This window comes from Microtus oregoni, unplaced genomic scaffold (assembly GCF_018167655.1).
Source record: "Microtus oregoni isolate MIOR12 unplaced genomic scaffold, Mior012 000048F_ref0000485, whole genome shotgun sequence".
NCBI classification, from domain to species: domain Eukaryota; kingdom Metazoa; phylum Chordata; class Mammalia; order Rodentia; family Cricetidae; genus Microtus; species Microtus oregoni.
In genome coordinates, this window is record NW_024543222.1 from 16,154,833 (window position 1) to 16,443,190 (window position 288,358).

The 288,358-nt window shown below is 42.2% G+C and overlaps 3 protein-coding genes, 2 long non-coding RNA genes and 2 pseudogenes across 5 annotated transcripts; 6 read left to right on the plus strand and 1 right to left on the minus strand.

The window, feature by feature from the left end:
* Positions 1-3,077: 3,077 nt before the first annotated feature.
* Positions 3,078-4,208, minus strand: Rprml (reprimo like). The gene has a single exon (XM_041635991.1). It carries the CDS (start codon positions 3,846-3,848, stop codon positions 3,495-3,497), a length of 354 nt encoding a protein of 117 aa, XP_041491925.1. The 5' UTR covers positions 3,849-4,208; the 3' UTR covers positions 3,078-3,494.
* Positions 4,209-15,736: 11,528 nt separating this feature from the next.
* On the plus strand, positions 15,737-20,673 carry Lyzl6 (lysozyme like 6). Its single transcript, XM_041636187.1, has 4 exons — positions 15,737-15,915; positions 16,734-16,892; positions 18,282-18,360; positions 20,412-20,673. Exons 1-4 carry the CDS (start codon positions 15,780-15,782, stop codon positions 20,476-20,478), a joined length of 441 nt encoding a protein of 146 aa, XP_041492121.1. The 5' UTR covers positions 15,737-15,779; the 3' UTR covers positions 20,479-20,673.
* A 7,509-nt stretch (positions 20,674-28,182) lies between these two features.
* LOC121436119 lies at positions 28,183-39,726 on the plus strand. The gene is made up of 3 exons (XR_005972654.1): positions 28,183-28,352; positions 28,546-28,704; positions 39,512-39,726. It is a non-coding gene; the product is annotated as an uncharacterized LOC121436119 (long non-coding RNA).
* A 40-nt stretch (positions 39,727-39,766) lies between these two features.
* LOC121436028 (leucine-rich repeat-containing protein 37A3-like) lies at positions 39,767-124,632 on the plus strand. Its single transcript, XM_041635604.1, has 10 exons — positions 39,767-45,192; positions 48,281-48,352; positions 49,249-49,320; positions 53,139-53,210; positions 54,448-54,528; positions 91,844-91,915; positions 94,000-94,074; positions 119,642-119,760; positions 121,736-123,645; positions 124,447-124,632. Exons 1-10 carry the CDS (start codon positions 39,767-39,769, stop codon positions 124,630-124,632), a joined length of 8,085 nt encoding a protein of 2,694 aa, XP_041491538.1.
* An 8,682-nt stretch (positions 124,633-133,314) lies between these two features.
* On the plus strand, positions 133,315-182,329 carry LOC121436029 (annotated as a pseudogene).
* Positions 182,330-191,220: 8,891 nt separating this feature from the next.
* Positions 191,221-202,698, plus strand: LOC121436118. Its single transcript, XR_005972653.1, has 3 exons — positions 191,221-191,390; positions 191,604-191,762; positions 202,582-202,698. It is a non-coding gene; the product is annotated as an uncharacterized LOC121436118 (long non-coding RNA).
* A 138-nt stretch (positions 202,699-202,836) lies between these two features.
* On the plus strand, positions 202,837-286,303 carry LOC121436030 (annotated as a pseudogene).
* The last annotated feature ends 2,055 nt before the right edge of the window (positions 286,304-288,358 follow it).

A 288,358-nucleotide genomic window follows, 5' to 3' on the forward strand; every position in this document is an offset into this window, starting at 1 on the left:
CAAACTTCGGCAGGGTGAGCGGCTTTTTCTGGCATCCGGGAAATCTGAGGCTTGTCTCTTCAGTCCCAAGCCCCGTGTCTACGTGTATACCTGCCTAACCCTCAACCCACTGCCCAGACTTTGTTCTTTTTGTTTTGTTTTGTTCTCTGAGTCAAACTACACCCCTTAAGGTGCCTTTCCTCCCCAACAAGGGATGACATTGTATGGAATATGGAGAAGAGGGCCCGGGCCTGGCTTCGAGGAAAGGTCTTCTTCACCGGGAGGCTATGTGGTTGGCAGAGGACACAGGCGCCATGAGGTAGGGATGGGACCACCTCAATCATCCCCCTCAATGCTTCTGCTTTGCCTCTTTATTTTCAGCAGACCTGGAAGCAGCTGTGGTTGGCCGACCTGTGTGTAGACAGAACCCTGAAGGTGGGGCATTGGCAGGGCAGAGGGGAGACCTGAGCCTCCTTCGGGGGGGGCCGCTTGCTTTGCTTCACCTTCCTCTCTCCTTTTCGCCTCCCCTCCCATCTTCTCCCTGCTCCCCTCCTATCCTCTCCTATCCCCTTTCCTTTTTTCTCTTCCTCCTTCTCTTATTCTTGCTTCCTGCTCTAGCTAGAGTGGAAAGATGTTCCTGCACGGATCCTGGCTCTGGGTCAAGACAAGAGAAGTGGGGGTGGAGAAGGACCCCAGGATGAGGATTCCAGTGGCTGGAACCCTTGGCTGGATGGCAGCTTTGAGCAAAAGGTGGTGGCATCCTGTCCCCCTACAACACAGTTCTGCTCATCAAAGAACCATCAGCTGGGGGAGTGAGGTCACTGGTGACAGACATTGGGCTCTTTCGCTCGCTCTCTTCTTTTCTTCTGAAACCAGCTCTGTCACCCCAGGCTGCTGCTGACCCGATGTGGTGCTGGGATCAGTGGTGGGCGGGGCTCGGCAGCAGCTGTATACTTTTCCAGGGGAATTTTGACAGGCAAGTGGGGGAGGGAGTGGAGATGTGAGTGGTAGCACTCCCAACTGTCCCCTGCTCCAGGATCAGAGGACAGGGCAGAGAAGACTTGATTGGGTTCCAGCTGCCCTATCCCAGGACTGGTGTTGGTGCATGCTGGGAATGGACTCTTGCAGACCCCTGGCCCAGGACCACAGTAGACTTGCTGTTGATGTTAGTTGAGAGAATGAACGTGAGCAAGTCCAATCTCCTTGCCCACAACAGCAACTGAGAGGGTATCTGCTCCTCTTTCTCAGCAAGGTCTTAGTGTGTGTCTCGGGCAGCTTCTTTGGGTCTTGATTTCCTCATCTGTACAATGGGAGTGTTGATAAAGCCTTCCTTAGTAAGATAAGAAGTCAGTGCTTCACAAATTAGGGACCTCAAAAAGTGTTCCCATTCTTCTTATGAAAGAACTTTGAAAACAGCAAAATGTGGCATGAATATGAATTGTTATTATTTTCCTGTTCAGGATTCTCATTTCAGAGAGCCAGTTCCATTTTACTGGGGAAGGAGTTCATACATTAAATAAAGTTAATGGTAATGCTGGTATCTTTCTTTATTGGCTGTCCCTCAGGTGTCAGGCCCTGTGCTGGCCACGCCACATGAATGTCACAGGTGCTCTGAGTCCTACCACTCCGAGTGTGTAGACAAGGAAACTGAGGTGCAGAAGAGTTGAGCTACGTCTTTGCAGCCACAGAGCCAGGAAGCAGAACAGTGAGGATTCCTCAGATAAGGATTCTGCCTTCCTCCTTGCTGAGTCTGAGACCATCTGAGATGTGGCCCCTGTATCACGAGCCAGCCTCATGGGGAGAATCTTGCTGCACAAGGGCTGGGGACAGAGGAAGAATTTTCTCCCAAAGTTCCAAGGCTTGAGAGCACCGTACCTCACTGGTTTCTACCTCCCATAATCCTTCCTCCTCTTGTCTGAGGGTTACAAAATTTAATCATACCCCCCCCCTTTTGGGGGCTGCAGGAGTAAGAATGATCACAGATATAGCTGGCCTGTCTATTCTACAGATGAATCCCCAGGTATGTGACTGAATGGCAGGATGGAGGAAGGGACACAGCTCCATCTCTGTAACTCCACAGAACTGTGTGGGAGACAGGAAGAGTCTGCATCCTTCAGACTCAATTGCCACTTTCGTTTTTGTTAAGAATCTCCCTGCCACCTCCTCCTCGCCCCAACTGTTGTCAAAGAGAGATGGTCCCTCCTGCTTCCCATTCTAAAGCCAGGGAAGGCTTCAGCCATCTTCTCTCCCTTTCTCCTTCATTTCCACCCAGGTGGAGAGGAGAGGGCGGGGCATTTCTAGAAACATTTCTAAGTACTCTATGCCTGAGACTGGCCAAGAGGGTACATGTAGGTCAAAAAACTGGAGGGAAGATGGCCTGAGCACAGTTGTCCCTCAGAGCTAAGACTTGCTGCAAATGTCCCCCTTCACTTCCTTCTGGTTAGTAAGCACCAAGTCCCCACCAAAACTGGGTTTCAGGTCAACAGAGAGTGGAGGGTGCATTTCTTAATGGGAGGGTCTAGTGCACAGAAGAAATACTGTTCGTAGGCCATTTAAGGGGCTCATTCCGAGGCCACCCATCTATTACCTGAAAGGGTAAGGCAAAACAAGCTCTTGGATGGGACTTCTGGGCTCAGACTGGAATTTTTACGAGATCCAGTCCCTACCTACCCAACTTAACTTATCTGATATATTTATTTTATTCACAGCCATCCCCCATTTGGATTCCGTTCCCTTTCTTTTTCCATGTCCACTTTATGGAGAAGAATAAAATTTCCAATGATTTAATTAATCTCACCAGCTGTCTGGCTGCCCCAAAGGACCTGTCTCCTCTACCGTAGGAGTAGAAGAAAAACAGTTCTTTGTAGGAAGGAAAAGGAAAAAAAAAAAAAAAAAAAACCAACCAACAAAAACCAATTCCTTTTTCTCTCTCGCTTTGGTCTGAGAACCCAAGGAGCTCCAGGGCTGTCTGCCCCCTAAACTAGGGACAGAAGCAGAACACTATTCGCTCCCTCCCTTCCCCTCAGCATGCGAGCGCGTGGACACACACACACACACACACACCAAATAGGATGTATCAGGAAACCCGACGGCTATGGTTTTATTACAAAATTTATTTTCAGATGCAATGCGAGATCAGCTGCTAAATCTGAGACTCTTCCCGCACCCTCCTCGGAATCAGCCCCCACCAACCTGCCCGAAATCCTTATGCAAGTGACCTCAACCCCGCATTGCATCCCCCCCCCCCCTCCGCTTCACTCCCACCCTGCCCGGAATGTCTCTTTGTAAAAAACCTGTGACGAACCCTGCGCTCCCGACCCCCACTGGAGCGCATACAGAGTGAGAGCCCGGAGTGACAGTCCCTTCGTGCGCTCTGCTGCTGCTGAGTCCCGAGATGTTCAGGCTGGGGCGGTGCGAGCCACTTCGCTGACCACGGCCTGGGGCTAAAGCCTCCAGGCAGATGTTCTGCGGTCCCTTGCTCGCGGTGCTGCGACGTTGGCGAAGGCAGCCGGAGCTCAGTACAGTCCCAGGATGGCGGCGCCCACGTCCTTGGAGGGCCTGCGCTCCTGCATCAGAAAGTTGATCATACTCTCGGACTTGATGAGCAGGTTGCAGCCCAGGAAGAAAACGCCGAAGACCACGGTAAGCGACAGCACGCAGAGTACGGCGATCTGCGCCACGCGCGACACCCACAGGCTGCGTTCGTCGGGCGCCAGCCCCGCGGGGACCCCGTCGCTGGCGGTCAGCGGTGCGCCCCCGGAGCAGCAGTCTAGCCACGTGCCCAGCCCGTGGCTACGGTTCCCCAGGGCGGCCCGGGCGTCACCACCTGCCTCTTCCAGGCCGCTGTGGTTCAGGAAGCTCGCGTTCATCGCGGCGCAGCGCCCGGAGTCTGGGCGCGCGGTCCAGGGCGCGCCGGGAGCTGGCTGCGTCCGCGCTGTCGGGGACGCCCGGGGGGCCCCTTGATCACCCTTGAGCCGGGACGAGAGGAAGGCGGGAGGCAACCCACGCGCTGGTACTCTCGATCCGCCTACCTCCCCGGCGGGAAACCGGCGGCCGGGAATAGAGAGCAACAGGCGGCGCGCGAGCTGGAGGGAGCCAACAAACAGTGCGTGGCAGTCGCCCACGGAGATCCACGCCAGCCGTGCCGCCCCGCCCCTGGCAATCGCTGAGCTCCGCCCCGCCCTACCCCTCCCTGCTCCAGCCCACTCGCGGCGCCCAAACTGTGGGGACACGAATCCCTCCCAGCGTGCAGCCTACGCAAAGCTGGCTTGAAAAAGGGTCAGAACGTCTGGGCAGCTCCCACCCTCGGGCCAAGTAACCTTGACTCACTCTGGGCAGCTGCGGTTTTGTTCTGCTTAGGAAGAAAGCTGCCCCAAGGAGCCGGTTCCCGGAACTGTGGCTCCAGAGGCGATCTGGAACCCTTCTCCACTTCATTTAAGGAGCACGCGGGGTGGGGGTGGGGGCCGTGGTAGCTATGGCCCCCAGCGTTGCCTACTTCACCAGGCTTGGTTCTGGGTGGCCAGGCCGTGTCATACTATCCCTGCTGGAGCCTCTCAGCTTTTCCCTGGCTGAAGGGTGTCACAGCCATGAGAGCTCTTTGTCTCCTACCCTATGTCAGGCCCCACACACCAACCCTACTTAATACATTCATTAAAATTAAGTCATTTGGGGGAATTTTTGTTTGTTTGTTTGCTTGTTTAATAGAAACAGTCATTGTAGATGGTTTAGGAAGATGAATTAGCAAAAGCGTGGGGGGGAGACCCTCTAAAACTGCAAAATCCTGCAGTCCGGGGTTATTATTTTCTAGCAAACTCTTCCCTGTTGTCTCTATTTGTGTTCCACACTGCAAACGGGAATGCAGTGTCCTGACTACTGTAACGAACATGCTGTTTTGTTCTGCAAGTATCTGGCCCAGTCAGTCTGGGCTTTGCTTTTGGCAGCAAGGTTTCTTTAGAGAAATGCTTGGTTCCATCCTTCGCTCATTCTTCTGGTCAGACCAAAGCGTAACCTGGACTTGGAGTCCATGTCCTTGACTCCATCCAGCTGAAGCCCGGCTGTCTGATACAAAAGGGTGGGGAGTAAGAAGAGAGTAGGGGACCTTTCAGGGCAATGCCTGTTCCAGTGAGCATGACCAGCATACATGGCCAATGTCTTGGTCCATAAGCTTTCAGTTATTCCTGCCTGTTCCCGACCCCCGTCCACCATCCCTGGGGAGATTTCTTTGGATAACTTAGTGTGGAAGGAGGGACCAGAGATGTTTGCCCTTGACCTGGAAAAAGAGAGCTTGGGTTTGGGGAAAGGAAAAGAGACCACCCCACCCAACTGAAGACAGATCTAGGCTATTCACTAAGATCTTGCTGGGACAAGAGTTAGCCAGTTGCCTGTGTCCACCTGATTGGAGGCAGGCAGAGCAGGAAGCTTCACAGTGGAGGGAGGAGAGCCCTGGGGTGGGTGGATCTGGAAGTAACTAGGCTGGGTGGCACAGAGTTCCTTACAAGAGTCCTTCCAGGTTTTGACTAAAGCCACAGTCATCTGAAAGGTAGGCTGGGGCAAAAGGATTAGCTTCCCAGATCTCTCCATCTTAGTTAGGGTTTCTATTGCTGTGAAGAGACACCATGGCCATGGCAACTCTTATAAAAGAAAACATTAATTGGGGCTGGCTTACAGTTCAGAGGTTTAGTCCATTATCATCATGGCGGGAAGTATGGTGGCATGCAGGCAGACACCTGTTGGAGAGGTATCTGAAAGTTCTACATCTGGATCAACAGGCAGCAGGAAGAGAGAGTGAACCACTAGGCCTGGCTTGAGCTTCTGCAACTTCAAAGCTCATCCCCAAAGATATACTCCCTCCAACAAGGTCACACCTCCTTATAGTACCACTCCCTGAGCCTACTGGGGCCATTTTCATTCAAACTACTACTCTCCCTCAGTTGGCTGTTGGCAGGAACCTCAATCCCTCACACTGGCCTTTCCATTTTTTTTTCACTTTCCTCATGGCCAAACTTGGAGAATGTGCTAGAAAATGAACAACTGGTAGAAGTGAGAGGGAAGAAAAACCGAGGCTGCAAAACCAAATGCATCAGCAGCTCTCACTGTTGTTGAACTCTCACTGCAAGCCTTGGTGAAAGAAGCCCTTACTTCCGGAGACCTAGAAGACAAATCTTACGAGGTCGTAGCTGGCAGTGTGTCACAGACAGTATATAAACCCATAATGCTCACAAGCAAGCCCACACTCTTTCCAGCACTTGACGTATGTGAGCGGAGAGATGTGTAGATCTATGTCACTGGGAAGGAAAGATGGGAAGTCCAAGGTGTGGGGTGGGGCCTCAGAAAGCCACAAGTTGTTTGTCACCTGGGCTGCCACCCTCCAGAGAGAAGGAAGCAGGTGCCTTTGGGCCCAGCTGCCACCCACATGGGACTATTTTTACCCTTTATCTCAGCCACAGACTGCATCCCTCAGATCTGGAAGGGCCATGTGGACAACCTGGTCCGCAAGAGGAACTGCCAGGGGCCACCCAGAGGCTGCAATGTCCTGTCCTGCAGCTGTTCGAATGAACCTTTAGTTCTCTGGCATGTGTGGCCCATCAGGGTTAGGTCTCATTAGTGCTGCTGGCTAGCCGAACCCTGAAAACTAGAATGTCCTCATGAGCAGATACTGGAAACTACGCTGTAAACAGGCTAAATACAATGTTCTATGCACACACGAGTTATTGTACCAGAGGTTAGACCAAGTTAGTTTGCATGTTCAACCATCCCTTCTCTCCCCTTTAAAAAAAGTAAACGGTTGACCATGGAAAGACAGTGCACTTGGGAGAGGCCGAGAGCTCTTGAGTGGAGTTTACTCTGTAAAGCGCTGCAAGCAGCCCTCCTTGGTTCCTGTTTACACAATTCATTACTTAGCGAGCTCTTCCTGAGGCAAATTTGCCTTCTGCCCAGTTCCTGTCCAAATGGCCTCACGTTTCCAGTTGGCAGACGGGAGGGAAGCCAATGACAGTTTTTACTGCACTGGGTACAGAATTGTACACTAGTTGTTTTGTTTGCCCCTTGTTCACATGATGATGGCACTAGGGTTGTGCCCAGTCTGCTGTGGCAGGTGTGTAGAGGGGAGAGGGAGGCCCTCAGACTGTGGAAAGGGGCAGTGCCAATATAAGCGTTGCAAAATGGAGAGCAGATACATTTGTCATGGGTATGAGGGACTTTATGCCTCACCTTTTGCCACCTGTCTGATTTAGGCTTGATTGACTGACTGACTGACTGACTGATTGATTGATTGAAGAGAGGTCTTGCTATAGTGTCCTGGCTGACCTGGAAATCAGGATGCTCCTGCCTCAGCTTTATGGGTGCAGGATAACAGGTGAAACACCATGACCAGTTGGCTCACGTTTTATAAAATATTAGACATAGCGTGATTAATAAAGACCCAGAGACAGATACTGGGGTTCAACGTGAAGGTCAGAAAGGCAAAACAGTTAGCCAGTGGCTCTTACCTCGACCTCAGTCCGAAATGGCGATCCTGCCTCCAGAACTCTCAGAGTGAGACTGTATGTGAGAGCTGTCTCCTGCCGTTTTATATTCCAGTCTGGTGCTGGGATTAAAGGTGCGCACCACTACCTCCCGGTTTCTATGGCAAACTAGTGTGGCTACTGGGATTAAAGGTGTGTGCAACCACTGCCTGCTCTGTAAGGCTGACCAGGGCGGCTGTTTCACTCTCTGATCTTCAGGCAAGTTTTATTTATTAAGATACAAATGAATTATCCCTACAAGTAGAGTTGCAGAGATCTAGAATATGGTTCTGCTGGGCTCTTGGTTGGCTGTGTGATTCTGGACAAGTCAGCCCTCCTCTCTGGGGTTTTGAATGTTTCGTCCACTAAGCTGGGGAGATGGCCTAGGGAAGTGCTTGCCTTGCAAGCATGGGGACCTGAGTTTGATCCTTATAAACCATGTTTCTAAAAAGGTGGGGGCATGTTCACATATCATATACTTGTAATACCAGAGCTTGCGAGGCAGAGACAGGAGGACTCCTGAGACTCACTGACCAGATAACCTAGCCTACTTGGTGGGTTCCCACCAGTGAACAATCCTACCTCAAAAAAGTGGGGGTAGATAGTGGCTGAGGAACAACCCCTGAGGCTGATCTCTGACTTCCACAAGCATGTGCACACACACACACACACACACACACACACACACACACACACACACAGAGAGAGAGAGAAAAAGAGAGAGAGAGAGAGAGAGAGAGAGAGAGAGAGAGAGAGAGAAACTCTTCACTAAAACTTTCTTTACAAAAACAGATTAGTGTGGACCAGGTGAGCTGCTATCTGCTTTCCTGTGCCCTGTGCATGGAGAAGTATGAAGCCCAAGGCCTTTGTCTGGTCTGGCCCCAAAGTGCCTGAGCTTCATGACCCCAACTGTAGAGGAGGTTGGTCACTATCTGCAGCTCTCAAACTGTCCTCTCTGGAGCAGCGATTCTGTAACATCTGCAACATGAGACACTGACCCGAACAGGTTTCTTTGCTGCAAGACTTCTCTGGACCTTAAGCTCGTGCTATGCTTTGGGAGTTCCCTACGGGGGATTTGGGATGCAGCACTTCTGAATATCAACCAATATCTTGTGTTATGAAGCAGCACCTAGAGCACTTTGGGAAATTCTCTGCAGCTCCACTTAAGGCTCCGTTTCTTTATGCAGAACATAGATGCTGCTGCAAAGTTAAATAAGGCCGTGCCTGGAAACAGGCCTGGCACAGCACCTGGCACAGAGTAAACGCTCAATAAATGCTGGTAGCTATTATCTATAACGAGGTCCTTCCTTTTCAGCACTGACATTCTGTACTTCCAACTGCAGCATGTAATTAAACCGCAAAGCATCTGGCTTCCCGAGCAGAAAGAACAAGCCTGGAGGAAGGAAAAGCGGGAGAAGGCTCCTTCTGGGCTGCCCATTTGTGCACCAGCCTCCCCACCAGCCAATACAACAGGGAATGGAGTAAGATGCCAGCCCTTAATGACAGGGCTTGAGGAGCCTGCGGTTCCCTGTTAGCGTGGACCCTTGGGGGATATTTGCCAGTGCAGACATCTGGAGGGAAAATCAGGGCTTTATGGTTGCTGAAGTTTGAATAGGCTTGGAATATCCCCTAAGGGTTCATGTGTTGATGACTTTGTTCCTGGTATGGTAGTCCTGGGAGTCAATGCAACTTTATCTTTAAGGGACCTCTAGACTAGGCATGGTGGCTCACGCCTATAGTACTAGCATGCGGAGGGGTAGGGTAACAGGCTCAGGCAGGTGAACTCCCATATGTTCCAGTAAAGCCTGGGCTACAGTGTGAGGCCTTGTCTCACAAAAACAAAAGGAAGGGCTGGGGATGTAGCTCAGCTGGTAGAACACTCGCATAAGGCCCAGGGCTTGAACTCCAGCAAGGTATAAACCGTGCACGGTGTTGCAGACCTGTAATTCCAGCCCTGGGGAAACAGAGGCAGATGGATCAGAAGTTCAAGGTCATCCTCTCTCTGCTAACTGACAATTTAGACCCACTTGGGATATATGGTACCCTGTCTCAAAACAATAAAATGGGGTGCCACCTCTGAGAAGTCATGGGGAGCAGGACAGTCCCACCACAAGGATCCCAGGTCAGAGAAGAGGACAGAGAAACTTAGTAAGAACAAGCTGGTTAAAAATGATAGCTAGGGGCAGACAAGGTAAGCTGGGCACCCAGAGGAGAGGCCACAAGCTACTGGAACACAGGAAGCTTCAGGTGGCCTCTCAGGTGGCTTAGCGATGCCAACTCTGGCTGAGGCATGGAAAGCCACCCCCAGGCTTCACGAGCATATCTAAGGGCTCAGCACTGAGTCTCAAAGGTAATTGGATGGCAATCAGATACTGGCCCAGGGAAGGACCAGGCATAGAGTGCCTCTCATCCCTTGCATCAGGGCCTAGGAAAGCAGGATGTGATTTCACATTCGGTTGTTCAGGGAAAGTGCCTTTGAACTCTGGACATTGAACAAGTACTTGGGGCATAGGCACAGGGGCTAGCTCTGGCTAAGCTTGTATTCAATCTTGTGAGGGAAGCCTGGCCTGGGGAAAATGGGTAATACTTGCTCTGTCTGCCTGAAACACCACCCACTGTTTTGAGGACTTTCTCTTCTCCACTGTAACCAGTTACAGTAGGAGCTTCCCCTGACACTTTCTTTTTCAGAAACAAAGGACCTGTGATAGTGCCTGGGTCAATCCTAGTATCTCTTCCACCCAAACTGTGTAGGCACGAGGATCCATCCGCCTGTGACCTGTGATCGACTGTTAGGTAACACAGACGAACCAGGAACTCACATATTCCACAAACCAGCCATATGACTTCTTCTGGTCAATGACGACTGAAAAAGCTAGGGGCAGTTTGAGAAAAGATTATTTCTGGGACTGGCTGTCTTGGTACACTCAACACAGGATCTTAACTGCAGAGCCAGGTCCTTTGCATGCAGTACCCATGGAGGCCAGAAGTGGGCGACAAACCCTTTGGAACCGGAGTTACAGCTCGTTGTTAGTGGCAGAGTGGATGGATGGATGCTGAGAAGTGAATCTGGGTTCTCTGCAAGAGCAGCCAGTGCTCTTCACTGCTGAGCCCTCTCTCCAGCCCTTGGCTAGATGAAATTTATAATGTTTCATTTGAAAGAGGACCTTGCTTCTGAAAATAGCATAGGACTACTATCATGAGAAAATGATAGTTTAACACTACAAGGGTTGGTTTCAAAGGAGACACCCACACTTGCTTTTTATAAGACAGATCAGTGACTAGCTGATGGCCTACATCTAGCCACCACCTGTTTGTACAAAGTAAGTTTACTGCAATAGACTCAGTCACAGACGCATTCTCTGTGGTTGACTTTGTGCCATGATAACAGAACCAAAGTTCCAAAGTTCCTTGCTATGGTCAGCAAGGGCTAAAATAGTACTATGTGGACCTTTATTTATTTATTTAAAAAAATGCTGCTACCTCCTGCTTCGTAAGAATTTAAAAGAGGGAACTTGGTTGGAGAGATGGCTCAGCCGTTGAGAGCATGTACTGCCTGAAGTGGCATTGAATAGCAACCATGCCAAGGTCACTAAGAAAGACATTATGTGCTTGTGATATCCTAGAGCCATCTGAAAAGGGTCTGAACAAGAGACTGTCTGCTTTGGATTGCCCTGTGAGCATGTCTGTAGGGATTGTCTTAACCAAGTCAACTGATATGGAAAGAGCATGCCCAGTGTGGGCAGTGCCATTCCCTAGGCAAGAGATCCTGGACCTTTTAAGAGTGGAGAAACCAAATTGATCACAAGAAGGCAATCAGGCAGAATACATGTATCCATTTCTCTCCACTATTCACTGGGAATGTAATGTGACCAGCTGTTTCAAGCTCTTTTCACGGTGACTTCCCAGGAGCGATGGACTGTCACCTGGAATTGAAAGCTAAAACAAGTTCTTTCTCTCCTAAATTGTTTATTGTAGGGGTATGTTGCACAAGTAATAGCAACCCAGAGACAGATATTGAGGTTCAACCTGAAGATCGGAAAAGCAAAGCAGCCAATCACTAGAAAGACCTTTACCTCTACCAGATCTTCAGACTGAAAGGGCAAGATCATCTCCATGAATCCTCAGACTCCACACTCCACCAAGTTCCTGTCTCTTACCCTTTATATTCTTCTCTCTGTCCAGTCATACCGCTCCTGTCTCCATCTCCCTAGTTAGTGCTGGGTGAAGGGTCCAAGAGTAAAAATACAGAAATGTAGATTCCAGAAATAAGAATGTAGAAATAAAGAAATACAAAGTTGTAAGCCTAGGAGAATGAGAGCAGGCTGTCGGCAGCTTTCTCAGCAGCTTAAGGATGAACTATTAACAGTGGGTTACTGGGCTTTACAACTGATAGCTCTGTCCGCAAGACTGAAGTGACCCTCTGCAAACTGAGGGTCAGCTTTTAGATAACCCTTCACCCCGCTACTCACGACCAGTGAAATGAGTTAACTTTTAGCTGATGGGATGTACCTGACTTCCTGGTTATGTGTTTTCCCATACCCTTCCCTGCTATGCAAAACTGGCAGTATCAGGGGAAGTGCAGAGTTTCGGTAAATACTGTCAGGGAGCGCCAGGGAAAAACAATGGACTAAATACAAACATTAGTTTAGCAAAAAAAAAAAAAAAAAACTGAAGAGCTGGGGTAAGCCCTTCAGCACTTGAGAGGCTAAGGCAGGAAAAGGACCACAAATCTGGGGCTAGCCTGGGTTACAGAGAGAGTTCTTGCCTCAAAAAAGAAAAATGATAAAGACAATTTTGTTTATGTGGGTCCCCTTGTGTAGCAGCTAAGCCCACATGTTCGTATCAAATCCAACTTCAACTTTAGGTTGCTTCCTACCAGCTCCGAGGCTTTGGACACGATGCTTAATTTCTCTGGAGCTGATTCTTAGAGTGCTATGAAGACAAATGAATCCCTGCTGGCAGTGCTAAGCATTGTAGCGCTGCTGGCAGGGCTCATTGGGTCAACAGTTGTTGTCCTAGGAAGGCTCTTCTGCTTCATCCCACCGGCATTCCACCATCACTTTCCCATCCGCATTAACTCTGCTCTTCTCCTTCTCTACTAAGCCATTCATCCCAATGTCTGGCTCTTTACCATGTGCTAACCAGGCTAGCTACGCTTGTGATGCTGCAGCAACTGGCCCCATAAATCACACCGATTCCTGCTCATGGGGCTCCAGACAAAGTGAATGGGAGATTTCTCTAAAGACACCCTGAGAACCACAGCTCCCTGATGCCATCGCCAGCCCTACAAACCAAATGTTGTGACTGCCCCTTGCTTGAGTCAGGAACCTCTTTTACAAGGATCTAGGAACACAGGGAAGTCTCCTGGTACTGATGGGCCAACAAGGTAGAATCAGAACCAAAGAGACCAAAGCTGAAACCCAAGCTGTACCAAGTATAAAGGAAATGGTTGTGGTCAGCTGGGGAAGGCTAGCTAGGGCATCTAAGGGAAGGCACTCTGGAAACAGAAACTCCAAAACCTTGGACATGGTCTGCTTCTGCCCTCTAGTGGCTGCTGGCTAGCCCAGCAAGTATCAGCTTCAAGACGGTGGGCATTGTTTCTGGACTTCTAAATTATGCTGTGTTTCTCAACCATGCTTGACCTACAATCCCTTTCCACAAAACATATTTTAGTAATAGTAACTTCTAAATATTTCTCAGTGCCCCTTAGAAGTATTTCCATGCTATAACAGGTAGGTTTTCTGTGTGAACACACAACAGAAACAAAACTTAAATCTGTTTATGGAAGAAAGGACACTCACTGAGCCCCAGACAGCAGCAGAAGGGGTATGTGGGTCCCTGAAGAGTTGCCTCTGGGACTGGATCCTGGCCTAGACTCCAGACTTTTCACAAAGGCTTAGTGCCTCATAGGGCCTGTGCCCACAGAAATTCAAAATGCAGACTCTGGGTACTGTGCAAAATTTCAAAGCTCTGAGGAGTTTTTGTTCAGAACACAAACATGGACACACACTCCTGCAGCCAGGGGCAGGGACCTGTGACTGCAGTTTCTCCTAAGAAGTCAAGGCGGCCCTGTTCCCAGAAAGGAAGGGAGGTGGCAGGCCCGTCTTACATGAGACACCTTGCCTTCCAGACCCGCCTGCCAATTCTACCTAAAGCTTGGACAGTTTTCACAGTTCAAACCAGCATATTTATGGGAGTGATGACATCACAGAACCAGGGTTCCAGAAGGCTGGGGTGGCCAAGAAGAACACGTGCCTTCTTGAGAGGAAAGAGAACCAAGAGCCGGATGATGGGGCTGGAAAGTGCTTGGTGAGGAAGAGGAGGCACCTGTCGCAAGCCACCTTGTCCTGTAGATCTTCCTAAAAGGCCCTGTGCTGGCTGGAAGCTAGGGTCAGAGAGGTAGGTAGGCTTGGAAGCTGGATAGGGCCACATGCTGGAACCACTGCCACCCTGAGGGAAATCCCTGAGGGGATTTAATGGACCAAGGCAGACCTTTCAGCTTTGAGAGAGCTGTGAGGGCCATTCTGAGTCAGCATGGGGAGGGCTGCATGGCACATCTGACAGTTAAACAGAGATCTGCTATTTACCTGAAACCCTAATTCAACAGGGCCATTTGTTCTATTTGCAACAATAGAGTGGGTTAGTGAAAACCACCAAAGGATGTCCTGAGTGCACGCCGTGTAACAAAGACAGAGCAAGAGACCAGGAAGCAAGCCGTGTAACAAAGACAGAGCAAGAGACCAGGAAGCAAGTCAAGCCACCAGAGAAGTCATCTCGCCCTGCAGATGCTGGCCTTTGAAGCCCTTAGCATCACACACCTGGTTTAAAGGGAAAAAGACATGCATCCTACGATGGGACCATCCCCGTGTGCTCTCATGGGATGAGAACTTTGAAGGAGAGAACCCAGTTATTTTACAGATATTCCCTTCTTCATTTTTTCATTATTAGACTCAGGCTTCCCATCCTTGGCCAGAACACCTCATAAGAGTTTATGTGTCTAGAGGTACAGAGAGTCCTTTGTCCCTCACTGACAATGTTGATTTTAGTTGCAAGGTCAAAATACTGTATGGGTTGTGCTAAGCAATATGGGAAGGATCAAGACCGTGTATACAAGCTCTGACCTTTCTCCAGCTTCCACCACCTCAGACTTGATGGGTTAATTCTTGTTCAAACCAATGTTAATTCTTGTTCAAACCAATCATTATGCCTACACCATGTTCCTATTGTAGCCCAGAAATCTGCCACATTCCTAGGAGTCCTGGTTCCACTTTGTAAGGAACAAGTCTTGGGTGTTTATTTTTTTCTGAATCATTACATCATTCTTATTAGATAATTATTAATAAATAAATCTTAATTTCACACATGGGGTCCAGAGATGTAAGTATGTTGTTCAAGTCACACAACAGCCCAGCCTTTGATAGCTGGCAGTGGGTGGGAATTTAGAGTACTTGATCTTCAAACACACACAAACACACACACACACACACAAAACATTAAAGTGCAGGTTATTTCTATAACAAGATCACTTTTACTTGCTTTCTGATAAGCACCTTGAACAGAAACAAACCAATATAACCTACAAGTAGCCCACCAGGAACTGCACAAGGCATGGTTTGCAGTGGTGAAGATCTTGTTTCATGTGTCTGCCAGTATGGGCTGGGGGCGATTGGCACCCGTGTTCCAGCCTTTCCTGTAAGGCACATGCTCAAACACTCACCACAAATGCTGGTGAAACATAATCTGCTCTACTCACCTTTGCCAACCTCACCTTGTGTGGGAGGGCTTTCTGTCTGTGTGTTGCTTTTATTGGTTAATGAATAAAGAACTGCTTTGAGCCTATAGCAGAGCAGGGTGAGATGGGGCAGAGCTAGGCAGGGAGGACTGGATTGAATGCTGGGAAAAGAAGGGCGGAGTCAGAGAGATGCCATGGAGCCACTGCCAGAATCAGACACACTGAAACTTTTAGCTGGTAAGCCACAGCCACGTGGCAATATACAGATTAATAGAAATGGGTTAAATTAATATAAGAGTTAGCCAATAAGAAGCTAGAACTAATGGGCCAAGCAGTGATTTAATTAATACAGTTTCTGTGTGATTATTTTGGGTCTAAGCTAGCCAGGTGTCCGGGAACCAACAACCAGCCCTCCTCCAACACTCACCCCCGCCCCCCATCCTGGTACCCAAATGCTGCCTGTGCCTAAATACCCACTACAGGAGGCCAGATGAAGCCAGAGTGGTTTCTCTCTCCAGATCCCTGGCTCTTGGAGACTGGCAGGCACCTTGCTCCTCTGGAGGACCATGAAGGTACTGCTCGTGTGCATGGCAAGTTGCTTTCTGGTGGTGAGTAGCGGAGACATCATCAATCGCTGTGTCTTGGCCAAGATACTGCATCAGGAGGACGTGGATGGGTTCGAGGGCTACTCCCTGCCTGACTGTGAGTGCCACCTTCCTTTCTTTGCCATTTGTCTTTCAAAGTCAAGCTCAAAGGACAATCTCCCCCATCACAAAGCCTTTCCCAACAAGGCACATTTAAATCAACAACTACTAACTGAGCACTGACTATGCACCACTGTGTTAGGTGTAAACGGGATTCTTTCCCTCACAGTGATTGCATTCTAGGAAGGCAAGAGCAGCAATAAGCACACATGCAGACAGAAAGTATTAGCTGGGGTCAAAATGCATTAAGTCTGTGATTCCCAGAGTCGAAAGCAAGAGGATTGTTACGAGGCCAACCAGAGCTAGACAGCATGTTCTTGTCTCAGACAAACAGACAAAAACGGCGTAAGGGGTCAGCAGATGGCTCAGCAGGCTAAAGCACATGGTCCTGCAGGGAAGGGATCTCACCTTTCCACCTGAAATTTGTGCACACCTGCCTTCCGGCACTTTCTCCACATACCCTGCTGTGTGTGTGTCTTTAAGCCCGTGCTTTTGTTTTATCTGTACTAGGCCCCTTGAAGTCAACACCAGTCTATTGGGCTGTGCCTAGTTCCTGGCACACAGTAGGTACTTAGCAAGTGCAGAAAACATAAGTGGGTGGGAAGAGGGGGGGAGCTATACAAGTGGATAGGGAAATGGACTGAAGGGCGGGTGACGCCTGTGGGTATTTCTAGCTCTTCAGGACTATCTAGCTCTTGGGCCTTGTTCTGTCTTCCGATTCCTTGCCTCTCCCCGCTTTTTTTTTTTTCAGTCAATTTCTTCCCATTCCGTTTGTAGCCTTCCTAAAGCCTGCGCCTCCTCTCTCTCTTGTCTAAGGGCTGTGCTTGGCTTTCGTGGAAAGCAACTTCAACATGTCAAAGGTGAACGAGAATGCAGACGGCAGCTTCGACTATGGCATCTTCCAGATCAACAGCCATTACTGGTGCAATGACTACCAGAGTCACTCGGAGAACTTCTGCCACATGAACTGTCACGGTCTGGTTGGGAGCCCTAGGGTGGGAGAGGCAAGAGAGGAGAGCAGGCTCTACTTACAGGCACAGCCTAGGCATGTCTTTGCAGGCATGGTTTAAAGAGCAAGGAATCCCTTGACTGAGCACAGGAAAAGCCCCACAGTCTTAATGCCCCACCCTTGCATGAGGTCTGGAGGGTTCCTTGAGGAGGATCCAGAAAGACTCTTAGTGGATGGGAAGGGCATTACAGCCACACTGATTTTCAACATGTTATATATTGAGCATGTCATATGCATAGCTCATTTTTTTAAATCTACCCTTCCATATAGTAGAAACTGTTTATGATCTGTGTATGTTTTCTAGATGAGCAAATTCAGGCTCAGAGAACTGAGCCAAGTATGTTGTCACTAGTACCACCTGCTTGGAAGGCTGGGGCAGGAGGATTATTGGAGACCAGAAGTCCTGGGGCCATATAGTGAGATGCTGTCTGAAGGAGGAAATGAAAGAGAAAGAGAGGGAAGAAGGGAAGGAAGGAAGGAAGGAAGGAGGGAGGGAGGCAGTCTTGAAATTAATTTGCTCTGTGGCCTTGAATACTCAGGTATAACTGTTGTAGGAGCTGCAGGCCTGCTTTCCCGCCTCCCAGCTCCTGGCCGCCAGCTAGCTTATGCCCCGAAATAACAACACACAAACTGTATTCTTTTAAACACTGCCTGGCCCATTTCTATTAAGGTGTGTAGCACCTTGAGGTGCTCTTACCGGGAAGATTCTAGCCTACGTCCATCCTGGTGGCTTGCTTCATCGCATCTGCTCTGGAGAAGAGTGGCGTTGCGTCTGAGCTCACTTCCTCTTCCTCCCAGCATTCTGTTCTGTTTACTCCACCCACCTATGTTCTAACCTATGAGACCAAGCAGTTTCTTTATTAATTAACCAATGACATTCCTCCATCATATAACCACTCACTTGTGGCCAGGCTAATGGCCAATCAAAGGTCAGGTACAAATTTCTTGCCTCAAAGCTAATCCAGGAGGCTTGACAGGGCCAGTGACTCCTTCCTACCCAAGCACCCCTGGGCTTCTCACCTACAGACCACCCCCTTATAAGAGGGACTTTGTCTTCGTCTGTGTGTGGTCTGTTTTCACAACCCTTTCTCCCAGAAATCCTGAAAACTGTGGGTGAGGCATTACCTAACCCATCAAGAGAAATAGCTATGGTCAGGCTCAAATCTCCTCCTGGTCCCACTGCCCATCTCTGGCAGCCACTGTAGCGGTATCTAAATGTGTCCCTAGGATGGAGGCCTTGTCTAATCCGGAAGTGCTCAGGCCCTAGGTTGACAAGGCCTAGCAGAGACAGTGTCTGTTTGGTCTTTGGGATTAGCCTTTGTACACATCACAGTTGATCGCCTCTTTCTTTTCAGAACTATTAGATCCCAACCTCCTTTCATCCATCCACTGTGCCAAGAAGATTGTGTCTGCAGCAGGAGGGATGAAAAACTGGTAAGGGGGACGGATGAGACTGAGTTAGTGGGCATGGCCTCAAGGAGGAGCATATGACAGAGCAAGGGGCAGTGAACAGGGACTTGGGGGCAATCCCTTACAGAGGTTTAGAAAAATATGGGGCTAGAGAGATTTCTTGGTGGTTAATACCACAGGCTGCTCTTTCAGAGGACTCTGGTTCAATTCCTAGCACCCACAGGATAAATCACAGGCATCAGCAACTCCAGTCCTAGGGGAACCAACACCCTCTTCTGGCCTCCACTGGCATTGCATGCACTTGGTACACAGACATACACCCAGGCAAACACTCTCAAATACAAAATAGAAATAAAAATCTCAAAAAATTTAAAAAGAAAAAAGATGGGGTAGTGGATGATCTTAGTGCTCTTTGTCATAACTCCTGAGTTTGGTTTTTACTCTGATATTGAATTAATAACCTTTTTTTTGTTTTTGTTTTTCAAGACAGGGTTTCTCTGTGAAACAGCTCTGGCTGTCCTGGGACTCACTCTGTAGACCAGGATAGCCTTAAATTCATAGAGATTCACCTGCCTCTGCCTCCCAAGAAACTGGATTAAAGGCGAGTGCTGCCACCACCGCCCTGTAGTAACTTTTGATGGTAATAAGACAAAGCAACTTGAGTTAGCAGAAGGAAACTTACTTGCTCCTATATTGAGATACTTTGTTACTTATTTTTAGTTTGCGTATGTGTGGTATACACTTCTGCATCCACACTGTGGCAGCCTGATGTTGATGGCAGGAGTCTTTCTGACTCTCTCTTCACCTCATTCACAGAGGCAGAGTCTCTGAACTGTGCCCAGAGCTCACAGATTTGGATAGTCTGGCTAACCAGTTGCTTCAGGAATTTCCTGTCTCAGCCTTCTGAACACTGGAATTCGAGGCAGATGAACCTACTTGGCACTTATGTGGGTTTTGGGGGGAAATCCAACTCTGGTGTTTATTCTTGTGAACCATTCCCCAGCCCTGACGTTCACTTTGTGAGATGGTCTCTTACTGCGCCCATTCAAGGGACACAGCAGGACCTCAGGAAAAGGTTGGAACCTCAGGAGAGACTGGAAGACAGTGAGAGGCATCCCATGTGCTTCCATTGCACATGCAAGTTACCAGTCTCTGCAGACCAGCATCCTCTGCTCTCCAACCCACAAGACACAATACAGCATCCCAAGTCTGTAACTTAAAGTCCTAAGGGGACCGGTTAGTCCTAGTCAAAGTTCCTGAGACAGCAACTCTAATGGGTTCAGTATGAACCGGTGTTTTCTCATTGATCCAGTCAGCTGAAAGCAAAGTGGTAATGCAAGTGTGTCTCCTGCAGGGACCCTCTCATAATAAACAACATTTCCTAGGTTAAAAGGGGCCCTTTAGATGACAGATAACTTCAACGTTTTCAGCTCCTCAAAGCTGGATGCATCAGGGACCACTTCATCTTTCCGGTGCTTCAAAGTGGACATAGAACTAATATAAACATTCCCATATCCAGGGATTGATAAGATTGAAAAATTATGAGTGCTGCATGCTCAAAACAAGATCCAGGAAGGAAAATTAATGATTATCGGGGCTGATCCTTTTTGAAGGGGAGGCTCAAAGATTGCAACTAGAATTTTTTTTCTAATTAATTTAAATCCTATGGAATAGTAATACCTACCTTCAAAGGGAAATGAGGAATTAAAAATGTGGATGCTGCCGGGTGCTGATGGCACACGCCTTTAATCCCAGCACTTGGGAGACAGAGGCAGGCAGATCTCTGAGTTTCAGGCCAGTCTGGTCTACAGAGTGAGTTCCAGGACAGTAAGGACTAAACAGAAAAATCCTATCTTAAAAAAACCAAAAAAAAAAAAAGTGGATGCTTACAAATGAGGGAAGAGGGCAAGCCCCAGGGTGAGGGGACCTCAAAGAAGAATCAGAAAGGAAGCCAAGTTAGGAATGAAGGGGCTCTGAGTGTTGCTCTGCAGGGAAGACTCTGCAATACTAGGGTAGGGGTGTGGAGAAGCAGCGATTTCACAGAGAGCAAAAAAACTTCTCTTTTTCCTCCACAGGGTAGAATGGAGATTGCACTGTTCAGGCCGGCCACTCTCACACTGGCTTACGGGATGCCATCTCTGATGAACTGGGGTGCAGAGCCACTGGAGACTCACTCCAGGACCCCTGGACCACTTGGAGGTTCTTCACTACTTCACCTTCTTGCCTTCACCTCATGTCATTTTTTTTTCTCTTCTCACTCACAAGTAAAACTGACCAGAGTCCCAGCTCCTGCTCGTGTTTATCCAGGCCCAGTACCTTTGTTCCTATCATTTGCAAACCCAGATGTCAAATAAACACAATTACTTTTTTTTAAATTTATTAAAGTGTACTCTGAGCAAACAATGTGTTTATTTAGTTATTAATTCCACTTACATCGGAGTACCTACCACTTTAAGGATGTTCTAGACATGAGAAGGAAGAAGACAAATATATCTGTTGTTCTCTAGGGATTCATAATTAGGTTGGTGAAGGAGAGACAACCACAAATATTACAGTGGGGGATAAAATGTTTACTAAAGTCTATGCTCACTGGTTAGAAACAGTATCAAGCTATTAGTAATCACACCCAGACGACTATTCTTACAGGTTAATAGAAGATTCAGATATAGACAGCCAGTGGGGCTGAGGATCTGGCATTGAAATGGAGAAAATGGTACTGAGATAAAGCTATGGTAACAGGTACCAATGATTTGGAGAGAATGAATGAGAGTCTAGATTATTTTTTTAAAAAGTAATAATAAAAAAAAGTAGAAGAGGTCCAGCAAAATGGCTCAGTAGGCAAGAGTACTTGCTGCCAAGCCTGTTGACCAGAGTTCAACCCCAGGACTACATGGTAGAAGGACAAAACTGATTCCTGGAAGTCGACTTGACCTATACACCTGTGCCATGGCATGTGGGCACACACGCATGCACACACACAGACACAGACACACACGCACACATGAAAGCGTCTCTGGGTAGGATCTGATTGGTTTGGCAGGAGCAGATATGGAGTATAATTTGCTTTATGACATGGCAAAGGGCAGAAAAGGGACAGTTGGGGGACTGCCCTGCACAGAGCTACTATCAGTGGTCTAAACTAGAATGTTATCACGGTCCACTTATTCTTCTACCCTAGGCCTAAATGCATCTACAAATGATCTGACTATTCATCAGGTTCCTGACTTCTACAATTTACAAGGAAGTAAGAAGTCAAACCAGTAACTCACCCAGAAGAGCCCCATATTAGATGCTGTCTTGCTGTTGTGCCCAGATACCTGGAAAACCAAGGGTTTTGTGTTTTATTTTATTTTTGGCTCACAGTTTGAGGGTCCAGTCCGTCGTGGTTGCAATGGCAGCAGGGGTGTGAGGCACTAGGTCACTTGGCATCTGCAGCGAGGAAGCAGAAAGAGACCAATGTGCATGCTCAGCTAGCTCACTTTCTTCTGTTTGATTCATCCAGAACCCCAGTCCAAGGGATAGTGCCACCCACTTTCAAGTAGGTCTTCCTTCCTCAGTCAAACCTTTCTGGAAATACCCTCCAAGACACACCCAGGGCTGTGTTTCCATGTGATCCTAAATCTAGTCAAGCTGACAAAGATTAATCATCACAAATTCAAACTTGGTTTCAATACTTGGTTAAAAATATTATGACTGACATGGGAAGCAGCCTGGTGGCAGATGGGCCAGGCCAGGCTGCTGGGAGAAGTGTGAGCAGCACAGTGGGCTGCAACTATAGCAGTGGCCTCCAAAAATTATCTGACCATTAGAGTCTCAGCCTTATCTCCTCCTGCACCTGGAGGAATGGCCATCTGAGCCTTGGGCTCAAAGGCACCTGGAGGAACGATAATCAAAGACTCTACTCTGCCTACACATGAAAGAGCAATCAAGGTAATCACAGCCCCCAACTACACCAACTGGAGAAAAGGGAGGCCCCTGTTCCGATTGGAGGAAGAGGTGGGTAGACAACAGGGTAAGAATACCCTCAACAACATGAAGAGCAAGACAGCACCACCAGAAACTAGTGGTTCTACAACAGCAAGACCTGAACATCCCAATGCAGATGAAGCAGAAGAAAACAACCTTACAAATAACTTTATGAAGATGATTGAAGCCCTTAAAGAAGAAATGAAAAATTTCCTTAAAGAAAAGGAGAAAAAGACAACTAAAAATGGGAAGAAATAACGAATCCCTTAAAGAAAAAGCAATCAAACAGGTGAAAGAAATGGTTCAAGACTTAAAAGCTAGCTGGGCGGTGGTGGCGAACGCCTTTAACCCCAGCACTCGGGAGGTAGAGGCAGGCGGATCTCTGTGAGTTCGAGACCAGCCTGGTCTACAAGAGCTAGTTACATGACAGGCTCCAAAACCACAGAAAAACCCTGTCACAAAAAAACAAACAAAAAAAAAAAGACTTAAAAGCTGAAATAAAGGCAATGTAAAACACACACACACACACACACACACACACACACAAACTGAGGGAAATCTGTAAATGGAAAATCTGGTTAAACGATCAGGAACTACAGATGCAAGCATGAACAATACAAGAGATGGAAGAGAGAATCTCAGGTGTTGAAGATGTGATAGAGGAAATAGCTTCACCAGTAAAGGAAATGTTAAAGCCAAGAAATTCTTAAGACAAAATATTCAGGAAATCTGGGACACCATGAAAAGACCAAACCTAAGAATAATAGGAACTGAAGAAGAAGTCCAGCTCATAGGCACAGAAAATATATTTAACCAAGGCATAGGAGAAAACTTTTCCAACCTAAAGAGGGACATACCTATAAAAATAAAAGAAGCTTATAGAGCAACAAACAGACCAGACCAAAAAGGAAAGTCTCCTCACCACATAATAATCAAAACACCAGAGTTTTCAGGTGTGCTGCTAAGTCACTAGTGTGAGCTTTCTCCACTTTCCTTATGTGGGCACTTAGTTCTATTAACTTTCCTCTTAGCACTACTTTAACCGTGTCCCATAGGCTTGGGTACATTGTGCCTTCATTTTGGTTAAATTCTAGGAAGTCTTTAATTTCTTTATTTCTTCCTTGACAGGGGGGTGCTTCAATAGAACATTGTTTAATTTCTATGTGTCTGTGGGCCCCCAAATACAAGGGCACCCTCATTTGTAAAAGAAACATTACTAAAGGTTAAATCACACATCAAGCCCCACACAGTAATAATGGGAGACTTCAATACTCCACTCTTACCACTGGGCAGGTCTGCCATACAGAAACTTAACAGAGAAAAAAGGATCTAACAGATGTTATGACTCAAATGGGCTCAACAGCCATCTATAGAACATTCCACCCAAGGGCAAAAGAATATATACCCTCTTCTAAGCACCTCATAGTTATTGCTCCAAAATTGGCCACATACTCAGCAATAAAGCAAATCTCAATAGTTAACAAAAAAAAACTAGAATAATCCTCTGTGTCTTATTGGATCTCCATGACTTAAAGTTAGAATTCAACAACAACACTAATTGCAGAAAGCCCACAGACTCATGGAAACGGAACAATGCTCAACTGAATCACCACTATGTCAAGAAAGAAATAAAGAAATTAAAGATTTCCTAAAATTCAGTGAACATGACTGCACAACATACCCAAACTTATGGAACACAGTGAAAGCAGTGCTAAGAGGAAAGTTCATAGCAGTAAAGCCTACATAAAGAAGCCGGAAAATTCCACACTAGCGAATTAACAGAGCACCAGAAATCCCTAGAACAAAAAGAATCAAACTCACTCAGAAGGACTAGAGGACAGGAAATAAACCAAGAGCCCAAATCAACAAAATAGAAACAAAGAAAACAATACAACGAATCAAGGAGACAGAGTTGGTTCTTTGAGAAAATCAACAAAATAGACAAACCTTTATCCAAACTAACCAAAAGGCAGAGAGAGAGAGAATGTCCAAATTAACAAAGTCAGAAATGAAAAGATGGATATAACAACAGACTCGGAGGAAAGCCAGGGAATCGTCAGGTCTATTTCAAAAACCTGCACTCCACAAAACTGGAAAACTTAAAGAAAATGTTCAATTTTCTAGATAAGTATCACATACCAAAATTAAATCAAGATCAGATAAGCAAATTAAATAGACCTATAACTGCGAAGGAAGAAACGACCATCAAAAGTCTCCCAACCAAAAAAGTCAGCAAAGAATTCTACCAGATTTTCAATAAACTAATACCAATACTCCTCAAATTGTTCCACACAACAGAAACAGAAGGAACATTGTCAAACTCTTTTATGAGACTACAGTTACCCTGATACCCAAACAATACAAAGACACAACTAAGAAAGAGAATTACAGACCAGTCCCCCTCATGAACATTGATGCAAAAATACTCAATAAAGTATTGGCAAACCGAATCCAAGAACACATAAAAAAAAATCATTCATTATAACCTTTAGGCTTCATCCTAGAGATGCAGGGATGGTTCAACATACAAAAATCTGTAATGTAATGTACCACATAAACAAACTGAAAGAAGAAAACCACATGATATCTCATTAGATACTGAAAAAAAACCTTTAATAAAATCCAACATTCCTTCATGATGAAGGTCTTGGAAAGAACAGGGATACAGGGAACATACCTAAACATAATAAAGGCAATATACAGCAAGTCAATAGCCAACATCAAACTAAATGGAGAGAAACTCAAAGCGATCCTACTGAAATCAGGAATAAGGCAAGGCTGTCCATTCTCTCCACAGCTATTCAATATAGTATTCAAAGTTCTAGCTAGAGCAGTAAGACAACAAAAGGAGATCGAGGGGATACAAATTGGAAAAGAAGTCAAATTTTCACTATTTGCTGATCATATGATAGTATACATAAGTGGCCCCAAAATTGTACCAAGGAACTCCTACAATGAATAAACACCTTTAGTAATGTGGGTTAACTCAAAAAAAAATCAGTAGATCTTCTATATACAGATGATAAACGGGCTGAAAAAGAAATCAGAGAAACATCACCCTTTACAATCGCCATAAACAATATAAAATACCTTGGGGTAACTCTAGCCATACAAGTGAAAAACCTTTGTAACAAAAACTTTAAATCTTTGAAGACAGAAATCAAAGAAGACATCAGAAAATGGAAAGATCTTCCATGCTCTTGCATAGGTAGAATTAGCATAGTAAAAATGTCAATCTTACCAAAATTATTCAATGCAATACTCATCAAAATCCCAGAAAAATTTTTCTCAGACTTTGAAAGAACAATACCCAACTTTATATGGAAAAACAACAACAACAAAAAAACCCAGAATAGCCAAAACAATCCTGTATAATAAAGGAATTTCTGGAGGCATCACCATCCCTGACTTCACACTCTACTATAGCGATACAGTACTGAAAACAGACTGGTATTGGTATAAAAACAGACAGGTTGACCAATGAAATCGAATTGAAGACCCGAATATCAATCCACACTCCTATCAACACCTAATTTTTGACAAAGAAGCTAAAATTATACAATAGAAAAAAAAGAAAGCATCTTCAACAAATGGTGCTGGCATAACTGGATATTGACATGTAAAGAATGCAAATTGATCCATATCTATCACCTTGCACAAACTCAAGTCCAAATGGATCAACATAAATCCATCCACACTGAACTTCATAGCAGAGAAAGTTGGAAGTAGCCTTGAACACATTAGCACAGCAGATCACTTCCTAAATAGAACACCAGTAGCACAAATACTGAGAGAAAAAAATTAATAAATGGGACATCCTGAAACTGAGAAGTTTTTGAAAATCAAATGACATGGTCAATAAGACAAAATGGCTTATTTTGTCTACAGAATGGAAAAAGATCTTCACCAACCCCACACTGAACAGATCTCCAAAATATACAATAAACTCAAGAGACCAGACATCAAAAGAACAAATAATCCAATAAAAATGGGGTACAGACCTAAAACAGAGAACTCTCAACAGGAATCTAAAGTGGCTGAAAGACACTTAGGAAATGCTCAATATCCTTTGCCGTCAGAGAAATGCAAATCAAAACAACTCTGAGATTCCATCTTACACCTGCCAGAATGGCCAAGATAAAAAACACTGATGACAGATTACAGTGGAGAGGATGTGGAGTAAGGGTAACACTCCTTCATTGCTGGTGGGAGTGCAAACTTGAATAGCTGCTTTGAAAATCATTATGGTGATTTCTCAGAAAATTAGGAGTCAATCTACATCAAGATCCAGCAATACCATTCTTGGACATATACCCAAAGATGCTCAATCATACCACAAGGACATTTGTTCAACTATGTTTGTAGCAGCATTATTCATGATAGCCAGAACCTTGAAACAACCTAGGTGCCCCTCAACTTAAGAATGGATAAACAAATGTGGTACATTTGCACAATGGAGTATTACAAAGTGGTAAAATATAATGATAACTTGAAATTTACAGGGAAATGGATGGAACTATAAAAAAACCATACTGAGTGAGGTAACCTAGACCCAAAAATATAATATGTTCCCACTCATAAGTGGCTTTTAGACATAAAGCAAAGAATAACCAGCCTACAGTCCACAACCCTAGAGAACCTAGACAACAAAGAAGACCCTAAGAGAGACATATGGACCCCCTAGGAAGGAGAAAAAGACAAGATCTCCTGAGTTAATTGGGAGTGTGGGAGCAGGAGCAAAGGTGGAAGGGGAGAAGATAGGAAGAAGGGGAGTGGGGGAAATGTATAGCTCAATTAAAAACAATAAATAATAAAAAGAATATTATGACCAGTCTCAGCATTTTGTTTTTGTAAAATATCTGTTAACATCAATATTTTGTGGAAGTCATACATGCAGGAGAGTGGACTATAATACACTTCCTTTTATAAAATTAAAAACACATTGTTAGGGCTGGAGAGATGGCTCAGTGGTTAAGAGTACTAGGTGCTCTTCTAGAGGATGTAAGCTCAATTCCTAGCACCCACATGGCAGCTCACAACTGCCTGTATTAACGTAGTTCTAGGTGACCCAACACCATCTTCTAGCCTCCATGGGCAGCAGGTATATGCAGTGCACAGTTAGACATGCAGGCAAAGCACCTACAGACATTAAAATAAAATTACTGTCCTTTTATTTTGTTGAAGACAGGAGAAAATGTTGTCATAGACCAGCGTGGATCTGAAGGGTATCACTTAGAACTTACATGTTTTCCAGAGCCCTTTCATCCTAGAATTGTTGCGCCTTAGGCCTCACCTACTCCCTGAGCATTTCTCTAACAAGTAGTCCAAAACACCAACATCTCCAGTATTTATTTGGGTTCATTCTGATCCCTTTCCAAATTTACTTCTCACTTAACTCGCAGCTTCTTACACTCTCCAAATTACACACACACACACACACACACACACACACACACACACACATACACACACACCAGAAACTCCAGGACAAGCGGGGACATGTCTAAAGATTTCACGCTAGACCTAGAGGTTGAGTTCTGCTTAGTTTTGCGTATTTAAGACTCCTTAAAGTTAGCTCGAAGGATTCCATCTTTAGAAGTCATTTCCCACCAGTTCCACAGTGCTAACTACCTACTTTTTGTCTTTTCCGGAAGTGAAGATGAAGCCAGCTGAATCCTCTATGTCTGCCCTTAAAAATACGCTTGGGTAGGAGCCCTAGCCCGGAGGGAGTGGTGCGGTAGGAACTCAGGCTGACACCAGTTGAGGTCATCTGCCAAGAAGGGTAAGGACGGTGCTGGCCAGCGGGCCACGCCCCTTGCACGTGTGCACGTGCAGGCGTTGCTTGCGCAGGCGCAGTGAGGGTCCGGTGTAGGGGTTGCACCTAGAGCGCGAAAGCGTCCAGTGGAGACTTGAGCTCTGGGCCCTCTGGCCGAGGCTCTGCGTGTGAGGGGCTGCGCTGAGAGGGAGGATGGACGAGGCCACCTCCCGCGCCCGGGGGAGTGCGGGTCCCTCCAGCTCGGAGCTTTGGAGCTTCGGAGCTTTGGCTGCAGGTACTAGCGTCGGGCACAGGTCTACAGAGGGTGGTGAGCCAGTGTGGCCCTTAGCCGCCCGCTCTCCTCACGCCCTTGTGGCCTTGGAGGGAGCCTCGGTCTGGCACAGGGAGAAGCGCTCCCCGTGGAGAAGGGAGGGGACTCATGGGAACTGAGGCAGGAGATTGGCGCTCAGGCCCTGAGCCTCCCACAGCATTCTCCCAGCTTGGCCTTCTGTGTACAATCCGGGTCTTCCCCAAGGCTGCTGGGGACCCTGGTTTCCACACCATCATCAAGTTTTACTGGGCGAGGGACGCACAGAGAGCACCAAAGGCATGACCGGAAGCCTCCTCTTCAGGCGTGGCTTGTGAAGGTGGGTACAGATGCGGGAGCTGGGGTGTCGTTTGAGGTCAGCCGTGAGTTAGATGACTTTTTTTTTTAATTAAATTTAATTTTTTTTTATTTCTTATGTTTGTAGCAGTGACTGGTGTGAAGAGGTCAAACCCAGGTGTGCTCATGTAGTCTATTCCTCATTATTTTCTGTTGCTTTTAAATTTAAGAAATCACAGGAGATGGATTAGCTTTTGCTGCTTTTCTATATAGATTTACGATGGGTGAGTTTGACAGACAGGCAGTTGTAACCCTTGGCATCCCAGAAAATAGGCTCTTTTCATGTGCTGTAGAAAGCCCCTTCCACAAATGTGGTACATTTACACAAAGGAGTACTACACAGTAGAAAAAAAATAACAACATATTGAATTTTGCAGGAAAATGGATGGAGCTAGAAAACATTATTTTGAGTGAGGTAACCCAGACACAGAAAAACAATTATCACATGTACTCACTTATAGGTGGTTTTTGAACATAAAGCAAAGAAAATCAGCCTACAAAGCACAATCCCAGAGAAGTTAGACAACAATGAGGACACTAAGAGAGACTTACATAGATATAATCTACATGAGAAGTAGAAAGTAGAAAAAGAGAAGATCTCCTGAGTCAAATGGGAGCATGGGGACCCTGGGGAAGGGTTAAAGAGGGGAGGGGAGAGGCAGGGAGGGGAGCAGAGAAAAATGTAGAGCTCAATAAAAATCAATTTAAAAAAAGAAAATATGTCTTAAAGAAAGAAAGAAAGAAAGAAACCCCTTTCACATCAGCATGCCAACCGATTTAATTTCCCAGAGCCTGCCTGAGGCCCACATCTCACTGTGTCTGTCAGTTCATACACCTGTCCTTTCTGAGGACCATTTCGATGAGTGACTGGCCACTTGCTCTGTCCTTGCTGCCTATTTTTGTCCATGGAGCTTTCCTCATCAACTTTTATTGAATTTGAGAACTTTACCCAGTAGTGATCTCATATCTGCTTCTGTACATTGTTCAACACCTTCTTCCATCTGCAGCCATCCACTCCTAATCACTGAAGAGATCGTTCGTCAGGCATTGTTTAATTATTTCCTTGTGGTCCTGTTTCTAACCTGTTGCCAGCCAGGTCCAGGCATTTATATAGTATAGAAGTCACTGGAGAAATTACAAAGCAGTATTGGGTTTTCCCTGCTTTTTGGAAACTGGGATGATTTCATGAATCTTAGGTTTTAAGACTTTTACAAGTTAAGCCCATCATTGAATAATTGAAGTCATACTTATGGCAGAGCCTTGGGTTACTATTACTTGGCTTCCCGCCTTAAACTGCCTTGTTACCAGTTTAAGTACTCTTTTAGCTTTGGTGAATACAGGTAGTTCCTGCCTTGTTTCCCCTGATAACACACCTTTTATGAATGTAGAAAAGTGCATAAGGTTTTGTTTTTTTTAAAAAAATATTTATTTATTATGTGTACAGCATTCCTTTCATGTGTGCCCGCAAGCCAGAAGGGGGCACCAGGTCTCATTATAGATGGCTGTGAGCCACCATGTGGTTGGTGGGAATAGAACTCAGGACTTCTGGAAGAGCAGTCAGTGCTCTTAACCACTGAGCCATCTCTCCAGCCCCAAGTGCATAAGGTTTTAAACTAAAATCAAGGAAGGGTGTAAAGCACCTTAAGAGAATTTTTTATTTCATTTTCTCCTCATGAAGGAAGGTGATGGTCGGCAACAACTCTGGTAAGCTTATCTGAAAAGCCCAGTGGGACGCACCACATATCCAGTCTCCCTCACAGTCCTGGGCATCACAGCTTCCCAACAGGCATTTTTAGACTTTCAGCTAAAGAGAGTAATTTCATTTTTCAATCATCTATTCACTCATTCCCCTGACATACTATCAATCCTCTATTAAATTGTGTGGACTGTGCTTGATTCTGGGATAAAAAAAACCCCTAAATATTGGCCTATCAGGTGCTTATTAAGCTTAAGGCCTTGTGACAGAGAACTAAGATGCATAAATAAACCTGCAAGTTACTAATAATGCCTTGACTTAATTTGAATTGTTCAAATTTTAGAAATATTTATGTGATAGTTTAATTGTAATTGGCCCCCATAATCTTATAAGGAGTGGCACTATTAGGAGGTGTGACTTTGTTGGAGTGGATTTGGCCTTGTTGGAGGAGTGTGTCATTGTTGGGGCAGACTTTGAGATTTCCTATACTCAGGGTACCACCCAGTGTCTCAGTCGACTTCCCATTGCCTGCAAGCCAAGTTATAGTCACCATCACATCTATCTGCACGCCACCATGCTCCCCATCATGATGATAATGGATTGAACCTCTGAAAGTATAAGAGTGCCACCCTAGCCACCCTAATTAAATGTTTTCTTTTATAAAAGTTGGCGCGGTCATGGTGTCTCTTCACAACAACAGAAACTTAACTAAGACAATATAACACTTTTCAAAATTGAAGTGACATCTTGGAAGAACTAGTGGTGTCTACTGTACTGTAAGGCTGGGAATTGGTTTAATTGATAGAGTGCTTCTAGCATCAAGCACTGGTTTTATCTCTAGCACCACAGTAAACAAAATCAAAGGTGGCTATAATGGTACACACCTCTAATCCCAACACTCAAGAGCTGGAGATTGTGTAGAAGGGTCTTCTGTCTATATGTTACTTTCATTAGTTAAATAAAGAGACTGCCTTGGCCTTTTGATAGGGACAAAAATTAGGTGGCGGAGTAGACAGAACAGAATTCTGGGAGGAAGAAAGCAGAGGCAGAGAGAGCCGCCTGCCATGAAGTTGCCAGGTCAGACATGCTGAATCTTTCCCAGTAAGCCACAAGCTGCTAGTGACATACAGATTATTAGAAATGGGTTAAATCAAGATGTGAGAGTTAGACAATAAGAGGCCAGAACTAATGGGCTAGGCAGCAATTTAATTAATACAGATCTCTGTGTGGTTATTTCGGGGGTTAAGCTATCCAGGTGGCAGGACGCCAACCTGCTGCTCCTTTTACAACATGGAGATAGGAGGAACAGAAGTTCAACATTGTCCTAGGGCTAAGAAGAGAATCCAGCTATATGAGATCTTGTCTCAAACAAAGAAAAGGAAAAATCCACAGTGACTTATAAAACATTCAAAGGTAGCATTGGGAAGAATTTGTATTCTTACAGAAGTGTATTAATGCAGATGAGCCTCTCATAGTTTTAGCTGCTTGTAAAATTCAGAGATAAGTGTATTCTTCCTTTTACTGGATTAGTAATTTGGAGAGGGATGGGTGGCAGTTTCATTTCATCAGCATTTGGATGGTATTCTGAAGTAGGAGCTACTTTCTGCAAAGACTGAACTGTTCCTTTGCTCACTCCCAATCCTGTGCTTTCTCTGAAGGACTTCCTTTATCATCACTGTCGTCAACAGAGGGCAGTAGGTCCTGCATCCAACAAATGATGCAGGAAAGCACTGTGACTTCAAAAAAACAACCTTTATTTAGGGTTCTCTATAAATACAGTTAAAATGTTGTTCACATCTACTCTGTAAAATGAGCATTGCATTTCAAGTATATCCAAAATGAAATCTCTGGCAGGTTATGAAACTGTAAGTCTCTTATGACTAGGTTTGTCTTGGCACTAGACATAAGGCAGTTTAACATCAGCTCACAATGCCAAGAACTAGAAATTTACTACTTTAGTTTCCGTTGATGGTCAAACAAGGTTGTGAAGGAGAACTTTGCAGACTTTGATCAACCATACTCTGAATATTGTAATCCTAGACTTTAGATAAAAGGATTGAACTAGATTGTGTGGAGGACACGTGAGAGGCCAGCTGCTGTGGAGAGTTAGCAGGTACATATGATTGGCCCACCACCTACAATTCATCGCCTTAATCACTTTGATAGTGATTTTCTCCATTGTTTGTGTAGTATGTAATAAAATGCCAATATCTAGTAGTCCCTTTATAAGTCTTAATTGATTTTGAAGCTATAGGATACCTTACCATTAGCTAGGATTGTTGGAGTTTATTTTTTTTTATCTCTTTTCATTAAAAGTCTAGGTGTTCTGTGGATGTGGCTCAATGGTAAAGAGCTTGCCTAACATGTGTGAGGCCCTGGTGAAGGCATAAATCACATACAATCCCATACCAGTTTGGAATTAGGATTAATAGAAAGGTTATTTATTTAAAGGGGAAAAACTTACAGATCACCGTCCCAGACAACAACAGCCCTCTGTGCAATCTGGAAGGGAGCCTAGTTGCCGGAAGTGGAGCTGGAAGTGAGAGACAGACAGACAGACAGACAGACAGACACACACACACACACACACACACACACACACACACACACAGAGAGAGAGAGAGAGAGAGAGAGAGAGAGAGAGAGAGAGAGGAGGGAAGTGGCCACTTTTTTAAAGAGAGAGAGACCATGCCCCAATGGGCTGGTATCTCAGCGGCTATTGGCTGAAGGAGTGGAAGGAGCTCCTGCAACACCTCCACCTTTTGTTTAAGTAAGAGAGTTCTAAACCTACTATGAAATTATATACAATAAGTACAAATATCCTATTCTAACTAGCTTAAGTCTTGTATAATAAATAACTTGGCCAAGTCATGGGAGAAAAGTAACTACATTTATATAGTCTTCAACCCCATTGAAGATCTGAGAAGGGAAATAATGTTACCTGAGTAATTAAGATGTTCAATCAAACAACTTCCAAAACATGCAACAGATCACAGAGACAACCAGCTACCTGGGCAATCACCCAAGGTCATCTTTGCAGCGTTGAAGCAACCAACTTTGGCTAAGGCCTAACATAACTGACATACCATTTTCAAAGGTAAGAAACTTTTTAAAACTATCTTACCCTGTCTTGGCAGGATATGACAGTCCTGTTTTATCCATTCATGGATACTCTGTATCTCTGTCAGTGGTTGAGGTATGGGCATTTCTTTGCCCAAAGGCCAGTTCTTCCAAGAAGAAAGGCTCCAGGTGGAGTGTCTTTGGTGCTCAACATTCTTTCGGGAATAGATCAGTGTTTCCAGGAGCAATTGTGTCTCACTACCACGAAACTGAGTTAGATTAAAGGCCATTTTCTACAGCTCTTTGAAGAGGTTGAAGATAATCTATCTATACTGAATATAATCTCCATGTATCTAAAGAACCTGATTAGTCTAATTATAAATGACAAACTTAGATGACTATTGATCTATATAATTCTCAATACCTATCTAACTTAAAGACTAAGACAATAAACAACTGTGCAATAAATGAGGACAATATGACTCCTGCATACCCTGCTTTTTCACTAAAATCCTCATGTTAAGTCTGTTACATATGTTTTATGCAGTGGCATGCCTTTGATAGGGCCCATCAAAGGCATCCACGTTTGAAGGCGTAAGTCACAAACAATGCCACACCAATTCGGGGTTATGATTATTAGGGTGGTATTTATTTAAAGGGGAAAAAACTTACAGATCACTGTCCCAGGCAACAGCCCTCTATGCAACCAGGAAAGGAGTCCAGTCGCAGGCGGAGCAGGAAGTGAAGAGAGAGAGGAGAGGGAAGTGGCCGCTTTTTTAAAGGGAGAGAAACCACGCCCCAATGGGCTGGTACCTCAGCGGTGATAGGCTGGAGGAGTGGGAGGACCTCCCGCAACACACGTTGCCCAATTCCTGTTCACTCTCTCTGTGTATAATAATTGTTCATTACATCTCATTTTAGACTACAAAATCATAAGTCTCATATTTTAAACTGGTATGTACTTTTAAGTCTCTTACAAAAATGCCTTATATTTAATATTAAGCTGTTCTTTACCATTGTCAGTTCTGCCACTAATCTTATATTACAAGTAGTTTTTTTTCTTTCTTTCTGTCTTTTTATGAGTGTGGATCTAGCCTTTTAAGAGCCAGTGCAATAAAGCTCAGACCCAACCTTCCAGACAGATTCTATACTGCAGCTATACCTAATAAACAGCCCTCAACTGCTCAGAGATCTGGGGAATGTGATATTTAAGTATTTAATTATTTAAAAAACTTTTCATAACGAAAAGAGACAAGTTGGCTCCTATCAGCAGACTCTTATTTCCTCCAAAGAAGACAGAAGACAAATGGGCGCAGAACAACGTCCTTCTGCAGTTCACTGAGCACTGCTGAGCGCTGACCATTAGGAAAAACTGCCTTTCATCTAAACTAAAGACCTTTAGATGTGGACGGAATCGCCAGAATCGACAGCCCAGCTGCTCAGGTCAAGGTAGGCCTGTCTTTCTACATATTTCTTAGCCCACAGGGTCTTCTGGAGCCTGGCAGGCCTGGTGCTAACCAGCAAAGGTCAAGTGCAACCTTCAGCGACCATGGAGGACCCAAAAAGAGTAGCTCTGGGTGCCAACTAAGTAAGTTCTCTGTCATTTTTTAATCGGTAACTCAAGAAAAATCTTATCCTTCTCAAAGATCTCTGACAGTTTGGTAGCTGAGAGGTTTTGCCAGGTTGAGGTTTTGCCGGTTACCTCACCAAACAAATTTCAAATCAAATTTCTTAAAAAAATACTTTTCATTGTACAAAATAAGCCATAGTCATTGTATGTCTAAAACTTCTGTTTTCATAAACCCAAGCAGTTCTTGTGAGTTCCAGGGAGCCAAATTAAAGAATCTACCTTAAACAGGTCAGATACCCCCTCAATTCCCTAGTCCAAAAATTTTTTTTCTTTCATTTAACTTTTTTTTGTTCTGCCAATACCTTAAACAGGATAAAGGACACCAGACATTTCCACACCACAGACACTGGTCAGAAGCAAAGAAACCAGCCATGCCAGGAGGTTCCCAGCACACAGCCTTCTCAAGGACCGCCCCCCCCAAGACAATGCCCACAAATCAGCCGGAAGCAGTCTTGAGAATTCACTGCCCCAATTCCTTCAAACTTTGGTGTCTAACCTCCTGCTTTCATTATAAGCAAAACCTGGGAATGTTCTTCTTTCAGTCCCTGGTCACTTTAAGGGACAAGCCACACCCACTCCCAGCTACCTCTGACCTCTCTTCACCATCTTGAATTCCCTCTCTTGCTGTTCCCTTTTGGTGTGTGCACACGTGTTTTTTTTCTCTCTGTCCCCCCCCCCCTTCTCTCTCCTTCTCTCTCTCTTTTAAGGAATAAATGTTCTTTATGCCTATTTACTGTGTCTATGTGCCTTTTACCTGCCACCTGTTTGCACCCAGCCCACTCGGGGATCTTGCAGTTCCCAGAGCCCGCTGCCTTCCCCGCCATGTGTCTGCCCCTCGCTGCTGGGAATCTGCACCCCTCTGGCAGCCGTCTCTGGGGACTCGCCAGCATTTCCTGCTGCTAGCTGCTCGGGGAACTGCCCGGGGATTTAGGAACATGGAAAAAAGGAATATTACCTAGGACAGTTATCATTCTGTTTAATAATGGCTCAGGTTCCCCTTGCGTTGCTCTCAGACATTAAGATTTATTAGGTCTTGTTAAACACTTATTTTAAGACAGCAGGAATACATGCAGACAGAATATTGTAATAAATATATAAATATTTTAAAAAATAATTGAAAAGAGAATAGTGGGGGTTTATACTCATTTCATACTATTGAGAATATATTATACCAAGAGTATATATCATTGAATATATATTATACCAAAAGAAAAAGTGATGCACACAGATGCACAAGTAAGGTTACAGCTGCTGATAAGTTCGTACGTGGAACTTACCTTTGTATTTAAGTAAATGCCCCTTTGGTTTCTTTGAAGAGACCATTTATGTTTTCAACAGGTTTCAGGTTTAAGCAGTTGTACCTTTTGCGATATTTGTGAGGCTGTAAAGATTCAGAAAGGATATTCTAGTGAATAATTTTCTGACTTCTTTCAGGCTGGGTGGAGTGAATCTCTGCACATTGAGGTGTCAGCAGACATCAGAAGATGTTTGTGTTCTGACAAAGAAATATCTGTATCAAGTCTAACAGTCAGCCTTCATAAGGAATGTATCATAAGGAGAAGCAGTGGCATAATATAACCCTTGGTTATTACTGAGTCAGAGCAGAAAGGGTATCGGGACTATTATGGATTGTGGGTGTCAGTTTCTCCCCATAAAGGTGCAAGTAACTAGAGGAGTTAGTAATTCTCTTCTCAGTTAACATAAACCATAAAGTCCCTTAATAATTTTTATTCACCTGTGAAAAACAGCAGAATCTCATTGAGTCTGTTAGCTATATCCTTTCTGAGTGGCCCACGCCCTCTGTTTCTGTATGAGATGGCTTATGCTTGATTTAGGAGCATATGTACAAAGCTGTGTGGCTCAGAGCATTACTATAAGCAATAACAGTTTATAAGCACCCTATTTATTCACATGTATCAGTTTGAAGTATGACATAAAATGTTTTTAAATTTGTAAAGAAAGTATAACAAGAGAAGAGATATGAAAGGGTATAGTTATAAAATGCATGTTGGTAAAGAAGGTTAAAGAGAAAGAATGCTATCAGATGTGATATAGATATGAATAATTACATTGGTATAAATTTTACTCTATTGGTAAAAGTTAAGGTCAATTTTGTTCTATGTATATGTATTTCTGATTTTGATTAAGGTATTGTGATTGTGTAGTTCATTTAAAAATGTAATATATAATTAGGAAATATAGGTTGCTAATGGATAATCATCGATAATAGTAAAGCTTGTAGTCATGTTAGTTAGATTTTCTAGATATATAGAGATATATTTTAGTTAGGCATTTTTCATATCTTTCAAAGACTGTAGAATATGGCATTTAAGATATTTTAATAACTTAGGGCTTTTCATGACAATGAGACACGTCTGCTCCTGGCAGCACCAATCTACTTCAAGAGGAAGATGGGCATTAAAGAGTCTCCTTATGGAGTTTGATAGCCATTTGGGCAGGAAACTGCTCTTGCCTGGACTGTTGCATAAACTGGATGCAAAGAACCCACAGAGAGAGGACTGCTGAACTTGCCAAAAGGTGAGGTGGTCTTTTGGGTTTCCTGATCTATGAAAGAGTCTACGAGACATTCTGCATGACACAGCAGAAAATGACTGAACTGTCTTTGGAATTTTCTGCTTCATGGAAATGTCTGCTGGATACTATGGGCCTGTAGGCTGGAGATGGATGCCCCAACGGTACAGAGAAACTTTGGATGACTGTCCAGGCAGTGAGATGTCTCTGTCATTTCTAGAGTTTTGGAAGTTGTTTACTTCTTGTTTGCTTAGGTAATATTATATCCTTCTAGAGTCTTTGATGGAGTTGAAGAATGGTTAGTTATAGTTATAGTTTTCCTTAGTTATAATAAAGGATAAAATAGATATAAATATTGTAACTGTAATTTTGCTTGATAACTGGTTTGTTATATGTAATCTTACTATGTTAAAGTGAAAGCCTTTTTTGTTTAAACAGAAAAAGGGGAAATGATGTGGGAGAGTCTTCTATTTTTTGTTGATTTCATTGGTTAATAAACTGACTTGGCCCTTTTATAGGACAGAAAATTAGGTAGGTGGAGTAAACAGAATAGAATGCTGGGAGAAAGAAGCCGAGTCAGGCAGTCACCATGGTTCTCGGAACTGAGACAGATGTAGGGTAGAATCCTTCCTGGTAAGCCAGCATCTCGTGGTGCTACACAGATTATTAGAAATGGGTTAAGCAAGATGTGAGAGTTAGCCTATAAGAGGCTACAGATAATGGGCCAGGCAGTGTTTAAAAGAATACAATTTGTGTGTTGTTATTTTGGGTAAAGCTAGCCGGGTGGCTGGAAGCAGCCTGCCATTCCACCTATACAGATGCGAAAGAATTGTAGGTGGTAGTTTTGTCCTAACGTAAGCAGTGTTCCAAAATGTACATCAAAATTGAGGACATGGAAAGGTTAAGCACATTATAGAAGGTCTAAGTTAAAAAGGTCTATGAGAGGTAAAACTTGAGGAAAGATAGTATTTATTACTAAGTTTATATTTATGTTCTACAGATGCTTAGTGGATAAAGGTACTTGCCACCTCACAATGCAAGCCAGGTGACCAGAGTTCCATCCCTGGAAGCCTCTTGAAGGTGGAAGGAGAGAACTAACTCCATATGCCGTCCTTTGACTTCTGCATGCATGTTGAAGCATGTACCACATGACCATACAATAGTAATAAAATGTATGACTTCATTATAATTAAAGATTATTTTTAAAGTCCTAACAACAGATATCATTTGATGCTTATTTCATTCATCATTCTACTCTGGACATTAGGAAGAAGCTACAGAAGCAAGAAACAAGATATAAATAATCCAAGATAACTTTTGAATTTGGCTTTTGGATTTTTCTAGAACAAACTTGAAAGAGAGTCCAAAAGGGGAAAAGATCACAGACATGAGAGAAAGCAGAATCCAACTGGGACCCTGCCTAGTAATGGTTTTGTAACAAAGGTCAGCTGTCATAAATAAAGGGCGGGGCAGGCCTCCTTGCCCAGGTTCTGAGTTTTCATTCAGTTTCCCACCAGTGTTGGCAGCATGTGGATCTAGTCCCTACTGTACTTTGTCTTTACTTTTTTTTGTTGTTTCTACTTTTCTATCATGTCTTTACTGCACTCTGGTGCACTAAGGCTTTTCTTCATGTGGCAACTGGTCCTGGCTTTTTCCATTCCAGAGTTCACTGGGAACCCACGCCAGTTGACATCAGAGCCCTGGGTGCTAACCAAACTCTGGTCTTGGCACTCCTCTGATCATCCACCTAAATCCCCACATACTCGAGCACCCGAGACAGACAAAGGGGGCACTGAGTATCTGGGGCACCCTGCTCCCAAAGAGATGTTGGCCCCACTTGAGGAGTTGACTGACAATTTACTTCTATTCCAGGACCCCAGCACTTCTCGGGAGTCGAACCCAGAGCCTGCGGAACTTGGTGTTTCACATCAGCATCTGACCAACAAGCTGATACCACCTGGGAAGCAGCCAGAGAACATTTTAATGCTAAATGGGGATCAAATTCAGGCTCCCATTCTGCATTCACAGTTCAAAAGTACTGCCAGTCTAGCTGAGGCTGCAGATCATCAGTTGGAGGCAATACTTGTTCAGCCGCTAGACAGCCAGAGTTCAAAAGCAACAACCTTCATGGTTTCACCCAAGGAGTTGAAGAAAGATTTAACTCAGCACAGGAAACTTGCTAAGGTGGTTGATGGAAAACCTCAATTTCACAAACAAACCAAGGATGATGATTATGGTGACCTGAATATGAATGAAGCTTATTCTTACAGCCTTCCTCTGCAATCCCAGGAAAATGCAGATGAAGCTCCAGAGTTCCTAGAGCAGGATGAACCTGACCAGTTGGAGACACAAGTTCAAAATACAGAGAATCTCCATCAGGAAGCTCCAGATTATTTCCCACAGGAAGATGAACCTTTAATCCAAAAAGAAGACTCAGCTCACCATCAGCTTCCTTCTGAGGAACCATCAGTTCATCCTGAAATACGTGGTCCACCTCCAAATAGAAATGAAGCTCAGCACTCAAACCTGCCAAATGTGACAGTGAATCCTGTGGCTTCAGAGGCAGCTAAGGAGGTACAAGCTATTCTGGGCCAGCAACAGACCCTAGCCCAGTTTCCAGAGAGTTCTGAGTTGTTGGAACCTTCATCAACCCAACAAGAGGCCCCAGCTGAGATTTTAGAGCTTCCTGAGAACCTTGGAAATTCTGGTAGCCAGCTAAAAGCTCCAGCTCTGCCTACAAAGCTTCCCGAAGAAACCAGTCCTCTAGTTGAGCAAGAGGGTACAGTTCCAGTTCCAGAATCCTCTATGCAGAGTATAACTGAAACTGTAGTGACCACAATTCAAAACCCTAGTCAGGCTCAATTTCTCCATTATACTTCGCCCATGATTACAGGTAAGCCTGCAGATATGGAACCTAAAATAACTTCTGAGCCTAGAACAGAGAATGAGTCATCTCCATATGAGGAGGAGACTCCAACTCAGACTCCCGGTCCTCTTGTTGAAACTGAACATTTCCCCAGCCAGCAGCAGCAGCCAACTGAACCTTCTGAGTATTCTGAGGAGGCTGAATCTTCTGGAGTTGATTTGGAGTCTCCAGTTCAGCCTCAAGAGGAAGCAGAGGAGTTAGGACCTTTACCAATGCAGCAGGAAGATTTATCTCAACATCTAGGTCCTATTCTGGAGGATGACTCTAATCTCAGTGAACTAGAGCAACCAGGTCAACTTTCTGAGTCTCCTGAGGAGGTAGAATTGGGTTCTGGAAACCAGCCAGAAGCCTCAGTTCAACCTGCAGAGCTCCCTCCAGTTGAACAAGAGGCTCCACTTCAAACTCCAGAGTCCCCTATTGAGAATGTGGTTGAAACTCCACCAATTCACAAAGTCCAGCCAGATCGAAATGAAGAGCACCATTATTACTTACCACAAGTTACAGTGAGACCCGTGGATGTGGCACTTACCATAACTTCAGAACCTACCAAGGAGACTGAATCTTCTCTGACACAGCAGGTGTCCCCAGTGCATCCTTTGGAGTATACTGAGCAGATGGAACCCTTTCTCCATGAGGAGAAGCCACCAGCTCAGGCTTCTGGGCCTTCTGGAGAGAGTCAATATCAAAGCCAGCTGGAGGTACCAGCTCAAGCCTTAGAGTATGCTGAAGAGTTTAAACCTTCTGCAACTGAGCAGGAACAAGCAGCTCAGTCTCCAGAGCATCATGAAGCGACCGTTTTGCCTCCAGGTCACTATCAAGCTCAGCATTCTAGCCTGTCTTATGTGACTGGTCAACCTCCAGATCTGGAGATTAAAGTAACAGAGAATCCTGTAGCTGCGATGGGAACTGTGTACCATGAGGCTACAGCATCTGAAGAGGTTGAACTGTCAACACAACAGGGTGTTTTATATCAGTCCCCAGAACCTATTCTGCATCATAAACCTCTAAGCCAGCAAGAAGACACAACTGGAATATCACAGATCTCTGAAGAAGGAAAACCCTTTCCAGCACAACAGGAGACTTCAGAACAGACGCTAGAGCTGCCCGATGAAGAACTTCCAGGTTACCATGGGGTAACAGTTTCATCCCTGGATCATGGTCAAGTTTATTTTTCAGCATCACACAATATCCCAATTGATCAACAAACCAACTCAAAACAGGATTATCATTCTCCAGTTGGTCAAGGAGTCCCAATCCAACCAGAAGAATTTTCTGAGGAACCATATCCAAGTCAACAGGGGAGCTCAACTTGGCCTTCAATAACAGATAGGTTTTTCTCATCTGCAGATCTAGAGACAACATTCAGAACTGAACTTCCAAAGTCATATAAAACCACTGTTAAATATGTGGACCTAGAACTTACCATAACCCCAGAACCTTCTCTGAAGGATGGATCAGTTCCATTTCCACAAGAAGACTTACGTCAGCCTATAGACTCCAGTGAGAAAGGTAAATTTTCACAGATTCAGACTAATGCCCTTTCAAAGCGTCCATATTTCTCCAAAACTGAATCTCTAGGCTTCCAGGAGGCCATAGCTCAGACAACACACCACTTTAAAGAGGTACAGTTTTATTCAACTCAACAAGAAGACTCAGAACTGCCTCCAGGTCACATTATGGGAGTAAGACCTTCTTTACATCAGCAAACAACCCTATCTCATCCCATAGACCTCCATGAGAATACGAAACCATTTCTGGCGCTGAAGCCCACTGCAGCTCAGACTTTAAAACTCCGTAGAAAAGGAAAATTTTCTCTAACCCATAAAGTGATTCCACACCCTCCAAAGCCACTGAAAAATATTGTAACTCACATTCCAGCACAAAAGATGACTGTTCCAAGGCCAGATCAGGATCAAGTTGAGTATACACTATCACCTAATGGTTTATTTCAGCCTTTGGACCTAGGAGTTACTGTAACCCCAGGAGAGCCTCAGTATCCTACAGTTCCAAAGCACCCTCAGCTTCCAAATCCAAATGAAGCCACAGTTCAGCCCTTGGATCTGGAACTCACAATAACTTCAGAGCCTACCAGAGAGCCTCAGGATCCAAACCTAACTGAAGTCACAGTTCAGCCTTTGGATCTGGAACTTACCATAACTCCTCAAACTACTGCTGATGGAGAACTTTCTCAAACTATTCCAGAGACCACAAGTATAATTACAGAACCACCTAAGGAGGTTGTAGCTAAAGAGCAGGAATATCAAGAGGCGACAGTTCCAACACAAACTCAGCATGAAATTGTTCCTTCATCTCAACCTTTGGATCTGGAACTCACCATAACTTCAGAGCCTACCAGAGAGCCTCAGCATCCTACAGTTCCACAGCATCCTCAACATCCAAACCCAACTGAAGCCACAGTTCAGCCTTTGGATCTGGAACTCACCGTAACTCATAAAACTACTGCTGAGGGAGAACATTCTCAAACTATTCCAGAGACCACAAGTCCAATTACAGAACCACCTCCAGCCCCAGTATATCAGGAGATGAAAGTTCCAACACCAGGTCAGGATCAAATTGAGTATCCAACAACACATGTTGTATCATTTCAGCCTTTGGATCTGGAACTCACCATAACTTCAGAGCCTACAAGAGAGGCTAAACATCCTACAACTCCAAAGCACCCTCTGGTGATATATCCAGAACGTATTCACTCTCAACATCCAAACCCAACTGAAGCCACAGCTGAACCTTTGGATTTGGAACTTACCATAGCTCCACAGCTTACTACTGAGGGAGAATTTTCTCAGAGCATTCAAGAGACCACAACCCAGATTACAGAACCACCTAAAGAGGCTGTAGCTCTAACCCCAATATATCAGGAGGTGACTGTTCCAATACCAACTCAGGATCAAATTGTTGTATCATTTAGGCCTTTGAATCTAGAACTCACCACAAGTTCAGAGCCTACTAGAGAGCCTCACCATCCTACAACTCCAAGGGAGACTACAGTTCTTCCTCCAGAGTACCCTCTGGTGATATATCCAGAGCCTGTTTACAGTAAGCACACAACTCAGATACCTGAAGTCACCGTTCAGCATTTGGATCTAGAACTTACTGTAACTTATCAACCTATTAATGAGGGAGAACTTTCACAAAGTATGCAGGAGAGCACAACTCAGATTACAGCACCACCTAAAGAGGGTGTAGTTCAAGAGGTGACAGTTCCAATACCAATTCAGGGTCAAGCTGAGAATCCAGCACCACCCAGGATCTCATCTCAGCCATCTCAGCCTTCTCAGCCTCCTACAGGAACTTACTTTTGTCCAACTCCACAGCAGACTAGAGTTCACCATTCAGATCACAGTGTGATCCTGAACCCAGAAGTTTTCGTTCCTCGTACAAGAACTCCAACTAAAACCGTAGTTAACCTTGATCATAACTCATCTACTCTAGAAAACAGTCCTGAAAATTTGCAGAGTACCACTGCTGAAGTTAGAAAACCACCTAATGAGTTTGTAGTTCAAACTCGAGGATATGAGGAGGGCATGGTTCAAGGTCTAATTCAGAGTAAAGCCGAGTATCTAACAAAACCATATCATCCCTTAGACATGGAACACACTGTAACTGCAGAGCCTACTAAAGAGGCTCATCATCCCACAGCTCTCAGTGAGACTACAGATCGTCCAGTGCATTCTCAAGTGACACCTCTAGAACAGGTTCACATTCAGCATCCAAACACAACTGAAATCACGGTTCATCCTTCAGATTTGGAAGTTACCATAACTCATCAACCTACTACTGAGGGAGGACTCTTTGAACCTATGCAAAAGACCTTCTCTCAGCCTCCACAGCCGCATGAGGGGCTTGTTACCAAAGCTCCAGTGTTCCATGATAGTAAAGCTGCAATGCCAGGTTATCAAACTCAGCATACAGTGTCACCTGAGGTCCAAGTTTACCATCTTGATGTAGAACATGCTTTAACTGAACTATCTAAGATAGAGAGTGAACCTTTGGAAGCCCCAGGGAATGTTACTACCCTTCCTCTAAATAACCCTGAAGAGGTACTCCCACTTGATGAGAAGATTCAGGTTCAAAATTCAAACCTACCTCAAGTCACAGCTCAGTATTTACACTCAGAATTTTCAATAACTCGACAACCTAATACAACGGTTAAACGTTCTGCCCCTATGAAGGACTCCCCAGCTCACACTTCTGAGATACCTATGGAGACTGAGGCTCAATTTCTAGAACATTATGAGTCAATAGCTCTAACTTTAGTTCATGTTGAAGTTCAGCGTTCAGATTCATCAACTATAGAGACTAAACCTTCTGAAGTCCTAGAGACTGCAGCTGCTTCTACAGAGGCTGCACAGTATGGAGTCTCAACAACTACAGCTGTTTCTCCAGAAGCTGCACATTCTACAGTCCCAACAACTACAGCTCCTACTAATTCCACTACAGAAAGAGATTTAACTATGGAACAAAATGCCTACATGTACGTCAACGTATGTGAGTTCTGCTTGTGTGAAAATGAGACACTATCGTGTATTCATCTCAGCCCAGAGCGGAGACTCCACCAAGTGCCTGTGCCAAAGCCCGACTCCTACAACAACACTTTTGCTAACTTGTAAGACTCACCTTTATTTCTGTTTTACATTTGCCTGACATAGTACCTTTTTCTTCAAAGCTTTCCTGGGCCTCCTTGTCACTCTAATTCTCATTGATTGACTTTCTGCTCTTACCTTGACTTGCCAGCTTTTCTTTGTCCTCAATTTTACTTCTTCAGTATCCCTTCTCCAGTCTTTTATTCATGATAGCCCTTCTTATTTTTCTGTATTCATTTTTCTTTAGTTCCATTATATCATTGCGTAACCTTTGTTCTTCTGTTTCATTCCATCCTCTTTATAATTTATTTCAGTGAGGATGTATCAGAGTGATTAGATTCTGGAGCTGGACTCATGGGGTTTGGCCTAAGCTCTGTAACCCTGCATAAAGTATTTAGCTGTGAATTAACTTCCTCACCTGTAAAATGGGAAGTTTGATGGCTCCTGTTTCATAGGACTGTTGTGAGGTTTAGTTGACTACATGGAATACTTATCTTAGTTCTTAGCCTACATGAATGTTAGCTTTGTAATCTTAGTTATGTCCAGAGCTCATTCTTGTTCCTGGTTTTCTAATATTTTTCATGTATTGTGTGCACTATTCAGGGATAAGAAGTATGACAGCCATATATGTGTGGCATTTTCTCAGGAACATGAAATAATAGATGGGGGAAAGGTGAATGGTTACATTAAAACTTTCCCTTTGGTTCAAAGAGTGTCTCATTTTTAAATAAAGTAAAAATAGGTATTACAGCATAGCCAAAGGCATAGCTTACAAAAATTGGGATTTAGTAGACTAGTCTACCAGAAAAGATTGAATTAGAAAACAGTGAGAGATATTATGAAATACTTTGAATATCAGTTCTAGTGGTTTGAAAGTCACAGTGCAATATGGAAGAAGAACCATTATAAATTTCTAAAAAATATTGAAAAAGTATTAAGAGGGTGGAACTTTGCTATGTAATACAGGCTGGCCTTGAGTTCATGATCGTCCTGCCTCAGTATCTCAAATGGAAAATACAGGCATGAGTCTTAACACTCAGATAGAGGATCATTTTATCATCCTCTTGTAGAATAATCCAGACAGGAAGCTTAATTCTTGATGACCATATATAAATATCGAGCAAAATCTAGGACTAAAGTGAGCAAGAGTTGGACCACTGTGGCTGTTACGGGAGTGGGAAGAAAACCCTGAATCCTCACAGAGTAAGAGAAGATAGGATTTAGTGAGTGATACTAGACATGGTTATGCACACCTTTAATGCCAGAACTTGAGATGCAGAGGCAGGTGGATCTCTGTGAGATTGAGGCCAGCCTCCTCTCCATAGTGAGTTCAATACGAGTCAGGGCTACATGGTGAGAGTGTGCCTCAAACAAAATTGGGGATTGAAGTATACAAATAAAAAAATGAGACCACAGTTTCTGTTCTAGATAAAGATAAGGATGGCAATTTAACAGATAGAGTCAGCAGTCAGGAATGAGAGTTCAGTTTTAGGCATTTTTTCTTATTAGTGAGCATAAAATCAAACAGTTTGGGATTGAGTGGGATGTCCACTATCAAGTGAGTGAATTTCTTTCTTCCCTATCACAAAAAAAAGTGTGTTTAAACTGAGCAAGAAAGTCTTCACTGAGTAGAACTAAAAGTAAATGCTTAAAGTGAGCCACAGAGTTGAAACTGAACATAAATTAGGTATTTAACAGTTTCTTTTAAGCATGTGCCACTCAAGGATATATTCCCATTTTTAAAAAATGTCATGGAGCTGGGGGGTGGTGGCACATACCTTTAATCCCAGCACTCGGGAGGCTGAGGCAGGCAGATCTCTGTGAGTTCGAGGCCAGCCTGGTCTCTAAGAGCTAGTTTCAGGACAGGCTCCAAAGCTACAGAGAAACCCTGTCTTGAAAAAACAAAAACAAAAAAAAAGTCATAGAAGCCTGGTGTATAGTATATACCCTAATACTAGTACTTGGGAAACTAAAGAATGAGAATCACAAATTCAAGGCCAGGCTAGACTATACTTAATGAGATCCTGTCTCATAATGAACAGAGGGCTAGGAATATAGCTCAGTGGTAGAATATTTGACTGGCACACAAAATGCCCTGAATTCCATTACTAGCACCTCAAAAAAGAGTGAAGGGTTGGGACAGCAGGGAGAGTCCTCACTTGTTAAAGTGGTCCAATTGCAAGTGTGAGGACTAGAGTTCAGATCTTCACAATCCATGTAAATGATAGGTTTATGTGGCAGTCTACCAATAATTACAGCCTTGAATGTCAGAAGCACACTCTTCAGAACCATCTGGCTAGCAAGTCTACCATTCTAGTGAACTTTCGGCTGGATTAAAGATTCCGTCTCAGTAAAGTAGGAGAATGATTGAAGATGCCCTAACATCAGACTTGGGTCTCCACATGCACACAAGTAAAATAGAAATGAAAGACCCAGAGTTTATAGGATAAGCTAGAAAATTCATTCCATGGAGCCTGTTGCTCTTCTTCTGTGTCCTCCAAACCAAAATAAACTCCAGTTACATTTTGTCATGTGTCCTTCCTTCCACAGGAACATTGTGTTGTTCACAGATGAGGTAAAACTTTCATTAGTGATGTTGTGCTTTTTCCCTAAGTAGCGTGACCAAGAACTATTTCCACACCAGCACATCACTTTGACTAATTCGAATTTCCTCCTCTTTCTAACACAGTGCTTCGACAGACAGCCCTCTGGCAAAGGTTTGATGGTGCCTATATCAGGGTTTCTTACTTGCTCATGATGATCAAAATTCACCTATTTTCCTGTTCAATTATTAATCACTATTTTTTATTGATTTGTAGAAGTACTTTATTTAAACGCAATTATTTTTGAGAAAAATACTTAGTAATTAACTAGCATTTTCTAACCAAGAGGCTGGTCGTATTCAAAGTTCAACTTGCAAGGAAGGTCTTAGCTTGCTCCAGCAGCCCTGTGTTGCTAAGTGTGCTCCCTCAGAAACTGACAGGTCTGGGAATTAGAAGATTGGTGGTTTTTTTCGTTCTGCATTGAACACCGCCATGAGGGTGCGATGATTTTACTGCTTCTGCTTAGTCTTTTCCTATTTACTCAAGTATATGAACTGTTTCTTCACAGGAATTTCCAAGGAAATTCTATTTCTTACATTGACAAAAATGTATGGAGAGCATACCGTTGGGCTGAAAAACTGTGAGTAGTACATATTCTCTCCAAATGTTGTACAATATTGGACCAAGGCCCTTACTTTTGGTCCAGATTTTGAGGTCAGTATGTCTGAGAAAATATATTTCCTCTGTTCTTCCCAGTGAATTTCTGCAGAATAGATAGCTAGACATGGAATCTTTAGGATAGAGATAGGGAATTTTAATGGCTTTAAGTAAAAAAAATGAATTGGTACTAATTGAACTTCTCTTGTAAGCTGCATAAGGACTGGGTGTGGTTCAGTGTTGGTGCGCTTGCCTGGTGCACGAGCCCTGAGTTGGAACCTTACCTTTGCAGGCAAAGTTTTTATTTTAAATGCGGTGTTTTCATTGAAAGGAAAATTTGTTTTCCAGTAGAAGCCATCTATGATGACATTTGTAATGGTTATAAATTAGTAAGAGGAATAGTGAAACCTTCCTTGTGCTATAATCCCTCAGATCTGAGGTAACTGCTACTCTGAGTTTGATATATATCCTTCCAGACATATTTGCATATAGCAAATATGCTGCTTTCCTTATCACTTTTACATAATTGATACCATCTGATAGCTTGATGTCTTCTTTCATGATATTTAAAGCTTCCTTTTCCATATGTAGAGGCTCATACTACTCATTTCCAGTTCTGTACAATATTTCATATAGGACTGAATTAAGCGTCCTGTATACCCCAGACAAGTGTTTCTATAGGCTAGATACCTAGAAATAAAATCTTTAGGGTGGAGACCATTACATATATAAAATTTTAATTGCTCCCAAAAGAGCTGATGACAATTTATGCTCTAGGCAATAGCATATGACATCTTGTATTTCTCCATCCCATGTCACCACTGGATGTTCTCCATCTGTTTGACGATTTTTGATCCAGATAACCTTTTAATCTTTCAGAAATCTCAGTGAAAATCACCTGACTGAATTACATAAGGATTCATTTGAAGGCCTGCTATCCCTCCAGATTTTGTAAGTTAATTAAGCACATCTATTTTTTATGATATAAATTATCTATGGATGAACAAGGGATTTGAATTAGATACTAACATCATTTCAAGCAATAAAATCGTTCAATTATTGACTGTAATCCCAACACTGAAGAGGTAGAAAATAGGAGGATTTCTACAAGTTGTGGGTCTTTGTGGTCTACATAGTGGGTTTCATACCAATTCCAGGGCTGCTTGGCAAGACCCTGGCTCTAAAGACAAAAAAATAATAAACAAACTCTGCAGTTATGTCAGTGGGGGGTGGGGCTTAGCCCATCTCATGAAAATGACTTCTATGCATTTTAAATTTCCATTTTTTCTTTTTCTTTTCCTTTTTTTGGGGGGTTTCAAGACAAGGTTTCTCTGTAACAGCTCTGGTTGTCCTAGAACTTGCTGTGTAAACCAGGCTGACCTTGAACTCAATGAGGTCCACCTGCCTCTGCTTTCCAAGTGCTGGGATTAAAGATATGACCACCACTGCCCAGCAGTGCATCTTAAATTTCTTAACTTCTATGGACAAGCTTCAGATTCAGATAGAAGCACTTCATTTGCAGGGGGTGTTAGTAAGGTCTGAGCAGTTACTGGAGTTCCCACAACCCTTGTTTTCTAAGACATATGCTTGTATTTGGATCTAGTCGGTCACACATCCATCAAGTCTGATCCATGCTCTCGTTTACTGCGGCCCATGAGTTAGGAATGGTTGACACCTTTAGAGAACTTGTGCCAGTGCCCTTTTTGTTGAGGGGACAGGGTGCCTGATGAGAACAGCTGAAAGGAGGCAAGATTAATTTGGCCCTTCCACTCAGAGGTTTTTGGCTCATGGTGGCTGGTTCCATTGTTTCTGGATTTGTGTGTGGGCTTGCAAACCTAACATGTTTACTAATTTATAATTTGCAAAAAGGGCTTAAGACAGCATAGTAGGATGTGAGAAATTAGTTTAACTTTGAAGAGTTGTATCAAAGAGAAGAAAATGCACAACTACATTAATTTGAAGGTCTTTAACCCAGAATGACAATGGCTTTGCCTCTTTGAGATATGGTCTCATGTAACTCAGGCTTGTCTTAAACTCTCTAAATAGCCAAAGCTGGCCTTGAATTCTTGAATCTCTTGCCTCTATTTCCCAAGTTCTAGGATTATAGGCATTCATTATTACATAATTTATACAATTTTGGGGGTAAAATTCAAGATTTTGTGCATGCTAGGCAAGCACTCTATCAACCATGATGATACCCCATGCCTTTTTTTTTTTTTGAGGCTAGGTCTCATATGTATCCCAGGCTGATCTCCAATTTGTAACAATCCTCATACTACTTCTGCCTCCCAAGTGCTAGGGTTGTGTGCATGTGCCATTCTATCCAGTTTCTTTAATAATTTAATCTGAATTTAATTGACACTGAAATACTAAATAAGTAACTAAATGCTAGATTGCATAAATAATATTACTAACATGATTAAGTCATTAGGAGAACAGACTGGTATTACAGTTTTTAATGTAATAATTTTTTATGTCCATGTGAAAATAGATATTGAATCGTGGTTATGAAATACTACAAAAGTTTCCTTGACGCAAACATACCAGAAGTGCTCCTGACATTCACTGATAAAACAATAAAGGATGAGCTGGGCTGTGGTGGCCCACGCCTTTAATCCCAGCACTTGGGAGACAAAGACAGGAGGATCTCAGTGAGTTCGAGGCCAGCCTAGTCTACAAGAGCTAGTTCTAGGACAAACAACAAAGTGACACAGAGAAACCCTGTCTCGAAAACAAAAAAACAAAACCAAATAGTAAAAGATGGGACTGGTAGCACATGTCTTGAACCACAGCACTGGAGAGGTGGAGGCAAGCAGATCTCTAGTTTGAGGCCATCCAGGACTACATAGTGAGAGTCATCTTAAACAAAGCCAGAAACATTTTCCTTCTCTGGACACTCAGAGAATGGCCACAATCGCACTGGTCCTTCTTTCGTATTGGTATTTTTGGGGACCTTTTGCATCTGAACTTCCAAACTGTACAAAATGTTTGGAGGAAATAATAAAATAACTGAGTAGAGTAGTCCTCTTCTTTATTTTAGTTTGTAAATAGTTGTTTCTTATTGACATAATTTACTGTCATTCATTTATTTAAATGTCCCTCAATTAAAAAAATGTACTAAAATAGAACATGCCAAATACTATGTCTATTATTGGAGGCATAGAGATGAATAAGCCTGGGTTACTTCCCTCTTAAAATTTACCAACTTCAAGAGGAACAAACCCATGAGTGAGTATGAATCTCAGTGCTGCAGAGATGGAGAGGCGTCAGCCATAAAGTCATACACTGAATTTCTTGCAAATAAGCCACTTTTCTTGAACTCACCAACTATGTGTTTATTTTGTAAATATTTGAGTTCACTCAAATATTTGTGTCAGTATCAAACTTGGTGGGCAATGTAGATGAGTTAGACTCCATGCTTCCAGGGGTTTGTGATTAGAAGAAGGGGTACAAAAATAATTTCAAAGCAGGAGAGGGCTGGATTTAATTAATCAGCAATTAAGAGCACTTGCTGCTTTGCAGAGGACCAGAGTTTGGTTCCCAGCTTCCACATCAGGGAACCCACAACCTCCTGTAGTTCTAGCTCCAGAGGATATGATACCCTTTTGGGGTCTTTGTGAGCACCTGCACAGACACATGGACACACACAAATAAATAAATAGAAATAAAATATTTTTTGAAGTAATGACGGATGGGGATAGGGCTTAGTGGGTAAAGCACTAGCCAGGAAAGCCCAGCAACCCATATTTGATCCTCCAAACCCACATTAGAAAAAGGACAGATGCAGTAGTGTGCATCTTTCATCCCAGGTCTGCTGCGAAAAGAAGGGGGCAGAGGAGAGAACTGGAAGCATCTTCAGTCAGCTAGCCTCCAGTCAGCAGTGTGGCTGAAACAAGAGAGTCCTGCTTCAACAAAGTGAAAGACAGGAACTGATCCCTGAAAACTGTTCTCTGATCTCCACACATTACAATTCATCCATTCATTTTTTTTTTGTCACTGAAGAATAAATTGTATCTAGAGTACAGAAGAGGAGAGAAGACATGAATTTGGTTTAGGGAAGCTGTTGCTACACCAATTCAATTGAATAAAACCTTGAAGAGTCAGTGGGAATCATCAAACAGGCCCTTTGGGGAGAACGTGTTAAACACTAATAACAATAGGGAAGAAAAAGGCAAAACACATCAAAGAGTTTGAGGAGTGCCATGAGCACCTTCACAGTATAAGAAGGAACAGGGCCAGACCTTCTTTGGATTTGAATACCAAATCCAGGAGGCATGTATGGGACCGTGGCACTGTAAAAAGGATACTCCTTGCATCACCTGGAGAGCTTGTTAGAACTTCATTATGACAACATCCCTGCTCCAGTTACCAACTCAGTATGTCTAGAACAGGGCTAATTTCTATCTTCTAAAGCCCCCGGAGGCCAAAGTTGTGCATGTGCATTCAGTGCTCAGGAGGCAGAGGTGAGAGGATTGGATTCTACACAGAAAGACCCTGTTTCAAAAACAAAAGTCACTTAATAATTCTTCTCTCAGGAAAGACTCTCTGAAATTTCCCATGTCTATAGCTATGTATTTATACATGAAGATCACAAAGGTTGAGATGTTTAGGATAGATGTGGATAGGGGTAGGGGCTCTAGAGATTTTAAGTAGAAATACAAAGTTTTAGAGTTTAGACAAAACAATAATATAACAATTCTGTTGTTTATTCATACTAATTAGATATCTAATAGCTAATCAAAGCAATATTTCCCTTTTACTTTTCCTAGGGATTTATCCTGCAATAAAATACGCTATATTGAAAGAGGGACATTTGAATCATTACCTTTTTTGAAGTATATGTAAGTTACAAACATAACCCATTTATATTTTGGATTTTATAACCCCTATGCTACTTAATCTGTTACATGATTAAAATTTTGCTAGTAGGAGATAGCCAGACTTAGAAGGACAATTGTTACATGGTTTCTCTCACGCTGGGGACCGAACCCAGGGCCCTGTACTTGCTAAGTAAGCACTTTATCAATGAGCTAAATCCATAACCCTTAGACTTACATGTAGATACGCATATATGTGGCATGAGTAGAAGATGGGCTATGGAGGGCAAGAAAGAAGTCTAGAAAGATTTTAAACAAGAGAGGACAATGAGAGAAAGACAAAATGTCATCTTTTCTATTAATTGAAATCTAGATTTCTTTTGTGTGTGTGTGTGTGTGTGTGTGTGTGTGTGTGTAGCATGAAAGGAAAAGGGAGACTCTGTGAGGAGAAAAGGTACAAAAAGGGATAATGAGTGGCAGTAAGGATAAGAAATAAGAAAGATACAGTATATGCATATATACATATACTACACACACGTATATATAATATAAACTGTCATGATGAGAAACCCATTATGTAGTGTACAAATGAAGCAAATTTTGTGGCTAATAGAAAGTAACTACATAGTAAATTGTGTGTGTGTGTGTGTGTGTGTGTACACCCATGTGGATGTGTGTGCATTTTCATGCTTATATAAATCACAGAACTTGAGTTCTATCCTTCTACCATGTGAGTCCTAGGGCTTGAACTCAGGCTTGGTGGCAAGCATCATTACCCACTGAGCCATCTCCCCAGCCCACATTCCTTTAGTCTGTGGTAAAAGTGAGTGAAACTTGAATCATAGCACACCTCTAGTTTTTAGTCCATGTGGCTGTGTACCCAGGTGACCCTTGGCAACTGGATTTGCAAAAGATATCTAATATGCAGACACCACAGATGTTATAAACATCCTCCAATGTATAGGACAAACCTCCATAGCAGAGTGGTCTAGCCTAGAATTTCAGTGGTACTGAGTTGTGAAACCCTTTTCTAGAGAAGGAGGGTCATTGAAAGAAGGATCTGCTTGTAATTCACTGTAGTTAGTGCATGGCATATCATCCACAATGAGATTTTCTTTGTGAGTCGAGAAAACATTGAAACCATTTCTGAGAAAGGTTATGTTTCATCATATGTATATTAGAGTGATTGTTAAATGATAACTGTCTGAAAAATGTTTCCTTTGGCTTACTATGTGTTTTTAATTTGTTTAAATGACTTTAGAAACCTTGGATGCAATCTACTCACTGAACTGAGCTATGGAACATTTCAAGCATGGCATAGAATGCAGTTTCTACAGAAGCTGTAAGTGCAGTAGAATGTAAATACTTATTTGTGTGTTAAAATCCATGCAGATTCCCCAACTGTAAACCCTGTGTGAACTGTGGGTAGTTTGTCCCATTCGTTCTTTTCCAATGAGGAAACTAAGGCACAGGAGGGCAGGAGACTTGTGTAAATTACAGGACACGATGAGCTTTCCTCATCCTGACCTTCAGCACGGGCACCACAAGTAACACCACGCGAGTAACACTGATAGGTATCGTCATGGTGCCCTCGTGCTGTGGCTCTGATGTGTGATGTTGTTTTTGGAAACCCGCTTGTGAGTTTCACTCTGATTCCCTCTCCCATGCACAGTTCCCAGCTGCTTGAATGGATGCCACATAGAGGTGCAAAAAGCAAAGATTAACACCAACTCCTCCAGGGAGCAAAAGGTAGAGGTGCTTTCCCAGAAATGGAAAGCTGAAAATTTTCCCAAGGACTTCTCCCCTCCTTATCCAGAACATTATTTCTCAGGACGCATATGCCTCTGAAGACATGCATTATCTGTGGGAAAGAGGCACCTTGACAGCCTGGATAAGAGGGCATCTGCATCTGCATTAAGCTATATGGTTGAAAATATCCATAAAGAAAATATGTTGCTCTATCCTGGCTCTATATAATACTTTTCTTCCTCAAGAAGAAAGTGAATTTTATTAGCTTTTATCTAAAAATCTGTGTTTGTCAGGCATTGTGCATATGCTTAAATACCAGCAGTTGCACTCAGGAAACAGAGGCAGGAGGATCGTTAGTTGGAAGGAGTCTTGGACTAACAGTAGACTAATGTCAAAAACAAAACAAAGCAAAAAAATCCCACTTTGTGTGACGTTCAGTGGCCAGGAGGGCATTATAAACTCAAGAGGGATTTTCTGCTCTGGATCTGAGTTTGGGTGGCTGTAACCTGTCTGGTAGGTCAGAAACCCAGATTCACAGTTGGTTCCCATGGGAGGACGGGTTTGTGGTGTGCCAGGGCTGGATGAACTGTTCTGTAGATGTTCCTTGCAGCAGTCTCCCCTCTGCAGAACGATTTGCTGACTCCTGACTTTAGGGAAAGGAACCAGAGGGTCTGGCGGGTTAGGAAAGACTCATGCAGGCGCATGGACTTGTTATCTCTAGTTTGTGTTCATCTTGGCAGAAAGGGAGTTTGCTTCCTTGTGATGAGATGAGCAGAGCTAACTGGTATTGGACATTGATAGTCACATCGTGTTATCTGAATGGAACAATGGTACCTCTCAGAATTCAGTCACCATCACAGATTGGCTCAGTGAGGCAAGCATAGTGTGTGCTTGTAAGCCCAGCTGCTCAGATGCTGAGGAGGGAGGATGTCTTGAGCCCAGGAGTTCAAGGCAGGATAGTGAGAACTCATTTAAAAAAAAAAAACTTGACAACAGTGGACACAACCCAAGTATGTGCTGGAAATGGGACTCCTTTGTTAGGATCCAATAACCCAACTCTTTGTAATAGATAAGGGAGTTTTCTTCAGGAAATATTTCTCATGGTAGGCTACAAACTGCTGCTGTTGCTGCTTTTGCCTTCTACCTCTGCCTTCTATCTTCTGCCTTATTCCTCTTCTGCCACCGCCTCCTCCTCCTTTTCTTCTTCTTCTCTTCTTTCTTCCCTCTCCTCCTTTCTTTTCTTTTTTCTTCCTCCTTTTCCTCTTTTTTTCTTCTCCTTCTTTTTCTCCTCATCTTCCTTCTCATGTTTTTTTCTTTTATTCTTCTTTCATATATTACATCCTGACTATAATTTCTTCTCCCTCCACTCTTTGTAATAGATAAGGGAGTCTTCCCATTCCTCCAACCCCTGCTGTCCCCCAGATCTACTTTCCCTTCAAAAAATAATAAAAGAACAGTCCTTCTGTGGATATCTACCGAAGATGACATAACAATTTGCAACAAAAGTAGCCATAAAGCCTCACTTTTTAGGCAGACTTATGAGAAGGCAAAAGAATCAGAGACACCCCCACTCCCACTCTTAGGAGTCCCACAAAAATGCCCATCTACACAACCATAATGTATGTGCAGAGGAATTAACTCAGTTCCATACAGGGTCCATGTTTTTTCATTCAGTCTCTGTGATCTTCTATGAGCTCTGCTTAGTTGACTCTGTGTACTGTGTTCTCCTGTCCTCAGCCCCTCTCGCTCCACCCCGCTTCTGTGGGGTTTTAATGGTGTTTGACTGTGTGTCTCTGCATCTGCTCCCATCTGCTCCTGGATGACTCCTCTCTGATGACAGTGGGTTAGGCATTGATCTATGAGTACAGCAGAATATCGTTAGTAATCATTTCATTGATTTTTTTTCCCAACACAGCCTCTGGTTTCTAGCCATCTAGGCAGTATCTAGTGTGGCCTCCCTCTTGTGGTATAGGTCTCAAATTAGACCAGTCATTCTTCAATTTGATAAGTTCTGTGCTACCACTAATTCAGCACATCTTGGAGGTAGGGCAGATTGTAGGTCAAAGGTTTTGTGTCTGGGTTGCCATCTCAGTTCCATTTCTGGAAGCTTTGCCTGGTTAGAGAAGATGTCTGGTTCAGGGTCCATACTTCCCATTCCTAGGAGTCATTGCTGAAGCTGTGTATCAGCTGTAGAAGTTCCCTGCTAGAATTTTGGGGTTGCTTATGTATACTATCATATTGTCTGTCAGTAGCAATACTTTGGCTTCTTCCTTTCCAATTTGTATCCCCTTGATATCCTTTAGTTGTCTTATTGCTGCCTCTCACATTTCAAGTACTATATTGAATAGATATGGAGCAAGTGGACAGCCTTGTCTTGTTCCTTATTTTAGTGGGATTTCTTTGAGTTTCTCCCCATTTAATTTGATGTTGGCGACAGGCTTTCTGTAAATTGCCTTTATTATGTTTAGGTATGTTCCTTTTATCCCTAATCTCTCCAGACTTTTATCATGAATGGGTGTTGTACTTTGTCAAAGGCCTTTTCAGCATCTCATGAGATGATCATGTGGGTTTTTTTCTTTCAGTTTGTTTATATGGTGGATTACATTGACCGAGTTTCGTGTGTTGAACCATTCCTGCATCTCTGGGATGAAGCCTACTTGATCATAATGTGTTCTTGGATTCGGTTTTCGAGTATTTTTTGTTGATTATTTTAGCATCTATGTTCATGAGAGAAATTGGTTTGCAATTCTCTTTGTTGAATATTTGTGTGATTTGGATATCAGGGTTACTGTGTCCTCCTAAGATGAATTTGACAATCTTCCTTCTGTTCCTATTTTGTGGAATAATTTGAATACTGGTGTTAGCTCCTCTTTGAAAGTCTAGTAGAATTCTGTGCTAGAACCATCTAGCCCCAGGCTTGTTTTGTTTGGGAGACTTTTAAAGACTGCTTCTATTTCCTTAGGGGTCATAGGTCTACTTAAATTGTTTATCTGATCATGATTTAACTTTAGTAAGTGGTATCTATCGAGAAAATTATTCATTTCTTTTAGATTTTCCAGGTTTGTGGAGTACAGGTTTTTAAAGTATGACCTAATGATTCTTTGAATTTATTTGTTATCTGTAGTAGGAGCTGTGGGCTGTGTTCCTGCCACCCGGCTCCCAGCTGCCTGGCTAGCTTATGCCCCAAAATAACAACACACAAACTGTATTCATATAAATACTGCTTGGCCATTTCTATTAATGTGTAGCACCACGAGGTGGTGACTTACCAGGAAGATTCTAGCCTACGTCCATCTTGATTCGGAGCTTCATCGCGTCTGCCCCAGAGAGGAGAGGCATGGCGTCTGGCTGACTTCCCTTCTTCCCAGCATTCTGTTCTGTTTACTCCTCCCACCTATGTTCTAACCTATCAGGCCAAGCAGTTTCTTTATTAATTAACCAATGAAATCAACAGATTGATACGACACTCCCACATCATTTCCCCTTTCTCTGTTTAAAGAAAAAAAGATTTAACTTTAACATAGCAAAATTACATATAACAAAACAGTTATCAAGTAAGAATTACAGTTACAATATTCATATCTATTTTATCTTTTACCATAACAAAGGAAAACTATAACTAACTAACCATTCTTCAACTCCATCAAAGACTCCAGAAGAATATAATATTACTTAAGTAAAGAAGAAGTAAGAAACTTCCAAAACTCTAAAAGTGACAGAGACATCTCGCTGCCTGGACAGTCATCCAAAGTTCTTTTGTACTGCTGGGGCATCTATCTTCGGCCTTCAGACCCATAGTTTTCAGCAGACATTTCCATGAAGCATAAATTTCGAAGGCACTTCAGTCACTATCTGCTGTGTCCTGCAGAATGTCTCTCAGACTCTTTCATGAATCAGAAACCCCGAAAGATCATCTCACCTTTAGGCAAATTCATCAGTCCTCTCTCTGCAGGTTTTCTGTGTCCAGTTTATGCAACAGTCCAGGCAAGAGTAGTTTCTTGCCCAATGGCTAACCAACTCCATAAGGAGTCTCTTCGATGCTCATCTTCTTCTTGAAGTAGATTGGTGCTGCCAGGAGCAGACGTGTCTCATTGTCATGAAAAGCCCTAAGTTATTAAAACATTAAATGCTATATTCTGTAGTCTTTGAAAGATATGAGGAATGCCTATCTGAAATATATCTATGCACATTTAGAAAATATAACTAACATGACTACAAGCTTGATTATTATTAATGATTATCCATTAACAACCTATGTACATTACATTTTTATATGATCTACACAATCACAATACCTTAATCAATATCAGAAATACATATACATATAACAAGATTGACCTTACATTTATATCAATAAAGTCAAATCCATACCAATGCAAATTATTCATATCTCTATCATATCCCCCTTTAAATGTAAAATAACATTTATAAACAATATTTGGGAATATGGACATAGTTATTTCTCCCCAAACTTCTTCCTGCTGAATAGGAGCGCTGTTCATCAGATCTTTCATGGTGTAACCTGTGTGCCAGGTTCATCTCAGTCAAAGGTGTTCACAGCAACCTTTCAGGAGGGCGTGGTCTATCATACCATATTGGGATAGAAGCAATCTACAGGGTCTGATCCTCTGTGAAAACAAAAGAAGAATCTCTTTTCCAAAGTATCATATCCTTATATCCAAATTCTGAAGTCAAGGTATGTAGTAGTAGGAGCGGCAGGGCTGCGTCCCCGGCACCCAGCCACCCGCATGGCTAGCTTTACCCGAAATAATTACACGGAAACTGTATTCTTTTAAACACCGCTTGGCCCATTATATCTAGCCTTTTCTCAGCTAACTCTCGCACCTGGACTAGCCCATTTCTAATAATGTATGTAGCCCACGCGCTGGCTTACCAGGAATGATCTTAACCTGCATCTGCCTGGAGAGGGAAAATCATGGCAACTCCTTGACTCAGCTTCTTTCTCCCAGCCTTCTGTTCTGTTTACTCCTCCCACCTATGTTTTAACCTATGAGGGCCAAGCAGTTTCTTTATTGCTTAACCAATGAAATCAACAGATTGATATATGATACTCCCACATAAAAGGTATTTTCAAAATCTATATCTTGGGTTAGTTAAGCAGCATTTATAAACAAATATCTTTTAGCAGCTGTTGCTCCTTCCTCAGCGTTCGAACAATTCAAAGAGAGCATAATAGCATACAGTATCAAGATTTTCTGTGTATTTTCCATCTCTGTGCGGCTTTATTTTAAACTCCATTTCATTTATTTTTACTTTTACTTCTTGAGACAGTTTCTCTGTATATCTTTGTCCTAGAATAACTCTGTGGACCAGGCTGTCCTTGAACTCAGAGATCTGCCTGTCTCTGCCTCCTCAGTGCTGGGATTAAAGGTGTATGCTACCACACCTTGAAGTCACAGAGGTCAATCTACCTCTGCCCCTTGAAGTCTCAGAGGTCAATTTACCTCCACCTCCCAAGTGTTGGGATTAAAAGTGTGTATCACCACACCCAACTACTCTCTTTCTTCCTTTTTTTACTTTTAAGAACTTTAACTTTTAGCTTGCGTATATTTTTAACACACTGTAAATCATTTAGAGGTTTTCTTTGTCTTTGAATCTCTCTTTACTGTATATCTCTCTTTTTTGACTACATGAGCCTTTAAATTACTGAGCAATATGGGTAGGATTAAAGCTGTGGCTTTGCCGGCTAGATCCAGCCCATTCCTTAGCTTTTCAGCCTCATGGTGGAGGTACTGACTGGAGCCATTTTTATTGCCACAACTCTATGGCGTTTCAAGGTCCCTGCCAGCAAGCAAGCTACAGCACTCAAATGCTGTCTCTGTAGCTGACCTCCTGCCTCAAAGAGTCAGAGTTTGCCCTGGCAGGATGGCCCACAAAGCTGGCATTTTAAAAGGTGCAGCTTTTTTCCTGCTACAGCTGAAAACTGAAAAGCATGCATTCAGCTTTTCATCAACACTGTTTAAGTGTTTCGTGGCAGGACCTCTTAAAAGAGCTGCAGGGTTTTGCAGTTAAAGCTGAGTCAGGAAGCCTCTCTTAGATGAGAGCACTTGCTTGCCTCTAGCAGCAGAGCAGACCCAAGAAATTGCTGCTACCAAGAAAACATGCTTTACTCTATTATTTCCCAAGCTTTCTCAGGCTTTCTGTGGATTCAGTTATCCACGTCTGGGCGCCATTCTGTAGTAGGAGCTGTGGGCTGCGTTCCTGTCACTCAGTATCCGGCTGCCTGGCTAGCTTATGCCCCAAAATAACAACACACAAACTGTATTCATATAAACACTGCTTGGCTTATTTCTATTAATGTGTAGCACCACGAGGTGGTGACTTACCAGGAAGATTCTAGCCTATGTCCATCTTGAGTCGGAGCTTCATCGCGTCTGCCCCAGAGAGGAGAGGCATGGCGTCTGGCTGACTTCCCTTCTTCCCAGCATTCTGTTCTGTTTACTCCACCCACCTATGTTCTAACCTATCAGGCCAAGCAGTTTCTTTATTAATTAACCAATGAAATCAACAGATTGATATGACACTCCCACATCAGGTATCTGTTGTTATGTCCCCCATTTCATCTCTGATTTTGCTAATTTGGATAATCTCTGTCTTTTAGTTAGTTTGGATAAGGGTTTTTTTTTTTTAATCTTGTTGATTTTCTCAAAGAACTAACTCTTTGTCTCATTGATTATTTGTACTGTTCTCTTTGTTTCTGTTTTATTGACTTCAGCCCTGATTCCTACTGCCTACTCCTCTAGGTGTTTGTTCTAGAGTCTTTAGGTGTGCTGTTAAGTTGCTGGTATGAGATCTCTCCCAATTTCTTTAGGTAGGCACTTAGTGCCATGAACATTTCTCTTAGTACCACTTTCACTGTGTCCTATAAGTTTGGATATGCTGTGTATTAATTTTCACTGAGTTCTAGAAGTCTTTTTCTTTGTCTTTATTTCTGCATTAACCCAGTAGTTATTTAGTAAAGAGTTGTTCATATTCTATGAGTTCGTAGGCTTTTTGTTGTTTATGTTGTTGATCCAACTTTTATCTATGGTGGTCTGATAGGATGGAGGGGCTTATTTCCGTTTTCTTGTATCTGTTGAGACTTGCTTTGTTACCACCTATGTGGTCAGTTTTAGAGAATGTTCTGTGAGGTACTGAGAAGAAGCTGTATTCTTTTGTGTTTGGGTGGAATATTCTGTAGATAGGTTAGGTTCATTTGGTTCATGGCATCTGTTAACTCCATTTTCTATTTAGTTTTTGTCTGGAATTTCTCTCCATTGGTGAGAAGGTATTGAAGTGTCCCAATGGGTCAGTGTAGGATTTTGGTAGTGTTTCCTTTACAAATGTGGGTGCCCTTGTGTTTAGGGCATAAATGTTGAAAATTGAAAGATCATCGTGGTAGATTTTTCCTTTGATGAGTATGAAGTGTCCTTCCCTGTCTCTTTTGATTAATTTTTGTTTGAATTCTGTTTTGCTAGCTATTAGAATGGCTACATCAGTTTGTTTCTTGGGTCTATTTGCTTGGAAGATCTTTTTTTTATTTCTTTACTCTGTGGTAATGTTTATCTTTGGTGTTGAGGTGGGATTCTTGTATGCAGCAGAAGAATGGATACTGTACTTGCATCCATTCTGTCTGTGTCTTTTATTAGGGAATCGAGTACTTTGATACTGAGAAATATCAATGACCAATGATTATTAATTCCTGTTCTTTTTTGCTGTTAGTAGTTGTGTGTGTGTGTGTGTGTGTGTGTGTGTGCATGTGCATGGGTGTGTGCATGTGCATGCATGAGTGCACTTCCCTTCTTTTGGTTTTCCTGGTGTGAGATTATTTCCTGTCTTTTTGTGGATATAGTTAACCTCCTTGGGTTGGAGTTTTTTACTGGTACCTTCTTTAGAGCTGGATTTATCAATAGATATTGTTTATATTTGACTTTATTGTTAGGAATATTTCCTAAGCAAGCTCTCTGACAGCGCAAAAATTCCTAATCAAGCCAAATCAAAACAAGTCAAATTAAGAAATATCCAGGTTTAATGGGAGATCTGCACTCTCGGGTGGCCCCGAGGGGGAAACCGGGAAGCCGCAGGAACGTGACCTCCAGGAGGGAGAAAGAGAGACCACGTGTTCTTCTTTTGGGGGATCACTTAAGTACCCTAGGGAGTGGTCCTGACCCCACCCCCAGGGAGGGGTCAGGATCTGGCCTGCTGGGATTTGAAGTCCAGACCAGGCCTGGTGGCTGAGATAGATGCCAGGGACTGTGGCCTAGGCTCCCAACCTAACATTTATCATGGAATATCTTATTTTCTCCATCTACGGTGATTGAAAGTTTTGCTAGGTATAGGTCTGTGGTCTCTTAAATTCTGCAAGATATTTGTCTGTCCAGGCCCTTCTGGTTTTTAGAGTCTCCATTGAGAAGTCAGGTGTAATTCTAATAGATTTTCCTTTATATGTTATTGTTAGGAATATTTCTTAAGATGAGTCTCTCCGTTGATACAAATAATTCCAATCAGACCAAATTAGACCAAATAAAAGATACCCATGTTTAATGCAGCGCTCCTGGGTGGCACTGGGAAAGCATGGTGAGGGGAAGAGAGAGCAGGGGAGACCACATGTTCATTCTCTGAGAGGAGCCTAAGTAGCCTCTGGGAGTGGTCCTGACCCTCCCTGGGGAGGGGTCATTGCTTGACAGGCTTTCTTGGTCCTCCCTGGGGAAGGCTCACTGCTTGGTGAGCTTTCCCAGAGGTGGAGTCCAGACCAAAGCAACTCCTAGGGGAGGAGGCTTGAAATGGAGCTTCCTGCCCAGTATGCCAAAGATAGCATCCCATACCAGGGACTGGGATGAGGCCCCCAAATATAATAGTTACTTAACCCTTTTCTTGTGCAGCTTGTAATATTCTTTCTTTGTTCTATATGTTTAGTGTTTTGTTTCATATGTGATGAGGGGAGTTTCTTTTCTGATCCAATCTATTTGGTGTTCTGAAACTTTCTGTACCTTTATAGCCATGGCCTTTAGGAAAGTTTTTTTTTTCCATAATTTTTTTGGAAATGTTTTCTGGGTCTTTGAGCTAGGATTCTTCTCTTTCTTCTATTCCTATTATTCTTAGGTTTGGTCTTCTCATAGTGTTACAGATGTCCTAGATGTTTTGTGTCAGGAATTATTTAGATTTAAATTTTCTTTGACTGATATATCTGTTTCTTCTACCATATCTTTGATGCCTGAAATTCATCTCTTGTATTCTGTTGGTGAAGCTTGCCTCTGTATTTCCTGTTTCATTTCCAGAATTTATCGAGGTTTATTTTGGGATTATGACCATTAAATCTCTCAGGGTCCAGAAAGATTCACTATGGCAAGGAAAACCTGACTAATTGGATCTTAGGGTAAATGAAATAAATCAACTTACATATGTTACCACTACATGTTCTTTATTCCTTGGAAAGAAGAAGTAGCGAGAAGCAGCAGCAGTATAAGGGGTGATCTCCACAAAGCTTTCAGTTTATATAGGCATACAGACAAGTTAGCAGTTCCGTAGGCTGTTGACAATAGTATCCAGCATACTTTTCACAGAGTCGCAGAAACCTACTGATCTGGCAAGGAGGAGCTTTACATCTCAGAGGGAGCATGGCTGTGAAGGCTCTATGGTGCCTATACTTACCTTGGGCTTGATTTGCATTAACATCTAGCTGGTTGAGTTAAAAGGAATCTCTTCTGGGGATCTTGTTTCTGACTCCAGCAGGGTGCCCTGGTGAGATTTTTTTTTTTTTCTGTGAAGCTAGTTTTTGCAACTCAGGCCTTTTTTCTGTATAAACAGTTAATTTTCTTGGCTATGATTCTATGTTGTTTGAAACCAAGGTGAAGGGTAAATACAAAATATTAGCAATTTGTTAGTTCAGAGCAGAAGATCAGTAGATTACACCTTCCTGAGTCTGCTGTTAGAGCAGACATACTGCCTCCTGTGTGAGGCTCCTTTCTTATCAGTGAGTTCTGTCAATAAAGAAAGTTTGTGGGAGAACAGATTTTAGCTGTGAGAACAAAGGTTTTGACTGAATGAGTGCTTTTCACACCATGGCTTCATGGTGTGGCGGGGAGGTATCTGGTTGCCCTACAGGAAAAGTCAGGTTTATACACTGCTGGGATACTATGGAAGTCAGAAATGCAGAAATTCACAAGATTTCCAAAGAATTAATAGTGACTTATCAAAAAAACAGGTGTCCCTGTTGCTCTGTACAAATGGGTAGCTGTAGGAGGATAACTGAGTTCTGGTGGTGACATATTACCCTGGCTTGTTTTGGTTGTTTTCTTACACTAGTGTCTAGGCATTTGAGTTTAGGGTGATTATAGGTCTAGGTGCTGATTTTTGTGTTTGTGAGATGGGCATTTTGTTCCTTGCTTTCTGTTTCTTCTCTGGTCTTCTGGCTGATGTGCCCTGTGGTTGAGAAGAGGATCTCCATCCGAGTTGGGGGCTGGAGGTCTGGCTTCTGGTCCAGCAGCGAATCCTCCTCTGATGCAGAAGTTCTGGTGATAAGCATGGCTTCTGGTGGAGCAAGGGCCTTCTGCCGGCATTGGGGCACAAGCTTCTTGCATCTTTCCAAAGGCAAGTTGCCAAGGGAGAAACCAGGAATTCTGTGACATATAGCACACAGTTCCTGCAGTGTTTGTTAAGCTGAACTTCTGTCCTCCCTGCATTACAAAAGTCTGTACAAAGATCCCAGCCAAAGTAGATTTGTCTAGGGCTGAATGAAACCTAAGCCCAAGTGCCAAAGTCCTGGTTGGGGCTCTAGCAGCTTCTATATTAATAAACTCTGCATGTTATTATTATTTCCCATTAGATAGTTGTTGGGAATATTTCCTAGACGAGCCTCTCTGCTGACACAACTAATTCTAGTTGGACCAAATTAGACCAAATAAAAGATGCTCATGTTTAATGTAATGCCTCCCGAGTGGCACCAGGAAAGCATGGCAAAAGGAAGAGAGAGAGAAGGGGAGACCACAGGAAACCCGGAGACCACATATTCATTTTCTGGGGCCAGTTTAAGTAGCCTGTGGGAGTGGTCTTGACCTTCTCTGGGGAAGGGTTACCATTTGGTGGCCTTTCTTGGAGGTGAAGTTTGGACTAAGGCAACTCCCAGGGGAGGGGGCTTGAAATGGAACTTTCTGCCCAATATTACAAAGATGAATGCCAAAGCCTGGGATGAGGCCCTTGACTATAATAATACTGGTCAATAACCTCTCAAGATCCATATTCACCCCTGGTTCCAGATACCTACTTGGATACAGCCTCCATGTTACTGACAAGCCCTGACTTTATCATTTATAAAGAGGTGCTAGGGGACCAGTCACACGAGGGGTGGTAGCGGGTCACCCAAGGCTTCCGCGGATCCCTTGGTAGATGGTGTGGGGCCTGGGCTGGGGATATACAGAGACATAGGCCATGCAGAGAGTGTTTAGGCATGAGTTTATTTAGTAGGTTATCGAGGGGAAAGGGAAGGGGAGAAAGGGGAGAAGTGAGGGCAGGCAGAGAAACAGAGAAGGGGGGAAGGGGGAAGCAGGGTCAGATGCTCTTGAATCTGAAATCTAGGACAAAGACACACCAAAAGTTCATTAGTTAAGTGCCATTGTTTTATTGACAATAGGAATCATGCCTCTTTCATATGAAAAATGTTACAAAAACCCATTAGTGGTTGACAATCTACATGGTAAGTGTATTTTCCCTGCTGACTTTAGTGTGCTTCTTCATTTACCTACACAGGTCCAGACTGGTGGCTTTTTAAAATTCTTTTAGTGAATTAGTTGTTTTAACAATACAAATTCCCATGGTTTTACAAACTGAAGAATACCCCAAGCAGAAAAGTTTCACATTATTCACATGCTGGCTTCTCTAATGCCTGCCAACACTGTGCCGAAAAACAGATACACTCTAAAACAGAAAAAATCTAAGCTCTGTCCCTACCAAAATATTTGTTTGCTTTTGAGAATACCTACAGAGTAACTGACCACACTATTGAGGGTAATTGGGCTGCCATACTGTCATGGAAACACCGAAGTACTTCGTCCTGGTCCATTGTTATTGATTTTCTGTAGGAAGTTGTCCATATCCAAAAGTTTGCTCTCTTTAGGACATGACCCTCCCTTTGCTTCACATAGGATCCTGGCAGCTGCTTCTCACATTGAGAGGCACAAACATTAAAGATGAAAAGAGCATCCTAGGTCTGTCCTTTGGGGTGATCTAGGTAGAATATTTATTTTGTAACCATTCAGCAGTTTTAGAGGGTCACACCTAACACATGACTTTTCCTCTCCCTGTTGCATCTTTTTCCCCCCACTGGTGTAGCAAGACACCTTTCTCCTGGAATCCTGGAAATTCTTCCTCTGCCTGTAACTGTTTTTTGGTACCTTGCACTTTAATAAGAGGTGTCTATTATGTTCCTGGTACCATATAAAGTATTGATACAAATAAGATAATGTGCTGAAATTTCATAGAACAGTGTTTGGCACGTAGTAAATACTTAGACATTATACCTCACTTTTACTTTTGCTAGACTCTTATAGTATTACTATTATTATGCCCAATTTTTGGGTAAAACATTGAAACTGATTTTAATCTACTTGTCCAGGCTTTTACCATTGATACATGAAGAAGCTCTTGGGGGCTTTGCATGTAATTTTCTGGGAGGTTTTTCTTCCCTTGTAATAGGAGCTAAACTTATCATTTCAGCTTTTTGTGATTTTGTTGTTGTTCGTCTGTTTGGTTTTTCCAAACAGGATTTCTCTGTGCAGCCCTAGCCAATCTGGAACTCTCTTTAGACCAGGTTTGCCTCAAACTCAGAGACCTGTCTGCCTCTGCCTTGGAGTGCTGGGATTAAAGGTTGCCCGACTTGTTTATCTTGAAGTTGGTTTCTAATTTCAGTAGACTCCTTTGGACAGAACTCCATTTCCCTCTGGAAGTGCTAGAGCTCCTCATCACACCACCTCCATCTCCAGGGAATTCCTGGCCCTGATTCATTGGACATAGGAAGTCACTACTGCTGAGCACCTCTTCCGGGCATGCCTTTCTTAGACGCCTCTCACATTTTCATTCTCATTCATTCAAGTGAGGAAAATGTTACTAGGGAACTTGTGAGTTTGAGGTTGTCTTAATTCTATTAGTAGAAAGTTACAAATCAAAATTTTGAGTCTTGCTGACTCTAGAAGTGTAGTAGGAGGCCACTTGTTTGTTCCTGGCTGCTCAGCCCTGAAATAACCACACAGAAGCCATATTATTTGCAATATTGTTTGGCCAATAGCTTAAGCATGTTTCTGGCTAACTCTTATATCCTAAACTAACCCATCTGCATTAATCTGTGTATCGGCATGTGGCTGTGGCTTACCAGCAAAGTTTTGGCATGTCTGTCTCTGGTGGTAGCTCTGTGGCTTCTCTCTGACTCTGCCTTCTTTCTCCCAGCATTCAGTTTAGTTTTCCCCACCTAGCTCTACTTTGCCCTATCAGGACAAGCCAGTTTCCTTATTAATTAACCAATAAAAGCAACACATAGACTGAAGGACTTCCCACACCATAGAAGCCGTACTTCTCACCATTCTTCATCACCAGGCAATCTTAAGGTGACTCTCAGCATTGTGGTTAAGATACCAGCTCATCGTTTTTGATTTCTTAGAATCTACTGGTATAACACAGAATTGCACACTGAAGAGTTTCATATGGGGAGGCATGTTCTCAGTCTCATGGGCTTTGTAGATGAAGAAAGAAAGGATTTCTTCTTTCCTCATATACTTCATGCATGTTGGAGCAGGATCTGGGTCACTCTTTATTTTTCTGACCATCTTCTAAGGAACCCATTTTCCTGCCTGCTTTTGGGATTCTAGTGTGGCTGCTTACAGAGGCAGCCTTGGTTTCCCCTTTCTGAGAAGTATTTTGAAGTCCTTGGTAGTGTCTTTCTCTGCCAATGCAATATGTCAAATCAAGCCAAATTAATAAGACCAGGGTTAATCTGAGCAAAGAAACTCCCAGGTGATTCTCGGGGAAGAAAGTAAGAGAGAAATCATGTTTCTGCTCCCAAGGAGGGGGCTTTAAATACAATTTATGTACTGTCTTTGACAGCTCCAGAGGAGCCACTGATGGTGGGATTTCTGAGGGTGGGTTCTAGAGAGGGCAAAGTGGAGGCAAAGCAGAGTCCCCAGCTAAATATCCCAGCCTTTTTGGATATATGGGTTCTGGTTCAAATCTGGCTACTTCCTGTTGGCAAGGGAAGACATGGGGAGTCGATGGCCTTATGCTTGGTGGGAGGTATGGGTGAAACAAGATTCTGTTAACTGCCATCCTGGAGATCTCAGGCATCTGTTCCTTGAGAAAGCTGTAAAGTTTTTCTGTCCTGTCAAACCTCTCTGCCAATGCAGTAATCCAAATCAGACCAAATCTAACAGAATTAGAAAAAGCCCAGGTTTAATGGATACCAGCGCTCACAGGTGGCCCTCCGGGAAAACACAGAGAGGGGAAAGGAGAACCGGGAAGACCATGTGTTCGTTCTCTGGGGGACAGTTTAAATAGCCTAGGGGAGTGGTCTTGACACTCCCTGGGGAGGGGATCACTGTTTGGTGGGCTTTCTTGGAGTTGAAATCTGGTCTGCAGCAACTCTCAGGGGAGGGGTCTTGGAATGGAACTTTCCACCAAAGAAAAGCAAAGGAGGCAAGTTGCTAGGAGAAAAAAATAGATTATATTAACACCAGCGCTATGAACTGTGCTAGCCATGGGAGGAGTGATGACTGCCAGAAAGATTAAAGCAGAGATGTGCCCTGGTTGTATGGAAGAGGTCAATGAGCCATACACAAGAGCAGATATGCCTCTCATTGGTACATTTTGAAAAACCAGAGGGTGTAGGGTCCCAGTTGCTGGCTAGACCACTTATCCTGGGTAGGTATCTGCTGGAGCCTGGAGAGACGGTACCTACACTGAGGTCCCAGGAACTTGGGGGGATGGCATGCCAAATCAAGGGATGATGTGTTCCACAAGTACCCAAGCCATTACATCTGCTATTTTTCTGGAGGTGGGGAGTGCCTCCATCCATTCTATAAAATGTGTCAATTAGAGTTAAGAGATAATGATGCTTTTTATGAGTGGGTGTTGATGAAGTCAACTTGCCAGTACTTGCCCAATTGGTGTCCTTGATTGGTATCCTTGGAGCTGGTGCAGGGACTGTTATATTTTGAGGGCCCCCTGCAGGTTGGCCTTGGCACACATCTGGCAAGAGGAATGGGCCTATCTGGAAACTGATCTACTTGGTCAGGTTCCTTGATACAGTAGCAGAACTCTTTCTCCAGGAACATGCAGGTCATAGGGCCTGGTTTTAGCCCAATGAAACAGACTTTTAAGGACAACCAAAGAAAATTTACTGAAAAAAGAGGTTAAGTGAGTGAAGGGGGAAGGAGGGAGGTTGAGGAGGAACTGAGTTGAAGGTACCTGCAGTCTTCCTAGCCTCTTTAATTCTATCCCGATTCAGGAGGGAAGGAGGTTGCATTTCAGCAGAGACAGTATAATAATGCTCAAAAAGCCTCTGTGTGGTCCTAAAAGCTGGGACCAGTAAAATCCACAGATATTTAAACTTGTCCTAAAACTGTTTGTAGTCAGTGCTCTATCAGTTTATCAAAACTGCATTTATCAATGCTAAAACTCTGAACCTCCCAAGTTATACCTGAAACCTGTTTACCCTGTACTATGAAGCTTGTGAACAAGACAAACCTGTCTGTATTTTTAACAGGAAATTTAACTAATGAACTAATGACCCACTACCAAGGTGGCAAGCTTTGGGGATGGGAGGGAGAGTTGTCTAACTGGTAAACCTAGTACCTAGTACCCTAGTCATCGAACACCAGCAGATATGAGAAGGATAAATTTTACCTGAGTAAGCAGAAGTGAGACAGATTTACAGCTACCTAGAGTAGCAGGTTTCTCTGTGGTTGTTGAGGACAGAAGTCCCAGGGTAGTACCAGTTAAGCCCAGAAGATCTGACAGACTTTCCTGTAGGGTAGGAATTTGGGGAGAGTGGCCTACCTTGTCTTGGCAAAGCCTGGCAATCAGTTCCCCAGGGCCTGCTTATTCACTGTCTGGCAAGGTCTTGGCAGCAGTTAAGGTACAAAACAGTTTTCCACTCCATGGCTGACTTTGCTACATTTAAAGCAAGCTCCAGGTGGAAACTCTGTGGCCATCCATCTTCCTTGCTGCCTCTATCATGACAAGCTTTGTATTTAAAATGCCATATTCTCAGATCTCTGAAGCATTTGAGGATCAGGGCATCATTATCTGTTAAGTACATCTAAACTAGACAAATGTTGTTTAGGATTAACTTTGAGAAATATATGTATATATGTTAAATCTGAACATATCAGAGAAGTTGATCCTTTATGAGGTAATTGATGGTTAACTTTTTTATCTTAATACAACATTATAGGACAAGACAGTTTTCTGTATAACTTGGTTTACCGAATCAGCTACAGCTTACCAATGTTAGTAAAAGCAAAAAAGTTAGACATATATTTTTAAATTGGTCTTTGTTAGCCTGAATAGATCTTAGATAAGGAGAGACCCTTTGTCTGACTGTTTAGGTCATCATCTTGTTGCATCATAAAATAGGAATATCTCAGTCTCTGGTGTTCAGCTGTGGTCCTAAGACTTAGAGCATAATAAGAATCTGTGGAAGGCAAAGCCAAGTTTTAACATTGTAAACTAATTGTAAACAATTTAGTGTTTTAAAAATCAATAATAAGGGATTAATCTTATGTTACCAAATCTGGCTGTCAGCAAGATCTATCCCTGTATCCGAATGCATGGAGATTGGAGACCTGATGTCTCTTGGATGGAGCTGCTCCGTGTGGTCACCTTTGTTTAAGAAGGTGGTGAAGTCATAAGACCTTCCTCTTCTTCAACCTTAGTCAACATGGTGGCTGATCACGTGCTGTGCTTAATTAAGGTGGTGGCAGACCACATGGTGTGTTAGAGCAGTTTGAATTTGGAGTTACAAGCTGCAGACTAACGTTTTGTTATAGATTTCAAGTTCTACCTAATTTCCTAGGTTTTTTTTTTCATCTAATAAGGTAGAAAAGTACAAAACAACTTTTCTGTCAGATTCAGGGCCGGAAAATCACAGAGGTAAAATCTGAGCCCAGGCAGCTAGCTGCAATAGCAGTGGCTGATAAATGGAACACATACATTCAGGCATCCAAGACCAGTCAGAAACAAGCTTGTAGTACCCGTGTTTATACAGCTGACAGACCCTAAGTAAACAGGCACAGATCCATTCAAACACATGGAATAGACTTTTTTTTTAAACAGAAAGATAAACAAAACTTTCCATTGAAAACTGTGCCAAGTGACCAACTTAAAAATCTTGAAATAGGATTGCAAGTATAGAGTAGTATATAAGAAACCAAAGTGTTGGGTTCAGGGAGGTCACACAAAGATGAGAACACCACCAAGTCTAATAAGCCAGAAGCAAACTTTATTCCAGAAACCAGATCCTAGGAAAACCGGAAGCAAACTTAAAAATAAAAAAACACCACAGGGCATAGAAGCTTATCAGCAATCTGAGACCACAGCCAGGATGGTGTTTGTTAGGCTGTGGCAAAAGGCTGGTTTCTGTTTTATAGTTAGGGCACCAAGCATTAAGTCTGAACAAAGGAATTTTTGTGATCTTACCCTGGAGACCGTAAGGAGGGGAGTGAGTTCTAACGTCAATGGGTAACTCGGCAGCTATCATGAAATATGTTTCAGAGTTGATTACAGCGAAAAGTCACTAATTGCAAGAAAACAGATGTCTTTAGCAATTTAGTAATACTAGAAGGTTGATAAATCAGAATATTTGGTTCTTAGGCTGAGAACTTAGAAGGTAGCAGAAAGTTCTTCACACTATCTCAAGGTAAAACTCAGATACAGACCGCTATACTTTACAACCTCCGTTATCAGAGCTCATTAGTCAAACCAGGTATTTGTACTGTGGTCACTGTCTCTCCTGGTACCTCCAGGCAGTGTATACTGAAGCCCCATGCCTCCCCTTTGATGGTGCCAGTTTCCCATAACAGAGACAGTGCCTAACCCAGAAGTCACATATCTCTATCTCCTAAAGGTTAACTCAGTTCACATCTGTTGTTTATCAAGGATGGCCAGGACACTACTCTCAATTTGCAGGGAGAAGCTCTGGCCTTGTAAATAGAATAGCCAGTTGTAAAATGAAATGACCTAAGCTGATGGAGGCTTCCCAAGCATCTGAGAAAATAGCTCACTGTGAATGACTGATCCTTGATCTGCTGAGAGAGCTGCTGATAGTTCTCATTCTCCTAGACTTATAACTTTATATATTTTTTTATTTCTACATTCTTATTTTGGAATATACATTTTTATTTTCTTATTCTTGGACTCTTCAATAGGAATAAAAGATGCTTCCTGGTCATAACGTGCACCTATCGGGTCAGGGCAGCCCTATTGGGCAGCCAGGAACTGTCACTCATGATGCCCAGTTCACGGGCAGCAGGGTCTAGGCAGTCAGGACTACAGCAGTGCCCCAGGCACCTGAGCCTGGAGGAGTAGGCTTTGGAGGGCAGTGAGAACCAGAGTGGCAGCACAGCTTTCCCGAGTGAAAGGAAGCCTAGATTACCAAACTGAAACAGCAAGAGGAGGATTTGGGAAAAGAAATTTTTAGGAACGAGGAAGTAGAGCCATTGAGACCCTGGAATGTGGGTCTGCAGGCCCAAAGAGCCAGAGCCATGTGGAGAACATGGCAGGCCAGAACCCAAACTGTGGGCATCCCAGGCTGTTGGGGGGAGGGAACGGAAGTGCAAAGCTCAATAATCCTGGGTGAATTTGGGTAAATTTTACAGCAGCTGGGGATTGGTTTTAGACTCGGCACTGCCCGCTTCCAAGCCTCTGCCAAAAACTGAAGACCATGGTAGGGATTCCGCCATGATATCCTGGGGCCAAATGGTGGTCGGGTGTCACTGTGTAGAATATCTCCTGCACAAAAGAACCTCAAGGGGCAGGGACTGTCCCTGCTCTGGAACACGCCAGTTACCTGGGTGTTGCAGTGACCTTGGCAGGTAATCTGTAAGTCTTTGGCCTAGAAGGGGCCAAAAAGACTCAGAAGAGATCCTAGATCTCTTAGAGGCTTTTGGTTTAGAAATGGGTGACTTACTGAGCCAAAGTCAGTTTGGTGTGGCAGAGGCAGGGAGTAACAGGGAGAGAAGCTCCTCATGACCACATGCCCTCGAAAAGATTCAACTCTACTGGACTCAGCACCAGATAAGAAATATTTTGAAATCCCCAGTAGTGGGTTTCTCTGCTGGTCCACTAAGCCAAATCAAGACGAGTTGATAAAACCAGGTTTGATCCTAGCAAAGCAACTCCTGAGTAATTCTCGGGGGAAGAAAGCAGGAGAGAAATCACACCACTGCTCCCAAGGAGGGGCCTTAAATACCCTGTAGGTGCAATCTTTGAGCAGCTTCAGGGGCAGAACTGCTGACGGTGGGCTTTCTGAGGGTAAGGTCTGGAGCGAGATGGAGCCAAAGTGGAGTCCCCAGCTAAACACCTTCTACCTGTGCAGAACTCCAAGGTCAGCCAGGGGTGAGCTTCCTTGGGTATTCTTGGGTTGTTTTCTACCTGGGCTTAGGCATACGCACGTGTGCATGTGCCAGAGTCAGCTCCAGTTGGGTGCAGGTCTCAAAGAGAGGTGTGGAGTTGACAAGGGGAAGGAAGAGACTGACGTAATCTGAGGGTGAATCAGGATGGCTGCCTGCTTATTGAATAAAGGCCACACCTTTTATACTCTATAATTGTACAATATAGAGTTTAGCCACAGTCAAGATTCTATGTCCTATGACTCAAGTATTTTGTATCTACAGCAATAAGGTCTGTGTGTGTGTGTGTGTGTGTGTGTGTGTGTGTGTGTGCGCGCGCGCGCACGCTCGCGTGTGTGTGTTTCTGGTTTTTTTTAATATTTATTTATTTATTTTGTATACAGCATTCTGTCTGTGTGTATGCCTACAGGCCAGAAGAGGGCACCAGACCCCATTACAGATGGTTGTGAGCCACCATGTGGTTGTTGGGAATTGAACTCAGGACCTTTGGAAAAGCAGGCAATGCTCTTAACCTCTGAGCCATCTCTCCAGCCCCGTGTTTCTGGTTTTTTTTTTAATTGATTTTTATTGAGCTCTACATTTTTCTCTGCTCCCCTTCCTGCCTCTCCCCTCCCCTTCAACCCTCTCCCAAGGTCCCCATGATCCCAGTTTACTCAGAAGATCTTGTCTTTTTCTACTTACCATGTAAATTAGATCCATGTATGTCTCTCTTAGTGTCCTCATTGTTGTCTAGGTTCTCTGGGATTGTAGACTGGTTTTCTTCTTTTATGTTTAAAACCACTTATGAGTGAGTACATATGATAATTGTCTTTCTCAGTCTGGGTTACCTCACTCAAAATGATGTTTTCTAACTCCATCCATTTGCCTGCAAATTTCAAGATGTCATTTTTTTCTGATGTGTAGTACTCCATTGTGTAAATGTACCACATTTTCCTTATCCAGTCTTTGGTTGAGGGGCATTTAGGTTGCTTCCATGTTCTGGCTATGATAAACAATGCTGCTATGAACATAGTTGAGAACATGTCCTTGTGGCACGTTGAGAATCCTTTAGATATATACTCCAAAGTGGTATTGCTTGGTCTTGAGGAAGGTTGTTTGTTTATTTTCTGAGAAATCGCCACACTGACATCCAAAGGAGTTGTACCAGCTTGCACTCTCACCAGCAATGCAGGAGTGTTCCCTTTACCCCACAACCTCTCCAGCATAAGTTGTCATCAGTGTTTTTGATCTTGGCCATTCTTACAGGTATAAGATGTAATCTCAGAGTTGTTTTGATTTGCATTTCTCTGATGACTAAGGATGTTGAGCATTTTCTTAAGTGTCTTTCAGTCATTTTAGATTCTTCTGTTGAGAGTTCTCTGTTTAAGTCTGTACTCCATTTTTTATTGGTTTGTTTGTTCTTTTGATGCCCGATTTCTTGAGTTCTTGTATATTTTGGAGATCAGACCTCTGTCTGATGTAGGGTTAGTGAAGATCTTTTCCTATTCTGTAGGCTGTCGTTTTGTCTTGTTGACTGTGTCCTTTTTTTACAGAAGCTTTTCAGTTTCAAGAGGTCCCATTTATTAATTATTTCTCTCAGTGTCTGTGCTACTGGGGTTATATTTAAGAAGTGGTTTCCTGTGTCAATGTGTTCAAGTGTACTTCCCACTTTCTCTTCTATGAGGTTCAGTGTGGCTGGGTTTTTGTTGAGGTCTTTGATCCATTTGGACTTGAGTTTTGTACATGGTGATAGATATGGGTCTATTTTCATTCTTCTACATGTTGATATCCAGTTATGCCAGCACCAATTGTTAAATATGCTTTCTTTTTTCCATTTGGTATTTTTTGCTTCTTTATCAAAAATCAGGTGTTTGAAGGTGTGTGGATTAATATCCGGGTCTTCTATTCAGTTCCATTAATCCACCTATCTGTTTTTATGCCAATACCAGGCTGTTTTCAGTACTGTAGCTCTGTTATAGAGTTTAGAGTCACAGATTGTGATGCCTCCAGGAATTCTTTCATTGTACAGGACTGTTTTGGCTGTCTTGAGTTTTTTGCTTTTCCATATGAAGTTGAGTGCCATTCTTTTGAGGTCTGTGAAGAATGTTTCTGGAATTTTGCTGGGCATTGCATTGAATCTGTAGATTGCTTTTGGTAAGATTGCCATTTTTATTTTTACTATGTTAATTCTGCCTACCCAAGAGCATGGGAGAGATTTCCATTTTCTGATGTCTTCAATTTCTTTTTTCAAAGATTTAAAGTTCTTGTCATGCAAGTTTTCCACTTGTTAGAGTTACTCTGAGATATTTTATGCTGTTTATGGCTATTGTGAAGCGCGATGTCTCTCTGATTTCTTTCTCAGCCCATTTATTTTCTGTGTACAGGAGGGCTACTGATTTTTTGAGTTAATCTTGTATCCTGCTACATTACTGAAAGTGTTTATGAGTTGTAGAAGTTCCTTGGTTCAATTTTTGGGGTTGCTTACATAAACTATCAGATCATCAGCAAATCACAATAAGGTCTATGATCAAGTTCTAGAGGTGTAATGAACATGGAAACAGATCCCTCTGAATGAGTAAAAAAAGGGGGGGGGATCTGTAGTATAGGCAAAGTTGGAAATCTATAGTATAAGTATAATATAGAAAATCGGAAATTAAGTAAGAAAACTGTGAAGTAGAAAATTATTAAGGAGAAATATTAAGAGAACATTTTGCTCACTTGGAGGCTGCCATACCCATCTGGCCCTGCCAGAGGGGAAGGCTGCACCCAGTAACCTTGGTAACAAAGTAATCTTGCCACATGAGAAGGACCCCACCCTTGTCTGTCCAGTCAGTACTGATAGCCTAGGACATCTGGTATCAGAAGGATTGGACGGGAGACGGTTTCAACTGGTGTAAAAAGAGAGGCAGAAGCAAGGCAGTTATCTCACCATCACTATGCCCTTGACAAGCCTCTGAGCCTTGTAGTGAGATTCTCTGAATGCCTGGCCTCCTGAGAGCAGATCCTTGGAGCGTCCGCCATGCTGGAGTTGCAGCCTGAGCTGCTGCCCGCGCCCCACCATGAGCGGAAAGCGCTGCCTTCCTAGTCGCTGCCGCTTCAGCTGCTGCTGCCACGCACTTCCAGCCTGGGCTGTAGTCTCCCAGGCCGGGCCCCCCCGAGCTTGGGCCTCTTCGGACCTGGACGCAGAGCATCTGTTACAGAACATCCAGACCACACAGCCTATGCAGTCAAGAGTGGAGCTTCGCTGTCAAGCACCCAGTGTAGTAGGGCATCCAGCCTGAGTAAACCCAAAAGTCCTTTTTAGGGCTGAAGAACCCTCGCAGAGGATATCAGGTTGTATGATGCTATTTACACTCAAGTATGGAACTTCATAAATCTGAGATTAATAGAAGAGCACAGATGTATTAATGCGTGTGTTTAGTGTGTGAAATGTTAAAGAGATATGAATAATTGGTAAAGATTAGGAAATGTTAATTGATAACTTGTATTAAGATTAAGAAGTGTTTTATGGATAATTGATAAGCCGGATGGAGGTTAGGAATTATTTTTATGTATTAGAATTAGTAGGGTTAATAATTGTGATATTGAATTGTGTATTGCCTATCGCGGACCTCCCATGCGTACTAAGAGTGTGAACCTCTTAAAGCATTGGATATAGAAGCTATTATTAAAGAATCATTATAAAGACAATTCTCTTGCTTGGTCTGGTTACTCATCGCTCTCTGGGGAGAAAGGCACTGAATCCTCATAGCACTACCCATAAAAGAACCTTGAGCTGAAACCCAACAGCTTGCAACAGTCAAGAGGGTAACCAATAGCACTGACAATGACCTGTAATACTTGGGAGGTGGTCTGTGGGACTTCATGGACCAACAACTTGAAAAGCAGTAACCCATACCAGGTATACTGAACTTTTTGATAGCATATGTTGTCTGAAGGATGCATTATTTCCTTATTATAAGGTGACTCCATTTAAACATATCATCATATATGTTTTATTCAACTCCTCCTCTACAGTCTTAGTTTATGCACTCTCCCCCAGCTCTGAGTGTTCTTTTATAAAAATCTCACTGAGTCCACTTAATGCTGCCTGTATTTGCATGACATGAGTGTAGGACCATCTACTGGAGCATTGGTAGTCTTTCAGGACCTACATCTCTGAAGAAAACTCAGAGTATTTATTTTAGAAAATGTATATATTTTTAGGAAGCTTCTATAGTGGTAAGTTTCCATGGGGCATTTCAAAGGTCTTTAGTATTAGTTATCCCTCCCTATATGTAATGTCCCCACATTGAGAAGCAGCTGTCAGGGCCCCACATTGGAGCAATATCTGTCAGGTTCTGGCCTCAACAGAGTTTGCACATTTCAGGGTAGGGGTATGTAGATTAGAAAAATTAGGTAGGAGGAACAGAGATATGAAAGAAATACAGAGATATAGAATAGAACCAGGAGGGAAATCCAGTGAGTACTGAATATGCCTGCATTTATTTTGCATATTCTTATATACCACAATTCAAAAATGGGGGGAAGAAGGCAAAAGATTGCTTTAGCGTAATACATTAAACAAACAGAGCAATTATTGCTTGAATAATTGAAACATCAAGCAAAACTATCCTTTAGTTAAGTAGTATTCTATTGCTTATGCAGGACATATAACAACCACACCGTAGACCACGCATTCTGTAGGCAGCCATTCCTGGGACAAACCTTCTGTCATATCCTTACAGGAGCAAGAATAGACTTGAATTCTCTGACCTTTGGTCAAGGTGATCCACCTCTTTGGGCCATCTTAGTATTCAAACACCAGGTAACCACACCCTAGGTCAGGATCTCTTGTTTGTAGCCACTCCTTACATCAGACTTGTTGTCGATAACTTTGAGAGAGCAAGAGTAGACTTAAGCTCTCTGACCTTCAGTCAAGTCCCATTTCTGTGGACCCCCGTACCTGTACCTCCTATCTACCCCGCCTTTCCTCCCTGAAGGCCATGCAGTCTTTCCTCTTGCATTCTTCTTTCTCCTTGCATTTCATCATCTGCATTCTATCTCTGTCCCACCATCCTCATGGCCCTTTACTCATCCCTACCCTCCCTGGGTGCTCCTATTTATTTACACACACATATCGAATTATTCAAGCTAACATAAATATATGATAGAAAACATGTGATATTTTTCTGTGTCTAGGTTGCCTCACTTAGAATGACTATATCTCTCCCAATTTATATTTAAATTTCATTTTTCTTTATAGCTGAATAGTAGTCTTTTGCATACATGAACTACATGGCATTATCCATTCATCCACTGGTAGACATCTAGGCTATTTGTATTCCTGGCCATTGTGAAAAAAAGGGAATGCAAGTATCTCTATAATATGATATAGAGTTCTTTGAGACTTTGCCAAGGAGTGGTATCATGTATGCAATAGAACCATCTCCAGTTGTTTGTTTGTTTGTTTTGAGGAATACCCCACTGATTTTCATAGCACACCAGTCTGTACTCCCGTGGGCTGTTTGTTGCCCCTGAGCTAGAGAATGAGGAATGATCCGGAACAAGTTAAAACCACACTTTGTGTTGCTGTCACAGAGATTGGGTTGACTTTTCTGAATAAATAAATTGCTTAGTGTGATGAGCCTTTGATTAAATTTCCAGAGATCTGACAAAGGTAGTTCTGACTTTTTTTTTCAACAATTCATGATTTCATAGAGGAATGAATTCTCATATCCTTACCTCACTATTTTCATTGCTGTCATCATGTTGTCATAGCTTTTAGTCTCTAACGTCTCAATGACAATGGGGTAATTAGGTATTAGTCACAGAAATGATTAGGGAAAAGAAAACTATACTTATTATAGAGGCTGTTATGGTGAATCGCTGTGGTTCCCTGAGGGGCACAGCAGCAGAAATGCTGCTGGTCCCAAGTGGCAGCAGTGGGCAGCCAGTCCCAGGCAGGGAGCCACGCAGCAGGTGAAAGACAGAGACCTATTAGGCACATCATGCAGAATGAGATTAGATATTTATTTTGTGGGTTATGAAAGGGGAGGGGAAAGGGGAAACGGAGAAGGGGGAAGAGCAGAGAGAGAGAGAGAACTGAAGAGGGGAAGAGGAGAAGGGAAAAGGGAGAGAGACAGAAGCTGCCTCTTTAGGAGAGAGATGGAAAAAGGAAGGAGCTCAGGCTGGAAGCTGAAGGAAGATCCTCAGGAGAGGGAGTGGGTGGGGTTTGTCTCTTAAAGAGACAGGACAGCCCATTACAGAGGTGTTCTCAGATAAGCACAGAAAGTTAAAACCACTATTTCGAAGCCAACCATGACAATGCTCATGTCTATAATCCCAGCATATGAGATTTAAATCAGGAGGATCAGAGTTTCAAGGCCATCCTGATCTGCGTAATGAGTTCTAGTTTGAGACTAAGCTGATCTACATGAGAATCTGCCTCAAAAAAAAAGCAAAACAAAAATTATTTCTAAGTCATTATTTGATACAATTAATACACACTTAAATAAAGAATTTTTTAAAGTTTTCCATATTAAGTCCTCTGAAAATCGGTGTTAAATTACAGCTCTCTTAAATTTCTTCTAATAAGTTAAGCACAATATTTGGTGTCAGAACTGACTTCAGATTCCTACCTTACTATTTATGATCTTAGGACAAGTTACAGAGCCTCTGTGCCTTGTTTCCTCATAGGTAAATGAACCAATTATAACCTTGACCACTTAAGATATTATTAGAATTAAATGTAAAAACAGTGATGATAGATGTCTGGAAGCACATGAATTTTTAATACAATATTTTTTTTCAGAATTTTATATAGTGTGTTTAATGATATTCACCTTCTCCTCTTCCAGCTCCTCCCAGATTCACTCCTGATTTCATGTCCTCTTTTTTAAAATGCTCAGTCATTGTGATGATTTGAAAGGAATGTCCCTCATAGTCTTCGTGATTTGAATACATGTTCCGCGGTTGGTGCCATTTGAGGAGGTTTAAGAAGTGTGAGCCTTGTTTTTAAAAGTTATGTCACTTTGAAAGTTTAAAGACTTGTACCATTTCTAGTTTGCTTTCTCTGCTTCCTGTGGTTGAAAATGTGAGCCCTGAGCTTCCTACTCCCACTGCCATGCCTGTGCTCTACCATCATGGACTTCCAACTTTCTGGAACTCTAAGTCCAAAGAAACTCTCTTTTTCTGTATGTTGTTTTGGCTATAGTGTTTTAATTTTTTTTTTGATTTTTTTTATTGAAAAAATTTCCACCTCCTCCCCGCCTCCCATTTCCCTCGCCCTCCCCCTACTCCTCTCCCCCTCCCTCTCTAGTCCAAAGAGCAGTCAGGGTTCCCTGCCATGTGGAAAGTCCAAGGTCCTCCCCCCTCCATCCAGGTCTGTAGTGAGGAGCTGCAGGCAGGCCTGCTTTTTGTCCCACCAGGCTCCCACATGGTTAGCTTTACACCCGAAATAACAACACACAAACTGTATTCATTTAAACACTGCCTGGTCCCATTATATCTAGCCTCTTCTTGGCTAACTCTCATATCTTGCCTAGCCCATATTTAGTGATCTGTGTAGCACCAGTCTTACCGGGAAAGATTCAGCATGTCTGACCTGGCGGCTTGCTTCATCGTGGCTGCCCTGGAGAGGAGAGGCATGGCGTCTGCCTAACTTCCTCTCTTCCCAGCATTCTGTTCTGTTTACTCCACCCACCAATGTTCTAACCTATCAGGCCAAGCAGTTTCTTTATTAATTAACCAATGAAATCAACAGATTGATATATGACACTCCCATATTACAGGTCTAGGAAGGTGAGCATCCAAACAGGCTAGGCTCCCACAAAGCCAGTACATGCAGTAGGATCAAAACCCATTGCCATTGTCCTTGGCTTCTCATCAGCCCTCATTGTCTGCCATGTTCAGAGAGTCCGGTTTTATCCCATGCTCTTATAGTCCCAGTTCAGCTGGCCTTGATGAGCTCCCAATAGATCAGCCCCTCTGTCTCAGCAGGTGGGTACACCCTCGCGGTCCTGACTTCCTTGCTCATGTTCTCCCTCCTTCTGCTCCTCATTTGGACCTTGAGAGCTCAGTCTGGTGCTCCAATGTGGGTCTCTGTCTCTATCTCCATCCATCGCCAGATGAAGGTTCCACTGATGGCTCTTCTGGTACCGAGATCAGGTCTCCTTGCTGGCCAGGTAACTTGCAAACAAAAGGCCTACCTTGCTTGCTGCAGGAAGGCTATTGAATCAAAGGGACTCCCTCAACCCGGTTGCACTCACGACTTGGTCCCAGCACCCAAACAGGCTGAGCTGGTGGATGTTCCTATAGTGTTTTATCACAGCAATATAACTACACCCATTGTGCCCATGAATTCTCAGTTGTAGAAACATCACCGGAGTGTGGTTGTCCTATGAAGAATCTCACTCTGGAAAGTTCCAGAAATATTTACCTGTCCACTTCTCCTCAGTTATGGGTGTCTCTTACTTTGAAGAGACATCATGACCATGACATGTCTTATAAAGCAAAACGTTTAACTGGGGCTGGATCACATTTCAGAGGTTTAGCCTATTATCAATATGGTGGGAAACAAGGCGGCACACAGCCAGACATGGTGCTATAGAGGTAGCTGAAAGTTCTACATCTGGATTGGCAGATGGCAGGAAGAGAGTATGAGCCACTGGCCCATCTTGGGCCTACAGACCTAGCATATCTGACAGACTTTTCTGTGAAGCAGGACGTTCTACAGGGCTGTCCCTCTGTGTCTTGTCAGAGGTCAGCAGTCCTTTCCTTTGTGTCCTCTTTGTCCAGTTTGAATAGCGTTCTGTCAGTAGTCAAGGCAAGGGCACTTTCTAGCCTGGTGGCTTACTTTTGCCACACAGAAAGTAAACTCCATGTGGAGTTTCTTCGATGTCCGTCATCTTCTCTGAAGTAGATTGGTGCTGCCAAGGGCAGACATGTCTCACTATCATAAAAAAGAAATAATAAACCAATGTTATCTTAAATGCCATATTCTGTAGATCTCTGAAGTGTTTGAAGATGACCTGTCTATCTAAAGTATCTCTGTTTGACCCTGAAAACATACCTAATATGACTGTAAGTTTGATTGTAATGACTACTATTAACTTACATTTCTTTATATCCTAATTAGTTGGTAATGATAACTTTCAAGTACTAGAAATTTGCATTATATTGCTAAATGAGCTGTATAGGTACAATGCCTTGAACATGATTAGAAATGTATGTACAGTATGTTCTAACAAAATTAATCTCAAATTTGTATCAATGTGCAAAGATCTATATCAATGCAAAATATTTAAAATAAGTAGTTGCTTTCTTTTGGTTTAAAAGTAGACTTAATAATCTACCTTTTTATTATTTCTCTGTTCCCTTTTTTTTCTTTCTGAGTAGACTCAGAAATATACCTTTATATCCTATTGTATCTATATTCCCTTTTTTTCTTTTTAGAGTAGATTCAGTAATATACCTTTATATCCTATCATATCTATATCCCTCTGTTTCTTTTTAGAATGAGGTCCCTGAATCTGTTCTCCTTTGTTCAGCTTTTTTCATGACCATTACCAGTAACAACTTGTAGCCAATTCCCCTAAACAATGATAAATATCCATAACCCAATGACACACTAAAACTACCCATCCCACCTCTTGGGAATGTGGGTGTCATGTTCTTAAAGTTACTTCCTGCTGTCTGGGGGCAGCAACATCTTTAGGGGATCCTGAAAAGAAAATTTGGATTAGTTGTGACGTCCTGGGAGACATAATTGTATCATTTGTTGTCTAGTCTTTGTAATGGGAAAGTGCACGGCTTATCTCAAGTTCTAGCTAGAGTAGACTGCAAGGTTGAGTCATTTCAGTTAACCGCCTCCAAATTGTCCTGAGTAATTTGTAATTCAAAGCCAATCTTAAGGTAGTGGTTTTCAGCCTAGTGAGGTTATCATAGTCCTAGTGGAATCATTATTGTGGTGCCCCATCATCCTTTTAGAGACTTCAAAGCTCACTGTTATGCATAGTCTTAGTTCACTGCAGAAAATTTAAATATTTTAAATGTCATGTGCAGCAGATCTCAGATTAAAGGATCAATATTTGTTATGTACATCTAGAGTACAAAACTTAATTCCTACTTACCGGAGAGTGACTCAAACCTGAAATCATGTACAGGAAGGTAAATAAAATATTTTTTTTAGACCTAGTACTCTATGTGACCATTAATATCATGACAAAAGTATGTGTTTGTGTATATATATATATATACACACACACATATATATATAATATAAAATTTGAGATAATATTTATACCTTAAAAAGCTGTTAAAGATTTAAAATAAAACCAAAATATTATGAGAGTAGTGGCAATAAAATAGTCCCTAAATGATGGGGGAGAGTCTTCTGGCTTGTGTTAATTTCATTGGTTAAATAAAGAGACTGCCTTGGCCCTTTAATAGGACATAAAATTAGGTAGGCGGAGTAAACAGAACAGAATGCTGGGAGAAAGAAGCTGAGTCAAGGAGTCACCATGATTCTCCCACTCCAGACAGACGCAGGTTAAGATCTTTCCTGGTAAGCCAGCTCATGGAGCTACACAGATTATTAGAAATTGGTTAGATCGATATGTAAGAGCTAGCCAATAAGAAACTGGAACTCATGGGCCAGGCAGTGTTTAAAAGAATACAGTTTCCATGTAATTATTTCGGGTAAAGCTAGCCGTGCGGGCGGCTGGGTGCCGGGGATGCAGCCCGGCGCTCTTAATACTACACCTAAATTTTAGTTTTTCTTCTTTCCCTTATCAGGTGACTCTTCTGATATGATACAGAGATTTGGAATTTTACTTTAACAAGCATGCTTGAGTTTAGAGAAGGAGAGAGTCACACTCCAACTCCAAAGCTAGCTTTAATTTCAGTTGGACTGGGACTACAAAAAGAACATTTGTATCATATGCTTATAGAGAACAGCAAAAACAAATGTTTAGGAAGATTTGTGAAATTTTATCCAGTTGGAGATGTGATATGCTAATAGGCCAATTTACTTTTGTTCTTTGGAAATATTTTCTAGATGATTTATCCTTTTTCTTCGGTTGTCTCATATGTCTTGTGGTCTTCAGATTCCTTAGCTGGATGCCTTCATTCTCCTGAAAGACAAAAACAAAATCCTGCCCCAACCATAACTTTGAGGAGTTATATCTGATCAAATGAAAAGCATTTGTTAGTTGTATAGGTTAGTATAGATTGAATGCTAATGCTGTTTGATGAATTATGACTTCTTCTAATTAAGGGGTCTCTCTTGTTCAAATCTAATCTTTATAATATTTATTTTATGGTTGCTCCTGAACTTTTTGTTCTTACTTCTATAGTGGGTTTATCATTCAGGACAGTATCTTTTTCCTTTTTTTCCCCAATAGGCATTAGGTTCTTTAATTGCTCTGGGAAGCGGTTTCCTCCATGATGACAGGAAATGATTGCATAGAATTTTGCATAGGGGCCTGTTAGAGGCCGCTCAAGGCGTTTCCCTATGGCAAAAGTTTACCTTGACTGTTCCTTGCTGATCTACATGCCTGCCTTTGCCACACCTTCTGCATAATCCATAAGGGAGGGGAATTCTGTTTGGATCATGCTTAGAAAAAACATTGTTTCTAGGAACTCCCTGTTTACAGTCCCTTTTTAGGTGACATTATGAGATGCAATATTGATTATATCTCAGATCCATTCCTCCAAGAGTGCTGATTTTACCTTAACAGTCTAATTAGCATTTTGCATTATGCATTAGCATTTTCAAAAGCCAGATTCAATTATTTGTCTAGCTTCTGAATATGCTATCATTCTATTTACTGTAACTTTAGTAAATGACTCAATTTTCTTTCCTATTTCTCCAATTCTGTCCCAAGCATTCAAAACCACTGTATGGCATAAAGCTAAGGTGTGGTCATCATATAGAGATTGCCTTTCTCCATTAGCATAATCCCCCTCTCTAAAAAGTTGGTCTTGGGAGATTTCCATACCTCTAGCCCTACTTTGTTGTTCAATGGTCTTAGTCTCATTTTTCTACTGGATCCTCCATTGTAACTGAGGACCAGGATGTCCTGGACCTCCCTCTGTAGACCAGGCTGTCCTTGAACTCACAGAGATCTGCCTGCCTATGCCTCCCAAGTGCTGGGATTAAAGGTGTGTGCCACCATACCTTGAATTTACAGAGATCTGTCTACTTTTGCCTCCCAAGCATTGAGATTAAAGGTGTGTGCCACCATGCCTTGAACTCACAGAGGTCTGCCTGCCTCTTTCTTCCAAGTGTTGGGATGGATTAAAGGTGTGTGCCACCACACCCAACTACTCTCTTTTATTTTAAGGATTTCAACCTTTTTTTTCCTCCCAAGCCTGTATATATTTTTTAAACACACTGTAAACCATTTAGAGGTTTTCTTTGTCTTTGAGTCTATCTTTACTGTATCTCTCTCTTTTACTGACTATGTGAGTCTTTAATTTGCTAAGCAATATGGAGAGGATTAAAGCCGTGGCTTTGACGGCTGAATCCAGCCCATTCCTTAGCTTTCTGAGATTCCAACCTCATGACAGAGGTACCAGCTGTAGCCATGTTTATTGCCACAACTCTATGGTATTTCAAGGTCCCTGCCAACAAGCAAGCTGTAGCAGTATGCTCACTGACCATACTCAAATGCTCTGTAGGTGAACCTCCTGCCTGAAAGAGTCAGAGTTTGCACTGGCAGGATGGCCCAGAAAGCCAGCATTTTTAAAAGCATAGCTTTTTTCCTGCTATGGCTGAAAACCAAAAAGCATGCAGTCAGCTTTTCATCAACACCATTTAAGTGTTTTGTGGCAGGACCTCTTAAAAGAACTGCAAGGTTTTACAGCTAAAGCTGAGTCAGGAAGCCTCTCTTAAATGAGCGTGCTTGCCTCTAGTGAGCAGAGCCCAGCCAAGAGAGTACTGCTATCAATAAGCCACGCTTAACACTTCTTATTTTATGTCTAGAATTAGTTCCCCAGCTCTCTCAGGCTTTATGTGGATGCAGTTGTCCGTGTGGGTGCCATTTGTTGACTGAGTTTTCTGTTCTACCTGGTTCCTGCAGTTGTTAAGTCCCAAAGAAATCACACAGAGGTCTACATTAACTATAAACTGATTGGCCCATTAGGTCAGGCTTCTTATTAGCTCCTAATTTACATTAGCCCATTATTCTTGTCTATGCTGGCCACGTGGCTCAGTACCTTATTCAGTGAGGCAGTCACATCTTGCTCTTCCTGTGGCTGGGATAGGACTGCCGAACAAGCTTTCCTCTTCCCAGAATTCTCCTGTTCTTGTTGCCCTGCCTCTCCTTCCTGCCTGGTTGTCCTACCTATACTTCCTGCCTGGCTATTGGCCAATCAGCGTTTATTTAAAATATAATTGACAGAATACAGACCTTTGTTCCACACTACTTCCCCCTCGTTTTTTTTTTAAAACAAGAACTCTGAATCTGATATCCTTTGTTTAGCTTTTCTCCTGACTATTAACCATAACAACTGTAACCAACATTCTAAACAAATGAAAATATCCATAGTCCATTTTTTGGGAATATGGGTGGTTCTTGTTTTTAACAGCTGGATTTGGATTTTTTAAATTTTTCTGGTGAGACACATTCTCCACAGTAACTGGGAATGACTGAACCATGTTCATCACTGGGGGCCTGCAAGAGGCTCCCCATGGCGTTTCTCAATTGGAATCGGGTTGCCTTGTCTGTCTTTTGTTGACCTACATTCATTGATCCAATGTCGGCCTTTGTTACACCTCCTACATATATCTGAAGGCTGAGTCCTATTTCTGCCATTTCCAGAGGAGACATTATTCCTAGGAATCCCTTGTCTACAATCTCTTCTCAGATGTCCCATTCTACCACAATTAAAACATTTGATATTTTGATGTCTTCTCTTATCACTGGAAATTGCTTTTCCTTCCTGAGCTTCAGTACCATAGTCTACTGTCTCGACATTCATTTTATGCAAGACCCATTCATCCATGGGTGCTGATCTGATCTTTAAAGGCTTAAGGATCCTTTTGCATTCTACGTTGGCATTTTCATAAGCCAAAGACTCAATTGGTATATGTCTAGCTTCTGGACCAGTTACCCCTATCTGTACAGCCCTAATTGGTCTTTGTAAAAAGTCACTAAAAGTTTCTCTCTGACCCTGTTTAACCCTAAGATATGATTCAATTCTCTTTGTTGGTTCCTAAATCCTGTCTCAAGACTTTCAAGATGCTGTGCTACATAGGGACAGGTGTGTTCATCAAAAAGAGTTTGATCCTGAGATTCAGAGTAAAGTTCCTCTCCTAGAATTTGATCTAGGGAAATCTCAAATCCTTTTGTTTTTTCCTGTTGTTCTAAAATTCTAGCTTCTTCCTTAACAAAGCACCTCCCAAGTAACTGCAGTCCATTTTCTAGAACTGCTAAGATTAACTGAGTCTAGTCTTGTGGCATTGCTTTGTTACTGGAAGCCCTCGTTTTGACCATTTCCCTAACAAAGGACAAATGTAGTCTATAAGTTACAATTGCTTATTTAATTTCCTTTTGATCAGTCATATGTATGGACTCCCATTAATATTCTTTGACAACCTTAGGGTACTTGGGGTCAGATACTCTTTCTGATGTTGTTATTGAAAAGGCATGCAGAACTCTAGGGAAGCTATCCTGAAGATTTTTATGTACTAATGAGGCTAAATTTTGTCTTTGTACCTTTTGTCCCTGGTCATCAAATTTGATGTTTGTCAATCTTTTCAAATATATTTACCACTGCCTTCTGTTATATCTGGATCTCCTGTCCAGTGCTCTGTTCTAATCCCCTCATTGAGGAGTCCAAGATATGAAATCTGTCCAGTAGAGATAATGTCTCATCCTTGCACATAATCTTTATAGGATGTATATTACCTTCCTGGAGAGACATTCTGTCAGTCAATCTGTCATACCCCTTCGACAGAGTCTGATTAATACATTCAACAGTGAAGGCATAAGTCACAAAAAATGCCACACCAGTTTGGAATTATGATTAATAGGGTGGTATTTATTTAAAGGGGAAAAAACTTACAGATCACTGTCCCAGGCAACAGCCCTCTACGCAACCAGGAAGGGAGTCTAGTCGCTGGTGGAGCAGGAAGTGAAGAGAGAGAGGAGAGGGAAGTGGCCGCTTTTTTAAATGGAGAGAGACCATGCCCCAATGGGCTGGTATCTCAGCAGCTATAGGCTGGAGGAGTGGGAGGACCTCCCGCAACACAACAGTACGAATTCTTTCAAGTAATGCTTTAGCACACACTGTCATTGATTGAGTTTTATGTGCCAAATCAGCTGTATCCTTCCCAGAGTGCTGAATTTTCCTTTGAATAAATTACTGTGAGTACCTTTTCTAAAAGTACCTCAATTGACTGAGTTTTGTTAGTTGAATTGTTTGTATCCTCTTTCAGAGTTCCAACCTCTTTTCTGAGAAGCTTGTATAAATCTGTAAAGACTGCTTTATTCCTAAAAGTGCCTCATTCTTAGCCCTATTGTCAAACCATATTTTTATGAAAAAGATATTGAAGACAAGACTAATACCCCGAGTCAAGAATAGTGATAATCATATAAGTCTTGTAAAACCTGTACATGGTATAAGAGGCTATTGAAATGTTGGAAGGTTGTCTGACATATTGACCTTTTAAATTATAAAGTTATAAATTATATTTCAATTTATAAATCTTACTTATGGTTGATTTTGAGCTGGAGTAGGTGCAATAACCATTACCTGCCAGTAGATGTCATGGGCCACCTACAAAACAAATCCAGCGGGACCTAGAAGTGCACTTGGAGACACGTGGCTAGTCTGAATATGATTTTATTAATCTAAGCTGAAAGATATGCTTAGATTAATAATAGTTCTTTAGTAGAAACCACAGACTGTGTGCGCTGATCGGTCAGCAGCCACAGACAAGGATAACAAGATAACAGAAGGCCCCTGGGAAAGCTGTATCCTGTCTGAGTTTCCACACAGTGCGTGGCAGCGGGACACAAGCACCAGGAAAAGCGTGCGGGGACTTGAAGCTGCTCCAAGGTGTGTAATGAGATAATATAAAGAACCATGGCTAATCTGTAACAAGAAAAGCTGCTGCTGCATAAGAATTCTATAACCAAATGAACTGCTGGCTCTGTGCTGGCTGAGCCGGGCTGAAGGAGGACTCAAGCCGAGCCGGGCTTGCTCTAAGCCCAGCGGTGTGTAGTCACAGCTGGGGGTTCTAAAACCAAACGTTCAGGTGCCAGATGATGACGGAAGTCACAAAATAATCCCATACCAGTTCAGAATAATGAATAATAAAAGGGTTATTTATTTAAGGGAAAACTTACAGATCACTGTCCTCGATAACAGTCCTCTGTGTGAACAAGAACAGAGTCTAGCAGCCAGAAGCAGGAGCCCAAAGCAAGAGAGACAGGGCACGCTTTACAGGTGCTTTTACCGTATCAGAGACCACATCCAAGTGCACTGGTATCTTAAGGGCTATTGGCTGAAGGAGCGGAATGTGTGCCCACAGCAGCCAGGGAAATAATCTCCCCACCCCCAAACTCCCTCTTACAAACATTTCCTCTCTTAACTGAATTAACTACAAATTACCTTATATTTCTAAAAATGGACAAGCATCTTGAATTGTGTAACACATTAAAATAGTTTCATACATTGAAAGGGTTTACTATCAATGTCATTGTTTATAGGATTTTTTTAAAAAAATATATTTATTTATTTTTTGTGTCTGAGTATTTTGCCTGCAGGTATGTCCTTGCAGACCATGCCCTCAGAAGTCAGAAGAGGGCATTGGATTCCTGAAATTAGAGTTATGGATGGTTATAAACCACTGTGCCAATGCTAGGACCTGAACCTGGGTCCTTTACAAGAGCAACCAGCACTTCTAACCACAGAGCCCTATCTCCAGCTCTTCATCCATAAGATTTTTGACCAAAAGAATTCGCTGGCATTTTTTCTTTGCAATCCACCTTTTTTTTCCTGTTTTTCTTCTGCTTGTCTTTAATGTTATACATATGAATAGTTTCCAAAGTATGGATGTTTATGGAGTCTAGGTGTGTCTGTGTATGGGTACATGTGTGCCAGAGCATGTGATTGCCATAACATTTATGTAGAGGTCAGGGGACAACTTGGTGAAGCCAGTGTTTTCCTTCCATCATGCAGGTCCTGGGATTGAACCTAAATAGTCAGGTTTGATGGCAATTGACCGGTCGAGTCATCTTGTTGTCCCACAAACCAATTTTAAAACTGTATAAATAGATTAATGCACATTGAAAATTATGGTAATTTCAATTGCTTTGTATTTTTCAGGATTCTTAACCGTAATCCTCTCACAATTGTTGAAGATCCCTACTTTTTTAAATTGCCAGCATTAAAATATCTGTAAGTATTATGATAGTCTTATAGTTTATGAGATGACTCCTATCCTTCTTTCTGATTTCCACTAGAAAGTATACCTTCTCATTTCTTATTAGTTATTTGATAATATCATACACTTTGTTTTGATCACATTCATCCCTTCCCCAACTCTTCCCAAATCTACACCCCTTCCCTACCCACCCAACTTTGTGTGCGTGACTTTTCCATGGAGCATGAACAACCTACCTGAGGCCACACTCTCAAAGCCTTCAGGGTACATACCCATATCAGAAAACTGAGGGGAAGAATCTGTACAGAGAATTAATCAGACATACAAGGGAAGTGCACTCAGTAGTCAAGCTGCTTTGCCCTTTCAGTCCTAGCCCAACAAATCAGACAGCTCCTCTATATGTCTTTGTAAACTTTAGATTGTTCTTCTGGTGTTTATTTTTTAAATCAAAAAACGATTAGCAAGGCATCTGGTCTAACATAAAGTTATTTTATAGCTTTGTTTCTGCTAATGGTGCATACTAAAATCTTTGACTTGGTCATTTTGGCATTAAGATAATTAGAACCATCTTGGCTCCTGGGGAAATTTAGTTGTTTACCTTGATCATTAACCAGAGCTAAGATCTAAGTCAACTCTTTAAGTGGAACTCATATGCCTTGCTATGAAACATGTTCTTGTATGTATTTTTATTCATTAAAACTCTGTATAAGCTATCATCCTAATTGTCAGTTAGATAGTACAGTCTAGGGATATGTAATCTTCTTGACAATCCACAGGGAAAAATGCCCAGTAGATAAGGATATTTCCATAAGATAAATACACTACAATACAGGGAGTGTTGGTGGGGGTCTCTCCACATCTCCTCACACCATGCCAGATGCCAGGGAAAGATTGTAGTAGCAACATGTAAAGGCAGAACAGAAGCAAAAGACAGTCTGGAGTCTGTAACCTCGTAGCCATGCTTAGTGAGGTTCTCCCATCAAAGAGTTTTCCTCCTGGTGGGCTGACACCCTGAACTTCAGTTACCAACTAGTGCTCCTCTGACACTGGCCACTGGCACATGCTTATTCAAACTATCACACTGTGTGTGTGAGCTTCTATAGTAGTAGGTTCCCAAACAACTTTTTCAAAAGATCTTTAGCGTTAGTATTTCTCCCTGTATTCTATCCTCTACTTTGCTCATCAAAGGGTACTTTGTCGTAAAGATAAAAAGTCAGTTTTAGTTTTAACTTGATTATTTTTAAATGCTATTAAAGGGCTGGAGAGGTGTCTCATCAATTAAGAAGAGTGTCTGCTAGTCTTGCAGAGAACCTGAGTTTGATTTCCAGCACCCAAGGTGGCTGATCATAACTGCCTTTGTTTTTAACTCTGGAAGAATCCGATGCTTTTGGCTCTCATAGACACCTATACTCACGTACAGATTCCCCCCCATAGACTCATATACACACAATTTATAATAAACTGAATCCTTTCAAAAGTTACTAACAAAGAGAAGGATGAAGATAAGATAAATAATGGGCAAGACATTCAGCCTGGGGAAAACCAGTATTGAAGATCATAGAGAGATATGCAATGTAGATGAAGCTGGTATCTGTGGTCTAGACCTTTTGCTGCTCTATTTGAGGACTTGCATTTGAATCCTAACACCCATGTGGGTAGCTCACAATATACTATAACTCCAGCCCCAAGAGATCCAATCCCCTTTTCTGGCTTCCATGGCACCCCCATACATTCATGTGCACCTACTTAGATACACAGATACATATATGTACAAAATAAATTGATAAGAGAGATGAATATATCATCTCAGAAAGCAGAGAAACATATTTATATATATATAAAATAAAAGAACGTAAAATGTGAAGTAGTAGTTATATGGTAAATGCAATATGAAAATGAAAAGTAAGAAGATAGATTCTATTCAATGCCATCTCATTAAGTGGATGATATAAGTAGTACTAGATATAGTAGGCTCTATAGAAGTTTCTTCTCTGATGGGCTTACTTACTCCTGAGACAGATACTTTTATAGGAAAGCCAGAGTGTAAGTAACCACTTGTAATGAAAATGGCTCCTCATGAAATCTTTCTCTCCTTCAGAGACCTGGGGACAACACAAGTACAACTGACAATGCTTGGGAACATTCTCATGATGACCCTGCAACTGGAACATCTGTAAGGTTTATTTTCTTAGGATAACTTCACCTAGCTCTTTTAAATATTTGTTTTATGCTAGTTTTTTTGTCTTATCAATTTCTTGTCAGGATTGTTGAGATAAAAATTTCATGCAATTAAGTTCAAATCATAGTTAGCTAACTACTACTACAGAGCTTAGGTAACTATGCAAGCTCTATCATCCCCAAAAGACCCATCATGGGCAGTGAGATGGCTCAATGCATAATACTATGAAAGCCTGGTGACCTGAGTTTAATTCCTAGAACTACATTAAGGACGGAGAAAGTCAACTCAACAAGGATGCCTTCTTACCTCCACGAGTGCTCAAACAACACATGCACACATAACATAATAATAAAAGTTCAAAGGCCTCCTGTGCCTTTTTAGTCACTCCTCTCACCCTTTAATCCATCACTATTCTTATTTCTGAGCCTATAGTTTCTCTTTTCCAGAATGTCTCATAAAAGACATTTCATAGTGTGTGGCCATTTGTATCTGTCTTCTCTCACTGGGTGTGATTCTTAGTATATCTCGTCAGCAGTGCATGGCAGTTGTTCCATTCACTTAATTTTTCAGTTTTTCTTAAGGCATTTACCTGGATGGAGGGTGTATTCAGTTAGTAGAATGTTTGTCCAGCATCATGATGCCCTGGGTTTATATAAACCAGGCATGGTGGTAAATACCTGTCCTTCCCAGCACTTATGGAGAGGAAGCAAGAGAATAGCAGATTAAGGTGTCTTTGACTGCATAAGTAGTTTCTGACTAGCCTGGGATACATATGAGACCCTGTCTCAACAACAACAAAAAGTTGCCTTTCTACTAGCTGATAGCTAGTAATGTTTGTGTCCTTGTAATCTGATTTGCATTTACTTAATAATGGGTGCTGTGGACTGTCTAGTTGTACTCGGATATATCTTAGTGCTGGGTATTTAACTCTGTGTCCATACAGATGTTTTTGTTCTTGCTGAGCTTTGGTTTTAGTTTGTCTTTGAGACAGGGTCTCTTTTATATAAGCCAGGTTGCCTTTGAACTTGCTGCCATCCTGACTTTGCTCCTGAATTGTGTCTTCTCTGACTTTACAGGCTTTTGCCACCATACACATTTTTCTTTTACTAATAATCTCTTTTTCTTTATTTTGTATGCATGTATTTGTGTCTGTGAATGTGTGTGGTAAGTACATGCTGTGATACTCATGTGAAGATTCATAGACAACTTCCAAAAGTCTCCTTCCACCATGTAGGTTCTGAGTATTGCAAATGCCCTTAATCCATGGAGCCACCTTGCTGAGTGAGTTGTTTTCTTTACTCTGCATGCAAGTCCTTTCTTCCACGTATGTGTTTAGTAAGTTCCGTCTCTCTGGTATGCCTTGCATTTTCACTAATATGAAGAGCACATGTTTTTTAATTTTTATGTGTGATGAACTCTAGCAGTGTTTCTTCTGTAGCGTATGCTTTTTGGTGGCTTACACAAGAAATCTCTGTCTGAGTTACCCTCTGTTGGAACTGCAGCACAGGTGGGTAAGAATGGCATGGGGATAATAGTTTGGAGGATACCCAGCCTGGAAAGTCTTGCAGAGGGCAACCAAGTAGTCAGAGTTTTCTTCAGCAGCAAGCGTTGCCTCTCCCTCTCTTTCCAGCATGCCCTGGCCAGTGCTATACCCTGGCCCTTCACTGCAAAGGACCAGGCAGTGGCTACCTGCCTGGCATGATCTCTGCCTGTGACATTTTCCTCTTGGGTAAGGTAGCACAAGTCCCCCCATGGTTCTCTGGTTCTAGGGAGAAAATCTCCCAGGAGGTAGGCGACAGTTTTGCAAATGAGTTTTCTAAAGATTCAGTGGAAGCTGCTCCAGATTCAATTAACAATATGCTCATGGTCAGGTGATGCACTGTGTATGCCTTCTCCAGCCTGATAAGAACCATGTGGGGCTTCTTTAACACCCCACTCAGATGCCTGAAGAATCACTACGAAGCAGTGTCCATGGAGATGTGCTTACAGAGAAATGCAGGTTTTTGAGGAAGATGAGAAGGACCTGGAGCAGAAGTGTCAGCACTACAGCCACCCCGTGTGACAAGAGATGGCACTTCATCCTGGTGATTCCAAAGAGGAGCACACTGCAGGCAGGAAAGAAAGTAGCAAGAGCAGAAAACACAGCAGCAACAGTAGAATCCCAGTGCATCCCAAAGGACTCATGGCATTCAGTATCCACCTCTGAAGATAAGGACAATGAGTCAGTGCAGGAATATGGTGACCCAACCTGAAACACCAGTGACTGTTTATATTAAAGTGACATTTTAGACATTAAAATCCCTGTCTTTTTTGGTAGAGCTGCATTTTGAACCCACCAACTATTTCACAAGTTCTCTGGTGCCAAAAAACAAAAACAAAAAACAAAACAGAAAAAAAACCCCATGAATGCTGAAATCAGAGCCAAAATAATGGCTGGCCCCTTTTCCTTTGGATGTTCTGAATTCATGTACTATCACAGGTATATAACTGACTTGAAAAAGGAAACAAAATGTTATAATAAAATGATTAAGAAAAAAAGTGTAAGGGGAAATGAGTGACTACTTGCTCACTAACCAAGTGCTCCAAGAGTCCTTTCTTCACTGCTTTGATCCACTGAACGCATCTGAAAGCAGAGAACACTGGGCAGGGACTCTCATCCCATCGCCTCTGGAACTGGAGTTAGACCCTTCCATGAGCAGAAAACAGTAGACTATGGCCATATTGTTCTTACTTTGTGTCTTTACAGTCCTTTGCTTTTCTCTTGTTTTGTGGTGTGTGTTTCACACACATGCATGAAAGAGAAAGAGAAAGGAGAAGAGAGAGATGAGAGGAGTCTCTAGGGGTTGAATGGGTTGTAGTACAAACGTCCCAAGGTCAAAGCTGTATTGGTTCCTCATGTTTATCTATCCATTCAAGTTGGGAGTGTAGCACGATTAATAAAAACCCAGACACAGATATTGAGGTCCAACCTGAATATCAGAAAAGCAAAGCAGCTGAGCCACTAGAGAGCTCTTACCTCTAAGAAATCATCAGACTAAAAGAGCATGAATTCCTTCCTGTCTCATCCCACCTTATATTCCTCTCTAATGCTGGGATTAAAGGTGTGACTCCCTAGTACTGGGATTAAAGGTGTGAGACACCACTGCCTGGTCTTTTGTGGTTTAGTTTTACTTTCAGGTCTTCAGGCAAACTTTATTTATTAAAATACAATAGAAATATAACTACAATTATTTTATTGTCTAAAACAAAAAGGAAGGTTATAATTAATATAAGAAATTATATACCATAAGTATGATAACTGTATACAATATATACAGGCAATAAATATAACAACAATGTCTAGTCCATTTGCATTGAACAAATTCAGAGAAAATACTCATTATCTATGTTAGCTTGGTGAGTTCAAAACCTTATACCTAATTTACTTTCTATCATACCTTGCATTGCCATCCAAAACTGTCTTGATATCTCTCAAACTTGTATACTTTACATTTCCTTAGTGAGTTTCTTTTCTGAGTCTCATAAACACTTAAAACTACAACTATCTAGTCTTCAACTACCTCAGAGACCGACCCAATACTAACTGAGTAAGCAGGAGATGTAAGCAAGTGACTTCTAAAAATATGAGAAATGACAGAAACAGCTGGCTGCCTGGACAGTCACCCAAAGTTCGTCTGCAATGTTGGGGCATCCATCTTCGGCCTACAGGCCTAGAATATCTGACAGACTTTTCTATGAAACTGGGTTTTTGAAGAACTGTCCCACCTTGTCTGGGCAAGGTTTGGCAGTCACTCTCTTTTGGGTCCTGCTTGTCTCATTAGGACAACATACTGTCAGCAGTTGAGACAAGGGTACTTTCATACCCAGTAGCTTACTTTTGCCACAAAGAAAGCAAACTCCAAGTGGTGTTTCTTATATTCCCATCGTCTTCTCTGAGGTAAAGTGGTGCTGCCAGGAGCATACATGTTTCATTGTCATAAAAAAAAGAAAAAAGAACCTATGTTACTCGACAATGGAAGTTACAAAATAGGCCCACACAGGTTAAGAATTATGTATAATAAATGTTTATTTATTTAGGGGAGACTCACAGATCACTGTCCTAGATCACAGTTCTCTACATGAATGGGTAACAGGAACCGAGTCTGTCAGCCAGAAACAAGAGCCAGAAGCAAGATTGTTGTTTTGTATAATTACAAATGGTCTCTGAGTAGTTGATTGGGTTGGGTTTATTTTTGTTGTTTTTTTTTTTAAGTTCTTATTTGGAGTTCTGGCCAGAATGTTGTAAGAAGGTGCACCATTTCCATAGCTGGTACCCAAAAACCGGTCTCATAGTAGCACTATCAGCATCATGACATCATATCAACCAGGTGGAGTCGTTATTGTGGGGCCCCATAGTCCTCCTAGAAGCTTCAAAGATTACTGCAGGGAAATCTACTGTTCATTGTTGAAAACTTAAACATTAGTCACATAGACATATATTCAGTGAAAGATATGATATAGAAAAAATGAGCATGGAGAAAAGTAAAATATTTCCTTAAAAATCTATCTTCTTTCTGTCCCATACCAGATGACTCCTGACATGAGACAAAAATTCAGAATTTTTCTTTTAACAACATGCTTGGATTTAGAGAAGGAAAGCCATTGACTAACTCTAAAGCTAGTTGTATTTTTAAGTAGAAATGTATACATGTCCAGATAATCAAATTTTACCATGCAGATAATATAGTATCACAAATGTGATTTCTCTTTGCTTGGTGATCCTTTCTGGATAGTTATCTTTTCATTTTTAGACATCAAGGTCTCTACTCTTTGAAGATGAGTGATTTCCTGCAAAGATAAGAACAGAACCTTGCCCCAACCCTTATGAGGTTTTTTGCTTGTTTGTTTGTTTACTACCTGTATGATTATCACCCCTACGGATGAGTTGTCATTTCTCTTTCTCAAGAGGTTTCTCTTTTACAAACCGAATCTTTATTCATTTTGATGGTATCCATAGCTTTTCTTCTCCTTTGGAAAGGGGAATGAAACTCTTCCCCAGCGTAGCACATCTCCTGGTTTCCATTGTGAGGTCAGCACATACTTGAAATACACTGGCTGATTTAATTCAGCAGTTTTTTTCTATTATCCAATGTCTCTCTGCTGCTGTCATTCTTTTCTCATTAACATTAAGAAAATTCAAGGTTAATAGAGTTATGCAATCTATTTCTGGGGGTATTTTCCATCCCTTTCTGTTTGTTTAGCATATCCTTTATAATATGATTTGACCTTTCTATAACTGACCTATGGGATTGTTTGGTATACCTGTAATATGCTTTGTATTATAATAAGCAAAAAAACAGTTTCATTTTCTTAGACACATATGTAGGGCCATTATGTGTCTTTATTTGTGCAGGTATATTCATGATGGCCATAACTTCTAATAAATGCATGATTACTGAATCAGCCTTTTCTGAGCTCAAGGCAGTTGCCAATTGAAAACCTATATAACTGTCAATGGTGTGGTGGATATATTTTAATATTCCAAATTCTGTAAAGTGGAACACATCCATCTGCCAGATCTCATTCCTTTGAGTACACTTTTGGTTACTCCCTGAAGGTAATGGTGTTAGGTTATAGAAAGAGCAAGTAAGACTGTTTTTTATAATCTCCTTAGCTTGTTGCTATGTAATAGGAAACTTTCTTTAAACCTTTGCTGTTGACATGATGTTTCTTATGAAATTCTGGGTCCTTCAGCACACCTCCAATCCATAATCGATCAATTTCTGTGTTACCTTGAGCAAGAGGACCTGGCAGACCAGTATGGGATCGGATGTGTGTCACGTATATAGGACAAAGCCTATTGGTAACGGCGTAAACGAATGCAGACAGATTGTAAAAAATATATATAGCTTTAATGGCGAAATAGACTTACAGAACAACCGTTCCCATGGAGACCAGGAAAGCAGAAAGGGACGGCTGGGAGAAGCTTGCCAAATTTATAGGCCAACATTAGCCCGAGGCGAACACGCCCCCTAAGGGGCGGGACTTATCCATACACCTATTCCTGATTATATCTTGCACCTGAATGAATAATGAAGTCAATTCTATATCATCTGGTATAAATTCAGCTGTTTCAATATGCAATACAATTCTTTCTGCATATTGCGAATCAGTAACTATATTGAGAGGTGCTTTAAAATCCCTTTGTACCATGAGAATAGCATACAACTCTGCCTTTTGGACAGAATAATAAGGGATTTTTTTCTGCCTTACTTAATTCTTCTGATTTGTAACCTGCCTTCCATGATTTATTTGCATCATTATAAAATGTATGGGTTCCAGTTATTGTTGCATCATGTACAATTCAGGGAAGAATCCAAGAAGTTCTCTTTATAAGGCTGATTCTATCACTTTAGGGATAATTGCTATTAATTTCTCCCCAAAAATAGCATAAGCTCTTTTCTTTGGTTCATTGTCTTGCCATAATTTTTTAATTTCATCAAAAGTAAAAGGAACTATAATCTCTGCTGGTTCTATCTATACCTGCTAGTTGACAAAGTCTCAATTTTCCTTTCATAATTAATTCAGAGGCTTTTTCCACATAAGTTTTTAACATTTTGCTTGGTTCATGTGATAAACAGTCCATTCTAAGATAATATCTTCCCTCTGCATTAAAATTTCTGTAGGGGAAATTCTGGAAGGCAATATGACTAGAATACAATTAAGATTTGAATTCACTCTATCTACGTGTGCCTCCTGTAATTTCTCTTCAATGACCATCAGTTTTTTCTGTGCTTCAGCTGTTAATTCTCTGGGACTATTTAAGTGTTTATCACCATCTAAGGTTGTGTTTAAGTGGACTATTAGATCAGGTGTTATCTTAACAGCCGGTCATAGACTGGAAATGTTTCCTATAATCTTTGAAAGTCATTAGGAGTCCACAGTCGGCCTCTCCTAATTTATGCCTTTTGTGTTCTAATTTTCTGTAAACCTATTTTGTAACCTAGGTAATTAACAGAATCTCCTCTTTATATTTTTTAAGGAGCAATTTTTAATCCCCATTTTGGCAAAACTTTCTTTACATCTAAAGTATCTGCATTTGAGTCAGATAACAAAATGTCGCTCATGTCATGGTAGATTATAGACTTAGGAAATGGCTTGCATATTGTTTCCAATTGCTGACTGACAAAGTATTGGCACACGGTGGGGCTATTGAGCATTCCCTGTGTGAGAATGGTCCATTGATATCTCCTAGTAGGCTGAGAATTATTATATGTAGGCACTGTGAAGGCAAACTTTTCTCTGCCCTTTTCTTGTAAAGGTATAGTGAAGAAACAATCCTTTAAATCAATAACTTTGAGAGGCCATCCCTTTGATAACAGAGAAGGCAGAGGAATTCCAGATTGTAGAGGGCCCATAGGTTGAATAACCTTTTTGATAGCCCTTAGATCTATCACCATTCTCCATTTTCCAGATTTCTTTTCAACAACAAATACAGAAGTATTCCAAGGGCTGGTTGATTCTTTAATATGGCAAATATCCAGTTCCTCCTGTATCAGCTGTTTTAAAGCCTGCAGTGTTTTTTTTTCTAATAATGGACATTGTTTAACCCATATTGGTAACTCAGTTTAACCATTTTAAAGGCAGAATCGTTAGTACTTCTGAAGGTTTGCTAATTTCTTTGTCTTCTTGTATAGTCGATATGGCTGGTGACCTTTGTTTATATCATCTTATAATACCCTTCCCAGAAACATGAGTTTTGGGGACTGTGGGAATATTAACCTGGGTATTAAATTTCTGCAATAGCTCATGGCCCCATAAATTCACTACAATATTAGCTACATATGGCCTCAGCTTTCCTTTCTATTCTTCTGGCCCTATGTATTCAACCCACCTCATGCTTTGTTTAACTTGAGATAGGGTTCCAATTCCATAGGAATTGAATATCTGGCTCTTGAAGAGGCCATTCTGGATGCCAAGATTCTGGGGTAATGATACTCATGGGCTGTACCCATGTCTAGCCATCCTTCAATTACAATGTCATTTATAAACACTTATAGCTTTGTCTTAGACCACTTACAGAAATCTACCAAAATATGTTTCCTATTTCCTACTGGAGTTTTTGATTCATCCTCCTTGTTTATTCCATCATCCAGAACAGTATGGTTTTTTACAATAGGCACTGGATTAATTTTCCTGGTGAGACATGTTGTTCACAGTAACTGGGAATGACTGGACCTTGTTTGCCATCGGGGCCTGTGAGAGGCCCTCCAAGGAGTTTCCCAGTGGTGTCAGGTTGCCTTGTCTGTCTCTTGCCGACCTATATTCATTAGTCCCATGTCAGTCTTTGCCACACCTCCTACATATACCAGAAGGCTGAGTCCTCCTACCCTTTTCATTCCTAGAGCAGACATTATTCATAGGAATTCCTTGTCTACAGTCCCTTCTTAGATGTCCTATTCTTCCACAATTAAAACATTTGGGATTCTGGTATCCCCTCATTGGAAATCACTTCTCCTACCCAATCCTCAGTGCTATAGTCAAATGTTTCAACATTTATTATAGGCAATATCCATTCATGTATGGGTTCAGATCTGACCTTTAAAGGCTCAAGAATCTTCCTACGTTCTAAGTAGGCATTTTCAAAAGTCAAAGATTCAATAAGTACATGTCTAGCTTCAGGGTCTGTCACTCCTACTTGTATAGCCTTAGTTAATCTTTGTAAGAAGTCACTAAAGGGCTCTCTCTGGCCCTGTTTAACCCTAATATATGACTCAATTTTCCCTAGTTCCTGAATCCTGTCCCGAGCATTTAAAGCTGTTGTGCTACATAGGGACAAGGTTCCCTATGTTCATCGCAGTGAGCTTGTTCCTGAGGATTAGAGTAATGACCCTTGACAAGAATTTGATCCTGGGAAGTCTCAAATCCTTTTGTTTCCCCCTGTTGTTCTAAAATTTTTGCCTCTTCTTCAAATAACACTTCCAAAGCCCCTGAGGTCCATCTTCTAGGACTGCTGAGATTAATTGAAGCCTGTTGTTTGGAGATCCTTAGTGCTTAAAGCCTGCATCTTCACCATTTCCCTGACAAAAAGGTGAGGGTAACCCATAAGAAACAGTTGCTTGTTTTTTATTTCTTTTAGATTGCTCATCCATGTTGGTTCCCATGCATATTCTTTGACTACCTTAGGGTACTTTGTGCCAGATGGTCTTTCCAATAAAATTACTGGATATGCAGTTAAAACACTGTGTAAGTCATCCTGGGATCTGGCATGAACTGATTAGGCTAAATCCTGTCCTTGTACCTTCTGTTGCTGCTCATCAATTTCAATAAATTCCTCAATCTTTTCAAATCTTTTTACTACTGCCTTTTGTGAAGTCTAAATCTCCTGTCCAGTGTTTTGTTCTCAATGCCCTCACTGAGAATTTCAAGGTATGAAACTTGTCCAAAACAGATATCATCTCACACTTGGACAATTTTTTAAAAGATTTTATTACATATACAATACAGTGTTCTGCCTCCATGTATGCCTGCATGCCAGAAGAGGGTACCAGATCTCATTTTAGATGGTTTTGAGCCACCATGTGGTTGCTGGGAATTGAACTCAGGACTTCTGGAAGAACAGTCAGTGTCCTTAACTTCTGACCCATCTCTCCCACCCCCCCTTGGACAAATTTTGATTGTGTGCATATTACATTCCTGGAGAGATATCTTATCATTAATCTATTATAACTTTTCTAAAGTTTCCAATTGTTAAATTCAGCAACACAAATTCTTTCAGATAATTTTGTCAAGTTTATGCTATCCCTCTTCATAGTGTTGGTCTCCTCAAATAGCTGTCTATTATTAGCCTGCAAAGTCTGTATTATCTCTAAAAGTGCCTCATTATTGACCCTGTTATTGAAACATTTTTTGAGACAATATTGAAGTCAAAGCTAATTCCTAGAATCAAATAAGGGGATGTTGAAGGAAAATCACATAAGCCTTGCAGAATTCCTTCCATAGTATAAGCAAATAATTATTGAACTCCTAGATAGTTATGTTATTAGTTATTTTTGTAGTTTTGTAGATCTTACCTGTCATAATGCAATTGGAGTATGTATCATAATTGTTATTGGCCCGCAGATGTCACAGTTGCAGCCATGTGGCTGAAAGATGCTAGCAGCAATGAACAGCACATGTTGCTTACTTAGGTACTGAAAAATATGCTTTGTTTAACAAATTAAGAGCAGCTACTAAAGTGATCAAACAATTACAAGAGTTGGTACCCAAGGTAAAGAGAAAACCCAAAGTTTTCCATCAGTGTGAGTTGTGCACTGTACATGCCACAAGGATCTCAGGCAGCAGCCTGTAGGCCAGCATGTAATGCACCCAGTGGCAGCGTGTCAGTCATGAGCTAGGGAGTGCTGAGCAGCAGCCTGCTGCATCTGAGTGCCAGCTAGGGCCACGGGCAGGAGAGTCAGTGTCCAATGCGCCACTCAGCCGGCAAACTGATCCCATAAAGTGTGGACTGGTCTGCACATTCGTGTACCCGATAGTGACGGAAGTTACCAAATAATCCCACACTAGTTCAGAATTACATATAATAAAGGGTTATTTATTTAGGGGAGACTCACAGATCCCTGTCCTAGATCACAGTCCTCTGCATGAATGGGGAACAGGAATTGAATCTAGCAGCCGGAAGTGAGAGCCAGAAGAGAGTGAACACACGCTTTACAGCTGCAGTTATAGTATAAGAGACCACGCCCAAGTGGGCTGATATCTTAAAGGCTATTGGTCAAAAGAGCTCCCACAGCAGTTATTAAAACATCTTAAATGCCATATTCTATAAATCTCTGAAGTGTTTGAAGATGACCTATTTAAAATGTATCTGTTTGAACTTGAAAACATACCTGATGTGACTACAAGTTCAGTTGTAGTAGATGACTAATTACCTGCATTTCCTTGTTATCCTAAGCAGATAGTAATAATACTTTCAAGGACTAGAAATTTTCCTTCCATTGTTAAATGAGCTATATAGGTACAACACCTTGAACAAGATTAGAAATGCATATACAGGCTGTGTTAACAAAATTAATCTCAAATTTGTATCAATATATAAAATTTGTATATAAAACACAAAACTCCAATCCAATGTAAACTTTTAAAACTGGTAGTTGCTTTTATCTTATCATATCTAATCCTCCTTTTTTTCTTTTCAAAACAAAAGCCTTGAATCCAGTTGTCCTTTTTTTTTTTTTTTTTTTTTTTTTTTTGGTTTTTCGAGACAGGGTTTCTCTGTGGTTTTGGAGCCTGTCCTGGAACTAGCTCTTGTCGACCAGGCTGGTCTCGAACTCACAGAGATCCGCCTGCCTCTGCCTCCCGAGTGCTGGGATTAAAGGCGTGTGCCACCACCGCCCGGCTCCAGTTGTCCTTTGTTTAGCTTTTTTTCTTATCAATACCAATAACAACTTGTAACTAGTCCCCCTAAACAATGACAAATATCCATAACCCATTGAACAACAAAAAAACCACCTACCCAACTTCTTAGGAATGTGGGCATCATATTCTTAAAGTTACTTCCTGTTGTTTGTGAATGACGGTAACTTTAGGAGATATTGAAACAAAATTTTTGGTTAATTGTCAAGTCCTGAGAGAGATAGCTTTATCATTTGTTGTCCATTCTCTGCATAATGGGAAAGTGCAGGGCTTGTCTCAAGTCCTGGCTTGAATAGTATGTTAGGCTATGTCATCTCAGCTAGCCACTTTGAAATTGTTCAGAGCAATTTGTAGTCCAAAGCCGATTTTTTTTTTCTTAGTGATGTTATCAAAGTCCTGGAAGAATCGTCATTGCAGGACCCCATCCTCCTTTTGGGAAGTTCCTGAAGTCTCTGTTAGTTATGCTCATGGTTCACTATAGAAAACTGACAAAGACTCAAACCCAAAGTCATGTATAGGAAGATAGATGAAACCTTTTTCTAGAACAAATTAGTACTCTATATGACCATTATATCATGACAAAAAGTTTAAAATAAAACCAAAAGAATATGAGATTCATAGCAATATAAAATAGTTTGTGAATATTTCTTTTTCTTCTGTCTTCTATCAGGAGACTCTCTGACATGAGACAGAGATTTTGGACCTCACTTTAATAAGCATGCATGGGTTTAGAGAGGGAGAGCCACACGTGAACTCCAAAGCCAGCTTTAATCTTTAATTAGACTGGGATTACCAAAAGATCATTTTCATTATATGTCTGTAAAGAATAACAGAAAGAAATATTTGGGAAGATTCATGAAAATTTATCCTGCTGGAAATGTGGTATACCAATAGGCTAATATACTCTTTTTCTTGAGACATTTTTTTTTTCTGGATGATTTGTCTGTCCTTTTTCTTCAGAGGTCTCATTTGTGCAGTGGTCTTCAGATTCCTTAGCTGTATACCTTTATTCTCCTGAAAAGACAGGAACAAAACCCTTCTGCAACCCTAGTATTGGGAACATTCCCTTTTGGCAAGTTAGATCTAGTCAAGTGAAAAAAGCATTTATTAGTTTTATAGGTTAGTTCAGATTAAGTGGCCATGCTGTTTGATGATCTCTCATGTCTTCTAATTAAGAGGTATCTGTTGATCAAATTGAATCTTTTCAATTTTGATGGTGTCTGTATCTTTTATTCTCCTGTGTAAACAAAAGAAAAACCCTTCCCCAAAGTAACACATGTCTTGATTTCCATTCCGAGGTCAGTATATCTTTAAAGTATATTGACTGATTTAATTCTGTAGTTTTTTCTACTATCCAATGTCGCCCCACAGCTGTTGTTTCTTTCTCATTAGAAAGAAAATTCAAAGTTAATAGAGCATCATGCCATCTATTTCTGAGTGTATTTATTATCCCTTTATGTTTATTTAGCATATCCTTTGGAGTTTGATTTGATCTTTCTATAACTGCCTGCCCTGTAGGATTGTGTGCTATGCCTGTAATATATTTTATGTTATAATAAGCAAAAATGGTTTCATTTTCTTAGAGACATATACTAGAGCATTGTCTGTCTTTGGTATACCCATGATGTGGGTTTCTAGTCTATATGTGAATATGTTTTATTACCATTTGTTAATAAAAAAGCTGTTTTGGTCTATGGCAGTACAAAATATAGGTTGCTAGGAAAGCTAAACTTAATTCAGGGAGAAAGAAGGTGAAGTCAGGAGGATGCCATGTAGCCACTCAAGTACAATAGGTAACAAACCACAAGCCTTGTGATAAATATGAAATAATAGAAATAACAGAAATGGGTTGATTTAAGACATAAGAGCTTACTAGGAATATGCCTAAATCATTGGCCAAGCAGTGTTGTAATTAATAATAGTTTTGTGTGATTATTTGGGTCTGGGTGGCCAGAAAATGAAAGAACAGTCTTTGCTTACAAATGGCACTCAATGTGGGGCAAGAATATCCACATAAAGCGTAAGAAAGTTTTTTATTTTTTTTAAAAAGGCATTTAGACCCACAAAATCAGAAGTCAGCTTGAACTTCTTGGTAGCCACATATTTTTAAAAAGGCTCTGTTTGCTGAATTCGAGCTGAAGAATGGCTCCTTTAAGAGAGGCTTCCTGACTCAATGTTAGCTGGAAAAGCTGTGAGACTCTGTTAAGATATGGCTTCCTGATTCCTACTGGTAGCATAAATGACTCTGGATTCAGGAGGTCCTGTCATAGAGCACTTGAATGGGGTTTGTGGGAAGCATGCTGCAAATTACTTGGTGGCAGCATAAGCCAACTTCTTCTGAGAATTGAGGTGGTAAACCTGACTCCCAGATCTCTGCCATGTAGGAAAAGCCAAGCAGGGTGGAACAGAGAGTTGATAGACACTGAAGAAACTCTCTATGTAATTTGCCTTCAATGTGACAAGGCTAGCCATTTGAGCAAGAAACTGCTGTTACCTAGACTGCTTAGTTGCATGCTATATAAACTGGTCATGCAGGACCCACAGAAAAATGATTGCTGAGCTTGCCTAAAAAAGTTGAGGCAGTCCTTCAGTGTTCCTGCTTCGTGAGTTTGCCAGACATTCTGTAGGTCACAGAAGAAAGTGACTGACAATCTGCCCATATAGGCAAAACAGTTTTTCAAATTTTCTGCTTCATGGAAAAATCTGCCAGATAGTATGGGCCTGTAGGCTGAAGAGGGATGCTCCAACGTTACAGAAGAACTTGGGTTGACTGTCCAGGCAGTGAAAAGTCTCTGTTGATTCTAGAGTTTTGGAAGTTGCTTACAATGTACTTCCTATTTACTCAGATAATATATCCTTCTGGGGATATACAGAATAATAGAAATGGGTTCACTTAAAATGTAAGCACTAACTAGAAATATGCCTAAGGCATTGGCCAAACAGTGTTGTAATACTATAGTTGTTGTGTGATTATTTGGGTCTGGATAGTCAGAAAATGAAAGAACAGTCTCTGCTTACATACCCACAATGGCCATAATGTCTAGCAAAAGTGTGATTACTGAATCAGCCTTTTCTTAACTCAACGCAGTTGCCCATTGAAAATCTGAATAGGTATCAATGGTGTGATATACATATTTTAGTTTTCCGAATTCTACAAAATGGAACACATCCATCTGCCAGATTTAGATTTCTTTTCTTTGAGTACCCTTTGGGTTACTTCCTGCAGGTAGTGGTGTTTGGTTGTATAAAGAACAAATTAGAAATTTCCTTGGCTGTTGCCATGTGATGGGAAAGTCTTTTTTTTCAAAAAAGCCTTCACTATTGACATATTGTTTTTAGTGAAATTCTGAGACTTTCAGCACATTTCCAATCACTAATTAATTGATTTCTGTCATACATTGTACTAGAGGACCTAGCAGACCTGTATGTGATTGGATGTGTGTTATGTATGTGAGATGATTCATGTTCCTGATTATAATTCATAACTGAATTAATAATGAAGTCAGTTCTATATCATCTGGTAGAAATCCAGCAGTCTCAATCATTTTACTTCATTGTACAGTGATCTTAGCCTCTTCTCTGAACCAGGTACTCAATTATAATTGTGGACTGGGCTCTAAAACACCTCTAACCCAAATCTACCCAGTCATTAGGAATAATTCTACTATAAACTGACCACAAGTTTAACATTTGCTTAACAATAGGTGAATGCATGCCATATGAGACTGTTGCTTCCTTTAATGTCCTTAAGTCTAAAATGTCACAGGAGTCTAGTTAGCTGTAACAGAGACTCTGCCATTTGGCAATTCCTTTAAGGTTACTGGATATATTAAGGTTGGTTGTCTGAAAATCTTTGACTGTTCCTCTCTATTCTTATAATGCAATGCTGAATTTGGCTCTCCATTAAATTTTTCTGTCTGGATTTGAATATCTCTGTGATCTGTTTTATTAGTTTGTTCTAAGGCCTATTTCTTAGCACTTAGAGAAACCAACTTTTTTAGTGATAAGACAATAATGATAATTCTGATAATATAATTAACATTCCATAAATCCCATCTAAATTAGATATCCTCTCAATTAATTGTTCCATGTTCAAACTGTCTAGCATATTATACAGAGATTCAAATTCCTCAATTATAATTGTTTTTCCCATTTGTCACTGTGGGAAAAAAACTCTCTTTTAAGTAATTCATGCCTTTATGAATTCCCAATTGTCTTACCACATCTACTGATGATGTTAATGAAGCTGTGAGGCTGATTGCTGCTGCATAGAACAGTAAAAGCCTCTCTGGATTTCAAGGCAGCTACCTAGTTTGTCAGCAGCCCAAGAAGGGGATTCAAGGAGAGCCTGCAACCGTGGTAAAGAGAGAGGGGGAGAGAGATGTCTGTCTGAAAAACACACAGGGGATTTTGTTCAGGGAAAAAGCACATGTGGCCGGTGGAGGGGGTGGCTACCTAAAGGCAGAACCAGCCAGTTTGGAGCCCAGGTGCTTCTGGAGTTTGGATATAGCATCTAGACACTGTTTCAGAGAGGTTATAAAAGGAAAATCCCAAACATTTCCCCAAAGCATGGGGATAAAAGAAAAGAAAGTCTGACCAGGTGGGATGGGAGCACCATGTGCAGCTCTACCCTGTGCCCATGGCTAAGAAGCCTCAGGCAAATGACTTTTTCATGAATTCATACCCAAAGCATTGGGTGCCAAATATATCACAAATAATAAAAGCCCAGAGACAGATATTGGGGTTCAACCTGAAGAATCAGAAAAGCAAAGCAGCCAAGCCACTAGAGAGCTCTTACCTCTAAGAAACCCTCACACTGAAAGAGAGCTAGTTCCTATCTCCTCCCAATTTATATTCCTCTTTAGTGCTAGGATTAAAGGTGTGAGGCACCACCATCTGGATCTGTTTCTGCACTGATCTTGTGCAGCCCAGAGTGACCTTGAACTCACAGAGATTTGTAGTGATGAGGCGAACAGGCCTGCTTTTCGTCCCGCCTGGCTCCCGCAGGGCTAGCTTCACCGGAAATAATTACACGGAAACTGTATTCATTTAAACACTGCCTGGCCCATTAGCTCTAGCCTCTTACTGGCTAACTCTCACATCTTGATTAACCCATTTCTAATAATCTGTGTAACACCACGGGGTCGTGGCTTACTGGGAAGATTCTAACCCACGTCCATCTTGGGCTGGAGCTTCATCGCGCCTGACTCACTGCCTTCTTCCTCCCAGCATTCTGTTCAGTCTACTCCACCTATCTAAATCCTGCCCTATCAAAAAGCCAAGGCAGTTTCTTTATTAACCAATGAAAGTAACACAGATAGATGACCCTCCTCCATCAGAGATCCATCTGCCTCTGTCTCCCACATCCTGGGATTAAAGGTGTATTACACTACTGCCTGATCTCTAATGACTTAGTTTTATCTTCTGGTCTTCAGACTAGCTGTATTTATAAAACATATATAAAATATTACTATAGTGAAGGAGCAACAGTGACCTCCACTGTCTCTTCTTCCCCTATCCAAAATGGGCCTGCATATCTTTCTAAACCTCTCTACACTACTTCCTTTGTCTCTCTATATGATCTTTGTCCTCCCAATCCTCTATTCGAATTTTTTGCAAACCTATCTTATGTTCTAGGTAATTAATAGAATCTCCTCTTTGTATTTATTAGGAGCAGTTTATAATCCCAAACAAGACAAAATTTTCAACATTTAAACATTATGTTTAAACAAAATCTAAACATAAAAGTATTTGCATTTGAATCAGCTAGTAAGATATCCATATAATGATAAATTATAGATTGATAAAATAGTTTATGAATTATTTCCAATGGCTGTTGTACAAAATATTGATACAGGATGGAGATGTTTAATATCCCTTGAAGAACTTTCCACTGATACCTTTTAACAGCCTGGGAATTATAAATAGGCACTGTGAAGGCACATTTTTCTCAGTCCTGTTTTTTGTAAAGGTATAGTAAAAAAGCAGTCTTTTAAGTCAATTGCTATAATAGATTATCCTTTGGGTAATAAATAAGGCAAGGGAATGCAAGGAAATTCTCTATAATGTGCCCACTGACTGGATCACCTTATTAATATTTCTTTGATCTGTTACCATTCTTTGTTTTTAATGACAAATACAGAAGAATTCCTATCAGAGTCTTTTGGGTAGCAGCCCCTTAGGCCCCTTCAGGGTCTAGTCAAGATGCTACGGCCCATGAGGGAAATAACTACAAGATCTGAGTGTGGGTGAAAGAAAATGAATCAGCTCACACAGTTCTTCTCATAATTTTTATTGTTCGTTTTTTCTCCTCCAAATTTTCTAGTTTATGTACACATACAGACACAATCATCAATTCTCTGGCAATAACAAGGTTACAGGACTTGCATTTTTTCAGGGTCATAAAAGCAGATAATAAGTACACAAACTGTAATTTATATAACTGTAACTGTCAGCTTTATGATTCAAAGTGGGAATGGTTTGTGAAAGCCTTTGTGGAACTCTTAAGGGGGAAAGCAGTTAATTAAGAGAGGGAAATTAAATCATTAGAGGAACTTAGGAGGGGAATTTGTGTGTTTTTTTACATTCTTAAGTGACTAAGCAAAGAGCTAAAATGTTATCAGTAGAAACCATGAACAAGACAGGAATCATCTTTTACTCAGTTTGCAGCTTTTTCCCAGGGGGCAGAGGGAGTATCAGGTAATTAGGCAACTACATAAACAAGCAGGGGAATACTGCTGCATTTGATCTGCATCAGCATTTCTGCCAAATGTTTAGCAGGCTGGTGCGGGGGGGGGAGGAGTCAAATATAAGAATTATATTTACACCTACGTGATAGAACAAGGAGGAGGCCTTTTAGTAACATAACAAAAAATCCGGACCATGACTCTTTCCAGCTGTCTGGACTAAACTATGGCTTTGTTCCTGTGGTGTCTGTGAAAAAAGCATTGTGTTTGTTCAGAGTTGGGCAAATGGTTAATACCTTGTTTCTGTTATCTCATAAGGTTAAGAGAAAAATGGTTAATCTTCTAAGCTAAGATCTTGTATCAATAAACTGAGGTGAAAACATTAAGTACAGAGCATTAGTAGCCTGTTTAGGATTATAACAGCATTAATTGGGATAGCACTTTCTATATTGATAGAAGGTGAATCCAGGGCAAGCATTCTTCCTGTCTTCTCTGAGGGCTAAACATCAGCCATTTCGGACATACATGTCTGAAATGTCCTTGGGTGTCTGTGAATGTCTCAGTTGAGATCTCATTGTCTGGACACTAATATTGACCAACTGCCTGCCGAAGGAGATAATAGCAGAGGGGCAGACTTCTAAGTTTATATTGGGGGAACTGGAACATGGATCTGGTTGTGAGAACAAAAGTTTTGGCTGTGTGAATACTTCACCAGAATCTCACATCGCTGGAGGGAGTCATCCAATATACCAATGCTTAAGGGAAATTGTGCCCAATGAACAATTAGCACATTGTAGTTCTGTAGGAAAAATCCCCAAGCTGTAATGTAAGGGAAAGAACTGGTGTGGGACAATTCTATATTCTGTCACTTATGTTTTGAATAAACGCTGATTGGCCAGTAGCCAGGCAGGAAGTATAGGTGGGACAACCAGACAGGAAGTAGAGGCAGGGCAGTGAGAACAAGAGTTTTCTGAGAAGAAGGAAGCCCATTCCTCCCCAGTCCTCTCCAGACACCGGAGAAGCAGGATGTAACTGCCCTGCTGAAAAAGATACTGAGCCATGTGGCTAACTTAGATAAGAATAATGGGTTAATATAAGTTATAAGAGTTACAAGAAGCCTGAGCTCATGGGCCAATCAGTTTATAACTTATGGAGACCTCGGTGTGATTTTCTTTGGGACTTACTAGCTGTGGGAACTGGGTAGGACAGAAACCCCAACAAAGCAGGCCCTCATGTTACAAAGAACTATGGCTTCACACAAGAAATCTGCAAGGAGGACAGTTAATACATTCAAAAGGTAGCATTCCTTATCGCCTTACAAAATAAGGTTATCTCCATCAGATGTGCATCTGGTGGGTTGACCTCTGAACTCTCACTGTATAATTCTGCGACCTGCCAAGGACTGATTGCTTCTTCAGTATGTTGATCATTTGGCTGCTCCTGTACCAGCTGTTCTAATGTCCGTAATTTTTCTTATGTTAAAGGTTCCACCCAAATGGGATTTTTAGTTAATTATTTTAAATGTAGGGAAGTTGGTAACTTTGAAAGACCAGCAGCTGTTGTGTCTTGCTTATGCACAATCTGAACAGTCAGTGACTCTTCTTGATAATATCTTTTTTTATATTTCTCTCAGAGGCATTCTTTATTTTATGGTTTGTTTCTGAGATTGAGGAATGCTAATCTGGGTTTACCATTGTTGTAACAAGTCACACCCCCATAAATTCATTGCTATTGGTCACATATGGCTTTAATTTCCCTACCTATCCTACTGGCCCTATACATTTGACCCACCTTGTTCTTTTTTTAAATTCTTTTACCAGAGGTAAAGTTCCAACACCTGGAAACTGAATATTTACCTTCTGAAGAAGCCATTCTGGATGCCAAGATGTTGGAGAAATTATTGTTACATCCAAACCTATGTCTATAATTACAATGTCATTCACTTGTATTTTTAGCTTTGTTCTTTGAACATTTAAAGAAGCATTAAGTTTTTTAATTGCTCTGTGGATGAGTTTCACCAATACTGACTGGGAATGTTTGAAATAAATTAGAGATTGGCGCCTGTAAGAGGTCCCTAAGGTGTTTCCCAATGGCAAAGGATTATCTTGTCTGTCACTTGTTGATCTGCATTCATTGGTCCAATGTTGGCCTTTGCTATACCTTCTGCATATTTCAGAAGGTCAGGTCTTCTGTTTGGATCATCTCTTGAAAAAGCATTGTTTCTAGGAATGCCTTGCCTTTTCAGATGACCTTATTTGCCACATTAAAACATCTGACCTTTTGAAATTTCTTAAAATTTTTAGAAATCACTTCTTCTATCCAAGTATCATCATAAGTGTGAGATCCAATATCAACTATATTTCAGATCCATTCATCTATGGGGTCTGATCTTGCCTTTAAAGGCCTAATCATCCTTTTGCATTCTGAGTTATCATTTTTAAAAGCCAAAGATTCAACTTATATTTGTCTAGCTTCTTAGTTCGATAACATTTTATACACAGCTAAAGTCAATCTTTGTTTAAAAAAAATCAGTGAAGGGTTTATGGAGCCTTGTATAATTTTAGTAATGAATCAGTCCTCTTTCCTGATTCTTCATCCCTGTCCCAAGCATCCAAAGTTGCTGTACAACATATGGCCAAGATGTGATCATCAAATCTAAACTGTCTTTGCAAATCAGCATGCTCACCTTCATTGAGGAGCTGGTCTTGGGAAATTTCCATACCTCTGGCCCTACTTCATTGTTCTGTGATCCTAGCTTCCTTTCTCCCCCTTATTTTTCATTGTAACTGAGAACTACCTTCTAAGATTGCTGTAGCTAAAGCTTTTCAGTCTTGTGGGGGTATTTCTGTTCTGAGTTCTCTATGAATTTAACATTTGTTTCACAGAGTGTGAATGCATACCATATGAAACAACTGCTTCTTTAAATCTTTTCAAATCTAACATTTCTACAGGATCCATTTAACTTCTGATAGCCTTGGGGCTGCCTGTCATCTGGTACTTGTTCTTGTATGATAACTGGATATTGGTTTTCTAATAGCCTTGGGCTGTTCCTCTTCAGTTTCATAATTCAATGTGGTAGGTTCTGTTCTAAATTCCTCTGTCTGTGTGTGAATATTTGTCTTAGTTTCATTCGTAGATCTTTCTAAGGATTGTATTTTATCAGTCAATTTTTTTATACTTGGAACCAATATCAAACTACTTTTTAAAGTATATAACATGAATTACCAAAGTGATAATTATAATTAACATGTCAATCCCAGCTAAGCTGATTATTCCTTCATTTAATTTTTTTCATTTTCAAACCATACAGCGTCCTAACTCTCTGTATCATAATATTGTTCCCCATTCTTAACGTTAGAAAGACTTTTGTTTTGAAATTTTCTTTAAAGACTTTTGAATAAAATTTCATTTCCTCCTTAAGAATTCCTGGGTGTCTCACCAGATCTGCTGACTTCTCAGTTTTTCTACAGCAGCAGTGTTTGACTGTGGGGAGTGCCTCGGGGTACCTAGGTAGCCAGGCTAGTACCGTGTGCCCACTGGAGTGGCAGCGGGACGTTGCTGCACTGCACGATCTGGGTCGAGAGCACTTGCAGCTTCTTGCATATCCCCAGGGGCTGAGGGTGTGCAGCAGTGGCAGCAGCAGTAGAAGACTAGCAGGTGCAGGCAGGTGTCAAGGCAAGCAGGCTGGTCCAGGGAAAGCCCACAAGCTTCAGGGAGAGGGAGTGAGCCACCTGAAAAATGGACACGGGGGAGGGGGATGTGCAGGAGAAACCTGCTTGGCAGGAAGTGAGGGCACAGAACTGACTGAATGACAGCCAGCAACTGTCTCGGGATCAGGTATCAGGGTAAAAACTGGATTGATCAGAGAAACGGTGGGGGAAACAACCATTGGACTCCTCTCTCTTTCCTTCCTCCATCCAAAAAGGGCCTGTGAATCTTTCTAAGCCCCTCTTTTTTCTTATTAAGCCCCTGCTAATAATTCATGGGTCTCTCTCTATATGTCCTGGGTCCTTCAAAACTTCTATGGCTAATTCTGGTCAGCTAGTAGCTAGCTCCACCCTCTGATTCAAGGTAAACTTTATTGTTAGTACCAGGAGTGTCAGAGTCTGATCAAAATATCAGTGAGACCATGTAGCCCTGGCTGTCTTCAAACTTGCTGTAAAGACCAGGCTGGCTTCAAATTCACAGCGATCACTGCCCTTGACTCCAGAATGCTGGGGTTACAGATGTGCACTTTTCTTGCTTTTTTTGCATGGCAAGTTTCTTACTCCAAACATTGTAGTAAATTTCAGTTTGGGTATATCGTAGATGTTGATATTCCTATGTGCTCCCAGGTATGGCTATTGTTACTCAAAAGGATTTCACCATTTTGAATCTATCAGTGAAGGTTTGTGAGAGGGTAATATAAAGTAGCCTTTACAACCTCTGATTTATAACTCCTAATATATGTTCTAAGTGCCTTGTGGCCATCGGCCATTAGTTCTCCTGCCTGGCATGTGTGAGTGCCCTGTGGCCATCTGTTATTTGCATGTGTGAACAGACAAGATTCCTAACCACCTACGAAACTAAATTATTATTCTTTATGACTCAATTGGCAGGTCCCCCCCCCCCCCCGTCTGTCAGTAGTTTCTTCACACACAGTATTTAGTACTTTGCTGAATACATGAGCTATCTGGCTTCATGGTTCTCTTTTTCTCAGTGTGCCTCTTACCTTATGATACTCTGTCCCGTCAACTATAGTCACTTTGATTTTCTTGATTTCTCAACTCCATTTCTGTCATCAAATTGTCTGCCATTTGTTACTTTGTGTTTCCCTCCTGGCAACACAGAATGTCTTCCAGGGCAGTAAGTTAGTATATAGTCAACTTTTTTTTTTTTTAGATTCATTTATTTATTATGTATACAGTATTCTCAGTATTCTGTCTACATGTGTGCCTCAGGCCAGAAGAGGGCACCAGATCTCTTTACAGATGGCTATGAGCCACCATGTGGTTGCTGGGAACTGAACTCGGGACTTTTGGAAGAGCAGGCAGTGCTCCTAACCACTGAGCCATCTCTCCAGCCCCCTATAGTCATCTTTTCACCGCTGTGGCAAAATACCCAAGAAAGACAACTAAATGGAAAAACTTTCTTGAATTCCCAGTTTCAGAGATTGTAGTCCATGATCACTGCATTTTGTCACTGTAGACTTGAGGAGACACAGAGTGTGAGTCTTCTGACCCTTGACTTGTGCAAGGTTAGCAGTCATCCTACTGGACAGTAGTCCTCAAGACAGTTCACACATACTACTTCAAGACTACTTCCAAGTGGAACGGTTCTTCAGTGTAGTAGGGACACACACAGAAATCATTGAATGAGGACTAGATCTTTCTCTTCAGGCTATGACAATGGTAATAACTTCTTTTTTTTTTTTTGGTTTTTCGAGACAGGGTTTCTCTGTGGCTATGGAGCCTGTCCTGGAACTAGCTCTGTAGACCAGGCTGGTCTCGAACTCACAGAGATCTGCCTGCCTCTGGCTCCCGAGTACTGGGATTAAAGGCGTGCGCCACCATCGCCTGGCTGGTAATAACTTCTTAAGGACTACCCTCAGGTATCAGAATTGAGGCCGGGCGGTGGTGGCGCACACCTTTAATCCCAGCACTCGGGAGGCAGAGGCAGGCGGATCTCTGTGAGTTCGAGGCCAGCCTGGTCTACAAGAGCTAGTTCAGGACAGGAACCAAAAGCTGTGGAGAAACCCTGTCTCGAAAAACCGAAAAAAAAAAGTATCAGAATTGAAACAGTGATCAATCAGACCACTCCTTGATCAGGGTTGCTAGAATTATGCATAGCCCTGCCCCTCCCCCCACCTAGATCCAAAGCTATGTCAGCCCTTGAAGATGGACTTGTGATCACAAGACTCTTTTGGTGTTTGTTGTCACAAGTGTAGCCACATTAAATAAAGCTGTCTTTGCTTGTTCCCCCGACCCCCACCAAAAAAAAAAAAAACAGAAACAAAATAGCACCCTGGTTTAGTTTGATTTGGTTTTGAATATTTGTTTTCTTGGTTTTGAGTGAGGGAGGTTAAATCCATTCACTCTATTTTGGCCAGAAGTCGATACTACTCTTTACATCTTTTTGTTTTGATTCAAGATCAATATATGGCAGGCGTTACCTGTCATGTTTTTGGTTTTTATCAAAGACATTTCACTACTTTTTCATGAGCCATGAATTGACATTCCAGGCTGGATTTGTCTGTTTCCTCATCAGTAATCAGGTTAAATATCTGTACTGCTTTCTTGAATGGGACTTTACGTGACCTTTCATGCTGAGTTTGATCACATGTAAAGTAGAATGTTGAAGATCTTCAAATTATTATTTTTATATACTGTAATTTGAGAATATCCAGTGACTGACGGTGGCACTTAGGAGGTAGGAGCTCATGGATCTCCATGAATTTGAGGCCCAAAAGGTTTATATAACAAGTTTCAGGACAGTCAATGCTACATAAAGAGACCTTGTCTCAAAAAACAAACACAGGAGGAGAAAGGAGAAGAGGTGAGAAGGAGAAAGGATGAACCTATGGAATTGTTGAGACCTTAAAGATCCTATTCTCAAACTTCTTTTACATGGCTGTTTTTGATAACCTTGTTGCAACTAATTATTACTTGATAGTTACAAAATCTTTTCAACATCAGTTAACTAGTGTTTTCTTGAAGACCTACCCTGCTTTTCTTTTTGAGTATCATTAGGAATTCAGATTGTCTTTACATTATATTGTATTTATTGTATTTCATTATAATTTATTATTCCTCCTTTGTTCTTGCTTTCTCTTTGTGTCTATCAATGTGTGTGTATGTATATGCACACACACACACAAACACACACACATGCACACATAGATCAAATCCAGGGCCTTGCACCACTACGCAAACACCATGCCAAAGAACTGCACCACGGCCCTTATTCATTGGAACACAAAAATAATCCAGATTTGGTCAATGTGATCCATGTTGCCATTTAACCATAAAGTATGGGTTAAAGTGGGCTATTTTAGGCCTCACATAATCTCTACTAATCTAATAGTAGGAATAGAGAAATGCATCCCTAGGTTGGATGCTTGCTCAGGCCCTGTGCATGACCAACCCAGAGTGAGACTTGAGTTGAGGGGAGTTGCTTCTACTATCAACATCTCCTAGTTCTGTTTTTGTCTCCTGTTTTAGGCGTGTCACCTGGTTCTGTTCCTGTCACTTTTGTTAAAGGCACACACACACACACACACACACACACACACACACGACACTTGCTCTTCTGTTGAACACCTCTGTCCTCCTCCATGATTACTTTCAGTATTAGAGAGCAGCAATTTGCCATTGAGTCCCCACCCAACTGTACATGCCTCAAAAACTCTGTCCTCTTGTGACCCTGTGGTGGCCTTGGCCTGCCTCTTCTGTACTTTAGTAAGGCTTTTCCAGTAAACCAATTCTCTGTTTTTCTATTTACAGAATCTTACCTAGACATATGGCCTGCTGCCTCTGCAAATATAAAACTGATATTGAGGTTGTCTGCAAGACAGTCAAACTGCATTGCCATACTGGATGTCTGACAAACACCACACATTGTCGTGAGTCTCTTGCCTGATGAATGTTTTAATTTTATGTCTTACTTTTTAACTAGTTATGAAAAAGACTCATCCACACCTTCTCTTTTGCTGAAAGTTGGATTCTCAGCTATTATTGCATGATTAGATAATAGAACTGTTCCATATGCAGAAAGAGCAAAAGAAAGGGGTAAATGGGAGAGAGATAACATAGATGACCACAGACTCTTCACTATGCTGTCTGCCTGGTATCCTGCTTCCAAAAATTACTTTTGCATATAGTACACTTCAGTCTGTAAGCTGGCTTTTTGTACATTAGGTCTCAAGTGATCTCCTACTTTTGATATCTCTAGACAGATTTTGTTTGGTTTCTTTTCTTAATTTTGTAAGTGATGCCTTTTTATTTGGAATCTGAGAGCAGTGAGTGCTGCCTCACTGTGCTGCTGGAGCCGGGAGCTCTTCCATGCCCACACCGACCACCTCCCTACTTGTTTTGAACCTCAGGCTTTTCTATCGCCAAATCTTTCGTGTAATTTTAAGTGTTTTTCTAAACTGAATATCTCGGCACATGGCAATAATCCCAGCTACTCAGGAGGCTGAAGCAAGATGATCCAAGTTCAAGGCCAGTCTAAGCAATTTAGTGAAAACCTGTCTCACTTTTTAAAAAAAAATATTTTAAAAGGGGACAGGGATACAGCTTGATTGTATAGCTTGTGCTTAGCCCTAAAATATTTTCTATGTATTAGGTTTATTAGCAATAACTTCATCCAAAATATGACCGTTTTCTTGCCTAAATAGTTTGAATGCAAGTCTTTAGCCTTGATCTGGAGAAGAGAAATAGAAGTGGCATTTGACTGTCTATATGAATGTCATTTATTTTTAATTTAGGAAACCAATTACATTATTCTTTTTTTTCCCACAGAAATGGCAAATAAGCATTTCTCTTATTTTACACATCAGAGGTGTCAACTGCTGTTGCCTCTTGCTTGAGTTATCACTTCCTAATTCTGAGCAGTCCACAGGCACACATTTTTCTTTTCACCACTCTTTCAGGCCCTCACTACCACCTCAAATCCTCTCAATTCTCCTGGGAAAGAAACACAGCTACACAGTGACCCACTTGACCTTCCTACTACCAGAAGCTTTGTATTGTTCCCATGTGGACCTGGAAGAATGAGAAATGAAGTGAGAACAGGCTTCAGACAAGAGTAGCTCTGACCTTGTGCATTTTATGAGTTCGAGTAATGTTTTATCCAGAAATTGCTATTCTATAAATTGATTTTACATAAGAATAAAACCCAGTACATTAAACATGTCTTCACCTACACCTCATAACCCCCTTCACTCAGGCAAGAACCAGAAAGATGCACAGAGAGGATGCTCCTGTTTCAGGAGCTAGAATACATGGCAACAGAACCTATAGGAAGAAATTGGGCGGGTAGGTGGAGAAGGACACACATCCAGATGTGAATGAGAGGCACCTGCTTTAGCATTTCTGGCCTCATTCCCCTCAAAGGTTGTCCATCACCATAGTTAGCTGAGGTTGTATCAACAGAGGGCACATTGAAACGATGGAGAGAGGAAACCTAGTGGGCCTCTCGAATCTGAGGCAGATGGTGTAGATGTAGAAGCCTGAGGAGGTTCAGTCAGCCATGCAGAGAAGAAAAGCTGGCTTTGTCTTCAGGCTCTGGGTCTCTCTCTACTGGTCCACTGGCTGTCTTGAATAGACTTCCTGTGTGCACACTGTGGAATGTTCCCAGGTGGTGCCTACTTTGCCAATGACACTCTTTCTTTCGGTTGCTCCCATTTCACAGAATTTAGTTTAGTGTGTAGTTTAGTGTGTTTTCACACACACACACACACACACACACACACACACACACACACGGCATACCAGTATTTGCTGGCCCATAATTTATTTGACTACAGTGTGTGACTATGAGCTGAGAAAGGGGTAAAAGTATTCTCTGACTAAAAACAATCTCTCCATCTCTGACAGTTGAGGAGGCATCTATAGGGAACCCAGAAGGGGCATTCATGAAGGTGTTGCAGACCCGGAAGGAGAATAACAGCACTGAACTCATTATTGAACCAGAGACAGGCTATTCAGACCAAGAAAATGCCAAGTACTCCAGCTCCATGGAAGAAGATATCGACTTTAATGATGAAAATGATGTTATGAGTGCCCTGAATTACATACTGCCATATTTCTCTGAGGGAAATCTGGAAGATGTAGTATCAACAATGTTACCATACATTAAACTGCTGTTTTCTCATGACCAAGATTCAGAGAGTTCCTTGGGATCTTTGCAGAATGATACACAAAGTCTTTTTCCTACAAATGAATCCGAATCTGGTAACTTCACTAACAAAAATAAATTGAATGAACTTTATTTTCTGGAAAAGTTATTAGATGAAGAAATTGATGAGGTTAAAAAGGAAGAGGAAACTATACTACATAAGGAGAAGTCTAATAATTCAGGTAAAAAATTTAAACAACAAATATTTGGACAGAGTTGGGCACCTGCCCAGGCAGAGGAAAACAGTCTTGCAGAGATTGAGAAGGCAGAGAAAAGACTCCACAGCCTGAACCGAGTGCTCAAGAGGACAGGAAGCATACAGAAAAGGCACTTTAAGGGAGTGAGTGACAAGAGCCTGTGGAATAAGCAGAGTGTCCAGACACCTGTGGAGAGTATTGCCAAAGACAGGCAGCTCGGGAGCCCACCCACAGCAGAGTTGCAGCAGCTCAGTCTGGTTCAGAAGCCCAGGATGTCAGTGGGAAATTCCTTCCACCCAGAGCCCTTGCTCCCAAAGGAGCATGGGGAGGCAGTGTCTTCTTCCACAGAACAGTCACTGGTGGACAAGACTCCCACTACAAAATCACTGCCTGCGTTCATAGACAGACGAAAAGACTTGTCTTACACCATTTTTGTTTTAGAAAGTGCAAATGCCAATGTGAAAAGAATGAAGGGGTCTAGCCCTAGTTTACTATCTGAAAAGAGACATAGAAACCTTAGGAAGAAAAACTATCATTTCCGGTTGATTGCAAAGAGTCCAGCATCCTCTGCAGTGAGGAGCCTGGTAAATTCCCCTGCAGGAGGGGTCTTTTCATCTTTAGGAGACCTGAGTTATGCAGAAAAGCCTTTTGCACAATTAGATGCTGCCTTAGAACTTCTTTCCAAAAAACCTCTGGCTGCATCTGATATTGATGATATTCAAGAACACATCTTTGAACCAACCACCCCTATGTCTGAAGAACCTATATCAGAAAATATATTCCCTGAAATGACTGCTGTAGAGTCTTTTGGGCCTACATACGATTTAATTCCAACAGGTATCACTGTGCCTGAAGAAACTGCATCAGAAATTATACCCTCTGAGAATCCTATTGTAAAGTCTCATGTGCCTACCTCCGATTTAATTCCAACAGACATCACTGTGCCTGAAGAAGCTGCATCAGAAATTATACCCTCTGAGAATCCTATTGTAGAGTCTAATGTGCCTGCATCTGGTTCAATTACAACTCTTCAGCAAGCCAGCAAGCCACAGTTAGACTTCATCTTGGGGCCTGACTCCCATGAATTTGCTTACTCGTTGCTGATGTCACCAGGTGAACGCTTTGAATCTCAGCTAAACCAGCAGCTGCGGCCCCTCATCCCCAACAACAACGTGAGAAGGCTTATTTCTCACGTTATCAGGACTTTGAAGATGGACTGCTCTGATCCCAGTGTGCAACTGTCCTGTGCCAAGCTCATCTCCAGAACCGGCCTCCTGATGAAGCTTCTCAGTGAGCAACAAGAATTCAAGTTGTCCAGGGCCGACTGGGATACGGACCAGTGGAAAACTGAGAACTACATCAATGAGAGCCCAGAAACCCAAGGTGGACAGAAGGGTCTGGAACCAAGTCAGGTGAGGACAATGTTGGAACTGAGTCCCCTGTACCCTCTCAGTCATTTAAGCAGAAAGACTGGAGGCTTCTATTCCAGATCTTGTATTGTCCACATAACACTAGCCCAGCCAAGACAGTGGTTCTCACTATGGTTCTAAATTTATTGACAGAAGGCAACCTAAAACTCAAAACATAATAATTGTGTTAGATAGGTAGCACATTTAATTTGGTATGTTCTTTTAAAATCTGCAAGCTACTAATGTAGAAAACTTTTATTATTTTTTTCATATTGTCATTTTATTTTATAGTGTTGGGGATTAAATTCAGGACCTTGTATACATAATATACAAGGACTTGATCACTAAACTATATACTGTAGCCCATAGTCTTGCTTTTGTTTATTGTGCTATTGGGGCATTCTGTTTTGTTTTGTTTGAGAAAGGGTCTCACTATGTAGTTATATCTAGCCTAGAAATTGCTGTGTAGACCAGGCTGGCCTTGAACTTTCAGAGATTCACTTGCTTCTGTCTCCAGAGTGCTGGGATTAAGAGCCTCACCAAGCCCAGCTCTTAGTTTTATTGAGTCAAAGTCTTTTTGTATAATCCAGGATATCCTAGAACTTACCTGGTGTTCTAGGTTGTCCTTGAACTTATGGCAGTCCTCCTATCTTAACTTCCCAATTGCTAGGTTATATATAAGTTACCATTCACAAGCCCAAGAAGGAATTTTAAGCAATTAGCCTTCACTTTCTGTCATTCTTTTAATTTTATTATTATTTAATAGCCACACAAATGTCCATTCATTTATTTCATATATTCCAGCGCACAAAAGAAGTTCCGGGATACAGCTACAACAACAAAGTCATCTTGGCAATATCTGTAACTGTAGTATTGACAGTGTTGATTATCATTTTCTGTCTCGTTGAGGTAAGGACAACGATACATTCCTGTGTCCAGCATGTGCCCGGTCTGTGTCATAGGTTTAGAGGCCACGAACTGAAAACCTGAGCCACTGACCCTCTCTGTCTACAAATAATGCCCCCGAGTGTCCACAGGTACTCTGTGAAGTCGGGCTCCTCAATGTCAGGTCATTATGTAACGTTCTGATTTGGTGTCAGACTGGTGGTGTTGCGGTGAGAGGCTGTGGGAGCAGTGGGGAGTTCTCTGTCAGTGAGGATGGTGGAATTTTGAGGCTAGAAGGCAGAAATCAGCATGGGGTCAGTTCATGACCTCCGGGAGGATGTCCTCTGGCCCCTGTACAGGCAGCACCTCCACACCTAATGTGGTTGTGACCTCCAGGGAAATCTCTGTAAAGTCCTATATTGCTCTTTAGTGGTGTGTACTGTTCACCACTGTGCTGGAATTTATTCACATTTTCATTATTTTTTCTGCCAATTTAGATGATACTCTGTGAGTAGAGTAAGCATGCCCAGTATTTTGCCTACAGTAGATAACAGTGGTATTCAAAGAAAAGAAATGACGCATTCCATCAATTCTACTATGAGGGTGATAGAAATCAGTACTTATTAAAATAGCATCAGAGAAAGATGTTTGTGTACTTCTGTAGTCCTTGCTCCTAGGAAACAGAAGCAGGATGACCCTTAGTTCACAGTCATTCTCAGCAATGTAGTGAATTCAGGCCAGGGATATATGAAATGCTATCTTAAAAAAAACAGATTAAATAGTAACAGACAGAGAAAAGCATTGGACAAACAGTGCGGTTACTGTTGGGGTCTGGGGATTTATATGGCCTGTGCATGCTAAGCATGAGCTATATTCCTAGACACTTAAGACTTTTGAGTAATTTAATAGTTTAGTCAACGGTGGAAAATGGAGTAAATGGTAAGAGAACAATTGCCTGACTGTTTTGTGGCCAAGTAATGAAAGCTTACTCCTTCTTACCTTAAAGAAACCATGCGAGAGAGAAAAAATAGCAGTGGTTTTAAAAATAAATGTGTGGGGGGAAGAGCTGTCTGTTTCCACTCCATAGGCAAAGGCCTTTGCTGGGTCTGGACGCTGTCTTCCACATCCTTCGGGATAGAAGGCTTGTGCCTGCCGAGCACAGCACAGAGTTCTCCATTCTTTGTCTGATCTAATCTCAGACTCCTTGGGAAGAGCTTATCAGCCTCTCCTAGGGTGAAGAGCACCTAGGCCCAGTGGCCAAACCAACAGTAAATCTCCATTCATTCCCCTGATCCCTAAGCCTGCACCTGGACCCTTCACTGATCAGTTTTGCCCCCTCAGAGACAAACAGGAAGTACTGGGAGTGTGAGAGTACTAGGAAACCATTGCAAACCACCCAAAGCGTTAATAAATTTCGTGGTAAAACAACCCAGTGGAAAAGGAAAGTGTCTGTAGCCGAGGCCACTCATCTGCCGGCCTGTGTCTCCTCCTGTATGAGTTATGGATGTTCTTGTTCTCAGGGTGTTGCCACCTCAGGGGACGCAGGCTCCTTCTGTACTACGTCCTAGCTCTTGTCTAGCACTGTTTTCTCATTTGTACATTTTCCCACCGCCCCAGGAGAAAAGGAGCTTGAGACAGGGTTTCTATAGCCAGAATGACCTGGAATCCACTATGTACCTGAGGCTGACCTTCAGCTCCTGATCTTCCTGCCTCAGAATCACAGGCATGTGCCACCAAGTCCAGCTGGTGTGCTGACGTCTTTGTTTTGTGACTTTCCACCCTACTGACTTTTCATATTACTTCCAGTATAGTTTTAGTTGATCTCGTCAGCATTTTGGTTGTCTGTTGTTTCCAATACAAATAGTACTAGTTTTTCACCTGTCTTCCCAATTTAGTTTCCTTATTGTGTATTGAGCCCTTCTTGACAGGGCCACCCTGCAGCAGTGATAGAGGAGACCTCTGGACACCTTAGGCCACCCCGCAGCAGTGACAGAGGAGACCTCTGGCCAGGGCCACCCTATAGCAGTGATAGAGGAGACCTCTGGCCAGGGCCACCCTATAGCAGTGACAGAGGAGACCTCTGGCCAGGGCCACCCTATAGCAGTGACAGAGGAGACCTCTGGCCAGGGCCACCCTATAGCAGTGACAGAGGAGACCTCTGGCCAGGGCCACCCTATAGCAGTGATAGAGACATCTTGCTCTTGTTCTTGATCTCTTCAGCAGTGCATTTCTTAGGCTTTTGCTGTATACTTAGATGGAGTTAAAAATATTTTGAATCACCTGACCATGATAGTGCTTACTTTTAATTCCAGCACTCAGGAGGCAGAATGCTGTGAGTTCATGACCTGCCTGGTATACAAAGCTAGTTCCAGGACAGCCAGGACTGTTAAACAGAGAAACCCTATCTCAAAAAACAAAAAATTCATACTTTTAACAGAAATTATTTTTATTAAGAAAGAAGTATTTGCTGAATTTTATCTAAAATAATCAGTATAATATATTAAGTGAAACCTAAAGGATGGTGTTGTGAAGAGACAAAGAAGGGCAGAATGGGCTCCTGAGCTCACTGAACAGGTAAGACTTTAGGTAAGTAAAAGGAATTAGTAGATTTAGAAACAGTGGTCATTGTGATAAGTAGAATTACATTTTCTCCCCAAACAGGTTTATTCCCACAGAACAAAAGAGGAAGATGAAGAAAAGTCCATAGGGTAAATATGAGACCATCTTTCACAGAGAACATGAGAGTTAGCAGAGAACTTGGAACTCACCTAATTCCCTCATCTGACAGGGAGAAGAAAATTGCCAGAAAGAATATGATCCTCTCTGTTGTTTTGCCTGGCTCCCAAAGAGGCACCTGGCACTAGCATGGATGCCTCTGCTGCCACCAGGCTTTCAAAGAAAGAGGGTGAAATCAATAGGCTTAGGCTGTACCAGCTTTTGTTAGTGTTGTCTGCTCCAGCTAGAGACTTCAGAATTGGATGCTTTGGAGAAGAAGCAGGGGAGCCCAGAGTTAGAGTGCAGGGCTGTGAGTGTACAGAGGAGGAAAGTCCATATCCTCATCCTGTTGGTCACCTTTTGAGCCTCTTCTTTCTTTGAGTGACACAAACCTCATAGAACTATAGCTGGGAGAGATTATGGACAATAGTTACCTTTCTTCTAAAGAGGAAATGAAGGACAATGGCAGAAATGTCTGGTCCTGTGGTCACTCTCTGGGGCATGTCAGAAAGAGGACCATTTTCTCCCTGGTGGAGCCCTTGTTTTTAGTTCCTCTCTGCTCAGGCTTTGGTTATATTTCACTTCAAATCTGTACAGCGTATATGTCTGGAAAGTATGCTCTGAGTTTCCTAATTGTCCTTGGATTCAGAAAAGATAACTAATGTGTGTGTGGGTTCTCGTCATGTACTTTACTGCTTTTTTGGAGACATGGTTTCACACTTAGGCTGGTCTGGCACTCACTGTGTAGCCACGGCTGGCCTCAACCTCACAGAGATCCGCCAGCCTCTGCCTTTCCACCGCTGGGATTAAAGGTATTATGCACCACTGCCTGACTGGCCTCAGAATCTTGTTTCAGCCTCCCAAGAATTGGAATCACAGGCATGATCCATCATGCACAGCTACCTGTGCCCTTTAAACTGCTCTTACAACTCCTCAGCAGAGGCAGGCTGCAGGGTGAAACCCCGTGAGTCTGTGAGCTGTGCTGTGGACTTGGGCTTTGTACTTGGAGGATAAAGCAGCTAGGCAAGCAGGAACAGCCCCTCCCTCACCTCAGCAAGTCTGCCTGTGAGAGCTGATCTGCAGGAGAGCAAAGGGCTCCTGCCCAGAGTGGCTTCTTCAGAGGGAGAAGTTGGTTCAGTGGAATAAGTGGGGCTACTGTCATGCTGGTGCCTCTGCTCCAGGACAATTCACAGGCAAAGATCTCCCCAGGGAGATCTTTTGGAAAGTTCCTAAAAGCCAGATATGCATGGAATTGTTGTTAAGTCCCAGTGCTGGGGTGATCTTTGTTATGGGGAGAGCCAAGATGTCCCCAGACAATAACACACACACACACACACACACACACACACACACACACACACACACACAGCACAATCACTAACTGTCTTCTACATGTGTTTTCTTCCAAGGAGTAAGAAATGCTACAAGGACAGTGAGAATCAGGTAAGCCCGAGACTCGGTGCTGTGGCTGGAGAAGGTGGGGCTAACAGAACTAATGTCTCCCCTTCTGTTTCCTAGGAAGGATTTTTCTGGCTAAGGTGGCCACAGTGGCTTCACGACACACGCAAGAAAAACATGGCTCAGGATCTACAGGACAAGGAGTCCTCTGGAGAGGAGGAGATTTTCAAAAAGGATGTACCAAGGTAAATGTCTAGCTCAAATGAGGAGCTAAGGGCAAGATGCTCAGTGGCTCACAGATTTATTCAAACGTGACATACGAAAGAAAAGCATGACTGAGGGAATGCAGGTCAAGGAATCCTCTGCACAGGACGATAGTGCCATTCAGGATGTACCATGGTAAATGTCTAGCTCAAATGAGAAGCTAAGGTCAACTTCCTCATTTCAAAGTTAGAAAGCCTTGGCATTGCTCTTCTTCCAGGGTCGTCAAGGGGGAAGTGATGCCGCCGGCCCTGAAACTGTCGGTCACTGAAGCAGAAGAGAGTGAAGGAGCTGATGACACTGAAGGCACAGAATGATCTGCTATCATTTATTAATAAATTACTTTTGGAAGATTCATGAGTGTCAAAAGCCTTTGTACACAAGTAAATGAAAATCGATGTAGAGTAGTTGATATTGTGGGCCAGTAAAGATAGCTCATTGTGCTATATTCCTTTACACTGTGTGAATACATGTCACTGTGATTGGTTTAATAAAGAAGATGACTGGCCTATAGTTAGGCAGGATAAGTTTAGGCAGGAGAACCAGACTAAGAGAATGCTGGGAAGAATAAGCAGGAGGGGGCCTCAACAGATGCCATGAGATGCAGAGCAAGCAGAATGGAAAGTACGTACAGGAGGTAACGAGCCTTGGGGGCAGCACATAGATTAATAGGAATGGATTAATTTACGTTATAAGAGCTAGTCAAAAATAAGTCTAAGCTATTAGGCAAGCACTTATAATAATATAATATTATGTCTTAGTGTGGTTATTTGGGAACGTTTGGCAGAACAGAGCTGATCCGTGGTCTTGACAGAAGCCTCCCCTTACAGCTCATTGTGTAAAAGCAGTTGCCATGCAAGCCTTGTGACCTGAGTGTGAAGCAGAACCCAAGTAAATAAGATAAATGTGGAGGTTTGAAGATGGCTCCCCTAGACTCATCTATTTGAATAATTGCTTCCCAGTTGGTGGAACTGTTTGGAAAGGATTAAGGAGGGTGAGGCCTTGTTGGAAAAGATGTGTCGCTGGGGGGATTGAGGGTTCAAAGGCCCAGGCAATTCCCAGTTCTCTCTCCTCTCCCTCTTCCCAATCCTCACATCCCTTCTACCCTCCTGCTCTCTCCTCCCCAATAATATTTTTTCTTTTTATTTATTCTTATACAATGCTTCCTAATCACAGCCTCCGCTCCTCCCAGTCCTGTCCCTCCTGCCTACCTTCCCTCTGCTCCAGATCCACTGTTCCTCTGAGAAAAGAACAGGCCTCTCAAGGGTATCAAGTGCACACAGCATAACAAGATGCAGTAAGACTAGGCACAACCCTCATTAAGGCTGACAAGGCAACCCAGTAGGCAGAAAAGGGACCCAAGAGCAGTCAAAAGAGTCAGATACACCCCACTCCCATTGTTAGGAGTTCCGCAAACACCCCAACTAAATAACCCCAGCATGTAATTAGAGGACCTGGCACAGACCCATGCAGGCTCTGAGACTGCTACTTCAGTCTCTGTGAGCCCCTGTGCGTCCTACTTAGCTGATTGTGTGGTCTGTGTTCTGGGGTCCTTGGCTCCTCTGGCTCCTACAATCTTTCCTGCCCCAAGCTCTCCCTAATGTTTGACTGTGGATCTCTGTATCTGCCCTCACCAGCTGCCTGAGGGAGCCTCTCTAAAGATGATTGGGCTAGGCACTGATCTAAAAGTATAGCAAAATATTGTTAGGAATCATTTCTTTGACTTTTTTTTATCAGTTGTGAAGAAACCTTGTACCATGGGGAGGGGAGGCCTCTTGGACCACGGATCAGCACAGACAACACAGAAACACCTGCTATCACAGAAAGATTCTTTATTAAGCGGTGAAGAAACAGCAGGTGCCCTTGCAGGTATCATTTTTAAGAAGAGAAAGAGGGGGGTGTCTATGTGAGAATGGGCTAGGATGTGGTGGTGTTTTGATTGGCCGTGTTAATTAGGTGAACCAAAGGGGCTTTTCATTGCTAGACTTTGGTAGTCACGCTCGGCCATGAGTCTGACGTAAGAAAGTATCCAAATACGGGCTATATGGGTACTTTATGGCTAACTTTACGGATACAATCTGTGGTTAACAAGGGAAAGGGGAGGGGCAAGGTCTGCCACTGCCATATTTGACCGGGCTTGTTAGGGCTCAAGTTCTGTTTGTTCTTTCCTAGGTCTCTGAGCCATCCAGCTTTGGGTTCCTGGCCATACAAAATATACATTTGAGGGGTAGAGAGACGGTTCAGTATCTAAAAGCACTTGCTGCTCTTCCAAAGAACCTGGATTTGATTCCCAGCACCCACACGGTGACTCAGTCTTACAACTCATTATCGGAGATCTGATGCCTGCTTCTGGCCTCCGTGGGTACCAAGCGTGTACATGATGCCCAGACATACATGCAGGCAAAACATCCAAACAGAATTTTTCTTTTAAAAAAAAAAATTAAGCCTTTGAATTGAAACTTTAGACTCTTGTATCAGGCAGTGAGACTGGAGTAGAAATATAAACTCAAATACCCACTCTGAAGGGAGGGTCTGCAGGCCTGTGGAAGATTGGACCCGGCCCCTGCAACAGGCGCGTGCCCGTTCCGGGAACCTAACCTTGCTTCTTGTTTGTTGTTTCTCCAGCCCCAGTACTAGGCTGAGGAAAAACAGATTTGGCCGCTGCAGGCGCTGAGAGATAGACCGATAGCCTAGGCTGCCTGCCCTGTGGTAGAAACTGACCTGCAGGGCAGCCGCCTGTGCCGAAGGAGGGACAGACAAGGTGGCCATGCGTGGTCCGGCTGAGGGGCACGGGTCTAGAGCTGGCGGGCAGTGAGCCAGAGTGACCCCTAGCCGGCTGCACTCCTCACGTTCACGTCTTGGGCCTCCCACGGCATTCCCTCTCTGTTCACAGAGTTCTCCCAGCTTGACCTTCTGTGTAGGATCCGGGTCTTCCCGAACACTGCAGGTGATCCCGGTTTCTACATCATCATCAAGTTTTACTGGGCGAGGGACGCACAGAGAACCCCAAAGGCATGAGACCAGAAGCTTTTTTTCCCCAGGCTTTCTGGAAGGTTATGTGATTTTATTGTATTTTATATTTTATTTTATTTTGAGACAGGATTTCAGTACGTAGCTCTGGCTGCCCTGGAACTTGCTTTGTAGACCAGGCTGACCTCGAACTCCAGAGACCGGCCTGCCTCTGTCTCATCAGTCCTGGGATTAATGGTGTGCACCACCACCGCCCAGCAGTTACGTGATTCTTTTAAGGGTTCCTGGCCATGACTGTGGTATGCCCAAGAGTACTCCTGTACAATATTTCACATCAGTTTATGTTGTTATTTATTTTTTAAACTCTTCATCACAAAAATTTGGCTTCTATTGCGCGCGCGCGCATGTGTGTGTGTGTGTGTGTGTGTGTGTGTGTGTATAGGTAGGTAGGCAGGCAGGCAGGCACAGAAGGCGTGGAGCACGGATGTTGAGTCAGAGGATGACTTTATGGAATCAGTTTTCTCCTACCTTTACTTGGGTTATAGGAATTGAACTTAGGTCTTGAGGATTGCATTGACACGCGGCAAACACCTTTACCTCCTAAGTCAACTTGCTGCTGCTGACTTCTGTTATTTTTATGTGGGTTTAAAGTGTGAGTTTGACCAACTTTGTCACTTGTGACTTTATGTTCATTACTCAGAATGCCTGTCTGAACTCTGATTCCCAGAAGATGGACAAAGCTGTGGTTCTTAACCTGGGGGTTGAACGACCCTTTCCCAGGGGGTCACCTAAGGCCATTGGAAAACACAGATATTTACATCACAATTTATAGCAGTAGCAAAATTACAGTTAGGAAGTAGCAACAAAAATAATTTTATGGTTGAAGATCACCACAGCATGAGGAGCTATATTAAAGCCTTTGGAAGGTTGAGAACCAAGGTTTTAATATCTTAATGCCTTATAGAAGCCCTAATCCACATTAACCGGCAGTCCATTTTATTTTCCCAGAGATTTAGAACATCCCATTATGTCCCTCAATTCAACCACTTGACTGGCTGTTTTATCTTTCTATGTGCTGTTGACCTTGCTGCCTATTTTTATTTGTATTGGTCCCTCATGGATTAAACCTTTATTGACTTTGAGAACTCCACTCAGTTGTAATTACAAGTATGCTTGTCCTCTTTTGTATACTGTTAAGACCTTACTCCACTCTAGACCACCCACTTCCTAGAGTGGAAGTGACTACCTGAAGATGTTCTTTAATTTTTGGACTATGCTCTGCCTGTTCCTAGCCTAGATAGGTCTCATATCCGATGTGTGATGTTCTTCTGTTTCATTGGCTAATGATTAAAGCTATTTTGGCCAATGGCCTAGCAGAGTAAAACCAGACTGGAAATTGGAACAGAAATAAAGAGAGAAAGTGGGCCGAATCTAAGAGAAGCCATGTTGCTGCTGAAGAAGGACATTAGAACCTTACTGGTAAGCCATAGTCTTCTGGCGATACACAGATTAATAGAAAATGGTTAATTTAAGATGTAACAGTTAGTTAATTGAAGGGGCGTGGTCGATCAATATGTTAGAAATAGCCCGACCAGCTTAATGTAATAGATTTAGTTTTAATAAACAGAAAAAAGGGACCTTACAAAACCAGGGTTCCAACGACCAGGAGAGCAGGGAACAAAGAAGAGGAACCAAGCAAGGGCACCTGGATGTTTTTATCTTTTTCACTTGGCCTCAGGGGGAAACACCCTAAACAAAATGTGATTGGACTTCCCCACCAGTTAATAAGAAGCTAGTGGCCATACTGTTGTAATTAATATGGTTTCTGTGTGGTTATTCGGGTCTGGATGAATGTGCAGCCTCCACCTACGCATATCCATTTAGATAGTATAGATAGTATTGGAAAGATTAGAAATCATGAAAAATTGTAATTAGTTCCTGGTACTGTTTAGATAGCAAAACCATTTCATAAACTCTAGATTTTAAGAATTTCACAAGTTACAGGGTGGTGGTGGCTCATGCCTTTAATCCCAGCACTTGGAAGACAGAAACAGGAGAATTTCAGAATTCAAGGTCAGCCTGGTCTACAGAATGAGTTCCAGGACAGTTAGGGCTATACAGAGAAACCCTGTCTTGAAACTAAAAAATAAAAAAGTAAGAAATAATTTAAAAAAATTACAAGTTAATCCCACTAAGAGCGATAAACTCAAGATATAGTCAAGAGGAAAAAGTGATCATATTAAGTCTATTTACTTAACACAGAGCCTTGGGTTACAACTCCCCCTCCTCCATTTGTTATCCAATTAGACTATAGATGTGTGCTATCCATATAGTTTCTGCTATTTTTTTCATTTTTAAATACAGGAAATATTTTAAAGTAAAATCGAAAAAGTCTTCACCTTAAGAGGAGTATTTATTTCATCCCCATCACACCCATCAATGCCATGAAGGAAAATGATTGACAGCCAGAACTGTAAGGGCCTCAACTGTAAGAGATGACTCCTGCTGCCAAGCCTGACAGCCTGAGTCGGAGTTCCAGAACCCACACGGTTGAAGAAGAAAATGTTCTGACAAGTTGTCCTCTGACTTCCACATGCACACTGAGGTGTTTGCCTGCACACACCCAGATAGATAGATAGATAGATAGATAGATAGATAGATAGATAGATGATAGATAGATAGATGATAGATAGATAATTGATAGATAGATAGATAGATGATTGATAGATGGATGATAGATAGATAATTGATAGATAGATAGATGATAGATAGATAGATAGATGATAGACTGACAGACGATAGATAGATGATAGATAGATGATAGATAGATAGATAGATAGATGATAGACAGACAGACGATAGATAGATGATAGATAGATAGATAGATAGATGATAGACAGACAGACGATAGATAGATAGATGATAGATAGACAGACAATAGATAGATAGATGATAGATAGACAGACGATAGATAGATAGATAGATAGATAGGTAGATAGGTAGATAGAGGCTATTTAAAAATATTTAAAGAATTTTAAAGGATCAAAACAAGTGGCAGTAGCCTACCTATCAGTCTCTTAGTTCAGGCAGCAACCCTGTAGCTCTGTCCATTTGTAATTAGTCATCATGGGGCTAGAATGGGGGCTTTGTGGTTGACGGTTTACTGATAATGCACAGGATTGGAATATAGGACCTACTGCCCACATCTGGTGGCTCACAACCTCCTGAACCTCCAGCTCCAAAGGATCTTCTGCCCTCTTCTGATCTCCATAGGCAGCTGCACACATGCACACACAAAGACATGCACATATAACTAAACATAAATCTTTAAAGTACTTCACAACAGTCAGGTTCACACAGAGAAAGCAGTTTCATTTTTTTTAATTATTCATTCATTTATTCAATCAACAAACTGTTGTTGTTCTTTCAGATGGCATGGCATCTTAGTTCTGAGAATGGCAAAAAATGTTGGTCCCTCAGGTGCTTATTAGCTTGTAAACTAGTGATAGAAATACAATGTGTGTACAGATTCATAAATAACAATAATCCTTTGACTCTATTTGTATTATTCAAATCTTATGAATATATATCACATCCTAAAAATGAAATAGGGAAGATAACTCAGTGGTTAAGAGTACTGGCTGCCCTTCCAGAGGTTCTAAGTTCGATTCCCAGCAACCACACGGTGACTTATAACCATCTGTAGTGGGATTTGGTGCCCTCTTCTGGCCTAAAGGTATACAAGCAGATAGAGCACTCATATACAATAAAAGAAATAAATAAATCTTTTAAAATGAAATAAGCATCGAAGAAAGAACTAGTAGTATAAGAAATCTACAGTAGGGCCAGGCATGAATGATGGCAAAGGTCTTTAATGCCAGTACTCAGGAGACAGAGGCAGACTGATCTCTATGAATACTTAGTGAGTTCCAGGACAGCCAGTGCTACACAATGAGACCGTGTCTAAAAAAGAAATCTGTAGGGTTGGAGATGTAGCTCAGTTAGTAGAATGCTTACCTAACTTGTAGGAAGTCCTGGGTTTGATATTCCACCATGCTGAACAAACAAAACAAAAAACTGTGTGTAGTGGTATATACACACCTGTAATACCTACACTCAAGAGGTAGAAACAGGAGGATCAGAAGTTTAAGATAATTCTGTGCTAAGTAGTTTAAGTCCAGCCCAGACACTATGAGACCTTGTCTCAAGAAAAGAAAAATTCCATAATAACATGGGTGTAAAATATTTAACCCAGAGAAATTTGCATTCTCAAGGAAGCTTTGAGATGCTAATGAACGCCTAATAGTTTTAGTTATTTGTAAGGTGTGTTAGGAAGGCTGGTGGTGGTACCTGATGGGACTGGAGCAAAGACAATCGTTGCTGAGCCCAAACCTACATCAGGACTGATTAATTATGCATATTTCTTCCTCTTGTAAAATTCATACAAATCAGCGAATTCTTCCTTCTAACAGGGATTAGTACCTTAGATTAATAGGTGTCAGATCATCTCACGCACACTTTGGGAGCTACCCGATGAGAAAACTGAGACAATTTCTTCACCCACTTGCAATCCTGTGCTTTCTTTGCAGGGCTTCCTGAGTTACTTCTTATCATCACTGTTCACCAAAGACCAGTTAATCATTGGCTCTGAAGAGTATGCAGGAAAGTACTGTGGCTTAAACAATAACATTTATTTAGGGTTCTTTCTCTACTAAATACAGTTAAAATCTTCTCCTATGCTATTTAATCTCTGTGCTCACTCTGTAAAGTGAAATCTCTGGCAGGTTATGATATTTCTGGGTCTCTCGCTTGTGATTTTAGGTTCACCTGTGCAGCAGACATAAGGGAGTTTTATATGAGAGCCCTTTCCCTGACACCAAGAACTGAAAAGGTACTGCTTTGGACTGATTGTCAACAGGATCATGAAGGTAAGCCGTGTAGATTTTCTTTAACTAACCACATTCTCCTTTAAACATTATAATCATCAAAGGATTGAACTGGATTGTGAAAAGCTAGTTACTGCTGAAGGGAACTAGATGCGAATCTGTAACCTCTCAGTGGTTTGGACTTGTCCATCACCTAGAAATAATCACTTCTGCCACTGGGATGGGGAAGTCCACACTTTTCTTCACTGTTTATATGGTGTGAAATAAAAAAAATGGTTCTCTATATCTGATAGTGGTCTTGCAAATCTCACTTGATCTTGAAGCTATATAGTATACCTCAAATAGTAGTTGAAATAATTGAAACACATTTTTTATTTCTCTTCATTAAAATCCTGGAAGTTCTGGGTATAAGCAATGGCACAGAGAAACTGCCCAACTCGACCACTCTGTTCAGAAAGATTTATTGGGGATTCAAACTGCCAAGGCCATCTCTTGTGGAGGGCAGAGAGAAGAGAAAAATGGCAGAAAAGCAAACAGACAGTACATGACAGTAAGCAGGACAGGGATCTGGGTTGACACAGGCTGTGGGGATTGATTTGGATGAGGTGCCCCTGCCTGAGGTAGTTTACCTTTGGGGGAAGGTTAAGAGGAACCCACCTTTAGGCTTGTTTACCTGGCAATGATCCTTCTGTTTACCTGGACATCTTCCTTCTGTTTAGGACAATGTCAGCAGCACTGCTGTTTGGAGAGAGGGTGTCTTTGGACCTGACAGTGGGGATGTGGCTTACATCAGAGAGCTCACTTAGCATAGATGAGGTCCTAGATTTGAGCCTCAGTGCCATGAAGTCAAAATCAAATTCTAGGATGGATTGCAATTCAAAATCCTAACAGCTTCAACTGCTTTCCAACCTTTGAGGTGGAAGCTTTGAGTTACTTGTGTGTGGAAAAGTCAGGCCAGAAGTTCTCGTGTGCTGTAGAGATGGTACTCCTGTACCCATAGTGCAACTAATGAATTTAGAAACCCTGGAGTTGGCATTGCTGAAGAACCTGTGCGTGATCTGAAGGAAGGTATGTTTTCATATCACTTTGTCTTCGTTGGGGTGTCTACTGCTGTGAGGAGACACCATCACCATAGCAACTCTTTTTTTAAAAAAAAATTTATTATGTATATAGTGTTCTGGGCACCAGATCTCATTATAGATGGGTGTGAGCCATCATGTGGTTGCTGGGAATTGAACTCAGGACCTCCAGAACAGCAGTCAGTTCTCCTAACCTCTGAGCCATCTCTCCAGCCCCACCATAGCAACTCTTATAAAGGAAAACACAAATTGGGGCTGCTTACAGTTCCAGAGCTTTAGTCCCTTATCATCATGGTGGGAGGCAGGGCAGTGTACAGGCAGACATGGTGCCAGAGAAGGAGTTGAGAGTTCTACATCTTGATCCACAGGAAAGTGTACTACAACTTTATTCATATAGCTTGAGCATTGGAGACCTCAAAGCTCATCCCCACAATGACACTGTGGTAGTTTGAAAGAAAATGGCCCCCAAAGGGAATGGCACTATTAGGAGGTGTGACTTTGTTGGAGTAGGTGTGGCCTTGTTGGAGGAAGTGAGTTGCTGTAGGGGTGGACTTTGAGGTCTCTTATGCTGAAGCTACTGCTAGTGGGACAGACCATTTCCTGTTGCCTGCATATCAAGATGTAAGGACTCTCAGCTGCTCCAACACTATGTCTGCCTACACACCACATCGCACCATGATGATAATGGACTAACGTCTGAAAATGTAAGACACCCCAGTTAAATGTTTTTCCTTTATAAGAGTTGCTATGGTCATAGTGTCTCCTAGAAACCCTAAGACAGAAGTTGATACCAGAGACTGGGGTATTGTTGTGATAAGGCCTGACCATGCTCTTGTTTGAAGAAATATGAACCTTGGTACTGAGGATTAGAAAAGCAGTTGAACACTTAAGAGCAGCTTAATAGGCCATACTAGTAGGAGCATGGAAAGCAGTGGTACTGAGGGTGATTTGAACTAGGGGCTGGGGTGGGGGCTAACTCTAAAGGTTTCAAAGGGGAATTAAATAATTATTAATACATGGACTATAGATCATTCTTGTGATATTTTGGTGAAAAATGTGGCTGCCTTTTACCCTTGTTCCAAGAGTCTGCCTGAGGCTCAAGTGAAGAGTTTTGGATTAATTCCATTGGCAGAGGAAATCTAGTATAGACTCTGTCGTGTGGTTATTAGTGGTTAGTCTAATGAAGACTTATAATAAAAAAGGAGAAATCTGAGCAAGAAAAAAATACAAGCTATGGAATAATTTGAGGAGAAAAGGAGCACCAGGAATGGAGTGAAGTGGAGCTAGGTCCTGTGCTCAAGGAGACAAACAGATGCAGAAGTGGAATGAAGGGAGTGGGGAACCTCAGGGCCAGAGCCCATCCAGACTACTTTCCAATTTGTGAAAAGGAATTAAAGACAAGTTTGGAGCCAGGTGTAGTGGTGCATGTCTTTAATCCCAGCACTGGAAAGGCAGAGGTGAGCAGATCTCTGAGTCTGAGGCCAGCCTGTTGAAGTCAAGCTCAGCAGGTCAGAGAAACTAGAGAGGAGATGTGGATTGGTAACTACTAAACACACACACAGGAAACTTATCTGAGGGGGCAAAGCTTAATTCTTCATTTTATTTTTCTTTTATTCCTTTTATACTACCTAAGACAAAAATTTCTATGCAAGAAAAGATTACCTCACAACCACAAGTTATGTATTTTCCAAAAACAAAATCTTTACACAGGATGAAATCACATTATGATCACAAGTCACATGCTTTTCTTGGAAGCCCACAAGTAGTTAAACATTTTCCTTTGCATTAATTTTCCCACCATCACATCTTCATCCCAAAGAATGATTCTTTTATTATTAATTATTACGTTTTAAGCAAGTCAAGCACATTTTGTCAGTCCCTTATACTAGCAGGCAGCTGTTTGTGGCTCTAGTGCACTCCCTCTATTTCTACTCTACAAGTGGTCTAGCTAACCATCTAGTTTTCTTTTTTCTTTACACATACTAGGGTCATTTCATTTCTTTTCACGACTTTGTTTTTTTTAAGATGCATACCAAAACATGTGATTAATTTTGTAAGTTACACGACTAAGGAACTCAGACCTAACCGTGGGTGGTAGGGACATAATTGCTTTCTTTTCCCATCAGCCTGTTTTTTTCACAGGAAGAATTCATGGGTCTAGAATGCATGAAACTCCTTTGTTCTTATTTTCTGTCCTCAGTAAGTTTTACATCTTGCTAAAGGGGAATAACTTCTATCCTTATTTTTGTCTTTCTCATATTTCTTATTGGCCCAATTGCCAGAATTACCTAAACCTTTCCCCTAATCATCTTTACTAACTGTCCTAACTACCTAACTATCTTTAAGTCATTGATCCAACTAAGCATCATTGCTCTTATAAAACAAATCATCACTGGGCAACTGACTTTAATTATATTAGATACAGTGGGACTCCTTCACACAGTAACCACATCATACCAAGTACAGTACGAACACAATAGCAGCAAGCAGGAGAAAGGGCAGAAAAGCAAGGGGCTTTCTGGGGATAAACCCTCTGAGGCTTTGCCTCTCCATGGTGCACCCATCATAGCTATCTGGTGGATTGTATCCCATAAGCTCTATTGCTGACTACAGCTCCTCCAATATGGCCACCATCACCAACTTGGTCTACGGAGCAAGTTCCAGAACAGTCAGGCTTAAGCAGTGAAGGAAACTTGGAAACAGAAAGCTGGTAAAGGAGTAATTGGGAGATCTCTGAGTTCAAGACCAGCCCAGTCTACAGAGCAAGTTCAGAACAGCCAAGATTAGGCAGTGAAGGAAACTATCAAAACCAGAAAGCTGGTAAAGATGTTAGTGAACAAGGGGGCCATGTTCCAGCCCCCAGTAAGCAGCAGAACTTGGTAGCTTTGGCCAATGAGGTTCTGGCTTCAAAGATAGAAAAAAGGCATTATGAAGCTTTCCTCCATGACTAAGGAAAATCACTGAGGCCAGGCATGTTTCAGGAGTGTCCCTAAACAGAGGCCTAAAGAGACTGTTGTGTGAGCTGTGAAGGTGAAGCCTGGATTGTCTTGAAGATCCCATGATGTTAGTGATGCCAGAGCCTTGGGATACCTGCCAAGGACAGCTGCTATCAGGGAGTGGCACCTGCCCCAAGAGAAAGAACTATGTTGCAGTCAACAAAGCTGAAAGGAATTAGAGATCTGAAAAGCATTTTAACATCAGACATGGAGATGCAGAGTTTGCAGCTTGCCCAGCTGGTTTTTGGTCTTGCTTTGGTCCAATATTTCCTCATTATACTCCCTTCCTATGTTTTGGAATAATATGTAATGAGAGCGTTTGGGGGACAGCCCCGAGACCCTCTCAGGGTTCAGAGAGGAAGCAGCAGCCAGTGAAGGATACGGATGTCTGAGAACAAATGAATCTCTCATACAATGCTTTTCTAATTCAGTTTCTTTATTGTTCTGCTTCTAGTCTGTCCTACCTCTTCATTCCCCCTAGCTGCTTCTTCCAGCTTCTTCTCTCTAACTTCAAAAATCTTTTTCTTCCAAGAACCTTGAAGTGATATAGAAATTACAAGAATTACCTCTCACTGGTCAAAGTCACATTCCTAGGATAAGCCATAAGGAGTTGAGCCATTGCCATGGCTACACAAGTGTTTCAAGATTTCAGGAGTAAAACTATAACCAGATGGGAGTGGGCACAGTGCCCAGTGACAAAGTTTCAGACGCAGGTCTATTGTTAGTAGGCTGGCAAGTGAAGAACTGGCATGCTTCTCTTAGGGTGCTTTGTGTAGTAATGTTGGTTGGACATCTGTGACTCTGGCCCTGTACATAGCTGTAAGGTTTTAAACTTATGATCTATTTACAAAAAGTCTTTAGTCTAGTTTAAACTTGCTTTGAGATGAAAGTGAGCTAACTGTGAGCAGTTAATCTGAGCAAAAGAACAAGGCAGGCTGTTAAGTGTCCACAGTCCTTGTGGGACAAATAGACCCAGTTATGAAGCATGCCCCAGCATAGATTCTACAATCAAAACTAAATAGCTAAATGAAAATTCATCTTCCTAACCACCCACAGATATATGTGCCCACAAGGCTGAGATGCTATCATGAGATTACATATACACATTGCATAAAAATGCATGGTAATAGGGAGATATCACAGCTGTTATCGCACAAGCAAGATTACAATGAAAGCAATAGTTTTCAGCATCAGTGTCCCTGCAGACCCTGCTTGGCAGGGTTCCTCCATCTGAGAATAAGATTGCCGCTTGTTGGTTTCCGGCCACCAGGCTAGCTTAGACCCAAAATAATTACACAGAAACCACATTAATTAAATCACTGCTTGGCCCATTAGCTCTAGCTTTTTATTGGCTAACTCTTATATTAATTTAACCCATTTTTATTAATCTGTATATTGCCATGTGGCTGTGACTTACTGGGTAAGTTTTTAGCATCTATCTCCGGGGACTCCATGGCTTCTCTCTGACCCACCCTTCTTTCTCCCAGCATTTAGTTCCATCTTTCCTGCCTATCTAAGTTTTGCCCTGTTATAGGTCCAAACCAGTTTCTTCATTAATGGTAATCACAGAATACAGAGGGAAACCCCACATCAGGTTGACATCTGAATTATCAATTGCTGTAAGCTGTAATTACATCATGGCCCACAATAGCTCATGATAAACACTCCTGGCAGTTATGTATATCCTGTGATATTATATGTTGGAAGTATTGATCAGCTTTTTGAGTTTACAGGGGATTCAGTTAAGAAATTGCATGAATCTCAGAAGAGATTTTGAACTTTAGACTTTTAAATAAGTTTGAGACTGATATAGACTATGGGGACTTTTGAAGTTGGGACTGAATGCATTTTTTGCTTTGTGATGTGTTCCTTCAAGTCTTTGGGGGCCAGGGAGTGAAATGTTGTGGTTTGAAAGAAATATACTCCCTCCGCCTCCAACAAGGTCATATCTACTCCAACAAAACCATACCTCATAATAGTGCCACTACCTTTGGAGATCATTTTCTTTTAAACCACTGTTGTAGAATTATTATTAATAATTTAATAATGTATTGCTTTAAGATGTGTTGCATTTTTTATGCTGTGGAACTTTTTTTAAATTTTATTAATTTATTTTTTAATTGAAAAAAAATTTCCGCCTCCTCCCAGCCTCCCATTTCCCTCCCCCTCCTCCCACTCCTCTCCTCCTCCCCCACTCCTCTCCCCCTCCCTCTCCAGTCTGAAGAGCAGTCAGGGTTCTCTGCCCTGTGGAAAGTCCAAAGTCCTCCCCCCTCCATCCTGGTTTAGTAAGGTGAACATGCAAACTGGCTAGGCTCCCACAAAGCCAGAACATGAAGTAGGATCAAAACCCAGTGCCATTTTCCTTGGCTTCTCAGCAGCCCTCATTGTCCGACATATTCAGAGAGTCCGGTTTTATCCCATGCTTTTTTCAGTCACAGTCCAGCTGGCCTTGGTGAGCTCCCAATAGATCAGCCCCACTGTCTCCGTGGGTGGGTGCACCCCTTGTGGTCCTGACTTCTTTGCTCATGTTCTCCCCCCTTCTGCTCCTCATTGGGACCTTGGGAGCTCAGTCCGGTGCTCCAGTGTGGGTCTCTGTCTCTATCTCCACCCATTGCCAGATGAAGGTTCTATGGTGATATGCAAGATATTCATCAGTATGGCTATAGGATAGGGTCATTTCAGGTTCCCTATCCTCAGCTGCCCCAGAAACCAACTGGGTATATCACCCTGGGCACCTGGGAGCCCCTCTAGGTCCATGTCTCTTGCCAACCCTAAGATGGCTCCCTTAATTAAGATATGTGCTTCCCTGCTCCCTTATCCAACCTTCCTTTATCCCAATCATCCCGTTTCCCCAAGTTCCCCCATCCTCCCCTTCTCACTTTTCTCTCCCCATCTCCCCTTACCCCCTCCCACCCCACCCCCAAGATTCCAATTTTTTGCCTGGCAATCTTGTCTACTTCCCATAACCAGGAGGATAGCTATATGTTTTTCTTTGGGTTCACCTTCTTATTTAGCTTCTTTAGGATATCAAATTATAGACTCACTGACCTTTATTTATGGCTAGAAACTAATTATGAGTGAGTACATCCCATGTTCATCTTTTTGGGTCTGGGTTACCTCATTCAGGATAGTGTTTTCTATTTCCATCCATTTGCATGCAAAATTCAAGAAGTCATTGTTTTTTTACCGCTGAGTAGTACTCTAATGTGTATATATTCCACACTTTCTTCATCCATTCTTCCATTGAAGGACATCTAGGTTGTTTCCAGGTTCTGGCTATTACAAATAATGCTGCTATGAACATAGTTGAACAAATGCCCTTGTCATATGATCAGGCATCTTTTGGGTATATTCCCAAGAGTGGCTTGCTGGGTCCAGGGGTAGGTTGATCCTGAATTTCCTGTGAAACCACCACACTGCTTTCCAAAGTGGTTGCACAAGATTGCATTCCCACCAGCAATGGATGAGGGTACCCTGTAGGGATAAGTCCCACCCCTACGGGGGCATGTTTGCCTCGGGCTAATATTTGCCTATAAATTTGGCGAGCGTGCTCCCAGCCGCTGCTTCTGCTTTCCTGGTCTCCGCGGGAACGGTGGTTCTGTAAGTCTATTAAAGCTATATATATATATATATATATATATATATATATATATATATATATTTACAATCTTTCTGCATTCGTTTACGCTGTTACATTTTGGTGTCCAACGTCAGGCTATTTTGCCCCCGACTCAAGCGGGTAGCCCACTAGCTAACACAGCACCCTCCCTGGTGCTGTTTTTTAGTTTGTAACTTGGGCCCTAGTGCCGAGTCCGAGACACACTCAGCCACACAGTCCCATTCTGCCCCTCCTGCTCGCCAGAGCAATTAACCCCTTCCTGCCTGCCTTGGCTAAGTTTGGAGCAGAACCCCACTGCCTGAATTAGCAGAAACTCAAGTACCTGTGGTTTTGCCCTGATACAAAGTGACTTGGCCCGACGGTGGTGGTGCATGCTTTCAATCCCAGCACTTGGGAGGCAGAGGCAGGCGGATCTCTGTGAGTTCCAGGCCAGCCTGGTCTACAAGAGCTAGTTCCAGGACAGGCTCCAAAAACACAGAGACCACCACTGGCAGGAACCGATCATTGCAGGTAAAAAATTTTTCTTTTATAAATAAAATGTCGGAACACGTTAGTATTCAAGAATTTAACAGGTTTTTTAATTGTACCATGTGGGAGATTTTACAAGAGGTGTCTATCACCCCACATCTATGGATCCTTCTGGGATTCGTAGTTTTCATTGGCACTAAATTGTTTGATAATAGAAATATGATAAAGTCTTTATGAGATGAATCCAGGATTCTTAAGGCAGAGATTGAACACTTAAAAACAATTGAGAATGACAACAATCTTCTCAAGAATCAGTTTGAAGTTCTCCAGGCTGATGTTAAGGAGAAATTCATTACTATGGAAGAGGGAACAGCTGATTTGGATCGTAAGCTTCGGTCCCTTTCTGTAGGAAATGAAACATTAACTGAGATAATCAAAACTGCTGAATGTGACAATCGGATTTTGTCTAAAGCTTATGACAGATTGACGGAAAGATTGTCAATACAAGAAGGCACGGTTTATGCCATAAAAATTATGTCCAAAGATGAGATGTTATCTCTAACGGACAAACTTCATACTTTAGAATCCTCAATGAAGGCTTTGGAACATAGTTCTGGACAGGAGATTCAGACATTGCAGAAGGCAATGGTGAATAGAATTGAAAAGATTGAGGAATTTCTAAATTCTGATGAAGAAGAGCAAAGGGTAGAAAGGCAAATTTTAACTACATCTGTGGGTAAATCTCTCCGGGAAAATTTCCACAAAGCTCTACCTACAGCTCTACCTGCCTTTCCATTAATAACAACAGAGAAGGTGATTGATTCCAGAAACCCTAGGGTCATCAAGGAGGATACACGGGAGCCTGTCTGTATGAATGATCTCAAGGAAATAAAACAGGCTGTCATGACTTTTGGGATGCAAGCCTCTTTTGTTAAAGAGATGCTAAGATCTTGGGCCACGACAAGCAGAGCAACCCCCTTGGACTGGCTCCAGCTGAGCTCTGTGGTACTTGAGAGTGGACCGCAATTGAAATGGAAATGCTTATTCAGGCAAGAGGCTAGACTCTTAGAACAGCAGGAAAAAGCAAAGGGAATTAACATTTCCCTAGATAAAATTCTAGGTGAAGGGCTCTTTTCTGACCCTCAGGAACAAGCTAATTTGGATGAAAACACACTCTCCATGTGTACTACAGCAGCCTTAAGTGCTTGGGACAGGGTACAAGACCCAGGACAGAGAATGGAATCATTTGTCAGAGTTAAACAGGGTCAGAGAGAACCCTTTAGTGACTTTTTACAAAGATTAACTAAGGCTGTACAAATAGGGATATCTGACCCAGAAGCAAGACGTATAATGATTGAGTCTTTGGCTTATGAAAATGCAAATGTGGAATGCAAAAGGATTTTGGGGCCTTTAAAGCTCAGATCAGCGCCCTTGGAAGAATGGGTCTTGCATACACTCAATGTTGATACATTTGATTATGGCACTGAAGCATGGGTAGAAGAAGCAATTTCCAATGGTAAAAGGAGACACAGAATACCAAATGTTTTAATTGTGGCAAAATGGGTCATATGAAAAGGAATTGTAGACAACGGATTTTCAGAAATAATAATAATAATGCATCTTTCAGAAATAATAATAATAATGCATCTTCTAGAAATAACAGAAATAGGAGGACTCAGCCTTCAGGTTTATGTAGAAGATGTGGAAAAGGCAGACATTGGACGAATGAATGCAGGTCTACAAGAGATAGACAAGGCAACCTTATACAGTCGGGAAACGTGAGAGGGGGGCCTCACAGGCCCCCATGGCAAACATGGTTCAGTCATTTCCAGTATCTGCAGAGAACGTGCCTCGTCAGGACAATTAGGAAGCCCCATGCCTACTGTTATAAGCAATAATATCAGAAAGATAAGTTACGTGTGTTTTGGCAAACTTCTATAAATGATCAAAGACCTAAACTGAGAGTGTGTGTAAATGGCATTTTTATTACTGGCCTGCTGGACACAGGTGCTGATGTAAGTATCATTACCCCAGAATCTTGGCATCCGTATTGGCCTCTTCAGAATGTAAATGTTCAGTTCCTGGGAATTGGAACCCTATCTCGAGTAAGGCAGAGCATGAGATGCGTTGAATGTATAGGGCCAGAGGGACAAATAGGAAAATTAAGGCCATATGTAGCCAATATCGCAATGAATTTATGGGGTCGTGACCTATTACAACAATGGAATACCGAAATTAACATTCCTGCTACTTCTAGAGCCTATATTTCTGAGAATAATATTAAAAGATATTACAAACAGAGAAAACTGGCCATTAGGGCTGTGCAAGAACAAGCAATTGATGTCCCTTCAGAGATACCAACAGCCTTACCTCTAAAATGGTTGACTGAGAAACCAATATGGACAAAGCAATGGCCTTTAGCTGAGGAAAAATTACAGGCTTTAGAACAGCTGGTACAAGAACAACTAGATGCTGGACATATAGAAGAATCTACCAGCCCTTGGAATTCTCCTGTATTTGTCGTTAAGAAAAAATCAGGTAAATGGAGGATGGTGACAGATCTCAGGGCCATCAACAAGGTTATTCAACCTATGGGCCCTCTGCAATCTGGAATTCCTTTGCCCTCTTTATTACCAAAAGGATGGCCTCTCATAGTTATTGATTTAAAGGATTGGTTTTTCACTATACCTTTGCAAAAAGAAGATAGAGAAAAATTTGCCTTCACAGTGCCTACTTATAACAATTCTCAACCTTCGAAGAGGTACCACTGGGCCGTCCTCCCCCAGGGTATGTTAAATAGCCCCTCCCTGTGCCAATATTTTGTGAACCAACCATTGCAAATAATGCGCAAAAATTTCCCAAATCTATAGTATACCATTACATGGACGACATTTTGTTATCTGATTCAAACATGGATACCTTGAACAGACTGTTTGAAGAAATAAAGATACTTTTACCCAAATGGGGATTGCAAATCGCTCCTGAAAAGATTCAGAAGGGAGATTCTGTTAATTATTTAGGTTATAAAATAGGTTTGCAAAAAATTAAGACACAAAAAGCACAAATTAGGAGAGATCACCTACGGACTCTTAATGACTTTCAAAGACTGTTAGGAGACATTTCCAGTCTACGACCAGCTATTGGAATAACACCTGATTTAATAATTCATTTGAACAAAACCTTGGATGGTGATAAAGATTTAAGCGGTCCCAGAGAATTAACAGCTGAAGCAGAAAAGGAACTGACAATGATTGAGGAAAAATTACAACAGGCACATGTGGACAGGGTGAATCCAGAGCTCGATTGTATTCTCGTCATACTACCATCAAAAATTTCTCCTACAGGAATTTTAATGCAGAGAGATGATATTATTTTGGAATGGATCTTTTTACCACATAAACCAAGTAAGAAACTGAAAACTTATGTGGAAAAAGTCTCTGAGTTAATTATAAAAGGCAAGCTGAGACTTTGTCAACTAGCAGGCATAGACCCAGCAGAAATTATAGTGCCTTTCACTGCTGATGAACTAAAGAAATTATGGGAAGATAATGAACCATGGCAAAGAGCTTGTGCTAATTTTTTGGGAGACATTAATAACAACTATCCAAAAAGCAAGAGGCTTAACTTCATAAAGAGAACTTCTTGGATTCTTCCTCGAATCGTTCGTGATGCTCCAATAACTGGAGCCCGTACATTCTATACTGATGCCAATAATTCAGAAAAGGCAGGTTACAAATCAGAAGACTTGGGTAAGGTGGAACAAAGTCCTTATAATTCTGTCCAGAAGGCGGAATTATATGCCATTCTTATGGTGCTAAGGGATTTTAAAGAACCTATTAATATAGTCACTGATTCACAATACGCAGAAAGAGTTATTTTACATATTGAAACTGCTGAATTTTTACCTGATGATACAGAACTAACCTCATTGTTTCTCCAGGTTCAAGATTTGATCAGGAACAGGCTTTGCCCTATGTACATAACACACATCCGATCCCATACGGGTCTGCCAGGTCCTCTAGCACAAGGTAATGCAGAAATTGATCAATTATTGATTGGCAGTGTTCTACAAGCCTCTGAATTTCATAAAAAACATCATGTTAATAGCAAAGGTTTGAAGAAAGAGTTTTCAATTACATGGCAACAAGCTAAGGAGATTGTAAAGAAATGCCCTACTTGCTCTTTCTATAACCAAACGCCACTGCCTACAGGGGCTAATCCAAAGGGCACCCAAAGGAATGAAATCTGGCAGATGGATGTGTTCCACTTTGCAGAATTTGGCAAATTAAAATATGTTCATCACACCATTGACACTTATTCAGGCTTTCAGTGGGCAACTGCTTTAAGTTCAGAAAAAGCTGATTCAGTAATCACTCATTTATTAGAAGTCATGGCTATCATGGGTATACCTACACAAATAAAGACAGATAATGGTCCTGCTTATGTCTCTAGGAAAATGAAACAGTTTTTTGATTATTACAATATCAAGCATGTTACAGGTATACCATACAATTCTACAGGTCAAGCAGTCATAGAAAGATCAAATCGAACTACAAAGGATATGTTGAACAAACAGAAAGGGGTGGAAAACACCCCCAGAAATAGGTTACATAATGATTTGTTAACCTTGAATTTTCTCAACGCTAATGAGAAGGGGACAACGGCTGCAGAAAGCCATTGGATAATGGAAAAGTCTACTGAACTAAATCAACCAGTTTATTTCAAGGATGTGCTGACCTCACAATTGAAGCCAGGAGATGTGCTACGTTGGGGAAGGGGTTTTGCTTTTATCTCCACAGGTGAGGAAAAATTGTGGATACCATCAAAATTAATAAAGGTTCGGTTTGAAGAAGAGAAGCCACTTGGAAAAGATAAATAGCAATTCATTCACAAGGATGGTGAGCATACTGATGGTAAGAAATACAGATAGGTTGGGGGCAGGGTTCTTTTCTTATCTCCACAGGAAAATACTCATCTTCAAAGAAATTGAAGGACCCTGAATATTTAATTACTGATGGATGGACACATTTTGTAAGTATTAATTTTTATTTATATGTCTTATTAAACATTTCTTTATAAATATATAGAGCTGGTTTTGAAGTTGGACTCTGGCTCAGTCCCTCTCCAATTCCAAGCCTGTTAGTAAGAGAAAAACCCAGATTTTCTGGAGTTTCTGTCTCATGTCAAGAGCCATGATATGGGACAGAAAGAAATATGAGTTTAGAAAACATCTTCATATCTATCATACTTTTCATTGAATATATCTATCATGCCTTTCATTGAATATATATGTATGTCTATGTATGTCAATATGATTAATGTTTAAGTTTTTCACAATGAACAATGAGTTTTTCCTGAAGTGACATTTGAAGTTTCCAGGAAGAAGATGGGGCCCCAGAACAACAACTCTACCTGGTTGATATGACATCATGATACTGATAGCTCTACTACAAGACCTGTTTTGGATACCAGCACAAGATGATCCCAACTTGGTTAGCTGAAATGGTGCACATCTTGTACAACATTCTGGCCAGACCTCCACAAAATACTCAGAGACTATTTGCAATTTTAAAAGACATTGATCTTGAAATTTAACCATCATTTTACTTTCACAGGATCCCCCAGAAGGAACGTCGCCCCCATGACAGCTGGAAGTAATTCTAGAGGACGACGTCCCCTCTCCCAGTAAAGTTTACCCCTGGGTTTAGGGACATCATTTAGGGGTTGGGAGGTTGGGGGAGGAATTTTATAAGCTCAGGGATCATTTTGAAAAAAAAAAAGAGGGAATGATGGGATAATAGATTTATAATTGTGAGTTACTGCTTTTAGACAAATATATTGGGATTGATTCTTGTATATTGATACAAAGTTAAATTATATTGACTATTGTATGCATGCATGTTTCTATGTCTGTTTAAAACATTTGTATGTATTGACATATATTGTATTGATATATATATATTGTATATATTTACCATATTGCAGTTGTACATTTCTACCTCTGATTAAGATACTTATATAATGTTTGTGTATTGATATATATTTGCCATATTGCAATGTATATTTGTACAGTGTTTATATTTGGAGGTCATTATCCTCATTTGTTACACAGTTGTTTATTGTCTTAGTCTTTAAGTTAGATAGATATTGAGAATTATATAGATAAATAGTCATCTAAGTTTGTCATTTATAATTAGACTAATCAGGTTCTCTAGATATATAGAGATTATACTCAGTATAGATAGATAATCTTCGACCTCTTCAAAGAGCTGTAGAAAATGGCCTTTAATCTAACTCAGAGTTTCGTGATAGGGAGACACAATTGCTCCTGGCAACACCGCTCTTTTCCTGAGAGAATGTTGAGCACCAAAGACACTCCATCTGGAGCCTTTCTATTTGGCAGAACTGGCCTTTGGGCAAAGAAATGCCCATACCTCAACCACTGACACAGATACAGAGCGTGCATCAATGGATAAAACAGGACTGTCATATCCTGCCAAGACAGGGTAAGATAGTTTTGAAAAGTTCCTTGCCTTTAATAATGGTATGTCAGTTATGTTAGGCCTTAGCCAAAACTGGTTGACTCAACGTTGCAAACGAGACTTTGGGTGATTGCCCAGGTAGTCAGTTGTCTCTGTCAATTGTTGCACATTTTGGATATATCTCGTTTGTTGAGTAGTGTTTATTCCCTTCTCAGATCTTTGACAGAGTTGAAGTTTATATAATTGTAGTTACTCTCTACATTATTTGGATTCCTTGAGATAGAATGTTTAGCAAAGCTTTTGTTCTCAATATTGTTTGTTATATTTATTATTTGTTGTTATTGTATATAGTTGTATTTGGTTTGGTTCTGTCTTATTTAGACAAAAAGGGGAGATGTAGGGATAAGTCCCGCCCCTTGGGGGGCGTGTTCGCCTAGGGCTAATGTCTGCCTATAAATTTGGCGAGAGTGCTCCGAGCTCTCTCTTTTGCTTTCCTGGTCTCCCAGCCATTGCTTCTGCTTTTCTGGTCTCCACGGGAACGGTGGTTCTGTAAGTCTATTTCTACATTCAAGATATATATATATATATATATATATATATATATATATATATATTTACAATCTGTCTGCATTCGTTTACGCCGTTACAATAACCATTTCCCCATCCCCTCGTTCTCTTAGATCAAGACCCTGGACAAGGCCGGAGTGCTCCACCGTACCAAAACAGTGGACAAGGGGAAGAGACTTCGGTGAGGGCCTGTCCAGACCCCAACCGTGGCAGAGTGGGCCGCGATGATCCAGTTCCCCAAGTGCTAATCTCCCTTATGCCACGCTCTTACTAATCCTCGTGGTGTGGTGACCATGCAAAGTCCTGTGAGGAAACTGAGGCACCTAAGGTTCCTTGCCTGCCATCTATTATGTGGTGGGAATCCAATTCTGTGGGGGTGAGTCCTCTAGATCTCAACCCCGCCCACCCCCACCTCCCTCTGTCCTCAGGAAGAAACACTGGAGCGCCTCCTGGACGGTGCTGGAAGGCGGCGTCCTGACCTTCTTCAAGGACTCGAAAACCTCAGCTGCGGGTGGCCTGGTGAGACCTGTCACTGAGCAAGGGAGACCTTCTGCTCTTGTTTTCTGAGCTGGCTTAGAAAAGGCTGGTTTAACATCTTTTTTAAAAAACACTTATTTATTTATTTATTTTACAATATCCTGTCTGCGTGTGTGCCTGCAGGCCAGAAGAGGGCACCAGACCTCATTACAGATGGTTGTGAGCCACCATGTGGTTGCTGAGAATTGAACTCAGGACCCTTGGAAGAGCAGGTAATGCGCCTAACCACTGAGCCATCTCTCCAGCCCGGAAAGGCTGGTTTAGAAGATGGGTTCCCAAGTACCAAAGTAGCTGGATAGTGGCAAAGAGGGACAATGCTGGCAGGTTCGCCACAGTACAAAGCACTCCAGCTACTGGGGCCTGCAGAAAAGGGTCCTTGGTGATAGACAGCTCCAGTCTGGAGAGCTGGGAGGCTGGGGCCTGGCATACCTGCTCACAAAATGGGGTTGGGCTCCTTCTTCTTTTCCTTTCTGCTGGCTAGCAGATCCTAGGACAAAGATGCTCTAGGAGCCTGGTGTATTGGTCCACGTATTTTAGCAAGCCCATCTGGGTGGATGCCCCTTGTAATTTTGCCTCCTCCATTCCTTCCTTCTCCACAGAGGCATCCTTCCAAGCTCTCCACCCCGGAGTACACGGTCGAACTGAAGGGGGCCTCTCTCGATTGGGCCCCCAAAGACAAATCCAGCAAGAAGAATGTGTTAGAGGTGAGTGGTGGGATTGGGGGAAGGGGCCCCTAAATCCCACTGCAGACAGGGCCCAGGAATGGGGTCCTGCAGAAAGTGGGGCTGGAGTGCTCAAGACTCAAAGTCAAGGCTGCCCCATCTTGGGTTCAGTGTTCATCGTGTTGTCCGAAAGTCCCCACTCTGGGTATAGAGTTCATAGCCCTTGCCACTGAGGGTAAGAACCAGGTCTCTGGGAGATGAAACTGCCATCCCCGGAGGGACCCTCTCTCAGCCACCAGTCTGAGACTGAGAACTGAGTCTAGCCACTCACTGTGATGGGCTGAGCCAGCGACCTGCTTTCACTGACCAGAGCCCAGACTCCAGTTTTTATTGGGTCCCCAATGAATAGACTAGTGACAAGTTGGTCTGGTTTCCCAGCAGGTAGAAAAAGAGTACTCTGGCAAAGGCCCCATAATACCACGCCCTTCACTGTTGGGGCACGGGGGGGGGGGCGGGGGTGACCGTCCCTAAGAGCAGTGAGGCAGAACTCCAGAAAAGCACAGACAGTGAGGGGCAGAGGAGATGGCTTAGTGAGTGAAGTACTTGTCACACAGACTCAGGAGCCTGGTTGGTGGCACAGGCTTGTAATCCCATGGCATGGAAAACAGACATGGATTCCCTGGGGCCTGCTGGCCACCCAATCTAACCTAAATGTTGGATTCCAAGTCAGCAGGAGACCCTGTCATAAAACAACAACAAAGTAGACAACACCTGAGGAATAACACCCAGGTTTGAACTCTGGCTTCCGCCTACACATGCGTGCACACAATACACACATGCATGCACACACATACACACATGCACAAAAAAACCCTTTGACAGTGAACTGGTAAAATCCACCACCACCACAAAAAAAAAAGTAGCCAGTATCTGTCAAAAACAAGTTAGGGATGGTCCAGGATGGGGAGGAGCTAGGAGCAAACCATGAATAGGTGATGCTCTGGTGGTCTCTGAGGGAAACTTAGATCTATTTCTCCAGGCAGCAAGTGAGAAAAGGGACAGCGATTGATCCCATAGATCTTTCCTGTTAGGGGGAGGGTCCTCTCTAGGTTCCTGGGAATCCAAACTGTCCTAACTCTTGGTTCTTTTTTTTTTTTTAAAGATTTATTTATTATGTACACAGTGTTCTGTCTGTCTATATGGTTGCTGGCCAGAAGATGGCACCAGACCTCATTACAGATGGTTGTGAGCCACCATGTGGTTGCTGGAAATTGAACTCAGGACCTCTGGAAGAGCAGTCAGTGCTCTTAACCTCTGAGCCATCTCTCCAGCCCCTAACTCTTGGTTCTTAAAGAACTTTCTAATGTGTAACTTTATGAACCTGGGCTCTAGAGAGATATGTGCCCTTCCAAAGAGCTCCATGGAAGCTAGCCAGCACCTTGGGTCTGCTTCTGATAGCTTATTATGAAGAAAGTCAAACACACAATCCAGACATTCTGCAGGGAGCTTGCATGCTTCATTTTTGATGATTTTCCAAGCTTTATTCAGGTCTATATTTATTTAAATGTGCGAATGTTTTGCCTCCGTGTATGTGTGTATATATGTATGCATGTGCACCACATGTGTGCCTGGTACTCCACAGAAAAGGGCATTGGATTCCCTGGAACTGGTGTTGGAACTGGATGGTTGTGAGCCTCCTTATGGGCGCTGGGCACTGAACCCAGGTTCTCTGCAAGAGCAAGAAGTGTTCTTAACAGCTGACTGAGCCATCTCTCCGGCCTCTGAGTTATAATTTTAAAAGGAGAGCAACCAAAAACCGTTTTCTCTGACTCTAGAAGTCATCCCCCACCATCTGAGCCAGGTTCTGCCTCACTCTGGACCAAAGGGCTAGATTGATACGTACTTCCAAAGCTAGGCATTGCAGCTGGGACAACTCTGTGTTTAGAATCAGCCAATCACGATCTATTTCTACTCCCTGTAGTTTTTTTCCTTTTCATTGCCATTCCAGCAACCAGACTCCCACAGGAATTTTCTATCACTTTGCCAATGCCCTGGGGGAGGCCTGCTGTGTTCTGTGTCAGGCAGCAAGGAGCCTGGCAGAGCTCTGACCTGTCACTACTGGCTGTGTGCTCCCAAAGAAAGTGACCCCACTTAATCTGCCTGTCACAAACATTGTCGCCACAGCATTAAACAAAGAGGAAGACTTGGATCTGGCTTGATGCCTTTGCTCTATTAGGCTCTGAGTCTCTTGGGGAGGGACAGGTCGCCTCCCTCTCAACACACACACACACACACACACACACACACACACTCCAAGCCTACTCCCAAGACAGACCCAGGGAGCAGGGGTAACTGACTGGCTTGTGTCCCTTCAGCTGCGAAGCCGAGATGGCTCAGAATACCTGATCCAGCATGACTCGGAGGCCATCATCAGCACCTGGCACAAGGCCATAGCCAAAGGCATTGAGGAGCTGGTAGGTAGAGCCTGGGACCTCCAGGGCTGACTGACAGGGACTTGGGCCTTTTATGCAGGACCCCAAGCTATGCACCCAGAACCTATGACACCAATGGAATGGTGCCGTTTCTGCAAAAGCAGCCCATCTGCTGGTGAGAGGGGCTGTCCAGAGGCACGTGACTCCCGCTCTGGGCTGGTCTTGCAGGATTCCACGGGAGGGCACAGCCGCAACCTGAAGGAGCTTCTCATTATAAGGCAGGTGGAAAAGTACATAAGTGCCCCGAGAACCAGACTCAGGCAGGGGTGACAGCTCAAACTGGAAGATGAAGGGTCAACAGATTGAATTCAAGGCCTCGTGTCTGCTAGACAAGTGCCCTGCCAAACGTTGAGCCATAGCCCTGGAAGTGTCAATCATGCATTGTGACTATATAGCTTAGTGACAGAGGACTTGCCCAGTATGCAAATGGTCCTGAGTCTGGTCCCCAGCTGTGACAAGCAAAATCCACAACTATTTAGATGGAAATGACCTCATAGTGTTTGATTCTTGATTTCATATGAGTTAGCGCTGGGTCCAGATTTTGATTGTCCTAATACAGCAGGAATCCAGATGCAGGAGGTACTGGTGCGATCAGCAATGGTACAGTGAGTTTATGAGTGAGAGCCAGTCTAGCGGGATGTAGAGATTTGACTGAAAACTGTGCAGAAGTCAGGAACTGGGAGGCTGCTGAAGACAGCCTGGATAAGAAAGAGAGAGAGAGGGCAGAATGACCTGACAGCTCCCGGAGGACTCTGCAGCCAAGGAAGGTGGATGTTGATTCCGGAACTTTAACCTTCCTGGGATGTCTCCGGGCTAGAGCTGCTCGGGAGAGGCCCCAACTGACCCGGGGCCTTGGTTCTCTGAGGCTGTCTGATTCTAGTCCACAGACCAGCTCCAGGGGGTGGAAGGTGAGCCCAGCAGTGCTGATTTCGGGTCCAGTGAGCGCCTAGGAAGCTGGCGGGAGGAGGATGTGCAGCAGAATGCAGGTGTGAAATGGGGTCAGGTGGGGAGATAACCAGAGTCCCCTCGGCGGGGGTGGGGGGGTGAAGTGATGCCCTGGCTGAGGATCTAGGGCCAATGCTATCACTGCCACCTACCGTCTGAGTTCGGTCTGTGACAGCCTCACCTTCCCAGAGCCCTGGAGCCCTGGATAGCGATTTGAGCAGGGTCCGGCTCAAGCTCCGTAAATTCCTACAGAGAAGACCCACTCTGCAGTCTTTGCGGGAAAAGGGCTACATCAAAGGTACCTGCGACTCGCCGGGATCCGGGCTCAGGTGGCATGGGTCTGGGCGGCGCTGACCAATCTCTCCCCCAGACCAGGTGTTTGGATGTGCGCTGGCTCAATTGTGAGAACGCGAGAGGAGTCCCGTGCCACGCTTTGTGCAGCAATGCATCCACACTGTCGAGGCTCGGGGTATGTACGCATGCACAGACAAGGCAGAGCTCCATGGCCGGCTTCTAGGAGCAAAGGGCGGAGACCCCTGGGGGATTACAGGGTCAAGGAGAAGCAGATGGGCAGATCCTGAGTAGAAACTGCTAGGGTCCCTAGCCCTTCCAGGCTCAGCCATTCCCCTTCCCTCAGGGCTGGACATCGACGGGCTGTACCGCATCAGTGGGAACCTGACCACCATCCAGAAACTGCGCTATAAGGTGGATCACGGTGAGGTTCTTCCCCAGTCCCTACTCTGGGGGCTGAAAGCACAAGTGGATGCTGACTGCTTCTCCCCACCCGCCTCCACCCCTGGTCTCTCCACACCCGCCTCCTCCCCCGGTCTCTCCCCACCACAGATGAGCGCCTGGACCTGGATGACGGGCGCTGGGAGGACGTCCACGTGATTACGGGCGCATTGAAGCTCTTCTTCTGGCAGCTTCCAGAACCCCTCTTCCCCTTCTCGCACTTCCACCAGTTCATAGCAGCCATCAGTGAGCGGCTTAGGGAGAGGACGGGTGGGGAGGTTGGCCAGCCTTTGTCACAGCCAGCAGACTGTCACCTCTGTTTCCTTCCCTCACCCAGAGCTGTAGGACCCAGCCCAGCGCAGCCGCTGTGTACGTGACCTGGTGCGCACGCTGCCCGCTCCCAACCACGACAAGCTCCGACTGCTCATCCAGCACCTGTGCCGGTGAGCACGCCAAACGTCCCAGGGCCAAAAGGGAGGGCTGGTCGTGGCTGTGGCCCCTGTTGAAAGACTCCCCAGCCTCTGAGCTCTTGGTCCCACCGTTCCCACTGCAGGGTGATCAAGCATGGCGAGCAGAACCGTATGTCCGTGCAAAATGTGGCCATAGTGTTCGGGCCCACGCTGCTGCGGCCTGAGATGGAGGAAGCCAGCATGCCCATGACCATGGTGTTCCAGAACCAGGTAGTGGAGCTCATCCTACAGCAGTGCGCAGACATCTTCCCGCCGCACTTGTTGTTCTTAATTCTGCGGGTTAGAGGGTAAAGACGTTACGCGAGGAAGAAGACACAGACACGCAGCAGTCCCATGTGGGTGCACTTTAATGGGGGAGGGGTAACAGGCAGGTAAGGGGTGTGCGAACACGATGGGAAAGGTGGAGAAAGAGAAGGGAGGAACTCGTGGCGGCCTTTGCTTTTTAACGGGGAATGCGAAGGCTTCTGGGAAATGTGTCCTGCGCTTGTGTTTGCTGGAGTCCAGCGGAACGCTGGGAGCTGTAGTCTTGCGAAGGAACAACATTTCACCCTTTTGGTTTGATTAAAAAAAATTGGGGGACCTCAAAGGGTAGGGAATGGGGGTGTAGTCCGGTCTCTCATGGCTGCTTCCTGCTGGCTTTGGGTGTTGAGGGGTCCAGGGAATGTCCGATTATTCTGGCGATGTCCCACTGGCATCTGAGGTCGCTGGTGTCCGAGGTTGCTGGTGTCTGGGATGGCTGATTGTACCGCTGGCATTTGAAGTCCTGGCTGTCTCTGAGGTGGCTGATTGAAGAAATCTGTCTGGCTTTTCCTGAATAGCTGGGTCATCATTAAGATGCTGGAAGGCAAAAGTTGCATTAGTAAAAGGAAAAATTAAAAAAGGGGGGGGATCTGGGGTAAGGGAGGGAGAGGAGATCCGGGGTGAGGGAGTCTTAGGATGTCCGGGGTTAAGAATGATAAAAAAAATTAAATGATACTTATTCTGTTAATGATCCGCTTGTGTTTGATTTGTTTAGGTGGGTTGGGCTGGCATCCTGGAGCTTAAAGAGAGTGTCTTAAAAGAAATAGATTTCAGCCGTATATTCCTTAACATTTCAGGGGCCACTGCTGCAGTCAGCGGCTGACCTGCTATGTCAAAGAACCTTATTGAGAATCTGCTTACCACCTGAGTCCTTGACTCCGTATTTGATGATGGTACCTGTAACGACAGCTAGATGGTTATTTATGAATTTAAAGAAGGGAGGGTGTGTTAACACAGTGATGGGTGGGGACCACTGTTTTCCTTAGACTGTAGTAGAGGGGACTGAATCTGGCGTCCTTTGGAACTTAAGAGAACAAGGTCCCGTCTGAGTTACCGTGTATGAAGGATTATCTTGAGCTGTGGAGATAAACAGTTTAAGATGTGACAGGTGAATCCAATGAGGAATTCCTTCAAGCTTGACAGCTGTGGGAGTTAAAAGAATTACTCTGAAAGGGCCCTGCCATTTAGGGGAAAGAGGTGAAGGGCGCTGGCCTGGGGGTGAGAGTAATACCTATCTCCTATTTTAATCGGCGGTGGACATGTATTAGCACATGGTCGAGGTAGTGAGTGATCTGTGAAGTCCCACAGTAGTGAACGTAAGTGGAAAAGGAGGGGAGTGAGCAGGTGGTCAGGAAGGGGAGAGGTCCCCGATGAAAAGCCGGGGGTTAAGACCGGCCGCCCATACATGAGTTCAAAGGGTGAAATGAGAAGGGGGCCCCTTGGAAGAGCTGGGAACTGGAGAAGAGCTAGGGGCAGGAGTCTTACCCAGTCGAGGTGGAGCTCCTGTGACATCTTAACGAGGGCTTCTTTTAAAGAGCGGTTAGTTCGTTCTACCTTACCTGATGACTGAGGATGTTACGGTATGTGAAAATTCCAGGGGATTCTAAGCGCTTTAGACAGATTTTGAGAAATCTGAGAAGTAAACTCTGGACCGTTATCTGACTGAAGAGAAGCTGGGAGTCCAAACCGAGGAATAATCTCTCGGAGAAGAATATTAGAGACTGTCTGGGCTCTCTTGTTAGAGGTGGGGAAGGCTTCAACCCACCCAGACATTGTATCCACCAGAACCAGGAGATATTTAATTCTCCTGACTGTGGGCATATGAGTAAAATCCAGCTGCCAGTCAGTTCCCAGAAGGGAGCCCCTTGCTTGGTGGGTAGGGAAAGGGAAGCTACAGTATTTAGTCCTGGGATCTGACTTTTGGCAGATCTGACAGGAGGCAGTGGTGGCTTTTAGAAACCTGATGTCCTCAGGCGTGGGTTTGATATGTGTTTTTACAAAATGAAGCAGAGCTTTTTCATTGGGATGAAAAAGCTGGTGTAGGTAGGACAGGATCTGTTGAATGGTAGGAGGTGTCTGCGAGGTTGTGGGCTGTGCTGTAAGTACTCCCTGAGGTAACTAAGGCAGATCTGAGCTAAGTGCTGCCGTCTTAGCTGCTCTGTCAGCCCGGTTATTTCCCTTGGAAACAATAGAACTGTCAGACTGATGGGACCGACAGTGAATAATTCCTATAGCTTTAGGGAGATAGGAGGCTCTTAGTAAGTCCATAATATGCTCTGAGTTGGTAATAGACCCTCCCTTCGCTGTGAGAAGCCCGCGTTCCTTCCAGATGGCCGTGTGAGATAACAGGATATGAAAAGCATATTTAGAATCTGTGTAGACATTTAAAGATTGTCCCGCAGCTAACTGAAAGGCACGGGTGAAGGCTATCAGCTCAGCCTGCTGGTTAGTAGTATGAGCAGGGAGTGCCTTTGCCTCGACTATCTGTGTGTCTGACACTATGGCATAACCTGCTCTGTGGGTCCTGTCACATAGAAAGGAGCTGCCGTCCGTGTACCAGGTGTGAGTAGCCTGGGACAGACTGCCCTCCTGTATATGTGAGGGGTGGGGCAGTAGATCCTCTAGGACCTCAATGCAGGAATGGGATGGGGAATCATTAACACCAGGTTGAGGTAGAAGATTTGAAAATGTTGAGAGGTGGGCAGCACTGGAATGTGAGACTCGTATCTTCCACCAGCGCCACCTGAAGAGAAAGAACTCGAGAAGGGGGTAGGGTCTGTAGGCCTTTGTAAGTTAAGAGGTTAGACAGGTTATGATGAGAGAAAACCGTAGTGGGTGCTCCGAAGGTTAGCTTTTTTGACTCACGAATAAGAAGTTCCGCAGCTGACAAGGCCCGTATGCAGGGTGCCCAGCCCCGAGTGGTGAGGTCCATCTTCTTTGACAGGTAAGCTACAGGTGCAAAGGAAGGTCCCAGTTGATGGCCTAGGACTCCCAGGGCATAGCCCTCTTTTTCTGTGACGTAAAGAGAAAAAGGGCGGTTTAAATCCAGAAGATGGAGAGCTGGGGCTTGGGTAAGGGCCTGTTGGAGTCTCCGGAAAGGTTTGGTGATAGGGTGAAGGAGGGGCTCATGCAGAGAGCCGAGAGCTGCTTCATATAGGGGGCAGGCGAGGAGAGAGAATGAGGGAATCCAGGATCGCAGGAAACCGGCCACTCCCAGGAATGACAGAACCTCTTCTTTGGTGGAAGGAACTGGAAGAGATTGAATTAGTCTTTTTCTGTCCAGGGTGATAGCTTTTTGTGTTGGGGTTATGGTTAACCCCAAATACGTTACCTGAGTGGTGGACAATTGAGCCTTAGAAGGCGAGACTCTGTAGCCCTTTTTGGATAAAAAATTTAATAAGGTGGCGGTGTCAGTCCTGCTAGTCTCCAAAGATGGGCTACATAGCAGGATGTCATCAACATAGAGTACCAGTTTTGATTTAAGGAGGGACAGTGAGAGCAGATCAGAGGTCAGAGCCTGGCCAAAGAGGTGTGGGCTGTCCCGGAATCCCTGAGGAAGGACAGTCCAGGTTAGTTGTGTGGAGAAATTAGTATCAGGATCTGTCCAGGTGAAGGCAAAGATGTTCTGAGACTGAGGGCTGAGAGGAATAGAGAAAAATGCATCCTTTAGGTCTAAGACTGAGAAGTGGGAGGTCCCTGAAGGAATGTTAGACAGAAGTGTGAGAGGATTAGGTACCACTGGGTGTAAAGGAACAACAGCAGAATTGATGAGCCAGAGGTCCTGAACCAAACGATAAGTTCCGTTAGATTTTTTGACAGCCAGTATAGGAGTGTTAAAGGGGGATGAGGTGGGGCGAAGCAGCCCCTTCCTCAAGAGATCAGAGATTATAGGTTTTAGTCCTTTGAGGCTTTGGGAAGGAAGGGGGTACTGGGCTTGGGTGATATACCCAGTAGGGTTTTTTAACTGAATAACAACGGGGGGAGGGTGGTGTTTAGCAACAACTGGGTTTTGGATGTCCCACACGAGAGGGTCCACCTGGGAAGCTGGGAGAGGAAAAGGCATGTTAGTATCAGAGGATCGTGGGGCCAGGAGAAGCAGCAGCTGTGTCACCGACGAATCTGAAACGAAACGGGTGGGGGGCGCAAAAGAAATGGAGGCTCCCAGCTTGGTCAGAAGATCTCTACCCAAGAGTGGGACTGGACAGGTTGATAGAACTAGGAATGAATGAGTGAGAAAGATACCTCTAAATATGCAATTGAGAGGTGGAGTTTGGTGAGGTAGATAAGGCTGTCCCCCTACCCCGATGATAGGGGAACTTGAGGGGGAGGTTGGCCCCCCAAATTCCCTTAGAACCGAATATGTCCAAGAGAAAAGAGATGAGGCGTCCCGACACTGTAAGAAGTACACGCGGCTCCTGGTTGCAGATGGGCGTAGCAGTCGGGTTGTCGATGGAGGAGCCCGGGAACCTTCAGTCTTCCAGAGCCAGACCCAATAGGTCAACCTGGGGGTCCTCTGGGGCGGCTGCCCCTGCATCATCGAATGCACGAGGACAGTCTGCGGACCAATGACCCTCCCTGTGACACCTTGGGCAGGGGCCCCTTGGGTTGTGATGGGGATTGGGGGCATGCCTTTGCCTAGTGACCTGTCTTACCACACTTGAAGCATGGGCGTGGCGGTTCACGCACCCCGGGGGGCGGGGGAGCCATGCGAGGAGGGCGGGTAGTGGAGTCCATCACCTCGGCTGGCCTGGCGGGTGCAGTGATCACGTGGCAATGATTCCGGGTCTTGTCATTCCTCGCGTGGTAGATCTTGAAGGCCATCTCCAGGATCTGTGCCTGTGGGGTTAGGGGAACCTTCTCCAAACGTCTGAGCTTTGCCTTGATGTCTGAGTAGCACTGGTTGACGAAGTGGGTCATCAGGAGCTGTCTGCCCTCCGTGGATTCTGGGTCCATGTTCGTGAACTGTAACATAGCTTTAGTAAGGCGGTCAAGAAATGCTGAAGGAGCTCATCCTTAGCTCATCCCTGGGAATGGCAAGTTGCCTTTCTTTCCTAAACATGCCCACGGTTCTCCATGCTTCTCCCATATTGAGCTGCTGTGCCTAACTGAAGTCACCAGGAAATAGAAGCAGGGAGGTCAGCTTGGTGCCGACCGACCCCTGTGAAGGGATGAAGACCGCAAGACCGGGCCCCATGTGTAGACTCGGCCAAGCTCTCAGAAGCTCTGGGTGAGCTTATGCATTGTCCCTCCTGTGGCAAGAAGCCAGGTCTGCTGGCTGTTTAGTAACCACCCACATTGCCAGATGGACAGAGCAGACCTGGACATCTCCTTTTAGCTCTAGGCATATCCCAGAAGGTCAGATGAGAGCCATTGATTACCACTCCTAACAAGCCCGACCTACACCCTCTGGGGAAGCTGATGCTTCAGTCAAGGAGGAGAGGAGATTGTGGTACCCACAGTATTCAGTACCCCCCCCCCCCCAGTGATAGATGAAGGTCATTGGCTAATAAAGGAACTGCCTTGGCCCATTTTATTGGTTAGAAGATAGGTAGGAGGAGTAAACAGAACAGAACGCTGGGAGGAAGAGGAAGTGAGCTCAGACTCCACAGCTCTCCTCTTGGGAGTAGACACCTCAGAGAGACGCCATGCCCCGCTCCCGGGCAGACACACGCCATGAAGCTCCGACCTAGAATCTTCCCGGTGAGACCGGTGCTCACAGATTATTAGAGATGGGTTGATCCGGATATCAGAATTAGCCAGTAAGGGCTAGAGCTAAAGGGCCAAGCAGTGTTTAAATGAATACAGTTTGTGTGTTGTTATTTCGGGCATAAGCCAAGCAGGCGGCCGGGGTGCTGGGAACGCAGCCCCGCCACCCCTATTTACAACAGATTGGCGCCCACGTGGACAACTGAATCCACAGAAAGCCTGAAAAAGCTTGGGAAAGAGTAAAGCATGATTTCTTGATAGTGACAATTTCTCGGATCTACTCTGCTTGCTAGAGGCAAGCAAGCGTCTCATTTAATAGAGGCTTCCTGACTTAGCTTTAGCTGCAAAACCCTGCAGCTCATTAAGAGGTCCTGCCACAAAACACTTAAATGGTGTTGACGAAAAGCTGAACACATGCTTTTTGGTTTTCAGCCGTAGCAGGAAAAAAGCTGTGCCATTTAAAAATGCCGGCTTTCTGGGCTGTCCTGCCAGGGCAAACTCTGACTCTTTTACGCAGGTGGTTCGTGCGGTTTGCAAGCACAGGCTGCTGAATCTCGCTTGCTGGCAGGGACCTTGAAATGCCATAGAGTTGTGGCAGTAAACATGCCTACAGCCAGTACCTCAGCCATGAGGCTGGAAAGCTAAGGAATGGACTGGATCTAGCTGGCAAAGCCACACCTTTAATCCTACCCGTATTGCTCAGTAATTTAAAGGCTCGTGTGGTCAGAAAAAAGAGAGATATACAGTAAAGAGAGATTCAAAGACAAAGAAAATTTCTAAATGGTTTGAAGTGTGTTAAAAATATATGCAGACTAAAATTTAAAGTTCTTAAAGTAACAAAAAAAAAAGGAAGAGAGGAGTTGTGTGTGGTACACACCTTTAATCCCAACACTTGGTAGGCTGAGGGAGATAGACCTCTGTGACTTCAAGGTGTGGTAGCACAGGCCTTTAATCCCAATGCCTGGGAGGCAGAGAAAGGCAGATCTCTGAGAGTTAAAGGACAGCCTGGTCTACAGAGTTACTTCAGGTCAAAGATACAGAGAACCTATCTCAAAAAGCAAAAAGTTAAAAGTAAAAATAAACAAAATAGAGGTTAAAATAAAACAAACAAAGATGGAAAATACACAGAGAATCTTGATACTGTATGCTATTATGCTCTCTTTGAATTGTTTGAATGCTGAGGAAGGAGCAACAGCTGCTAAAAGATATTTATTTATAAATGCTGCTGAACTAATCCAACATAGATATTTTGATGCCTTGACTTTGAAATTTGGATCGAAGGACATGATACTTTGGAAAGGAGTTTCTTATTTTGTTTTCACAGAGGGTGAGAGTCTGTGGATTGCTTCCATCCCAATGTGGTATGATAGACCGCGTCCTCCTGAATGGTTCCTGTGCACACCTTCAAAAACTTGCTTCGCTCAACTGCCAACTGAGATGAAACTAGCACACAGGTTATACCATGAAAGACCTAATTAACGATGCCCCCATTCAGCAGGAAGCAGTTTGGAGAGAAATAACTGCGCCCATATTCCCAAAAAATGTTTATAAATGTTCTTTTACATTTAAAGGTGGATATGATATAGATATGAATAATTTACATTAGTTTAGATTTTCCTTTATTGATAGAGACTTAAGGTCAATTTTGTTATATGTATAAGTGTTTCTGATTTTGATTAAGGTATTGTGATTGTGTAGTTCATTTAAATATGTACTGTATAATTAAGAAATATAGGTTATTAATGGATAATCATCGATAATAGTAAAGCTTGTAGTCATGTTAGTTAGATTTTCTAGATATATAGAGATATATTTTAGATAGACATTCTTCATGTCTTTCAAAGATTACAGAATAGGACATTAAATGTTTTAATAACTTAGGACTTTTCATGACAATGAGACACTCTGCTCCTGGCAGCACCAATCTACTTCAAGAGGAAGATGGGCATCGAAGAGGCACCTTATGGAGTTTGATAGCCATTTGAGCAAGAAACTGCTCTTGCCTGGACTATTGCATAAACTGGACACAGAGAACCCACAGAGAGAGGACTACTGAACTTGCCTAAGGTGAGATGATCTTTTGGGGTTCCTGATTCATGAAAGAGTCTGCGAGACATTCTGCAGGACACAACAGATAGTGACTGAACTGACTTTGAATTTTCCTGCTTTATGGAAATGTCTGCTGGATACCATGGGCCTGAAGGCTGAAGATGGATGCTCCAACGGTACAGAGAAACTTTGGGTGACTGTCCAGGCAGCGAGATGTCTCTGTCATTTCTAGAGTTTTAAAAGTTGCTTTTTTCTTGTTTGCTTAGGTAGTATTGTATCTTTCTGGAGTCTTTGATGGAGTTAAGAATAGTTAGTTATAGTTATAGTTTTCCTTAGTTATGATAAAGATTATTGTAACTTTTACTTGATAACTGTTTTGTTATATGTAATTTTGCTATGTTAAAGTTAAAGCCTTTTTTTGTTTAAACAGAAAAAGGGGAAATGATGGAGGAAGGTCATTGGCTAATAAAGGAACTGCCTTGGCCCATTTTATTGGTTAGAAGATAGGTAGGAGGAGTAAACAGAACAGAACGCTGGGAGGAAGAGTAACTGAGCTCAGACTCCACAGCTCTCCTCTCGGGAGCAGACGCCTCAGAGAGACGCCATGCCCCGCTCCCGGGCAGACACACGCCATGAAGCTCTGACCTAGAATCTTCCCGGTAAGACCGGTGCTCAAAGATTATTAGAGATGGGTTGATCCGGATATCAGAATTAGCCAGTAAGGGCTAGAGCTAAAGGGCCAAGAAGTGTTTAAATGAATACAGTTTGTGTGTTGTTATTTCGGAGCATAAGCTTGCCAGGCTTCCGGGGTGCTGGGGATGCAGCCCCGCCGCCCTTATTTACTACACCCCACCCATGGGAAGATGCTCCAGTCACGGTCACCCTAGGAAACCCTCCACCATACACCTCTCTGTAACCACAGCCATCCCCCCATCTCAGAAACAGAAATTTTAGTTTATTACATTGATTTGTTCTCATACTGTGTATGTGTGTTGATGGTGCATGCATGCTACAGCATGCGTGTGTGGAGGTCAAAGGACAGCTTGCAAAAGTTAGTCCTTTCCTTCACCATTGAGGTATGGGGGTTGTCAGGCTTGACAGCAAGAGGTGTCCATGTTCACTGTCCTCCACCCCTGCAAGGCATAGACCATCCTGTGGATTCAGCAACACACCCATGGTGATAGATACCTTGAGTCCCCAGGTTCAGTGACTTCCTGTGACATGCAGGCCTTCCTGGAAACATCTCTTCCTCTGTCCCCTCATGTTCCTCCCTCCTCTAGCCAAACATGGGAAGAAGGAATGCTCAGAGCAGACCCTGCTCCCTGTCCCCACTCCCAGAATGACACCCGCAGCATCAGTGATGTCTGCCCTGGGACAGACCTCAGACCAAGCTTAGGTTCGTGGCTTTCCCCAAAGCGAGTCCCTCTCTAGGGTTTCTCTCCCAGGAAATGGCTCTACCATCCCACAGGTGGACAGCTAAAGCTTGGGGAAGAGGGCTGACTCCCTCCAGCCCATCTTTGCATCCTTGGCACATCCCTGACCAACTCTCCTCCCTCACCAGCCTGGTCTCAGGAGCAAACACATGCCTGGACTACCACTTAGCCCCTTCTGCACCCTGTGCACTGAGCCCCTCAAATTCAGCCTTGGTTTAATAACGCAGCCCTGATTATCTTATTGTCCCAACTTAAAACCTCAGATTTGAGTCCGGTGAGGTGCCTCATCGGGTAAAGGTGTCTACTGCCTAACCTGACCACTTAAAGAGGAAACTGAGTCCCAAAAGTTCCCCTTCTACCTCCACATGCATGGATACACAGTGAGATGTGTGTGGCTTGCCCAGCCCTGAACCTAGTATGGGGACATTTGTGAAGTCACATTAGTCTTTCTCCCCCAGTTCCCAGGCTAGCTTAGGTTCTGGAGAGTGACAAGCACAGCCTTAGCCATCATGTTGGGCCCCAAAATCTTCTGATCCCAGGGCTCTAGAGAAGCCTTTTTTCAAGACCTCAGCCCAGCAGTGCCTCGGGAAAGGGACTCTTTATGGTTTGGGACAAGAGCATTTGTGGTAGCAGAGTGGCCCTGTCAGACATAAGCAGAAGGGGACTCTTTGGATGGCAGGAGGGCTGGGAGCCTGCTTTCCTGGGCCTTCCAAGCTGGGGTGTCTGCTGCAGGCCTGGAGGGGTGAGGAAGCCTGTAGATTTACTATTATTATTGTTGTTGTTGTTACTAAGAAGTGATGAAGGTGGAGGACCAGCAACAGCTTCATCCCTGCACTACTCAAATGCACCACCAGGTGGAGATGGCCAGGTCTCCTTCCAGTGATGTATGGTAGGTACAGTGTTGAGACAGTCACATGACTGGCCTGCAACTTGCTATATAGTCAATGGTAACCTTGAACTTCTGATTCTCCAGCTTGTACACCTCAAGTGCTGGGATTGCAGGACACCAAGATCCTTTCCCCCCACTCTCCCTCCAAGATGTATTTATTTTTATGTGTCTGTGTATCTGTGTGTGTGTGTGTGTGTGTGTGTGTGTGTGTGTAAGATGTGTGCAGGTGTGTGATGAGGAGGCCCGAAGAGAGCATTGAATCTCCTGGTGCTGAAGTTTCAGGCCATCATTAGCATCCAATCTCACCATGCTATCTTCCACCCACATCAACCCTGGGAGGCCATGACTCCTTCCAGCCGGCTGTACTACGGGGCTCGCCTACTCCACTGGCCTTTGCACGCTCTTTATTGTGAATCTTTATGTAGAGTTCGATATTGTGTCACCAGCACAGATTCTCACAGCCACCACCACAATCAAAACAGAAGTGTTCCACCACTTCAAAAACCCCATTTCTGCCAGACCTGGTGGCACACACCTAAAACCCCAGCACTTGGGAGCTAGAAGCCCGTGGCTCTCCATAGGCTGGAGGCAAGTGAGTTCTAGGCCAGTCAAAGCTCCAGAGTGAGACCCTGTACCAAAAAAAAAAAAAAAAAAAAAAATCCACTCTTGGACTGGAGACAGTTTGCTTTGGTGAGTCAGGAAAGGAATTCCCTTTTACTTTATTTTTATCATTTTATGTACATGAGTGTTTATGCCTGTGTGTATATATGTGCACAGAAAAGTGGGCATCTGGGACTGGAGTTACAGTTGTAAACTGAATGGGGCTTGAACCAGGATCCTATGCAAGAACAATAGTGCTCTTAAGGGCTGAGCCAACTCTTGGGCCCCCTTTCCGTTGCCCCTTTATCCTCACATCTCCCTGATTCTTTCCCACTCGGCTTCTTCTCTAACCTGGTTCTTCTCCGTTTCTCGTGCCTGCCTTTGAACCTGTCGTGTAGAGCAACTCACACAGCACATAACCTTTGGGGACTGGCTCTCTGCACTAGGCACGAGTCACTCAAAAGAGCCAGCCTAGAGGTTTATGGCCCCCAGGTCTGCCTCTGTTAGGTTTGTGAAGAGTTGCTCCCAGCTGGGAGTAAAGGATAAAGGGAACTGAACCACTTCAGAAGCCTCCGGGGTCCAGATGAATACTACAAACCAGTTCCCAACCCTGGCAGACCACGTGTTCCACCCCCACCCCTACTCCACACCCCACCCTCATCTCGCACCTCTACCCCCATCCCGCAGCCCGGAATCAGCCTAGCTTTTCACCTTTTTCCACCCCAACCCCTACTCCACACCCCACCCTCATCTCGCACCCCCTACCCCCATCCAGCAGCCCCCAACCAGCCTAGCTTTTCACCAGGCACTTCCCTGTCCCGTGAGTGGTTGGGATGCTTGGAGCAGAGCTGCCAGCAGGGGGCACGAGAGGCCTTTCACCCGAGGGGTAATTACACAGACACGCCCAGAGCTAGAAGGGGAATTTTGGTACTTGTGTGAGCCAAGAGAACTCAAGTGTCTTGTCCACTGTGTCTTAGCCCCAAGGAGAGACAAAACTTGGAAATGGAGGAGGGTGTCCCTCAGAAGAAGATGGGAGTTGCTCATGCTGCCTAAGCACCTCCTCCTATCCACTCAAATTCATACCTCCATGTCTCCCGAGTGCCCGGTGGCTTATGCCCTCCTCTTTTTGTCCTGGTACTGGATTTCTGTTTCTCACACCACCCGGGGCACCTTCTTCTCCAGAGGCCCCTTCACTCCGAGCTTTCTCTAACTGGCTCTCTAAGTATGCATCCAGCCCGGGCAGAGGATCTTAATGAGCTTTGCCACCAGATGACGCTGTAGATCTACAAGAGAGCCCCGCCCTCAACATCGCCCGGGCCCTGGAATGCAGAACCTCTGGTCCCTGTCCAGCTAGTAGCACATTGCCTAGTGACGGGTACCTAATATCAACCTCTGGCCTCCACAGGCATGCGCGCGAGCGCGCGCGCGCGCACACACACACACACACACACACACACACGATCGCCCAGCTATGCATACATCCAGGGGCACCCACAGACACATGCATATACACATATCATGCGCAAATGTGAGTCCCTGTCCTCTGTGATTGCACAGTGGGTCTGTGTGCATGTCAGTCATAGATCATAGTAATAGGACCTTCTAACGCACTTTGATTAACTCTAATTCACACACCTGTCTCCCTGAGAGACTTCCCTTTCATCCCTGGTTGCTCAGAGCCTGGCACAACAAGGGGTTAAAGTTTGATTGAAAGATCAGTTATCAAATCTTAGAAACTCCCTTTCAGTCACCTGTTTCCACCACAACTCATTGCTCCAAGGGCTGCCTGGCTTTTAGAGTCTCTTCTCCGCCCCTGAGTGTTGGCCATTGGCCCCCTCACTCTTGGCAAGCTCAGCCACCCACAGGGTTGTAACTGCAGCCCTTCTGTTGCCAGGTCTCAACCAAGCCTGCAGTCCAGACCCCTGCATCCATGCACCACTGAGGCCCGGGTATGCTCCACCAGCTGCAAAAGGAAGCTTTCCCTCCTGGTGGAGTGAGGGAGAGAAAGAAGCTAGGGAAATTCTTCAGAAAGGTAGAAGGATGCACAAGAACTTTGCAAGGGACACAGGGAACTCGAAATGTCCCTTGTATGATTCATCTGACCCAGACTGAAACGGGCCTTTTCATGATGCATCCGCCCGAGGCACCCATACTCCTGAAAAGTAACCCCAATAAGTCATTCTCCACAAACAAGACTCAGACTTGGGTGGTACAATCTCTTTGGGCCATTGTTGGTGCCCCATGCAAGGTAAGTACACCAGTGCTCATAACTCCCCAGGAAAGACTGCCCAACACTCCCACTGATTCCTCTTTGCTTTTCCAGGCATTGCCTTTTCCAGTCCATCTTCTTCATAAACTGGAAAGTCTATCAGAACAAAAATTTTTGTCTGTCTGACACGCTACTGCGCCCTGTGACCCACACATGAATGAATGAACCATGCGTCTCCAGGTCATTTCCCGGATCGATTCCATCACCTCCCTCCCCTCTGCATGCTACTCCTGTCTTCTAGCTTAGACCCCCTGGGGCCAGCCCAGGAGGTTCTCTGCCCTCCTTGCTATCACCTCACCTCACAGTGCACATCTCACAGACCCTCTCCTGTGTTCAGCCCCCATTGCCCCAGCTCAGGAGGCCCCACCTGCTGCCACACAACCATATCACCACACACCTTTCTGCCACACCCGATGGCAGCCAAACAGCTTTTCTCAGTTGGCCATCTCATTCCACCAATGGCTCCGGCAGATCCTCTTTGCATCCGCTGGGCACGCACATGCAGGTTTGGCAGTGTAAACTACAGGGGGTGCCAGGACCTCTATGCAGAATGACAATGGCACAGTAGGATAACAATGATCATGGGGCTGCAAAACTGGGAAGTTGTTTCTTTTTTTAACTCTGTGAAACTTTCCCATTACATCATAAAGAAAGTTTCCAGAGGTCCTTAGAATCCTCTTTTTACTCCCTTCTTATTTTCTAGATTTATTATTTTGGTTTTTTGAGACAGGATTTCTCTGTATAGACTTGGCTATCCTGAAATTCACTCTGTAGACCAGGTTGGCTTCGAACTCACAGAGATCCTTCTGCCTCTGCCTCCCGAGTGCTGGGATTAAAGGAGTGCACCACCATTGCCTGGCTTTTTTTTTTTTTTTACTATTTTCTTGATGTGATTATGTATGTGTGTATGTATCTCTGTGTGTATGAACTTCATGTTGGCTGTTTTTCTCAATAGTTCTCCACTTCACCCTCTGAGACAGGGTCTGGTGATTGAACCCAGCATCTGCTGATTTGATGAGCCTGGCTATCCAGTTTGTCCCAGGGATTCCATGTCCCTGCCTCTTAAGTGCTGAAATTACAGCAGCCAGCACACCTGCTTGGCCTTTACATGGGTACTGGGGATTCAGACTCTGTCTTCACACTTTCAGGCCGAGGACACTGAGCCATCTCCTCAACCTTCTTTTCATTTGCTATACTCTTTGGTGGTGAATATGAACCAGGACGTTGACCATAGCTGCCCACTAGCCAGCTAGCTAACTAGAATGTAAGAATGGCATATTCTGCTTTTAGTCTACTTATTTTACAGCACCTATGATATTTTCTACAGGGGTTCTAGTTACAACAATATTGTACCAGAAAGTAGAGTTCACTGGAGAGATCATATAATAGATCACGTCCATCAAAAGATTAATATTGGGAATACACAATAAACTCTCATTTGCCTGCAGGGAATTCAATAGAACCTGTTGAAAATCACATAGAAAATCTGGAAAACCACTCAACGCTTCACGAAAGAGGATGTGTAAAAGGCTAATAAATGTGTGTTGATTTCATTAGGCAAAGGGAAAAGCAAATTAAAACCACCTCATGGTCTTGTTGAATGCCCACCAGAGATGGGGTCAAAGACTTGATGTCACATATTGGCAAGCATGTGGGTCAATTAGAATGCCACTGGCTGGAATGAAGGAGTGCACGTGTGTGTGTGTGTGTGTGTGTGTGTGAGTACACCGACTTTGTAGTAATTAGGGGCGGCGGGGCTGTGTCCCCAACACCCCAGCCGCCTGCTCGGCTAGCTTTTGCCCCGAAATAACAACACACAAACTGTATTCATTTAAACACTGCTTGGCTCATTTCTATCTAGCCTCTTCTAGGCTAACTCTCGCACCTGGACTAGCCCATTTTCTTGGAATCCCAACACTTGGAAGGCAGAGGGAGATTGACCTCTGTGACTTGAATGTGTGGTAGCACATGCCTTTAATCCCAGTGCCTAGAAGGCAGAGACAAACAGATCTCTGTGAGTTCAAGGTGTAGTAGTGTACACCTTTAATCCCGAATGCCTGGGAGGCAGAGACAGGCAGATCTCTGAGAGTTCAAAGACAGCCTGGTCTACAGAGTTATTCCAGGTCAAAGATACAGAGAACCTGTCTCAAAAAGCAAAGAGTTGAAAGTAAAAATAAACAAAATAGAGGTTAAAACAAAGCTGCACAAAGATGGAAAATACACAGAGAATTTTGATACTATATGCTATTATGCTCTCTTTGAATTGTTTGAATGCTGAGGAAGGAGCAACAGCTGCTAAAAGATATTTATTTATAAATACTGCTGAACTAATCCAACATAGATATTTTGAATTTGGATCTAAGGATATGATACTTTGGAAAGGAGTTTCTTATTTTGTTTTCACAGAGGGTGAGAGTCTGTGGATTGCATTTATCCCGATATGGTATGATGGACCACGCCCTCCTGAAGGGTTGTTGTGAACATCTTCAGAAAATTGCTTCGCTCAACTGCCAACTGAGATGAAACTAGCACACAGGTTATACCATGAAAGGCCTAATTAATGACGCCCCCATTCAGCAGGAAGCAGTTTGGAGAGAAATAACTGTGCCCATATTCCCAAAAAATGTTTATAAACGTTCTTTTACATTTAAAGGGGGATGTGATATAGCACCAATGTACTTCAAGAGGAAGATGGGCATCGAAGAGGCACCTTATGGAGTTTGATAGCCATTTGGGCAAGAAACTGCTCTTGCCTGGACTATTGCATAAACTGGACACAGAGAACCCGCAGAGAGAGGACTACTGAACTTGCCTAAGGTGAGATGATCTTTCGGGGTTCCTGATTCATTTTGAAAGAGTCTGCGAGACATTCTGCAGGACACAACAGATAGTGACTGAACTGACTTTGAATTTTCCTGCTTTATGGAAATGTCTGCTGGATACCATGGGCCTGAAGGCTGAAGATGGATGCCCCAACGGTACAAAAGAACTTTGGGTGACTGTCCAGGCAGCGAGATGTCTTTGTCATTTCTAGAGTTTGAAGTTTCTTAGTTCTTGTTTACTTAGGTAATATTATATCTTTCTGGAGTCTTTGATGGAGTTAAGAATAGTTAGTTATAGTTTTCCTTAGTTATGATAAAGATTATTGTAACTTTTACTTGATAACTGTTTTGTTATATGTAATTTTGCTATGTTAAAGTTAAAGCCTTCTTTTTTGTTTAAACAGAAAAAGGGGAAGTGATGTGGGAGTGTCATATCAATCTGTTGATTTCATTGGTTAAGCAATAAAGAAACTGCTTGGCCCTGTGGGTGGAGTAAACAGAACAAAATGCTGGGAGGAAGAGGAAGTGAGGTCAGTCTCGACAGCTCTCCTCTCTGGAGCAGACGCCGGAGAGAGACGCCATGCTCCTGGCTCCTGGGCAGACGCACGCTATGAAGCTCCGACCCAGGATGGACATAGGCTAGAATCTTCCCGGTAAGCGCACCTAGGGGCGCAACACAGATGTTCAGAAATGGGCTAAATTAATATGTGAGAATTAGCTTAGAAGAGGCTAGATAGAAATGGGCCAAGCGGTGATTAAATGAAGACAGTTTGTCTGTTGTTATTTCGGGCATAAGCTAGCCGGGCAGGCGGCCAGGGTGCTGGGAACGCGGCCCCGCCGCCCCTAATTACTACACGACTTTAAGAAACTGGCTGCATCCACTGAAGCTGAGCACATGAAGGAAGGCAGGAATTCCGCCCTGACCAAAAGTCACCAATAAGAATTTTCACAGTGGCTTGGTTCCTAAGAGCTGCAAGCTGAAAGCCGTCTGTGTACCTATCGCTGACAAAATAGCAGTGTGCATCTGGCTTGTCCACAGGACGGAGGACTGTGCAAAAGTGTGAACCAGCCAAAGAGGCCAGGACAAAGATGAGCAGAGAGAGCAGTCTCCACACTTTGATTTGTGTAAACTTCAAAAGCAGTAAGACTTGGGGCAGTGGGAGAGAGCCATCAGGAAGCTTGCTAGCTGCCCTAGCATGAGGTGTGGTTGCACGGGATGATATGCTTGGCACCGAGGAGACAGAGACAGAGGGTCTCGTCTATGGGATTCCCAGACCAGGGAGTCTAGCCTAAATCAGTAAGACATGCCTGGGAGGGACACCTGAGGTTGTGCGCTCTCTCTCTCTCTCTCTCTCTCTCTCTCTTTCTCACACACACAACCACATAATTAAAAGAAAACAATTACTTAAACTTAGGTTTTTCAAAAACTAAATCACTAAAAGAAACGTTAAGAAAATGGAAGTTTAAGACACTTAAGTGCCTAGCTGGCAGAATGCCCATGGCAGACATTTGGGGAGCCTGGATCCCTGGGATAGAATTCAAGTTGTCTGGCTTTCTGGGCCCTGCCATGTGTTATGGAGAAAGTTCAGCTTGGTTGGTGGTTTGAGTTCAGATTTGTTTTTGTGTTGGGGAGCATGTTTTGCTTTGGTGGAGACAGGGCCTCACCATTCAGCCCTGCCTGGACTGGTACTGATTATATAGACCAGGCTAGCCTCGAACTTGAGATGATCTTCCTTCTTCTGCCTCCCAGCATTGGTTTACAGACATGTGTCCTCACAGCCAACTAAGAGCAGGATCTTGAGACCTAGATATTTACAGGAGGAAAGAACAAGCAGGTCTTCATATGATGCAAATCCATGCAGGTTTTTTTTTTTGGAGGGAGTTGGGCATAGTTCCTCTTGCATGCTCATGAGACCACTAGACATGTATCCCTGCATTGGGTTCTCGCCACTCTACGGAGAACTGGACCACGAGATGTATTGTGGGTGAGCAGTTGTCACGACGACATCATCCTCAAAGGTTAGGGATGCCCCCAAGTTATCCCAGTTCCCTTTAGCACCCTATATGAATAGGTCACCCAGAAGTGCGCCTCCGACTTCTACTTAACCTCTTGGTAGCTCAGCAGCTTCCTTAGAAACCAGGTGCTCAATGTTGAGAAGATGTAGTATTTTAAGCTTTTGGGGGTGGGGTGTGCAGGGAATAACTGGTTCACATACAATTTCATATGTGGCAATCCCATGTTTGCCCTTGAACTTTGGTAAATTGAGTCAGACCCTCTTACTAAGAAAAGAACCATGAATTCAGTAGATAAGACACATGGCCACAGCCCGAGGACCTGAGCTCAGTACCAGGACCCCAGGATGGAAGAAGAGAGAGGACTGAGAACCAATTCTGATAAGTGTCCTCCATAGTGATATTTTATTTATGTTTTAATAAATAAAGCTTGCCCTAAGATCAGAAGGGCAAAGTTAAGACACTAGGGGTCAGGAAGTGGTGCCACACACCTTTAAATCCCAGGATTTGGGAGACAGAGGCAGATGGAGCTCTGTGAGTTCAAGGCCACCGTGGGCTACACAAGATCCATGCAGAAACAAATCCAAATGGTGGTGCCTCACACTAGGGAGTCCTACAGCTTTAATCCCAGCACTAGAGAGAATATAAAATGGGAGGAGAGAAAGACTTAGTCTGCTTAGGCTGTGGTCGCTCAGCCTTGGTAGAGGTAAGACTTAGTAGCTTAGTTGCTTTGCTTTTCTAGTTTTCGGGTCGAATGCCAATGTCTGTCTCTGGGTTTTTATTATTCATCCTACAGTTCTGCATATACACATTTTGTGGTATGTCTATGCACACAATGTGCATGAATAAATGAATGAATGAATGAACATAAAATTATTTTTAATGGGCATGGTGGCGCACGCCTTTAATCCCAGCATTCAGGAGGCAGAGGCAGGTGGATCTCTGTGAGTTCAAAACCAGCCTAGTCTACAAAGTAAATTCCATGACAGTCATGGCCACAGAGAAACCCTGACTGGTAAAACAACAACAACAACAAAAAAAAAAAAGGTATGAAGGAAAGAAGGAAGGAAGGAAGGAAGGAAGGAAGGAAGGAGCTATTGGAAAACCTGCATTGCCCTCCAAGGTCCAGCATGGCACTGTGAGTTTCTTCGTCATTCTCCCAATACCCCATGATCTCCCCACATACACAAGCATTGACGCTGTACATGGTCTTTACCTCTTACATTGTCCCTAACCACAACTTTTTTACTGCGGAGTGCAAGTCACAGGCGCGGTGAGCATCACACGTGACTGTGGTGCTGACAGAGTAAGATGGGAGAGGCAGGAATCCCAGCCTCCCACACGGAGGCAGATGCAGACAGAAACTTGCCCATAGGGTGACCTGTACATTCAAGGGGTCAATGGTCTGTCGGAGACAGAGGCGATTTGGAGCAGTGCAAGCGTGAGGGAATGCTTCCTAGAGATTAGTGTTCAAGTATGTTTTCATGTGGTTGGTGCTGGGGATCAAACTCAGGACCTTTTGTGTGCTGGGCAAACACTGGGAATGGGCAGGGGCTGGAGACAAGACACAAGGCTAGCCAAACAGCAGGCAGCACAACGGGAGGCCTTGTCCTCCCTATTTCTCTTAGGAAACCCCACCTACCTCACCTTGTACTTCACCCCTAAAATCCTGCTTCCGGAACCCACTGAACGCCTACAGCAGGCCAGGTGTGGTGTTGATGCAGAAACACCTCCATAGGTGCACTACCTGTTTGCCAGAGGACTTCCCATCTATCCAGTATGGTACCTCGTCCTTACAGCAACAGATAGGAATCATACCCCCTCCTTACACCCATCTGTTAAGCTTTGTGTTCATTTATTTAAAACAATATATACTGAGTATTCAACAAATGTCAGGAGCTAAATATGTAACGACAGGAAGCCCAGAGAATAAGAACCCCCCATGGGGAGAGGAAGATAAATGCATAAACCATGGAGTCAAGCTGAGAAAGTCAGTTCCATGGTAACACAACAAACAGGGATATGGTAGGGAGTGACTAGGGCAATTGGCAGAGCATGCTCTCTGGAAGGGATACAATGGGTAAAGCTCTCCGCAAGTACAAACAAGAGTTAGACGGTGTCCTGGCTCCTGAGGAACAGAAGGAAGGTGACTGATATCTGGAATGTTCTATGGGGATCAAGAAAGAAGTGGAAGGTGAAGAAGAAGCCAGCGGCTGGCATGGAAAAGGCTTGTGGATTTTTGGATTCATTTTATGGTGGGATGTAAACCCATTGAAAGGTTCCACGGAAGTGAACTGATGCAGTCTGGTTGACTTTGTGTCTTTGGGGACTGGTTTTGGGATACTGTTGACAGGACCCAGGGCCCAGCCTCCTTCCTGATGATTCTGGCACATGCTTGGTGTTCACGCATGCATGGGTTTGTGTGTGTATGGGTGTGCGTGTGTAGTTGTGCGTGTAGAGGTCATAGGACACCCTCAGGTGTCATCTTCGGGAACACTGTCCACCCCTTTGAGACAGGGTCTCTCGGCCCGGAGCTCACCACTTTAGCTAAGTTGGCTGGCAGTAAGCACAAGGGATCTGCTTGGTTTTGCCTCCTCAGAGTTAGGATCCCAAGCACATGGCACCAGGTCAGGCGTGGTACATGGATTCTAAGGTGCATGCTAGCCAAGCAAGCTCTTTATGGACTAAGCCATCTCCCCCAGTCCCCAGAGCTGTCAAACACAGCAAAGGTCCTGTGTGCCCAGGGGGCCCCTGCTCCCAGAAGGACGGGGCAGTAAGACACACTCCTAGGCAGTTGGGCTCTTGCCAGGAGCTGGCTAGTGAGCATCCGGAATGGAGAGCTCATAGGCACCTCAGACCCTAGGAAATGAAACTCCTCCAGGGCCTCATTTGTTATTTGAGGCTGGCTGTCAGTAACTCCCCTACATGATGCAGAGAAGGCCTGGTGAAACCGGCCTGGGGGATGTGGGAGAGAGAGGGCCACGAGCTTTCTGGTGACCCTGCGTGGGGGATTCCCAGGGAGGGAGAAAGGGCCAGGCACTCACAGGGCCTTCTCCTTTAGCTCCACCTCTGGTGAGGGAGTCGGGACTTGGCAGGGAATCAGCCTGGGTTTTGGTGGCAACACCACCAGGAAAGATCTGTGTGACCTACAGAAGTCACTTCCCTCTTCTGTGCTGTTTCCTCATCATCAAATGTCAGGTCGGTTGATCTTTATGGTCCTCTCCTGCCCTGACACCACCAGAGACCAGTCACTCTGAACCCCCCGCCCCTCCACCCAGAGCCTGCAGGCTGGAGGAACGGCCCTGTGGTTCCACAGACCCCCTCCATGTCATCACCTAGCCTCAGCTCCACCTGACCCAGCTTGCTGAGAGTGGGCGGTACCACTGCTGAGCCCCGCCCCCTCCCAATGCCTGCCCTCCTTCCCTGGGCCAGTGGATCCTTCCCAAGATTTTTCTCAGGGCTGCTGCCAGCCACTCTCAGGGTAGGGGCAGCAGGGGGAGGGAGAAATGGGAACGTATGAGCCACTACCCCCAGACCAGTGTGGGGGCCCTGGTAGACTGGCATTGCAATTGGGACTTCTCGGAGCTTGTCACAATAATTGCTAATCGTTATGGGAATTTAATACTCTGTTTCCTTGCCAGACTGGAAGTACCAATGAAGACGGGCACCGGGGCTGGTTCGCTGTTGTGTCCCCGAGGCTTGCGACTCTTGCACATAGGAGGTGTCGATGCCAATACATAACTGCTAAAGGAATAAATGAATAAACACGCCGATGACGTCGTCTTCGTTATTATTGGCAGTGCTGAGGGCTGAGCCAGAGCTTCATGAATGCTAATGTACAGGCTCTGATACCGAGCTAGAGCCCAGCCCCTCGACATTTACTGTTTACACACCAGCTAATATATACTGGGGATTAATTCCATGACAGGATACATCTGCCAAGCTTAGCAAGAGACAAATTCAGAATGCCCGGTTAAATTTGTTTTATTTATTTTTCCAGAAGATTCCACATATTTATTATTGAGCTTAACCACTATTGTAGATCAAAGAAAAAGAAAAATCCAATTCTCAACTGAACATTCCCAGCTATTAAGACAGTATAAACTTTTGCTTGATATGGTAACATTGATTATTAACCAAGAATATTTTGAATTTCAGTTAAATAATGAACAAGTTATTTTTTTTTTTTTGGTTTTCTTTTGTTTTTAATATAGCCACGTACCACGCAATAGGAGTCCGGTGCTGTATTTGGTAGCCCTGGGCCAAGCCACATTCTCTAACTCACACCATCCCTAGGACAGAGGGATTACTATGTGTTACTGCTCCCCTTTACAAATGAGTGTACAGGGACACAGAAGGGGTAAGTAACCTGTCTAAAGTCACACAGCTAAAAGGTCACTAAACCAAGGCTAGACCCTGGGCAGTGAAAGGTCTATTTTGCTTGTTCCTTATAGTACTAGGAATTGAACTGAGGCCTTGTGATTGTTAGGTTAACAAGAGTTCTGCCATCGACTTAACTCCTCAACCATTTTGTCTAGTTTCACTAGGGGTCTCACGGCTGGCCTCGAAGCCTTGAAGCCTCAAAGCCACGGTGTGGTGGAGCATGGCCTTGAACTCCCGATCCTCTTGCCTCAGACTTCCCAATCGCTGGGGCTACAGGCGCGCCCCACAACACACAGCTCCAGACCTTTGTTCACTTTCGTCTTAAAACAGAGTCTCACAGAATGACATCTCTCCCCTCAAAATAAGAAAGTACTGGTTCTCAAGTTAAATGTGCATAACCAGAAAGACATGGTAGACCGTGGAAGTGGTTTTATGGGGGATTTTATTAGTTACAAGACAAAGTTGTAACTCAAAACAAGCACCAAAAACTTAGTGGGACCACAGGTAGGTGTGCCCGGCAAGTGGGGAAACACCTCTATGGGATTCAGACGGTGTCTGAGGACACTGTTATGCTTTTGGGATGGTGGAAGCTAGTGTTTGGTTAAGAATACATTTTAAAGATTTTGATAGTCACAGATAGCTGTTAGGTCAGACATGGGGTGGGCAGTGAATGACTTTCTAAGTGATAAAAAATAGCCCAGGACGATTTGGTTCTGGTCTCTCTTTCAAATCACAAAGTTCAGTTATTTGGTCTTTAACATGGGTCTAGGCTTCTCTCTCTCTCTCTCTCTCTCTTCTCTTTTCTTTTCTTCTCTTCTCTCTCTCTCTCTCTCTCTCTATATATATATATATATATATATATATATATATATATATATCACCTTCAGTTCACATTATCCTCAAGCTTCTGACTCCTGAGTAGCTGGGATTATAGGTCTGTGCTACCTGAAGACTTTAATCTGAGCTGGGAGCTCTTTCGTCCCAGTAAGTGCCCAGAAGTAGGGGCACAGAGCTGGGCTCTGGAATCCAACAGGGAAATGTACCAGGCATGAAGAATGCTATCTTGGAGGGGGACCAGAAGGACAGAGTGACAAAGGCCCCCAGGTGGAGTGGGGCAGAATCCTGCAGCAGTCTTGTGAGCTTGGTCCTGCTCTGTGAAACAGATATGAACAGAACCAGTGTCTCCAGTTCCAAACCCTAGGACCAGACTGTTTGAAAACTCACAACTCCCGAGGTTTTAGAAAGAAACTTTAGGGTTGGGGACATAGCTTAGTCAGTAAAGTACTTGGCATGGAAGCATGGAACCTGAGCCTAATCCCAAGAATCCATATGGAAAACATCAGCTCGGTGACTCACCTCACCACTGGAGAGGCAGAGACAAAGGGTCCCTGAGATTAAAAACCCCAGGACTTTCTGGTTGCCAACTCTGGGGTCTCAACGAAAGAGAGACCCTGCCTCAAAAAACCAAGTAAAGAACTGCCTGAAGAACGACCTCTGGCCTACATGTACATGTAGACACCCCCCCCCCCCCCCCCACACACACACACGGACATAAACAGAAGGAAGGAAAGCAAGGAAAAATTCTAAGCTTCTTAAAGTGGAAGGATAGCCTGGGCTAGAAAGTAAGACCCTGTGTGTGGGGGAGGGAGAGAGGAGAAAAAGGAGAGAGGAGGAATAGAAGTTGCCCATGTGCACTGAACTTTCCAAAGGCTGAGACGGCCACACATCCGATGTGTATTACATAGCACCTTCGGACTGCTGGCTGCTCCCGTCTGTATTCTAGAACAGGTCCTTCTCTGCTGCAAACCTCTCCAACATCCTCATTAAGTGGGGAAGTGAGGACCACAACTTTGCCCCTTCCCACTCCCCAGTTAGTTTAAGAGTCAGCATCCTAAATTCCTTCATGGATTCTGGATGGGGATTACAGCGTGGGTGTAGCCGTACCCGGGAAGAGACTGGCTGCAAGCAGAGGTGGCGGCTAAGGAGTTTCCAGAGAGGAAAAGCAGAGGCTGCAAGCCGGCGGGACATGGCGGGGCAAACTGCACCCCCAATCCTGTGAACGGGCGTTCTTGAGCTGCCTGCGCCCTCTGAGTCATCGGCCCACGGCAGAGTGGAGCTCAGGAAGGCGGCGGGCCAAGGGCAGCGGGTGTGCGGTGAGAGCCCAGCGAGGGCACAGCCGAGCTTCTGTGACTCAGACAGACCCCCGCCGGTGCAACCGGGCCAGACTGTTGCTGAGCTGGTGGGGGACGCACCGCCTAGTCCCCAGCTCCTAGGGAAACGCCCCTCTGAGATCAGCGATTTTCAGCAGCCTCCAAAATGGACCACGGAAAAGAACAATACACTGCCGTTTCTATGTATCCTGTGCTATCCTTTTCGATGTTCGATGTTTAAGATGGGTTCACTTTGTAGACCAGACTGACCTTGAATGTCCAGTTATCCTCCTGCTTCAGCCTCTAAGCTGGAATTACGGGCACACACCATTACACCTGCTTTAATTTTAATTTGTCTTTTACATAAGACATTCATAGTTAGAAAATGTAAGCTAACAGCGGTCTCACAGATCATTGCGCACCTGTTTTCATATCGGCACTGCTCACATGAGCCAGAGGGTGGAAGCTTCTAGCACTAGGACAGGAAAAATGAGTGAACAGGACCCCGTGTGTACAGACGAGCTGTATCAGCTATCATTAAGACTGGAAAACGAAAACAAAAACATGCCTTCAATCCCAGCACTCAGGAGACTGAGGCAAGAGGATTGCTCCCGTTCCAAGCCAGCCTGGGCTACATAGTGGGTTCCAGACTTGGCCTCCAGAGTGAGATCCTATCTCAAAATAAATAAATAGACAGCTAGATAGGAAGGCAAGATGAAGACTGATAAGAATACAGTCCAATGGTAGGTACGGGTGGGGATGCCATAGCAGAACAGGACAGTGAGTTCCAGGACAGTAAGGACTAAACAGAAAAATCCTATCTTAAAAAACAAACAAACAAACAAACAAAAAGTGGATGCTTACAAATGAGGGAAGAGGGCAAGCCCCAGGGTGAGGGAACCTCAAAGAAGAATCAGAAAGGAAGCTAAGTTAGGAATGAAGGGGCTCTGAGTGTTGCTCTGCAGGGAAGACTCTGCAATACTAGGGTAGGGGTGTGGTGAAGCAGCGATTTCACAGAGAGCAAAAAAACTTCTCTTTTTACTCCACAGGGTAGAATGGAGATTGCACTGTTCAGGCCGGCCACTCTCACACTGGCTTACGGGATGCCATCTGTGATGAACCGGGGTGCAGAGCCACTGGAGACTCACTCCAGGACCCCTGAATCACTTGGAGGTTCTTCACTACTTCACCTTCTTGCCTTCACCTCATGTCATTTTTTTTTTTCTCTTCCCACTCACAAGTAAAACTGACCAGAGTCCCAGCTCCTGCTCGTGTTTATCCAGGCCCAGTACCTTTGTTCCTATCATTTGCAAACCCAGATGTCAAATAAACACAATTATTTTTTTAAAATTTATTAAAGTGTACTCTGAGCAAAGAATGTGTTTATTTAGTTATTAATTCCACTTACATCGGAGTACCTACCACTTTAAGGATGTTCTAGACATGAGAAGGAAGAAGACAAATATATCTGTTGTTCTCTAGGGATTCATGATTAGGTTGGTGAAGGAGAGACAACCACAAATATTACAGTGGGAGATAAAATGTTTACTAAAGTCTATGCTCACTGGTTAGAAACAGTATCAAGCTATTAGTAATCACACCCAGACGACTATTCTTACAGGTTAATAGAAGATTCAGATATAGACAGCCAGTGGGGCTGAGGATCTGGCATTGAAATGGAGAAAATGGTACTGAGATAAAGCTATGGTAACAGGTACCAATGATTTGGAGAGAATGAATGAGAGTCTAGATTATTTTTTTAAAAAGTAATAATAAAAAAAAGTAGAAGAGGTCCAGCAAAATGGCTCAGTAGGCAAGAGTACTTGCTGCCAAGCCTGTTGACCAGAGTTCAACCCCAGGACTACATGGTAGAAGGACAAAACTGATTCCTGGAAGTCGACTTGACCTATACACCTGTGCCATGGCATGTGGGCACACACGCATGCACACACACAGACACAGACACACACGCACACATGAAAGCGTCTCTGGGTAGGATCTGATTGGTTTGGCAGGAGCAGATATGGAGTATAATTTGCTTTATGACATGGCAAAGGGCAGAAAAGGGACAGTTGGGGGACTGCCCTGCACAGAGCTACTATCAGTGGTCTAAACTAGAATGTTATCATGGGGCACTTATTCGTCTACCCTGGGCCTAAATGCATCTACAAATGATCTGACTATTCATCAGGTTCCTGACTTCTACAATTTACAAGGAAGTAAGAAGTCAAACCAGTAACTCACCCAGAAGAGCCCCATATTAGATGCTGTCTTGCTGTTGTGCCCAGATACCTGGAAAACCAAGGGTTTTGTGTTTTATTTTATTTTTGGCTCACAGTTTGAGGGTCCAGTCCGTCGTGGTTGCAATGGCAGCAGGGGTGTGAGGCACTAGGTCACTTGGCATCTGCAGCGAGGAAGCAGAAAGAGACCAATGTGCATGCTCAGCTAGCTCACTTTCTTCTGTTTGATTCATCCAGAACCCCAGTCCAAGGGATAGTGCTACCCACTTTCAAGTAGGTCTTCCTTCCTCAGTCAAACCTTTCTGGAAATACCCTCCAAGACACACCCAGGGCTGTGTTTCCATGTGATCCTAAATCTAGTCAAGCTGACAAAGATTAATCATCACAAATTCAAACTTGGTTTCAATACTTGGTTAAAAATATTATGACTGACATGGGAAGCAGCCTGGTGGCAGATGGGCCAGGCCAGGCTGCTGGGAGAAGTGTGAGCAGCACAGTGGGCTGCAACTATAGCAGTGGCCTCCAAAAATTATCTGACCATTAGAGTCTCAGCCTTAGCTCCTCCTGCACCTGGAGGAATGGCCATCTGAGCCTTGGGCTCAAAGGCACCTGGAGGAACGATAATCAAAGACTCTACTCTGCCTACACATGAAAGAGCAATCAAGGTAATCACAGCCCCCAACTACACCAACTGGAGAAAAGGGAGGCCCCTGTTCCGATTGGACGAAGAGGTGGGTAGACAACTGGGTAAGAATACCCTCAACAACATGAAGAGCAAGACAGCACCACCAGAAACTAGTGGTTCTACAACAGCAAGACCTGAACATCCCAATGCAGATGAAGCAGAAGAAAACAACCTTACAAATAACTTTATGAAGATGATTGAAGCCCTTAAAGAAGAAATGAAAAATTTCCTTAAAGAAAAGGAGAAAAAGACAACTAAAAATGGGAAGAAATAACGAATCCCTTAAAGAAAAAGCAATCAAACAGGTGAAAGAAATGGTTCAAGACTTAAAAGCTAGCCGGGCGGTGGTGGCGAACGCCTTTAACCCCAGCACTCGGGAGGTAGAGGCAGGCGGATCTCTGTGAGTTCGAGACCAGCCTGGTCTACAAGAGCTAGTTACATGACAGGCTCCAAAACCACAGAAAAACCCTGTCACAAAAAAACAAAAAAAAAAAAGACTTAAAAGCTGAAATAAAGGCAATGTAAAAAAAACACACACACACACACACAAACTGAGGGAAATCTGTAAATGGAAAATCTGGTTAAACGATCAGGAACTACAGATGCAAGCATGAACAATACAAGAGATGGAAGAGAGAATCTCAGGTGTTGAAGATGTGATAGAGGAAATAGCTTCACCAGTAAAGGAAATGTTAAAGCCAAGAAATTCTTAAGACAAAATATTCAGGAAATCTGGGACACCATGAAAAGACCAAACCTAAGAATAATAGGAACTGAAGAAGAAGTCCAGCTCATAGGCACAGAAAATATATTTAACCAAGGCATAGGAGAAAACTTTTCCAACCTAAAGAGGGACATACCTATAAAAATAAAAGAAGCTTATAGAGCAACAAACAGACCAGACCAAAAAGGAAAGTCTCCTCACCACATAATAATCAAAACACCATAGTTTTCAGGTGTGCTGCTAAGTCACTAGTGTGAGCTTTCTCCACTTTCCTTATGTGGGCACTTAGTTCTATTAACTTTCCTCTTAGCACTGCTTTAACCGTGTCCCATAGGCTTGGGTACATTGTGCCTTCATTTTGGTTAAATTCTAGGAAGTCTTTAATTTCTTTATTTCTTCCTTGACAGGGGGGTGCTTCAATAGAACATTGTTTAATTTCTATGTGTCTGTGGGCCCCCAAATACAAGGGCACCCTCATTTGTAAAAGAAACATTACTAAAGGTTAAATCACACATCAAACCCCACACAGTAATAATGGGAGACTTCAATACTCCACTCTTACCACTGGGCAGGTCTGCCATACAGAAACTTAACAGAGAAAAAAGGATCTAACAGATGTTATGACTCAAATGGGCTCAACAGCCATCTATAGAACATTCCACCCAAGGGCAAAAGAATATATACCCTCTTCTAAGCACCTCATAGTTATTGCTCCAAAATTGGCCACATACTCAGCAATAAAGCAAATCTCAATAGTTAACAAAAAAAAAACTAGAATAATCCTCTGTGTCTTATTGGATCTCCATGACTTAAAGTTAGAATTCAACAACAACACTAATTGCAGAAAGCCCACAGACTCATGGAAACGGAACAATGCTCAACTGAATCACCACTATGTCAAGAAAGAAATAAAGAAATTAAAGATTTCCTAAAATTCAGTGAACATGACTGCACAACATACCCAAACTTATGGAACACAGTGAAAGCAGTGCTAAGAGGAAAGTTCATAGCAGTAAAGCCTACATAAAGAAGCCGGAAAATTCCACACTAGCGAATTAACAGAGCACCAGAAATCCCTAGAACAAAAAGAAGCAAACTCACTCAGAAGGACTAGAGGACAGGAAATAAACCAAGAGCCCAAATCAATAAAATAGAAACAAAGAAAACAATACAACGAATCAAGGAGACAGAGTTGGTTCTTTGAGAAAATCAACAAAATAGACAAACCTTTATCCAAACTAACCAAAAGGCAGAGAGAGAGAGAATGTCCAAATTAACAAAGTCAGAAATGAAAAGATGGATATAACAACAGACTCGGAGGAAAGCCAGGGAATCGTCAGGTCTATTTCAAAAACCTGCACTCCACAAAACTGGAAAACTTAAAGAAAATGTTCAATTTTCTAGATAAGTATCACATACCAAAATTAAATCAAGATCAGATAAGCAAATTAAATAGACCTATAACTGCGAAAGAAGAAACGACCATCAAAAGTCTCCCAACCAAAAAAGTCAGCAAAGAATTCTACCAGATTTTCAATAAACTAATACCAATACTCCTCAAATTGTTCCACACAACAGAAACAGAAGGAACATTGTCAAACTCTTTTATGAGACTACAGTTACCCTGATACCCAAACAATACAAAGACACAACTAAGAAAGAGAATTACAGACCGGTCCCCCTCATGAACATTGATGTAAAAATATTCAATAAAATACTGGCAAACCGAATCCAAAAACACATCAAAAAAAAATCATTCACTATGACCTTTAGGCTTCATCCTAGAGATGCAGGGATGGTTCAACATACAAAAATCTGTAATGTAATGTACCACATAAACAAACTGAAAGAAGAAAACCACATGATATCTCATTAGATACTGAAAAAAAACCTTTAATAAAATCCAACATTCCTTCATGATGAAGGTCTTGGAAAGAACAGGGATACAGGGAACATACCTAAACATAATAAAGGCAATATACAGCAAGTCAATAGCCAACATCAAACTAAATGGAGAGAAACTCAAAGCGATCCTACTGAAATCAGGAATAAGGCAAGGCTGTCCATTCTCTCCATAGCTATTCAATATAGTATTCAAAGTTCTAGCTAGAGCAGTAAGACAACAAAAGGAGATCGAGGGGATACAAATTGGAAAAGAAGTCAAATTTTCACTATTTGCTGATCATATGATAGTATACATAAGTGGCCCCAAAATTGTACCAAGGAACTCCTACAATGAATAAACACTTTTAGTAATGTAGGTTAACTCAAAAAAAAATCAGTAGATCTTCTATATACAGATGATAAACGGGCTGAAAAAGAAATCAGAGAAACATCACCCTTTACAATCGCCATAAACAATATAAAATACCTTGGGGTAACTCTAGCCATACAAGTGAAAAACCTTTGTAACAAAAACTTTAAATCTTTGAAGACAGAAATCAAAGAAGACATCAGAAAATGGAAAGATCTTCCATGCTCTTGCATAGGTAGAATTAGCATAGTAAAAATGGCAATCTTACCAAAATTATTCAATGCAATACTCATCAAAATCCCAGAAAAATTTTTCTCAGACTTTGAAAGAACAATACCCAACTTTATATGGAAAAACAACAACAACAAAAAAACCCAGAATAGCCAAAACAATCCTGTATAATAAAGGAATTTCTGGAGGCATCACCATCCCTGACTTCACACTCTACTATAGCGATACAGTACTGAAAACAGACTGGTATTGGTATAAAAACAGACAGGTTGACCAATGAAATCGAATTGAAGACCCGAATATCAATCCACACTCCTATCAACACCTAATTTTTGACAAAGAAGCTAAAATTATACAATAGAAAAAAAAGAAAGCATCTTCAACAAATGGTGCTGGCATAACTGGATATTGACATGTAAAGAATGCAAATTGATCCATATCTATCACCTTGCACAAACTCAAGTCCAAATGGATCAACATAAATCCATCCACACTGAACTTCATAGCAGAGAAAGTTGGAAGTAGCCTTGAACACATTAGCACAGCAGATCACTTCCTAAATAGAACACCAGTAGCACAAATACTGAGAGAAAAAAATTAATAAATGGGACATCCTGAAACTGAGAAGTTTTTGAAAATCAAATGACATGGTCAATAAGACAAAATGGCTTATTTTGTCTACAGAATGGAAAAAGATCTTCACCAACCCCACACTGAACAGATCTCCAAAATATACAATAAACTCAAGAGACCAGACATCAAAAGAACAAATAATCCAATAAAAATGGGGTACAGACCTAAAGCAGAGAACTCTCAACAGGAATCTAAAGTGGCTGAAAGACACTTAGGAAATGCTCAATATCCTTTGCCCTCAGAGAAATGCAAATCAAAACAACTCTGAGATTCCATCTTACACCTGCCAGAATGGCCAAGATAAAAAACACTGATGACAGATTACAGTGGAGAGGATGTGGAGTAAGGGTAACACTCCTTCATTGCTGGTGGGAGTGCAAACTTGAATAGCTGCTTTGAAAATCATTATGGTGATTTCTCAGAAAATTAGGAGTCAATCTACATCAAGATCCAGCAATACCATTCTTGGACATATACCCAAAGATGCTCAATCATACCACAAGGACATTTGTTCAACTATGTTTGTAGCAGCATTATTCATGATAGCCAGAACCTTGAAACAACCTAGGTGCCCCTCAACTTAAGAATGGATAAACAAATGTGGTACATTTGCACAATGGAGTATTACAAAGTGGTAAAATATAATGATAACTTGAAATTTACAGGGAAATGGATGGAACTATAAAAAAACCATACTGAGTGAGGTAACCTAGACCCAAAAATATAATATGTTCCCACTCATAAGTGGCTTTTAGACATAAAGCAAAGAATAACCAGCCTACAGTCCACAACCCTAGAGAACCTAGACAACAAAGAAGACCCTAAGAGAGACATATATGGACCCCCTAGGAAGGAGAAAAAGACAAGATCTCCTGAGTTAATTGGGAGTGTGGGAGCAGGAGCAAAGGTGGAAGGGGAGAAGATAGGAAGAAGGGGAGTGGGGGAAATGTATAGCTCAATTAAAAACAATAAATAATAAAAAGAATATTATGACCAGTCTCAGCATTTTGTTTTTGTAAAATATCTGTTAACATCAATATTTTGTGGAAGTCATACATGCAGGAGAGTGGACTATAATACACTTCCTTTTATAAAATTAAAAACACATTGTTAGGGCTGGAGAGATGGCTCAGTGGTTAAGAGTACTAGGTGCTCTTCTAGAGGATGTAAGCTCAATTCCTAGCACCCACATGGCAGCTCACAACTGCCTGTATTAACGTAGTTCTAGGTGACCCAACACCATCTTCTAGCCTCCATGGGCAGCAGGTATATGCAGTGCACAGTTAGACATGCAGGCAAAGCACCTACAGACATTAAAATAAAATTACTGTCCTTTTATTTTGTTGAAGACAGGAGAAAATGTTGTCATAGACCAGCGTGGATCTGAAGGGTATCACTTAGAACTTACATGTTTTCCAGAGCCCTTTCATCCTAGAATTGTTGCGCCTTAGGCCTCACCTACTCCCGGAGCATTTCTCTAACAAGTAGTCCAAAACACCAACATCTCCAGTATTTATTTGGGTTCATTCTGATCCCTTTCCAAATTTACTTCTCACTTAACTCGCAGCTTCTTACACTCTCCAAATTACACACACACACACACACACACACACACATACACACACACCAGAAACTCCAGGACAAGCGGGGACATGTCTAAAGATTTCACGCTAGACCTAGAGGTTGAGTTCTGCTTAGTTTTGCGTATTTAAGACTCCTTAAAGTTAGCTCGAAGGATTCCATCTTTAGAAGTCATTTCCCACCAGTTCCACAGTGCTAACTACCTACTTTTTGTCTTTTCCGGAAGTGAAGATGAAGCCAGCTGAATCCTCTATGTCTGCCCTTAAAAATACGCTTGGGTAGGAGCCCTAGCCCGGAGGGAGTGGTGCGGTAGGAACTCAGGCTGACACCAGTTGAGGTCATCTGCCAAGAAGGGTAAGGACGGTGCTGGCCAGCGGGCCACGCCCCTTGCACGTGTGCACGTGCAGGCGTTGCTTGCGCAGGCGCAGTGAGGGTCCGGTGTAGGGGTTGCACCTAGAGCGCGAAAGCGTCCAGTGGAGACTTGAGCTCTGGGCCCTCTGGCCGAGACTCTGCGTGTGAGGGGCTGCGCTGAGAGGGAGGATGGACGAGGCCACCTCCCGCGCCCGGGGGAGTGCGGGTCCCTCCAGCTCGGAGCTTTGGAGCTTCGGAGCTTTGGCTGCAGGTACTAGCGTCGGGCACAGGTCTACAGAGGGTGGTGAGCCAGTGTGGCCCTTAGCCGCCCGCTCTCCTCACGCCCTTGTGGCCTTGGAGGGAGCCTCGGTCTGGCGCAGGGAGAAGCGCTCCCCGTGGAGAAGGGAGGGGACTCATGGGAACTGAGGCAGGAGATTTGCCCCCACACCCTCCGCCTCCCACAGCATTCTCTCTCTGTTCACAGCATTCTCCCAGCTTGGCCTTCTGTGTACAATCCGGGTCTTCCCCAAGGCTGCTGGGGACCCTGGTTTCCACACCATCATCAAGTTTTACTGGGCGAGGGACGCACAGAGAGCACCAAAGGCATGACCGGAAGCCTCCTCTTCAGGCGTGGCTTGTGAAGGTGGGTACAGATGCGGGAGCTGGGGTGTCGTTTGAGGTCAGCCGTGAGTTAGATGACTTTTTTTTTAAATTAAATTTAATTTTTTTTTATTTCTTATGTTTGTAGCAGTGACTGGTGTGAAGAGGTCAAACCCAGGTGTGCTCATGTAGTCTATTCCTCATTATTTTCTGTTGCTTTTAAATTTAAGAAATCACAGGAGATGGATTAGCTTTTGCTGCTTTTCTATATAGATTTACGATGGGTGAGTTTGACAGACAGGCAGTTGTAACCCTTGGCATCCCAGAAAATAGGCTCTTTTCATGTGCTGTAGAAAGCCCCTTCCACAAATGTGGTACATTTACACAAAGGAGTACTACACAGTAGAAAAAAAATAACAACATATTGAATTTTGCAGGAAAATGGATGGAGCTAGAAAACATTATTTTGAGTGAGGTAACCCAGACACAGAAAAACAATTATCACATGTACTCACTTATAGGTGGTTTTTGAACATAAAGCAAAGAAAATCAGCCTACAAAGCACAATCCCAGAGAACTTAGACAACAATGAGGACACTAAGAGAGACTTACATAGATATAATCTACATGAGAAGTAGAAAGTAGAAAAAGAGAAGATCTCCTGAGTCAAATGGGAGCATGGGGACCCTGGGGAAGGGTTAAAGAGGGGAGGGGAGAGGCAGGGAGGGGAGCAGAGAAAAATGTAGAGCTCAATAAAAATCAATTTACAAAAAGAAAATATGTCTTAAAAAAAGAAAGAAAGAAAGAAAGAAAGAAACCCCTTTCACATCAGCATGCCAACCGATTTAATTTCCCAGAGCCTGCCTGAGGCCCACATCTCACTATGTCTGTCAGTTCCTACACCTGTCCTTTCTGAGGACCATTTCGATGAGTGACTGGCCACTTGCTCTGTCCTTGCTGCCTATTTTTGTCCATGGAGCTTTCCTCATCAACTTTTATTGAATTTGAGAACTTTACCCAGTAGTGATCTCATATCTGCTTCTGTACATTGTTCAACACCTTCTTCCATCTGCAGCCATCCACTCCTAATCACTGAAGAGATTGTTCGTCAGGCATTGTTTAATTATTTCCTTGTGGTCCTGTTTCTAACCTGTTGCCAGCCAGGTCCAGGCATTTATATAGTATAGAAGTCACTGGAGAAATTACAAAGCAGTATTGGGTTTTCCTTGCTTTCTGGAAACTGGGATGATTTCATGAATCTTAGGTTTTAAGACTTTTACAAGTTAAGCCCATCATTGAATAATTGACGTCATACTTATGGCAGAGCCTTGGGTTACTATTACTTGGCTTCCCGCCTTAAACTGCCTTGTTACCAGTTTAAGTACTCTTTTAGCTTTGGTGAATACAGGTAGTTCCTGCCTTGTTTCCCCTGATAACACACCTTTTATGAATGTAGAAAAGTGCATAAGGTTTTGTTTTTTTTAAAAAAATATTTATTTATTATGTGTACAGCATTCCTTTCATGTGTGCCCGCAAGCCAGAAGGGGGCACCAGGTCTCATTATAGATGGCTGTGAGCCACCATGTGGTTGGTGGGAATAGAACTCAGGACTTCTGGAAGAGCAGTCAGTGCTCTTAACCACTGAGCCATCTCTCCAGCCCCAAGTGCATAAGGTTTTAAACTAAAATCAAGGAAGGGTGTAAAGCACCTTAAGAGAATTTTTTATTTCATTTTCTCCTCATGAAGGAAGGTGATGGTCAGCAACAACTCTGGTAAGCTTATCTGAAAAGCCCAGTGGGACGCACCACATATCCAGTCTCCCTCACAGTCCTGGGCATCACAGCTTCCCAACAGGCATTTTTAGACTTTCAGCTAAAGAGAGTAATTTCATTTTTCAATCATCTATTCACTCATTCCCCTGACATACTATCAATCCTCTATTAAATTGTGTGGACTGTGCTTGATTCTGGGATAAAAAAAAACCCTAAATATTGGCCTATCAGGTGCTTATTAAGCTTAAGGCCTTGTGACAGAGAACTAAGATGCATAAATAAACCTGCAAGTTACTAATAATGCCTTGACTTAATTTGAATTGTTCAAATTTTAGAAATATTTATGTGATAGTTTAATTGTAATTGGCCCCCATAATCTTATAAGGAGTGGCACTATTAGGAGGTGTGACTTTGTTGGAGTGGATTTGGCCTTGTTGGAGGAGTGTGTCATTGTTGGGGCAGACTTTGAGATTTCCTATACTCAGGGTACCACCCAGTGTCTCAGTCGACTTCCCATTGCCTGCAAGCCAAGTTATAGTCACCATCACATCTATCTGCACGCCACCATGCTCCCCATCATGATGATAATGGATTGAACCTCTGAAAGTATAAGAGTGCCACCCTAGCCACCCTAATTAAATGTTTTCTTTTATAAAAGTTGGCGCGGTCATGGTGTCTCTTCACAACAACAGAAACTTAACTAAGACAATATAACACTTTTCAAAATTGAAGTGACATCTTGGAAGAACTAGTGGTGTCTACTGTACTGTAAGGCTGGGAATTGGTTTAATTGATAGAGTGCTTCTAGCATCAAGCACTGGTTTTATCTCTAGCACCACAGTAAACAAAATCAAAGGTGGCTATAATGGTACACACCTCTAATCCCAACACTCAAGAGCTGGAGATTGTGTAGGAGGGTCTTCTGTCTATATGTTACTTTGATTAGTTAAATAAAGAGACTGCCTTGGCCTTTTGATAGGGACAAAAATTAGGTGGCGGAGTAGACAGAACAGAATTCTGGGAGGAAGAAAGCAGAGGCAGAGAGAGCCGCCTGCCATGAAGTTGACAAGTCAGACATGCTGAATCTTTCCCAGTAAGCCACAAGCTGCTAGTGACATACAGATTATTAGAAATGGGTTAAATCAAGATGTGAGAGTTAGACAATAAGAGGCCAGAACTAATGGGCTAGGCAGCAATTTAATTAATACAGATCTCTGTGTGGTTATTTCGGGGGTTAAGCTATCCAGGTGGCAGGACGCCAACCTGCTGCTCCTTTTACAACATGGAGATAGGAGGAACAGAAGTTCAACATTGTCCTAGGGCTAAGAAGAGAATCCAGCTATATGAGATCTTGTCTCAAACAAAGAAAAGGAAAAATCCACAGTGACTTATAAAACATTCAAAGGTAGCATTGGGAAGAATTTGTATTCTTACAGAAGTGTATTAATGCAGATGAGCCTCTCATAGTTTTAGCTGCTTGTAAAATTCAGAGATAAGTGTATTCTTCCTTTTACTGGATTAGTAATTTGGAGAGGGATGGGTGGCAGTTTCATTTCATCAGCATTTGGATGGTATTCTGAAGTAGGAGCTACTTTCTGCAAAGACTGAACTGTTCCTTTGCTCACTCCCAATCCTGTGCTTTCTCTGAAGGACTTCCTTTATCATCACTGTCGTCAACAGAGGGCAGTAGGTCCTGCATCCAACAAATGATGCAGGAAAGCACTGTGACTTCAAAAAAACAACCTTTATTTAGGGTTCTCTATAAATACAGTTAAAATGTTGTTCACATCTACTCTGTAAAATGAGCATTGCATTTCAAGTATATCCAAAATGAAATCTCTGGCAGGTTATGAAACTGTAAGTCTCTTATGACTAGGTTTGTCTTGGCACTAGACATAAGGCAGTTTAACATCAGCTCACAATGCCAAGAACTAGAAATTTACTACTTTAGTTTCCGTTGATGGTCAAACAAGGTTGTGAAGGAGAACTTTGCAGACTTTGATCAACCATACTCTGAATATTGTAATCCTAGACTTTAGATAAAAGGATTGAACTAGATTGTGTGGAGGACACGTGAGAGGCCAGCTGCTGTGGAGAGTTAGCAGGTACATATGATTGGCCCACCACCTACAATTCATCGCCTTAATCACTTTGATAGTGATTTTCTCCATTGTTTGTGTAGTATGTAATAAAATGCCAATATCTAGTAGTCCCTTTATAAGTCTTAATTGATTTTGAAGCTATAGGATACCTTACCATTAGCTAGGATTGTTGGAGTTTATTTTTTTTTATCTCTTTTCATTAAAAGTCTAGGTGTTCTGTGGATGTGGCTCAATGGTAAAGAGCTTGCCTAACATGTGTGAGGCCCTGGTGAAGGCATAAATCACATACAATCCCATACCAGTTTGGAATTAGGATTAATAGAAAGGTTATTTATTTAAAGGGGAAAAACTTACAGATCACCGTCCCAGACAACAACAGCCCTCTGTGCAATCTGGAAGGGAGCCTAGTTGCCGGAAGTGGAGCTGGAAGTGAGAGACAGACAGACAGACAGACAGACAGACACACACACACACACACACACAGAGAGAGAGAGAGAGAGAGAGAGAGAGAGAGAGAGAGAGAGAGAGAGAGAGAGAGAGGAGGGAAGTGGCCACTTTTTTAAAGAGAGAGAGACCATGCCCCAATGGGCTGGTATCTCAGCGGCTATTGGCTGAAGGAGTGGAAGGAGCTCCTGCAACACCTCCACCTTTTGTTTAAGTAAGAGAGTTCTAAACCTACTATGAAATTATATACAATAAGTACAAATATCCTATTCTAACTAGCTTAAGTCTTGTATAATAAATAACTTGGCCAAGTCATGGGAGAAAAGTAACTACATTTATATAGTCTTCAACCCCATTGAAGATCTGAGAAGGGAAATAATGTTACCTGAGTAATTAAGATGTTCAATCAAACAACTTCCAAAACATGCAACAGATCACAGAGACAACCAGCTACCTGGGCAATCACCCAAGGTCATCTTTGCAGCGTTGAAGCAACCAACTTTGGCTAAGGCCTAACATAACTGACATACCATTTTCAAAGGTAAGAAACTTTTTAAAACTATCTTACCCTGTCTTGGCAGGATATGACAGTCCTGTTTTATCCATTCATGGATACTCTGTATCTCTGTCAGTGGTTGAGGTATGGGCATTTCTTTGCCCAAAGGCCAGTTCTTCCAAGAAGAAAGGCTCCAGGTGGAGTGTCTTTGGTGCTCAACATTCTTTCGGGAATAGATCAGTGTTTCCAGGAGCAATTGTGTCTCACTACCACGAAACTGAGTTAGATTAAAGGCCATTTTCTACAGCTCTTTGAAGAGGTTGAAGATAATCTATCTATACTGAATATAATCTCCATGTATCTAAAGAACCTGATTAGTCTAATTATAAATGACAAACTTAGATGACTATTGATCTATATAATTCTCAATACCTATCTAACTTAAAGACTAAGACAATAAACAACTGTGCAATAAATGAGGACAATATGACTCCTGCATACCCTGCTTTTTCACTAAAATCCTCATGTTAAGTCTGTTACATATGTTTTATGCAGTGGCATGCCTTTGATAGGGCCCATCAAAGGCATCCACGTTTGAAGGCGTAAGTCACAAACAATGCCACACCAATTCGGGGTTATGATTATTAGGGTGGTATTTATTTAAAGGGGAAAAAACTTACAGATCACTGTCCCAGGCAACAGCCCTCTATGCAACCAGGAAAGGAGTCCAGTCGCAGGCGGAGCAGGAAGTGAAGAGAGAGAAGAGAGGGAAGTGGCCGCTTTTTTAAAGGGAGAGAAACCACGCCCCAATGGGCTGGTACCTCAGCGGTGATAGGCTGGAGGAGTGGGAGGACCTCCCGCAACACACGTTGCCCAATTCCTGTTCACTCTCTCTGTGTATAATAATTGTTCATTACATCTCATTTTAGACTACAAAATCATAAGTCTCATATTTTAAACTGGTATGTACTTTTAAGTCTCTTACAAAAATGCCTTATATTTAATATTAAGCTGTTCTTTACCATTGTCAGTTCTGCCACTAATCTTATATTACAAGTAGTTTTTTTTCTTTCTTTCTGTCTTTTTATGAGTGTGGATCTAGCCTGTTAAGAGCCAGTGCAATAAAGCTCAGACCCAACCTTCCAGACAGATTCTATACTGCAGCTATACCTAATAAACAGCCCTCAACTGCTCAGAGATCTGGGGAATGTGATATTTAAGTATTTAATTATTTAAAAAACTTTTCATAACGAAAAGAGACAAGTTGGCTCCTATCAGCAGACTCTTATTTCCTCCAAAGAAGACAGAAGACAAATGGGCGCAGAACAACGTCCTTCTGCAGTTCACTGAGCACTGCTGAGCGCTGACCATTAGGAAAAACTGCCTTTCATCTAAACTAAAGACCTTTAGATGTGGACGGAATCGCCAGAATCGACAGCCCAGCTGCTCAGGTCAAGGTAGGCCTGTCTTTCTACATATTTCTTAGCCCACAGGGTCTTCTGGAGCCTGGCAGGCCTGGTGCTAACCAGCAAAGGTCAAGTGCAACCTTCAGCGACCATGGAGGACCCAAAAAGAGTAGCTCTGGGTGCCAACTAAGTAAGTTCTCTGTCATTTTTTAATCGGTAACTCAAGAAAAATCTTATCCTTCTCAAAGATCTCTGACAGTTTGGTAGCTGAGAGGTTTTGCCAGGTTGAGGTTTTGCCGGTTACCTCACCAAACAAATTTCAAATCAAATTTCTTAAAAAAATACTTTTCATTGTACAAAATAAGCCATAGTCATTGTATGTCTAAAACTTCTGTTTTCATAAACCCAAGCAGTTCTTGTGAGTTCCAGGGAGCCAAATTAAAGAATCTACCTTAAACAGGTCAGATACCCCCTCAATTCCCTAGTCCAAAAATTTTTTTTCTTTCATTTAACTTTTTTTTGTTCTGCCAATACCTTAAACAGGATAAAGGACACCAGACATTTCCACACCACAGACACTGGTCAGAAGCAAAGAAACCAGCCATGCCAGGAGGTTCCCAGCACACAGCCTTCTCAAGGACCGCCCCCCCCAAGACAATGCCCACAAATCAGCCGGAAGCAGTCTTGAGAATTCACTGCCCCAATTCCTTCAAACTTTGGTGTCTAACCTCCTGCTTTCATTATAAGCAAAACCTGGGAATGTTCTTCTTTCAGTCCCTGGTCACTTTAAGGGACAAGCCACACCCACTCCCAGCTACCTCTGACCTCTCTTCACCATCTTGAATTCCCTCTCTTGCTGTTCCCTTTTGGTGTGTGCACACGTGTTTTTTTTCTCTCTGTCCCCCCCCCCCTTCTCTCTCCTTCTCTCTCTCTTTTAAGGAATAAATGTTCTTTATGCCTATTTACTGTGTCTATGTGCCTTTTACCTGCCACCTGTTTGCACCCAGCCCACTCGGGGATCTTGCAGTTCCCAGAGCCCGCTGCCTTCCCCGCCATGTGTCTGCCCCTCGCTGCTGGGAATCTGCACCCCTCTGGCAGCCGTCTCTGGGGACTCGCCAGCATTTCCTGCTGCTAGCTGCTCGGGGAACTGCCCGGGGATTTAGGAACATGGAAAAAAGGAATATTACCTAGGACAGTTATCATTCTGTTTAATAATGGCTCAGGTTCCCCTTGCGTTGCTCTCAGACATTAAGATTTATTAGGTCTTGTTAAACACTTATTTTAAGACAGCAGGAATACATGCAGACAGAATATTGTAATAAATATATAAATATTTTAAAAAATAATTGAAAAGAGAATAGTGGGGGTTTATACTCATTTCATACTATTGAGAATATATTATACCAAGAGTATATATCATTGAATATATATTATACCAAAAGAAAAAGTGATGCACACAGATGCACAAGTAAGGTTACAGCTGCTGATAAGTTCGTACGTGGAACTTACCTTTGTATTTAAGTAAATGCCCCTTTGGTTTCTTTGAAGAGACCATTTATGTTTTCAACAGGTTTCAGGTTTAAGCAGTTGTACCTTTTGCGATATTTGTGAGGCTGTAAAGATTCAGAAAGGATATTCTAGTGAATAATTTTCTGACTTCTTTCAGGCTGGGTGGAGTGAATCTCTGCACATTGAGGTGTCAGCAGACATCAGAAGATGTTTGTGTTCTGACAAAGAAATATCTGTATCAAGTCTAACAGTCAGCCTTCATAAGGAATGTATCATAAGGAGAAGCAGTGGCATAATATAACCCTTGGTTATTACTGAGTCAGAGCAGAAAGGGTATCGGGACTATTATGGATTGTGGGTGTCAGTTTCTCCCCATAAAGGTGCAAGTAACTAGAGGAGTTAGTAATTCTCTTCTCAGTTAACATAAACCATAAAGTCCCTTAATAATTTTTATTCACCTGTGAAAAACAGCAGAATCTCATTGAGTCTGTTAGCTATATCCTTTCTGAGTGGCCCACGCCCTCTGTTTCTGTATGAGATGGCTTATGCTTGATTTAGGAGCATATGTACAAAGCTGTGTGGCTCAGAGCATTACTATAAGCAATAACAGTTTATAAGCACCCTATTTATTCACATGTATCAGTTTGAAGTATGACATAAAATGTTTTTAAATTTGTAAAGAAAGTATAACAAGAGAAGAGATATGAAAGGGTATAGTTATAAAATGCATGTTGGTAAAGAAGGTTAAAGAGAAAGAATGCTATCAGATGTGATATAGATATGAATAATTACATTGGTATAAATTTTACTCTATTGGTAAAAGTTAAGGTCAATTTTGTTCTATGTATATGTATTTCTGATTTTGATTAAGGTATTGTGATTGTGTAGTTCATTTAAAAATGTAATATATAATTAGGAAATATAGGTTGCTAATGGATAATCATCGATAATAGTAAAGCTTGTAGTCATGTTAGTTAGATTTTCTAGATATATAGAGATATATTTTAGTTAGGCATTTTTCATATCTTTCAAAGACTGTAGAATATGGCATTTAAGATATTTTAATAACTTAGGGCTTTTCATGACAATGAGACACGTCTGCTCCTGGCAGCACCAATCTACTTCAAGAGGAAGATGGGCATTAAAGAGTCTCCTTATGGAGTTTGATAGCCATTTGGGCAGGAAACTGCTCTTGCCTGGACTGTTGCATAAACTGGATGCAAAGAACCCACAGAGAGAGGACTGCTGAACTTGCCAAAAGGTGAGGTGGTCTTTTGGGTTTCCTGATCTATGAAAGAGTCTACGAGACATTCTGCATGACACAGCAGAAAATGACTGAACTGTCTTTGGAATTTTCTGCTTCATGGAAATGTCTGCTGGATACTATGGGCCTGTAGGCTGGAGATGGATGCCCCAACGGTACAGAGAAACTTTGGATGACTGTCCAGGCAGTGAGATGTCTCTGTCATTTCTAGAGTTTTGGAAGTTGTTTACTTCTTGTTTGCTTAGGTAATATTATATCCTTCTAGAGTCTTTGATGGAGTTGAAGAATGGTTAGTTATAGTTATAGTTTTCCTTAGTTATAATAAAGGATAAAATAGATATAAATATTGTAACTGTAATTTTGCTTGATAACTGGTTTGTTATATGTAATCTTACTATGTTAAAGTGAAAGCCTTTTTTGTTTAAACAGAAAAAGGGGAAATGATGTGGGAGAGTCTTCTATTTTTTGTTGATTTCATTGGTTAATAAACTGACTTGGCCCTTTTATAGGACAGAAAATTAGGTAGGTGGAGTAAACAGAATAGAATGCTGGGAGAAAGAAGCCGAGTCAGGCAGTCACCATGGTTCTCGGAACTGAGACAGATGTAGGGTAGAATCCTTCCTGGTAAGCCAGCATCTCGTGGTGCTACACAGATTATTAGAAATGGGTTAAGCAAGATGTGAGAGTTAGCCTATAAGAGGCTACAGATAATGGGCCAGGCAGTGTTTAAAAGAATACAATTTGTGTGTTGTTATTTTGGGTAAAGCTAGCCGGGTGGCTGGAAGCAGCCTGCCATTCCACCTATACAGATGCGAAAGAATTGTAGGTGGTAGTTTTGTCCTAACGTAAGCAGTGTTCCAAAATGTACATCAAAATTGAGGACATGGAAAGGTTAAGCACATTATAGAAGGTCTAAGTTAAAAAGGTCTATGAGAGGTAAAACTTGAGGAAAGATAGTATTTATTACTAAGTTTATATTTATGTTCTACAGATGCTTAGTGGATAAAGGTACTTGCCACCTCACAATGCAAGCCAGGTGACCAGAGTTCCATCCCTGGAAGCCTCTTGAAGGTGGAAGGAGAGAACTAACTCCATATGCCGTCCTTTGACTTCTGCATGCATGTTGAAGCATGTACCACATGACCATACAATAGTAATAAAATGTATGACTTCATTATAATTAAAGATTATTTTTAAAGTCCTAACAACAGATATCATTTGATGCTTATTTCATCGATCATTCTACTCTGAACATTAGGAAGAAGCTACAGAAGCAAGAAACAAGATATAAATAATCCAAGATAACTTTTGAATTTGGCTTTTGGATTTTTCTACAACAAACTTGAAAGAGAGTCTAAAAGGGGAAAAGATCACAGACATGAGAGAAAGCAGAATCCAACTGGGACCCTGCCTAGTAATGGTTTTGTAACAAAGGTCAGCTGTCATAAATAAAGGGCGGGGCAGGCCTCCTTGCCCAGGTTTTGAGTTTTCACTCAGTTTCCAACCAGTGTTGGCAACATTGTGGATCTAGTCCCTACTGTACTTTGTCTTTACTTTTTTTTTTGTTGTTGTTTCTACTTTTCTATCATGTCTTTACTGCACTTTGGTGCACTAAGGCTTTTCTTCATGTGGCAACTGGTCCTGGCTTTTCCCATTCCAGAGTTCACTGGGAACCCACGCCAGTTGACTTCAGAGCCCTGGGTGCTAACCAAACTCTGGTCTTGGCACCCCTCTGATCATCCACCTAAATCCCCACATACTCGAGCACCCGAGACAGACAAAGGGGGCACTGAGTATCTGGGGCACCCTGCTCCCAAAGAGATGTTGGCCCCACTTGAGGAGTTGACTGACAATTTACTTCTATTCCAGGACCCCAGCACTTCTCGGGAGTCGAACCCAGAGCCTGCGGAACTTGGTGTTTCACATCAGCATCTGACCAACAAGCTGATACCACCTGGGAAGCAGCCAGAGAACATTTTAATGCTAAATGGGGATCAAATTCAGGCTCCCATTCTGCATTCACAGTTCAAAAGTACTGCCAGTCTAGCTGAGGCTGCAGATCATCAGTTGGAGGCAATACTTGTTCAGCCGCTAGACAGCCAGAGTTCAAAAGCAACAACCTTTATGGTTTCACCCAAGGAGTTGAAGAAAGATTTAACTCAGCACAGGAAACTTGCTAAGGTGGTTGATGGAAAACCTCAATTTCACAAACAAACCAAGGATGATGATTATGGTGACCTGAATATGAATGAAGCTTATTCTTACAGCCTTCCTCTGCAATCCCAGGAAAATGCAGATGAAGCTCCAGAGTTCCTAGAGCAGGATGAACCTGACCAGTTGGAGACACAAGTTCAAAATACAGAGAATCTCCATCAGGAAGCTCCAGATTATTTCCCACAGGAAGATGAACCTTTAATCCAAAAAGAAGACTCAGCTCACCATCAGCTTCCTTCTGAGGAACCATCAGTTCATCCTGAAATACGTGGTCCACCTCCAAATAGAAATGAAGCTCAGCACTCAAACCTGCCAAATGTGACAGTGAATCCTGTGGCTTCAGAGGCAGCTAAGGAGGTACAAGCTATTCTGGGCCAGCAACAGACCCTAGCCCAGTTTCCAGAGAGTTCTGAGTTGTTGGAACCTTCATCAACCCAACAAGAGGCCCCAGCTCAGATTTTAGAGCTTCCTGAGAACCTTGGAAATTCTGGTAGCCAGCTGAAAGCTCCAGCTCTGCCTACAAAGCTTCCCGAAGAAACCAGTCCTCTAGTTGAGCAAGAGGGTACAGTTCCAGTTCCAGAATCCTCTATGCAGAGTATAACTGAAACTGTAGTGACCACAATTCAAAACCCTAGTCAGGCTCAATTTCTCCATTATACTTCGCCCATGATTACAGGTAAGCCTGCAGATATGGAACCTAAAATAACTTCTGAGCCTAGAACAGAGAATGAGTCATCTCCATATGAGGAGGAGACTCCAACTCAGACTCCCGGTCCTCTTGTTGAAACTGAACATTTCCCCAGCCAGCAGCAGCAGCCAACTGAACCTTCTGAGTATTCTGAGGAGGCTGAATCTTCTGGAGTTGATTTGGAGTCTCCAGTTCAGCCTCAAGAGGAAGCAGAGGAGTTAGGACCTTTACCAATGCAGCAGGAAGATTTATCTCAACATCTAGGTCCTATTCTGGAGGATGACTCTAATCTCAGTGAACTAGAGCAACCAGGTCAACTTTCTGAGTCTCCTGAGGAGGTAGAATTGGGTTCTGGAAACCAGCCAGAAGCCTCAGGTCAACCTGCAGAGCTCCCTCCAGTTGAACAAGAGGCTCCACTTCAAACTCCAGAGTCCCCTATTGAGAATGTGGTTGAAACTCCACCAATTCACAAAGTCCAGCCAGATCGAAATGAAGAGCACCATTATTACTTACCACATGTTACAGTGAGACCCGTGGATGTGGCACTTACCATAACTTCAGAACCTACCAAGGAGACTGAATCTTCTCTGACCCAGCAGGTGTCCCCAGTGCATCCTTTGGAGTATACTGAGCAGATGGAACCCTTTCTCCATGAGGAGAAGCCACCAGCTCAGGCTTCTGGGCCTTCTGGAGAGAGTCAATATCAAAGCCAGCTGGAGGTACCAGCTCAAGCCTTAGAGTATGCTGAAGAGTTTAAACCTTCTGCAACTGAGCAGGAACAAGCAGCTCAGTCTCCAGAGCATCATGAAGCGACCGTTTTGCCTCCAGGTCACTATCAAGCTCAGCATTCTAGCCTGTCTTATGTGACTGGTCAACCTCCAGATCTGGAGATTAAAGTAACAGAGAATCCTGTAGCTGCGATGGGAACTGTGTACCATGAGGCTACAGCATCTGAAGAGGTTGAACTGTCAACACAACAGGGTGTTTTGTATCAGTCCCCAGAACCTATTCTGCATCATAAACCTCTAAGCCAGCAAGAAGACACAACTGGAATATCACAGATCTCTGAAGAAGGAAAACCCTTTCCAGCACAACAGGAGACTTCAGAACAGACGCTAGAGCTGCCCGATGAAGAACTTCCAGGTTACCATGGGGTAACAGTTTCATCCCTGGATCATGGTCAAGTTTATTTTTCAGCATCACACAATATCCCAATTGATCAACAAATCAACTCAAAACAGGATTATCATTCTCCAGTTGGTCAAGGAGTCCCAATCCAACCAGAAGAATTTTCTGAGGAACCATATCCAAGTCAACAGGGGAGCTCAACTTGGCCTTCAATAACAGATAGGTTTTTCTCATCTGCAGATCTAGAGACAACATTCAGAACTGAACTTCCAAAGTCATATAAAACCACGGTTAAATATGTGGACCTAGAACTTACCATAACCCCAGAACCTTCTCTGAAGGATGGATCAGTTCCATTTCCACAAGAAGACTTACGTCAGCCTATAGACTCCAGTGAGAAAGGTAAATTTTCACAGATTCAGACTAATGCCCTTTCAAAGCGTCCATATTTCTCCAAAACTGAATCTCTAGGCTTCCAGGAGGCCATAGCTCAGACAACACACCACTTTAAAGAGGTACAGTTTTATTCAACTCAACAAGAAGACTCAGAACTGCCTCCAGGTCATATTATGGGAGTAAGACCTTCTTTACATCAGCAAACAACCCTATCTCATCCCATAGACCTCCATGAGAATACGAAACCATTTCTGGCGCTGAAGCCCACTGCAGCTCAGACTTTAAAACTCCGTAGAAAAGGAAAATTTTCTCTAACCCATAAAGTGATTCCACACCCTCCAAAGCCACTGAAAAATATTGTAACTCACATTCCAGCACAAAAGATGACTGTTCCAAGGCCAGATCAGGATCAAGTTGAGTATACACTATCACCTAATGGTTTATTTCAGCCTTTGGACCTAGGAGTTACTGTAACCCCAGGAGAGCCTCAGTATCCTACAGTTCCAAAGCGCCCTCAGCTTCCAAATCCAAATGAAGCCACAGTTCAGCCCTTGGATCTGGAACTCACCATAACTTCAGAGCCTACCAGAGAGCCTCAGGATCCAAACCTAACTGAAGTCACAGTTCAGCCTTTGGATCTGGAACTTACCATAACTCCTCAAACTACTGCTGATGGAGAACTTTCTCAAACTATTCCAGAGACCACAAGTATAATTACAGAACCACCTAAGGAGGTTGTAGCTAAAGAGCAGGAATATCAAGAGGCGACAGTTCCAACACAAACTCAGCATGAAACTTTTCCTTCATCTCAACCTTTGGATCTGGAACTCACCATAACTTCAGAGCCTACCAGAGAGCCTCAGCATCCTACAGTTCCACAGCATCCTCAACATCCAAACCCAACTGAAGCCACAGTTCAGCCTTTGGATCTGGAACTCACCGTAACTCATAAAACTACTGCTGAGGGAGAACATTCTCAAACTATTCCAGAGACCACAAGTCCAATTACAGAACCACCTCCAGCCCCAGTATATCAGGAGATGAAAGTTCCAACACCAGGTCAGGATCAAATTGAGTATCCAACAACACATGTTGTATCATTTCAGCCTTTGGATCTGGAACTCACCATAACTTCAGAGCCTACAAGAGAGGCTAAACATCCTACAACTCCAAAGCACCCTCTGGTGATATATCCAGAACGTATTCACTCTCAACATCCAAACCCAACTGAAGCCACAGCTGAACCTTTGGATTTGGAACTTACCATAGCTCCACAGCTTACTACTGAGGGAGAATTTTCTCAGAGCATTCAAGAGACCACAACCCAGATTACAGAACCACCTAAAGAGGCTGTAGCTCTAACCCCAATATATCAGGAGGTGACTGTTCCAATACCAACTCAGGATCAAATTGTTGTATCATTTAGGCCTTTGAATCTAGAACTCACCACAAGTTCAGAGCCTACTAGAGAGCCTCACCATCCTACAACTCCAAGGGAGACTACAGTTCTTCCTCCAGAGTACCCTCTGGTGATATATCCAGAGCCTGTTTACAGTAAGCACACAACTCAGATACCTGAAGTCACCGTTCAGCATTTGGATCTAGAACTTACTGTAACTTATCAACCTATTAATGAGGGAGAACTTTCACAAAGTATGCAGGAGAGCACAACTCAGATTACAGCACCACCTAAAGAGGGTGTAGTTCAAGAGGTGACAGTTCCAATACCAATTCAGGGTCAAGCTGAGAATCCAGCACCACCCAGGATCTCATCTCAGCCTCCTACAGGAACTTACTTTCGTCCAACTCCACAGCAGACTAGAGTTCACCATTCAGATCACAGTGTGATCCTGAACCCAGAAGTTTTCGTTCCTCGTACAAGAACTCCAACTAAAACCGTAGTTAACCTTGATCATAACTCATCTACTCTAGAAAACAGTCCTGAAAATTTGCAGAGTACCACTGCTGAAGTTAGAAAACCACCTAATGAGTTTGTAGTTCAAACTCGAGGATATGAGGAGGGCATGGTTCAAGGTCTAATTCAGAGTAAAGCCGAGTATCTAACAAAACCATATCATCCCTTAGACATGGAACACACTGTAACTGCAGAGCCTACTAAAGAGGCTCATCATCCCACAGCTCTCAGTGAGACTACAGATCGTCCAGTGCATTCTCAAGTGACACCTCTAGAACAGGTTCACATTCAGCATCCAAACACAACTGAAATCACGGTTCATCCTTCAGATTTGGAAGTTACCATAACTCATCAACCTACTACTGAGGGAGGACTCTTTGAACCTATGCAAAAGACCTTCTCTCAGCCTCCACAGCCGCATGAGGGGCTTGTTACCAAAGCTCCAGTGTTCCATGATAGTAAAGCTGCAATGCCAGGTTATCAAACTCAGCATACAGTGTCACCTGAGGTCCAAGTTTACCATCTTGATGTAGAACATGCTTTAACTGAACTATCTAAGATAGAGAGTGAACCTTTGGAAGCCCCAGGGAATGTTACTACCCTTCCTCTAAATAACCCTGAAGAGGTACTCCCACTTGATGAGAAGATTCAGGTTCAAAATTCAAACCTACCTCAAGTCACAGCTCAGTATTTACACTCAGAATTTTCAATAACTCGACAACCTAATACAACGGTTAAACGTTCTGCCCCTATGAAGGACTCCCCAGCTCACACTTCTGAGATACCTATGGAGACTGAGGCTCAATTTCTAGAACATTATGAGTCAATAGCTCTAACTTTAGTTCATGTTGAAGTTCAGCGTTCAGATTCATCAACTATAGAGACTAAACCTTCTGAAGTCCTAGAGACTGCAGCTGCTTCTACAGAGGCTGCACAGTATGGAGTCTCAACAACTACAGCTGTTTCTCCAGAAGCTGCACATTCTACAGTCCCAACAACTACAGCTCCGACTAATTCCACTACAGAAAGAGATTTAACTATGGAACAAAATGCCTACATGTACGTCAACGTATGTGAGTTCTGCTTGTGTGAAAATGAGACACTATCGTGTATTCATCTCAGCCCAGAGCGGAGACTCCACCAAGTGCCTGTGCCAAAGCCCGACTCCTACAACAACACTTTTGCTAACTTGTAAGACTCACCTTTATTTCTGTTTTACATTTGCCTGACATAGTACCTTTTTCTTCAAAGCTTTCCTGGGCCTCCTTGTCACTCTAATTCTCATTGATTGACTTTCTGCTCTTACCTTGACTTGCCAGCTTTTCTTTGTCCTCAATTTTACTTCTTCAGTATCCCTTCTCCAGTCTTTTATTCATGATAGCCCTTCTTATTTTTCTGTATTCATTTTTCTTTAGTTCCATTATATCATTGCGTAACCTTTGTTCTTCTGTTTCATTCCATCCTCTTTATAATTTATTTCAGTGAGGATGTATCAGAGTGATTAGATTCTGGAGCTGGACTCCTGGGGTTTGGCCTAAGCTCTGTAACCCTGCATAAAGTATTTAGCTGTGAATTAACTTCCTCACCTGTAAAATGGGAAGTTTGATGACTCCTGTTTCATAGGACTGTTGTGAGGTTTAGTTGACTACATGGAATACTTATCTTAGTTCTTAGCCTACATGAATGTTAGCTTTGTAATCTTAGTTATGTCCAGAGCTCATTCTTGTTCCTGGTTTTCTAATATTTTTCATGTATTGTGTGCACTATTCAGGGATAAGAAGTATGACAGCCATATATGTGTGGCATTTTCTCAGGAACATGAAATAATAGATGGGGGAAAGGTGAATGGTTACATTAAAACTTTCCCTTTGGTTCAAAGAGTGTCTCATTTTTAAATAAAGTAAAAATAGGTATTACAGCATAGCCAAAGGCATAGCTTACAAAAATTGGGATTTAGTAGACTAGTCTACCAGAAAAGATTGAATTAGAAAACAGTGAGAGATATTATGAAATACTTTGAATATCAGTTCTAGTGGTTTGAAAGTCACAGTGCAATATGGAAGAAGAACCATTATAAATTTCTAAAAAATATTGAAAAAGTATTAAGAGGGTGGAACTTTGCTATGTAATACAGGCTGGCCTTGAGTTCATGATCGTCCTGCCTCAGTATCTCAAATGGAAAATACAGGCATGAGTCTTAACACTCAGATAGAGGATCATTTTATCATCCTCTTGTAGAATAATCCAGACAGGAAGCTTAATTCTTGATGACCATATATAAATATCGAGCAAAATCTAGGACTAAAGTGAGCAAGAGTTGGACCACTGTGGCTATTACGGGAGTGGGAAGAAAACCCTGAATCCTCACAGAGTAAGAGAAGATAGGATTTAGTGAGTGATACTAGACATGGTTATGCACACCTTTAATGCCAGAACTTGAGATGCAGAGGCAGGTGGATCTCTGTGAGATTGAGGCCAGCCTCCTCTCCATAGTGAGTTCAATACGAGTCAGGGCTACATGGTGAGAGTGTGCCTCAAACAAAATTGGGGATTGAAGTATACAAATAAAAAAATGAGACCACAGTTTCTGTTCTAGATAAAGATAAGGGGATGGCAATTTAACAGATAGACTCAGCAGTCAGGAATGAGAGTTCAGTTTTAGGCATTTTTTCTTATTAGTGAGCATAAAATCAAACAGTTTGGGATTGAGTGGGATGTCCACTATCAAGTGAGTGAATTTCTTTCTTCCCTATCACAAAAAAAGTGTGTTTAAACTGAGCAAGAAAGTCTTCACTGAGTAGAACTAAAAGTAAATGCTTAAAGTGAGCCACAGAGTTGAAACTGAACATAAATTAGGTATTTAACAGTTTCTTTTAAGCATGTGCCACTCAAGGATATATTCCCATTTTTAAAAAATGTCATGGAGCTGGGGGGTGGTGGCACATACCTTTAATCCCAGCACTCGGGAGGCTGAGGCAGGCAGATCTCTGTGAGTTCGAGGCCAGCCTGGTCTCTAAGAGCTAGTTTCAGGACAGGCTCCAAAGCTACAGAGAAACCCTGTCTTGAAAAAACAAAAACAAAAAAAAAAGTCATAGAAGCCTGGTGTATAGTATATACCCTAATACTAGTACTTGGGAAACTAAAGAATGAGAATCACAAATTCAAGGCCAGGCTAGACTATACTTAATGAGATCCTGTCTCATAATGAACAGAGGGCTAGCTCAGTGGTAGAATACTTGACTGGCACACAAAATGCCCTGAATTCCATTACTAGCACCTCAAAAAAGAGTGAAGGGTTGGGACAGCAGGGAGAGTCCTCACTTGTTAAAGTGGTCCAATTGCAAGTGTGAGGACTAGAGTTCAGATCTTCACAGTCCATGTAAATGATAGGTTTATGTGGCAGTCTACCAATAATTACAGCCTTGAATGTCAGAAGCACACTCTTCAGAACCATCTGGCTAGCAAGTCTACCATTCTAGTGAACTTTCGGCTGGATTAAAGATTCCGTCTCAGTAAAGTAGGAGAATGATTGAAGATGCCCTAACATCAGACTTGGGTCTCCACATGCACACAAGCAAAATAGAAATGAAAGACCCAGAGTTTATAGGATAAGCTAGAAAATTCATTCCATGGAGCCTGTTGCTCTTCTTCTGTGTCCTCCAAACCAAAATAAACTCCAGTTACATTTTGTCATGTGTCCTTCCTTCCACAGGAACATTGTGTTGTTCACAGATGAGGTAAAACTTTCATTAGTGATGTTGTGCTTTTTCCCTAAGTAGCGTGACCAAGAACTATTTCCACACCAGCACATCACTTTGACTAATTCGAATTTCCTCCTCTTTCTAACACAGTGCTTCGACAGACAGCCCTCTGGCAAAGGTTTGATGGTGCCTATATCAGGGTTTCTTACTTGCTCATGATGATCAAAATTCACCTATTTTCCTGTTCAATTATTAATCACTATTTTTTATTGATTTGTAGAAGTACTTTATTTAAACGCAATTATTTTTGAGAAAAATACTTAGTAATTAACTAGCATTTTCTAACCAAGAGGCTGGTCGTATTCAAAGTTCAACTTGCAAGGAAGGTCTTAGCTTGCTCCAGCAGCCCTGTGTTGCTAAGTGTGCTCCCTCAGAAACTGACAGGTCTGGGAATTAGAAGATTGGTGGTTTTTTTCGTTCTGCATTGAATACCGCCATGAGGGTGCGATGATTTTACTGCTTCTGCTTAGTCTTTTCCTATTTACTCAAGTATATGAACTGTTTCTTCACAGGAATTTCCAAGGAAATTCTATTTCTTACATTGACAAAAATGTATGGAGAGCATACCGTTGGGCTGAAAAACTGTGAGTAGTACATATTCTCTCCAAATGTTGTACAATATTGGACCAAGGCCCTTACTTTTGGTCCAGATTTTGAGGTCAGTATGTCTGAGAAAATATATTTCCTCTGTTCTTCCCAGTGAATTTCTGCAGAATAGATAGCTAGACATGGAATCTTTAGGATAGAGATAGGGAATTTTAATGGCTTTAAGTAAAAAAAATGAATTGGTACTAATTGAACTTCTCTTGTAAGCTGCATAAGGACTGGGTGTGGTTCAGTGTTGGTGCGCTTGCCTGGTGCACGAGCCCTGAGTTGGAACCTTACCTTTGCAGGCAAAGTTTTTATTTTAAATGCGGTGTTTTCATTGAAAGGAAAATTTGTTTTCCAGTAGAAGCCATCTATGGTGACATTTGTAATGGTTATAAATTAGTAAGAGGAATAGTGAAACCTTCCTTGTGCTATAATCCCTCAGATCTGAGGTAACTGCTACTCTGAGTTTGATATATATCCTTCCAGACATATTTGCATATAGCAAATATGCTGCTTTCCTTATCACTTTTACATAATTGATACCATCTGATAGCTTGATGTCTTCATTTCATGATATTTAAAGCTTCCTTTTCCATATGTAGAGGCTCATACTACTCATTTCCAGTTCTGCACAATATTTCATATAGGACTGAATTAAGCGTCCTGTATACCCCAGACAAGTGTTTCTATAGGCTAGATACCTAGAAATAAAATCTTTAGGGTGGAGACCATTACATATATAAAATTTTAATTGCTCCCAAAAGAGCTGATGACAATTTATGCTCTAGGCAATAGCATATGACATCTTGTATTTCTCCATCCCATGTCACCACTGGATGTTCTCCATCTGTTTGACGATTTTTGATCCAGATAACCTTTTAATCTTTCAGAAATCTCAGTGAAAATCACCTGACTGAATTACATAAGGATTCATTTGAAGGCCTGCTATCCCTCCAGATTTTGTAAGTTAATTAAGCACATCTATTTTTTATGATATAAATTATCTATGGATGAACAAGGGATTTGAATTAGATACTAACATCATTTCAAGCAATAAAATCGTTCAATTATTGACTGCAATCCCAACACTGAAGAGGTAGAAAATAGGAGGGTTTCTACAAGTTGTGGGTCTTTGTGGTCTACATAGTGGGTTTCATACCAATTCCAGGGCTGCTTGGCAAGACCCTGGCTCTAAAGACAAAAAAATAATAAACAAACTCTCCAGTTATGTCAGTGGGGGGTGGGGCTTAGCCCATCGCATGAAAATGACTTGTATGCATTTTAAATTTCTAGTTTTTCTTTTTCTTTTCCTTTTTTTGGGGGGTTTCAAGACAAGGTTTCTCTGTAACAGCTCTGGTTGTCCTAGAACTTGCTGTGTAAACCAGGCTGACCTTGAACTCCATGAGGTCCACCTGCCTCTGCTTTCCAAGTGCTGGGATTAAAGATATGACCACCACTGCCCAGCAGTGCATCTTAAATTTCTTAACTTCTATGGACAAGCTTCAGATTCAGATAGAAGCACTTCATTTGCAGGGGGTGTTAGTAAGGAATGAGCAGTTACTGGAGCTCCCACAACCCTTGTTTTCTAAGACATATGCTTGTATTCGGATCTAGTCGGTCACACCTCCATCAAGTCTGATCCATGCTCTCGTTTACTGCGGCCCATGAGTTAGGAATGGTTGACACCTTTAGAGAACTTGTGCCAGTGCCCTTTTTGTTGAGGGGACAGGGTGACTGATGAGAACAGCTGAAAGGAGGCAAGATTAATTTGGCCCTTCCACTCAGAGGTTTTTGGCTCATGGTGGCTGGTTCCATTGTTTCTGGATTTGTGTGTGGGCTTGCAAACCTAACATGTTTACTAATTTATAATTTGCAAAAAGGGCTTAAGACAGCATAGTAGGATGTGAGAAATTAGTTTAACTTTGAAGAGTTGTATCAAAGAGAAGAAAATGCACAACTACATTAATTTGAAGGTCTTTAACCCAGAATGACAATGGCTTTGCCTCTTTGAGATATGGTCTCATGTAACTCAGGCTTGTCTTAAACTCTCTAAATAGCCAAAGCTGGCCTTGAATTCTTGAATCTCTTGCCTCTATTTCCCAAGTTCTAGGATTATAGGCATTCATTATTACATAATTTATACAATTTTGGGGGTAAAATTCAAGATTTTGTGCATGCTAGGCAAGCACTCTATCAACCATGATGATACCCCATGCCTTTTTTTTTTTTTGAGGCTAGGTCTCATATGTATCCCAGGCTGATCTCCAATTTGTAACAATCCTCATACTACTTCTGCCTCCCAAGTGCTAGGGTTGTGTGCATGTGCCATTCTATCCAGTTTCTTTAATAATTTAATCTGAATTTAATTGACACTGAAATACTAAATAAGTAACTAAATGCTTGATTGCATAAATAATATTACTAACATGATTAAGTCATTAGGAGAACAGACTGGTATTACAGTTTTTAATGTAATAATTTTTTATGTCCATGTGAAAATAGATATTGAATCGTGGTTATGAAATACTACAAAAGTTTCCTTGACGCAAACATACCAGAAGTGCTCCTGACATTCACTGATAAAACAATAAAGGATGAGCTGGGCTGTGGTGGCCCACGCCTTTAATCCCAGCACTTGGGAGACAAAGACAGGAGGATCTCAGTGAGTTTGAGGCCAGCCTAGTTTACAAGAGCTAGTTCTAGGACAAACAACAAAGTGACACAGAGAAACCCTGTCTTGAAAACAAAAAAACAAAACCAAATAGTAAAAGATGGGACTGGTAGCACATGTCTTGAACCACAGCACTGGAGAGGTGGAGGCAAGCAGATCTCTAGTTTGAGGCCATCGAGGACTACATAGTGAGAGTCATCTTAAACAAAGCCAGAAACATTTTCCTTCTCTGGACACTTAGAGAATGGCCACAATCGCACTGGTCCTACTTTCGTATTGGTATTTTTGGGGACCTTTTGCATCTGAACTCCCAAAGTGTACAAAATGTTTGGAGGAAATAATAAAATAACTGAGTAGAGTAGTCCTCTTCTTTATTTTAGTTTGTAAATAGTTATTTCTTATCGACATAATTTACTGTCATTCATTTATTTAAATGTCCCTCAATTTAAAAAATGTACTAAAATAGAACATGCCAAAGAGTATGTCTATTATTGGAGGCATAGAGATGAATAAGCCTGGGTTACTTCCCTCTTAAAATTTACCAACTTCAAGAGGAACAAACCCATGAGTGAGCATGAATCTCAGTGCTGCAGAGATGGAGAGGCGTCAGCCATAAAGTCATACACTGAATTTCTTGCAAATAAGCCACTTTTCTTGAACTCACCAACTATGTGTTTATTTTGTAAATATTTGAGTTCACTCAAATATTTGTGTCAGTATCAAACTTGGTGGGCAATGTAGATGAGTTAGACTCCATGCTTCCAGGGGTTTGTGATTAGAAGAAGGGGTACAAAAATAATTTCAAAGCAGGAGAGGGCTGGATTTAATTAATCAGCAATTAAGAGCACTTGCTGCTTTGCAGAGGACCAGAGTTTGGTTCCCAGCTTCCACATCAGGGAACCCACAACCTCCTGTAGTTCTAGCTCCAGAGGATATGATACCCTTTTGGGGTCTTTGTGAGCACCTGCACAGACACATGGACACACACAAATAAATAAATAGAAATAAAATATATTTTGAAGTAATGAGGGATGGGGATAGGGCTTAGTGGGTAAAGCACTAGCCAGGAAAGCCCAGCAACCCATATTTGATCCTCCAAACCCACATTAGAAAAAGGACAGATGCAGTAGTGTGCATCTTTCATCCCAGGTCTGCTGCGAAAAGAAGGGGGCAGAGGAGAGAACTGGAAGCATCTTCAGTCAGCTAGCCTCCAGTCAGCAGTGTGGCTGAAACAAGAGAGTCCTGCTTCAACAAAGTGAAAGACAGGAACTGATCCCTGAAAACTGTTCTCTGATCTCCACACATTACAATTCATCCATTCATTTTTTTTTGTCACTGAAGAATAAATTGTATCTAGAGTACAGAAGAGGAGAGAAGACATGAATTTGGTTTAGGGAAGCTGTTGCTACACCAATTCAATTGAATAAAACCTTGAAGAGTCAGTGGGAATCATCAAACAGGCCCTTTGGGGAGAACGTGTTAAACACTAATAACAATAGGGAAGAAAAAGGCAAAACACATCAAAGAGTTTGAGGAGTGCCATGAGCACCTTCACAGTATAAGAAGGAACAGGGCCAGACCTTCTTTGGATTTGAATACCAAATCCAGGAGGCATGTATGGGACCGTGGCACTGTAAAAAGGATACTCCTTGCATCACCTGGAGAGCTTGTTAGAACTTCATTATGACAACATCCCTGCTCCAGTTACCAACTCAGTATGTCTAGAACAGGGCTGATTTCTATCTTCTAAAGTCCCCGGAGGCCAAAGTTGTGCATGTGCATTCAGTGCTCAGGAGGCAGAGGTGAGAGGATTGGATTCTACACAGAAAGACCCTGTTTCAAAAACAAAAGTCACTTAATAATTCTTCTCTCAGGAAAGACTCTCTGAAATTTCCCATGTCTATAGCTATGTATTTATACATGAAGATCACAAAGGTTGAGATGTTTAGGATAGATGTGGATAGGGGTAGGGGCTCTAGAGATTTTAAGTAGAAATACAAAGTTTTAGAGTTTAGACAAAACAATAATATAACAATTCTGTTGTTTATTCATACTAATTAGATATCTAATAGCTAATCAAAGCAATATTTCCCTTTTACTTTTCCTAGGGATTTATCCTGCAATAAAATACGCTATATTGAAAGAGGGACATTTGAATCATTACCTTTTTTGAAGTATATGTAAGTTACAAACATAACCCATTTATATTTTGGATTTTATAACCCCCATGCTACTTAATCTGTTACATGATTAAAATTTTGCTAGTAGGAGATAGCCAAACTTAGAAGGACAATTGTTACATGGTTTCTCTCACGCTGGGGACCGAACCCAGGGCCCTGTACTTGCTAAGTAAGCACTTTATCAATGAGCTAAATCCATAACCCTTAGACTTACATGTAGATACGCATATATGTGACATGAGTAGAAGATGGGCTATGGAGGGCAAGAAAGAAGTCTAGAAAGATTTTAAACAAGAGAGGACAATGAGAGAAAGAAAGACAAAATGTCATCTTTTCTATCAATTGAAATCTAGATTTCTTTTGTGTGTGTGTGTGTGTGTGTGTGTGTGTGTGTGTGTGTGTGTGTGTAGCATGAAAGGAAAAGGGAGACTCTGTGAGGAGAAAAGGTACAAAAAGGGATAATGAGTGGCAGTAAGGATAAGAAATAAGAAAGATACAATATATGCATATATACATATACTACACACATGTATATATAATATAAACTGTCATGATGAGAAACCCATTATGTAGTGTACAAATGAAGCAAATTTTGTGGCTAATAGAAAGTAACTACATAGTAAATTGTGTGTGTGTGTGTGTGTGTGTGTGTACACCCATGTGGATATGTGTGCATTTTCATGCTTATATAAATCACAGAACTTGAGTTCTATCCTTCTACCATGTGAGTCGTAGGGCTTGAACTCAGGCTTGATGGCAAGCATCATTACCCACTGAGCCATCTCCCCAGCCCACATTCCTTTAGTCTGTGGTAAAAGTGAGTGAAACTTGAATCATAGCACAACACTAGTTTTTAGTCCGTGTGGCTGTGTACCCAGGTGACCCTTGGCAACTGGATTTGCAAAAGATATCTAATATGCAGACACCACAGATGTTATAAACATCCTCCAATGTATAGGACAAACCTCCATAGCAGAAGGGTCTAGCCTAGAATTTCAGTGGTACTGAGTTGTGAAACCCTTTCCTAGAGAAGGAAGGTCATTGAAAGAAGGATCTGCTTGTAATTCACTGTAGTTAGTGCATGGCATATCATCCACAATGAGATTTTCTTTGTGAGTCGAGAAAACATTGAAACCATTTCTGAGAAAGGTTATGTTTCATCATATGTATATTAGAGTGATTGTTAAATGATAACTGTCTGAAAAATGTTTCCTTTGGCTTACTATGTGTTTTTAATTTGTTTAAATGACTTTAGAAACCTTGGATGCAATCTACTCACTGAACTGAGCTATGGAACATTTCAAGCATGGCATAGAATGCAGTTTCTACAGAAGCTGTAAGTGCAGTAGAATGTAAATACTTATTTGTGTGTTAAAATCCATGCAGATTCCCCAACTGTAAACCCTGTGTGAACTGTGGGTAGTTTGTCCCATTCGTTCTTTTCCAATGAGGAAACTAAGGCACAGGAGGGCAGGAGACTTGTGTAAATTACAGGACACGATGAGCTTTCCTCATCCTGACCTTTAGCACGGGCACCACAAGTAACACCACACGAGTAACACTGATAGGTATCATGGCGCCCTCGTGCTGTGGCTCTGATGTGTGATGTTGTTTTTGGAAACCCGCTTGTGAGTTTCACTCTGATTCCCTCTCCCATGCACAGTTCCCTGCTGCTTGAATGGATGCCACATAGAGGTGCAAAGAGCAAAGATTAACACCAACTCCTCCAGGGAGCAAAAGGTAGAGGTGCTTTCCCAGAAATGGAAAGCTGAAAATTTGCCCAAGGACTTCTCCCCTCCTTATCCAGAACATTATTTCTCAGGACGCATATGCCTCTGAAGACATGCATTATCTGTGGGAAAGAGGCACCTTGACAGCCTGGATAAGAGGGCATCTGCATCTGCATTAAGCTATATGGTTGAAAATATCCATAAAGAAAATATGTTGCTCTATCCTGGCTCTTTATAATACTTTTCTTCCTCAAGAAGAAAGTGAATTTTATTAGCTTTTATCTAAAAATCTGTGTTTGTCAGGCATTGTGCATATGCTTAAATACCAGCAGTTGCACTCAGGAAACAGAGGCAGGAGGATCGTTAGTTGGAAGGAGTCTTGGACTAACAGTAGACTAATGTCAAAAACAAAACAAAGCAAAAAAATCCCACTTTGTGTGACGTTCAGTGGCCAGGAGGGCATTATAAACTCAAGAGGGATTTTCTGCTCTGGATCTGAGTTTGGGCGGCTGTAACCTGTCTGGTAGGTCAGAAACCCAGATTCACAGTTGGTTCCCATGGGAGGACGGGTTTGTGGTGTGCCGGGGCTGGATGAACTGTTCTGTAGATGTTCCTTATAGCAGTCTCCCCTCTGCAGAACGATTTGCTGACTCCTGACTTTAGGGAAAGGAACCAGAGGGTCTGGCGGGTTAGGAAAGACTCATGCAGGTGCATGGACTTGTTATCTCTAGTTTGTGTTCATCTTGGCAGAAAGGGAGTTTGCTTCCTTGTGATGAGATGAGCAGAGCTAACTGGTATTGGACATTGATAGTCACATCGTGTTATCTGAATGGAACAATGGTACCTCTCAGAATTCAGTCACCGTCACAGATTGGCTCAGTGAGGCAAGCATAGTGTGTGCTTGTAAGCCCAGCTGCTCAGATGCTGAGGAGGGAGGATGTCTTGAGCCCAGGAGTTCAAGGCTGACCTGGGCAGGATAGTGAGAACTCATTTAAAAAAAAAAACTTGACAACAGTGGACACAACCCAAGTGTGTGCTGGAAATGGGACTCCTTTGTTAGGATCCAATAACCCAACTCTTTGTAATAGATAAGGGAGTTTTCTTCAGGAAATATTTCTCATGGTAGGCTACAAACTGCTGCTGTTGCTGCTTTTGCCTTCTACCTCTGCCTTCTATCTTCTGCCTTATTCCTCTTCTGCCACCGCCTCCTCCTCCTTTTCTTCTTCTTCTCTTCTTTCTTCCCTCTCCTCCTCCTTTCTTCTCTTCTTTCTTCCCTCTTCTCCTCCTTTCTTTTCTTTTTTCTTCCTCCTTTTCCTCTTTTTTCTTCTCCTTCTTTTTCTCCTCATCTTCCTTCTCATGTTTTTTCTTTTATTCTTCTTTCATATATTACATCCTGACTATAATTTCTTCTCCCTCCACTCTTTGTAATAGATAAGGGAGTCTTCCCATTCCTCCAACCCCTGCTGTCCCCCAGATCTACTTTCCCTTCAAAAAATAATAAAAGAACAGTCCTTCTGTGGATATCTACCGAAGATGACATAACAATTTGCAACAAAAGTAGCCATAAAGCCTCACTTTTGAGGCAGACTTATGAGAAGGCAAAAGAATCAGAGACACCCCCACTCCCACTCTTAGGAGTCCCACAAAAATGCCCATCTACACAACCATAATGTATGTGCAGAGGAATTAACTCAGTTCCATACAGGGTCCATGTTTTTTCATTCAGTCTCTGTGATCTTCTATGAGCTCTGCTTAGTTGACTCTGTGTACTGTGTTCTCCTGTCCTCAGCCCCTCTCGCTCCACCCCGCTTCTGTGGGGTTTTAATTGTGTTTGACTGTGTGTCTCTGCATCTGCTCCCATCTGCTCCTGGATGACTCCTCTCTGATGACAGTGGGTTAGGCATTGATCTATGAGTATATCAGAATATCGTTAGTAATCATTTCATTGATTTTTTTTCCCAACACAGCCTCTGGTTTCTAGCCATCTAGGCAGTATCTAGTGTGGCCTCCCTCTTGTGGTATAGGTCTCAAATTAGACCAGTCATTCTTCAATTTGATAAGTTCTGTGCTACCACTAATTCAGCACATCTTGGAGGTAGGGCAGATTGTAGGTCAAAGGTTTTGTGTCTGGGTTGCCATCTCAGTTCCATTTCTGGAAGCTTTGTCTGGTTAGAGAAGATGTCTGGTTCAGGGTCCATACTTCCCATTCCTAGGAGTCATTGCTGAAGCTGTGTATCAGCTGTAGAAGTTCCCTGCTAGAATTTTGGGGTTGCTTATGTATACTATCATATTGTCTGTCAATAGCAATACTTTGGCTTCTTCCTTTCCAATTTGTATCCCCTTGATATCCTTTAGTTGTCTTATTGCTGCCTCTCACATTTCAAGTACTATATTGAATAGATATGGAGCAAGTGGACAGCCTTGTCTTGTTCCTTATTTTAGTGGGATTTCTTTGAGTTTCTCCCCATTTAATTTGATGTTGGCGACAGGCTTTCTGTAAATTGCCTTTATTATGTTTAGGTATGTTCCTTTTATCCCTAATCTCTCCAGACTTTTATCATGAATGGGTGTTGTACTTTGTCAAAGGCCTTTTCAGCATCTCATGAGATGATCATGTGGGTTTTTTTCTTTCAGTTTGTTCATATGGTGGATTACATTGACCGAGTTTCGTGTGTTGAACCATTCCTGCATCTCTGGGATGAAGCCTACTTGATCATAATGTGTTCTTGGATTCGGTTTTCGAGTATTTTTTGTTGATTATTTTAGCATCTATGTTCATGAGAGAAATTGGTTTGCAATTCTCTTTGTTGAATATTTGTGTGATTTGGATATCAGGGTTACTGTGTCCTCCTAAGATGAATTTGACAATCTTCCTTCTGTTCCTATTTTGTGGAATAATTTGAATACTGGTGTTAGCTCCTCTTTGAAAGTCTAGTAGAATTCTGTGCTAGAACCATCTAGCCCCAGGCTTGTTTTGTTTGGGAGACTTTTAAAGACTGCTTCTATTTCCTTAGGGGTCATAGGTCTACTTAAATTGTTTATCTGATCATGATTTAACTTTAGTAAGTGGTATCTATCGAGAAAATTATTCATTTCTTTTAGATTTTCCAGGTTTGTGGAGTACAGATTTTTAAAGTATGACCTAATGATTCTTTGAATTTATTTGTTATCTATAGTTGGAGCTGTGGGCTGTGTTCCTGCCACCCAGCTCCCAGCTGCCTGGCTAGCTTATGCCCCAAAATAACAACACACAAACTGTATTCATATAAATACTGCTTGGCCATTTCTATTAATGTGTAGCACCACGAGGTGGTGACTTACCAGGAAGATTCTAGCCTACGTCCATCTTGAGTCGGAGCTTCATTGCGTCTGCCCCAGAGAGGAGAGGCATGGCGTCTGGCTGACTTCCCTTCTTCCCAGCATTCTGTTCTGTTTACTCCACCCACCTATGTTCTAACCTATCAGGCCAAGCAGTTTCTTTATTAATTAACCAATGAAATCAACAGATTGATATGACACTCCCATATCAGGTATCTGTTGTTATGTCCCCCATTTCATCTCTGATTTTGCTAATTTGGATAATCTCTGTCTTTTAGTTAGTTTGGATAAGGGTTTTTTTTTTTAATCTTGTTGATTTTCTCAAAGAACTAACTCTCTGTCTCATTGATTATTTGTACTGTTCTCTTTGTTTCTGTTTTATTGACTTCAGCCCTGATTCCTACTGCCTACTCCTCTAGGTGTTTGTTCTAGAGTCTTTAGGTGTGCTGTTAAGTTGCTGGTATGAGATCTCTCCCAATTTCTTTAGGTAGGCACTTAGTGCCATGAACATTTCTCTTAGTACCACTTTCACTGTGTCCTATAAGTTTGGATATGCTGTGTATTAATTTTCACTGAGTTCTAGAAGTCTTTATTTTGTCATTATTTCTGCATTAACCCAGTAGTTATTTAGTAAAGAGTTGTTCATATTCTATGAGTTCGTAGGCTTTTTGTTGTTTATGTTGTTGATCCAACTTTTATCTATGGTGGTCTGATAGGATGGAGGGGCTTATTTCCGTTTTCTTGTATCTGTTGAGACTTGCTTTGTTACCACCTATGTGGTCAGTTTTAGAGAATGTTCTGTGAGGTACTGAGAAGAAGCTATATTCTTTTGTGTTTGGGTGGAATATTCTGTAGATAGGTTAGGTTCATTTGGTTCATGGCATCTGTTAACTCCATTTTCTATTTAGTTTTTGTCTGGAATTTCTCTCCATTGGTGAGAAGGTATTGAAGTGTCCCAATGGGTCAGTGTGGGATTTTGGTAGTGTTTCCTTTACAAATGTGGGTGCCCTTGTGTTTAGGGCATAAATGTTGAAAATTGAAAGATCATCGTGGTAGATTTTTCCTTTGATGAGTATGAAGTGTCCTTCCCTGTCTCTTTTGATTAATTTTTGTTTGAATTCTGTTTTGCTAGCTATTAGAATGGCTACATCAGTTTGTTTCTTGGGTCTATTTGCTTGGAAGATCTTTTTTTTATTTCTTTACTCTGTGGTAATGTTTATCTTTGGTGTTGAGGTGGGATTCTTGTATGCAGCAGAAGAATGGATACTGTACTTGCATCCATTCTGTCTGTGTCTTTTATTAGGGAATCGAGTACTTTGATACTGAGAAATATCAATGACCAATGATTATTAATTCCTGTTCTTTTTTGCTGTTAGTAGTTTTGTGTGTGTGTGTGTGTGTGTGTGTGTGTGTGTGCGCGCATGGGTGTGTGCATGTGCATGCATGAGTGCACTTCCCTTCTTTTGGTTTTCCTGGTGTGAGATTATTTCCTGTCTTTTTGTGGATATAGTTAACCTCCTTGGGTTGGAGTTTTTTTTACTGGTGCCTTCTTTAGAGCTGGATTTATCAATAGATATTGTTTATATTTGACTTTATTGTTAGGAATATTTCCTAAGCAAGCTCTCTGATGGCGCAAAAATTCCTAATCAAGCCAAATCAAAACAAGTCAAATTAAGAAATATCCAGGTTTAATGGGAGATCTGCACTCTCGGGTGGCCCCGAGGGGGAAACCGGGAAGCCGCAGGAACGTGACCTCCAGGAGGGAGAAAGAGAGACCACGTGTTCTTCTTTTGGGGGATCACTTAAGTACCCTAGGGAGTGGTCCTGACCCCACCCCCAGGGAGGGGTCAGGATCTGGCCTGCTGGGATTTGAAGTCCAGACCAGGCCTGGTGGCTGAGATAGATGCCAGGGACTGTGGCCTAGGCTCCCAACCTAACATTTATCATGGAATATCTTATTTTCTCCATCTACGGTGATTGAAAGTTTTGCTAGGTATAGGTCTGTGGTCTCTTCGATTCTGCAAGATATCTGTCTGTCCAGGCCCTTCTCGTTTTTAGAGTCTCCATTGAGAAGTCAGGTGTAATTCTAATAGATTTTCCTTTATATGTTATTGTTAGGAATATTTCTTAAGATGAGTCTCTCCGTTGATACAAATAATTCCAATCAGACCAAATTAGACCAAATAAAAGATACCCATGTTTAATGCAGCGCTCCTGGGTGGCACTGGGAAAGCATGGTGAGGGGAAGAGAGAGCAGGGGAGACCACATGTTCATTCTCTGAGAGGCAGCCTAAGTAGCCTCTGGGAGTGGTCCTGACCCTCCCTGGGGAGGGGTCATTGCTTGACAGGCTTTCTTGGTCCTCCCTGGGGAGGGCTCACTGCTTGGTGAGCTTTCCCAGAGGTGGAGTCCGGACCAAAGCAACTCCTAGGGGAGGAGGCTTGAAATGGAGCTTCCTGCCCAGTATGCCAAAGATAGCATCCCATACCAGGGACTGGGATGAGGCCCCCAAATATAATAGTTACTTAACCCTTTTCTTGTGCAGCTTGTAATATTCTTTCTTTGTTCTATATGTTTAGTGTTTTGTTTCATATGTGATGAGGGGAGTTTCTTTTCTGATCCAATCTATTTGGTGTTCTGAAACTTTCTGTACCTTTATGGCCTTTAGGAAAGTTTTTTTTTTTCCATAATTTTTTTGGAAATGTTTTCTGGGTCTTTGAGCTAGGATTCTTCTCTTTCTTCTATTCCTATTATTCTTAGGTTTGGTCTTCTCATAGTGTTCCAGGTGTCCTAGATGTTTTGTGTCAGGAATTATTCAGATTTAAATTTTCTTTGACTGATATATCTGTTTCTTCTACCATATCTTTGATGCCTGAAATTCATCTCTTGCATTCTGTTGGTGAAGCTTGCCTCTGTATTTCCTGTTTCATTTCCAGAATTTATCGAGGTTTATTTTGGGATTATGACCATTAAATCTCTCAGGGTCCAGAAAGATTCACTATGGCAAGGAAAACCTGACTAATTGGATCTTAGGGTAAATGAAATAAATCAACTTACATATGTTACCACTACATGTTCTTTATTCCTTGGAAAGAAGAAGTAGCGAGAAGCAGCAGCAGTATAAGGGGTGATCTCCACAAAGCTTTCAGTTTATATAGGCATACAGACAAGTTAGCAGTTCCGTAGGCTGTTGACAATAGTATCCAGCATACTTTTCACAGAGTCGCAGAAACCTACTGATCTGGCAAGGAGGAGCTTTACATCTCAGAGGGAGCATGGCTGTGAAGGCTCTATGGTGCCTATACTTACCTTGGGCTTGATTTGCATTAACATCTAGCTGGTTGAGTTAAAAGGAATCTCTTCTGGGGATCTTGTTTCTGACTCCAGCAGGGTGCCCTGGTGAGATTTTTTTCTGTGAAGCTAGTTTTTGCAACTCAGGCCTTTTTTCTGTATAAACAGTTAATTTTCTGGGCTATGATCCTATGTTGTTTGAAACCAAGGTGAAGGGTAAATACAAAATATTAGCAATTTGTTAGTTCAGAGCAGAAGATCAGTAGATTACACCTTCCTGAGTCTGCTGTTAGAGCAGACATACTGCCTCCTGTGTGAGGCTCCTTTCTTATCAGTGAGTTCTGTCAATGAAGAAAGTTTGTGGGAGAACAGATTTTAGCTGTGAGAACAAAGGTTTTGACTGAATGAGTGCTTTTCACACCATGGCTTCATGGTGTGGCGGGGAGGTATCTGGTTGCCCTACAGGAAAAGTCAGGTTTATACACTGCTGGGATACTATAGAAGTCAGAAATGCAGAAATTCACAAGATTTCCAAAGAATTAATAGTGACTTATCAAAAAAACAGGTGTCCCTGTTGCTCTGTAAAAATGGGTAGCTGTAGGAGGATAACTGAGTTCTGGTGGTGACATATTACCCTGGCTTGTTTTGGTTGTTTTCTTACACTAGTGTCTAGGCATTTGAGTTTAGGGTGATTATAGGTCTAGGTGCTGATTTTTGTGTTTGTGAGATGGGCATTTTGTTCCTTGCTTTCTGTTTCTTCTCTGGTCTTCTGGCTGATGTGCCCTGTGGTTGAGAAGAGGATCTCCATCCGAGTTGGGGGCTGGAGGTCTGGCTTCTGGTCCAGCAGCGAATCCTCCTCTGATGCAGAAGTTCTGGTGATAAGCATGGCTTCTGGTGGAGCAAGGGCCTTCTGCCGGCATTGGGGCACAAGCTTCTTGCATCTTTCCAAAGGCAAGTTGCCAAGGGAGAAACCAAGAATTCTGTGACATATAGCACACAGTTCCTGCAGTGTTTGTTAAGCTGAACTTCTGTCCTCCCTGCATTACAAAAGTCTGTACAAAGATCCCAGCCAAAGTAGATTTGTCTAGGGCTGAATGAAACCTAAGCCCAAGTGCCAAAGTCCTGGTTGGGGCTCTAGCAGCTTCTATATTAATAAACTCTGCATGTTATTATTATTTCCCATTAGATAGTTGTTGGGAATATTTCCTAGACGAGCCTCTCTGCTGACACAACTAATTCTAGTTGGACCAAATTAGACCAAATAAAAGATGCTCATGTTTAATGTAATGCCTCCCGAGTGGCACCAGGAAAGCATGGCAAAAGGAAGAGAGAGAGAAGGGGAGACCACAGGAAACCTGGAGACCACATATTCATTTTCTGGGGCCAGTTTAAGTAGCCTGTGGGAGTGGTCTTGACCTTCTCTGGGGAAGGGTTACCATTTGGTAGCCTTTCTTGGAGGTGAAGTTTGGACTAAGGCAACTCCCAGGGGAGGGGGCTTGAAATGGAACTTTCTGCCCAATATTACAAAAATGAATGCCAAAGCCTGGGATGAGGCCCTTGACTATAATAATACTGGTCAATAACCTCTCAAGATCCATATTCACCCCTGGTTCCAGATACCTACTTGGATACAGCCTCCATGTTACTGACAAGCCCTGACTTTATCATTTATAAAGAGGTGCTAGGGGACCAGTCACACGAGGGGTGGTAGCGGGTCACCCAAGGCTTCCGCGGATCCCTTGGTAGATGGTGTGGGGCCTGGGCTGGGGATATACAGAGACATAGGCCATGCAGAGAGTGTTTAGGCATGAGTTTATTTAGTAGGTTATCGAGGGGAAAGGGAAGGGGAGAAAGGGGAGAAGTGAGGGCAGGCAGAGAAACAGAGAAGGGGGGAAGGGGGAAGCAGGGTCAGATGCTCTTGAATCTGAAATCTAGGACAAAGACACACCAAAAGTTCATTAGTTAAGTGCCATTGTTTTATTGACAATAGGAATCATGCCTCTTTCATATGAAAAATGTTACAAAAACCCATTAGTGGTTGACAATCTACATGGTAAGTGTATTTTCCCTGCTGACTTTAGTGTGCTTCTTCATTTACCTACACAGGTCCAGACTGGTGGCTTTTTAAAATTCTTTTAGTGAATTAGTTGTTTTAACAATACAAATTCCCATGGTTTTACAAACTGAAGAATACCCCAAGCAGAAAAGTTTCACATTATTCACATGCTGGCTTCTCTAATGCCTGCCAACACTGTGCCGAAAAACAGATACACTCTAAAACAGAAAAAATCTAAGCTCTGTCCCTACCAAAATATTTGTTTGCTTTTGAGAATACCCACAGAGTAACTGACCACACTATTGAGGGTAATTGGGCTGCCATACTGTCATGGAAACACCTCAGTACTTCGTCCTGGTCCATTGTTATTGATTTTCTGTAGGAAGTTGTCCATATCCAAAAGTTTGCTCTCTTTAGGACATGACCCTCCCTTTGCTTCACATAGGATCCTGGCAGCTGCTTCTCACATTGAGAGGTACAAACATTAAAGATGAAAAGAGCATCCTAGGTCTGTCCTTTGGGGTGATCTAGGTAGAATATTTATTTTGTAACCATTCAGCAGTTTTAGAGGGTCACACCTAACACATGACTTTTCCTCTCCCTGTTGCATCTTTTTCCCCCCACTGGTGTAGCAAGACACCTTTCTCCTGGAATCCTGGAAATTCTTCCTCTGCCTGTAACTGTTTTTTGGTACCTTGCACTTTAATAAGAGGTGTCTATTATGTTCCTGGTACCATATAAAGTATTGATACAAATAAGATAATGTGCTGAAATTTCATAGAACAGTGTTTGGCACGTAGTAAATACTTAGACATTATACCTCACTTTTACTTTTGCTAGACTCTTATAGTATTACTATTATTATGCCCAATTTTTGGGTAAAACATTGAAACTGATTTTGATCTACTTGTCCAGGCTTTTACCATTGATACATGAAGAAGCTCTTGGGGGCTTTGCATGTAATTTTCTGGGAGGTTTTTCCTCCCTTGTAATAGGAGCTAAACTTATCATTTCAGCTTTTTGTGATTTTGTTGTTGTTCGTCTGTTTGGTTTTTCCAAACAGGCTTTCTCTGTGCAGCCCTAGCCAATCTGGAACTCTCTTTAGACCAGGTTTGCCTCAAACTCAGAGACCTGTCTGCCTCTGCCTTGGAGTGCTGGGATTAAAGGTTGCCCGACTTGTTTATCTTGAAGTTGGTTTCTAATTTCAGTAGACTCCTTTGGACAGAACTCCATTTCCCTCTGGAAGTGCTAGAGCTCCTCATCACACCACCTCCATCTCCAGGGAATTCCTGGCCCTGATTCATTGGACATAGGAAGTCACTACTGCTGAGCACCTCTTCCGGGCATGCCTTTCTTAGACGCCTCTCACATTTTCATTCTCATTCATTCAAGTGAGGAAAATGTTACTAGGGAACTTGTAAGTTTGAGGTTGTCTTAATCCTATCAGTAGAAAGTTACAAATCAAAATTTTGAGTCTTGCTGACTCTAGAAGTGTAGTAGGAGGCCACTTGTTTGTTCCTGGCTGCTCAGCCCTGAAATAACCACACAGAAGCCATATTATTTGCAATATTGTTTGGCCAATAGCTTAAGCATGTTTCTGGCTAACTCTTATATCCTAAACTAACCCATCTGCATTAATCTGTGTATCGGCATGTGGCTGTGGCTTACCAGCAAAGTTTTGGCATGTCTGTCTCTGGTGGTAGCTCCGTGGCTTCTCTCTGACTCTGCCTTCTTTCTCCCAGCATTCAGTTTAGTTTTCCCCACCTAGCTCTACTTTGCCCTATCAGGACAAGCCAGTTTCCTTATTAATTAACCAATAAAAGCAACACATAGACTGAAGGACTTCCCACACCATAGAAGCCGTACTTCTCACCATTCTTCATCACCAGGCAATCTTAAGGTGACTCTCAGCATTGTGGTTAAGATACCAGCTCATCGTTTTTGATTTCTTAGAATCTACTGGTATAACACAGAATTGCACACTGAAGAGTTTCATATGGGGAGGCATGTTCTCAGTCTCATGGGCTTTGTAGATGAAGAAAGAAAGGATTTCTTCTTTCCTCATATACTTCATGCATGTTGGAGCAGGATCTGGGTCACTCTTTATTTTTCTGACCATCTTCTAAGGAACCCATTTTCCTGCCTGCTTTTGGGATTCTAGTGTGGCTGCTTACAGAGGCAGCCTTGGTTTCCCCTTTCTGAGAAGTATTTTGAAGTCCTTGGTAGTGTCTTTCTCTGCCAATGCAATATGTCAAATCAAGCCAAATTAATAAGACCAGGGTGAATCTGAGCAAAGAAACTCCCAGGTGATTCTCGGGGAAGAAAGTAAGAGAGAAATCATGTTTCTGCTCCCAAGGAGGGGGCTTTAAATACAATTTATGTACTGTCTTTGACAGCTCCAGAGGAGCCACTGATGGTGGGATTTCTGAGGGTGGGTTCTAGAGAGGGCAAAGTGGAGGCAAAGCAGAGTCCCCAGCTAAATATCCCAGCCTTTTTGGATATATGGGTTCTGGTTCAAATCTGGCTACTTCCTGTTGGCAAGGGAAGACATGGGGAGTCGATGGCCTTATGCTTGGTGGGAGGTATGGGTGAAACAAGATTCTGTTAACTGCCATCCTGGAGATCTCAGGCATCTGTTCCTTGAGAAAGCTGTAAAGTTTTTCTGTCCTGTCAAACCTCTCTGCCAATGCAGTAATCCAAATCAGACCAAATCTAACAGAATTAGAAAAAGCCCAGGTTTAATGGATACCAGCGCTCACAGGTGGCCCTCCGGGAAAACACAGAGAGGGGAAAGGAGAACCGGGAAGACCATGTGTTCGTTCTCTGGGGGACAGTTTAAATAGCCTAGGGGAGTGGTCTTGACACTCCCTGGGGAGGGGATCACTGTTTGGTGGGCTTTCTTGGAGTTGAAATCTGGTCTGCAGCAACTCTCAGGGGAGGGGTCTTGGAATGGAACTTTGCACCAAAGAAAAGCAAAGGAGGCAAGTTGCTAGGAGAAAAAAATAGATTATATTAACACCAGCGCTATGAACTGTGCTAGCCATGGGAGGAGTGATGACTGCCAGAAAGATTAAAGCAGAGATGTGCCCTGGTTGTATGGAAGAGGTCAATGAGCCATACACAAGAGCAGATATGCCTCTCATTGGTACATTTTGAAAAACCAGAGGGTGTAGGGTCCCAGTTGCTGGCTAGACCACTTATCCTGGGTAGGTATCTGCTGGAGCCTGGAGAGACGGTACCTACACTGAGGTCCCAGGAACTTGGGGGGATGGCATGCCAAATCAAGGGATGATGTGTTCCACAAGTACACAAGCCATTACATCTGCTATTTTTCTGGAGGTGGGGAGTGCCTCCATCCATTCTATAAAATGTGTCAATTAGAGTTAAGAGATAATGATGCTTTTTATGAGTGGGTGTTGATGAAGTCAACTTGCCAGTACTTGCCCAATTGGTGTCCTTGATTGGTATCCTTGGAGCTGGTGCAGGGACTGTTATATTTTGAGGGCCCCCTGCAGGTTGGCCTTGGCACACATCTGGCAAGAGGAATGGGCCTATCTGGAAACTGATCTACTTGGTCAGGTTCCTTGATACAGTAGCAGAACTCTTTCTCCAGGAACATGCAGGTCATAGGGCCTGGTTTTAGCCCAATGAAACAGACTTTTAAGGACAACCAAAGAAAATTTACTGAAAAAAGAGGTTAAGTGAGTGAAGGGGGAAGGAGGGAGGTTGAGGAGGAACTGAGTTGAAGGTACCTGCAGTCTTCCTAGCCTCTTTAATTCTATCCCGATTCAGGAGGGAAGGAGGTTGCATTTCAGCAGAGACAGTATAATAATGCTCAAAAAGCCTCTGTGTGGTCCTAAAAGCTGGGACCAGTAAAATCCACAGATATTTAAACTTGTCCTAAAACTGTTTGTAGTCAGTGCTCTATCAGTTTATCAAAACTGCATTTATCAATGCTAAAACTCTGAACCTCCCAAGTTATACCTGAAACCTGTTTACCCTGTACTATGAAGCTTGTGAACAAGACAAACCTGTCTGTATTTTTAACAGGAAATTTAACTAATGAACTAATGACCCACTACCAAGGTGGCAAGCTTTGGGGATGGGAGGGAGAGTTGTCTAACTGGTAAACCTAGTACCTAGTACCCTAGTCATCGAACACCAGCAGATATGAGAAGGATAAATTTTACCTGAGTAAGCAGAAGTGAGACAGATTTACAGCTACCTAGAGTAGCAGGTTTCTCTGTGGTTGTTGAGGACAGAAGTCCCAGGGTAGTACCAGTTAAGCCCAGAAGATCTGACAGACTTTCCTGTAGGGTAGGAATTTGGGGAGAGTGGCCTACCTTGTCTTGGCAAAGCCTGGCAATCAGTTCCCCAGGGCCTGCTTATTCACTGTCTGGCAAGGTCTTGGCAGCAGTTAAGGTACAAAACAGTTTTCCACTCCATGGCTGACTTTGCTACATTTAAAGCAAGCTCCAGGTGGAAACTCTGTGGCCATCCATCTTCCTTGCTGCCTCTATCATGACAAGCTTTGTATTTAAAATGCCATATTCTCAGATCTCTGAAGCATTTGAGGATCAGGGCATCATTATCTGTTAAGTACATCTAAACTAGACAAATGTTGTTTAGGATTAACTTTGAGAAATATATGTATATATGTTAAATCTGAACATATCAGAGAAGTTGATCCTTTATGAGGTAATTGATGGTTAACTTTTTTATCTTAATACAACATTATAGGACAAGACAGTTTTCTGTATAACTTGGTTTACCGAATCAGCTACAGCTTACCAATGTTAGTAAAAGCAAAAAAGTTAGACATATATTTTTAAATTGGTCTTTGTTAGCCTGAATAGATCTTAGATAAGGAGAGACCCTTTGTCTGACTGTTTAGGTCATCATCTTGTTGCATCATAAAATAGGAATATCTCAGTCTCTGGTGTTCAGCTGTGTTCCTAAGACTTAGAGCATAATAAGAATCTGTGGAAGGCAAAGCCAAGTTTTAACATTGTAAACTAATTGTAAACAATTTAGTGTTTTAAAAATCAATAATAAGGGATTAATCTTATGTTACCAAATCTGGCTGTCAGCAAGATCTATCCCTGTATCCGAATGCATGGAGATTGGAGACCTGATGTCTCTTGGATGGACCTGCTCCGTGTGGTCACCTTTGTTTAAGAAGGTGGTGAAGTCATAAGACCTTCCTCTTCTTCAACCTTAGTCAACATGGTGGCTGATCACGTGCTGTGCTTAATTAAGGTGGTGGCAGACCACATGGTGTGTTAGAGCAGTTTGAATTTGGAGTTACAAGCTGCAGACTAACGTTTTGTTATAGATTTCAAGTTCTACCTAATTTCCTAGGTTTTTTTTTTTTCATCTAATAAGGTAGAAAAGTACAAAACAACTTTTCTGTCAGATTCAGGGCTGGAAAATCACAGAGGTAAAATCTGAGCCCAGGCAGCTAGCTGCAATAGCAGTGGCTGATAAATGGAACACATACATTCAGGCATCCAAGACCAGTCAGAAACAAGCTTGTAGTACCCGTGTTTATACAGCTGACAGACCCTAAGTAAACAGGCACAGATCCATTCAAACACATGGAATAGACTTTTTTTTTAAACAGAAAGATAAACAAAACTTTCCATTGAAAACTGTGCCAAGTGACCAACTTAAAAATCTTGAAATAGGATTGCAAGTATAGAGTAGTATATAAGAAACCAAAGTGTTGGGTTCAGGGAGGTCACACAAAGATGAGAACACCACCAAGTCTAATAAACCAGAAGCAAACTTTATTCCAGAAACCAGATCCTAGGAAAACCGGAAGCAAACTTAAAAATAAAAAAACACCACAGGGCATAGAAGCTTATCAGCAATCTGAGACCACAGCCAGGATGGTGTTTGTTAGGCTGTGGCAAAAGGCTGGTTTCTGTTTTATAGTTAGGGCACCAAGCATTAAGTCTGAACAAAGGAATTTTTGTGATCTTACCCTGGAGACCGTAAGGAGGGGAGTGAGTTCTAACGTCAATGGGTAACTCGGCAGCTATCATGAAATATGTTTCAGAGTTGATTACAGCGAAAAGTCACTAATTGCAAGAAAACAGATGTCTTTAGCAATTTAGTAATACTAGAAGGTTGATAAATCAGAATATTTGGTTCTTAGGCTGAGAACTTAGAAGATAGCAGAAAGTTCTTCACACTATCTCAAGGTAAAACTCAGATACAGACCGCTATACTTTACAACCTCCGTTATCAGAGCTCATTAGTCAAACCAGGTATTTGTACTGTGGTCACTGTCTCTCCTGGTACCTCCAGGCAGTGTATACTGAAGCCCCATGCCTCCCCTTTGATGGTGCCAGTTTCCCATAACAGAGACAGTGCCTAACCCAGAAGTCACATATCTCTATCTCCTAAAGGTTAACTCAGTTCACATCTGTTGTTTATCAAGGATGGCCAGGACACTACTCTCAATTTGCAGGGAGAAGCTCTGGCCTTGTAAATAGAACAGCCAGTTGTAAAATGAAATGACCTAAGCTGATGGAGGCTTCCCAAGCATCTGAGAAAATAGCTCACTGTGAATGACTGATCCTTGATCTGCTGAGAAAGCTGCTGATAGTTCTCATTCTCCTAGACTTATAACTTTATATATTTTTTTATTTCTACATTCTTATTTTGGAATATACATTTTTATTTTCTTATTCTTGGACTCTTCAATAGGAATAAAAGATGCTTCCTGGTCATAACGTGCACCTATCGGGTCAGGGCAGCCCTATTGGGCAGCCAGGAACTGTCACTCATGATGCCCAGTTCACGGGCAGCAGGGTCTAGGCAGTCAGGACTACAGCAGTGCCCCAGGCACCTGAGCCTGGAGGAGTAGGCTTTGGAGGGCAGTGAGAACCAGAGTGGCAGCACAGCTTTCCCGAGTGAAAGGAAGCCTAGATTACCAAACTGAAACAGCAAGAGGAGGATTTGGGAAAAGAAATTTTTAGGAACAAGGAAGTAGAGCCATTGAGACCCTGGAATGTGGGTCTGCAGGCCCAAAGAGCCAGAGCCATGTGGAGAACATGGCAGGCCAGAACCCAAACTGTGGGCATCCCAGGCTGTTGGGGGGAGGGAACGGAAGTGCAAAGCTCAATAATCCTGGATGAATTTGGGTAAATTTTACAGCAGCTGGGGATTGGTTTTAGACTCGGCACTGCCCGCTTCCAAGCCTCTGCCAAAAACTGAAGACCATGGTAGGGATTCCGCCATGATATCCTGGGGCCAAATGGTGGTCGGGTGTCACTGTGTAGAATATCTCCTGCACAAAAGAACCTCAAGGGGCAGGGACTGTCCCTGCTCTGGTACACGCCAGTTACCTGGGTGTTGCAGTGACCTTGGCAGGTAATCTGTAAGTCTTTGGCCTAGAAGGGGCCAAAAAGACTCAGAAGAGATCCTAGATCTCTTAGAGGCTTTTGGTTTAGAAATGGGTGACTTACTGAGCCAAAGTCAGTTTGGTGTGGCAGAGGCAGGGAGTAACAGGGAGAGAAGCTCCTCATGACCACATGCCCTCGAAAAGATTCAACTCTACTGGACTCAGCACCAGATAAGAAATATTTTGAAATCCCCAGTAGTGGGTTTCTCTGCTGGTCCACTAAGCCAAATCAAGACGAGTTGATAAAACCAGGTTTGATCCTAGCAAAGCAACTCCTGAGTAATTCTCGGGGGAAGAAAGCAGGAGAGAAATCACACCACTGCTCCCAAGGAGGGGCCTTAAATACCCTGTAGGTGCAATCTTTGAGCAGCTTCAGGGGCAGAACCGCTGACGGTGGGCTTTCTGAGGGTAAGGTCTGGAGCGAGATGGAGCCAAAGTGGAGTCCCCACCTTCTACCTGTGCAGAACTCCAAGGTCAGCCAGGGGTGAGCTTCCTTGGGTATTCTTGGGTTGTTTTCTACCTGGGCTTAGGCATACGCACGTGTGCACATGCCAGAGTCAGCTCCAGTTGGGTGCAGGTCTCAAAGAGAGGTGTGGAGTTGACAAGGGGAAGGAAGAGACTGACGTAATCTGAGGGTGAATCAGGATGGCTGCCTGCTTATTGAATAAAGGCCACACCTTTTATACTCTATAATTGTACAATATAGAGTTTAGCCACAGTCAAGATTCTATGTCCTATGACTCAAGTATTTTGTATCTACAGCAATAAGGTCTGTGTGTGTGTGTGTGTGTGTGTGTGTGTGTGTGTGTGTGTGCGCGCGCGCGCTCGCGTGTGTGTGTTTCTGGTTTTTTTTTAATATTTATTTATTTATTTTGTATACAGCATTCTGTCTGTGTGTATGCCTACAGGCCAGAAGAGGGCACCAGACCCCATTACAGATGGTTGTGAGCCACCATGTGGTTGTTGGGAATTGAACTCAGGACCTTTGGAAAAGCAGGCAATGCTCTTAACCTCTGAGCCATCTCTCCAGCCCCGTGTTTCTGGTTTTTTTTAAATTGATTTTTATTGAGCTCTACATTTTTCTCTGCTCCCCTCCCTGCCTCTCCCCTCCCCTTCAACCCTCTCCCAAGGTCCCCATGATCCTAGTTTACTCAGAAGATCTTGTCTTTTTCTACTTACCATGTAAATTAGATCCATGTATGTCTCTCTTAGTGTCCTCATTGTTGTCTAGGTTCTCTGGGATTGTAGACTGGTTTTCTTCTTTTATGTTTAAAACCACTTATGAGTGAGTACATGTGATAATTGTCTTTCTCAGTCTGGGTTACCTCACTCAAAATGATGTTTTCTAACTCCATCCATTTGCCTGCAAATTTCAAGATGTCATTTTTTTCTGATGTGTAGTACTCCATTGTGTAAATGTACCACATTTTCCTTATCCAGTCTTTGGTTGAGGGGCATTTAGGTTGCTTCCATGTTCTGGCTATGATAAACAATGCTGCTATGAACATAGTTGAGAACATGTCCTTGTGGCACGTTGAGAATCCTTTAGATATATACTCCAAAGTGGTATTGCTTGGTCTTGAGGAAGGTTGTTTGTTTATTTTCTGAGAAATCGCCACACTGACATCCAAAGGAGTTGTACCAGCTTGCACTCTCACCAGCAATGCAGGAGTGTTCCCTTTACCCCACAACCTCTCCAGCATAAGTTGTCATCAGTGTTTTTGATCTTGGCCATTCTTACAGGTATAAGATGTAATCTCAGAGTTGTTTTGATTTGCATTTCTCTGATGACTAAGGATGTTGAGCATTTTCTTAAGTGTCTTTCAGTCATTTTAGATTCTTCTGTTGAGAGTTCTCTGTTTAAGTCTGTACTCCATTTTTTATTGGTTTGTTTGTTCTTTTGATGCCCAATTTCTTGAGTTCTTGTATATTTTGGAGATCAGACCTCTGTCTGATGTAGGGTTAGTGAAGATCTTTTCCTATTCTGTAGGCTGTCGTTTTGTCTTGTTGACTGTGTCCTTTTTTTACAGAAGCTTTTCAGTTTCAAGAGGTCCCATTTATTAATTATTTCTCTCAGTGTCTGTGCTACTGGGGTTATATTTAAGAAGTGGTTTCCTGTGTCAATGTGTTCAAGTGTACTTCCCACTTTCTCTTCTATGAGGTTCAGTGTGGCTGGGTTTTTGTTGAGGTCTTTGATCCATTTGGACTTGAGTTTTGTACATGGTGATAGATATGGGTCTATTTTCATTCTTCTACATGTTGATATCCAGTTATGCCAGCACCAATTGTTAAATATGCTTTCTTTTTTCCATTTGGTATTTTTTGCTTCTTTATCAAAAATCAGGTGTTTGAAGGTGTGTGGATTAATATCCGGGTCTTCTATTCAGTTCCATTAATCCACCTATCTGTTTTTATGCCAATACCAGGCTGTTTTCAGTACTGTAGCTCTGTTATAGAGTTTAGAGTCACGGATTGTGATGCCTCCAGGAATTCTTTCATTGTACAGGACTGTTTTGGCTGTCTTGAGTTTTTTGCTTTTCCATATGAAGTTGAGTGCCATTCTTTTGAGGTCTGTGAAGAATGTTTCTGGAATTTTGCTGGGCATTGCATTGAATCTGTAGATTGCTTTTGGTAAGATTGCCATTTTTTTTTTTACTATGTTAATTCTGCCTACCCAAGAGCATGGGAGAGATTTCCATTTTCTGATGTCTTCAATTTCTTTTTTCAAAGATTTAAAGTTCTTGTCATGCAAGTTTTCCACTTGTTAGAGTTACTCTGAGATATTTTATGCTGTTTATGGCTATTGTGAAGCGCGATGTCTCTCTGATTTCTTTCTCAGCCCATTTATTTTCTGTGTACAGGAGGGCTACTGATTTTTTGAGTTAATCTTGTATCCTGCTACATTACTGAAAGTGTTTATGAGTTGTAGAAGTTCCTTGGTTCAATTTTTGGGGTTGCTTACATAAACTATCAGATCATCAGCAAATCACAATAAGGTCTATGATCAAGTTCTAGAGGTGTAATGAACATGGAAACAGATCCCTCTGAATGAGTAAAAAAAAGGGGGGGGGATCTGTAGTATAGGCAAAGTTGGAAATCTATAGTATAAGTATAATATAGAAAATCGGAAATTAAGTAAGAAAACTGTGAAGTAAAAAATTATTAAGGAGAAATATTAAGAGAACATTTTGCTCACTTGGAGGCTGCCATACCCATCTGGCCCTGCCAGAGGGGAAGGCTGCACCCAGTAACCTTGGTAACAAAGTAATCTTGCCACATGAGAAGGACCCCACCCTTGTCTGTCCAGTCAGTACTGATAGCCTAGGACATCTGGTACCAGAAGGATTGGACGGGAGACGGTTTCAACTGGTGTAAAAAGAGAGGCAGAAGCAAGGCAGTTATCTCACCATCACTATGCCCTTGACAAGCCTCTGAGCCTTGTAGTGAGATTCTCTGAATGCCTGGCCTCCTGAGAGCAGATCCTTGGAGCGTCCGCCATGCTGGAGTTGCAGCCTGAGCTGCTGCCCGCGCCCCACCATGAGCGGAAAGCGCTGCCTTCCTAGTCGCTGCCGCTTCAGCTGCTGCTGCCACGCACTTCCAGCCTGGGCTGTAGTCTCCCAGGCCGGGCCCCGCCGAGCTTGGGCCTCTTCGGACCTGGACGCAGAGCATCTGTTACAGAACATCCAGACCACACAGCCTATGCAGTCAAGAGTGGAGCTTCGCTGTCAAGCACCCAGTGTAGTAGGGCATCCAGCCTGAGTAAACCCAAAAGTCCTTTTTAGGGCTGAAGAACCCTCGCAGAGGATATCAGGTTGTATGATGCTATTTACACTCAAGTATGGAACTTCATAAATCTGAGATTAATAGAAGAGCACAGATGTATTAATGCGTGTGTTTAGTGTGTGAAATGTTAAAGAGATATGAATAATTGGTAAAGATTAGGAAATGTTAATTGATAACTTGTATTAAGATTAAGAAGTGTTTTATGGATAATTGATAAGCCGGATGGAGGTTAGGAATTATTTTTATGTATTAGAATTAGTAGGGTTAATAATTGTGATATTGAATTGTGTATTGCCTATCGCGGACCTCCCATGTGTACTAAGAGTGTGAACCTCTTAACGCATTGGATATAGAAGCTATTATTAAAGAATCATTATAAAGACAATTCTCTTGCTTGGTCTGGTTACTCATCGCTCTCTGGGGAGAAAGGCACTGAATCCTCATAGCACTACCCATAAAAGAACCTTGAGCTGAAACCCAACAGCTTACAACAGTCAAGAGGGTAACCAATAGCACTGACAATTACCTGTAATACTTGGGAGGTGGTCTGTGGGACTTCATGGACCAACAACTTGAAAAGCAGTAACCCATACCAGGTATACTGAACTTTTTGATAGCATATGTTGTCTGAAGGATGCATTATTTCCTTATTATAAGGTGACTCCATTTAAACATATCATCATATATGTTTTATTCAACTCCTCCTCTACAGTCTTAGTTTATGCACTCTCCCCCAGCTCTGAGTGTTCTTTTATAAAAATCTCACTGAGTCCACTTAATGCTGCCTGTATTTGCATGACATGAGTGTAGGACCATCTACTGGAGCATTGGTAGTCTTTCAGGACCTACATCTCTGAAGAAAACTCAGAGTATTTATTTTAGAAAATGTATATATTTTTAGGAAGCTTCTATAGTGGTAAGTTTCCATGGGGCATTTCAAAGGTCTTTAGTATTAGTTATCCCTCCCTATATGTAATGTCCCCACATTGAGAAGCATCTGTCAGGGCCCCACATTGGAGCAATATCTGTCAGGTTCTGGCCTCAACAGAGTTTGCACATTTCAGGGTAGGGGTATGTAGATTAGAAAAATTAGGTAGGAGGAACAGAGATATGAAAGAAATACAGAGATATAGAATAGAACCAGGAGGGAAATCCAGTGAGTACTGAATATGCCTGCATTTATTTTGCATATTCTTATATACCACAATTCAAAAATGGGGGGAAGAAGGCAAAAGATTGCTTTAGCGTAATACATTAAACAAACAGAGCAATTATTGCTTGAATAATTGAAACATCAAGCAAAACTATCCTTTAGTTAAGTAGTATTCTATTGCTTATGCAGGACATATAACAACCACACCGTAGACCACGCATTCTGTAGGCAGCCATTCCTGGGACAAACCTTCTGTCATATCCTTACAGGAGCAAGAATAGACTTGAATTCTCTGACCTTTGGTCAAGGTGATCCACCTCTTTGGGCCATCTTAGTATTCAAACACCAGGTAACCACACCCTAGGTCAGGATCTCTTGTTTGTAGCCACTCCTTACATCAGACTTGTTGTCGATAACTTTGAGAGAGCAAGAGTAGACTTAAGCTCTCTGACCTTCAGTCAAGTCCCATTTCTGTGGACCCCCGTACCTGTACCTCCTATCTACCCCGCCTTTCCTCCCTGAAGGCCATGCAGTCTTTCCTCTTGCATTCTTCTTTCTCCTTGCATTTCATCATCTGCATTCTATCTCTGTCCCACCATCCTCATGGCCCTTTACTCATCCCTACCCTCCCTGGGTGCTCCTATTTATTTACACACACATATCGAATTATTCAAGCTAACATAAATATATGATAGAAAATGTGATATTTTTCTGTGTCTAGGTTGCCTCACTTAGAATGACTATATCTCTCCCAATTTATATTTAAATTTCATTTTTCTTTATAGCTGAATAGTAGTCTTTTGCATACATGAACTACATGGCATTATCCATTCATCCACTGGTAGACATCTAGGCTATTTGTATTCCTGGCCATTGTGAAAAAAAGGGAATGCAAGTATCTCTATAATATGATATAGAGTTCTTTGAGACTTTGCCAAGGAGTGGTATCATGTATGCAATAGAACCATCTCCAGTTGTTTGTTTGTTTGTTTTGAGGAATACCCCACTGATTTTCATAGCACACCAGTCTGTACTCCCGTGGGCTGTTTGTTGCCCCTGAGCTAGAGAATGAGGAATGATCCGGAACAAGTTAAAACCACACTTTGTGTTGCTGTCACAGAGATTGGGTTGACTTTTCTGAATAAATAAATTGCTTAGTGTGATGAGCCTTTGATTAAATTTCCAGAGATCTGACAAAGGTAGTTCTGACTTTTTTTTTTCAACAATTCATGATTTCATAGAGGAATGAATTCTCATATCCTTACCTCACTATTTTCATTGCTGTCATCATGTTGTCATAGCTTTTAATCTCTAACATCTCAATGACAATGGGATAATTAGGTATTAGTCACAGAAATGATTAGGGAAAAGAAAACTATACTTATTATAGAGGCTGTTATGGTGAATCGCTGTGGTTCCCTGAGGGGCACAGCAGCAGAAATGCTGCTGGTCCCAAGTGGCAGCAGTGGGCAGCCAGTCCCAGGCAGGGAGCCACGCAGCAGGTGAGAGACAGAGACCTATTAGGCACATCATGCAGAATGAGATTAGATATTTATTTTGTGGGTTATGAAAGGGGAGGGGAAAGGGGAAGCGGAGAAGGGGGAAGAGCAGAGAGAGAGAGAACTGAAGAGGGGAAGAGGAGAAGGGAAAAGGGAGAGAGACAGAAGCTGCCTCTTTAGGAGAGAGATGGAAAAAGGAAGGAGCTCAGGCTGGAAGCTGAAGGAAGATCCTCAGGAGAGGGAGTGGGTGGGGTTTGTCTCTTAAAGAGACAGGACAGCCCATTACAGAGGTGTTCTCAGATAAGCACAGAAAGTTAAAACCACTATTTCTAAGCCAACCATGACAATGCTCATGTCTATAATCCCAGCATATGAGATTTAAATCAGGAGGATCAGAGTTTCAAGGCCATCCTGATCTGCGTAATGAGTTCTAGTTTGAGACTAAGCTGATCTACATGAGAATCTGCCTCAAAAAAAAAGCAAAACAAAAATTATTTCTAAGTCATTATTTGATACAATTAATACACACTTAAATAAAGAAATTTTTAAAGTTTTCCATATTAAGTCCTCTGAAAATCGGTGTTAAATTACAGCTCTCTTAAATTTCTTCTAATAAGTTAAGCACAATATTTGGTGTCAGAACTGACTTCAGATTCCTACCTTACTATTTATGATCTTAGGACAAGTTACAGAGCCTCTGTGCCTTGTTTCCTCATAGGTAAATGAACCAATTATAACCTTGACCACTTAAGATATTATTAGAATTAAATGTAAAAACAGTGATGATAGATGTCTGGAAGCACATGAATTTTTAATACAATATTTTTTTTCAGAATTTTATATAGTGTGTTTAATGATATTCACCTTCTCCTCTTCCAGCTCCTCCCAGATTCACTCCTGATTTCATGTCCTCTTTTTTAAAATGCTCAGTCATTGTGATGATTTGAAAGGAATGTCCCTCATAGTCTTCGTGATTTGAATACATGTTCCGCGGTTGGTGCCATTTGAGGAGGTTTAAGAAGTGTGAGCCTTGTTTTTAAAAGTTATGTCACTTTGAAAGTTTAAAGACTTGTACCATTTCTAGTTTGCTTTCTCTGCTTCCTGTGGTTGAAAATGTGAGCCCTGAGCTTCCTACTACCACTGCCATGCCTGTGCTCTACCATCATGGACTTCCAACTTTCTGGAACTCTAAGTCCAAAGAAACTCTCTTTTTCTGTATGTTGTTTTGGCTATAGTGTTTTAATTTTTTTTGATTTTTTTTTTATTGAAAAAATTTCCACCTCCTCCCCGCCTCCCATTTCCCTCGCCCTCCCCCTACTCCTCTCCCCCTCCCTCTCTAGTCCAAAGAGCAGTCAGGGTTCCCTGCCCTGTGGAAAGTCCAAGGTCCTCCCCCCTCCATCCAGGTCTGTAGTGAGGAGCTGCAGGCAGGCCTGCTTTTTGTCCCACCAGGCTCCCACATGGTTAGCTTTACACCCGAAATAACAACACACAAACTGTATTCATTTAAACACTGCCTGGTCCCATTATATCTAGCCTCTTCTTGGCTAACTCTCATATCTTGCCTAGCCCATATTTAGTGATCTGTGTAGCACCAGTCTTACCGGGAAAGATTCAGGATGTCTGACCTGGCGGCTTGCTTCATCGTGGCTGCCCTGGAGAGGAGAGGCATGGCGTCTGCCTAACTTCCTCTCTTCCTAGCATTCTGTTCTGTTTACTCCACCCACCAATGTTCTAACCTATCAGGCCAAGCAGTTTCTTTATTAATTAACCAATGAAATCAACAGATTGATATATGACACTCCCATATTACAGGTCTAGGAAGGTGAGCATCCAAACAGGCTAGGCTCCCACAAAGCCAGTACATGCAGTAGGATCAAAACCCATTGCCATTGTCCTTGGCTTCTCATCAGCCCTCATTGTCTGCCATGTTCAGAGAGTCCGGTTTTATCCCATGCTCTTATAGTCCCAGTTCAGCTGGCCTTGATGAGCTCCCAATAGATCAGCCCCTCTGTCTCAGCAGGTGGGTACACCCTCGCGGTCCTGACTTCCTTGCTCATGTTCTCCCTCCTTCTGCTCCTCATTTGGACCTTGAGAGCTCAGTCTGGTGCTCCAATGTGGGTCTCTGTCTCTATCTCCATCCATCGCCAGATGAAGGTTCCACTGATGGCTCTTCTGGTACCGAGATCAGGTCTCCTTGCTGGCCAGGTAACTTGCAAACAAAAGGCCTACCTTGCTTGCTGCAGGCAGGCTATTGAATCAAACGGACTCCCTCAACCCGGTTGCACTCACGACTTGGTCCCAGCACCCAAACAGGCTGAGCTGGTGGATGTTCCTATAGTGTTTTATCACAGCAATATAACTACACCCATTGTGCCCATGAATTCTCAGTTGTAGAAACATCACCGGAGTGTGGTTGTCCTATGAAGAATCTCACTCTGGAAAGTTCCAGAAATATTTACCTGTCCACTTCTCCTCAGTTATGGGTGTCTCTTACTTTGAAGAGACATCATGACCATGACATGTCTTATAAAGCAAAACGTTTAACTGGGGCTGGATCACATTTCAGAGGTTTAGCCTATTATCAATATGGTGGGAAACAAGGCGGCACACAGCCAGACATGGTGCTATAGAGGTAGCTGAAAGTTCTACATCTGGATTGGCAGATGACAGGAAGAGAGTATGAGCCACTGGCCCATCTTGGGCCTACAGACCTAGCATATCTGACAGACTTTTCTGTGAAGCAGGACGTTCTACAGGGCTGTCCCTCTGTGTCTTGTCAGAGGTCAGCAGTCCTTTCCTTTGTGTCCTCTTTGTCCAGTTTGAATAGCGTTCTGTCAGTAGTCAAGGCAAGGGCACTTTCTAGCCTGGTGGCTTACTTTTGCCACACAGAAAGTAAACTCCATGTGGAGTTTCTTCGATGTCCGTCATCTTCTCTGAAGTAGATTGGTGCTGCCAAGGGCAGACATGTCTCACTATCATAAAAAAGAAATAATAAACCAATGTTATCTTAAATGCCATATTCTATAGATCTGAAGTGTTTGAAGATGACCTGTCTATCTAAAGTATCTCTGTTTGACCCTGAAAGCATACCTAATATGACTGTAAGTTTGATTGTAATGACTACTATTAACTTACATTTCTTTATATCCTAATTAGTTGGTAATGATAACTTTCAAGTACTAGAAATTTGCATTATATTGCTAAATGAGCTGTATAGGTACAATGCCTTGAACATGATTAGAAATGTATGTACAGTATGTTCTAACAAAATTAATCTCAAATTTGTATCAATGTGCAAAGATCTATATCAATGCAAAATATTTAAAATAAGTAGTTGCTTTCTTTTGGTTTAAAAGTAGACTTAATAATCTACCTTTTTATTATTTCTCTGTTCCCTTCTTTTTCTTTCTGAGTAGACTCAGAAATATACCTTTATATCCTACTGTATCTATATTCCCTTTTTTTCTTTTTAGAGTAGATTCAGTAATATACCTTTATATCCTATCATATCTATATCCCTCTGTTTCTTTTTAGAATGAGGTCCCTGAATCTGTTCTCCTTTGTTCAGCTTTTTTCATGACCATTACCAGTAACAACTTATAGCCAATTCCCCTAAACAATGATAAATATCCATAACCCAATGAAACACTAAAACTACCCATCCCACCTCTTGGGAATGTAGGTGTCATGTTCTTAAAGTTACTTCCTGCTGTCTGGGGGCAGCAACATCTTTAGGGGATCCTGAAAAGAAAATTTGGGTTAATTGTCACGTCCTGGGAGACATAATTGTATCATTTGTTGTCCAGTCTTTGTAATGGGAAAGTGCACGGCTTATCTCAAGTTCTAGCTAGAGTAGACTGCAAGGTTGAGTCATTTCAGTTAACCGCCTCCAAATTGTCCTGAGTAATTTGAAATTCAAAGCCAATCTTTAGGTGGTGGTTTTCAGCCTAGTGATGTTATCATAGTCCTAGTGGAATCATTATTGTGGTGCCCCATCATCCTTTTAGAGACTTCAAAGCTCACTGTTATGCATAGTCTTAGTTCACTGCAGAAAATTTAAATATTTTAAATGTCATGTGCAGCAGATCTCAGATTAAAGGATCAATATTTGTTATGTACATCTAGAGTACAAAACTTAATTCCTACTTACCGGAGAGTGACTCAAACCTGAAATCATGTACAGGAAGGTAAATAAAATATTTTTTTAGACCTAGTACTCTATGTGACCATTAATATCATGACAAAAGTATGTGTTTGTGTATATATATATACACACACACACACATATATATATAATATAAAATTTGAGATAATATTTATACCTTAAAAAGCTGTTAAAGATTTAAAATAAAACCAAAATATTATGAGAGTAGTGGCAATAAAATAGTCCCTAAATGATGGGGGAGAGTCTTCTGGCTTGTGTTAATTTCATTGGTTAAATAAAGAGACTGCCTTGGCCCTTTAATAGGACATAAAATTAGGTAGGCGGAGTAAACAGAACAGAATGCTGGGAGAAAGAAGCTGAGTCAAGGAGTCACCATGATTCTCCCACTCCAGACAGACGCAGGTTAAGATCTTTCCTGGTAAGCCAGCTCATGGAGCTACACAGATTATTAGAAATGGGTTAGATCGATATGTAAGAGCTAGCCAATAAGAAACTGGAACTCATGGGCCAGGCAGTGTTTAAAAGAATACAGTTTCCATGTAATTATTTCGGGTAAAGCTAGCCGTGTGGGCGGCTGGGTGCCGGGGATGCAGCCCGGCGCTCTTAATACTACACCTAAATTTTAGTTTTTCTTCTTTCCCTTATCAGGTGACTCTTCTGATATGATACAGAGATTTGGAATTTTACTTTAACAAGCATGCTTGAGTTTAGAGAAGGAGAGAGTCACACTCCAACTCCAAAGCTAGCTTTAATTTCAGTTGGACTGGGACTACAAAAAGAACATTTGTATCATATGCTTATAGAGAACAGCAAAAACAAATGTTTAGGAAGATTTATGAAATTTTATCCAGTTGGAGATGTGATATGCTAATAGGCCAGTTTACTTTTGTTCTTTGGAAATATTTTCTAGATGATTTATCCTTTTTCTTCGGTTGTCTCATATGTCTTGTGGTCTTCAGATTCCTTAGCTGGATGCCTTCATTCTCCTGAAAGACAAAAACAAAATCCTGCCCCAACCATAACTTTGAGGAGTTATATCTGATCAAATGAAAAGCATTTGTTAGTTGTATAGGTTAGTATAGATTGAATGCTAATGCTGTTTGATGAATTATGACTTCTTCTAATTAAGGGGTCTCTCTTGTTCAAATCTAATCTTTGTAATATTTGTTTTATGGTTGCTCCTGAACTTTTTGTTCTTACTTCTATAGTGGGTTTATCATTCAGGACAGTATCTTTTTCCTTTTTTTCCCCAATAGGCATTAGGTTCTTTAATTGCTCTGGGAAGCGGTTTCCTCCATGATGACAGGAAATGATTGCACAGAATTTTGCATAGGGGCCTGTTAGAGGCCGCTCAAGGCGTTTCCCTATGGCAAAAGTTTACCTTGACTGTTCCTTGCTGATCTACATGCCTGCCTTTGCCACACCTTCTGCATAATCCATAAGGGAGGGGAATTCTGTTTGGATCATGCTTAGAAAAAACATTGTTTCTAGGAACTCCCTGTTTACAGTCCCTTTTTAGGTGACATTATGAGATGCAATATTGATTATATCTCAGATCCATTCCTCCAAGAGTGCTGATTTTACCTTAACAGTCTAATTAGCATTTTGCATTATGCATTAGCATTTTCAAAAGCCAGATTCAATTATTTGTCTAGCTTCTGAATATCCTATCATTCTATTTACTGTAACTTTAGTAAATGACTCAATTTTCTTTCCTATTTCTCCAATTCTGTCCCAAGCATTCAAAACCACTGTATGGCATAAAGCTAAGGTGTGGTCATCATATAGAGATTGCCTTTCTCCATTAGCATAATCCCCCTCTCTAAAAAGTTGGTCTTGGGAGATTTCCATACCTCTAGCCCTACTTTGTTGTTCAATGGTCTTAGTCTCATTTTTCTACTGGATCCTCCATTGTAACTGAGGACCAGGATGTCCTGGACCTCCCTCTGTAGACCAGGCTGTCCTTGAACTCACAGAGATCTGCCTGCCTATGCCTCCCAAGTGCTGGGATTAAAGGTGTGTGCCACCATACCTTGAATTTACAGAGATCTGTCTACTTTTGCCTCCCAAGCATTGAGATTAAAGGTGTGTGCCACCATGCCTTGAACTCACAGAGGTCTGCCTGCCTCTTTCTTCCAAGTGTTGGGATGGATTAAAGGTGTGTGCCACCACACCCAACTACTCTCTTTTATTTTAAGGATTTCAACCTTTTTTTTTCTCCCAAGCCTGTATATATTTTTTAAACACACTGTAAACCATTTAGAGGTTTTCTTTGTCTTTGAGTCTATCTTTACTGTATCTCTCTCTTTTACTGACTATGTGAGTCTTTAATTTGCTAAGCAATATGGAGAGGATTAAAGCCGTGGCTTTGACGGCTGAATCCAGCCCATTCCTTAGCTTTCTGAGATTCCAACCTCATGACAGAGGTACCAGCTGTAGCCATGTTTATTGCCACAACTCTATGGTATTTCAAGGTCCCTGCCAACAAGCAAGCTGTAGCAGTATGCTCACTGACCATACTCAAATGCTCTGTAGGTGAACCTCCTGCCTGAAAGAGTCAGAGTTTGCACTGGCAGGATGGCCCAGAAAGCCAGCATTTTTAAAAGCATAGCTTTTTTCCTGCTATGGCTGAAAACCAAAAAGCATGCAGTCAGCTTTTCATCAACACCATTTAAGTGTTTTGTGGCAGGACCTCTTAAAAGAACTGCAAGGTTTTACAGCTAAAGCTGAGTCAGGAAGCCTCTCTTAAATGAGCGTGCTTGCCTCTAGTGAGCAGAGCCCAGCCAAGAGAGTACTGCTATCAATAAGCCACGCTTAACACTTCTTATTTTATGTCTAGAATTAGTTCCCCAGCTCTCTCAGGCTTTATGTGGATGCAGTTGTCCGTGTGGGTGCCATTTGTTGACTGAGTTTTCTGTTCTACCTGGTTCCTGCAGTTGTTAAGTCCCAAAGAAATCACACAGAGGTCTACATTAACTATAAACTGATTGGCCCATTAGGTCAGGCTTCTTATTAGCTCCTAATTTACATTAGCCCATTATTCTTGTCTATGCTGGCCACGTGGCTCAGTACCTTATTCAGTGAGGCAGTCACATCTTGCTCTTCCTGTGGCTGGGATAGGACTGCCGAACAAGCTTTCCTCTTCCCAGAATTCTCCTGTTCTTGTTGCCCTGCCTCTCCTTCCTGCCTGGTTGTCCTACCTATACTTCCTGCCTGGCTATTGGCCAATCAGCGTTTATTTAAAATATAATTGACAGAATACAGACCTTTGTTCCACACTACTTCCCCCTCGTTTTTTTTTTAAAACAAGAACTCTGAATCTGATATCCTTTGTTTAGCTTTTCTCCTGACTATTAACCATAACAACTGTAACCAACATTCTAAACAAATGAAAATATCCATAGTCCATTTTTTGGGAATATGGGTGGTTCTTGTTTTTAACAGCTGGATTTGGATTTTTTAAATTTTTCTGGTGAGACACATTCTCCACAGTAACTGGGAATGACTGAACCACGTTCATCACTGGGGGCCTGCAAGAGGCTCCCCATGGCGTTTCTCAATTGGAATCGGGTTGCCTTGTCTGTCTTTTGTTGACCTACATTCATTGATCCAATGTCGGCCTTTGTTACACCTCCTACATATATCTGAAGGCTGAGTCCTATTTCTGCCATTTCCAGAGGAGACATTATTCCTAGGAATCCCTTGTCTACAATCTCTTCTCAGATGTCCCATTCTACCACAATTAAAACATTTGATATTTTGATGTCTTCTCTTATCACTGGAAATTGCTTTTCCTTCCTGAGCTTCAGTACCATAGTCTACTGTCTCGACATTCATTTTATGCAAGACCCATTCATCCATGGGTGCTGATCTGATCTTTAAAGGCTTAAGGATCCTTTTGCATTCTACGTTGGCATTTTCATAAGCCAAAGACTCAATTGGTATATGTCTAGCTTCTGGACCAGTTACCCCTATCTGTACAGCCCTAATTGGTCTTTGTAAAAAGTCACTAAAAGTTTCTCTCTGACCCTGTTTAACCCTAAGATATGATTCAATTCTCTTTGTTGGTTCCTAAATCCTGTCTCAAGACTTTCAAGATGCTGTGCTACATAGGGACAGGTGTGTTCATCAAAAAGAGTTTGATCCTGAGATTCAGAGTAAAGTTCCTCTCCTAGAATTTGATCTAGGGAAATCTCAAATCCTTTTGTTTTTTCCTGTTGTTCTAAAATTCTAGCTTCTTCCTTAACAAAGCACCTCCCAAGTAACTGCAGTCCATTTTCTAGAACTGCTAAGATTAACTGAGTCTAGTCTTGTGGCATTGCTTTGTTACTGGAAGCCCTCGTTTTGACCATTTCCCTAACAAAGGACAAATGTAGTCTATAAGTTACAATTGCTTATTTAATTTCCTTTTGATCAGTCATATGTATGGACTCCCATTAATATTCTTTGACAACCTTAGGGTACTTGGGGTCAGATACTTTTTCTGATGTTATTATTGAAAAGGCATGCAGAACTCTAGGGAAGCTATCCTGAAGATTTTTATGTACTAATGAGGCTAAATTTTGTCTTTGTACCTTTTGTCCCTGGTCATCAAATTTGATGTTTGTCAATCTTTTCAAATATATTTACCACTGCCTTCTGTTATATCTGGATCTCCTGTCCAGTGCTCTGTTCTAATCCCCTCATTGAGGAGTCCAAGATATGAAATCTGTCCAGTAGAGATAATGTCTCATCCTTGCACATAATCTTTATAGGATGCATATTACCTTCCTGGAGAGACATTCTGTCAGTCAATCTGTCATACCCCTTCGACAGAGTCCGATTAATACATTCAACAGTGAAGGCATAAGTCACAAAAAATGCCACACCAGTTTGGAATTATGATTAATAGGGTGGTATTTATTTAAAGGGGAAAAAACTTACAGATCACTGTCCCAGGCAACAGCCCTCTACGCAACCAGGAAGGGAGTCTAGTCGCTGGTGGAGCAGGAAGTGAAGAGAGAGAGGAGAGGGAAGTGGCCACTTTTTTAAATGGAGAGAGACCATGCCCCAATGGGCTGGTATCTCAGCAGCTATTGTATGGAGGAGTGGGAGGACCTCCCGCAACACAACAGTACGAATTCTTTCAAGTAATGCCTTAGCACACACTGTCATTGATTGAGTTTTATGTGCCAAATCAGCTGTATCCTTCCCAGAGTGCTGAATTTTCCTTTGAATAAATTACTGTGAGTACCTTTTCTAAAAGTACCTCAATTGACTGAGTTTTGTTAGTTAAATTGTTTGTATCCTCTTTCAGAGTTCCAACCTCTTTTCTGAGAAGCTTGTATAAATCTGTAAAGACTGCTTTATTCCTAAAAGTGCCTCATTCTTAGCCCTATTGTCAAACCATATTTTTATGAAAAAGATATTGAAGACAAGACTAATACCCCGAGTCAAGAATAGTGATAATCATATAAGTCTTGTAAAACCTTGTACATGGTATAAGTAAAGAGGTTATTGAAATGTTGGAAGGTTGTCTGACATATTGACCTTTTAAATTATAAAGTTATAAATTATATTTCAATTTATAAATCTAACTTATGGTTGATTTTGAGCTGGAGTAGGTGCAGTAACCATTACCTGCCAGTAGATGTCATGGGCCACCTACAAAACAAACCCAGCGGGACCTAGAAGTGCACTTGGAGACACGTGGCTAGTCTGAATATGATTTCATTAATCTAAGCTGAAAGATATGCTTAGATTAATAATAGTTCTTTAGTAGAAACCACAGACTGTGTGCGCTGATCGGTCAGCAGCCACAGACAAGGATAACAAGATAACAGAAGGCCCCTGGGAAAGCTGTATCCTGTCTGAGTTTCCACACAGTGCCTGGCAGCGGGACACAAGCACCAGGGAAAGCGTGCGGGGACTTGAAGCTGCTCCAAGGTGTGTAATGAGATAATATAAAGAACCATGGCTAATCTGTAACAAGAAAAGCTGCTGCTGCATAAGAATTCTATAACCAAATGAACTGCTGGCTCTGTGCTGGCTGAGCCGGGCTGAAGGAGGACTCAAGCCGAGCCGGGCTTGCTCTAAGCCCAGCGGTGTGTAGTCAAGTCACAGCTGGGGGTTCTAAAACCAAACGTTCAGGTGCCAGATGATGACGGAAGTCACAAAATAATCCCATACCAGTTCAGAATAATGAATAATAAAAGGGTTATTTATTTAAGGGAAAACTTACAGATCACTGTCCTCGATAACAGTCCTCTGTGTGAACAAGAACAGAGTCTAGCAGCCAGAAGCAGGAGCCCGAAGCAAGAGAGACAGGGCACGCTTTACAGGTGCTTTTACCGTATCAGAGACCACATCCAAGTGCACTGGTATCTTAAGGGCTATTGGCTGAAGGAGCGGAAGTGTGCCCACAGCAGCCAGGGAAATAATCTCCCCACCCCCAAACTCCCTCCCACAAACATTTCCTCTCTTAACTGAATTAACTACAAATTATCTTATATTTCTAAAAATGGACAAGCATCTTGAATTGTGGGACACATTAAAATAGTTTCATACATTGAAGGGGTTTACTATCAATGTCATTGTTTATAGGATTTTTTTTTAAAAAATTAGATTTATTTATTTTTTGTGTCTGAGTATTTTGCCTGCAGGTATGTTCTTGCAGACCATGCCCTCAGAAGTCAGAAGAGAGCATTGGATTCCTGAAATTAGAGTTATGGATGGTTATAAACCACTGTGCCAATGCTAGGACCTGAACCTGGGTCCTTTACAAGAGCAACCAGCACTTCTAACCACAGAGCCCTATCTCCAGCTCTTCATCCATAAGATTTTTGACCAAAAGAATTCGCTGGCACTTTTTCTTTGCAATCCACTTTTTTTCCCTGTTTTTCTTCTGCTTGTCTTTAATGTTATATATATGAATAGTTTCCAAAGTATGGATGTTTATGGAGTCTAGGTGTGTCTGTGTATGGGTACATGTGTGCCAGAGCATGTGATTGCCATAACATTTATGTAGAGGTCAGGGGACAACTTGGGGAAGCCAGTGTTTTCCTTCCATCATGCAGGTCCTAGGGATTGAACCTAAATAGTCAGGTTTGATGGCAATTGACCGGTCGAGTCATCTTGTCCCACAAACCAATTTTAAAACTGTATAAATAGATTAATGCACATTGAAAATTATGGTAATTTCAATGGCTTTGTATTTTTCAGAATTCTCAACCATAATCCTCTCACAATTGTTGAAGATCCCTACTTTTTTAAATTGCCAGCATTAAAATATCTGTAAGTATTATGATAGTCTTATAGTTTATGAGATGGCTCCTATCCTTCTTTCTGATTTCCACTAGAAAGTATACCTTCTCATTTCTTATTAGTTATTTGATAATATCATACACTTTGTTTTGATCACATTCATCCCTTCCCCAACTCTTCCCAAATCCACACCCCTTCCCTACCCACCCAACTTTGTGTGCGTGACTTTTCCATGGAGCATGAACAACCTACCTGAGGCCACACTCTCAAAGCCTTCAGGGTACATACCCATGTCAGAAAACTGAGGAAAAGAATCTGTACCGAGAATTAATCAGACATACAAGGGAAGTGCACTCAGTAGTCAAGCTGCTTTGCCCTTTCAGTCCTAGCCCAACAAATCAGACAGCTCCTCTATATGTCTTTGTAAACTTTAGATTGTTCTTCTGGTGTTTATTTTTTAAATCAAAAAACGATTAGCAAGGCATCTGGTCTAACATAAAGTTATTTTATAGCTTTGTTTCTGCTAATGGTGCATACTAAAATCTTTGACTTGGTCATTTTGGCATTAAGATAATTAGAACCATCTTGGCTCCTGGGGAAATTTAGTTGTTTACCTTGATCATTAACCAGAGCTAAGATCTAAGTCAACTCTTTAAGTGGAACTCATATGCCTTGCTATGAAACATGTTCTTGTATGTATTTTTATTCATTAAAACTCTGTATAAGCTATCATCCTAATTGTCAGTTAGATAGTACAGTCTAGGGATATGTAATCTTCTTGACAATCCACAGGGAAAAATGCCCAGTAGATAAGGATATTTCCATAAGATAAATACACTACAATACAGGGAGTGTTGGTGGGGGTCTCTCCACATCTCCTCACACCATGCCAGATGCCAGGGAAAGATTGTAGTAGCAACATGTAAAGGCAGAACAGAAGCAAAAGACAGTCTGGAGTCTGTAACCTCGTAGCCATGCTTAGTGAGGTTCTCCCATCAAAGAGTTTTCCTCCTGGTGGGCTGACACCCTGAACTTCAGTTACCAACTAGTGCTCCTCTGACACTGGCCACTGGCACATGCTTATTCAAACTATCACACTGTGTGTGTGAGCTTCTATAGTAGTAGGTTCCCAAACAACTTTTTCAAAAGATCTTTAGCGTTAGTATTTCTCCCTGTATTCTATCCTCTACTTTGCTCATCAAAGGGTACTTTGTCTTAAAGAGAAAAAGTCAGTTTTAGTTTTAACTTGATTATTTCTAAATGCTATTAAAGGACTGGAGAGGAGTCTCAGCAGTTAAGAAGAGTGTCTGCTAGTCTTGCAGAGAACCTGAGTTTGATTTCCAGCACCCAAGGTGGCTGATCATAACTGCCTTTGTTTTTAGCTCTGGAAGAATCTGATGCTTCTGGCTCTCATAGACACCTATACTCACGTACAGATTCACCCACACAGACTCATATACACACAATTTAAAATAAACTGAATCCTTTCAAAAGTTACTAACAAAGAGAAGGATGAAGATAAGATAAATAATGGGCAAGACATTCAGCCTGGGGAAAACCAGTATTGAAGATCATAGAGAGATATGCAATGTAGATGAAGCTGGTATCTGTGGTCGAGACCTTTTGCTGCTCTATTTGAGGACTTGCATTTGAATCCTAACACCCATGTGGGTAGCTCACAATATACTATAACTCCAGCCCCAAGAGATCCAATCCCCTTTTCTGGCTTCCATGGCACCCCCATACATTCATGTGCACCTACTTAGATACACAGATACATATATGTACAAAATAAATTGATAAGAGAGATGAATATATCATCTCAGAAAGCAGAGAAACATATTTATATATATATAAAAGAAAAGAATGTAAAATGTGAAGTAGTAGTTATATGGTAAATGCAATATGAAAATGAAAAGTAAGAAGATAGATTCTATTCAATGCCATCTCATTAAGTGGATGATATAAGTAGTACTAGATATAGTAGGCCCTATAGAAGTTTCTTCTCTGATGGGCTTACTTACTCCTGAGACAGATACTTTTATAGGAAAGCCAGAGTGTAAGTAACCACTTGTAATGAAAATGGCTCCTCATGAAATCTTTCTCTCCTTCAGAGACCTGGGGACAACACAAGTACAACTGACAATGCTTGGGAACATTCTCATGATGACCCTGCAACTGGAACATCTGTAAGGTTTATTTTCTTAGGATAACCTCACCTAGCACTTTTAAATATTTGTTTTATGCTAGTTTTTTTGTCTTATCAATTTCTTGTCAGGATTGTTGAGATAAAAATTTCATGCAATTAAGTTCAAATCATAGTTAGCTAACTACTACTACAGAGCTTAGGTAACTATGCAAGCTCTATCATCCCCAAAGGGCCCATCATGGGCAGTGAGATGGCTCAATGCATAATACTATGAAAGCCTGGTAACCTGAATTTAATTCCTAGAACTACATTAAGGATGGAGAAAGTCAACTCAACAAGGATGCCTTCTTACCTCCACGAGTGCTCAAACAACACATGCACACATAACATAATAATAAAAGTTCAAAGGCCTCCTGTGCCTTTTTAGTCACTCCTCTCACCCTTTAATCCATCACTATTCTTATTTCTGAGCCTATAGTTTCTCTTTTCCAGAATGTCTCATAAAAGACATTTCATAGTGTGTGGCCATTTGTATCTGTCTTCTCTCACTGGGTGTGATTCTTAGTATATCTCGTCAGCAGTGCATGGCAGTTGCTCCATTTACTTAATTTTTCAGTTTTTCTTAAGGCATTTACCTGGATGGAGGGTGTATTCAGTTAGTAGAATGTTTGTCCAGCATCATGATGCCCTGGGTTTATATAAACCAGGCATGGTGGTAAATACCTGTCCTTCCCAGCACTTATGGAGAGGAAGCAAGAGAATAGCAGATTAAGGTGTCTTTGACTGCATAAGTAGTTTCTGACTAGCCTGGGATACATATGAGACCCTGTCTCAACAACAACAAAAAGTTGCCTTTCTACTAGCTGATAGCTAGTAATGTTTGTGTCCTTGTAATCTGATTTGCATTTACTTAATAATGGGTGCTGTGGACTGTCTAGTTGTACTCGGATATATCTTAGTGCTGGGTATTTAACTCTGTGTCCATACAGATGTTTTTGTTCTTGCTGAGCTTTGGTTTTAGTTTGTCTTTGAGACAGGGTCTCTTTTATATAAGCCAGGTTGCCTTTGAACTTGCTGCCATCCTGACTTTGCTCCTGAATTGTGTCTTCTCTGACTTTACAGGCTTTTGCCACCATACACACTTTTTTTTTTACTAATGAACATGTATGTATTTGTGTCTGTGAATGTGTGTGGTAAGTACATGCTGTGATACTCATGTGAAGATTCATAGACAACTTCCAAAAGTCTCCTTCCACCATGTAGGTTCTGAGTATTGCAAATGCCCTTAATCCATGGAGCCACCTTGCTGAGTGAGTTGTTTTCTTTACTCTGCATGCAAGTCCTTTCTTCCACGTATGTGTTTAGTAAGTTCCGTCTCTCTGGTATGCCTTGCATTTTCACTAATATGAAGAGCACATGTTTTTTAATTTTTATGTGTGATGAACTCTAGCAGTGTTTCTTCTGTAGCGTATGCTTTTTGGTGGCTTACACAAGAAATCTCTGTCTGAGTTACCCTCTGTTGGAACTGCAGCACAGGTGGGTAAGAATGGCATGGGGATAATAGTTTGGAGGATACCCAGCCTGGAAAGTCTTGCAGAGGGCAACCAAGTAGTCAGAGTTTTCTTCAGCAGCAAGCGTTGCCTCTCCCTCTCTTTCCAGCATGCCCTGGCCAGTGCTATACCCTGGCCCTTCACTGCAAAGGACCAGGCAGTGGCTACCTGCCTGGCATGATCTCTGCCTGTGACATTTTCCTCTTGGGTAAGGTAGCACAAGTCCCCCCATGGTTCTCTGGTTCTAGGGAGAAAATCTCCCAGGAGGCAGGTGACAGTTTTGCAAATGAGTTTTCTAAAGATTCAGTGGAAGCTGCTCCAGATTCAATTAACAATATGCTCATGGTCAGGTGATGCACTGTGTATGCCTTCTCCAGCCTGATAAGAACCATGTGGGGCTTCTTTAACACCCCACTCAGATGCCTGAAGAATCACTACTAAGCAGTGTCAATGGAGATGTGCTTACAGAGAAATGCAGGTTTTTGAGGAAGATGAGAAGGACCTGGAGCAGAAGTGTCAGCACTACAGCCACCCCGTGTGACAAGAGATGGCACTTCATCCTGGTGATTCCAAAGAGGAGCACACTGCAGGCAGGAAAGAAAGTAGCAAGAGCAGAAAACACAGCAGCAACAGTAGAATCCCAGTGCATCCCAAAGGACTCATGGCATTCAGTATCCACCTCTGAAGATAAGGACAATGAGTCAGTGCAGGAATATGGTGACCCAACCTGAAACACCAGTGACTGTTTATATTAAAGTGACATTTTAGACATTAAAATCCCTGTCTTTTTTGGTAGAGCTGCATTTTGAACCCACCAACTATTTCACAAGTTCTCTGGTGCCAAAAAACAAAAACAAAAAACAAAACAGAAAAAAAAACCCATGAATGCTGAAATCAGAGCCAAGATAATGGCTGGCCCCTTTTCCTTTGGATGTTCTGAATTCATGTACTATCACAGGTATATAACTGACTGGAAAAAGGAAACAAAATGTTATAATAAAATGATTAAGAAAAAAAGTGTAAGGGGAAATGAGTGACTACTTGCTCACTAACCAAGTGCTCCAAGAGTCCTTTCTTCACTGCTTTGATCCACTGAACGCATCTGAAAGCAGAGAACACTGGGCAGGGACTCTCATCCCATCGCCTCTGGAACTGGAGTTAGACCCTTCATGAGCAGAAAACAGTAGACTATGGCCATATTGTTCTTACTTTGTGTCTTTACAGTCCTTTGCTTTTCTCTTGTTTTGTGGTGTGTGTTTCACACACATGCATGAAAGAGAAAGAGAAAGGAGAAGAGAGAGATGAGAGGAGTCTCTAGGGGTTGAATGGGTTGTAGTACAAACGTCCCAAGGTCAAAGCTGTATTGGTTCCTCGTGTTTATCTATCCATTCAAGTTGGGAGTGTAGCACGATTAATAAAAACCCAGACACAGATATTGAGGTCCAACCTGAATATCAGAAAAGCAAAGCAGCTGAGCCACTAGAGAGCTCTTACCTCTAAGAAATCATCAGACTAAAAGAGCATGAATTCCTTCCTGTCTCATCCCACCTTATATTCCTCTCTAATGCTGGGATTAAAGGTGTGACTCCCTAGTACTGGGATTAAAGGTGTGAGACACCACTGCCTGGTCTTTTGTGGTTTAGTTTTACTTTCAGGTCTTCAGGCAAACTTTATTTATTAAAATACAATAGAAATATAACTACAATTATTTTATTGTCTAAAACAAAAAGGAAGGTTATAATTAATATAAGAAATTATATACCATAAGTATGATAACTGTATACAATATATACAGGCAATAAATATAACAACAATGTCTAGTCCATTTGCATTGAACAAATTCAGAGAAAATACTCATTATCTATGTTAGCTTGGTGAGTTCAAAACCTTATACCTAATTTACTTTCTATCATACCTTGCATTGCCATCCAAAACTGTCTTGATATCTCTCAAACTTGTATACTTTACATTTCCTTAGTGAGTTTCTTTTCTGAGTCTCATAAACACTTAAAACTACAACTATCTAGTCTTCAACTACCTCAGAGACCGACCCAATACTAACTGAGTAAGCAGGAGATGTAAGCAAGTGACTTCTAAAAATATGAGAAATGACAGAAACAGCTGGCTGCCTGGACAGTCACCCAAAGTTCCTCTGCAATGTTGGGGCATCCATCTTCGGCCTACAGGCCTAGAATATCTGACAGACTTTTCTATGAAACTGGGTTTTTGAAGAACTGTCCCACCTTGTCTGGGCAAGGTTTGGCAGTCACTCTCTTTTGGGTCCTGCTTGTCTCATTAGGACAACATACTGTGAGCAGTTGAGACAAGGGTACTTTCATACCCAGTAGCTTACTTTTGCCACAAAGAAAGCAAACTCCAAGTGGAGTTTCTTATATTCCCATCGTCTTCTCTGAGGTAAAGTGGTGCTGCCAGGAGCATACATGTTTCATTGTCATAAAAAAAAAGAAAAAAGAACCTATGTTACTCGACAATGGAAGTTACAAAATAGGCCCACACAGGTTAAGAATTATGTATAATAAATGTTTATTTATTTAGGGGAGACTCACAGATCACTGTCCTAGATCACAGTTCTCTACATGAATGGGTAACAGGAACCGAGTCTGTCAGCCAGAAACAAGAGCCAGAAGCAAGATTGTTGTTTTGTATAATTACAAATGGTCTCTGAGTAGTTGATTGGGTTGGGTTTATTTTTGTTGTTTTTTTTTAAGTTCTTATTTGGAGTTCTGGCCAGAATGTTGTAAGAAGGTGCACCATTTCCATAGCTGGTACCCAAAAACCGGTCTCATAGTAGCACTATCAGCATCATGACATCATATCAACCAGGTGGAGTCGTTATTGTGGGGCCCCATAGTCCTCCTAGAAGCTTCAAAGATTACTGCAGGGAAATCTACTGTTCATTGTTGAAAACTTAAACATTAGTCACATAGACATATATTCAGTGAAAGATATGATATAGAAAAAATGAGCATGGAGAAAAGTAAAATATTTCCTTAAAAATCTATCTTCTTTCTGTCCCATACCAGATGACTCCTGACATGAGACAAAAATTCAGAATTTTTCTTTTAACAACATGCTTGGATGTAGAGAAGGAAAGCCATTGACTAACTCTAAAGCTAGTTGTATTTTTAAGTAGAAATGTATACATGTCCAGATAATCAAATTTTGCCATGCAGATAATATAGCATCACAAATGTGATTTCTCTTTGCTTGGTGATCCTTTCTGGATAGTTATCTTTTCATTTTTAGACATCAAGGTCTCTACTCTTTGAAGATGAGTGATTTCCTGCAAAGATAAGAACAGAACCTTGCCCCAACCCTTATGAGGTTTTTTGCTTGTTTGTTTGTTTACTACCTGTATGATTATCACCCCTACGGATGAGCTGTCATTTCTCTTTCTCAAGAGGTTTCTCTTTTACAAACCGAATCTTTATTCATTTTGATGGTATCCATAGCTTTTCTTCTCCTTTGGAAAGGGGAATGAAACTCTTCCCCAGCGTAGCACATCTCCTGGTTTCCATTGGGAGGTCAGCACATCCTTGAAATACACTGGCTGATTTAATTCAGCAGTTTTTTTCTATTATCCAATGTCTCTCTGCTGCTGTCATTCTTTTTTCATTAACATTAAGAAAATTCAAGGTTAATAGAGTTATGCAATCTATTTCTGGGGGTATTTTCCATCCCTTTCTGTTTGTTTAGCATATCCTTTATAATATGATTTGACCTTTCTATAACTGCCTGACCTATGGGATTGTTTGGTATACCTGTAATATGCTTTGTATTATAATAAGCAAAAAAACAGTTTCATTTTCTTGGACACATATGTAGGGCCATTATGTGTCTTTATTTGTGCAGGTATATTCATGATGGCCATAACTTCTAATAAATGCATGATTACTGAATCAGCCTTTTCTTAGCTCAAGGCAGTTGCCAATTGAAAACCTATATAACTGTCAATGGTGTGGTGGATATATTTTAATATTCCAAATTCTGTAAAGTGGAACACATCCATCTGCCAGATCTCATTCCTTTGAGTACACTTTTGGTTACTCCCTGAAGGTAATGGTGTTAGGTTATAGAAAGAGCAAGTAAGACTTTTTTTATAATCTCCTTAGCTTGTTGCTATGTAATAGGAAACTTTCTTTAAACCTTTGCTGTTGACATGATGTTTCTTATGAAATTCTGGGTCCTTCAGCACACCTCCAATCCTTAATTGATCAATTTCTGCGTTACCTTGAGCAAGAGGACCTGGCAGACCAGTATGGGATTGGATGTGTGTTATGTATATAGGACAAAGCCTATTCCTGATTATATCTTGCACCTGAATGAATAATAAAGTCAATTCTGTATCATCTGGTATAAATTCAGCTGTTTCAATATGCAATACAATTCTTTCTGCATATTACGAATCAGTAACTATATTGAGAGGTGCTTTAAAATCCCTTTGTACCATGAGAATAGCATACAACTCTGCCTTTTGGACAGAATAATAAGGGCTTTTTTCTGCCTTACTTAATTCTTCTGATTTGTAACCTGCCTTCCCTGATTTATTTGCATCATTATAAAATGTATGGGTTCCAGTTATTGTTGCATCATGTACAATTCAGGGAAGAATCCAAGAAGTTCTCTTTATAAGGCTGATTCTATCACTTTAGGGATAATTGCTATTAATTTCCCCAAAAAAATAGCATAAGCTCTTTTCTCTGGTTCATTGTTTTGCCATAATTTTTTAATTTCATCAGCAGTAAAAGGAACTATAATCTCTGCTGGTTCTATCTATACCTGCTAGTTGACAAAGTCTCAATTTTCCTTTCATAATTAATTCAGAAGCTTTTTCCACATAAGTTTTTAACATTTTGCTTGGTTTATGTGATAAAAAGTCCATTCTAAGATAATATCTTCCCTCTGCATTAAAATTTCTGTAGGGGAAATTCTGGAAGGCAATATGACTAGATTACAATTAAGATTTGAATTCACTCTATCTACGTGTGCCTCCTGTAATTTCTCTTTAATGACCATCAGTTTTTTCTCTGCTTCAGCTGTTAATTCCCTGGGACTATTTAAGTGTTTATCACCATCTAAGGTTTTGTTTAAATGGACTATTAGATCAGGTGTTATCTTAACAGCTGGTCATAGACTGGAAATGTTTCCTATAATCCTTGAAAGTCATTAGGAGTCCACAGTCGGCCTCTCCTAATTTATGCCTTTTGTGTTCTAATTTTCTGTAAACCTATTTTGTAACCTAGGTAATTAACAGAATCTCCTCTTTATATTTTTTAAGGAGCAATTTTTAATCCCCATTTTGGCAAAACTTTCTTTACATCTAAAGTATCTGCATTTGAGTCAGATAACAAAATGTTGCTCATGTCATGGTAGATTATAGACTTAGGAAATGGCTTGCATATTGTTTCCAATTGCTGACTGACAAAGTATTGGCACACGGTGGGGCTATTGAGCATTCCCTGTGTGAGAATGGTCCATTGATATCTCCTAGTAGGCTGAGAATTATTATACGTAGGCACTGTGAAGGCAAACTTTTCTCTGCCCTTTTCTTGTAAAGGTATAGTGAAGAAACAATCCTTTAAATCAATAACTTTGAGAGGCCATCCCTTTGATAACAGAGAAGGCAGAGGAATTCCAGATTGTAGAGGGCCCATAGGTTGAATAACCTTTTTGATAGCCCTTAGATCTATCACCATTCTCCATTTTCCAGATTTCTTTTCAACAACAAATACAGAAGTATTCCAAGTGCTGGTTGATTCTTTAATATGGCAAATATCCAGTTGCTCCTGTATCAGCTGTTTTAAAGCCTGCAGGTTTTTTTTTCTAATAATGGACATTGTTTAACCCATATTGGTAACTCAGTTTAACCATTTTAAAGGCAGAATCGTTAGTACTTCTGACAGTTTGCTAATTTCTTTGTCTTCTTGTATAGTCGATATGGCTGGTGACCTTTGTTTATATCATCTTATAATACCCTTCCCAGAAACATGAGTTTTGGGGACTGTGGGAATATTAACCTGGGTATTCCATTTCTGCAATAGCTCATGGCCCCATAAATTCACTACAATATTAGCTACATATGGCCTCAGCTTTCCTTTCTATTCTTCTGGCCCTATGTATTCAACCCACCTCATGCTTTGTTTAACTTGAGATAGGGTTCCGATTCCATAGGAATTGAATATCTGGCTCTTGAAGAGGCCATTCTGGATGCCAAGATTCTGGAGTAATGATACTCACGGGCTGTACCCATGTCTAGCCATCCTTCAATTACAATGTCATTTATAAACACTTATAGCTTTGTCTTAGACCGCTTATAGAAATCTACCAAAATATGTTTCCTATTTCCTACTGGAGTTTTTGATTCATCCTCCTTGTTTATTCCATCATCCAGAACAGTATGGTTTTTTACAATAGGCACTGGATTAATTTTCCTGGTGAGACATGTTGTTCACAGTAACTGGGAATGACTGGACCTTGTTTGCCATCGGGGCCTGTGAGAGGCCCTCCAAGGAGTTTTCCAGTGGTGTCAGGTTGCCTTGTCTGTCTCTTGCCGACCTATATTCATTAGTCCCATGTCAGTCTTTGCCACACCTCCTACATATACCAGAAGGCTGAGTCCTCCTACCCTTTTCATTCCTAGAGCAGACATTATTCCTAGGAATTCCTTGTCTACAGTCCCTTCTTAGATGTCCTATTCTTCCACAATTAAAACATTTGGGATTCTGGTATCCCCTCATTGGAAGTCACTTCTCCTACCCAATCCTCAGTGCTATAGTCAAATGTTTCAACATTTATTATAGGCAATATCCATTCATGTATGGGTTCTGATCTGACCTTTAAAGGCTCAAGAATCTTCCTACGTTCTAAGTAGGCATTTTCAAAAGGCAAAGATTCAATAAGTACATGTCTAGCTTCAGGGTCTATCACTCCTACTTGTATAGCCTTAGTTAATCTTTGTAAGAAGTCACTAAAGGGCTCTCTCTGGCCCTGTTTAACCCTAATATATGACTCAATTTTCCCTAGTTCCTGAATCCTGTCCCGAGCATTTAAAGCTGTTGTGCTACATAGGGACAAGGTTCCCTATGTTCATCGCAGTGAGCTTGTTCCTGAGGATTAGAGTAATGACCCTTGACAAGAATTTGATCCTGGGAAGTCTCAAATCCTTTTGTTTCCCCCTGTTGTTCTAAAATTTTTGCCTCTTCTTCAAATAACACTTCCAAAGCCCCTGAGGTCCATCTTCTAGGACTTCTGAGATTAATTGAAGCCAGTTGTTTGGAGATCCTTAGTTCTTAAAGCCTGCATCTTCACCATTTCCCTGACAAAAAGGTGAGGGTAACCCATAAGAAACAGTTGCTTGTTTTTTATTTCTTTTAGATTGCTCATCCATGTTGGTTCCCATGCATATTCTTTGACTACCTTAGGGTACTTTGTGCCAGATGGTCTTTCCAATAAAATTACTGGATATGCAGTTAAAACACTGTGTAAGTCATCCTGGGATCTGGCATGAACTGATTAGGCTAAATCCTGTCCTTGTACCTTCTGTTGCTGCTCATCAATTTCAATAAATTCCTCAATCTTTTCAAATCTTTTTACTACTGCCTTTTGTGAAGTCTAAATCTCCTGTCCAGTGTTTTGTTCTCAATGCCCTCACTGAGAATTTCAAGGTATGAAACTTGTCGAAAACAGATATCATCTCACCCTTGGACAATTTTTTAAAAGATTTTATTACATATACAATACAGTGTTCTGCCTCCATGTATGCCTGCATGCCAGAAGTGGGTACCAGATCTCATTTTAGATGGTTGTGAGCCACCATGTGGTTGCTGGGAATTGAACTCAGGACTTCTGGAAGAACAGTCAGTGTCCTTAACTTCTGACCCATCTCTCCCACCCCCCCTTGGACAAATTTTGATTGTGTGCATATTACATTCCTGGAGAGATATCTTATCATTAATCTATCATAACTTTTCTAAAGTTTCCAATTGTTAAATTCAGCAACACAAATTCTTTCAGATAATTTTGTCAAGTTTATGCTATCCCTCTTCATAGTGTTGGTCTCCTCAAATAGCTGTCTATTATTAGCCTGCAAAGTCTGTATTATCTCTAAAAGTGCCTCATTATTGACCCTGTTATTGAAACATTTTTTGAGACAATATTGAAGTCAAAGCTAATTCCTAGAATCAAATAAGGGGATGTTGAAGGAAAATCACATAAGCCTTGCAGAATTCCTTCCATAGTATAAGCAAATAATTATTGAACTCCTAGATAGTTATGTTATTAGTTATTTTTGTAGTTTTGTAGATCTTACCTGTCATAATGCAATTGGAGTATGTATCATAATTGTTATTGGCCCGCAGGTGTCACAGTTGCATCCATGTGGCTGAAAGATGCTAGCAGCAATGAACAGCACATGTTGCTTACTTAGGTACTGAAAAATATGCTTTGTTTAACAAATTAAGAGCAGCTACTAAAGTGATCAAACAATTACAAGAGTTGGTACCCAAGGTAAAGAAAAACCCAAAGTTTTCCATCAGTGTGAGTTGTGCACTGTACATGCCACAAGGATCTCAGGCAGCAGCCTGTAGGCCGGCATGTAATGCACCCAGTGGCAGCGTGTCAGTCATGAGCTAGGGAGTGCTGAGCAGCAGCCTGCTGCATCTGAGTGCCAGCTAGGGCCACGGGCAGGAGAGTCAGTGTCCAATGCGCCACTCAGCCGGCAAACTGATCCCATAAAGTGTGGACTGGTCTGCACATTCGTGTACCCGATAGTGACGGAAGTTACCAAATAATCCCACACTAGTTCAGAATTACATATAATAAAGGGTTATTTATTTAGGGGAGACTCACAGATCCCTGTCCTAGATCACAGTCCTCTGCATGAATGGGGAACAGGAATTGAATCTAGCAGCCGGAAGTGAGAGCCAGAAGAGAGTGAACACACGCTTTACAGCTGCAGTTATAGTATAAGAGACCACGCCCAAGTGGGCTGATATCTTAAAGGCTATTGGTCAAAAGAGCTCCCACAGCAGTTATTAAAACATCTTAAATGCCATATTCTATAGATCTCTGAAGTGTTTGAAGATGACCTATTTAAAATGTATCTGTTTGAACTTGAAAACATACCTGATGTGACTACAAGTTCAGTTGTAGTAGATGACTAATTACCTGCATTTCCTTGTTATCCTAAGCAGATAGTAATAATACTTTCAAGGACTAGAAATTTTCATTCCATTGTTAAATGAGCTATATAGGTACAACACCTTGAACAAGATTAGAAATGTATATACAGGCTGTGTTAACAAAATTAATCTCAAATTTTTATCAATATATAAAATTTGTATATAAAATACAAAACTCCAATCCAATGTAAACTTTTAAAGCTAGTAGTTGCTTTTATCTTATCATATCTAATCCTCCCTTTTTTCTTTTCAAAACAAAAGCCTTGAATCTAGTTGTCCTTTGTTTAGCCCTTTTTCTTATCAATACCAATAACAACATGTAACTAGTCCCCCTAAACAATGACAAATATCCATAACCCATTGAACAACAAAAAAACCACCTATCCCACTTCTTAGGAATGTGGGCATCATATTCTTAAAGTTACTTCCTGTTGTTTGTGAATGACAGTAACTTTAGGAGATACTGAAACAAAATTTGTGGTTAATTGTCAAGTCCTGAGAGAGATAGCTTTATCATTTGTTGTCCATTCTCTGCATAATGGGAAAGTGCAGGGCTTGTCTCAAGTCCTGGCTTGAATAGTATGTTAGGCTATGTCATCTCAGCTAGTCACTTTGAAATTGTTCAGAGCAATTTGTAGTCCAAAGCCGATTTTTTTTTCTTAGTGATGTTATCAAAGTCCTGGAAGAATCGTCATTGCGGGACCCCATCCTCCTTTTGGGAAGTTCCTGAAGTCTCTGTTAGTTATGCTCATGGTTCACTATAGAAAACTGACAAAGACTCAAACCCAAAGTCATGTATAGGAAGATAGACGAAACCTTTTTCTAGAACAAATTAGTACTCTATATGACCGTTAATATCATGACGAAAAGTTTAAAATAAAACCAAAAGAATATGAGATTCATAGCAATATAAAATAGTTTGTGGATATTTCTTTTTCTTCTGTCTTCTATCAGGAGACTCTCTGACATGAGACAGAGATTTTGGACCTCACTTTAATAAGCATGCATGGGTTTAGAGAGGGAGAGCCACACGTGAACTCCAAAGCCAGCTTTAATCTTTAATTAGACTGGGATTACCAAAAGATCATTTTCATTATATGTCTGTAAAGAATAACAGAAAGAAATATTTGGGAAGATTCATGAAAATTTATCCTGCTGGAAATGTGGTATACCAATAGGCTAATATACTCTTTTTCTTGAGACATTTTTTTTCTGGATGATTTGTCTGTCCTTTTTCTTCAGAGGTCTCATTTGTGCAGTGGTCTTCAGATTCCTTAGCTGTATACCTTTATTCTCCTGAAAAGACAGGAACAATACCCTTCTGCAACCCTAGTATTGGGAACATTCCCTTTTGGCAAGTTATATCTAGTCAAGTGAAAAAAGCATTTATTAGTTTTATAGGTTAGTTCAGATTAAGTGACCATGCTGTTTGATGTTCTCTCATGTCTTCTAATTAAGAGGTGTCTCTTGATCAAATCGAATCTTTTCAATTTTGATGGTATCTGTAACTTTTCTTCTCCTATGTAAACAGAAGAAAAACCCTTCCCCAAAGTAACACATATCCTTATTGCCATTCCGAGGTCAGTATATCTTTAAAGTATATTGACTGATTTAATTCTGTAGTTTTTTCTACTATTCAATGTCGCTCCACAGCTGTTGTTTCTTTCTCATTAGAAAGAAAATTCAAAGTTAATAAAGCATCATGCCATATATTTCTGATTGTATTTATTATCCCTTTATGTTTATTTAGCATATCCTTTGGAGTTTGATTTGATCTTACTATAACTGCCTGCCCTGTAGGATTGTGTGCTGTGCCTGTAATATATTTTATGTTATAATAAGCAAAATGGTTTCATTTTCTTAGAGACATATACTAGAGCATTGTCTGTCTTTGGTATACCCATGATGTGGGTTTCTAGTCTATATGTGAATATGTTTTATTACCATTTGTTAATAAAGAAGCTGTTTTGGTCTATGGCAGTACAAAATATAGGTTGCTAGGAAAGCTAAACTTAATTCAGGGAGAAAGAAGGTGAAGTCAGGAGGATGCCATGTAGCCACTCAAGTACAATAGGTAACAAACCACAAGCCTTGTGATAAATATGAAATAATAGAAATAACAGAAATTGGTTGATTTAAGACATAAGAGCTAACTAGGAATATGCCTAAGTCATTTGCCAAGCAGTGTTGTAATTAATAATAGTTCTGTGTGATTATTTGGGTCTGGGTGGCCAGAAAATGAAAGAACAGTCTTTGCTTACAAATGGCACTCAATGTGGGGCAAGAATATCCACATAAAGCCTAAGAAAGCTTTTTTTTTTTTTTAAAAAAAAAGGCTTTTAGACCCACAAAATCAGAAGTCAGCTTGAACTTCTTGGTAGCCACATATTTTTAAAAAGGCTCTGTTTGCTGAATTCGAGCTGAAGAATGGCTCCTTAAAGAGAAGGCTTCCCGACTCAATGTTAGCTGGAAAAGCTGTGAGACTCTGTTAAGATATGGCTTCCTGATTCCTACTGGTAGCATAAATGACTCTGGATTCAGGAGTTCCTGTCATAGAGCACTTGAATGGGGTTTGTGGGAAGCATGCTGCAAATTACTTGGTGGCAGCATAAGCCAACTGCTTCTGAGAATTGAGGTGGTAAACATGACTCCCAGATCTCTGCCATGTAGGAAAAGCCAAGCAGGGTGGAACAGAGAGTTGATAGACACTGAAGAAACTCTCTATGTAATTTGCCTTCAATGTGACAAGGCTAGCCATTTGAGCAAGAAACTGCTGTTACCTAGACTGCTTAGTTGCATGCTATATAAACTGGTCATACAGGACCCACAGAAAAATGATTGCTGAGCTTGCCTAAAAAAGTTGAGGCAGTCCTTCAGTGTTCCTGCTTCGTGAGTTTGCCAGACGTTCTGTGGGACACAGAAGAAAGTGACTGACAATCTGCCCATATAGGCAAAACAGTCTTTCAAATTTTCTGCTTCATGGAAAAATCTGCCAGATAGTATGGGCCTGTAGGCTGAAGAGGGATGCTCCAACGTTACAGAAGAACTTGGGTTGACTGTCCAGGCAGTGAAAAGTCTCTGTTGATTCTAGAGTTTTGGAAGTTGCTTACAATGTACTTCCTATTTACTCAGATAATATATCCTTCTGGGGATATACAGAATAATAGAAATGGGTTCACTTAAAATGTAAGCACTAACTAGAAATATGCCTAAGGCATTGGCCAAACAGTGTTGTAATACTATAGTTGTTGTGTGATTATTTGGGTCTGGATAGTCAGAAAATGAAAGAACAGTCTCTGCTTACATACCCACAATGGCCATAATGTCTAGCAAAAGTGTGATTACTGAATCAGCCTTTTCTTAACTCAACGCAGTTGCCCATTGAAAATCTGAATAGGTATCAATGGTGTGATATACATATTTTAGTTTTCCGAATTCTACAAAATGGAACACATCCATCTGCCAGATTTAGATTTCATTTCTTTGAGTACCCTTTGGGTTACTTCCTGCAGGTAGTGGTGTTTGGTTGTATAAAGAACAAATTAGAAATTTCCTCATAATTTCCTTGGCTGTTGCCATGTGATGGGAAAGTCTTTTTTTTTTAAAAAAAAAATCCTTCACTATTGACATATTGTTTTTAATGAAATTCTGAGATTTTCAGCACATTTCCAATCACTAATTAATTGATTTCTGTCCTACATTGTGCTAGAGGACCTAGCAGATCTGTATGTGATTGGATGTGTGTTATGTATGTGAGATGATTCCTGTTCCTGATTATAATTCATAACTGAATTAATAATGAAGTCAGTTCTATATCATCTGGTAGAAATCCAGCAGTTTCAATCATTTTACTTCATTGTACAGTGATCTTAGCCTCTTCTCTGAACCAGGTACTCAATTATAATTATGGACTGGGCTCTAAAACACCTCTAACCCAAATCTACCCAGTCATTAGGAATAATTCTACTATAAACTGACCACAAGTTTAACATTTGCTTAACAATAGGTGAATGCATGCCATATGAGACTGTTGCTTCCTTTAATGTCCTTAAGTCTAAAATGTCACAGGAGTCTAGTTAGCTGTAACAGAGACTCTGCCATTTGGCAATTCCTTTAAGGTTACTGGATATATTAAGGTTGGTTGTCTGAAAATCTTTGACTGTTCCTCTCTATTCTTATAATGCAATGCTGAATTTGTCTCTCCATTAAATTTTTCTGTCTGGATTTGATTATCTCTGTGATCTGTTTTATTAGTTTGTTCTAAGGCCTATTTCTTAGCACTTAGATATACCAACTTTTTTAGTGATAAGACAATGATAATTCTGATAATATAATTAACATTCCATAAATCCCATCTAAATTAGATATCCTCTCAATTAATTGTTCCATGTTCAAACTGTCTAGCATATTATACAGAGATTCAAATTCCTCAATTTGTCAATGTGGGGAAAAACTCTCTTTTAAGTAATTCATGCCTTTATGAATTCCCAATTGTCTTACCAAATCTACTGATGATGTTAATGAAGCTGTGAGGCTGATTGCTGCTGCATAGAACAGTAAAAGCCTCTCTGGATTTCAAGGCAGCTACCTAGTTTGTCAGCAGCCCAAGAAGGGGATTCAAGGAGAGCCTGCAACTGTGGTAAAGAGAGAGGGGGAGAGAGATATCTGTCTGAAAAACACACAGGGGATTTTGTTTGGGGAAAAAGCACATGTGGCCGGTGGAGGGGGTGGCTACTTAAAGGCAGAACCAGCCAGTTTGGAGCCCAGGTGCTTCTGGAGTTTGGATATAGCATCTAGACACTGTTTCAGAGAGGTTATAAAAGGAAAATCCCAAACATTTCCCCAAAGCTTGGGGATAAATAAAAGAAAGTCTGACCAGGTGGGATGGGAGCACCATGTGCAGCTCTACCCTGTGCCCATGGCTAAGAAGCCTCGGGCAAATGACTTTTTCATGAATTCATACCCAAAGCATTGGGTGCCAAATATATCACAAATAATAAAAGCCCAGAGACAGATATTGGGGTTCAACCTGAAGAATCAGAAAAGCAAAGCAGCCAAGCCACTAGAGAGCTCTTACCTCTAAGAAACCCTCACACTGAAAGAGAGCTAGTTCCTATCTCCTCCCAATTTATATTCCTCTTTAGTGCTGGGATTAAAGGTGTGAGGCACCATCATCTGGATCTGTTTCTGCACTGATCTTGTGCAGCCCAAAGTGACCTTGAACTCACAGAGATTTGTAGTGATGAGGCGAACAGGCCTGCTTTTCGTCCCGCCTGGCTCCCGCACGGCTAGCTTCACCCGAAATAATTACATGGAAACTGTATTCATTTAAACACCGCCTGGCCCATTAGCTCTAGCCTCTTACTGGCTAACTCTCACATCTTGATTAACCCATTTCTAATAATCTGTGTAGCACCATGGGGTCGTGACTTACTGGGAAGATTCTAACCCACGTCCATCTTGGGCTGGAGCTTCATCGCGTCTGACTCACTGCCTTCTTCCTCCCACATTCTGTTCAGTCTACTCCACCTATCTAAATCCTGCCCTATCAAAAAGCCAAGGCAGTTTCTTTATTAACCAATGAAAGTAACACAGATAGATGACCCTCCTCCATCAGAGATCCATCTGCCTCTGTCTCCCACATCCTGGGATTAAAGGTGTATTACACTACTGCCTGATCTCTAATGACTTAGTTTTATCTTCTGGTCTTCAGACTAGCTGTATTTATAAAACATATATAAAATATCACTATAGTGAAGGAGCAGCAGTGACCTCCACTGTCTCTTCTTCCCCTATCCAAAAAGGGCCTGCATATCTTTCTAAACCTCTCTATACTACTTCCTTTGTCTCTCTATATGATCTTTGTCCTCCCAATCCTCTATTTGAATTTTTTGCAAACCTATCTTATGTTCTAGGGAATTAATAGAATCTCCTCCTTGTATTTATTAGGAGCAGTTTATAATCCCAAACAAGACAAAATTTTCAACATTTAAACATGATGTTTAAACAAAATTTAAACATAAAAGTACTTGCATTTGAATCTGCTAGTAAGATATCATCCATATAATGATAAATTATAGATTGATAAAATAGTTTATGAATTATTTCCAATGGCTGTTGTACAAAATATTGATACAGGATGGAGATGTTTACTATCCCTTGAAGAACTTTCCACTGATACCTTTTAACAGGCTGGGAATTATAAATAGGCACTGTGAAGGCACATTTTTCTCAGCCCTTTTTTTTTTGTAAAGGTATAGTAAAAAAGCAGTCTTTTAAGTCAATTGCTATAATAGATTATCCTTTGGGTAATAAAGAAGGCAAGGGAATTCAAGGAAATTCTCTATAATGTGCCCACTGACTGGATCACCTTATTAAAATTTCTTAGATCTGTTACCATTCTTTGTTTTTAATGACAAATACAGAAGAAGTCCTATCAGAGTCTTTTGGGTAGCAGCCCCTTAGGCCCCTTCAGGGTCTAGTCAAGATGCTACAGCCCATGAGGGAAATAACTACAAGATCTGAGTGTGGGTGAAAGAAAATGAATCAGCTCACACAGTTCTTCTCATAATTTCTTTTTTATTGTCCTTTTTTTTTTCTCCTCCAAGTTTTCTAGTTTATGTACACATACAGACACAATCATCAATTCTCTGGCAATAACAAGGTTACAGGAGTTGCATTTTTTTCAGGGTCATAAAAGCAGATAATAAGTACACAAACTGTAATTATATAACTGTAACTGTCAGCTTTATGATTCAAAGTGGGAATGGTTTGTGAAAGCCTTTGTGGAACTCTTAAGGGGGAAGGCAGTTAATTAAGAGAGGGAAATTAAATCGTTAGAGGAACTTAGGAGGGGAATTTGTGTGTTTTGTTACATTCTTAAGTGACTAAGCAAAGAGCTAAAATGTTATCAGTAGAAACCATGAACAAGATAGGATTCATCTTTTTTACTCAGTTTGCAGCTTTTTCCCAGGGGGCAGAGGGAGTATCAGGTAATTAGGCAACTACATAAACAAGCAGGGGAATACTGCTGCATTTGATCTGCATCAGCATTTCTGCCAAATGTGTAGCAGGCTGGTGGCGGGGGGAGTCAAATACAAGAATTACATTTACACCTAAGTGATAGAACAAGGAGGAGGCCTTTTAGTAACATAACAATAAATCAGGACCATGACTCTTTCCAGCTGTCTGGACTAAACTATGGCTTTGTTCCTGTGGTGTCTGTGAAAAAAGCATTGACTTTGTTCAGAGTTGGGCAAATGGTTAATACCTTGTTTCTGTTATCTCATAAGGTTAAGAGAAAAACCGTTAATCTTCTAAGCTAAGATCTTGTATCAATAAACTGAGGTGAAAACAGTAAGTACAGAGCGTTAGTAGCCTGTTTAGGGTTATAACAGCGTTAATTGGGATAGCACTTTTTATATTGGTAGAAAGTGAATTCAGGGCAAGCATTCTTCCTGTCTTCTCTGAGGGCTAAACATCAGCCATTTCAGACAGACATACATGTCTGAAATGTCCTTGGGTGTCTGTGAATGTCTCAGTTGAGATCTCATTGTCTGGACACTAATACTGACCAACTGCTTAACGAAGGAGATAATAGCAGAGGAGCAGACTTCTAAGTTTATATCGGGGGATATGGAACAAGGATCTGGTTGTGAGAACAAAAGTTTTGGCTGTGTGATTACTTCACCAGAATCTCACATCGCTGGAGGGAGTCATCCAATATACCAATGCTTAAGGGAAATTGTGCCCAATAAACAATTAGCACATTGTAGTTCTGTAGGAAAAATCTCCAAGCTGTAATGTAAGGGAAAGAACTGGTGTGGGACAATTCTATATTCTGTCACTTATGTTTTAAATAAACGCTGATTGGGCAGTAGCCAGGCAGGAAGTATAGGTGGGACAACCAGACAGGAAGTAGAGGTGGGGCAATGAGGAGTATTCTGAGAAGAAGGAAGCCCATTCCTCCCCAGTCCTCTCCAGACACTGAAGAAGCAGGATGTAACCTGCCCTGCTGAAAAAGATACTTAGCCATGTGGCTAACTTAGATAAGAATAATGGGTTAATATAAGTTATAAGAGTTACAAGAAGCCTGAGCTAATGGGCCAATCAGTTTATAACATATGGAGACCTCGGTGTGATTTTCTTTGGGACTTACTAGCTGTGGGAACTGGGTAGGACAGAAACCTCAACAAAGCAGGCCCTCATGTTACAAAGAACTATGGCTTCACACAAGAAATCTGCAAGGAGGACAGTTAATACATTCAAAAGGCAGCATTCCTTATTGCCTTACAAAATTAGGTTATCTCCATCAGATGTGCATCTGGTGGGTTGACCTCTGAACTCTCACTGTATAATTCTGCGACCTGCCAAGGACTGATTGCTTCTTCAGTATGTTGATCATTTGGCTGCTCCAATACCAGCTGTTCTAATGTCTGTAATTTTTCTTATGTTAAAGGTTCCACCCAGATGGGATTTTCAGTTAATCATTTTAAATGTAGGGAAGTTGGTAACTTTGAAAGACCAGCAGCTGTTGTGTCTTGCTTACGCACAATCTGAACAGTCAGTGACTCTTCTTGATAATATCTTTTTTTATATTTCTCTCAGAGGCATTCTTTATTTTATGGTTTGTTTCTGAGATTGAGGAATGCTAATCTGGGTTTACCATTGTTGTAACAAGTCATACCCCCATAAATTCATTGCTATTGGTCACATATGCCTTTAATTTCCCTACCTATCCTACTGGCCCTATACATTTGACCCACCTTGTTCTTTTTTTTAAATTCTTTTACCAGAGGTAAAGTTCCAACACCTGGAAACTGAATATTTACCTTCTGAAGAAGCCATTCTGGATGCCAAGATGTTGGAGAAATTATTGTTACATACAAACCTATGTCTATAATTACAATGTCATTCACTTGTATTTTTAGCTTTGTTCTTTGAACATTTAAAGAAGCATTAAGTTTTTTAATTGCTCTGTGGATGAGTTTCACCAATACTGACAGGGAATGTTTGAAATAAATTTGAGATTGACGCCTGTAAGAGGCCCCTAAGGTGTTTCCCAATGGCAAAGGATTATCTTGTCTGTCACTTGTTGATCTGCATTCATTGGTCCAATGTTGGCCTTTGCTGTACCTTCTGCATATTTCAGAAGGTCAGGTCTTCTGTTTGAATCATCTCTTGAAAAAGCATTGTTTCTAGGAATGCCTTGCCTTTTCAGATGATCTTATTTACCACATTAAAACATCTGACCTTTTGAACTTTCTTAAAATTTTTAGAAATCACTTCTTCTATCCAAGTATCATCATAAGTGTGAGATCCAATATCAACTATATTTCAGATCCATTCATCTGTAGGGTCTGATCTTGCCTTTAAAGGCCTAATCATCCTTTTGCATTCTGAATTATCATTTTTAAAAGCCAAAGATTCAACTTATATTTGTCTAGCTTCTTAGTCCGATAACATTTTATACACAGCTAAAGTCAATCTTTGTTTAAAAAAAATCAGTGAAGGGTTTATGGAGCCTTGTATAATTTTAGTAATGAATCAGTCCTCTTTCCTGATTCTTCATCTCTGTCCCAAGCATCCAAAGTTGCTGTACAACATATGGCCAAGATGTGATCATCAAATCTAAACTGTCTTTGCAAATCAGCATGCTCACCTTCATTGAGAAGCTGGTCTTGGGAAATTTCCATACCTCTGGCCCTACTTCATTGTTCTGTGATCGTAGCTTCCTTTCTCCCCCTTATTTTTCATTGTAACTGAGAACTACCTTCTAAGATTGCTGTAGCTAAAGCTTTTCAGTCTTGTGGGGGTGTTTCTGTTCTGAGTTGTCTATGAATTTAACACTTGTTTCACAGAGTATGAATGCAAACCATATGAAACAACTGCTTCTTTAAATCTTTTCAAATCTAACATTTCTACAGGATCCATTTAACTTCTGATAGCCTTGGGGCTGCCTGTCATCTGGTACTTGTTCTTGTATGATAACTAGATATTGGTTTTCTAATAGCCTTGGGCTGTTCCTCTTCAGTTTCATAATTCAATGTGGTAGGTTCTGTTCTAAATTCCTCTGTCTGTGTGTGAATATTTGTCTTAGTTTCATTCGTAGATCTTTCTAAGGATTGTATTTTATTAGTCAATTTTTTTATACTTGGAACCAATATCAAACTACTTTTTAAAGTATATAACATGAATTACCAAAGTGATAATTATAATTAACATGTCAATCCCAGCTAAGCTGATTATGCCTTCATTTAATTTTTTTCATTTTCAAACCATACAGTGTCCTAACTCTCTGTATCATAATACTGTTCCCCATTCTTAACGTAAGAAAGACTTTATTTTGAAATTTTCTTTAAAGACTTTTGAATAAAATTTCATTTCCTCCTTAAGAATTCCTGGGTGTCTCACCAGATCTGCTGACTTCTCAGTTTTTCTACAGCAGCAGTGTTTGACTGTGGGGAGTGCCTCGGGGTACCTAGGTAGCCAGGCTAGTACTGTGTGCCCACTGGAGTGGCAGCAGGACGCCGCTGCACTGCACGATCTGGGTCGAGAGCACTTGCAGCTTCTTGCATATCCCCAGGGGCTGAGGGTGTGCAGCAGTGGCAGCAGCAGTAGAAGACTAGCAGGTGCAGGCAGGTGTCAAGGCAAGCAGGCTGGTCCAGGGAAAGCCCACAAGCTTCAGGGAGAGGGAGTGAGCCACCTGAAAAATGGACACGGGGGAGGGGGATGTGCAGGAGAAACCTGCTTGGCAGGAAGTGAGGGCACAGAACTGACTGAATGACAGCCAGCAACTGTCTCGGGATCAGGTATCAGGGTAAAAAGTGGATTGATCAGAGAAACGGTGGGGGAAACAACCATTGGACTCCTCTCTCTTTCCTTCCTCCATCCAAAAAGGGCCTGTGAATCTTTCTAAGCCCCTCTTTTCTTATTAAGCCCCTGCTAATAATTCATGGGTCTCTCTCTATATGTCCTGGGTCCTTCAAAACTTCTATGGCTAATTCTGGTCAGCTAGTAGCTAGCTCCACCCTCTGATTCAAGGTAAACTTTATTGTTAGTACCAGGAGTGTCAGAGTCTGGTCAAAATATCAGTGAGACCATGTAGCCCTGGCTGTCTTCAAACTTGCTGTAAAGACCAGGCTGGCTTCAAATTCACAGCGATCACTGCCCTTGACTCCAGAATGCTGGGGTTACAGATGTGCACTTTTCTTGCTTTTTTTGCATGGCAAGTTTCTTACTCCAAACATTGTAGTAAATTTCAGTTTGGGTATATCGTAGATGTTGATATTCCTATGTGCTCCCAGGTATGGCTATTGTTACTCAAAAGGATTTTACCATTTTGAATCTATCAGTGAAGGTTTGTGAGAGGGTAATATAAAGTAGCCTTTACAACTTCTGATTTATAACTCCTAATATATGTTCTAAGTGCCTTGTGGCCATCGGCCATTAGTTCTCCTGCCTGGCATGTGTGAGTGCCCTGTGGCCATCTGTTATTTGCATGTGTGAACAGACAAGATTCCTAACCACCTACGAAACTAAATTATTATTCTTTATGACGAAATTGGCAGGTCCCCCCCCCCCCCCGTCTGTCAGTAGTTTCTTCACACACAGTATTTAGCACTTTGCTGAATACATGAGCTATCTGGCTTCATGGTTCTCTTTTTCTTAGTGTGCCTCTTACCTTATGGTACTCTGTCCCATCAACTATAGTCACTTTGATTTTCTTGATTTCTCAACTCCATTTCTGTCATCAAATTGTCTACCGTTTGTTACTTTGTGTTCCTTCCTGGCAACACAGAATGTCTTCCAGGGCAGTAAGTTAGTATATAGTCAGCTTTTTTTTTTAGATTCATTTATTTATTATGTATACAGTATTCTCAGTATTCTGTCTACATGTGTGCCTCAGGCCAGAAGAGGGCACCAGATCTCTTTACAGATGGCTATGAGCCACCATGTGGTTGCTGGGAACTGAACTCGGGACTTTTGGAAGAGCAGGCAGTGCTCCTAACCACTGAGCCATCTCTCCAGCCCCTATAGTCATCTTTTCACCGCTGTGGTAAAATACCCAAGAAAGACAACTAAATGGAAAAACTTTCTTGAATTCCCAGTTTCAGAGATTTTAGTCCATGATCACTGCATTTTGTCACTGTAGACTTGAGGGGACACAGAGTGTGAGTCTTCTGACCCTTGACTTGTGCAAGGTTAGCAGTCATCCTACTGGACAGTAGTCCTCAAGACAGTTCACACATACTACTTCAAGACTACTTCCAAGTGGAACGGTTCTTCACTGTAGTAGGGACACACACAGAAATCATTGAATGAGGACTAGATCTTTCTCTTTAGGCTATGACAATGGTAATAACTTCTTAAGGACTACCCTGAAGTATCAGAATTGAAACAGTGATCAATCAGACCACTCGGTGATCAGGATTGCTAGAATTATGCATAGCCCTGCCCCTCCCCCACCTAGATCCAAAGCTATGTCAGCCCTTGAAGATGGACTTGTGATCACAAGGCTCTTTTGGTGTTTGTTGTCACAAGTGTAGCCACATTAAATAAAGCTGTCTTTGCTTGTTCCCCCTGACCCCCCCCCCAAAAAAAAAAACAGAAACAAAATAGCACCCTGGTTTGGTTTGATTTGGTTTTGAATATTTGTTTTCTTGGTTTTGAGTGAGGGAGGTTAAATCCATTCACTCTATTTTGGCCAGAAGTCGATATTACTCTTTACATCTTTTTGTTTTGATTCAAGATCAATATATGGCAGGCGTTAACTGTCATGTTTTTGGTTTTTATCAAAGACATTTCACTACTTTTTCATGAGCCATGAATTGACATTCCAGGCTGGATTTGTCTGTTTCCTCATCAGTAATCAGGTTAAATATCTGTACTGCTTTCTTGAATGGGACTTTAAGTGACCTTTCATGCTGAGTTTGATCACATGTAAAGTAAAATGTTGAAGATCTTCAAATTATTATTTTTATATACTGTAATTTGAGAATATCCAGTGGCTGATGGTGGCACTTAGGAGGTAGAAGCTCATGGATCTCCATGAGTTTGAGGCCCAAAAGGTTTATATAACAAGTTTCAGGACAGTCAATGCTACATAAAGAGACCTTGTCTCAAAAAACAAACACAGGAGGAGAAAGGAGAAGAGGTGAGAAGGAGGAAGGATGAACCTATGGAATTGTTGAGACCTTAAAGATCCTATTCTCAAACTTCTTTTACATGGCTGTTTTTGATAACCTTGTTGCAATTAATTATTACTTGGTAGTTACAAAATCTTTTCAACATCAGTTAACTAGTGTTTTCTCGAAAGCCTACCCTGCTTTTCTTTTTGAGTATCATTAGGAATTCAGATTGTCTTTACATTATATTGTATTTATTGTATTTCATTATAATTTATTATTCCTCCTTTGTTCTTGCTTTCTCTTTGTGTCTATCAATGTGTGTGTATGTATATGCACACACACACACACAAACACACACACACATGCACACATAGATCAAATCCAGGGCCTTGCACCGCTACACAAACACCATGCCAAAGAACTGCACCATGGCCCTTATTCATTGGAACACAAAAATAATCCAGATTTGGTCAATGTGATCCATGTTGCCATTTAACCATAAAGTATGGGTTAAAGTAGGCTATTTTAGGCCTCACATAATCTCTACTAATCTAATAGTAGGAATAGAGAAAAGCATCCCTAGGTTGGATGCTTGCTCAGGCCCTGTGCATGACCAACCCAGAATGAGACTTGAGTTGAGGGGAGTTGCTTCTACTATCAACATCTCCTAGTTCTGTTTTTGTCTCCTGTTTTAGGCGTGTCACCTGGTTCGGTTCCTGTCACTTTTGTTAAAGGCACACACACACACACACACAACACTTGCTCTTCTGTTGAACACCTCTGTCCTCCTCCATGATTACTTTCAGTATCAGAGAGCAGCAATTTGCCATTGAGTCCCCACCCAACTGAACATGCCTCAAGAACTCTGTCCTCTGCGACCCTGTGGTGGCCTTGGCCTGCCTCTTCTGTACCTCAGTAAGGCTTTTCCAGTAAACCAATTCTCTGTTTTTCTATTTACAGAATCTTACCTAGACATATGGCCTGCTGCCTCTGCAAATATAAAACTGATATTGAGGTTGTCTGCAAGACAGTCAAACTGCATTGCCATACTGGATGTCTGACAAACACCACACATTGTCGTGAGTCTCTTGCCTGATGAATGTTTTAATTTTATGTCTTACTTTTTAACTAGTTATGAAAAAGACTCATCCACACCTTCTCTTTTGCTGAAAGTTGGATTCTCAGCTATTATTGCATGATTAGATAATAGAACTGTTCCATATGCAGAAAGAGCAAAAGAAAGGGGTAAAATGGGAGAGAGATAACATAGATGACCACAAACTCTTCACTATGCTGTCTGCCTGGTATCCTGCTTCCAATAATTACTTTTGCATATAGTACACTTCAGTCTGTAAGCTGGCTTTTTGTACATTAGGTCTCAAGTGATCTCCTACTTTTGATATCTCTAGACAGATTTTGTTTGGTTTCTTTTCTTAATTTTGTAAGTGATGCCTTTTTATTTGGAATCTGAGAGCAGTGAGTGCTGCCTCACTGTGCTGCTGGAGCCGGGAGCTCTTCCATGCCCACACCGACCACCTCCCTACTGTTTTGAACCTCAGGCTTTTCTATCGCCAAATCTTTCATGTAATTTTAAGTGTTTTTCTAAACTGAATATCTCGGCACATGGCAATAATCCCAGCTGCTCAGGAGGCTGAAGCACGATGATCCAAGTTCATGGCCAGTCTAGGCAATTTAGTGAAAACCTATCTCACTTTTTAAAAAAAAAATTATTTTAAAAGGGGACAGGGATACAGCTTGGTATTATAGCTTGTGCTTGGCCCTAAAATATTCTCTATGCATTAGGTTTATTAGCAATAACTTCATCCAAAATATGACCATTTTCTTGCCTAAATAGTTTAAATGCAAGTCTTTAGCCTTGATCTGGAGAAGAGAAATAGAAGTGGCATTTGACTGTCTATATAAATGTCATTTATTTTTATTTAAGAAACCAATTACATTCTCTTTTTTCCACAGAAATGGCAAATAAGCATTTCTCTTATTTTACACATCAGAAGTGTCAACTGCTGTTGCCTCTTGCTTGAGTTATCACTTCCTAATTCTGAGCAGTCCATAGGCACACATTTTTCTTTTCACCACTCCTTCAGGCCCTCACTACCACCTCAAATCCTCTCAATTCTCCTGGGAAAGAAACACAGCTACACAGTGACTCACTTGACCTTCCTACTACCAGAAGCTTTGTATTGTTCCCATGTGGACCTGGAAGAATGAGAAATGAAGTGAGAACAGGCTTCAGACAAGAGTAGCTCTGACCTTGTGCATTTTATGAGTTCGAGTAATGTTTATCTAGAAATTGCTATTCTATAAATTGATTTTACATAAGAATAAAACCCAGTACATTAAACATGTCTTCACCTACACCTCATAACCCCCTTCACTCAGGCAAGAACCAGAAAGATGCACAGAGAGGATGCTCCTGTTTCAGGAGCTGGAATACATGCCAACGGAGCCTATGGGAAGAAATTGGGCGGGTAGGTGGAGAAGGACACACATCCAGATGTGAATGAGAGGCGCCTGCTTTAGCATTTCTGGCCTCACTCCCCTCAAAGGTTGTCCATCACCATAGTTAGCTGAGGTTGTATCAACACAGGGCACATTGAAATGATGGAGAGGAAACCTAGTGGGCCTCTCGAATCTGAGGCAGATGGTGTAGATGAAGAAGCCTGAGGAGGTTCAGTCAGCCATGCAGAGAAGAAAAGCTGGCTCTGTCTTCAGGCTCTGGGTCTCTCTCTACTGGTCCACTGGCTGTCTTGAATAGACTTCCTGTGTGCACACTGTGGAATGTTCCCAGGAGGTTCCTACTTTGCCAATGACACTCTTTCTTTCGGTTGCTCCCATTTCACAGAATTTAGTTTAGTGTGTAGTTTAGTGTGTTTTCTCACACACACACACACACACACACACACACACACACACACACGGCATACCAGTATTTGCTGGCCCATAATTTATTTGACTACAGTGTGTGACTATGAGCTGAGAAAGGGGTAAAAGTATTCTCTGACTAAAAACAATCTCTCCATCTCTGACAGTTGAGGAGGCATCTATAGGGAACCCAGAAGGGGCATTCATGAAGGTGTTGCAGACCCGGAAGGAGAATAACAGCACTGAACTCATTATTGAACCAGAGACAGGCTATTCAGACCAAGAAAATGCCAAGTACTCCAGCTCCATGGAAGAAGATATCGATTTAATGATTAAAATGATATTATGAGTGCCCTGAATTACATACTGCCATATTTCTCCTAGGGAAATCTGGAAGATGTAGTATCAACAATGTTACCATACATTAAACTGCTGTTTTCTCATGACCAAGATTCAGAGAGTTCCTTGGGATCTTTGCAGAATGATACACAAAGTCTTTTTCCTACAAATGAATCTGAATCTGGTAACTTCACTAACAAAAATAAATTGAATAAACTTTATTTTCTGGAAAAGTTATTAGATGAAGAAATTGATGAGGTTAAAAAGGAAGAGAAAACTATACTACATAAGGAGAAGTCTAATAATTCAGGTAAAAAATTTAAATGACAAATATTTGGAAAGAGTTGGACACCTGCCCAGGCAGAGGAAAACAGTCTTGCAGAGATTGAGAAGGCAGAGAAAAGACTCCACAGCCTGAACAGAGTGCTCAAGAGGACAGGAAGCATACAGAAAAGGCACTTTAAGGGAGTGAGTGACAAGAGCCTGTGGGATAAGCAGAGTGTCCAGACGCCTGTGGAGAGTATTGCCAAAGACGGACAGCTCGGGAGCACACCCACAGTGGAGTATCAGCAACTCAGTATTGTTCAGAAGATCAGAAAATTAGTGAGAAATTCCTTCCACCCAGAGCCCTGCTCCCCAAGGAGCATGGGGAGGCAGTGTCTTCTTCCCCAGAACAGTCGCTGGTGGACAAGACTCTCACTACAAAATCGCTGCCTGAGTTCATAGACAGACGAAAAGACTTGTCTTACACCATTTTTGTTTTAGAAAGTGCAAATTTAAATGTGAAAAGAACGAAGGGGTCTAACCCTAGTTTACTGTCTGAAAAGACACATAGAAACCTTAGGAAGAAAAAGTATCATTTCCGGTTGATTGCAAAGAGTCCAGCATCCTCTGCAGTGAGGAGCCTGGTAAATTCCCCTGCAGGAGGGGTCTTTTCATCTTTAGGAGACCTGAGTTATGCAGAAAAGCCTTTTGCACAATTAGATGCTGCCTTAGGACCTCCTTCCAAAAAACCTCTGGCTGCATCTGATATTGATAATATTGAAGAACACATCTTTGAACCAACCACCCCTATGTCTGAAGAACCTATATCAGAAAATATATTCCCTGAAATGACTGCTGTAGAGTCTCTGAGGTACTCTGAGAATCCTATTGTAGAGTCTCATGTGCCTACCTCCGATTTAATTCCAACAGACATCACTGTGCCTGAAGAAGCTGCATCAGAAATTATACCCTCTGAGAATCCTATTGTAGAGTCTAATGTGCCTGCATCTGGTTCAATTACAACTCTTCAGCAAGCCAGCAAGCCACAGTTAGACTTCATCTTGGGGCCTGACTCCCATGAATTTGCTTACTCGTTGCTGATGTCACCAGGTGAACGCTTTGAATCTCAGCTAAACCAGCAGCTGCGGCCCCTCATCCCCAACAACAACGTGAGAAGGCTTATTTCTCACGTTATCAGGACTTTGAAGATGGACTGCTCTGATCCCAGTGTGCAACTGTCCTGTGCCAAGCTCATCTCCAGAACCGGCCTCCTGATGAAGCTTCTCAGTGAGCAACAAGAATTCAAGTTGTCCAGGGCCGACTGGGATACGGACCAGTGGAAAACTGAGAACTACATCACTGAGAGCCCAGAAACCCAAGGTGGACAGAAGGGTCTGGAACCAAGTCAGGTGAGGACAATGTTGGAACTGAGTCCCCTGTACCCTCTCAGTCATTTAAGCAGAAAGACTGGAGGCTTCTATTCCAGATCTTGTATTGTCCACATAACACTAGCCCAGCCAAGACAGTGGTTCTCACTATGGTTCTAAATTTATTGACAGAAGGCAACCTAAAACTCAAAACATAAAAATTGTGTTAGATAGGTAGCACATTTAATTTGGTACGTTCTTTTAAAATCTGCAAGCTACTAATGTAGAAAAGTTTTATTATTTTTTTCATATTGTCATTTTGTTTTATAGTGTTGGGGATTAAATTCAGGACCTTGTATACATAATATACAAGGACTTGATCACTAAACTATATACTGTAGCCCATAGTCTTGCTTTTGTTTATTGTGCTATTGGGGCATTCTGTTTTGTTTTGTTTGAGACAGGGTCTCACTATGTAGTTATATCTAGCCTAGAAATTGCTGTGTAGACCAGGCTGGCCTTGAACTTTCAGAGATTCACTTGCTTCTGTCTCCAGAGTGCTGGGATTAAGAGCCTCACCAAGCCCAGCTCTTAGTTTTATTGAGTCAAAGTCTTTTTGTATAATCCAGGATATCCTAGAACTTACCTGGTGTTCTAGGTTGTCCTTGAACTTATGGCAGTCCTCCTATCTTAACTTCCCGATTGCTAGGTTATATATATATGTTACCATTCACAAGCCCAAGAAGGAATTTTAAGCAATTAGCCTTCACTTTCTGTCATTCTTTTAATTTTATTATTATTTAATAGCCACACAAATGTCCATTCATTTATTTCATATATTCCAGCGCACAAAAGAAGTTCCAGGATATGGCTACAACAACAAAGTCATCTTGGCAATATCTGTAACTGTAGTATTGACAGTGTTGATTATCATTTTCTGTCTCGTTGAGGTAAGGACAACAATACATTCCTGTGTCCAGCATGTGCCCGGTCTGTGTCATAGGTTTAGAGGCCGCGAACTGAAAACCTGAGCCACTGACCCTCTCTGTCTACAAATAATGCCCCCGAGTGTCCACAGGTACTCTGTGAAGTCGGGCTCCTCAATGTCAGGTCATTATGTAACGTTCTGATTTGGTGTCAGACTGGTGGTGTTGCGGTGAGAGGCTGTGGGAGCAGTGGAGAGTTCTCTGTCAGTGAGGATGGTGGAATTTTGAGGCTAGAAGGCAGAAATCATCATGGGGTCAGTTCATGACCTCCGGGAGGATGTCCTCTGGCCCCTGTACAGGCAGCACCTCCACACCTAATGTGGTTGTGACCTCCAGGGAAATCTCTGTAAAGTCCTATATTGCTCTTTAGTGGTGTGTACTGTTCACCACTGTGCTGGAATTTATTCACAGTTTCATTATTTTTTCTGCCAATTTAGATGATACTCTGTGAGTAGAGTAAGCATGCCCAGTATTTTGCCTACAGTAGATAACAGTGGTATTCAAAGAAGAGAAATGACGCATTCCATCAATTCTACTATGAGGGTGATAGAAATCAGTACTTATTAAAATAGCATCAGAGAAAGATGTTTGTGTACTTCTGTAGTCCTTGCTCCTAGGAAACAGAAGCAGGATGACCCTTAGTTCACAGTCATTCTCAGCAATGTAGTGAATTCAGGCCAGGGATATATGAAATGCTATCTTAAAAAAACAGATTAAATAGTAACAGACAGAGAAAAACAATGGACAAACAGTGCGGGGACTGTTGGGGTCTGGGGATTTATATGGCCTGTGCATGCTAAGCATGAGCTATATTCCTAGACACTTAAGACTTTTGAGTAATTTAATAGTTTAGTCAACGGTGGAAAATGGAGTAAATGGTAAGAGAACAATTGCCTGACTGTTTTGTGGCCAAGTAATGAAAGCTTACTCCTTCTTACCTTAAAGAAACCATGCGAGAGAGAAAAAATAGCAGTGGTTTTAAAAATAAATGTGTGGGGGGAAGAGCTGTCTGTTTCCACTCCATAGGCAAAGGCCTTTGCTGGGTCTGGACGCTGTCTTCCACATCCTTCGGGATAGAAGGCTTGTGCCTGCTGAGCACAGCACAGAGTTCTCCATTCTTTGTCTGATCTAATCTCAGACTCCTTGGGAAGAGCTTATCAGCCTCTCCTAGGGTGAAGAGCACCTAGGCCCAGTGGCCAAACTAACAGTAAATCTCCATTCAATCCCCTGATCCCTAAGCCTGCACCTGGACCCTTCACTGATCAGTTTCGCCCCCTCAGAGACAAACAGGAAGTACTGGGAGTGTGAGAGTACCAGGAAACCATTGCAAACCACCCAAAGCGTTAATATATTTCGTGGTAAAACAACCCAGTGGAAAAGGAAAGTGTCTGTAGCCGAGGCCACTCATCTGCCGGCCTGTGTCTCCTCCTGTATGAGTTATGGATGTTCTTGTTCTCAGGGTGTTGCCACCTCAGGGGACGCAGGCTCCTTCTGTACTACGTCCTAGCTCTTGTCTAGCACTGTTTTCTCATTTGTACATTTTCCCACCGCCCCAGGAGAAAAGGAGCTTGAGACAGGGTTTCTATAGCCAGAATGACCTGGAATCCACTATGTACCTGAGGCTGACCTTCAGCTCCTGATCTTCCTGCCTCAGAATCACAGGCATGTGCCACCAAGTCCAGCTGGTGTGCTGACGTCTTTGTTTTGTGACTTTCCACCCTACTGATTTTCATATTACTTCCAGTATAGTTTTAGTTGATCTCATCAGCATTTTGGTTGTCTGTTGTTTCCAATACAAATAGTACTAGTTTTTCACCTGTCTTCCCAATTTAGTTTCCTTATTGTGTATTGAGCCCTTCTTGACAGGGCCACCCTGCAGCAGTGATAGAGGAGACCTCTGGACACCTTAGGCCACCCCGCAGCAGTGACAGAGGAGACCTCTGGACAGGGCCACCCTATAGCAGTGATAGAGAAGACCTCTGGACAGGGCCACCCTATAGCAGTGATAGAGACATCTTGCTCTTGTTCTTGATCTCTTCAGCAGTGCACTTTTTAGGCTTTTGCTGTATACTTAGATGGAGTTAAAAATATTTTGAATCACCTGACCATGATAGTGCTTACTTTTAATTCCAGCACTCAGGAGGCAGAATGCTGTGAGTTCATGACCTGCCTGGTATACAAAGCTAGTTCCAGGACAGCCAGGACTGTTAAACAGAGAAACCCTATCTCAAAAAACAAAAAATTCATACTTTTAACAGAAATTATTTTTATTAAGAAAGAAGTATTTGCTGAATTTTATCTAAAATAATCAGTATAATATATTAAGTGAAACCTAAAGGATGGTGTTGTGAAGAGACAAAGAAGGGCAGAATGGGCTCCTGAGCTCACTGAACAGGTAAGACTTTAGGTAAGTAAAAGGAATTAGTAGATTTAGAAACAGTGGTCATTGTGATAAGCAGAATTATGTTTTCTCCCCAAACAGGTTTATTCCTACAGAACAAAATAGGAAGATGAAGAAAAGTCCATAGGGTAAATATGAGACCATCTTTCACAGAGAACATGAGAGTTAGCAGAGAACTTGGAACTCACCTAATTCCCTCATCTGACAGGGAGAAGAAAATTGCCAGAAAGAATATGATCCTCTCTGTTGTTTTGCCTGGCTCCCAAAGAGGCACCTGGCACTAGCATGGATGCCTCTGCTGCCACCAGGCTTTCAAAGAAAGAGGGTGAAATCAATAGGCTTAGGCTGTACCAGCTTTTGTTAGTGTTGTCTGCTCCAGCTAGAGACTTCAGAATTGGATGCTTTGGAGAAGAAGCAGGGGAGCCCAGAGTTAGAGTGCAGGGCTGTGAGTGTACAGAGGAGGAAAGTCCATATCCTCATCCTGTTGGTCACCTTTTGAGCCTCTTCTTTCTTTGAGTGACACAAACCTCATAGAACTATAGCTGGGAGAGATTATGGACAATAGTTACCTTTCTTCTAAAGAGGAAATGAAGGACAATGGCAGAAATGTCTGGTCCTGTGGTCACTCTCTGGGGCATGTCAGAAAGAGGACCATTTTCTCCCTGGTGGAGCCCTTGTTTTTAGTTCCTCTCTGCTCAGGCTTTGGTTATATTTCACTTCAAATCTGTACAGCGTATATGTCTGGAAAGTATGCTCTGAGTTTCCTAATTGTCCTTGGATTCAGAAAAGATAACTAATGTGTGTGTTGGTTCTCGTCATGTACTTTACTGCTTTTTTGGAGACATGGTTTCACACTTAGGCTGGTCTGGCACTCACTGTGTAGCCACGGCTGGCCTCAACCTCACAGAGATCCGCCAGCCTCTGCCTCTCCACCGCTGAAATTAAAGGTATTATGCACCTTTATGCCTGACTGGCCTCAGAATCTTGTTTCAGCCTCCCAAGAATTGGAATCACAGGCATGATCTATCATGCACAGCTACCTGTGCCCTTTAAACTGCTCTTACAAATCCTCAGCAGAGGCAGGCTGCAGGGTGAAACCCCGTGAGTCTGTGAGCTGTGCTGTGGACTTGGGCTTTGTACTTGGAGGATAAAGCAGCTAGGCAAGCAGGAGCAGCCCCTCCCTCACCTCAGCAAGTCTGCCTGTGAGAGCTGATCTGCAGGAGAGCAAAGGGCTCCTGCCTAGAGTGGCTTCTTCAGAGGGAGAAGTTGGTTCAGTGGAATAAGTGGGACTACTGTCATGCTGGTGCCTCTGCTCCAGGACAATTCACAGGCAAAGATCTCCCCAGGGACATTGTGGGGCCTTACAATATACTTGGAAAGTTCCTAAAAGCCAAATATGCATGGAATTGTTGTTAAGTCCCATTGCTGGGGTGATCTTTGTTATGGGGAGAGCCAAGATGTCCCCAGACAACACCACACACACACACACACACACACAGCACAATCACTAACTGTCTTCTGCTTGTGTTTTCTTCCAAGGAGTAAGAAATGCTACAAGGACAGTGAGAATCAGGTAAGCCCGAGACTCGGTGCTGTGGCTGGAGAAGGTGGGGCTAACAGAACTAATGTCTCCCCTTCTGTTTCCCAGGAAGGATTTTTCTGACTAAGGTGGCCACAGTGGCTCACAGATTTATTCAAACGTGACATACGAAAGAAGAGCATGACTGAGGGAATGCAGGTCAAGGAGTCCTCTGCACAGGACGATAGTGCCATTCAGGATGCACCATGGTAAATGTCTAGCTCAAATGAGAAGCTAAGGTCAAGTTCCTCATTTCAAAGTTTGAAAGCCTTGGCATTGCTCTTCTTCCAGGGACGTCAAGGGGGAAGTGATGCCGCCGGCCCTGAAACTGTCAGTCGCTGAAGCCGAAGAGAGTGAAGAAGCTGATGACACTGAAGGCACAGAATGATCTGCTATCATTTATTAATAAATTATTTTGTGTAGATTCGTGAGTGTCAAAGGCCTTTGTACACAAGTAAATGAAAATTGATGTAGAGCAGTTTAGAGCTGAGCCAGTAGGACGACTTAACACGTGAAAGCAGTGGCCATGCAAGCCAAGTTTGATCCAGAATCCAAGTTTTATAAAAAAAATGCTGCATGGGTAGCAAGCATCTGTAATGGAAGCACTC

Excerpts from the sequence above, each read along its gene's own strand:
- Lyzl6 (XM_041636187.1), top strand. The coding sequence starts at position 15,780 with ATGAAGGTACTGCTCGTGTGCATGGCAAGTTGCTTTCTGGTGGTGAGT. Across the intron at positions 15,916-16,733 it reads GGGCTACTCCCTGCCTGACT|GGCTGTGCTTGGCTTTCGTG; the intron begins GTGAGTGCCACC and ends CTCTTGTCTAAG. Across the intron at positions 18,361-20,411 it reads GCAGGAGGGATGAAAAACTG|GGTAGAATGGAGATTGCACT; the intron begins GTAAGGGGGACG and ends TTTCCTCCACAG.
- LOC121436028 (XM_041635604.1), top strand. The coding sequence starts at position 39,767 with ATGGTTTCACCCAAGGAGTTGAAGAAAGATTTAACTCAGCACAGGAAA. Across the intron at positions 45,193-48,280 it reads AACAACACTTTTGCTAACTT|GAATTTCCAAGGAAATTCTA; the intron begins GTAAGACTCACC and ends GTTTCTTCACAG. Across the intron at positions 49,321-53,138 it reads CTGCTATCCCTCCAGATTTT|GGATTTATCCTGCAATAAAA; the intron begins GTAAGTTAATTA and ends TACTTTTCCTAG.
- Rprml (XM_041635991.1), bottom strand. The coding sequence starts at position 3,848 with ATGAACGCGAGCTTCCTGAACCACAGCGGCCTGGAAGAGGCAGGTGGT.